Source organism: Epinephelus lanceolatus, chromosome 18 (assembly GCF_041903045.1).
Source record: "Epinephelus lanceolatus isolate andai-2023 chromosome 18, ASM4190304v1, whole genome shotgun sequence".
Taxonomy (NCBI): Eukaryota; Metazoa; Chordata; class Actinopteri; order Perciformes; family Serranidae; genus Epinephelus; species Epinephelus lanceolatus.
In genome coordinates, this window is record NC_135751.1 from 14,051,645 (window position 1) to 14,340,002 (window position 288,358).

The 288,358-nt window shown below is 41.5% G+C and overlaps 2 protein-coding genes across 3 annotated transcripts; one reads left to right on the plus strand and one right to left on the minus strand.

Annotated features, from left to right (window-relative positions):
• Positions 1-13,379: 13,379 nt before the first annotated feature.
• Positions 13,380-126,800, plus strand: spop (speckle type BTB/POZ protein). 2 transcript variants are annotated; one of them, XM_033644132.2, is made up of 11 exons: positions 13,380-13,461; positions 35,702-35,844; positions 63,478-63,760; positions 64,503-64,624; positions 68,695-68,846; positions 77,783-77,910; positions 102,947-103,124; positions 111,556-111,611; positions 119,037-119,159; positions 121,046-121,188; positions 125,087-126,800. In XM_033644132.2, the coding sequence occupies exons 3-11, from the start codon at positions 63,683-63,685 to the stop codon at positions 125,229-125,231; spliced, it is 1,125 nt and encodes a 374-aa protein (XP_033500023.1). In that variant the 5' UTR covers positions 13,380-13,461; positions 35,702-35,844; positions 63,478-63,682; the 3' UTR covers positions 125,232-126,800. The 2 variants fall into 2 exon arrangements, with proteins under 2 accessions (XP_033500023.1, XP_078017271.1); XM_078161145.1 differs by lacking the exon at positions 63,478-63,760.
• An 80,197-nt stretch (positions 126,801-206,997) lies between these two features.
• LOC117269088 (neurexophilin-1) lies at positions 206,998-226,714 on the minus strand. The gene is made up of 2 exons (XM_033645946.2): positions 226,161-226,714; positions 206,998-207,956 (listed from the first exon to the last, which is right to left on the minus strand). Exons 1-2 carry the CDS (start codon positions 226,215-226,217, stop codon positions 207,183-207,185), a joined length of 831 nt encoding a protein of 276 aa, XP_033501837.1. The 5' UTR covers positions 226,218-226,714; the 3' UTR covers positions 206,998-207,182.
• Between the last annotated feature and the right edge of the window lie 61,644 nt (positions 226,715-288,358).

Consider the following 288,358-nt stretch of genomic DNA (forward strand, 5'->3'; position numbering starts at 1 on the left):
ACCCCGGTGCTGTTCAGAACTTTATCTGCAGATATTTGAGGTCACTGTGACCTGCCCCATGTGTGGAGGTGAGTGAAGGTCCTCCAACATCATCCTCCCTCCCTCTGGATGATTCCTCTACAGAGGGAATCAGAGGAAGGATTCAAAGACTGTTTGGTGGTCTGGGAGTCTGAAGTTGGTGATCCAGGTCATACATTTTTGTCCCAATCTCTTTTTTTTGCCTCTTACTTATGTGTCTCTGATACAAACACACTTTTTGCAAAAAATGATACAACTTTGCTGTACCACATAATAAAACTAAATAGCATAAAAAACACGTTGTAAAGCTTGGAGTACTAATAGACTCAAACCCAATTTTTTTAAAACCAAATCAAGAATATTGCAATGAAAGAAAAGCAAGTAAAACTTAAGAAACTTCCATCCAGGACTGTATTTTCCATTGGCTAGGCAAGTATAATGGTGTCTGCAGGTCTCTCTGAAAAAGCAGACAGCTGGGGCAAGAGTATTTACTCAGAGCAAAGCACAATACAGTTCTCAGATCACTCCACTCTGCACAGGCTACCTGTAATGTCAAAGGATTGCTTTTAAATACTAGTAGTTCTTGTTTGTAAGCACTGAGAGATTCATCTGTGGCCTGCTTCTTCACTACAACCCCTCCAGACATCTCAGGTTGTCTGGGGCTGGTTTGCTTACTGTTGCGAGGAACCATAAAAAACATTGGGAAGCAGCTTTAAAAGGACGTACCACATATCTGGAGCAAATGTCTGAGGATGTGCAGCCCAATCCAGCTCATTTAAATAGACAGAAAAAACAAACTGCAAGTGTTTATGTTAAAAAATATAATTGAGGCTCTTTTATATGTGGCATGTTTTTGCTGAGCTCATTTAAGTCTAGATATAAACCTAGTGTTCCACTTCTTTTTTATTTAATTCTTCCATCAATTATTACTTTTCTTCTTTTTGTCATTTTGAATGTCGACTTAAACCTGCATTAACTGATGTTTTGACCATTTGGGAGCAGCAAAAACAAAGCTGGGAACACAACACTGACATATTACCTTTAAAGCCTATGTGGCAAACTGTTAGCCAGCTGTTGCCTATTTACAGATCCAAAAGAGATACAGCACCACACAGAGCAGCATTATCACTGCAGTTGTGTTTCTAGTTGTATGCTACACTTAGTGTGCTACTTAAGTATCATACTGCCAGGAAGAGTGTCTCTATGCGTTGGTGTCTGACACTGACATCCACTGACAAAGCAGTAGTATTTGCCAAGTCTGGTTGTGGCCAGTGGCGTCAGAAACATGCCCAGTGCACATCAAACTGCCACGAAAGGTACCTCTGTACACGCCGAATTCATTGACAAAGTGGCAGTAGTTGATAAGCTGAGAACAGGCTGAATAGTCACTCTCCTTTTAGCTCTGATTTTGGTCTCCACCAATTCTTGAAAAAAAAATCTGCCTATTTAGTAGCTAAATGCCTCACTATGTTCACCAGCTAGTCGCTAACTGTCTGTGATTAACTTTGTGGTGACAATTCTCTTTGAGGTTCTCAATATGAGTAACCCCTTACATGTACAAGCAGTTAAATAATCCATTGTTAATATAGAAATGATTAAAGCAACTTGGAAGCCCTTTGATGCTTAATATGTAAAACAGTTTTAAGGAATATTTGACCCCTCAAATGACCATGGATGGATTACTGAACGGGTCAACCAGACACAGACCCTGGGGCCCAAAGTGTCAAGGGGCCCCTGGCCTTCATCTGCAAAATTTCACTCAATTAACATGTACTGCCTGGAAACACAAAATGATCTTTAAGGGATGAAAAGTAACTGCAAAGAGAAACAAAATAACTAAAAAAACAGACAAAACAACCACAACACAAAATTACCAAAAAAGGACACAGAATTACCTCAGAAAGACACAAAGCAACCACAGAGGTACATATTACATAAAACAGACAAAACCCCCCAAAAAGATGCAAAACAACAACAACAAGAGGCAAAAGCACCACAAAGTCTGTTCACCTGGCTGTAGGAGAGGTGGTTTCCTACAGGAAACTGAACTGGGTGTGAAGCTTACTATGCTCTCTTCAAAGCCAGATTGACAAAAACAGTAATTGTACCTCACTGAACATGGGAGCTTCTGGTTTACCGCTGCTTGCTTCAATCAGCTAGTTTGTGTTATTGTATGACTTTGGTGGTTTATGACTAGATAAGTGAGACTGGGGTTATACTGCATGAGTTATGTGAGAGTTTGTAAACACATGTTTTGATATAGTTTTGCTGTTGTTAACACAGAGCCATGTGACTTAATTTGGTCAAGAACTCACTTTTGGATTCTTTGTTCACTGAAAGCATGCAAAAAAAACTCCAAAGCTTCCTTTAGGAATTCAACGTAACACAGTGTGAGTAATTAATATACAAATGATCATTTGGGAAGTGAAGTATTCCTTTAATCTGGTGCTTTACACATATACTTTCATTGCCATGTTGGCTGGGGTTAGAAGAAAAAAAATTAATATGAAATGGTGGATTGGATTATGGCACATGATGAGAAATTAGGCTTGGGACTGCTGAGATGTTAAGTGTTAACAGTCCCAGACCTTCTCTAATAGCGTGAAATGAGAACAGATCTGTTAAAGCCTCAAAGAACACAGAAATGGGATGGGACTGGCTTTACGCCGTCGTACATTACCGCCCTCACACTGATAGGCCCTTTATGAGACTTAATTTAAAAGTCGATGGCATCTTTAATGGCCACGGCACTGGTTGTTTTTCTGTGTTTTTAAAACGCAGGCTCCCTAATGAGCAGAGGCAGCCTCATTTGGGGGATGGAGGACAGAAAAAATGTTTCGACCTGTGGCACGGGGTCATTATGCTCCAGCTGTGTCAGGAAAACAGATAAGCCCGTGTTGCATGACTCCACTGTGCTTTGGCTGCTGGTCAGTGAGCAGATTTTATCTGCTTTACAGATACACTACCAGGACGGAGATGAAGTGGTTAAACGAAATGACGAATAGAGTGTCTGTTGACAGAAAGCTGCTTGGTTTGTTCGTCATGCTGTGACTTCTTGGCATTTTGTTTCATGTCCTTGTTTATCTCCTGAATTAGAAGCAGAGTAATAGTGCAACATGTTTGAGATGGAGCCAAGTGTGTCAAAGCTTTGAAAGACAGCCAGTGTCCTTCCTGTCTCAGAAACTACTTTAGTTGAAGTTAACGACTGCAGTTTGAAAGACACAAACAAGGCCCTCTTTCAATAATTTTGATTCGTCTTTAAATAATGAGGTAAAGCCTAAAATAGCATTGGATATGTGCTACCATTTCAGCCATTCCTAAAGGTTTTGTATTTGTTTGTTTTGTTATTAAGCATTCAAATGTATCTGGTAGTTATTTTCATGTTAATACAATATGCCCAATATATTAAAGGGATAGTTCAGATTTTTTGGAGTGCTGTTGTAAGAGTTACATATTCATAGTCAGTATATGACACACAGTAGATGCATACATCCTCAGTTGTCAGAAGCAGGCTGGAGTCCGACATGGAGGCTAAGCAATGTACTGCTGTGGATGGAGGTCAGCAACAAAATGTGTTTTAGCCACCACCTAAAAAAAATCAGTATGAGTTTAAGCGTATGCTATATTGACAGCATTTTTAATGTTTTATTTTTCCATCAGACAGCCAATTCTGACGCAGCAGTTGTTACAGCTTCAGTTACCCATCTGTGTGCTTGTCACAGACTTGGGAGCTGCTTGTGCTGCTGCTTGGCAAATCTGAACTAACCCTTTTAAACACCAAAGTCACACAATAACACAAATGGAATAACTGTTCGAGGTGGTGTTAGTCCAACAGCTCCTGTGCAATGATAGATTACTGTGCTCCTCAATGGAGTCTGGCTTTGAGGAAAGCGATATAATGGCTTCATTTTCACGTTGAAAATCGTCTGACATTAAGGGAAAGCATACTCTCAACACAGCATACACTTATACTGATATTGATTTTTTTTTTTTAGGTGGGTAAAATACATTTTGTTGCTGACCCCTCCACAGCAGTAGATTGCGTAGCTTCCCTTTCGAATTCCAGTCTGCTGCTCCAAACTGGGGGCACGCTGATTTACATCTACTTTATGTAACATACTGTCTATGGATGGACATACTGTCCCATACAACCCCACTTCAAAAAATCTGAACTATCCATCTGGCACTCTAATAATTTTACACATCTTCTTTGGCTTTGGAGGAAGCTTTCCGAAGAAGTTAGCTTAGGCTTCAGACAGTAAATTCATAAGAGAAAACCATGTGTTACAAACAGATTGTGAAAAATTAAAGATGTCGGCACTGAGCAGACAGGAGGGGTCTAATAAAAGACACTATGAAGCTGCATTATGGGAAGTGTAGGGTTTGTGGGGCGTTGGGCTTTTCATACGCAAGTAGCAGACCTTTACTTTTCACAATCCTAAAGCTTGTGAGAGTTTAGTTGAGCATATGATTTACATACTCAACTATACTACTACTCAGCAGTTTTTAATATGCTTCAGTACACAACAAAGTAGTTGATTTCCCAAGCAATGTGTTTCCATCATAGACTTATACAAATAATGGCCTCTTTGATGTCACCTGTTAGTCTGTGGACATTTTGAAGTCTTGAGTTTGGCATTTTGACATTAGCCAGTGTTTGGTTTGTTCGTTCTGGGCTACTGTAGAACAACATGGTGGACTCCATGGAAGAGGGCCTTCTCTGTATGTAGATATAAACAACTCATTCTAAGTTAATGAAAACAAAATGATATCTTATTTTCAGGTGATTCTAAACTAATGAAAACATAGTTAAGACTATTATATATTGTGTCTGCTAATAGATATCCCCATATCTTACACCCTGGACCTATAATTTGCACTTGTGTCTTCACATAGTTTCACTCTGAAAACCTTCGAGCTTCCTCATCGCCCTATGCTATGCAAATGTTTCTATGCAAGTCAGTGCTGGAGGGGAATTAACTTTTTTTTCACTCAGTCAAATTGAGCTGCATAGCTCAGCCTCTGACAGCCTGAATTAAAACAAGCATCTTGCATTTCAGTTATGTGTATCGCACATTTGATAGTGTAGCTGTTAATTAAGATATTAATAATTTGGTTTACTGAGGCAAACTACGCTCAGAGCAAGGATGTGCTACTTTCAACAATCTGCCTCATCCAGAGCAACACATTTGCAAGCATGCAACTTTCCAGTGCAGCATTTATGTTGACATGAAAACATCATTAACCTTTGCTGTGAGCATTGGCAAAAAGCAAGTCTGACTACACACAAAAAAAAGTGGGGGAAAAGAAATATATTCAAAACAATGAGAACTGAAGATACCATCCATAAAACACAGTGGGGAGATGTTGAGTCTCAGCAGATGCATTTAACTTGCTTTTTCATAAGCTGTCAACTCCCACGAGGCTTCAGTCGCTGCCTGCCACTGTTAAAAATATTTTCCCACCTTGATAGTTTAATGTATTTCCAGTCTGTTCGAGCCTGACATTAGCGAGGGACTGAGCGTCAACAGCTCCTCTTTCTCCATCTTTGGTAAAAAACTATTCTCGTTTAGAACAGAGAGTCTGTCTTCCAAAGGATGCCTCTAATTGGAGAAGAAAAGGCTTCTTTCTGACGGCACTGGAGATTTCAAATAAAGCTCATTTGCCAACGTAAGGAGTCATTAAACATGTCATTAAATCCAGCTTCTTTGATATAAGTAGATGAAGCTCTAGATCCCATTTGGTCTTGGAAAAGGATGATGGAATTTAAACTGGTCTTACGGCTGTGAAAGAGACATGCTTGACCTGTCACACACACACACACACACATACACACACACACACAGACACAGACACAGACACACACACACACACACACACACACACACACTGCACACTGTTCGTGCACAATATGTAGGTGTATATTGTGTGCACAAAGGAAGCCTCTTAAAGTCTATCATTTTCATACAGGAGGGCACCAAATCATCCCATTACTGAAGGAGAAGAGTATGACATTCAGCCACCAGAAGACGAGTGCTTGATGTTCTCAGACTGGTCACACTCCTCTGTCTGACTTGCACTTCTTTGTTTCACTGTTGCAGTTGATTTTTTATTTTTTATTTTTTTTCTCAGCGGTCTGATTTGGCCTGCAGCGAGCGGCTGGTAAGTCCCAATGGAGATGTCGGCCTAAACAGCCGGGTCTGAAGTGATTATGTGAGTGCAGTGTGAGAGATTCCTTTAGGGCCTGTGGGAAGCCTGCACATTCTTTGTTGACAGTAGCAATGAGGGAGAGAGTGAGGGAGAGAAAGGTAGAAGGGAAGGAGATGATCTAAACAGACAGAAAATTGCTGGAGTCTGGGAGATTAAAGGTGCGTGCACACATAAAATCTCCTTTTTGCAGCGAGCTATTAGGTTGTTCTTTATTTCTTCATCCACATATCCAATTAGCATGAGTTTCGTATTCACGTAACTGCCAGTTACTTCTTATACCACTGTCAAATTGAATTCAGCTACCCTGCCCGTATGTATCTTATAACACTGTCACCCTGTGTTTGTGCAGCCTCTAAGTTATTATACTGTAAAAGTGATAATAAAACCTCTCTTTTCCCTCTGCACATTTTCACTTTGAAATCTTTAAAATCTCACTGTGCCTCATGCAAACATCACAACCAGTAATTAACTACCAAGAACTCTTCATGAGGCTCTATAACAATTAATTATTCACATTCATATCATCTCACATTGTCTTTATAAGTACAGCCAAGCAATCAAATTGAAATTTTCCCTTTTTTCCCTTCCCTGCCATTGGCCTGTTTACTCTAAAAGCATGTCCTTCAAGCATCTCCTTCTCAGAATCGAGGAGCTAAGCCGTAGAAAAAGCGAGCTGTCGTTTATCACTGCCTCGCAGACAAATCCACTCTAAATGGCCGGTGATTTTCACTCATTGGCTCAATAATCCATTTGAGAATTAACTCAGGGACTCAGATGCATTGTTGGGGTTGTTTTTTATTTTGCTCCTTTTGAACAGATTCCTCTGTATAGCCCCTTCAACTTGAAGGAGACTTGCTTCAACAACACAGAAAAATGGAAATGAATGCACATACGGAGGCATTTCGAATCAGCGTAGTGCTACTCTGTGCGGCGCCGGGGAAGTTTAGTACCTCAGATGGCTGTGTGTTTTTTTCAGATGTCCTTGTTGAGGCCAGAACTTGGAGAGAGGGAGACCTGAGCTACACATGGATGGATCTCCCTCCAGTTGTTTGTCCTTGCCTGTGCATGGACGAGTCCTGATTAAACACTTGGCTCAGGCAGCACCAGCATCAGACATCCTGTACTTTTTCTTCTTCATGCCTTCCTCTGCCACCTTGCTCCCTTGCCCCGATGCCTTCACTGTCCACCCCTCCTGCCTGCTGTCCCTCCTCCCGTAGTACACTGGTAATTGAGTGAGAGCGGTGGCCCTGGAGTCCTTGTGTAATCCACACTTTATAAGCACTCTAATTGAAGTGCAAATTCAATACTCCCTCATCAGCCTTTTACTGGCTGTGTCTTTGCCTTAACCCCTTAGGTAATTACAAGGAGACTGGCAGTTCAATCATTTTGCAGAAAATAATGTAACAAAAACATAGCTGCGAATCATTTTACCGTGGCTGTGTCGAGAGTATGATTGTCGGGTTTACACAAAACACCCTCCTCTCTGTCGGCAGGAGGGTAACACACCAAAACCTGTGTGATAAAGAAATTTAGAGGACTTTACCTGAATAAAACACGGGATTACTCTACACTCACATTTCCCTCCTCTTGTGTTGCCTGTAGACACGTGCACACACGGATGCAGGCACCAAAGCGAGCATGTGTGAGTAGATTCTCACGCACTGCATGCACACTCACGCAATTTCCTCGTTTGTATAGTTGTAGCTAGAGACACACATGCAAACATACATACAGGCGAGTGAAGTGCACACGCACAAACATAATTGGTGTGTATTGGTTTGCTTATATTACTGTGCGTGTGTGTCTGTGTGGGAGTGTGGTTTGCAGCTTTAATTAAACTTCCTCTATTTTCTCTCAGCTTGTCCCCATAGGGCCCTGTCTTCTTCCCGACCACATGCTTATTTATTTATAATTGCATTAAACTCCAGAGCGGAGCCATGGCTGAACACGGTGCCAGACCTGTGGAGTAAGCTGGGATTGTCACACAGTAATACAATTTCATGTACTAAAGCATCCCACCAGCTGGGAAAATTCCATGTTATGAATCATGTAGGGATGCACTGTACATTAAAAAACAACACAGTGAAAAAAAAGTTTGGTTTATTATTCCCCATGCTGGTGTAGCAACACAGAATGTCAACACAGATGTATATAATTCATAACTGTGGGAGTGTTTCACACAACAGAGGAGCAAATTCCACCTGTGAAAAGATCTTATCAGTACCATCCCTGCCGCATTGTGCTCCTCAAGAGATCAAACATTCCTGAGAAGAAAACAATCCAGGTGTCATAACAACTTCTTCCCTTTATTCAATTGCCAGATTCCTCTTCCTTTTTTGTTTATCTTTCTAATTTGCTTTGCCTTAAACTAAATATCCCACCAGACAAACTTTTGGATGAGCATCACAGCAGATCCACGGCGCATCCCAAGTGCTTTTGTTGAAGTTGGATGAATATGATTTAAATCTTCAAAAGAGAAAATCATATTATGATATTCTTATAAGATTGCGAAAATTGCCAAGCTACCCTACATGGGCAGCTACCCACATGCGGTGACTTAATATCTGCAACGCTGCCTACTCACATCTGCAACATAAAAAGCCCGTGCACCATTCTTTTCAGAGCCAATTTAAATGCTGGCGTCAAGATCATAATCATATTATAGCACATCTTTTCATGTCATATCATCAAACCGGTGAAGCTGTAAATCTTCACAAAGACGCTGCACTATAATTTATGTTTTGCATTATGCTCAGTATGCTTTTAATTGCTGGTTACATTACCTCACGTGGTTTGCTTGCATCTGTATCCTGATGTGATGACCCACTTTCCCCTGGGCAATATTTCACAAAAACCACACGTATGGCAAAGTTCTTGCATTTATGAAAAACATGAAAAAACAAACAAACAGAAATTTACACTTACATTGATCAGAATTGTGGTAATTACGTGCAGCAATCACTGGTGACAAACAAATAAAATCTATCTGTGTGTGCTTGTACAATAAAAGACCAAGCACCCAGCTGCAAAAGGAAAATGGGCACAGCATGCTGCAATCAAGACAGACTTATTTTTACTTTAGACGTGTTTTCAGCATTGATGTCTGGTTGCATTTTGTCCTCCATGTAACAAGAAATATCACATTTTATACATATTAATGTGCATATTGTTTCAACATCTGGATCATTTAAGTTTCATGATCAAGTATAAGGACTTTTCTCTGAGTGAAACATGTAGATAGATAATCTTTTTTGTCCAGGGAAGACAATTTGCCAATGGCCAGTTCTTATGCATATGAGAAATATTTGTGTCACAGTCTGTCTCTGTACCTCCTTTCCAGCCACATTCCCTGTTCCTCAGGCCACTTACTGCCAATTTCCATCCATCCATCAGATGCCTTCCCTGCCCACCTCTTCACCTGCATCTCGCTCTCTCATGGCCCTGTTATACCAGTCCACTACTGATGTTCCCTTGTCAGACTGCCATGTTGCTCAGTCGCCTTTAGTGTTTGCTTTTAGGTCACCAGGACCAGTACCTGCTGATTTCCGCTTCTACCCGCATCCAAGCCTTTCAACTTAAAAAACCCCCACTGATATCTCGACTGTCTACATTTGGGTCCTTCTCTTGTTGCTCCTCTCCTTCACTGTGGAGACAATTTGAAACCAAAAGTCTTTTCATAACTATAGGAAACTCTTATCATTTTGTTTTCTAAATCTCAAAAATGCACGTTAGCAGATGAGGTGTAATTATAGTGTATATTGTGGAGGCAAAAATCGGTGCCTGGAATTGGGCCTGTAGGCTCCCGACCTTGTCCTCCACTTGACTTCTCAGTTGCCCTTTGATGTCGATCTGGTACCTTGGATTCAGCTAAGTAATACTCAAAGAAACACTGGAGACAGGCAGAGTCCGACGCAATCGAGTTTAATGTGTTCACAAGCTTCAACACATACAACTCATTGAGTCAAGCCCCGGAGCTGGACTGAAGTTTCACTTTCTGAGCTCTCCCTTTTATGCTGGTGAAGATTCAAGAGAATCTCCACCTTCTTTCTTTAGCCCTTCCTACCTGAGCCCAAACCTATTGGTGGCCGGCCTTTTCGCCTTTGTCCAGACATGCCCGAACATGCCCGGGCATGTCTTAATGGTGTATCTTTTTCCCCTGGCCTGTAAATCCCCAAACTCTCCCACCATTAGGTTGGAACTCAGGTTTACACTATTTTTAAAAAAACATATGGAACTTGGGGACTATTTCTATAGGGTCCCTTATGCCTTCATGCAATATAATCCTTTAATGTGCATCAGGTAATACAAGCATTTGAGTATATGTGAGTTATCATTATACAGAGTACGATAGGTTATATTTGAATGTGTGTGTTCTTTAGCGTATGGATACAATGTGAACTCATATTATGAATACTCTGACATGTATGACAGTGTTTTAACACATATAGATGCATCTCACTTAGTTTTATAAGAACTTATGCATAAAACATGGTTATATGCTGATCATATGGCTGTGTTTCTTAACCAACTTCTGCAGTATGACCATTCTACTTGATTAGGACTTACACTACAATATGTATATGTGTATGTTTTTTGATTAATCCGTATCCTGTTTGTATCTAAATCTTTGCCTGTGGTGAAATGTAACTAGTACATTTACTCAGGGGTGAAGCACCAAATTCTTGGCCCTATGTATGAGCAGTCTCTGTAGAGACTTAGAGCAAATCCTAGTGGACTAAATCCTTTTGCGTCTTTAAGGGGTAACACAAAGTTTAGTCTTTCAACCGAACTCTTCAGACATTATTAATCTAGTTACAGCACTAATAAATTACAAATAAAAAACTGCAAATAAAACCAACCACTTTATATTCCAGGCTTTTTGAAATCCACCCTCCTGTTGGGGCCCTGGGTAATCAGTCCCACTTTCCCCAACTATGACCCCTGCATTTACTCTTAACTTAAGTGACTAGTTGACTCTTACCTTTTGGGATACTTGTACTTTACTTGAGTTAAATTATTTCCGCTGCTTCACACTTCTACTCCACTACATTTCAGATGAAAAGACTGTATGTATAATACTTTTACATTCAATTCTTTAAATACGAATAAATTAAATACGGATAAATACGGATTTGACTACTTATTCCACCACTGCTCTCTGGTCTATTTCTTACTGTAATGCTAAATTTCCCCCTGAGGGTCAATAAAGTTTCACCTTAATTCACTTTTTTTTTTTTTTTATAAAGATTATTTTTGTGGGCTTTTTGCCTTTAATGACAGGACAGTTAGTGAAGGGGGGAGACAGAGAGAGAGAGTGGGGACTGACCTGCAGCAAGGGGCTGTGAGCCGGGTTTGAGCCCGCGGCCGCTGCAGCGAGGCGATGCCTCTGTATATGGGGCGCCTGCACTATCCACTACGCTACCAACACCCCCCACCTTAATTCACTTTATTAAGTAATGACTAAACTTAAAATTAAATTAAACTAATCACCATTTGTGCACCACTAATATAAAGGGTTAAATGCAGTGATGGACAAAGTATTCAGATCCTATAGTAAAGTAAATATAATAATACCACACCATGAAAATATTCCACTACAGGTAAAAGTCCCACATTCAATACCTAATTTAAGTAAAAGTATGTACCAGCAGAATGTACTTAAATATTTGCTGTGCAATAAAATGTTATCTGTCAGTGTTTTATGGTATGGTAATGGTAATTCTGGATCACTCTTAGCTGTAGAGGTTTAAGGTTGTGCTAATTTAAGTCCTTTCACTGTTTGATTGTGTAATCTACAGCAATGCATCATATTCTTTTAGATCATTATATGTTTGTAGTGAACCATGTATCTCTGAAAATATAACTTTTTAAGGTGTCACAAAAACAGCCCTGTTTTCAGCTTTATGTTGATTCATTTTTCAGCTGATTGAAGAGGGTTCTTAAGAGGAACTGAAATCTGAAAAGTAACTAACGCTGTCGGACAAATGTAGTGGAAAAAAAGTACCATATTTACCTCTAACATGTGGTACAGTAAAGATATAAAGCAGCAGAAAATGTGAATATCCAAATACAAGTACACTGAATTTGTTTTTAAGTACAGTACACAAGTAACTGTGCTCGTTCACATTCCACCACTGGCCGACACTGACTGGGTGTTCAATTTGTGCTGGCTCTACCACGTTCCCTCTAAGATGAAGTTAATCTATATGGTATCCATGTAGGCTTAAAACATCTTTTTGCATGTTCTTTTCCCCCCTAAAAAACTTAATTGGTCTATGCAAACAGAGGAACATACACACGTCAAGAGTTGTAGTATAAAGCAACAACAGTAAAAAAAAATAAAAGAAAGAAAAATTAAAAAATGACCTAATAGAAAATAAGTAACAAAAAAATTGCTCTTACCAGAACAGAGGTTTTTTTTTTTTTTGTTATTCTTAGGGATGGATTAAAATGTAATTAGGAATACGATTATTAATAACCTTATTCTGCAACATAACTACAGCTGTCAAATATATGTGATGGAATAAAAGTAAAGTACAAGTACCCCAAATTTGTACTTGAGTACACTACTTGAGAAAATGTACTCAGTTACTTTGCACCATTTCTACCAATAAATAATGAATAACATGTGCCATAAAATGTTAAATGACAGCCAAAGTAATAAATGTATTTATTTTCCAGTATTTATTTGTCTGAACTGATGTTTTAATGTTTAATCTGTAAATATAAAACAACCTCCTCAAATGTAAAGAAAGATTTGTGAACCCCCAAATATTTTGCAAATATAAAATCCAGCTAAATAAACAAAAAAACCCCAACAAAAAACACTACAACTTTCGACCAGATATTTGTGAAGCCACTCTTTAAATTATTAATCTCAGTTCTACACTTGCAGATTTGCATTTTATACACATTGATTCTTCTTTTTTAATTTCTGATTTTGTTTTGTGCATTTACAGATCTGTTATATGTTTGTTGCGAAAACTTTTTTTGTATTTGTGGTAGGTGTTTTATATTTACAGACTGCACATTAGCAGAGGGACTGTCGGTCTGTTCCCATAAAAAATACTGAGACAAATATATCTTCATGAACACCCAGTGCTCAAAACCAAAACAATCTCAGCATGGCCAGCTGCTGGTGGTGCGTCTGCTTACGTCACAGACTAACCCGGAAGTGCAGTGACAGCTCCTGTTAAAAATCCTTTATCCTTTTCGTAGAACAGCGAAACAAAGGTGAGTTTTTAAGCAACACAATTGTCTCGCCTTACACTTATCGCTTGTATGTAACGCTGTCTTCCCCGCATAACCAGAGTTTGGGCTTGTTTAACGCTGCGAGCACTTTTACAGCGCTAAATGTTAGCCGCCAGCTGGCTAATGATAACAGGTTAGAGACGGCTCTTGTTTCTTATTTGTGATGTCGAGATTGTGCTGAAGACTTTTCCGGTGCGTTTTGTCCTTTGCTGTGTCAAACTGAGGTCTGTTGGTCGTATGTGTATGTCAAAGAAGAAATTACTCGTGTGAAAATGATGGCAGACACATGCAAAATAATGAGCCCAGTATAAGGGAACATGTCTGCCTCAGCCTAAGTATCCTGACAAATAGTGACCCCCGGTCTGTTGCATCTCCATGCGCAGTGCAGGACAGCTGCAGGTTGCACCGTGATACTGTACAAACCAGCGGAGCACAGGAGTCCAACAGAAAGGCGACTGCAATGCAGGATAAGCAGTGGTGGAATGTAACTATGTACATTTACTCTCCACTGAGGTACTTGTATTTTGCTTGAGTATTTCCATTTTATGCTGCTTTATCCTTTCACTCAACTATACTTTGAAGGTAAATATAGTACTTTTCACTCCACTGCATTTATTTTGACAGCTGTAGTTACTTTGCAGATTATGATGATTAATACACGCTATTATCAACTAATAATATTAGTTATTTAATATTATTAGTTAATATTATGTATTTGCATGGAGTGAGCCTCCCTGCAGTACAAAAAGTAGTTACAATAAGTGCCGCCCTTATCAGCTGCAACATTAGTGATGCCTACACATTCATGCATCAATAATAATAGTAGAATAATAAAATAAAATATAAAACAAATTGTAAAGTAATACCATGAAGTAATAATTAAAAATAGTAAAATATATATTATTCTGAAATGGGTCATCCTGCATAATCAGAACCTCACTTTTGAAAATCTACTTTAAGTATATTTAAATGCTCATACTTTTGTACTTTTACTTAACTAAAGTTTTAAATGCAGGACTTATACTTGCAGCACAGTAGTCAAAATAAAAGTGCTTTCAAGCCAAAGGGAAAATGAGTTCTGTATTTTTGATTAAGCAGCTGTGACCATTAAAATCCACAGAATCAACTTAATTTAATCACTCTTTTGTTAAACATGAAACGTACTTACTACCAGTGGTTGCAAGTAGTAGTAGTTCCAGTAGTAGTAGTAGTAGTAGTAGTACTCAGATCTTAGGTATAAGTAGCAACACTAGCCTACACTGTAGAAATACTTGGTTACAACTAAAAGTCCAGCATTCAAAATCTTATCCGACTAAAGGTACGTAATTATTAGTGTCAAAAAATACTTGCAGTACGAAAAGTAAAAGTACTCAATATGCAAAATGTCCTTTTTCAGGATAATGCATGTTATATCACTGGATTATAATTAGTGTAAAATTAGTGCATTAATATATAAGCATCAGTATTGTTGCAGCGTACTGTTGTGTTGCTTTAATTCATCAAAAAAAATCCATCATAATTTATTATTTGATGTATAATTTGTATTAATAATGTGAATCTACAATGTAGCTAGAAATTAATGTTGTTAAATAACTGTAGTGGAGTAAAAAGTACAATATGTGCACCCAAACTGTAGTGGAGTAGCAGTATGAAGTAGCAGAAAATGGAAATGCTCAAGTAAAGTACATGTATTTTAAAATTGTCCTCAAGTACAGTACTTGAGTAAATGTATTTAGTCACACCCATCGCTGCAAACTGCTATGGTTATGAAAAGCAAAACACCACTTTCCACAAAACAAATTGACAAGGATGCACCAGTCCAATCTTTTCTCCCCTGTTACAGTGTACCAATCCAATAACAGTGCTGTCTTTCACCCAAAATTTAAAATCTGTATGCTTCCCTGTGATTGCCAATATTTCTGTGTAAAATACCTAATGCCAGGGGATGTTGTGGCAATAAAAACTGAGTTGCCAGCCCGTTAAGATTAAATGAATGAATGCAACTAATTCTGTAAACACTGAATATTAAAATGGCACTAATAAAGAGACTGGCTTATCAGGGCGATGCATGCCTACAGATTGAAAGCATTCAAAACAAATGAACAAATCAGAGACCACATAAATTTAAAAAACTTATCTACACAATAGAGGCAAGTTACAAGACTAAAAATGTCTTAAACTAGAAAAATAGATCATAAACAAATGAGTCAATTTTTGATTGGTGGCATAAGCTACAAGTGAAAGTCCTGCTGTCTATTTTGTATGAGTCTAAGTGCATGCTAAAAATTCAGTTGGTTTGTCCCACAGTTCTGCTCAGCTGTGCTGGAATTGTATGCATGTGCAGGAAGGCGTGTGGGAGTTCAGAAACGCTCTGAATGGGAGTCTTTGATTCACAACAGTTTATGGGTGAAAGTATTTGAATCACAAAGATAACTCGTCGGCTGGCTTTGGATTCTTTTCATTTTCCTGCTCCTCTTATACTGCCATACAGATTCTTTACATAGCTGGTGGTATGGAGGGATTCTTGACATGGCCATGACTTATATGGGTGTGAAAGTTAGTGAAAAGTTTTATTAAGCTGTAGCTCAATCAGCGTATATAAAATACAGTCCTTCCTTCTCAGGCCGTCACTCAGTCATGTAAGTCACAGTTGTCGACAGTCCAGACTCCCTGAACTCAGCACAAAAAAAGGTCTGATGTCAGCATAAAGACATATTGACTAGAGTGATAATCGACCATAAATAGTGTAACATTGTACAAAATGGGCGATGATATATAGAGGCAACACTTTGTAAGTTGGCTGACCTTGTAAATTTTCAAGTTAAATTTTAAAATTACTACAGTACAGAAGAAATACAATAGGCCTTAATTACCTCAGGGGTTTCAACATGATATAGAGAGAAATCCATGTGTAATTAATATTATGAACAAGGACTGCCATTTTGCTTTACTACTTTCAGGGCCCTCCCACATGCACAGTACATGCTGGCTCACTGATGAACTTAAAGCTAAAGTTGGTAACTTTTATGAAAATATTTTTTTGTCATATGAGCTGAAACTGTCACTATACTCTAGGGTTGCAGCGATATATCGGTTTCAATGTAAACCATAATATAAAAGCTGATGGTTATCATACCACGCACATTTGCTTATCTACGATATTGAAAAAACAACAACAACCAGACATTGAATCTCCCCTTAATCTTAGTTATTTTCTAAGGGGAGACTTTTTACACATACTGCCATTAACAAAATGGTTTCAGTGAAATGTTTGTTTAACCATCAATTACACTTCCATTTTCATTCTTTTAAGGGTCATTCTCACTGATAATCATGTAAGTTCTGTAATACCATGATAATGTGGAAACGTGATATTTTCTGACACGGTTATCATACCGTGAAAAAATCACACCTGAATCATCATACCATATTCTGAAAGAAGTACATGAGACAGATAGACGGTGAAAAAACTCATGTCCCTCTTCCTCTTCCTACTGCTTCTGGTATTCGCTAAAGTCTACTTTGGCGCATCAAACAAACTCCAGACTTTTATCTGGAATGCCGCTGTTCGTGTATGCTGTAGGTTAAAAAGATAGTCGAGTTATTTTAATAACAACGTAGGGTGCTAGTATGTGTAGAATACTATGCTAGTGACATATGTCACGTGATATTACATTAGGTAACAAGCATACTTAATCAAAGCCAAACCACTGTGTTTTTCTGAACCTAACCACGTACCTTTGCTGCTGAAACTTAAAAACAATGTTTTTTTTACTTAGGTTGTATGTATATTTGAAATGAAACTGTATGCTTTAGTGAGGAGAAACTCTAAGTTCCCCGTGAAAATGGAAGTTTATTTTGAAAAGACACAATGCGTGTAACATCGTAAATTGTCGCATCATCCCTGAGCGTCCAAATATGACGAAGGAAGGGTATCTAGCGTGTCGTATTTTGACCAAGTGTCGATATTTTATGAGCTGGGAGTGAGAATGAGTTGTCTGAAAACATGAGGTGAGAAATACGCAATGGTTGACAGTGTGACCGCAGTTCATTAGCAGTGATTGACATGATTGACAGCTGCTTTGGCTCTGATTGGTTGTTTTCATTCACATACAGTAAGGCAATTAGAGGTGCTAAAAGGCAGGCAGAGGAGTATGATCTTCCTCATAGATAATCTGTTTCATTTAGTGCTGTGTGAATATAGTTACAGTTTTAGCAAATATGGCAAAAGGTTTTTTTTTAATAGATGTTACCAACTACAGCTTTGAATAAAGCAGAGCCATCATATTGAATACCCTTGTGCTTTTCCTGCTGCGGCCCACACAGAACAATACAAAAACAATGAAATGCACATAAAGATTTGTGATAGTTATATATGCAGATAATATTCACTATACAGTTTGTCATAAACGTGCCTTTGATTATTGAATAAGAAATTATGTTTATGCCTCTCTGTATTCTTCCCAAATAGATTTGTTTTTAATTATTCTTGTTTATTTTTTCTTTTTAAAATTCAAAGTAGCATGTTGCTGATAGTCAGAGTCATTTCATTGTGCTGCACACCAGTTGTTCTTTTTTTTTTTTCATCTGCGCAAGGGAATGTTTTTCTGAGGCCATCTCACAGCCATAAAAAACTTAATTTAGTCGCAGCTTGTCAAGCATTGCATTTTAATAATTGTTACCACAATTTATTGCCTCTTTTTGTTTCACTCTTGGGGTGTTTGTTTTATAAAGAACGAGTGACTCGGATTCACAATAGTTCAAAGGATTCTCAGTTTATGGACGACAACAAATACATGCTCAAACTGAAGGAAACACTGTGTGCTCCTTATGAAAATATCCAGTGGACATCTGGCAGTCGAGAGTTGCTGGCAAAAGTGTATTCCCAAGCTCTGATTGGTTGAATTAATAAGGACAAAATTATGTTTTTTGGTTGGGGCGAAACCTATTTGGGTGAAATAAATTCCGTATAAGAGGAACACAGATCCGCATGCTGTTAACAAGATCAGTTTGGAGGGGACAGGCCAGATGCTCAGTTTCGTATTGCCGAGCTGTACGCATCAAAAACAGTTATTAGACAGGTGGCCTTTCCTTAGACTTACACCTGGCAGCTGGCAGATAGTCACACTTTTTCCTTTGTTTATAGGAGTGTGTGTGGGGAGTGGAATGAGGCCACTTGTCTTGATTTAGAAGTGCTTTTCTCGCCCGGCTGCTTGCATTCTTTTTAAGCACTAGTCAAATTTAAACTCTCAGGCTGATGTGTGTCGAGCTCTCCCTCTAGTCGACTGTGTCCATTCAGCTTGCTGCTGTATATTAAACTATTCAACCACTCTGTCAGATGTTCTTTACACACAAGCGCCCAGCTGCCCAGAGCCTCCCCCCGCTCCTCTTCATACACTACAAGAAGCAGCCATTTGGTTTATTTACGGGAGGTGCTTCTGTAACTGCTGGGAATAGGCCAAGAGCCAATCGAAACACACGGTGGAGGCCAAGCTAATAGAATCTGACAGGAATGGAGTCATAGAGGCCGCTCAGGCATCGTAAAGCTGTCGCCGTTTAAGCCCCTAAATTTGTCGCTATTACCTGCTTGCTTCTCCCTTTACATGGCCAAAGAGTTGTGAGGAAAAGTGGAGCCAGGTGCCGGTTTTGGAGCAAATGTTGTTACTCATCTTTTCGTGTATCAGCAACGTCAAATAGGTATGGGTATGTTGGTGTGTACATACCAGTGCTTGTACACAAGCTTATGTATTTTCCTGCAGAATGCATTGAGAGTGAAAGTAAAGATCAATATTGTACCATCTGCCATAGACATAACAGGTCAACATTGAGGGTTACTTTAAAGTCTGGTAGATTGATTCTACCTAACAAAATGTTTCTAAACTGCACCATTTCTGAGTTTGACTCAGCTGCACCCAGCTATCCCTGTACTGCATTTGTTTACATGTATTCTTATTTGGCTGTGTGGTGTCGGGGAATTGCTTTGTTGATGGTGCTGCAGGCGAAGATGTCAAGATGTGTGAGTCTTTTCTAGGTTGTCACAGTGTAAAACACCACAGCAGTTAGTACATCAAACACCAGTCAGAGAGGGAAAAGTCATTGGAAATTGTTCCCCCATCAGAAATCCATTGTAGGATCTCTAAGCGAATCGAGTTTTACTGAGTTTCCACCACTAATGAGCCTGATTAAGAGAATATACGTAAATTCCCCTCCAGTTGGGCTCATTGTCACCATGGCTGGTCTGGCTCCTGAGCTGTGTCGGTGGAACAGATCCAAAAAGTTTTGGCCGATGGCATCACAGCCTACAGCTTTGGCGTTTCTCTGTCTGGCTTTATGAGGCACTTTTCACAAATGGGAACTGATGAATGTGGAAAAGAAATGAATTTGCATTATTTGTTTTAACCTGATTTCCACTTCAAAGGTCAAATCTCAAATTAGAGTATATCATATTTTAAAATCTCATTCGATTGACATCCTACTGTTAGCTTAATGCTTATTTAATTGGTTTGAAAACATGAGTAGTTAAGCTCTTGACTTAAGCGCTGGCACATGTGTGATGTAAAATATGAGTTTTAAATGTAGCTAATGTGGGCTGAATGCATTCTGAGAGCAGAAAATACGGAGAAAAGTGATCTGCATTTTAGTACAGTGCGGTGAGAATTTTGAAAAGCACTGATTTTCTATCCTTTAATATTGCTTCCAAGATTCTTCCTGTGTGCAGACCTACTAAGACATAATTGATATAGGCAGAGGCCCACTCAAAAATGTCTCTGATTGGGCCTTTTATAGATGCAGCATGAGAAGAAGCTCATTTCTCACATTGCAGATCGCTTGTGAGGGAAGGCAACAAGTATTGAATTAGTTTGCATGAGAGGAGGGAAATTGAAATATGGATTGGGGTCGCAAATGCCTGCCAGTGCTATTGGCTGTTTCGGATATGGAGGATGAAATGTATTTTCTGTGTGTATGTGTGTGTCAGTGTGTGACTGATGCAGACAGTGCCGGCTTCGAATGGTTTTCCAGCGTTCCTATTTTCCAATAACAAGTTGGGAGCAGGAGTGACACAGATGAAGTGAATGTTTTAAGAGGAAAAGTAATCTTAAAGACAAGCCAAGCCATTCCTCACTCTAATACGCAGCCTCATCCTCTGCTTCTCCTACATCACTGCTTCTGTCTCACAGCCAGCTACGAGCCAGCTCTCTTGCCATCTGCCATTTAGATGTATTTAAATCATGCATGCCTGCCGAGTTTGGACCTGTGATTTGAACTGGTCAGGTCCCTGGTCTCTGCCAGGCTGCTCAGCACAACTCGTGACCCAGGAAAGCCATCTGAATATGAATTAATGACAACACAGTTGGTTAAAGTGTCACTGCCCGAAAGTCAGATCCAGTTCTGCTGATATTATCTGGCATTTAAAGCCGGGAAAATGGTGACCTACCCTAATGGTTTGATTAGCAGATCAAGCTCTGTCATGGTGGAAATATTGCCTGATTTGGCATTTGAGAAGGATATCTTTTGAGGTAAACCGTTGATGGCAGCAGGAATAGCGTATTTTAGCCAAAAGTGAAGACAGGCCTAGTCCGAGAAAGTGAAACTGCAGTGTGTCCAATACAGACATTGATCCAGAAACTGGAGTTTAGATAGGGGATATCAGCAGTTGCTGTTGACAGTTGGTTAACCACAGAAAACATTTTTGACCGGTTATGCATGTCGGTCTTTGTCAATTTTGCTACTCTTCAGCTGACTGCATGTGCGCACCAATTGGTCTGGTGGGAGCTAGCTAGTGGCGCTGCTCATTGGGCAATTACTGCTATACAACGGCCTTGCTGCGGAAACATTGTAAGGGGGTTTTGCGGGTCAAAATGAAGCTGTTTATTTATTGGTGGAACGACATTACACACAGTAATTGCTGAATAAGTGATTCCACTAGCTAGATTCCACCTTCACTATTTTCTGATATTACTTTGAAGAAATGATTGATTAATCAAGAGTAATCAGCAGATTACTTAGTAATGAAGAAAACTGTTATTTGCATCTCTAGATGATAATATCAAACTCTAAACTATAGAGTGCTCCAGGGATGACGTTTTTCATCATCCTGGTTCCCTTGTCCGAAAGCCTACGGGATTTTTCTGTAGGATTTTGGATTATTGCAGAAAATAAGCTCTGTGGCAAACAAACATTTATGATACTTACTTATTTTGTTAAGCAAATAAAAAGCCAATGTTAGGCTGTAAACAAACTACACTATGGTTGCGTGACTTAACATCCCTACCACAATGAGGGTGTAAAGCCATGTTTGGCGTGATGACCATCTGTAGTCTCATTTAGCCACTTGTTGGCAACAGCCTTTTTAAAGACACATACTGTAAAAGCTTCAGCCTTTTACATCCTTACCTCATGTGCCTGATCTTTAAATAAAAAATGGATCTGATTTGGTGCAACTGACAAACTACAGAACAATGCAGGCATGCAGGAGGTAAATGATGTAGCTAACCTGGACTCAGTGTTTAGGAAACTCACTTTGTTAACAGCATGATGTTTTTTTGTTGTTGATATTTTGTTGTTTTTGGGATGTGTGCAGTCAAATTTCAAAACAGCATATTGAGCTATCGTGAACCTGGGTTGTCATAAATGTTCTGAAAAACACGGTGTAAGATTTCTTACACTTTGGCAAAAATGTTCTGGTTAATTCGGATTTCTATCCCAGCAGTGTTTGAATTATGTTAAATCCCCCCATTTATGTATTGGTAACGATTGCTCTGTTAACTTATTATAGGATAATTTACATTTACATTTTGGAGATTAACATCTTACTTTAGGCTAGTTTTGTTTATGACTGTTACAGTAACATACAAAAGTTTGGGCATCCATGGCCACAATTTTGTTTACTGTGAATAGTTAATGGACTGATCTCCAAAAGAGAGAAAAATATTTCAAGCAAGATTACTTTTTATTTTAATCTTTTACATTTTAAAAATAGCAAAAAATGTAAAGGGCCTGAAGCAAAAGTTTAGTCACCCTGCATGGTCAGTAATTAGTAGCACCCCCTTTGGCAAGTATCATAGCTTCTAAATGCCCATGGCTGCTGATTGACAGGTAAAGGTTTCAGGAGTCAGAGTATTTATAAAGCTCTGAAATTTGCATTACCTGGCCTTTCCTAATGATGATTGTGAACAAGCCATAGCTCTAACATACTAATTAAGGTCTGAGACCCTGTTAAAAGTTGTCTGAGAGCTCAAATGCCTTGGGGTGCCCCACCTTTTCATGGTGCTCTATGCTTTTTTTTCACTCTAAAAATACTCTAATACTCTAATCTTGCTTAAAATGTTGAAAAGCATGTTTCAACTTTAACTTAATGCCTTTTGGAGATCAGTTCATCATCTTCTAACTGTTGACATTGAATGAAATTTTGACCATAGATGCCCAAATTTTCGCATGCCCCTGCATATTAGACTGTTAGCTTTTATCAAAGCAATCCACTACCTCATATATATGACCATTCCTTATCTGTAGCAACAAATTGTTTGATAATTGCTCAACACAAGGATGTGAGAAAAATTATGACTAGATCTCAAAGACACTTGAAGTCTCCGGACGAATCTCTGCTGCTCTCTGGGGGCAATGTAGTTTATGTTTTAAACATTCTTTTATGTCACAGTAAGCTGATGTACAGTATAACTACATAGTTAATTACTCAAAATATAAGGTGACCACTGTATTGCATAGAAGGTGGCAACCATATTTCCTGTCTCAGCAACCAGAAGCAACTAAGTTTTAAAGCTAGTGCTGAGTCCTGTGCAGCTCCAGCTGCTTTCACAGTAATATCTGACAATAATTTAATCACAATCAGAAATACTTTTTTAATCTCCAAGAGGAAACTGGGTCACACTGTTTTTCCAGCAAGTCCATGGTCCTCTCCTCTCTGGTTGGGCAGCTCACAATAGAAAAGGCAGACAATTTAAAAAATCTAAAAAGAGGAGTAAGTAGCTGCAGTCTTCGTCTTTGTTACATTTGATTATTTGACAGATGAAGAACTAAAAAACATTAGTTGCACTCATGATTCATGAAACATCTCGCGTAGAGGACTTTGTCCCAAACCAATGGAAATAAAACCACTTATAAAGGATTTAAATGGTCTAAAATGATGAAGTTCACAGATAAGGACCACTCCACCCTCCACAGAAAACTCTCATTGGGAAAGGAGTTGTGTGTCAACAGTAGGGGACTGGAAAAGAGAGAGGACAGGAGGAGGCGGAGGGAGAGTAAGAATCGCTGCGGTGAAATCGATAGTTCATACTGTTCTGAAATTGAAGGGGTTTTTTTTTGTCAGAAACTGTGTGTAGAAGGTGGAATATGAAATAGCTTTGGTGGAGGCCCCTGATGTAAGCAGTACTATTGATTTCCAGAGACCTGGTCCAATTATGGTACCGCAGGATTTGTCAGTGCCCTTTAAAGCACAGGAGTGACTCCGGTGGGGCAAAAAATTTGGGCATCACCGGACTTTGCCTCATCTCTTCCTTCCCCAGTGGCTGTCTCTCTCTGTAACCAAAGTCGTGTAAAAAAAAAAAAGTCAAGGAAATAGAGTCTTCTGTTTCTACAGTTTCCAGAGTCTCTCTGAGGACACAGCTGCAGGATGGGAGATTTCCCCTGTTGGCAGTTCCTGTTAAGAGATTCACTGGCATTACAACATAAAGAGAAAATAATCCTCTCTCTATGTGTGGTAGTATCTGTCTGCATGTGTGTCTGTTGGCAAGTGGCTCAGAGAAAAGGAGTCTGACTGAGTGGACTGACAGAATCAGTGTCTGTGTACAAGACAGCCCGGCTTTTTACGTGCTGGTGTGTTTTGTTACCAAACAAGGGCTTGAGTTGCATGAATGTCTGCTTAGCTGCAGCTTGCGTTGAGGTGTATTCACACATATCCCCTACAGTTTAGCAGTTATTGTGAACAGTGACACATTAGCAGAGAAATTGCAGCTGTTTTAAAGCTTTTATTGCTGGAGGATTTGCAGGGTAAAATGGTCTGTAATTCCCATCCTGCGCTCCCACTGTGCTGTTCCTCCTGCTGACGCTGCTTTCATACTGCCCTAGTCTGGCTTCATAAGGAAAAGCGACAGGAGGCTATCGGCTCCCTGAACAATATAGGACACCCCCCCCCCCCCCCACCCCTTCCACTCTTGAGAGTCAAAAAAAGTTTGCTGGCAATGAAAAGAAGGCTTTGCCTCTTACTCGGTCTACAGTCGCCATGTGTCCCATCTCTTCTTCCCCTTTCCTCTCCCTCCCTCAACTCTCGTCCTCTCTCCAAGTAACGGGAGTCTCATGCAATATGCTGTGTTTCCCCACTTGAGTGTTAATGAGGCAGATGAATATTCATGAAGAGGAGGCTGACATCGCTCTATGGCGATTGTGCAGACGATGTTTGTGTGCACAGGCACTGTGGTGGCCACATTTCTGAGGGATCTGTTGTGGGCAGACATCAGGGGACTCTTGGCTCCTCTGCTAATGATGCAGATGTGCGTCCCTGAATTTTGTTTTGGTTTGTGATTGTAAATGACCCCTTCCCAAGGCCTCTCTTCTCTCTCCCTAGTGGCTGTTGGCGGAGCTTAAGTTTAGCCTCCAGCTGCTGGTGGAGGACAGCCAGTGAGCGGGAGACTGAGAAGAGGAGCTACCTCTCAGTCTGCTGCCTACACCCCTCCTCCTCCTCCTCCTCTTCCTCCCTGTGGCTCTGGCTTGTTACAAACAGATGCCATGGGTCGCCTCTCTTGGGATCATCCCCATCCTTTTATTATACCTCTCCCTCTTTCTTGCTACCTCTCTTCATCTTTTTATTTTCTGTGTCTCCTGTATTTTGTTTCTTGGAACATATTTTGCTGTGATGTGTACAGCCGCCAGCAATACTTTTTGAAGGACATATAAGAACGTCCATTTTAGCTGCAAAAGGCGGCGTGATGCGTGCTCTTCATGTCTCATGTGTTGCCATTTCCTCCTGTGCTCTCTACCCCCCCCCCCCAACAGACTTTTTTTCATTGTCAGCTTTGTTCTGCTCTTCAGATTCTCTTCCAACAGTCCCTATAGTAATCTCTCACTTTCTCCCTCCTCTCTCTCCTCTTTTGCTCAGCAGCCTCTCATTTGCATTTTCTCACTTACTCCTCATGCCTGTCTTCCTCCTCTCTCCCTACCGTCTTCAGCCTGCGGCTTTCACTGTTCCCCTTTCCCCCTCTTATTTGCCATTACTCCCTCTTTCCTCCCTTGCTCCTCTGTATGATATCCGACCCCTGCAGTCTAACTCTGAAGGAGCTCCTATGGTTCTGTTAAACATCTGTAAAAATCTTTGATCTCCCACCAGCCATTTTCAACATGAGGTGATGTGTGTTTATATCTGCGGCTCAAGGTGGAAATGTGTGTTTGTCTGTCTGTCTCATGCTGTTTGTACTCACTCAGCAACCTTTAATTTGGGAAAGGTGAGTCAGTTGGTGCTGTAGAGAGGACAGATAGTCTGACTGGCTCCCTTTATGTCTACTGTCAGGTGACATAATAGAGGCCTTCCTGCCCCTCGGTTCTCCTGGCCTCCCTGTGTTCATGAAAACTGTGGCACCGCCACTTAATATTGTCAGTTCCAGTCTAGCAGGCATCCATGCTGATTCTCATGCACACACACATCCTTCCTGCAGTTGGGGAAAGGGTGGAGGCTGGCCAATTTATCAGCGCTCTGACTGTAAGGCTGCAGGGAGCCCTCCGTCTTCATCAGCTCACTCAGCAGATAGGCACACCCCAGTCACCGCTACTAGACTTACCTCATGTGTCTCCATTACACATTAATAACAAAGCTGTGAGGGTGAGTAGAATTGGCGCTCCATGTTATACCATGTTAAGAAACAGGGGTCTACTCAAATCACAGGTGGAGCAGGTTAAAAATTTGCTTATTGACTCTGAAAAATGAGAGGGCTGCAGTACTGTAGTTGTCATTTCATTATAAGCTAATAAGAATTACATTAGCTGAAGTGTAGCTGCAATACTAGCTGAATGTTATGCTCCATTTTGATTATTGCAAGTGTGTAGCAACTATACAGCTAATGACAAATAGATTTACATTTGCACATATAGTTATCTAGCTATCTATCTAAAGTACATGATATATAAGCTAAAGGCTAAAGTCAACAGCAGTCGTTTTATGTTTGCTAGCTCACTGTCATTGTAGTGACTTATTGTCATTTTAAATTAATTTGTAGATTATTTTGTATGTAAATCATAATTAAATAGTGAAAAATGCTCATCTTAATTTCCCGAAGCTCAAGGTGAAGTTTTCAGATTTCTTGTTTTTTGGGGGATTTTGCTTGATAAATGAATCTGTCATCAAGTTGCTGATTAATGGGGCGTCGGTGGCTTAGTGGTAGAGCAGGTGCCCCATGTACAAGGCTGTTGCCGCAGCGGCCCGTGTTCGACTCCAGCCTGTGGCCCTTTGCCGCATGTCACTCCCCCTCTGTCTCCCCTTCACGCTCATCTGTCCTATCCATTAAAGGCTTAAAAATGCCCCCCAAAAAAATCTTTGGGAAAAAAAAAAAAAAAAAAAAAAGTTGCTAATTAATTTGCAGTCATTGTTTATATCAGTGTTCAATGATATCTAGTATTTGCGTCTGTAACTGCACAAGCCAAGTAATCATAAAGTTGAAGCAATCAGTTGTAAATTAAATCTGAATAAAATCACAGGCAAGAGAAATCAACTCTCTGTGTTCATTACGGTCGCTGGACTGGACAAGGTTATCGCCTACTTTAAGCTCAATAAGTTGTTTGAACCTTGGGTGCTTGTCATTGATACTCCCTGCTGTTTCTGTCCTGTCATATGATATCTCAAGGCCGTCCTGTAGCAGCGAAGGATGCCTGTCCTTTTTCTATCCTCCATCTCCCCCGGCGTCCTTGGCCTGTATGCCCCCTCGCTTCCTTTAGCCCGCTGCTGATCAAAGCCCCTTTGAGGGTGCTGAGCGGGTCCGGGGCTGATAGTGATTTGATCATATGTGTATGTCCCTCCTCGTGTGATTAGACAGCGTGTGACAGGCAGCGTCGGCCCCATCAGCTCACATTAAGCTCCGGCGCTGCGCTGACACCACCGCTGCCGTTTTTATCTTTTAATGTTACACCTTCCTCACCAGCCGAATCAATTATCAGTGATTATGTTAGTGTCAAAGTCTTTAGCGCCGGGCTGAGCCCCACTGCCACCGCCTCCTCCTCCTCTCCGTCACTGTGTGGCCCAGAGGCCCAACAGAAGCCACACTACGCTGATCCCCAGTCAGAGCACTGCTGCTGCAGAGGGACAGCTTTACAGACAGCTCTAAGTTTAACCTTCCTCCTCAACAGAGCTGTGACAATGCAAGGAGAGTTTATTATGCCTGACAAAACTCCCCCATGTAGGTTCTCCTCAGCGAGAAAGCTGCATAGCGATTAGCCCTATCATGTTCAATTGTGATTGTAGCTGTCAGAGCTGGCTTGGTGGTCTTGTTGTGTCCTTGGATTGAACATGGTTGCTTGAGAAGACCATGTTGTATAAGTAATAAGAGATCACAGAGCCTTTGCTGCACCACACTTGTGTTAGCTGCTAAAAGGAGAATTTTCTATGCAAAATCTCTCCTCCACACTTTCCCGTGTATCCCATCTCTTTCTCTCATGGGCTTTCCTCAGTACAAGCACACACTTGGACTTGGATTTACTGGTGTTGCACAGTGTGTGTGCGCATGTGGATCATTGCCACTGCCACACACACACACACAGGGCAGTGAGGCAGCTCGTTAAAAACTCCCCTCAGCTGCAAGGCCATGGCTCTGGCTTTTCCACCTTTGTGAGTGTCAACGCTGCGTCTCACACGCGTTCACACACTTTCTAGAGTCTTTAATATCACGAAGTATATGATTTATCACTTTCTATATCACACACACATTCATATACACACCAACAACTATTTGCTTGGGGTGTCTTTTCAAGAGCATAAACATCATCTGCTCCATCATGTTCCCCACCTCCTTTATATTTACTCACACAATAGTGCTGAAACAGTCAGTATGGTTGGACTCCATTTTGGATCTGGTTCCTGTGAAGTATGATACGTGGATTTGTTGAGCGAGTCTCTCAGATGTTGATTGAATATGTAAGAGGAAGTACTGTATTAATCTCTCTTGGGATTTTGCTGTTATTTTATTACACATAGGAAATACACACACATGCACATGCAGGAGATGTGAAGAGATGCCAGAATGATAAGGCTTAGTCGGTGCTCCAGATAGCAGGGGTTCAGTGCCTTGCTCGAGGAGGTGAAGTGGCACCTCTCCACCTACAGGTCCATACTCCGTTGCGTTATCTGTGCTGGACTTAAGCTGGCCAGCCTTCGATTCTCAAGGCAGTTTGACTGTCCACTTGCAGTTGTTAAGCTGCAACAATGAATGAATTAATTACTTGGTTAGTTGTCAACTATTAAATGAATAGCCAACTAATTTGACAGTCGATTAATTGGTCTGAGTAATTTGTTAAGGAAAAAAAGTCAAAATTCTCTGATTGCGGCTCCTTAGATGTGAATATTTTGTGGTTGCTTTACTCCTCTATGACAGTAAACTGAATATATTTGGTTTATGGAAAAAAAAAGACATTTGAGAATGTCTTCTTGGGCTTTGGGAAGCTCTGGTTAACATATTCTTACCATTTTCTAACATTTATAGACCAAACAACTGGTCGGTTTATTGGACATAATTGACCACTTATTTAACAATGCAAATAGTCATTAGTTGCAGTTCTGGTGATTGTACTGTGGTGTCACAGAGTGGTTTTCTTCCCTCACAAATGGTCTTTGAGTACAGACACGGGCTGCAGAGAGCACTTACCTGGGAAACAAACAATTTAAATTTGGGCTTGTTGCATCACATCAATTTCAGAAGTATCTCTAAGTAAAACTTAGCGACAACAAACATACAAATGTCATGTCAACATCTCAAGCACATCAGAATAATAGCTTTAAATCGGCACACATGTGAAAACTAAGGTGTGCAAATTAAGAAGGCTATACCTATTACTTCAGTGTGTCAGATACATTTAATCAACATTTATATTCATGTCACTTTCAAGCTGTCGCTGCAGGTGAATATTAATTAGTCTGCCACTGAAAATAGTGTTTCTGCCTTCTCAGCCAACAAAGGGTGATTACATGTGTTTCAGTTGAATTTCAGTTGATTTAAAGCTAAACATTAAATCAAATTGATTTAATATGATATTCAATTTAGATTTTAGAAAATGCTGGAAAACAAGAGGTCACCTTGGGCTTTGGGAGATGGGGATGTTTTTTTTTTTTAATCATATTTTTTAAAAAATATAATAATGACCAATGTATTCGAATCCTCCACCAAAGCCAGCTGTTTACCGGAGATGAAAGCTGCAGTGTAGCTCATGTCTTTCCATTAGTGGAGCTCTCTGTGGAAATAAATCAAGGGTCAGGTTTGGAGTTGCCAGTTAGGATTAGAGTTTTTTAAATTCAGCCGCTGTGCTTCTTTACTTGACAGGCCTCCGCTGTTGACAGGGGTGGAAGTTTGTTTGAGGCTTTTAAGATCTAATGTGTCCGCCTGCTATCTGAGATTGTTTCTTTGACTCGCTCTCGACCCGCTCTGCCTCTGCGTCTGCCCATCCTCTGCTTCTATATGTTATCCAGTGTTGAGTGGTGGTAAGGAGAGATAGTAATCTGCTCTAGCCTTGGCACTCCCTCGCACTCTGGTCTCATTGAAGAAGATTGATGGCCCTCTTTCTGGAATGGCTGTTGTTTTGGATGGAGAGAGAAAAAGATGGAGGAGTGGATTTAGAATGAAAAAACGAGCGGGTTGAGGTGGAGTGGGGCGGGGGGAAGAGAAATGGAGGTAGGGTGAATGATAGTTGTAAAAGATGGAGAAATGGAAGAGGAAATGTCACCGTGGAGGAACTTGAGAGCTTATTAAATTTAGTTTGTATTTTATTGAGTGAGGGTGTGCATCCACCTGTGATTGGCTTTAGATTCACACATCTTCTTTTTTTTCTCCTGATATGCACGTGGGTTATGGAATTGGCTACACTTGATTTGCATGTCAGCAGGATTATATTTAAATGTCAGCTTTTCTCTCAGGATGCAAAGGAGCCAGGAACGTGTTGTGATGGAGCAATTTCGTACATGTGTCTCGTGTTTCTGTTGCATTAGAATGCTGTAGCTTTTAGGCCTTTAAGGTATCTGCTGCTCACTATTAGTAGTCAGTGCTGCATTGCTAGGGGGAATTACCATCTCTTCATCCCTCCTCATGATGTGTCTATTGCTCGGTGCCCGTGTGTGGGCGGCACTGGGTTGATTGGCTGTGATGACAGTTATGCTCTTAATTGTGTCAGTTATTCTTCCTCTGTGGCTCTTTTTGAATGTAGTGAGGCACTTGATGTAACCCCCCTGGCGTTTTGTTCCTGTCTACATATTGGTCTTTTTTAAATCTGTGCAGGTTTTCGGAGCGGTGAGACGTAGAGGAGCCAACCTTTCTTCCTCCCCTCTTTTAAGAGAGGAATTGAGTCTGACTTTTTATTTTATTTTTTGGGCTACCCCCATCTCTCCGTGTCCCTCTCTACCGTCTGCTTAATTTGTCTCCTATCCCTTTAGTGTGTCACCTTTTTTTTGTGTTCCTCTGTATCTTGACTATTGTTTGAGCTGCTGTTCCACTCCTTTCTCCCTCTGTCTTTCTCGCTCTATTTCATCAGCCTGTTGTACATCGACCTATCTTTCATCTTGCCGCTCCCCCCCGCATCTTGTCGGCTCTTCATTTTTCTGCTTTCTATTTTCCCTGTTCTTGTATTTTTGTTTGCCACCTCCCTCCCTGTCTGCCAGCTCCATCCTCCTTTTCCTTTCTTTCTTTTCTACCATGCAGACTGTGCTGTCTCATGATGCTCAGACATGGCTGGGGTCAACATGTCAGGCCTTGGTGGCATGACTTGTAGGATTGTCTATTGTCAGCCGTCCTCATCTTAACTGACCACTTGAGACTGCCGGAGTCGCAAGAGGGCAAACGACACAGGACAGAGAAGACAGGGAGGGCATGAAGGCCGCGTCCCATCCTGCTAATCTAAACTGTTGATGGGGTTGTTACAAGCTCCAGGTCATACCTCATTTTCTGTGGTCACAACCCAGTGTCACAACTCTGACCAGTGTGTATATTGAACACAGAAAGTATAGGCCAAGAAAACAATGAGCATTTTTAGTTCCAAAACAACAGTGAGGAAGGAAGAAGATGTTCAAGTTGGACACTATCATTACTGTGGTGATCGTTCTATCATGATAGTATTATAGCAAGAAGAAGTGATGGTTCAGAATATTATCTCCCCTGCAATAACTGATTTTTTATCCACTTGAGGGCAGCACAAACAAGCTGTGAACACAATACCAAATTATTATTATAGTTTCTCCAACAACCCCTGAGGGAAATAAGAGTCTCTTTAGCTTTGAGATATTCCATTATGTTCACCTGCTTGTAGCTAACTTTGTCTGCCTGCCATTAGGTGTGCGACAGGTAGCATGCAGTTGTTTGTTAGAGCTGAAAATGATGTTATAAAAGCGATGAGAGTGAACTGAGATAGTAAAGTTTTAGGCTCAAATCAAAACCTTTCACATACAAGTTGTCATGTGATCTATTATACACGTATAAACATATATTATAGCCACTTAAAAGAAAGTCCTTCCTAAAACTCTAGGAGTCTATTCTCTTAAGTCTTAATTTAGAACTTGTTCCAAATGATCTGATCTCTGGCAAAACACTCAGCTCTGACTGTTGGCTGAAACTAATGATGGTTTTCATTATAAAACCATAAAATGTGAAAGAAATAGTGAGAAACGACAATCAGAAGTTCCCACTGTTTTTGAAGGTGATGTCTTTTTTGTCAGTTTGGAATCTTTGTGTGATACATTAAATGATTATTGATTATCAGATTTTAATTTTCTGTTCCATGACTTATCAATCAGTAGACCAATTGTGTCACCGATTGTTTCAATATTATCAACGTCTTACTGCAACAAATAGAGGTAACCATAAGCTGTAGTTGCTCAAAGTGCAGCCTGCGGGCCATTGACAGCCCTCAGAAGCACTTTGTGCAGCCCCTGAAAAAGACATGAAATGCCTGCATTATATTTTTGTCATCCACGGTCCATTTATACTTTAATTTTCAGTAGCTTACATACTACTCTGCTACTGCGTCAAACTGGGCCCCTGTAACAAGTAGGGATGGGCATGAGGACTCGAGTAGGTCCACTTGAGGAGAGTATCTCCAGAGGAGGTCCTTCAGCGCTGCGTCTAAGCTATGTAACAGCAGCAACAGAAAGTTTGCATATTTTTTTTATTTGAATTTATGGAATAATAGACTAACTTAAGCCTGATTGTTCAAGAATTGCACTTGTTTTGCGTTGTTGGCCAATTTACATTCTATTACTATTAACTATTCTTCTAGAGTTTCTATTTTTTTTTTTGCAAGTACTTGAGGACTCTATAATAATATAATGTGAATACTTGAATATGGAAATCACTTAAAATGCCCACCCCTGCTAACAAGTGTCTGTCAGGTTAGGAATGATAGCTTATAGAAAGTGACTGGTTGCATGGCAGCAAGTGGCACCTCAGTAGTGTTGTGGTAGTTTTCTGTTATCAGTGCTAGTGCTGTTAGTTTTTTTTCTTAGCTTTCTGATGTCTTACTGTCATTGACACTTTTACTTAGGTTTTAACATCATTCTTAGTGTTTTTATTGATATTTTAATGTCACTCTTAGTCTCTTATCGATGTTTTATGTTATTCTTAGTTTTTAACTCCAGTGTTTCCTCAGTGGGGGCCCTCTGCACTGGGGGCTGTGATTGGCCCTGGCTGCGTTGGCGCTGCCTCGTGGGTTGCTTCAACTGGGTTGGGGGGGGGCTGCACTCTGCCTTCTTGGCGGTGGTGTGGGCCCCTCTATCTGCCCATGTTGAGGTGGACTCCGTGTTGGTGTCCTGGTGGCCACGGGCTGTGATCAGCTCCCGGTGCAGACGGCTCCCTGCGGTATTGTTTTCTCACCTGGTTGCTCTGCGCTTTGCTACATGTTTTTATGCCTACATGACTGTGTTTGTGGGTGGGTGTGGGTGGCTGGGTGGGTGGGTGTGTCTGTGGGGGTGTGGGTGGCTGGGGGGTGGATGGGAGGGGCATTTCTTCTAACCATGTAAAGCACTTTGTACTACATTTTTGTATGAAAAGTGCTTTATAAATAAAGATTGATTGATTGATTAGTTAAAATGAGTGATTTCAGTGGACAACTTGCAGCTGCATTTTTCCCTGTGTGGCCCTCAGTCATATGCTGTTTCCCTAAATTGGCAGTCAGTCATCAAATCTTTGAGAAGCTCATCTGTAAGCTCAAACTAGTTGGTTTGCAGGTATTAATGTAGGGAGCTGTGTGCCAAAGCTGTGCAGTCATGTGAAAATATCCAGTACTTTCTGTAACCATGGTGAAATAAGCCATACACTGCGCTCTGTAATGGTGAAAGCTAGAAAGAAATTAGAAAGAAAAATTACTGAAGTTACAGTCTTAACTTTGGCTGCTGAATGTCACAAATCAAAAGCAATACTGAAGGCGTGTTATATTAAGCAGGATGGTCAGTCTCCACTTTGTCAGTGGAAGATAAGTTTTATAAAGCTAGGTTGTTATTAAATTGACTTTTAAAATGGGGCTTATTGATCCAGGATGCGTCTATTTTGTTGTCAGGTTTGGAGTGAGTGCCTGCTTTGTCGAGGCAGTGATCACATATTCATTTTAGGTGAGCTATTGATCACACGGTGTGTGGCCCACACACACGCACACACGCACACACGCACACACATCACAGGGACAGGCTACCTTTTTGACATTTCTCTCAGGGCTCAACCTCTGTATTTTGCATCTGATTGACATTTCCTTGGTATGTATGTGTAAACATGTGGATCTTAAGATATTTCATTCATTCATGTAGATCATCTCCTCTCCCTCTCTGAGGTAAAAGCCCACAGGCAGTTTCAATACTGGTCATGAATACAAAAAGCCTAAGTGTAAAAAGTAACCTATTCTTTGTTCAGTAAATCTGAGCCAAGTAGTGTTTTAGTTTGTGTCAGAATTTATTTAACGACTGAGGCAACCTGTGACTCACTTTTCTGTAGCTATTGCCATAATTTCAAGTCATTCACGGCTGATTTAAAATGCAGCTTTTCACTTTATGAGCTGGGTATAAAAGAAAATTGACTCAAATCAGCCAGCTATTTCTACTTTAAATGTCTTAAATGTCAGGCATCTTTATGAATCGGCTGTATTGTGAGCCCAACGAGCATCACCGCGGCTGTTTAAGCTTTTGTCATTTTGCTATAAACTGCAGACTTTCCTAGAATAATGGTTGGCCACATACAACCAGTCGGCTCTGTGAAATCCTGCTGGTCTGTGGTTGGCAGGCATGTGGAGTATGAGTAAGCGGCGGTCATGTTTATTTAGGTAGAGGTGGTATTTGAAAGTGAATTAGAGTTGGAGGATTTTAATGAGACTGCCAAAGCATACCTCTATGCTGGAGTTGAGTGCCACTGTTGGTTTGTTCTGTCAGATGGTTGTACTGTTATTGGGGTCTCTGTGGGCCTTTATATATCACATTAACATGCAGCTTGCACATCTGAATTACTGTATATCCACAAAGATTTTTATCCATATTTATGGGTCAGTGTAAATACGCCCCAAGAAGTATTAAAGAGGCATTAAGCCTGCTTTATATCTTATTGCTATAAGCACCTTCGTTTGATTTGTAGAAATGAGATTTCATTCCTTCATGGCTCTGTTTACACCTGTGGCTTAGCTTAGTTTGCTGTTTGGATACAGTCCAGATACAGTTTGTGTTTGGATTAGTGTTTTAATGCCGGGTGTAATTATGTAAGGAGGGCCCCTGTTCCACTTTGTTCCGCCTCGCTGTGTAAACCTCACTACCTCTTCGTAAAACATGTGTCTTTGTAATATCTTTTTCACACAGACACACACACACAAATGCTAAAGCACACACACTCTATCTTGAAAATGTTCTGCATTCAAGTCTCCTACATAACAGATGCGCGCACAAACAGTCAACTTGACAAGGAGTCTCTTGCAAGAATATGATAAGGCACTGGCTCACACCCACGCTCGCTCTCACAACTACAGTCTTGTTGATTCTTTCCGCTGTTTGCGTTTGCAGCTTGCAGCTTGCCAAGAAGCTCAGGCTTTGGACAGACATGCAGTACTGACACACCTACAGACAGAGAGACCTGACGGACAGAGTCCAGCTGGCGAGTTGTGGCAGCAGCAAGCGGAACAGATGTGTGAGAGACTTTGATCTAGGTGAGTACCAAATGGGGTGAGGTTCTGGGGGAGGGAAGCAGGGTGTTGGTCTGTACCAATATTTGGAAATGGCATATACTGTGAAGGAGGGGGGTGCTTGAATAGGGGGATGTTAGAGCGGCACACATAAACACATTTGACTTAAAATGATCCTTTCAAAGTCTTAAAATGTTTTAAACTCAAGGCCTTGTTTTAGTTTAAGCATTTTAAGTCTTAAACTAGCTTGTAACTACTCCATTTCATACTCTCCCTTTTGCTGTGTTCAGCACTGATTTGTCAGCCCAGGCAGCCCAGACCAATATTGTAATAGGTCTTCACTTAATGTAATTTACATGCTTATTTGTTTGACATGCTTTTCAATTGCACATGGCACTTAGGCTGTCTTTGATAGTCTACTTTGCAGACATGTCATGGAAAATAATGAGCTACTTGGTTGTAGTTCAGTAGTTCCTCTCAAGCAAACTACATTTTGTTTTGCTTTTTGAGATGTGTACACCTATTCTCAGATGGCTCGCGTTGAACCAAATAGTGGGTAAAAGGAAATTGATGGTCCAGAATGAGAAATGAGGTAGATGGTTTGAATAGAAAAACACAAACCTTCAAAAAGAATGAAGGTGACAGAAGATCTAAAGCCTACCAGTAGAGGAATACCAAGTAGAGAGAGAACAGAGGATGCAGCAGACACTTGATCATATAAATGGCAGCTGGGTAAGAAGTTTCAGGTAGCATTCAGCCGTCATTTTAAAGTGAAAATTGCACCTAGTTCTAATGAAAGACTTAGAAGTAAGAAAAAAAGGAAGGAGAGCAGGTTTTTAGAAGGGGAAATGAGGGCGGAGGCATGGAGGATGTGCTATCATGAGAGGGCAAAAAAAAAAGGAACAATAAAATAAATCCTTCAGGGGAAATTATGTGGGCCTGTGTGTTTCATGCCTCCCCCCAAAAAACTTTTCCATGTTAATTAGGTAATGTAAAACTAGCAAGAACAGCAAGACAGCAAGAAAGCAGGAGCAAAAGCTAGATGAAAAGACAGAGTAAAAAAGCACACTCTTTTCAGTTAGAGGCCATAAGACACACATTTTTTGTGTGTGCTGAGAGTAGAAAATATTAGATTATTGTGCATTATTGATGTGACACACTGGCCTGCTGGCATGTATAGGTTTGCCTGCAGTTTCATTGTTTCACCAAACATGTAACAAAGTGAATCTTTTTTTTGGTTTTAAAGGCAAATGTAAAGACATGAGAAATTCCAGGACACAGTTCAAATCTATTCTCCACGTTCCCACGTTCAGAGTGTGATTTACCTTTATATATTCAAAGTGAAACTAGCATTTCACTTGGCAGTGTCTTCTAACATCAGCGTTGTCGGGTATATCCATGAAAATTAAATCTGTGTGTGGGATTTGTTGAGAAATGCTGGGATATTTTAATCACCTCCTTTCTATATTATCATACATACAGAGCATCCTGCAGATTCAACATGAATATGGTTTTGCACATGTACGTGAGGCAGTGCCTGTGGTATTGGTTTTCCTGGTTGTGACTTAATTTCTGTTCTCTCTGGAAACTGAAAATCATAGAAACTGTTGTGTGTGTTTGGACTAGATGTGTGTGTGGATGCCTGTGGACGCAAGTGAAAGACAGTCCTTGCTGACCTTGCAGTTACAGCCAATTTGCTGTGATCACAGTGACAAGTGTCTCTATATGGATACTTAGTAATTAGCTAAGAGGAGATGGAGAAAGGTTGGAGTTGGTGGGGCATTAGAGGACCTGTCAGAGCCCCCCCACTCGTCTTACCCCCCCCCCCCCCCCCAATCTGTCAGGAGGCTTGTCTGCCCCCCCCCCCCAGTCCCCTCCCTTACACTTGGCTGCTTCAGTTAATTGAAGCCACTTCAGATCAGTCAGAGGAGCTGGATCTGCACGCCTGAGCAGACCACGGCGCTCACCTGACCTGTCAGTCACTACTGCCAGCTGCCTGCCTCACACATCGTCCTCTTTTGCATTTAAACACAGCAGGGATCCCAGAAGGAGACGCTCAGCATACACCCACCCAAACCCGCCTTACTCCATCCCAGTTGTGGTCTTAGCCAGGGTGTATTTGCACCAGTCAGTTCTGAAGGAGTGTATCTGAACCCTTGAGCTTGTACTTTCTTTTATTCAGGCAGGTGAGAGGCTGCCTAAATAAACTCAAATAATAACCGCACAGAGACATCTAAACTTGTGGACCTCCAATGAACTGCAGGGCAGTTTGTTAGAAGTTAGACCTGCACCTACAAGAAGTGACCCTGAAATGTAGTTTTATGACCATAAGGAGACGAATGTTGTCACCTGATAGCCTATCCTTACTCATGCTTGAAAAGCCCAGCAAAACAAAATGAGCCAAGGGCAAACTTGCACTCAAGATGCAGTGAAATGCTTTTTCAATACATTTCTAAACTCTGCAAAAGAGCAGACAAGAAGTGTTAAAGCTCAGTGCAAACAAAGAGGCAAGACTACAAGTCCACAAAGCTGTGAGCTAAAGCGACACGGACTGCAATTGGATTTGTTTGGACTAATTTGCCTGCCGCATGGCTTTTGTTGATAGATTACGGCTGAGTTGAAAATTGCGTATGGTTATCCAGCCAATGCATGAATGCAACAAAGCAACTACTTGTCCTCTGATTTGGACCAAAACAAGCTGAGTAAGGTTTGCAAAGGCCAGAAAAGTGATACTGTGGAACAAACAAGCAGCGCTGTAATTCTTCTCATGAGGACAATTTCACAGTTCTCCTGAAGCATGGCAGTGGCTCAGTGCCTTGCTCACAGACACATCAGCAGGGCAGACCTTTGCTGACAATTAGCACCTAAAGGTCCTCCAGTTGTTAACAGATTGTGACCTTGTTGCAATTAAAAGGGGAAACTTTTCTCTCTGACATCCTGCAGGAATTTCGCGAGACGAATTCTTTCCTCTTAGAGACTGTGCTCCTGTGTTGGTTCTGTAACGCTGCCTTCCTTAACTGGGGACGTGTGAAGTAGAACCACAGGGAGTCGATCTTTTTGAGACAACCCACTCGGGACTTAGCGACTAAAATGAGAAGTGGAGCTTGTGTATTGTTTTAAATGCCAGGCTTCTCCTCATTTGGTGTGCGAGCCTTTAGTTGTAGCTCAGTCAGCTGACATTTAATGCTCAGCCATTACGTAAACTGCTGCCGCTGCTTTAGTATAGGCCCAGTTGTTACCGGCATGAATATGAACAGACAGATGTGACAGCTGGCCAGCCATATGTGACAAGCCTTTTAGATCTTTACGCCTTAATTATTCCTTCCCTTGGGACCAATATTGACATTTTAGGTCTTAATACTCAGACCTTACAAACTGCCAGCCTCCAGTTGGCATTATCTCTCTCTTGGCAACCTCCAAGCAGTTCGAGAAAGGTGCTTGATGAGTGCTCACAGCTAAATTCATTTCTGTCAGCTGTGGTGAGATGGGTGCTTTCAAATTTATCACAGTGTTGTAAAAATCATTGTCTGTTGTTTACTGATAAGTAGCTATGTCAAAGGTTTCTTTTATTTTTTCTTAGTGACGCTTCTGTGGGAGTTTTTTCTCATTTTCAGTGAGGGTCTGAGGTTGGAAGGCGTCGATTTCATTTATTTTTATAGTGTAGGCGTTTAGAAACCCTTTGAGACTCGCTGTGATTGAGGGCTATACAAATAAAATTGACTTAATTAATAACTAGAAGTGGAAGTTGAATTATTTCAAACACTGTATCTATAATTATCTAATCTTGGCTGCAATTTTCACACGGCTCCAGTAATCCTGCTGCAGTATGCAAGTGTGTGTTTTTTATTTAGATGATGTCCCACTGCAGGAGAGCACATTTATGGCTTCTTCATGTATTACATTGAATGGGCTGCTGTCATCTCCTTTTAAGATTTGACGTACGTATTTATCACGCTGTTGTATAAGCGCCGCTCACAGGAATAAAGGCCATGCTGTTTTTTTTCTCCGTGAGTCCTTTCTTGAATCCTCTCTCTAATTCCCCTCGCTGTGTGTCTCACCTGGGTCGTCCCACACATTTTCATTTCTCTTGTTATCCCAGGTTCTAATTTCAGTTGCCGCGGCAACCCTGCGGCTCCCTCCACTTATTCCTCCTCCTTCGTCTCTCCGAGCTCCTTGTTAAGTGTGGCAGAGCTGGTCAATGATTGTGTTTTATTTATATTTTTCCTGCGATAGGGTTCCTTACGATGGGACCGCTCATGTATCCTCATCTCATTTCTTTCTTGCTTCCTTGTTTGCTTTCCTCTTGCCTTTATTTTTCTTCTGTTTCTCATTTTGTTGCAGTCTGTCTTTGTGTTTTCTTGTTTTTCTCATGACACTGCAGACTGCCACTGTTAGCTGTCAGTCGTGCAGTAAATTGTGGTCACTCAAGGACACTAGGTGGACCGTTACTGCTTATCCAATGCCATACTTGGAGGCAAATTAGTTTGCTCAGTGTGCCTTGTCTGATTGTTTGCTTTTATGCACATCAAGTTTAAATGGAGTTCAGCCAGACTGTTAGTTCATCAGTAAAAGTCCACACATTTCAAGCTTACCTTTTATAAAGGTTGCATAATTTCAAACTTTTTCCAAATATCCAGTAACTTCTTTTCAATGCCACCCTATGCTTACTCTCCACTCACTATATTTTAACTGCTTAGTGCTGCTTTAGATGCTTGCTAAAACACTGCTGTTTTAGTATCTGCCCTGATTTATGACAAATCACGTTGTTTCAGTGTCTGCGCTCACTTTAAGCAACTGAGCACAAATTACTTGAACTCAAATGTACAACAGAAGATTCAATTTGTCATAACACTTAGTTCTTTTTTCTACAGCAGCTGCATCCCTGAAAGCTTTTCTGTGCCGACTTCCACAGTGTTGCCTACAGTGAAAACGACTCATTGTACACAGGGAAATCTCTTTCTCTTCGTCATCATATTTGTTTTTTTTTAAAATGCACAGACAGTTCTGTGTCACAAGTTATCAATTTAGAATTGTTGTTTGTCAGGCGTGAAGGAATACTTTACCCACAAAGGGATTTGTAAATCAGTGATTCATGCTGTGTTACCTTGAATTAGTGGAGGAAACTTTGTTTTTCTCACATGCCTCAGTGGGAAACGGTGAACACATTGATTTATTGATTAATTAGGACCACATTTAAAAGCGAATAGCAAAAGTTTATCAAAAAATCTCACACGGCTCGTGCAATATCCAAGTCTCATTTATCCAGTCGTATACTCAGCGCTTCGTGAACACATATATTTTTGTTCTAGTCTGATTATTGGAGTCTGGCTTTGAAGATAGAATAGTTTAAATACTAAGGTTGTTTTTTAAGCAAAAATGCATGTGTTTGGTAATTACTGAGCATACGAGTGGATACATGAGACTTGGATTATACTGCACAAGTTATGTGAGAGTTCATAAACTGACGTTTTGATATTGTTTTGCTGTTGGTAAATGTGGTCCCAAGGCGCATGAGAACAACAAATTTTCATCACAAATTCAAAGTAACATGGTGTGACAATGAAGTATTCCTTAAACAAATAGCCTGTTAAACTAAAAACAAGAAGAAATGTGTGCTCTTGCACTTTTAACTAACAAATGAATCATCAACATATCAAATTCACATCATATAAAAGCTGTAGATTTAATAATGGTGACAATATTGTTTGAAAATCATTGCCTGACACCTCTACATGGTCGCCTTAATTCAGTTCGATGACATACTAAAAGACCAGTACAATATAGATGTACCATGGGACTGGACAGTTTCATGCCTGTTTATTGCTCTCCAGGAATTTTTCACACTTTTTTTCTTTCCTTCCTTGTCTCCTATTGTTCAACCTTTCCTCCCTCACTGTGTGTGTTTTCTTCCTTTCGCACATTGGCTATCTCTTAATAACATCTCTGCAACTGTTATAGTGTAGATATGTGTAGTAATGCCACCAAATGACCACACCAGGATGTCTAAAGCATTCTTTAAACTGAACGGTGCAGCTGTCTCGGAGAAAAAAACAGTAAATTGTTCTAAAATGCAGAACTTTATGGGTGTAAGCAAGTGGTTGATAGTGTCTCACAGTCAACACTACATAAAAAATACTGGCATTTGGAAATTCTTTGAATGACTCTGAAGAAACACCTCTTTTGGTTACTTCAGTAACTTCATCGAGACAAGTCCATCTTGCTTATCTGAAGTTACAGGGACTGGAATCTGATTTGTTTTGACATCTGTCTTCCTTGTTTGCTTTGCTTTCTCAGTATGTGTCTGTCAGGATGTTCCTGCTTCTTTTATTTCTTACTCTGTTTCTCATTGGTCATATTATTCTGTGGACAAAAACCTGTTTGTGTTTAGTTACACCAGTGTGAGAAAAAGGCAGGTTTGTTCACATTTTTGCTTGATCCATTTTCTTTTTTACAGCCTCCTAATTTTCTTTATGTATTTCTGATGTATTTAGCATGCTCTAAGATAAATGTTGTCTGGCTCCCCGCTGCTGTGTTTTTTCACTTTGCTCTTTCTCTTTTTATCTGTCTCCGTCCCTCTGTCCATCATTCTCTGTTGTTGCCACCATCTTGGCATCTGCCGGAGCACAAAAAGTCTCTCTGGTGCTTTTGATTGGCCGTTCAGAGATTGGAATGTGCCTCCCTGACTCAAATGACTTCATTAGAGAGTGATAATCTCAGAGGGGGTCGCCACCAAAGGCAGCATGATGTGACTGATTTGTCAGGGCAATTTAGACAAAAGATGAAACGTGTTGAATAGTTAACATGAGTGATTTAAAATGGCGTAATAGGAAGAGAAGATGGGTTTTATGGCTGGAAGTTTGGTACAGTGGCAGGAGTGCTCTCAGAGATAGTGGAAGAAGAGGGAGATGAATTAGGAAGGCTTGGACTCGGAGCATAACTGTTGGTCACGGTCCCAGATTCACTGTGGAGATCTGAAATGTCAATGTGTGTGTGTGTGTGTGTGTTTGTGGTAGTCTAGCAGCTTTATCTGCGTGGCATTTCCTGCTTTCAGAAGCGACTGCAGCACTGGCCACCATCTGATGACCCTCCAAAGGCTCAGCGCTGCAAAGAATATTGAGGGGAACACATGTAACCTTAACATGAATTAGAAAAGCTTGGATTTGGAGGATGACATACAGGGTTTTGTCACCTTTACTAACACCAGCAGTTATTTTGAGGGCCTTATCTTAATAGTGTTGTGGGAGTTAGGATTTGATTCCTCCCATGCCGGCTTTTCTATGAGCTCCATGTGTGTAGGTAATGAACCGATTTCGAATCAGACTGCTGGCTGATTAATACAGATGATATGACACACTCACAGTTGTTTGGCATCAGCTTGTGGCTGCAACTTTGCAGTCTTTTCCACTTCAGCACTGCAAGGATAGAGGTTGGCATTTAGGTGCCAGCAGCCAAACAGAGACGCACGACTGCAAGCACTCAACGCCCACCACTATCTCAACTAGGGTTCTTCAGGGAGTGAATATTGAAAATGTCACCTGAAAATTATATGTAAATATTGATGCTGTTGAGATTTTAGCATTTTTAATGTCGGCTCTCCTAAAGACAAAGTCACCTACAGCTAAAAATGTATAGTAGTGTCACTGAAACCACATTTACATATGCACAAATGGGATATCCTTTTACTCCTTAATTATGCATGATTAGTTAACAATGTGAGGAAACACTGTGAGAACCAAGTTCAGCCTCATGCTCATTCATCCAACTTATTTGTGGTGGAAAAAGCAGTGAAATTCGATCAGTATTGCTTGAGGCAAGTTTTGCTGATGAATCTATTTTTAAGTTTCTTTTTTTTAATTTGCACTCTTAATGGTTCATCTGACCAGCAGTATTTTTCTCTCCTTAGTGTTACTGGCATTTCCCTTTTTATTACGAAGACTGTGGTTTGACACTTTTCAGAGTGGGACAGCTCATTTTCAGCCCTCACTGTATAATGTATGTGCTCTTTAATGTAAAGATAACAGTGTATAAAAGGTGAGGAGATCACTTTTGGTTTCTAAAGACAATCCATCTTTTATGAATTTAATGGAGAGCATTTAAAATTCTCCCTGAATATAAATGAATGTGTGCATGTGTGTGTGTATGTGTGTGTAAATGTGGTAATTGGGAGGCAGAGTGACGTCGGGGCACACAAAGGAGTAACCCTTGTCGTACCAAGTGCAACCGATGGATAGAACTGAACTTATTAGCGCAGCTACCTTTCCTCTCACTTCCTTTCACTGAAAAGAGCAACAGCAAAGCAATAAGACAGAGAGCAGCGTGTGCACCTGTCTCCCTGTCTCCAAATCTACTCAATGAACTGTGAGACTGTGCCTGGGTTTCAATACAGTGTAAGTGAGTATATGTGGATTCTGTATAGTAAATGAGAAAAGCTGAGTAGTAGGGCCGTAATGGTACATGTATTTGCGTCGAACTGTTGGGTACGCGACTTTCGGTTTGGCATGACCCTGCACCAAATTATTGGGCGCAGGATATTATTTTATTTTGTTTTATTTTAATTCCGTTTTTGCGAGCCGAACCATTTAAAATATCTAGTTCCCAGACGGACATAATTGAGTGACGCACCGAGTCCCGTAAATCTCCGCTTTCACTTTGTGCATGGTGTGGGTTAAAATGAAAAAGAAAGTGACAAACACATAAGCCATGAGCCTGCTCTGCCTCAAGCCGGTCGCGGCGCACCATACGCTCGCTGCGAGCCGTTCAGCACCGCAGACAGTCAGACTAATGGGATGTCGAACCAATGACATGGACCCCATGGCAAGTGAGCCTGACGAACCTGAAGACCCACCCGCAAACCTTAAGGAACACTTTGGTTTCAGGGTAAAATACGAAGATGGAAATAAACAAGTGGACAAGACAAAAGCAGTGTGCCGATACTGCAGAACAGCGGTCGGGTATGTACTTGGAAACACATCTAACATGCTAACGCATCTAAAGCGACACCACCCGAGTTTGAACGTTAACCGGCACGACTAGAAAAAGCAATCTGGTGCAAACTACGATATCGTCGTCGTTTAAAAAGAAAGAGCGTTTCCCTGACCATTGCGCTAAAGAAATAACCAACGCCATTGGAGTTGAGTAAAATTGTTTAAGCTGCACTTTAGATATAAGCATGTTTTGTTTACTGCACTTTAACAAAGTGGGAAAGCTAAGTAAGTTCCTAGTAAAACTGAATCTGAGCAGGCTTTAAAGCTGACCAGCTGCACTATACTTTTTATTTTAATTGAGTAAAACTGTTTAAGCAGAAATTTATATTTATATTTTTCATTCAAAAAATGTGTTAAAAAAACAGCAGGATTTTATTTTTCACTTTTATATTTCTATTTTCATTCAAACAATGTGAAAAAGCAGGATTTTATATATATTTGTTTCATTCAAAAATTGTGTAAAAAGAGTTAACTGCTGTGGTGGTATGTTTTAATAAGGATACCAATAAGTAAAAGATATTTAATAGTTGTCTATTTTTTTCATTACTGTACCGAAAAAAAACGAACTGTGACTTGTGTACCGAGGTACGTACCGAACCGAGATTTTTGTGTACCCCTACTGAACAGAAATGAAAAACCCTCTGGAGAACATTTTTCTTAGCTTACAAATGATGTAAAAAATGAGCTGGATGCATACATGCAATTACTTAAATATAAAATACCAGTAGGGTGTTTACAATGCGTTTGTATAAATTATGTATTGTTACAAATAAAATTGTCTATAATGGGAGTGCCACAAGGCCCAGTCTAACTTCCCATCCATTTGTGAGGTGGTAGAACTTCAGCTGTATGCTGATGACACGGTTGTAAACACTCATGTGAGAGATCAGAATCAAAATCAGAAATACTTTATTTATCTCACAGGGGAAATTGTGATTCGTTACAGTCGCTCTGATGTAAAAAATAAAGAATTATAAAGATGCTGAGCTTGTAGTCACTAAGCTCTCATTAACGCTTCATAAAGTTGCTAAATGCCTCGGTGACTTGTATTTAACCTTGAATATAATAAAAACAGTGACAGTGTATTTTTAAAAATAAAGAAAACCCAACCGTGTATCTGCAGGACTAAAAATCAATTTTAAGGTTTAAAGTAAAATCATGTAATGAGATTACATATTTAGGTTTGATTTTTGATTCTAATTGGACTTTTGAAAACCGTATTTAAAAAAGGAGTTAAAATTTGAAACATTGTCAAATTTAGATATATTAGGAAACATTTTTTGCATGCTTTGACTTTGTTTTTTTTTTTGTTTTTTTTACACTTTTATTATTGTATATGCTGCTGGTCCCAGGCCAGAAACCAACTGAGATTGTTTTTAACCAAGCCTTAAGTGTTTTTGGTAAGAAATCATAAAATCTCAATTGTTGTCCAAATGCAACTTCTAAGTTTATTTTTTTCATTTTTTTAGAAGTTTGATTGGTGTTCAAGATAATTCATAACACTACTTATTCACCATTAAAGACCTTTTTTTCCTCCACTCTTAAACATCCCACTGCACTGGACTGCTGTTGCACAATCTGTTTTTTGTTTTATGGCCATAAAACATTGGAATATGCCTCCAGCTGATCTGTAAACTTCCACAGACTTTCATTCTTTTTCCCACAGTGCAAAAAAATGAATATTAAGCAACTAGTCATGTTGACATTAATTTGACTGTGATTCAGATGCGTTCATTAACTGTAATGAACTGTAATTTTATAGTTGTACTGGATTAATATGCTGCTGTTTATATGTTGATTTGTGCTTGTGGATTTGTTTGTTTAATTGTTAGTGTGATAGATACTATGTAATGGTATTGCATGTAAATGAATATTTTTAGTGTCAGTAGGTAATTGTTCTATGTGTACCTGCCCAGATGGAAATTTGCTAATATAATTCTGCCATAAATCATGTCATTTTGAGATGAATGTTTTTTGTGCATGGACCTTGTTTAGAAAGACTAATAATAATAAGAGGTAGTGAATTACATTATTGCTTTGTGCATGTCTTTGTTTCCATCTTTGGCTGTTATGAAATACAGCCTCCTATTAGTAAGCAGCAAAAAGAATAACATCTTGTCTTGTTTATCTGAGTTACTGAAGACTTTACACCTTTTGTTGCTGATGTATCCCTACAGTCTCTGCATTCAGAAGCCAATTTCTTAACCTTCGTAGAGCTGATGGAACTAATCGCATATTTGGCAGCATTTCAAACATCAGTTTAGAATTTGCCTGACTTTTGAGTTCTTGCATGTGTGATATATTTATATTTCTTGCTTCTAATAAACACCACATTTACTCTAGAACCACACATAGAAAGGTCTCTATGTATATACAGTATGTAATAATAATACATCAGACAGAGCTGTGGTTGGTTTGGTTAGGCCCAGACACAAAAAGGGAAAAATCAGGGTTTTGGTTGAAACTAGTAGCTAGTTAAGGTTAAGGAAACATCATGGTTTGGGTTTGAACTACTACCTCGTTAAGGTTAGGTGAACTTTGTCGTCATGGCCACAATAATCATTGTCATGATAAAAGAAACCAACCTTGACGGTCTGTTAGGAACGGCAGACAGTGGTAAAAGTGGAGATCATGATTTGATGACCCATCCATCCACCCTGACCTCCTCCCTGCACCGCCTTTGTTTCTCTGCAGTAACGTCACCTAAATTTTTCCTTTATCCGTGGCCTCTAGAGGGCTTTGTCACTTAAACATTAGCATAATTTTGTTTTGGTATTCTTGCTGAAACAAAGGATACTTTTTCTTGGGAGGACAGTCTCAACAAAGGATCATCCAGGATCCCCGCTTACAATGACCCAGTACTGTGACTCCCTTCTTCAGCGGTTACTGCTGATTGGTCTCAAATGTGGGAGAAAGATTAGATATGACATCTGGTAAGAAGCAGGAATATTGTCCCCTGAGGTGACGATAGGCTGTTGTGTGGAAAAATGCCAGTTTTGACCCCGCCTCTCCCCCCAGTGGCATTAGATTGCCCTTGATCCCCGTATTTGAGCACAGCAATATGACAGCATTACAAGTTAAGCGAACAGTTGATCTTAATTGGCTCCTCTTCAGTCTGTGTGTGTGTCAGTCCACTTGGGTTTGAATTCCTGTATGCTAATGGGAAGACCAACAGTAGGGACACATCTACTTAACAAAAAGGTGTTTAATTGACGGTGTCTTCAAACAGGATACTAAAACTGGTGCACCTTTATGTTAATCATGCCTTCTGTATTTGAGGATATACTTATTTGATGTCTGTCTTTGTTCTTTTTCCCTTCAAAAACAGTGAAATTTAATGGAGATCCACACCACTCCTTTGTCTCCTTTATTTCCCTTGATGACATCTCACAAATTAAGTGACTTGCCTGTTGCTGGTAGGGGTGTGTGATATGGTCAAAATCCTCTTTAACAGTATATGTAATTTTACTGTCACACGACAAAGTAATTGATCTGTAAATTCAATTATGAAATGGTTTAAAATAGTCATACTGTACTTCATCACATTTGATTATTTTCTTCTTTTATTTGGAACATCCATCCATCCATCCATCCATCCCTGAGTAACACTTGAGTAAAAAAAAACACAAAACTCACAACAGTAAAACTAAAATTATTTCAAAATGAAAGGTTCAGGGGCCTGAGAACAGTAATTTAAAGTGTTTTAAGTTTCTTTATTTACAGCTTCACACTTCCCCTCCATGTCTGCCCAAATCACATTACCTTGCAAGGCAGCTGGGTTCATGACAGCAAGTGAGATCACATGTAAATCATGTGATCACGTGAACATCTAGCCTTAATTTGAGATACAGCCTGCCTGAATCCACCCAAGGAAGTTTGCTGGACTATAAGGCCAACATTCATAGAGGCCAAACTCAGGTGATGCCATATGGCCCAAAAAGACTTTTTCCCTATTGACTTATATTGTGAAAGAGATGTCAAAATCATTGGATACATTTTTTTTAACATTACAACCCCGCAAAATGATAAAATTTCCTTAAGAGCTGCATGGTTAAATCATTTTATCCCCATTGAAGTTAGTGGAGGGCTAAACCCTAAGATTAGGAAAAGTATGCCTGCTCTATGGGCCCTACAGTGCGAAGTGTAGTGCCTATCAAATAATTTTACATGCTGCAGTTGAACTTTTTTTGGCTTCATGCACCACTAGGCAACATTCATAGGAATGAGTGGGGCAAGCCTCCAACGCTGTATCCAGTTCTGCTTATACATCCATGCCCGTAATATTTTCCATGGTTGAAACAGTATTGTCAAATCTCTTCCAATAGACACATTTCTACCATCACACGTTAGATAACGCCATATCGCCCAGCCCAAGCTGCCGGCACAGTTCATCATTATAATTGTTGGAAAGAAGGCAGGAAATGATGAGAGGAAAATGTAGGGAAAAAAGGGAGTAAAACCTCACTATGTCTGTAATCCCTCCCTTGTTTACTCCTCCATTATTCATTACATATGAAACATAATAAACACTCAATGGTTTGCTCTATTATAAGACTTCAGACAATTATCTTGCATCATTATTTTATGTCACCATTGTCATCTTAGGAGTAGCAGCGAACTATCCAATTCTGCATTATGTGTTCCACCGAGGATTTTTCTTTTATGGCTTTTTTATAGTACATAAATGTTAGATATAGAATTCAGACTCTCGAATGAAATGGCTGAATGTAAATACACAGCACTTGATAGGGAGCAATTCTGGACAAAGCGCTGGAGTAAGGAGTGGGGGGGGGGGTTGCAATTGTCCCATACTGAAATGAGCCTTTATATGTATCTGGGGATAGAATGAAAACTGTTTTACCTTAGGCAACATTCTTGTGCCATAGCAAGCTGACATGATTTCAAACCTTAATTAAAATGGAAACAACACAAGTAGGAGGTTGGTGCCCAAGGTCTGACATGGTCTTAACCTTTATATTAGAAATTCTAATCATGTCATGACTCTGAACATTGAATCGATTTTTGCACAGTGCACTGTATTTCTGTGGGAAATGTCATCACAACTACAAGTTCTGATTTCTTAGGAAATCAGAAACATATCAGGCTGGACTCAGAGTGCATTATAGTCATTGATGGTTTATTATGCACTCTTAGGAATAGCAAAGTTTTCTGGTTTCACCAAAGATTAGTGAGGACCCTCATTACAGTGCTCTGTGAGTATACATTGTGTGTTTGTACATTTTTTGGGATATAAGAAACCATTTGTAGTTGGCTCAATATTTTAGAAATAACTGATATCTATGCAAATGTATTTTATGGTGCGTACAGTATCGTCATGAATAACTATTCAGGTATTTTGGGTGTCGACCAAAATAACCCAATACCAAGTGGTATTGAAGCTTCTCCAGTCAAACAATAACTGCATTCAATCCTTTTTGTACCCAAATTTAGAAAAAAATGACTGTTTGTGTGGCTTTGTTATGGTGTGCTCATAGCCAGTCACTGCAAGGGTTCTTCGATTTAATGCACCGTGTGATTGGCCCACTACCGCAGCAGCTATAGCCCATATAGTCTGTGTGGTGTGGTGAAGTCAAGCGCGGCGTATTTGACAGAGTTGGCAGTTCAGTTTGCTGAGATGCCACTGAAATGGTCAAAAGTATGGCTTTACTACACGCTCAACTCCATTCACATAGTGGGGTATAGATTGAAGTAGGAAAAAACGGTGTCAAATGAAGTACTCAATTGGTATAGTATCACTTTAAGGGTACTGGTATCGTATGCTGATAACCCACAGTCAGGTTCCCTTGTTGTCTTTTCTTCTGAATCAAATATCTCATTTTGCATCATGCTTTGGTCTATAGAAGCTGAAACCTGTTGGCCTATAAAGGCGTTGACTGAGTGCATGCATGATGTCCAACACAATCTGTGATAAGAGAAGGATCAGAAGAGATTAGACAAGTGGAGGGGATAAAGATAGAGCTAAAGACAGGCTTTGTTTTTGGCCCCCTTATGAGCCAGGGCTCCTGCTAATTACCAAGCTCTCTGGTCCTTGCTAAATGTGTTTGAAATCCACTGGATGCAGATAATTGAGCTGGAAATGTGTTACATGACAAAGTCACGCTGAAGGACAACCACTAAAAAAGGCCTCCTCTCCACTTCCCCCCTGTTTTCTCTGTCAGGCACACTTTTGAAATAAAACTCCCCCAAATGATTCATTCCACTGCGTTTGTCTTTGTTGTTTGTTGAGATTGAAGCTTAGGGGATGTTTGAGCCACCTATTGTGATAAGCTATAGTCAAAACAGAGACGGGCCATTGGCGGATGTGTCAGACGGGCCTGTGTTTTCTTGTTGCCAAAATAATTGCTTTTAGCCTTCAGTTTAGGGATGTGAGCTTTTAAAGATCCTTCACACATCATCATAGCAAAGTATTAAAATGTTTTATAGCCACAGACTGGATGTGTCTGTCCATGCATCTCAAGTTTTCTCTCAGCAATGCAGTCACTTCTACTTCTACCCTAAATCTGAAATTGATTCCAGTGCTTCATATGAATATTGATTTAGTGGCTTGGATACATTGATCCCAGGCAGAGATGGGCCTCCCCTGAGAATGTTGGAGTAAAGTGAAAACAAGGTGAAGAGAGACTCCCTGTCGCTTTATTTGCATTTTAATTATAAATTGCATCATTGCACTGAGTGCAGTAACAAAACAAACTCCCTCTCCCTCCATTCACTCCTCCCTTTTGCTCTAGGCTCGGCTCACTTCATGAGAATCAAACTTCATGCGGAGCCGTCTCTGCAGGGCAGGAAATAAACAGGCAGGGTAATACGTAAGAGCACATCCAGTGGTCGTGAGGATGAAGGTGAAAGATGCTCTGTACCTCAGTGGGTGCATGCAAACGTTTGTTGAACAGATATTGTTTTCTAGCAGCTTTGTTCAGGGAATGGAAGAGATATATTGTCAAAAAAGATTTTCATTTTGATGTGTAGACTGACTTTGCTGTGTTTCACTGGGCGTCTGTGTTGAAGAATACACAGAGTGAGAGCGAGCTGTGGACTTGCTGCAGCCAGTATCATTTTGTCATTTAGAAAGCACTTTTCTGTTGTTATCTTGGCTACATGGGCCCACTGTGGTTTGATGTCTGCTTCAGAGTATATCATTTTTATTTTTTCCAAGTCTCAAATTTTCACAGTGGATTTTGTGCTCTTTGCTGTGTGCGTGTTTGTGTGTGTGTGTCTGCACTTGTGTACAAGTGTTGGTATGTTTTGTCACATGAGAGGGCTAATTGATCACATTGGAGTAGTATGTAAGGACAAATCGCAAGAGCGCAGACTGAAAGGCTTTAGATGTGGGACTTACAGTAAAGCTTCAGTCTGGGTTTTTTCACAGGATAGCATTATGTTTATGCACACACACCACTGCCAAGTGAGTACAGCAACTGGGCAGGGTTTTTTTTTTTTTAGAGGATTGTGTTTGTCAAATGAGCCCTTTATCTTTCTCGCAGGTCGGTCTTATTGAATATGTAGTTTCGAATGTTTCAAGCTGAGCGTGTAGGAAGAATATGCAGACAGACTGATTAGCATGTGTAATGTGATGAGACCGAAAGTCATTTCGATAAAGGTATTTGTGTGTGTAATGAAGTACACCAAACTATGTACTTATGAGACATTCATGCATATACGGATTGCAGCTTTGTGACTATACATGGGAACTTTACAGAGACCCACATTTTGATTGAAGTTAAAGTAAATAACTTGTGAAGAGTTTAGATGTAGATGTGTTTCAATACAATTCTTTCCTTCCTGATCCTGATTCCTGAACTTGCGTATTGGCCAATCTGAGTACCGATCCAATACCATTAATATAACAAAAATTTTAACAGCTGTATATTATTGACCCTGTATGGATGTGAAATTATTGCTATCATTTTTAATTTTTGGTGTAAAACTGCTTTGCATTCTATCAAGAAATTACGTGGTATGGGATAGATTCATGTATTTGCCGATACCCGGTCCAGCATTTTACACAGTATGGAGGGCATTTCTATTATCGTTATCAGAACAACTCTGTTTAAATGCGCTGGTGGATATTTTGTTAAAACTGCCTTTATGTTTGTGTTTAGATTTAGGATTGGACTTTTTATACTGAGACACTGAGTCACACAGCAGCCAGTCAGCTTTGCAACAACAGAGAAAAGATGAGGTTTGGGGAAGATGGAGCAATGGGGAGGAAGAAGAAAGGATTATGGCAGGGGCCCAGTGCTGACAGAATACTCTCTTTGTCTTTTTCAGCCTTACAGTTAAATTGGGTTAAAAGACAGTGTCTAGCCATCGTAGGCCATTGATTGTCAAATGATGAATGATGAAGTAGCATTAAGAGTGAGATTTTACCTCTCATGTCGTGAAGTTCAGCCATTGCACTGTTCCCTGTGTGTATACGCTTTATGACGGTATTTGTGTTTTTAAAAAAAGTAAAAACTGAGCTACAGGTGATAAAAGTCAATGTCAAGAAAGGAAATACACTGATCAGCAAAACATTGAAACCAGTGAAGTGAAGGACACTGATCTTGTCACACTGCAATGTTCTGCTTGGAAAACTTGGGCCCTGACATTTGTGTGGATGCCACTTGACACGCTCCACCACCCAAACACCATTGCAGACCAAGTACCCCCTCTCTGATGGCAGTGCCCCTCCCAGCAGAACAATGCACCATGTTACACCGCAAAAACTGTTCAGGAATGACCCGAGGAATGTGACAAAGAGCTCAAGGCATTGACCTGGCCTCCAAATCTTCAATCTGATTATGCATTCATGGAATGTGCTGGTACCCCAAAGTTACTCCTGATCTACTGTAAAGCCTCCTTGGGTTTAACTTGGCTCTGACCTGTCCAGGCATGGACACAGGACCTCTGGGGGGTGTCCAGTGGTTTCTGGCATCAGGGCAGGTGCTTGCGGAGGATCCTTTTAATCCTGTGGGTTGTGAGGTGGGGTACCAGCATGTCACACAGATGCTTAATCAGATTGGGATCTGGGGAATTTGGAGGCTATGTTGATGCCTTGAACTTCTTGTCATGCTCCTCAGGCCATTCTTGAGCAGTTTTTGTAATATGGCATGGTACATTGTCTTGCTTGGGGGACTGCTGCCATCGGGGACTGCCATTGCCATTTGAGGTGTACTTGATCTGCAGCGGTGTTTCAGTAGTGGAGTGTGTCAAGTGGCATCCATACGAATGCTGGACCAAAGGTTTCCCAGCAGAACATTGCACTGTAACAAGATGATAAATGTTATTCACTTCACTCACCAGTGGTTTTAATGCTTTGGCTGATTGGCATATTCTTTAAATTTCATTCTTTCACTGAACCAGGACTAGCCTTGCCTTTCTAACTCACTGTAAAACACACTTCATCCAAACTCCACAGAAACACAATGAAACTCATTAGAATGGTCTTACTCAGTCTTTCCATTGTTCCAACAATTACTCTCTTTAGTTCAGTGGAAATAAACCCTTAATTAACAGATGATGATGTGAAATATGCTGTTTTTTTCCTGTGGTCTCTCTGCATTTGCTGGCTGACTTTTTACTAGTCCTGTAACGTTATCCCCACCACTCACAGTTGTCATTTTTCTCAGCTCAGCGGTCTGTTCCGTCAGTACAGACTGACCTCTGGTGGCGCGTGCTGTGCACTGAATCGCCTCAATACAGCATCTCTGTATCAGTGTGATGGAAAGAGGAGTGCCTGTATTTTTGATGGTATTAAAAATCATACTTCCAGTCTTTCGTAACCCCCTGGTATACTGTAAGACCTCGATACCGCCCAAGCCTAGTTTGTCTAATTAAAAAGGTATAGAGTAAACAAATTGTTATGATTTAACTGTTCGCCCCCATGCAGAAATGACATGATTGCATTTTACATGAATATACTTGTGCCACTTTAATAGTCTGTATGTATTTTGGGAACTGTCATACATCAAAGCACAAGCAACACTGTCTCTTAGAAATGTAGTACAAGAACATCAATGCAACAACTGCTTATCTGTAAAAGTGACACCAGAATTGAGTTAATTAATATTACCAACCATAGTAGCGATATGTATACTTAATGCTGTGAAGTGCAGTTAGGATATTAACATTAATAATTTGGGCCAAGCTATCTCGCTTTCTCAAAGTAAGACTACTTATGGTAATTTTTGTTATCTTAGCTGCACAAATTAATACTTTTCTCATTTTTTTTTTATCTTCTAAAATAGGAAATGTGATCAAAACGACGAACTAAAGCAATGAGGAAGAAGTGTGGCGCTTGCATGGTTGCCTGATTTTATGGCAATCGTGACTGCATTTAAGGGAGGCAGAGAAAATGGGGGAGTTTTGGTGATGGTTTTAAAAGGGGGAGAAATGGGAAAGCAGAGGAAAAAAAGAGATTGAGAGAGGAGACCATCAGTGATATGGAGAGATGGTGATGTTGTTTCACTGGGGTTTGCTCCACGGTGGGAGGGCCTCTGTCTCTGCCAGCGCCTCTTAATCCATCACACCTCCTGCGGCCCTGGATCCGACACACTCCAGTGTCTCCCCAACCCGCCGCCGAGTTCGCACTCAGCCCTGTCATGCATGTGTGCCCGCTGTTCCTGGCGTTCTCTTATCCCTGTTTTCACCCTCTTTTTCGCTCTCTGAGTGAGTATCAGGGCTATCAGCAATGCCGCGGGCAAGATGGACAGACACTGTTATACGGCAGACATGTTTTCATACATGCTCCACACCCAGCAATGTTCACACATGTGTGTCTTTTAGTCATTTCTGAGAGGGGAAATTCTCCTTCCCTCTGCCTATGTTGCTTGCCAGTCTGACCTGCGGCAGCTCCTCATATAGTCTAGATTTTCTTGCCATTAATGTCAGAGACACCTCGGCGCTACTTTCCTCTCATGTATGCTGCCAAAACTCCTGAATCTCTAATAACGGAGAGTTGGAATCACTTCCGTCATATGATCCCTGTGTGTGTGTGCTTATTTGACAGGAAGTGTGCCTCCAACCAGCTGTATATGATTTTTAGGAATGGGAGTCAGCTACTTCACTTGATCAATCTTGCTGATCCCCCGGATGCGTCTGCACATGCTCCCTTTAAGCTTTCATTGGAGCTCCCGTCCACTTTTAATGCTGTCTGACCTTATAATGAACAGGCTTCATTAACCCTCTGTCAGATTTCTCACCAGAGCTTGAGGGAAGAGGCTGGTGATGGTGGGGGGGTTGTTAAAAAAGCACAGGGTTGACTCTAAGCTGTGGAAAAGTGAGCTAGCATGTGGGCGTTTGATTTACGTTCAGAAATGCGTCACGCATACGCTCAAAGCTGCAACACTCTGTCACTTAGCCTCAGCTTTTTGGCATGTTTTCAGTCTTTGTTGTCTGTCCCTCTAAACTCTGCAGCCCGTCTCTGTTTCTCACTGTTTTGCTCGCTGCCTATTGTCGCACAAGGTGACCCTCTAAACACTCCAGGATCCCTGCTGTGATCGTTTCCTTTTCTGCAGCAGCCAAATCACACAGCTCCACCCCCTGTCCACCTGGTGGTGGTGTCTCTGCACCGTGCCACCCATTTTCTTCTCCCCCTCTGCAGGAATCGGGTCCCTGAGGGAGAGGCTGGTGGGAAGTCCTCTGTATTTGATGTTTCCCTTTCATTTTGCAAGTTAAAGGGAATTTAGATGGTGACATGTTGTGTTGTGTGTGTGTTTCTATGCGTGTGTTTGTCAGTGCTTGTGTGCTCGCATGTACTGTACAATGTGTGTCTGTTTTTTTTTTCTTCTTTTTTATAATGAATTTATTTTCTCTTTTTGAGAGTCTCAGCAATAGCTGTAATGAATTCCAGAAGGCTTTCCATCTCTCTCTTCTGTCACTCTTCACCTCCTATTTCACAGCAGGCCTGGTCGCCTGAAGTCCCTGCCATATGGCCATACTAAAGGATTTTTGGGATAAAGTTAACTATTTCTTACAAAACCATTGGTAAAACACCATGCAAAGGGCTTTTCATCATGGTCATCACCAGCAGCCAGTAGTGGAAAGTAAAAAAGTACATTTACTCATGCGTTGTAACTACTTTGAGGATTCAGGTTAATTATGACGTATTATTATAGGCTGAAATGAAATAAAATGTCATGGATCCTTCAGGCAGGACACATTAATGCATCAGTAATTATAATCCGAAAACATAATCTACCTTATTCTGACATGGGTCATTCTGTGTAGTGAGTACTTTTACTTTGATACTTTAAGTATATTTTAATGCTGATACTTTTGTACTTTTACTAGAGTTGAAATTTGAATGCAGGACTTTTATTTGTAACAGAGTATTTCTACCTAGTGGACCTTTTACATAAAGGTCCAGTGTGTTCAATTTAAGGTTGTATCTTGGCAGAAATGGTATATGCACTGCACTTGTATATGGCTTTTTTAGTCTTCCGACCACTCAAAGGACTTTTACACTATGAGTCACATTCACCCATTCACACACTAGTGGCTGAGGCTACCATACATGGTGCTACCTGCTACTCAGCAACCATTCACACGTACTCACACACTAATGGAACAGCCATCAGGAGTAATGTGGAGTTCAGTATCTTGCCTAAGGATATTACGAAATGCGGACTGGAGGAGCCACAGATTGAATCAATCTTCCAGTTAGTGGACAGCCTGCTTTATCTCCTGAGCCACAGCTGTTATGATATTCATAACTACATTTTCATTACTTCATAACCACCTCAAAGTAATTGTAAGAATTACTCAGTTTTTTGTAAGAATCGTTGTGTAATGAGCCGTTTATATTTACATACGAGGTCCTCAAATGGTGCCCTCTTCCACGGAGTCCGCCATGTTGTTCTACAGAAGCCCAGAACGGACAAATCCATCACTGGCTCTAAATGGGGCCATTCATGTTTTTGTGTTTTCGTGTTTTTGCGTCAGACACCATAGTTCTCCGAGATGTTTGGCACAGAGAGGAAGTTGCAGTTCTGCAACCGCACCACTAGATGCCACTAAATCTTACACACTGAACCTTTAATAAAAGATCTGATTACTTCTTGCACCATTTTTGGCAGCTATACTGTCTGCAACTTAACAGTGAAAATGTACTGTGAGGTTATCACATGTGCACTTTGAATTCATAATTATGTAAACAAAATCTGATTTAATGTAACTTTTCAGGGCAAAACCAGGGCCTGCATTTGCCTTAAAGGGAGGACTCGTTACACTGACTTTTTATTTTTAGGACTAGTAAACATAGTGAAGTTGTGTTTTTGGACGTTGCCACTATGTGATAGTGACAGTGGAGATCAGACAGGAAACATTAGAAGAGAGAGGGGTATGATGCAACAAAGGTTCCTGCGCTGCCATTGTGGTTAGTTCGTTATGGTATGTATCTTAAACACCAGGCTGCTGGACTTGTTTTATAACAGAATGAACTGGTTCTGTGTAGCCACACTCCACTTTGCAGTTCAGAAATATTGATCTTTTAAAATATCATAGAATGATGAAACAAATTACTCCCTCAGTTTTATGCCAAAGTAATAAAGAATTGTCCGCCTTATTTATTATATCGATCACATTATGAAAGAAGTGGGCGTCGAACAATAGCAGGAAACATGCTCACTGTATGGCTGTATGGCAATGTCAGTTTTGATTGAAATATCTCTCGACTAATAACATTAACTATGATTCTGTTCTATTCAAGCGTCCCAGTAAGCCATGACAGCAATCAAAATATCAGGACCCTGAAATTGAAGCAGCTAAATGGAATTCAGCCATAACTTATCTCATTATTTACACCTGTGGTCTCTCTGCTTTAGAATGTCGCCTTAGAAAGGTGAAAATGCATCATCATAAAATTTGCTAAGATAATCTGCTAAAGATAGAAATAACAGCCAAACATCTTGAAAACAGAGCAGTTAAATATGCATTGTCTTCACAGACAGACTCGGAGGTTGGAATGGCTGTGCAGGCGACATGTGCATCAGCAGCTATTCAGATTGTCACGGAGCGCAGATGGAAAAACAAATGAACAGAAATGTGTCCTCGAGTGTAAATATGCATTGTAAGCTGTTCACATTATCAGATTTGCAGATGGAGGTAACATATGTGCAGAATATATATGCTATCACCATGTAAAAATTTACAGATGGAGCTAATATCACAGCACAAGCTTTATTACACCATGAGCGGAGCATCATGTGTTGACTCAGGGTGTAACATGATGAGCTCGTGGTGTGGTCACTGTATGTATTGCGGCTGGCCAGTAGCCTCCGGTTCCCATGCTGATGAGGGAGGCAGATGCGCCATCACCTCGCTTAGCTCTTGTTTATACAGAGGAAGTTGAATCTATCTGTCTGTTGGTTTGTCAGACTCTCTTCTCTGGCGTGTTGAGGTGTGTGACAGAGAGATGGAGAGAGATGGAGGCTGGACTGGCAGAGGGAGAGCAGACTGTCTCTCTGTAATGAATACAAATGGGCTCCAGGTCTCACTTTCCTCATCTGACTCCCGTCTCTGAAAACAGGCACGTGACGAGGATGTGGGATGGGGGTGGCCCTCTACTTACAAATATGATATACATTTATTTCTTTCCTGATTTCATTATGGCTGCTCTGCAGTTTTCAAAGTCCCAGTTCAGCCAAAGCAGCTGATGGTGAGACTACAGCGGAAACAGTAACACAGCGTGTTGTCAAAGTAATTGTCAAGTGTTTTATATCTTTAATGAATAATAATTTGTTACAATAAAAATTCTTCTCAAATGAACCAGTTAGTTTTGATAATTTAGGAAACATGTACATCATATTACTGTTGATTAGGACTGGCTGATTAATGGATTAGTCATTCACCAGGAAGTTAATCAGCAACAATTTTGATAATTGTTAAAGTCATTCATCAAGCAAGATTGTCAAAAACTCTCTTGTTCCAGTTTCTGAAGTTGCTTTTTTCTGTTTCATATCATTTTAAAATTTATATAGTTTTGTTCTCTACATTTTTTTCTGCCATTTTACAGACTAAGCATATAAATGATTCATTGAGAAAATACTTATAGCAAAAAAAATGTGTCACAGCCTGACAGCATATACTAAATATTTTTTTCTTTGTTAAAGATTAACATACAATCTAATCAACTGAATTATAAACATTAAATGAATGCAGTCTTTGTGAAGCTCAAACTTAAAAATAAATACACTCTCTAGTAGGGCTGAATGATATTGGAAAATAGTGTAGCTATGATTTTGTAGACTGATATTGCAAATAAAACCAAGTCAGTTTGTGTTTTGAAAGTTCCTTATCGTCCTCTATCTTCACGTCACAACTGCTGTTATTGTTTCTGATTTGTGAGTCTGTGTGTGTGTGTGTGTGTGTGTGTGTGTGTGTGTGTGTGTGTGTGTCATCAAACACATCAAAATGTGGTGTTGGAGGCACCTATAATAGCAGAAACTCCTGTACCACAGAAGTATTTTTGACTACTTTGGCAGGTGTTAATATGTCTATCTGTCTGTGATAGCATCACAACTTGCAAGATACAGTCCTGAAAATTAAGGCAAATTTTGAAGATGGTCAGATTAAGGAAATCAGGGGGCAGGTAGATTGTTGTATCACGGCTGGAGTGATCCCATTGCAACATGGACTCTAGATAATGTCATTAAAATTTAAATATGAATCTTACTAATCTCCTGTCAGTAACAGTATTGTAACAAATCACATTAAGTTCCCACTGACTAGCTGCTCTATGACTCACGCTGGTGCTCACTGGCTCACTTCAGTGGTTGGAAACAAGACACAGGAACTTTACTTGGTCTTGATGACCTACAGCATTTATTCATGGACAAACAGCAACCCACATTGTACATTTACTACCACTTAACAACTTTACTGTTAATTTGTTCTCTGCTTTGATCGCCAACACTTGTCCACCACACTCGCTATGCACACATTACACTACCCTTACAATTATGTAATATGTAAGCATATGGAACGCACTAAAACCCAGCCGCGGCCATTTTCACACATTAGTACAGCGAGCATCAAATCTTGGGCATTGCACTTTACAAGTTGTTTTCTTCATGTGCTCTCATTCGCATATGTCACAACACGTATGGCAGTGTGCGGAGCTAGGTGTTTCCAAGCCTCTTTGTGATTAGATTGTGTAGCATAAAAAGACAGCTGCTTTTTGATTTGAAAATGGCATTCTGTTACACTGCAATATCAATTTGAATTTGACTGATTGTTCACCCCTACCCTCTGCTACACTATAATGCACTTCAGAATATCGTCATCCATCGGATATAGCTTTTTTTTGTGATTGATTTTTTTGGAATTTTCCTTTAATGGACAGGACAGGTTAAGTGTGAAAAGGGAAGAGAGGGGGGATGACATGCAGCAAAGGGCTGTGGGCTGGCTGGAATCAAACTTGCAGCAGCTGCAGTAAGGACATAGCCTTCATCCATGGGACTCCAGCCCTACCCACCGAGTTACTGGGTGCCCACCATCCATCAGATACTGTAGTGTTGTATCCCAGTAACAACGGAACATTATAGGCTTCAAAATGTTGTATTTACTGCAGGGCCACTGTATGCATGCATGCAATACACTGTTTTTTGTTTTTTAGTTTGCTGTGTTTGCAAGTGAAGAGATTAAGACATACACTGTGCAGAATCTGAACTAGTTTGCTGTCTTTCTGCATCGCTCTCTCTGAGCACCCATACCCTCATCTTTATTTCCAGTGCCTTTTATCCAGCCTACGAGGTGCTGATGGAGCCCAAGTAGTAGCAACAAACAGTCCCTTATCTGAAGCCCAGCACCTCCATTACCGCTTTACTTTGTCTTTTAATTGCCTTTGGGGGAACACAGTCTTTGTAAAACTCTGCCTGCCGTACACTGTAATGTGACAATATTTATTTTCTCTATGCTGTGTGCATTATCACCTATTAGTCATTCTTCCCATTCATGCTGTCATCACCTGATTCCCATGACAAATGAACTGTCTGAAGACATTTCTTCTGAGGGAGCCCTATGATTAGCACACATCTCCTCCATCTCTCAGAGTTGTTATTGCTTCTTTCCTCCTGCTGCTCTGCTCTTGATGTTTGTCATGAAAAGGATGAAAAAAAAAACATCCTTAGCTTTATTCTGGTTAAGTGTCATCTGGGTCTATTTAGAAAGCTGTGAGGCTGTTAGCAGTGCTGCCAGTGTTGTCATGTTTTCTTAAATTGATTCCCTGTGATTACTTGGCATTCATGTTGCTCTTTAAGGGACAGGATACAAGAAAAGCACTTGGTAAATTGTGCTTCAGATATGCTGTGGAACAAAGCCTGAATGATGGCACAAACACACAGAGAGGAACACACGTGTGCGAAAAATCCGCGTATACGCCCTCACTCACTCATATAGACTATAATTAATTGCCAGGAAGTCTCAGGTAATTTAAATTGCAAATCAGTGCAGCCTTGTTCTCCCAACTTTTATGATTAATATTTTATTGTTTTACTGAGTGAAAATGCCACCAGTGTTTTTCATCAGATACAAATAGCACAAAAGAAGAAAAGGGGGGCACTGGATTGAGGAAGATCAGATGCAGGCGTTATCTCTAAACATTAATTAAGTCGTGTCTGGGTCTGGAGCTGCTGAGGTCGCCTCTCCTGTCTCCAATCCACTTGCAAAGACAGAGGTCTGTCTCACTTTTCACCCATTCTCTCATTTCTCGCTCTGTCTCACTGCGCTCTCGGTCTGATACTCAGTTTCTGCCAAGTTTTCTCAGGTCCTGAACTTCTCTTTCAATCAGCCACTAATTAAGCAGCAGAGTGGAAGGGTTTCTTTGGCAGGAGATCGGGGGAGATGTGCAGGTTGAGTGAGAAAAGCCAGATCCTGAGACCTTGCACCGACTTAGGTATGAAATGTGTGGAGAGGAACTTGAGAGGAGCAGAGCATGAAACCAGCGGAAATTAGAGATTTAGGCAGCAGAGAAATGAAGCTTTGAAACCGTACTGTCACGTGTTTCTTTTTCTTTCTTTTTTTTCAAAAGATTTTCAGTCCCATGAGACTGCTAGTGTAGGAAACAACCAAAAATTAGACTAAAATAATGAGGAAGTTTCCCTTTGCCACAAACAGAAAGTGAGAAGTGATGTGACGACTGCAGCATTTCAGAATGAAAATAAAACTGGATGCGTAGCTTCTTATGAAAAACAACTATGACCTTTCTTAGCCAGCACTGGCTTTTAAAAGTACTGCATGACCTTGTGTGTGTGTTTGTGTGAGTACAGACTGGCAGCTTGAGATGAAAGTCTTGCACTTCACTTAGAGCCACGGTGGACGGGCGCAGCCTGGCTGGAATCAGATGGCTGGCACAGCGCTCTGCTCCTCTCAAAGCAAAACAAAGACGAAACCACGCGCAGATAAAGAAAGGCTTCCCCCAGTGAAGCAGAGCTTGCGCCGCTGCTGTGCTTTGAATACTGAAGCCTCCTTTAAAGCAAATGAATTCAGACCCCTTACGTCCTACTTACTAGGAAATACCACTCAATTAGACTAACCATTCAATTAGGAATTGCCTTGACATGCTCAAACACAGACACATACACACGGGCACTCACACAAGGTCACAGCTTTTCACAGTAATGTGCTTCACTAGTTTAAAATCTATTTTAATGACTGTGTTTTTGTATCCCTACAGAGCGCCTGTAGCTATTTTGGAGTCTGGACGTCCTGTTTTACAGGATTCATCTCTCTGCAGCTCTCCGTACGGCAGGCGTTGTTTAAGAGACAGCCAACTTGACTGATTATTGGCTCTTCCCTCCCCTGCACACCCCGTAGCACCTCTCCCCACACCTGGCTGGTGCTCTGGCCCCATTCAGGTCATCTCTGCATCAAGGCTGGCAATGTCCAGAGCCCCAAGCCCCCCTCCCCCGGTGGAAATGTCCAGCGGTCCCATGGCCGAGAGCTGGTGTTATACTCAGGTGAGGAGGGAGTGTGTAGAAGCACGTTTGCCTCAGATAGGAGCACATTTCTGCGTGGAGAGCATAACTAACACTGATAATCCATTTTTTGTATTCTCTCAGAGTTTTTGCATAATGTTAAAGGAGCTAATTGCCATCAAATATATGTATTTTCTTGGTAAAAAAGAAGGCTTGTGGTGCCCACTTTTGCTCAGTGGACACAGCCGTTACATCTGAAAGTAAGCCTGTCAATCAAAACAGAAGAATTTCACTTAATATATACACCAGTAATCCTTAAATCTTCATATTTCATGCGACTGGTCAATGAGCAGTTGAGTGGAAAGATTCACGTCTCTGTTTTCCAGACTGATTCAATATTACAAGCCTAATTTGTGTTTTCATTTTAGGCTTTGTTTAAAGGTTACCTATACTGTGAAATCATGGTTGTTTCAGTGCAGGCTTTGCTAGTTCAGACATCACTTTCCTGTTAAGAGCCAAGGTACATAAAGTATGTCATTGATGATGTCTGTTTTTTCATCTCCTCCTGCAAAATTGTTTTGTTTTTTTTCCCCCTGTTGCCGCTTTTACAATATCCTTTCTTCTTTCCCTCCGTTTGTTGTCGGTGTTTATTAAGATGAAAGGCAGTTTTGATGTGCGGTTTTGAAGTCCGGGCTGACCAAACACCACTTACCCATATAGAATAGATAAATATATTAAAAAAAAAGGAGATGTGGTTTCAGCTACCTGTGTCTTTTTCATACAGATCAAAGTGGTGAAGTTCTCCTACATGTGGACCATCAACAACTTCAGCTTCTGTCGCGAGGAGATGGGAGAGGTCATCAAAAGCTCCACTTTCTCCTCAGGAGCCAACGACAAACTTAAATGGTAAGTGAAGGCTGGTGAGGTATTCAAGATGCAACATTCTCGCTCTAAAAGAGTTGTTGGGGAACATTTTCTCCAACAGCTCTCTCAAGCGTTATCCACTTGTTGCATCTTTGAGAGGTACAACATTGTTTTCAAGAGATTGAAGCATCCAGTTGCCTGCTTCAGTGGCATCTAGTGTGCCTTCATCTCGTCTGTATCACCACTCACATTTACTCACATGTGTGTTTGGAATAATAATTTTTGTAGCACTTAGTCATGCTTGAATTTAGTCTGGCTGTATCTTCACTTCCTCACATTGTAATAGGCTCAGAGTGAAAAATATAACCATGATTAATGTCAGGACAAATGCACGTATATGTGACTCACATAAAATTAAGCACACTAACACAGGAAATGAATGTAAATTATATAGCTAGTTAAGTATTCATATTTAGAGAAGGAATTTCTGTCATCACGTCCTCTGTAGAAGAGGCAAAAATTTTGGGGAGGCCTTGCTCATTACTTTACCAGAGGTCACAGAGGTAGTCAGCAGTCTGCAGTGGCAAGGCAGTATGGGTGTGGCTCCCATAAAAAATGTACTTGAGGACCTGCTCCAAATATTGGTGTGTCACACTGCAAGGTGTCCTCATACAGTGGTTTATGTGATATCTTAACTGCACTCGAGGTTAGGAGAAGGATTACAATTTGGCATCATCACGTCACCTACTTAACATAATGATGACGTGGCATGACTTAAAATAATTCAATGCTGACTTTTGGTTTCACACACGACATAACCCACAGTCCCTTGGGTCAATGTCCTGTGTATGTTTGACCTGTCCACCACCCCTTGACCTTTCTCCCTCCATGGACTTTGTCGGTCTTTACACTATATGGCCTGACTTCCTCCTTTACTCCCTTCATACGATGTAGGACAGTGGAAAGAAGGCTTCGGTTACTTGTTAAAACAAACATTTAGTGGAGAAATAAGATTTCTGTCTGCGGTGGTTTGCTCTGGAAAGTATTGCTGGACTAGTTTTGATACAAAACTGGAATTTCTAACTTGAATGCAATACCTTAATAAATATTGATATTCAATACTATTTTTGAAACCACAGGAAAAAAATGACTTTCAGGGCTGAAAATTTACAATTTTTATTGAAAGATAAGGATAACAAGGCTAGGACATGACAGCAATGACTTTTCTTTTTTTGGTTAGAGGCAGAGAACAGCAGAATGACTTTAGAAAACATTAACATTAAGAGAGAGTGAGAAAGTGAAGCTGTCTCAGTGTATCAGTACTGCAGGAAATGAGTACTGAAACAGTTTTCATCAATATGAATCAGTGAATCACTATTTTTGACAACACTAGGGTGGACTTGGTTTGAGACCTAGAACACTGAAGGATTACTTATCACACCTGAATAAAGTAGCTTGGGTGAAGAACGTCTTGGCGACCTTTCTTAACTTGATTCCAGTGACAACCAGACTCCAACGGGCTGATGGGTTGAACTTTTGCTTACGATAATAAATTAGATCAACATATGCAGCTACCCTGTTTGTATTAAAGGGGACCTATTTTACTTGTCTGTATTTTTTGTCATGTTTTTCTACTTTCGAGACAAGCTGACGCCATTGTCATCTGGTCCAGGCACACTACTGTGCGTGTTTACATTTTGTAGCCTACACTGTTACTTATAGCTACATGTCATGTCAGGGAAACTTGTAGTCTTGATTGCTTATGTTGTTAATTTCTCCCCGATTTTGGATCATATTCCTGCTGGAACGTGTCCTGTTGTGTTCAGAAGCTTTTTGGGTATTTTTTTTACGGTAGAAAGTGTCACTAATGACACAATGACTGTTCAGAGACACTGAGATACATAAGATTCAGAAACGCTGACCAATCAGAGCAGAGTGGGCTTTTTCAGGAGGGGTGCTTAAACAGAGCATTTCAGATAGAGGGTGATGCTAGATGTTCTAGCACAGACACTATGAGGAAAATAAAGCGTTTTTTGAACATTGAGTCATGCAAACATGTTCTATTAGAGCCCCAAAATACAAGTCTGAACCTGAAAATGAGCATGACAGGTCCCCTTTAAGTATAAAGTAGACTAGAGATAGGCTACAGATACAAGAGCCGCATGCACTTTGATATTGAACAGTGTCATAAAATGCCATGGTTTCATGTTCACAGAAGAGCTTCCAGAGAGCGGGGAAACAGATTTTGTATCTCACACAAAAACATGGCTATTTGGAGGGGGCTAAAAGTAATGACTGTGGCTGTAGCCTCGGGTAAAATAACACACAACAGTGGGCCTGGGTTTGTTAAGTTACCTGCTTAAATTAGAAATAAATGGAGATGTGCAATTTTTGAGAATGGCCTGGCTTTTTCTTCAAATACCACATCAACCTAAGTTGTTTTTGGACTTTATGCCATTAGTCCACTTCCTCCTGTAAGTGCTCAGACGAGACCATTTACCTGCTTTTTCATCTTATCTAAGTGAACAATTGTGACTGGTCTTTTCAAGCCCTCTGTGTCACCCCTCACTGTCAGTGGCATTTTTTGCCTGTGTCTTGGGGGCTCTCATAGATGCTTGTTAAAGAAATGAGCTCCAGAGTGCACTGCAGGTCAGCCCTTCACCTTTAGGCAGTACAGCAAGGGAGCACAGATTCTAACAACAACAGTAATGAAAAGCCTTACACTGATGAATTCAAGGACTTGTCAATGTTATCAACAGCATTAGAAAAAAACCTATGGCCTACGCATTCGGCAGTATATTGTCAGTACGAAAAATCTTAAATGTAAAGTCAGAGTGCCTTTTTTCTTTTACCCACCAATAGTTTTTATAATAGGGTTAATTTGAGTTGAGCTATTGGGCCATTGCCGTCTACATGAATAATACATTACAGAATAAATGTATAGATATCGATTTTTCTTGTCAGTGTTGTCTCTAAAGAGCTCCATCGCATGAAGATTGTTACTGTTTGTAAAATGTATTTGTCTCAAATGGTTTAGCAGAATAACAGCTTCCAGATGCTTCACATGTTAAGTAATAGTTCACATGGTGATGTGTTTCATTTTTCTGTTCTGAAACCATATAAAAGCCTGCGCAACAAAAAACCCATATGCTACAAAAGCACAAGGATTCTTTTATGAAACTGCTCTATGTAAACATAAAGAGACTGTGACTCCCCCGCAGCATTAATGTACTGAACGCAGCAAATCTTTTGAATACCCTGGGTAAAATATATTGTTTGTGTTCCTGATGTATTTTTGTTCCGAAAGAAAGTGGAACATTGAATCTGCAGTAGGTTTAGTAGAGTTATCTCTCGTTTATTTTCAGGAAGGTTACCTAGAAAGCTGCGTGCCTATTCAGAGGGAGAGGGAGGGGGTTAAGTAATCAATGTTGTGTTACGGTTTCAGCTACGATGCTTAAACAGTACAGTATCATATCGATACAGCAGCAGCACTGAGGTACTTTCTGTTGCATTGCTGATGTGGAGCCGTTTCCTCTCTTCTCCCGTGCATGCTTGAACTGTGGAATGTTGTGCTTTCGCCAGTTTATTGCTGTTTGACATTGAAATATTGGCATTCATGCTCATATTGCTGTGTGTGAAAAAGGCTCAGACTCTTCGCTCCTTGGTCCACGTGCTTTCGTCTCGGCTGCCTATAAAACTTTGTGAAACTAAAAGCTTTTCATTATGGAGTGAATAGATAGAGCATGGTTTTGATTTCAGCTTTGTAAAAAAAAAAAAGGCTTATTCAGGGCTGTATATTCCACTTCAGATGTAGTGATACATCTTACATAGTAGCATGCATTGCAGAATCAATACTATCATACCATCACTTTGGCTCAAGTGAAGGGTTGTGCATGAAATCAATAGATCTGACTGTGTAGTCAAGGATGCAAAATCGGCAACAGTCTTCACAGAATAACTCAGACATACATTCTAATAGCCATGGTGTCATTAGTGATAGGATAATATTATTATTGCATACAAACATGGTGTACACAATGCTTCCAGGATTCAAAGCATCACTTTAGCTTCATCTGTCTGATTGGTATGTTTCTTTGTTTTCCTGCCTCCAGGTGTTTGCGTGTGAACCCTAAAGGTCTGGATGAGGAGAGTAAAGACTATCTGTCACTTTACTTGCTCTTAGTCAGCTGCCCAAAAAGTGAGGTGCGCGCCAAGTTTAAGTTTTCAATCCTCAATGCCAAAGGAGAGGAGACCAAAGCAATGGGTAAGTGTGACAAAAATCAGTTGATGCTGACCAGGGGTCTAATTTATAAGACAATGTGTAGGGTCCATAGTAAAAGTGTGAATGCGGACAAACTGTTTGTAAAACTGTGCGTATGCCTGCCTTTTATAAATCCTAAATCGACTTGGAATATTCCATACATGGATCAGCCTCATGTCCTGCCCTCAACACGCCCACATTCAACCATAAATGGTCAATTCTAAGCTACTCAAGAATGTTGATACATTGAAATTAACCTGCTGACCAATGGTTCTTTACAGTGAATCGTGGCAACAACTGATTGCCAGTGCAGTATTTAAGTGTTTATAGCAATCAGACTGATGACTTCACACCATGCAAAAATAACCACGACAATCGCTGGTATCCCCAACCCTGAGATATCATTTGAAGAAGTTTGAAAGGGGAACACAATTTATTTATTTAAGTTTGTTAAGGCGAGCTTGGCCTGTATTATGTTCATAATAAAGATATATGTAATGATTGCACAAGAGCTGTCACTGGCTTTATTCCCAGACATTGCTAATTTACACAATCCACATGTGCAGGTGGTGAAGATGTAGGCAAGGTCACTGGAAGAAGGCAAAGTGTGTGTGGCAGCCACTGTGATGTCCAGTCCAGTGACAGCATAGCCATGTTCACCACAGTGATTTTACACACAAAAACAATACGAAAACTTGTCATACTCGGTGATATATGCACAGTATTAGAAGGTATTATTGAAAACCATTGACGCTCTGTTATGCAGGTATTACATGCTATTTGATGTGTGCGTTTCAGCAGCTGTGGTGTGCTCCACAGCTGACCATGATTGACAGCAGCGTACAGTCCGACTCTCTCCTTTGCACTCCACTTAAGAAAGCGGATCTTTAAGTGACGTGTGATGTGAAGTGTAATTTATTGTGTGAAAGGCATCATTCTACTTATAATGATTTCTCTCCTGTTTATTTTCAACAATCTGGCTTCAGTTTACCACCTCACTATCTGCGTCGGCAATTTCCCCTTTCTCTACCATGTTCGTACAGACGGGTCAGAGTTTCCCTACAGGTACACACATTCTCCTGTCTAGTTTGTTTTTCTAGATCACAACTTTTGAGTGGGGGATTCCGTACGTTGCTTTCAGGCCTCGTTTGTGCGTACGTTATAAATGAGACCCCACCACTCTGGAACACGGGTCCTCATTTCTCCTGACTGTCAATCACTTCTATATTTTTCTTAACTTGGAAATAAGTTGGCATTAATAACTGAAAAACTATTCAGACTCGCATATAAGTCTATGTTCAGCAAAAAAACTGAGGATATCTCAAAGTTGGAGAGGTTCAAAATTAAAAACTCCTGTCACACCTGTGTCTTTGGGGCACTGAAATTTGTAAATGCAGGAGGTGGGGAGTGTGTCTAATACTCCAAGTGTGTCTAATAATGTGAGGTATTGATAGCCATATGGGCTTGTGTAATCACTGCTGGTTGGATTCATTTCTAGTAAATATATAATTCAAAGTAGCGTGGGGCAATTTTGATTTTAATTAAAAAAGGCCCAACCTTTTTAGAAGTCTTCGTCCGCCTCTCTCCCTGCTGATGAATTGGAAATGAATGTGCCTCCAATTCCTGCTTTTTTTTAATTAGGTTATGTTATGGGGAGGAAAAAGCAAACTTGTGTGGAATTGAATTAGTGAGGGCCAGATGTGACCGCTTCCTGGTTATCAGGCTTTCTGGCTGCCTCCCTCTTTCCCAGTGCCCTGCAGCGTACTGTACAGGAAGCGTGGAGGAGGGAGGATGGGGCGGGTGGGAGGGAGGCAGAGGAGAGAAGAGGTGGGAGGCGGAAGTGTGTTTGAATCGGAGGCGTATGTGGTGAAACTGTGTACAACCCCCTGCGGTGCAGGTTGTGTAGAAAGGGAAATCATTTTTCCTGCTGAGAAACATTCCCCCATGTGAACTTGACACCCCCACCTCCGTGTGTGTAACTTTCGCTCCCTAATTTGCTCACTCAGACCTCTCTCTCTCTCTCAGCTCTCTTTCACGTTCACAATGTCACTTTCTTTTTCTTTTATCCTTTTTTTATTCCACTTCTGCCCTGTAATGTTGCAATACCACCTCCTGACTCGCAGCAACAGGCTCACGAAAGCTGAACCTCACTGTGGTTATTGTTCTTAAAGCTTCCTCTCCTGGCTATCATACTGTATGCTGGTGGCTTTAAGGTATTGTGGAGAAGATTTGCCTGAGGTATAAGTAATAAACAGGCCTTTGAGGTGTGTGACTTCACTGCTTGGCCATTTCATGAGCACTGCTCTCTTAAATGACCCCAGAAAAGCCTGAATATGGGGAATACCGAGTGAAGTGAAGAGGATCTCATTTTCCTCTCCTCCTCTCTTTTTGTGTCTCAAGGGGCTTTCGCCTATAAATGGTGTGCTCTATGGTGCACACCCCATCCTATTCTTGCCATATGCCCTCCTCCAATCTTCCCACAATCCCCCTGGGGAGACCTGGGCCCTCCACTTCGCTCGCCCTGTCACAGGAGAAAATTACCCAACTGCCAGCATATTTGTGACAGCTTAGTGAGCACTCTGTCTAAGAATATGGCAGTAAAGATTGCTCTATCGGTTCTGGATCATTTAGAATCCAATTTAATCCAGGCCTCTAGCAAAAGAGGCCAAATAAAAACAAAGTGCCTTAATTAAGAAAGCTGGGTGGCTGTGGACTGTTTATGTGGCAGGTCACTGCTTGGCCTGCTTATACACTTTGTCCCTATGGGAACAATTTCTAATACAATGCATACTGGGCCTCATACTTTATGAGTACTTTAAACAGGAATAGTTAGGTAGAAGACTGAGTGGATAATCAGTAAAGACACAGACGTTTTGAAACTGTAGTGAGTACACTGTACTGAAATATAGCAGAGTAACATTGCTATCGAAGGCAAATGTCAGAATCCTGCAGATGGAAATTCTCAGTGCTGAGCTGAACAACTGAGGAGCTGAAGTCTGTGTTTGACGTGTCGGTTTGAATTTCTGTCTTTTGTAGCTCTTGGATGAGGCAATCGCTCGCTTACAAGCCAGGCTAATGCAAAAGCATTGGTCATACACTCATTGTTTAATTTTACCCAGACTCTCTGAGCAGATATAAATTTTGATTTGTGTTGACTGGCATGTGCATATTGAGAGTTGAGGCATCCCTGCAATACTTTAAGGAGGAGGTTTAAAAACACAGTCCAACATTTGAACGCTGTACTACGATGGCAGATTTTGACTGGAAAGCTTGACGTTATCTGATGAAACATCACATCGGCATCAGTCAGCCCTTGAGCCCCCACTAGAGAGTGTGTGTCTGTGTCTGGATCCTCTGATGGTCCCTACTTGCTAATGGAGATAGATTCAGGCAGCAGTGGTAGCCCACAAACCCCCCTTCCCCACACCGTACGCTCGTACTCTGAGCTTGGCCACATCATTTCTCTCCCTGGCTTAATGTGCTGGTTCGCTCCTCTGAGGCTGTTGGGTGGGTTGTAACTTGTCTCATGACACCCCCCCTCTTCCCTCTCCTTTTGCCAGAGAAAACATCTGCCCCCCTGCAGACTCCTGTTCTGACAGCTCGGAGAGGAGAGATGGAAAGTTCTCATCCTCTGCCGCAAGCTGTTTTGTATTCAAATAGTCTCCTTGTTAAGTCTCCCCTACAGACAATGGTTTTGTTGTTTTGTAGCCAAAGGCTAAGTGAGCTTATGTGTGTATGAGTTGGCCGGAGAGTCTAGTTACAGCAGGTTTTTGCTGTGGGCTGCTTCTATATTTTGTAGCTGGAGATTCAGTGTGTTTTTTCCTCTCTTGGTTTCAGTTAATTGAAGCTCTGTGTGTGAGCTTGTCAGAGTCTGTTGCCCTCAGTGACTGATGAAGGTGATCAGGCATTCTGTGTGGGTGAGTGGAGCATGGCTAATAGAGTTGAAGCTATTGGTCAGTCTTTACATAATCAGATGGTATTGACATTGGTGGAAAGGATGTCAATAGACATGTTTGTGCTGACACCAGTTTATAGAGCTCAATCTTCAATAGAGATTAGATTTTCTTCCTGGAAAGACTGTGTGTCATGTTTATATGTTTTTCTGTCTGCTTTATGCAATATGAATCGATGTGTGGAGGGAATAAAGTTTTATATTAGCTTTTTAAACTCTGTTACTAGTCAGATAAATACACAGTTGTATAGACTGGTCAGGTAATGGCTTTGCTAATTGCCCTTTTGCGTCGATATGTTTTGAAAGATTGGGGAATGGATGTTAGCGTGGTTGTGAGTGGTGGTTAGTGTAGGGATTTTGCTTAAGTTGAATGTGTGAAAAGAGAAGGCCAAAAGAGTGACAGACAGGAAGAGAGATGTTGACTCTGGCTGCTGTGTCGGCTGTTATTTTTCTACATGCCAGCCCGTCTTCTGGCGACCTTCTCGTTCTGTGTGCCAACCATGCCCCTGGGCCCTCCGCCTGAATATGGATGCCCCGCTCACTTAAACACCATGGCGTCGCTCCCGCTCTCCTTGTCTTCTCCCTGTCTGCAGCTCAGACCTCGTTTTTCTCACCTTTCCCGTCACCTTCAGTCTTTTTTTTTTGTTGGCAGGGTGAGAAACTTCACTCCTCAATGCCGGGGAACTATCAAACTTGAAAATCATATCTGTTATTATTGAGTGGTATCTATATATATTGTAACTGTGATTTTTCACACAAGTTCCATCATAATTATGATGTGTATTTGACAAAGAACACAGTCTCCTGTCTACGCTTTTTAATCTGTCGGTTTTTTTCATACTCTCACATCTCAGTTGTGCCGACCCCCTCCACCACTGTCCAGATTTTTTTGGTATTCTGGCAGAGTGGTTGTACTCCCGCCACCTTGGCCGGCTCACTGAAAGAGCAAGCGCCAGCGATCTGACCTGCAGTTGATTCTCTGCCAGTGCAGGTTTCTGATGCCCCTCTAGAAATGGCAGCATGGCGTTAGCTGAGCTCAGCACACACTCACACACACACCCTCATCATTGATTCCTATATACATGTGCACATTCACACATACGCACACACAGAAGCACCTCGCTGTCACGGGTAAGCACTGAAGAAGTCACACCTCTCTCTCCCTCCCCACTAGTCTGCTGGAGCTTCTTTCAGCATTCCCTCTCACCTTTCCTCACCTCTTCCTCATGGCTGCCCCCCCCACCCCCCCCCAATCTCACTCTCCTGCCAACCCCTCTCCTCACACCCGAGTTAGGCTTTAGATACTGCCACTGGGGAAGTCCTCACTCATCACTGCGAGTCTTGTTTTCATACCCAAATAACACAACTTCACAAGGAGAGTCTGAGCCTTGGGACTTCATCTGGGTCTCACATGCTAGGTCTTATCAAACACATTTAAAGGACATGAAAGAGTAGGTGAAAGTCAGCAGAGAAAGATTTTTTCTTCATACCCTTGAGAGGGATTCAGGTAGTATTTCTATTACTTAGTGTCTACCCAGCCACAAATAGTACAGTGCACCAAGGCCGCAGAAGTTTGACTCTCTTTTCAAACCTGCTCGTCTCTGGGTGAAAGATCTTTGGTCTATAAAACTCAGTCTTATTTTGGAAGCACTGACACCCATCCTCTGTTACACTCAGTGCCAGAACAATGAATAAAGTACAGTGCTGTGAAAAAGCAGAATGCAAGGATTTGTAATTTTTGTACTTGCATGCATGCTTATGCATGGGTGTGTGTGTTTGCATGGTGATTTCTGTCAACGTCTTTGCGTACACGGTCCCCAGGGCTAGGGATTACAGTGAAGGACCGCCTGCATGAGCAGTGGTGGGAATAACTGCATATGCACTGCACTCCTCCACCAATCCCCTCTTAGGCTGCCTGCTCCCTCAGATCCAAACAGGGGATTTGACACAGGATCTTACAGCAGCATTGACACTTCATCTTAGTGTTTCCCACTGTGATCTGTCAGCAGATCTCCTGTTGGGATCTCTACACAAGAGCAGCCTGAAGAGATATCAGTTTGAACTGCTGGGGCTAAACACGTGTAGTCTGCACAAACTGCTGATGTATAAAGGTGAGAGGTGATGACCTCTGGGTGTGTGGGGCTCTAAAATCTCCTGAATAAATGCCTTTGGCGTGATGAATAAATGACACAAAAATGCAAAATACTCACCTGCATTTAAACTGCACTTTTTTTGCGGTGTAAAATTTGCGTATAGTATGATAAAAGCAACAGTTTGAAAAATGTATTGATGTGCAAATCAGGGGTTTTAACGAAACATCGATATGGATAATGGATATCGATTCAGAGATGATTCAACAATCCAACATTATTGATGCAAAGTGAAAAAAACCTATATATATCTTTAAGATACACCTTTATTTTGAAATTCCCATGGCACATCTGTGTCACCAATTCCATCCAAGCGTACATCGCTTCTAAATTCAAACAGTCATAGCAGCCTAGCGCCAGGCACACAGTGCAATCAGCCAAGAAAAATACAGTGAGAATATTTACTGATATTGGTTATATCAAGGCTAAAACATTTATGCAGTGTCTTTTGGTGAGAATTCAGGCCGCTCAAGCAGGCACGGGATCGACACAGCTGTTTTCATTTTGTCTATTTTTCTTTTTTAGTTGCTCATTGCTCATCCTGTTTTCCATTTTAAAAGTCTCAATTAGTTGTTTAGTTCAAACTTCTAAGGATATGATAACATTTACATTAAAATAATCCTTATGTGCATATTGAAATCAGACATCTCTTGCAAATCCCAGCCTGCTAGGCACCTCATTACCCTCTTAATACTTACATCCTCCTCCAGGAAATTCCTGTTGGGTTTGTGAGCTTTCTGATTTGATTCAAGTACAAATTGCTGATTTAGCTATGGTATGGAGACTGGGGACACATCACTATTACACTGTTCCAGTCTGGCCAAATGAGTATTGCAAAACCTCCTGTGGTGATTGAATCTTTAATAGTGAATTTGGTCCTGGATCGTGTTTTTGCTCTTTCTCAACACAATTATCCAGATCATGTCTGTTAAAGAAAATACTTTTTCTTATAAATGCTCCCCTAAGGGCACTTATATCCATCAGTTTCGTTGTATGTTCTATCATTGCTATGCTGATGATACACAACTTTACCTTTCCGTTATGCCCGGTGACCTTTTACATCACTTATTTACCACGTGTCTCACCTATTCTGCACAAGTGTCTTACCAAGGTAACTAAATGTCTCAAAATTTTCCCCAGTTAAATCACAGTAAAACTGAAATTTTGGTTTTTGCCCCAGATCAGGTCTCTAAAAACATCGTCCAACACCTTGGTTCATCGGCCACAAATGGACAATCTTTTGCTAAAAAACTAGGAGTCACTCTTGACTATCAGCTCAGATTTGATGAACACATCAAGACAGTTATTCAGTCGTGCTACTTTGATATTAGAAATATCCCCTATTTCTAATATCCCCTACTGTTCCTCCAGCAGTTAGAAACGATGATCCACTCTTTTGTGTCCTCCCACTTAGACTACTATAATGCTCTTCACTCCTGCCTAAGCCACGACGCTGTTTCATGGTTACAGTTAGTTCAAAAGTCTGCAGCAAGACTACTCAGTAAGACCTCATATCACACTCACATCACCCCGGTTCTGATGTTGCTTCGTTGGCTGCTGATCAATTTTAGGCTTGGTGTATCTCACTCAGGACTGCAAACATGAGGGGACTGTGCGTTTGCTGTCCTTGGCCCCAGGTTGTGGAGCAGTCTCCCTCAGGGGGTCAGGTCAGCAAACTCTCTTGAAGGTTTAAAGTCACAGCTGAAGACCTATCTTTTTGCAGTGTTTTTGTACTTGAATCATGTACTCTGTTTTAAGCTGTGATGCTGCTAATTGTGTTGTAATGGTATTGTTGTGGTCATACGTTATTCTTTTAACCTCTTTCCTTTTGTACAGCACTTTGTAACTTAGGTTTCAAAAGGTGCTCGATAAATAAAATGTTACCATCGTACTCACTTACGTGAATAGTGAATTGGTGTTCCTGCATTGTTTGATGCCATTTAAGCCTTTATAGGACAGTCTAGATAATAACAGACACAGACAGCCTTAAGTTATTACGCTCACCGTGTGGCGAGGAGTGTCTACACTGATAGGAATGGACAAAGACATCTCTATACTCAAAAAGGGTCTGAAGCTTGTCTCGGCTGAACACATTCAGAAATCCCAGAGCAGTGCCTGAGGAAGCATTTTCGACTCATTAACAAAATGGCGAGTGATGTAATTTCTCCAAAGAATGGTGTTACATCCCTCCAACAGAGCTCCAGTTACTTGCAGAATTTATGTGTGAGTGCCTCACTTCCTTTCTATCAGCAATTAGCTTTAATTTGCTGTGATCTCTGCAGCAGTCATAGTCCATAGTCATTATCTTTTGACCTTGTATGTGAGCATTTGTGACTGTTAGGTGACTGTAGATAGCTGTGACCGCCCCCACAGTGTGACTATTGTACACACAAGAACTCCAGCACCTTTCCTGTGTCTTTGTAGTGCAACTGAGTGTAACAGAATCCTTCCTGCCACTGTCAGAGATAATTGGCACTCCATAAACACATGATAATTGGACTGCTTTGATCCCTGCAATTTCTCACTTCTTGGCCAAAGAGGCACAGCAGTTCTGTCTCATGTTTACCACTAGTCTTTATGTGGCAGCGAGAGGATACAGAGAGTGAAAGAGGGAGAGGGAGAGATTCTGTTTTCTTCTGAAGTGTTAAAAGCTCCCTGCAGGCAATACTTCCTGCACCCAGCCTCTTTCGCCATTGTTTCTCCGCTGCTTATGGCCATGACTCATAACAAACTTTCTCTTTCGCACACACATTCACACACGCAGGGCTTAATCACGTTGTGAAAGTCTCCCAAATAATCTTGTTTCTCCTTGTTTGTCCGTGTGTTTTCTTTTTCAGAGAGCCAGAGAGCGTATCGTTTTGTCCAGGGGAAGGACTGGGGTTTCAAAAAGTTCATTAGGAGGGACTTCCTGCTGGACGAGGCCAACGGTCTGCTGCCAGACGACAAGTTGACACTTTTCTGTGAGGTAAAGGTTGAGAAAGTTCACCTAAACTCAACTTATGTGTTACACCGAGTTCACACTCTTCATTTTTAAGCTCAAAATCTTTCCCACACAAATTCACAGTACAGGCTGCACACTCAAAAGAGATAATCCTGATTATATTGCTAGATGGAAATTATTATTCATATTTCAACATTGCAGACAAACACAGGCTTCTGTGATTGACTTTTAAAACCAAAATTGTGATATTGGATCATACTGATGCTGAATCTTGTGCACACTTGGATTCCCCCAGAATATATAATTTTAATAGAATCTAAAAATACTGTTGAAATATCTTAATTCATTGTTTTTATTGGTGCTTTTGCCTCGGAGTGATCACAACTGTAATTCCTGTCTTCATCTTTTTATTCAACACTACAGCTCATTGTATGTCCCAGTTAGTGAATGATGTATGTTTTTATTGGTACTACATAGCCTCTGGGTTTAGGTCTCTCTCTCATCACTAACATGCGAGCTGATTGTCATTCAGCCTGCATGGTGGCTTGGCTCAGATTCCTCTGATCCGAAGTCGGCAGCTGCTCCTCATTGAAAATTCCCTTGTTGTTTTTCAGCTGTAACACAGGGGGCAGCAGAGGTCAACTGTCCTCTCTCTCTCTCGTTCCCCTCTGCTCCTCATAACGGAGCCAGGGAGCAGAGAAGAGGTTAAACTTTCTGGATATGTTAATGCCTTAGTTGTAATGCATGCACCCATAAATGTTTAAAAAGCATGGCAGTGGCTGTTTAAAACAATTCTAATTAACCCTGCGGGTATGGAGGAGAGCATGTCTTGAAGTTTTCCCTTTTTGTAGCGGAGCAATGTGCAAGTCTGTTTAAAGTGTTTCCAAACTGGGCTTATTGACAGAGGGGTAGGAGGGGCAGTGCTGCTTCTGCAGAGCCATGTGGGATAGGGGGGTAGAGTCGTGTGTGTGTGTGTGTGTGTGTGTGTGTGTTTGTGTGTGTTTGTGTGTGTGTAGGAGTATTTTATGCATATATTGTGTGTGTGTTTGTGCAGGCGTGTCTCGTTGGGACATAATTCTGAGGATGAGACTGTTTGCTGGAGAGAATGAGCTGCAGGAGAGAGGGATTAGTTACCTTGAAGAGTCCTCTCTCACTGAATGCATCCACTCTCCTGAAGGGGAGGAGGTGGGGTTGCTGGTTCAAGTCCTCTGTGGCTACTTCCTCCCCCGTAAATATCTGTTGCACTGTGGTAATTAGCCAGCTCTGCTGATGAACAAGCAAGGCAAGGCAAAACCTGATTTATCTAACATATTCTACACACAAAGAAAAATCAATGTGGTTAAAGTAAAAGCTATGTACAACAGAAAAAGCAGAAATGGGAGTAGAAAGTAGATAAATAAAGATGTCAGAGAACATTTTCTTTATGTTGTTTTAAAGATTTAAGAGTAGTCCCAGGTGCTGTACAAGTTTTCTATAGATGTGTGTTGCATAAAAACTTAGACTTTACCATTTTTTACCTGGGGAAACATTCAGCAGAACAGCCCCTGATGACCTGAGAGGTCACTGAGTTCGTATTTTTAAAGCAAGTCAGAGACTTGATATATAGACAGGCAGCGATTTTTTAAAATCAATTCTAAAACATGTGTGTGTTAGAGAAAAAAAGGCACTCTGCTAGTGGGATGTTGTGTGCAGTAAACGATGAGATTGCCAATAGTGAGGCCTGGTAGCGTTTTCCACCAACACGTGGGCAGGACGGTTGGCGGAGTTAGGGTTTGGGTGGATGTTGGTAGGAAAGTGCATAACGGGTGTTTGAATCTCTTTTCCTGGTCTTTTTCCATGTGAAAGTGAAGCCCAGTGTTTACCGTCAGAGACCTGGCTCCGCTTTCGTCCAGATGGTCTCGTCCTGCATCTGAGAGAGCCCCATCGCCCCAGAGCCCAGCTCTCTCTCCCTCTTCTCTCTTCTCTCATCCACTTCCTCTTTTTCCCCTCCATCTTATCTCTCATTCAAACCCAATCTCCTCCTCCTCCTCTTTTCCCTTTTCCTTTCATCTCTGGCTACCTCCCACTTTGAGCATCACAGTTTCTTACCCCCCCCCCCCCCCCCCCCCCCACACACACACACACACACACACTCTACCTTCCCCACTTCCTGGTGTCTCTCGTCTCCCCCCTCTGCTCAGCCTCCCTCCTTTTCCTTCCTCTCTCTTTGCCCTCCTTCAGCTCTAGTCTTTCTTCCTCTTTTATTCTGTGTAGTAGAGTGTCAAAGAGGCGAAAAGGCTATGAGGAGAGGCCAGATCACTGTTGGAGGGGAATACTGGTTCAACCTTTCCTCCTGACCCTTGGTCCCTGTGCTTGGTTCATTTGCCTCCAGAGACATTAGTAATTCAAATTTGGCACAGGGAATCTGACTGTATGTCATGTTGGAGAGGGCCTGAACAACACCAGGCACTGTTCTCTCACTTTTTGTCTTTCTCTTTGTCTCCATCTCTCTTTCTCTCTCCGTCCCTGCCAAAGCGCTGCAGACACCTGCAGGTATTTAATGAGGGGATAGCTCCCATTAAAGGTGCTGCGTTAGCTGTCAAAAGAGAGCAAGAGGGACTGAAAGGGAGATAAAGGAGGAAAGGAAGGAGGCATAGTGAGAAGAGTTTGAAGGAAAGGCCCTCTCTCAGGAAAAGTGGGCACACTGGGAGGCATGGAGCCACCGATGGTGAAGAGCAGACAAAAGAGGAAAAATAAAAGATGATACAGGATGATAAAAAAACAAAAGACTAACATGGTTTGAATTGGATTTCACTTAGAGAGAATGTTTTCACGTGGATGAGACATGTTTTTACATTCTTTTCTCTTTCCTCCTCTTATGAGACGCAGAGGTAAAAGAGGTTAAATCTTCGCTCCTTCCCTGTCAGCAGCACAGGTAACCTCTTGCTATAAGGTCAGACCGTTGCTTTCTAACTGTTCATGCTATAGATAATGCAGATGAGTTTTTGGAGTGATTCCAGGCGCACATGCGGGGTCCTACGGCTCCCGGAAAATCTCGCCAGCTTTGTGCTGTCGTGATTTGCCTGCAGGCAGAGTCATGTTGACTGACACTGTAAGGGTTACTACTCTGGAAGTCTGTTTTGACTGACTAAAGGGAAAAGAAGGGGTTGTTTTTGGAAGGGAGAAGTTTATGCTGAAACTTATCTGTCAGTCATGTTAAATTGGCTGCTGAGAAGTGGAGGAACACGCCGGTCCACCTTTAGTCAGCCAGAAGTGCAGTCGGAGAGCTACTCCTGCCGGACACATTTATTTCACAGAAGAGACCATCTCTTCCTCCCCAGTCAGCTGTGGCAACATGGAGGATAAACCCTGACATGTTTCCGCCATGCAGACACAGCCTAGTGTATCAGTTATTACTCCACTTCTGATAGGCTACATATTTGTCTCAAGTGGCAACCCTCGAGGCTGAAAAATGGAGCCAATGTGTTAGTGCCAAAAACTGCAGTTCATCGAATGACTACTTGAGGCTGGCTTCAAAAGTGAGTCAGTCCACATAGACCCCCGTGTTAAAATGCTCAACTTCACAGCATAAATAAACAGCTTTACAGCCTGGTACAAAAACAGATTTGCTCTTTATGGCCAATTTCAACATTCATGACAACTGTTCAGGGGTGAATTGTTTTATAACTCACCCGCTTACATTTTATTAAGGCCCAGAGTTACACATGACTGCAAGGCGTCACTGCACTGTATGAGTCAGATCCGCCCCTCGTTCATCCACAGCTCCAGCCTCTTATCCAAGTATGGTCACTTCTGTTTCCAAAAAACCAAGATGGCAATGGCTGAAATGCCAAAATCAAGGCTTCAAAATGGCAGTCCACAAACTAGTAGGTGATGTCATGGTAGTTACAGTATGTTCATTATTATTTAGTCTATTTCTGTCTTCAGTGGTGGAATGTAAATAAGTCCATTTATAAGTCCAAAAGTCCACTTGTGTATTTCCATTTTATGCAGCTTCTACTCCACTACTTTCAGAGGCAAGTATTGTAGTTTCCAGTCCATTACATTTGTCTGACAGCCTTAGGTACTTTTCAGATTACAATTTTTCATACCCTTCTTGTCTACAAGACAGTGACACTACAAACATAAAATAAACTTAAAAAATATGATACATTGCAGTTCAAACTATCCAACAGTATATGAAAGAGTGCATATTAACACAACCTTAAATATCTAGAGCAATAAAGTGCAGCAGTAGAGGCAGCGAAACACTGCTTCTTGGCTTGGGACTCTGCTTGTGATGCTCAGAGTGCCAGGAAGGGTACACTGGAAAAACTTAACCTCGTCCTTGTGAGCAGTCTCGTGTATGAGCAGTTTTAATCTAAAAGCCTCACATATAAAATTAAAACACTGATCAGGGAACATTTTACTACACACTGAGTACTTTTTTTTTCTTTGGTACTTAAAGTCAATTTTTCTAATAATACACACATACTTAGGGGGATTTATTGGCATATGGCGGTGAGGATTGCAGATTGCAACCAGATTAAACTTCCCCTGGTTAGAATTCCTTCGAATGGTCTTTGTTCAGGTGGTTTTACCAGGAGCATGATTATCAGCAGAGTTCTTTTCCTCTCCAAAACAAACAAACCAGGTGATTAAAACAGGTAAAAACACTGAATAAAGCAGTTTCATATTATATATAAGTTTCTCTGGTGCTGTTTGGCATGAGGGAAACAGGCAGCTCACCCACCACATGCTAATGTGTGCTTTTACTCTGATAACTTGAGATCCAGACATTTACCAGCAGCTGAATTATCCGCAGAGTTTTTTTCCCTCTCCAAAACAAGCTGACCCTTTGAGTTAAACCTGTAAAAACACTGACTAAAGCAGTTTCACATTACAAATCTGTGTTTTTCTGTCGCTGCTCAGCACAGATGGGCTTCTAACTAAAATGCAAACAACCCTATCTTAAGCCAGTGTAAGTTTGTCCGTTCTGGGCAACTGTAGAAACATGGCAGTGAATGAAGACCCAATCCCAGTGTAGATATAAACAGCTCATTCTAATGTAATGAAAACACAATTCCTATTTTTAGGTGATTATAAACTAAAGAAACACTAAAGTTTTTAATGCAGCACTTTAACTTGTCGTAGAATATTTTTACAATGTGGTATTAGTACATTTGTGACAAACTGATATTATATATATATATATATATATATATTGGTATTACCTACCTGTACATCAGGATCACCTGTTGTGGGTCCTCCTTGATTCTTTTTTAATACTGATACATTGTTTTGCCAATATAGAATGATGTTGGCCTTTCATATATATTGGATTGATTTTACTTCTCCTTCCATTCAAGTTGCAGTCTCTTGTTAAGTTGACAACTACTGTGTATTTGGCTGTTGTCTGATATACACATAGAAAGAGGGGAGATGAAAGGAGATTTCTTTTTCAGGTTCAGCAAACATCACTGTGAAGTGCAACAGAGGGAGGAACAGAGGGCCAGATTTACAAAGGCTTTTGCGCCGTTTTTTCAGGTTCAGGTGTGACGCATTCTGCCCCACACACGTTTGCATGTTGTTTGTATAAGAATCTGCAGGGTGAACCTTTCTAGTAAGTGCATATTCATTCTAGAGAGGATCACACAGATTATAGGAGGTACATATTAAAGCTACATATGGTTACTTTTATGAAAATAACTTTTTGTCAGACTGCTGAAATTCTGAAAGAATACATGAGACAAATAGAAAAAATCATGACCCTCCTCCTACTGCTTTTCATGGCATTTGCTAGAGTCTGCTCCCATGCACCGAAAACTACCAGTCAGATCCGAGGAGTCTGTAACACATCTGTCAGTCATGTCAATCATTGCTCGTAAACTGTGGTCAAACTCTCCAAGTAAGGGAGCACTGATCAAATATGAATCAAGATTTTGTTACTGCATTGCCTATTTCTGGCATCAAATGTTTTCAAAAGCGTATATCAGTGTACTGTTTAGCTGTAAAATGAGAAAGTTTGTGACCAGGCTGCCGTGTTGGAAACAATCTACTGAAGTACCAAGCACCACCCACCAGCCGGACCAAGTTTCAGTGCTGCCTAGTTTGACAGTTTGAAAGCAGTTCACGAGCAGTAATTGACAGCTGCGTTAGAGACTCCTCTGCTCTGATTGGTTGTTTTCGTACACATACAGTAATGCCATAAAAAGGTCTACAAGGTTATAGAGTGGGAACAGAGTAGAGTAGTAGAGTAATCCGTTTCATTTAGTGCTGTGTGGATGTAGTGACAGTTTCTGCATTTCAGTTTTTATTATTATTATTTTTTGATAAAAAACTTAATCAGATATAACCACATTGTTTGGAAACGTAAACATATTTTTTGGCTGCTTATATCCAAAAAGGCACACTTCCTGCTATAACATAACTCTGTTAGCTACTTTAACTGACAAGCTGACATTCAAGTTGGTTCTTGTGTCAGTTAGCTAGTCGCCCCACATAAAAATTGATTGAATACATATATGTATGTCTCGACTTTTTGCAGATGATGTGGTTCTGTTGACTTCATCACACGGTGAGCAGGCACTGGGGCGGTTTGCAGCTGAGTGTGAAGCAGTTGGGATGAGAGTCAGCACCTCCAAATCTGAGGCCATGGTTCTCTACTGGAAAAGTGGATTGCCCCCTCTGGGTTTGGACTAATTGCCTTGAGTGAGGGAGTTCAAGTATCTGGGGGTCTTGTTCACAAGTGAGGGTAGAATGGAGTGTGAAATGGATCAGCGGTTTGGTGTGGCGTCTGCAGTGATGTGGGCGCTGCGCCGGACCGTTGTGGTGAAGAGGGAGCCAGAAGGCAAAGCTTTTGATTTACTGGTCCATCTATGTCTCAACCCTCACCTATGGTCATGAGTTCTGGGTAGTGACCGAAAGAATGAGATTGCAGATACAAGTGGCTGAAATGAGTTTCCTCCGTGGGATGGCTGGGCTCAGCTTTAGAGATAGGATGAGGAGCTGGGATATCCGGAGGGAGCTCGGAATGCCCCTTGCGTCGAAAGGGGTGAGTCCCACGTCCCACTGGTAGGAGGCCCCAGAGTAGACCCAGAACACTCTGGAGGAATTACATTTCTCATCTGGCCTGGGAACGCCTTGGATTCCTCAGGAGGAGCTGGAAAGTGTCGCTGGAGAAAGGGAAGTCTGGGGTGCTTTGCTTGACCTGCTGTCCCTGTGACACGGCCCCGGACAAGCGGATGAAAATGGATGGATTATCAGGAAGAGAAAAAAGAGGGAAGTATAAAAAATGGCACATATTTACCAAGAGATGACTGAACAGTTGACATAAGGACAAAGGTTAAGAGCCAGCAAAATGTATTTTTTTGTAAACTGTAATTCAGTTTCAGAGAAGAGATGTACATTTTTGCAAAATGTACTTTTTGGAGAAAATAAGTACCTCTTATTCACAATGGTAATTACGTGTGAGGCAGAAGAAGAGGCCAAAAGCTGTGCCTATGCATTCTATTTTAGTTCATTAATGTGCTGTATAGTAACCAGTCCTATGCACCCCTGTGTGACACACAAAAGGGTGATGAATGCATATATGAGGATCAGCGCCTGCATGTGTAAACTTGGAGACGGGCCACTGTTTTCCTCTCACTAGGTTTATCTTCTGCAAATATATGATCTTTAATGTGATTTACTGAAATGCATTTCAACAGGCACCTTGGCCACCGCTTGCCGGTTGGAGGTCTTTTCTTTAAGGCTCCTCAACCGCCTCTCTCCTGGGGCGAGGTGGCGGTGGGAGAATAAATGAGTGGGGCGCTGATGTTCAGCTGTTTCCTCCTCTTCCTCATGGTGTTAGTGCGGCTCGCCTCTTCTGTTGGTGGGTAAGCACTTTGCCGGGTGACAGCACCCATCCTTCACAGGGCCCTGCCATATGCCGTGCTGCTGTCAGAGGAGACGACTGCAGATGCTCCAGCTGCTCCCTCACTGCACACTGAGCAACACACACACATAACCAGCTCTCGGAGCAGGATAAAGAGGCAGAGGTGGGAGGAGTGGGGCGAGGGAGAAAGGATGCACATAGAGATTTGGGTTTGTGTGAAAAGGGGAAGACAAAAACAATCTTTCATCTCTGGAAAATGAGGTAAACATGTATTTATATTCTGTTTTTGCAGAACTGGGAGCAAAAGTGAAAAGGGCAAGGTGATTTTGATCATTTAGAAAAGGGGGTTGGAGACCTAATCAAAGAGATGGAAATACAAATGCTGATTGAGATGCTGTGACATAGCAAGAGAATGAGCAAACAGACTGCAAGCTTGATCCTTTTCTTGCAGTGGGATTTTTACTGTGATAGCTTGTTGGCACCCATTTCTGAGCCACAATGGATTCTTTAATTGATACTGCCTTTGCAACACTTTTGCACCAGCAACACATCAACAGGTCTTTTATATCCCATCAAAAGCCCTTTGCTTCTCCCTGAGTAAAGATGGCAGAAATTGAACAAACAGGCAACTTTTGCCTGCTTATTTATTTGTTTTCTTTGTCCAAACATTTCCTTCAAGCACTTTAGATTGGGCCTCAGAGTCTCAAAGCTATCACTTTACTGTCTATGATCTTCCAGCAGAGAAAACAAAACTACTTAAAAAGAGACCCAAATGGCTGGTGCTCACAGACAGCATGCAGAGGCTCATGCTCACTGCCAGTGGTGATACTACTGAGTGAGTGTGTGTGTGTGTGTGTGTGTGTGTGTGTGTGTGTGTGTGGAAACTCTTTATCTGGAAGCCTGTGTCTGCGTGTGTATGTGTAAGAACAAGGTTGGCCAGCCACGACGCTCGTTCAGCAGCTTGACTTCAAACCATGCATGAAATATGCCTCTGTCTGTGCAGATTTACCTAAATACCTCTGTGTCAATGGCAGGCCGGCCCACTTGTCTGTGGACTGAGCCATTGAAATGGACACAGCTGGGTCCCTGCAAACAGCCAACTGAAATGACTGCTCTGACACATGAATGGCTATATACAGTGGTGCGATAATGTGGGATTAAATTTGAGTAAAGAATCATGACAGTCTAGTTAAAGATTTCAGGTCTCAGCAAAAAACTAGTGTCACACAGTAAGTCGTTTATAGGGGACCTATTATTATTATTCTTTTTTTTTTGTAGGTTCATACTTGTATTTTGGGTTTCCACTAGAACATGTTTAGATGTTTTAATCTTCAAAAAAACCCTTTATTTTGCTCATACTGTCTGCACTGGAATACTTCACCCTCTGTCTGAGAAGACTCCATTTAGCTCTCGTCTCTTTTAGCCCCCTCCTGAAAAAAGCCCACTTTGCTCTGATTGGCCAGCGTTTTTGGGTCTTCTGTTTCTCGGTGTCTCAGTGTCTGTAAGCATCCAGACTAAAATCCTCACAACCAGCCCATTTTCATCCTCGGGTGGCAAATATTGCAGCTTTGTAACGCCCCTTAAGCCCCGTTTCCACCGAGCAGTACAGTATGGTACAGTTCAGTTCAGTTTGCTTTTTTTATTTTTTTTATGCTTTTTTTCTATTTCCACTGTGAAAAGTTGTGGATGGTACCAATGGACCCTTCTATACCATCCAACCACCTAGCACACAGATCTTGTACTAAAAGGTGGAGCTGTGAACACTGCAGGCCGTTGATAGGTCAATAGCGCATGGTCACTCTACTCAGGGCTGAGTTGTGGCTGGTTTTGAGGCTCATGTAACCACTGTTCATACCATGGAGAGTTTTATACATTAGTTAAGTGTAACTGTAAAATGAAGGGATGTTTTGCTGCCTCTCACAGCAGCAGGAGTCAGAGAAAAAGTAACTTAATTCACTGGGCGGACTGCCGGCGATTTTTAAGGTGGAACGTTAACTTGTAATGTTACACAATGCTGGAGGTGATGACATGAATCAATCAACACACCTTGAATATGACAACTTTGACCGTTACTTTAGTTTTTATATGACATACACTTTTAGTAATGAGTGGATCTTCAAGTGTTTATATATATATTCATTTTGACTGGGTTATGTGAACGGCATATATTCTAATCCTCACTCGCAGAAAAAAATCACTGTTGCAGAGCGCCTTTTCTGTGGGCAACATTAAACTTCCGAGTTTGCCTGAGAAGGACTAAATGCACAAACCCACTATTTTTAAATGTCGTGTAGAGAGACTCTCACTGCAGCCTGTTTTATTGTGTCAAGAAAATGTCGACGTGCAGCCTCGTTCTGTGGATGATAAACGAGGTGCAGACTTCCAGCTGTGTCACCGATAATGAGAAAATGCAGTGAGTGCTGGACGGAGCAGTGAGTGACAACAACCCCTCCCACATTTAAGGGTACTGTTTGCAGTGAAAATGCTAGGGTCTAGTTACCATGACTGAGGGGTACTTTTGGTTCCAAAGGTACCGTACTGAAAGTGTTTGGTGGAAACGGGGCTTTAGTGTGTGACATCGCCACCAAAGGCACACTTTGGCATCTTTATGATACTTACCAGGCTTTCACCTGACTGATGTAGTAAAAAACATAAGTCTGCATAGGGTGGGATGGAGAGGAGGTGGATGGGTCAAAGAAAACAAATCTGAGCTTTCGTCCAGGAGATGACTGTTCATGTCCTGTGTGAAACCAAAATCAATGTTTTTTGAATGTCACATCACACAATTTACGTAAGGTCATCAAGCATGTATTTACACCACATTACAGTATGCGACAAATGTACCATTTTTAACTAACATGATTTTTTTTCTAAACCTAACCAAGTTATTGCCCAAATTTAACCGCAACTGTTTCGTAACATTAACAATGTGTTACGATGTGTTTCAGCTGTACGACACATTGATACACTAAAGGGCGACCTGGGAATGAGAATGGGTTGTCACAACCAGATATATTCCAGCTTCCGAGAGTCTAGGAAAAATTAACAACATTGCCAACTAAGATGAAATGTTTTCCTGACATTAGCACGTAGCTACATGTCGTCAGTGTAGGTGAAGTAATGTAAACACTTGCAGTAAGGTACCTGGAGCAGATGACCATATAAAGAAATCTGTCACGAGCTGATTTCAGCTTTTCTCAAAAGTAGAAAAAAATGTTGGAAACAGAGTATTCAGAACAGTCTGAAGCCTGGAGTTTTTGCTCACAGGGATTACCTCCATATACATTCACCTCAATATTTGAAACTTTGGCCATGTTTTTTATGAACACCTAACATTGTAACTTTATTTATTTGACAGAAAATATGGAAAATCATAATAGTTCCCCTGTAAGATAAGGTCCTGGTTGATTTTACGTCACCCATGGTTAGTAGTGGTAACAGCAAGTTTAATACTAAAGGTTAACTTTAATATCAAAAGGAGAGAAAGTGGTGTAGGCTATTTGTTTACAATGTAACCAAAAAACTCACATTGTTTAAATAATGTAAATCAGTCAACAATGAGCCTTTTTTCAATCACACCATGTGTCACCAGTGATCTGATTTCACACTTCACAAATCATGGGTAGTTTTCCACACAAACAGCAGGACAGAGTAAAGTTGGTTACCTTGCTGAGGAGCTGGAGGTGTGCAGCCTGCAGCTCCTCATGTAACAGCTCAATGTGGCTGCTTCTTCTTCTTACATCTGCAGACTTTAGTCTTTTATTTGTTATGAGTGTTATGTGGTTTTTTTATGTTCTGTGATGTGGTGCTCTTTTCTTATTCTTCTTCTCCAGCTCGGCGTCTGACGATGCTCAGGCTATCTGCCCAGTTTTTCTTCTGTTTTCTCAAAAAACAAAACCACAAATACAAAGCACATCACATATTGTGCTGCAAAGAAAAGACCTACCAAACAGTATCTTGTTAGGACAGAGACTGTAAAAGCATCTTATAGGTTGAATAAGGTTCTTGAAATACAATTAAAACCAGCTTGGGTGAAATAAATAGCCTGTAATTAAAGAATGTTCCAGCTATTGTCTTCAGGAGAGTGAGTGCAGTGTTTATTTTTGACTTTTATTTAATAGCGTTGGGATTTGGGGCTATGTTTGTTTAATGGTGTCGGGAACAAATCAGATTCTGCTGTTATTCTCAGTTTTAATCAGTTCAGTCACCTTTTGCAGCTGCCAGAGGGCAGCTAACTCTGAATCCTGTATCAGAGTCTCCTGACTGAAATATCCTGTCATTGCTCTGAGTGTTTCTGATTTTCGTGAGCAATAACATCCAAAAGTGGGTGGAGAGGATGAATAAGAAAGGCAGAGGGAGAAAGAGAGCTGCAGAGTGGGTCTGTGACATGGAGCCTGTTTACTCTGGCTGGTGGGAGAGTGGAGGGCGAGCCATGCATTATAAAAAGCTGATGATAAGCTTTGTGCTCGCAGGGTTCAGAGGACAAGTTAAAGGATCACAGATCAATTAAGCCGTTGTAGATATATGTATGTTGAGTGTGCATTAATGTGATTTTAATGAAAATAGTGGAGTTACTGGTCACTTTATCTTTTGTCTGATTCATCAGGTAAAGACCCACCTTGTTAAAAAATTATTTTACTGCTGGGGAGATAGTCTTTTCATAGAACTAGGCTGTCTGTTAGGGGTGGGCGATATAACTACTATGAGTGATATATCAATACATTTTCAAGCAAGATATAAATTTAGACAACACTGTTTATATCGATACAGGGTCAAGTTGCCTCACATGACGAATACCAGTGTTCATCTCTCCTCTGTTCACACGCTACACAAAGCTCCGCTCCACTCACTCGCTCATCTCAAGTTCTCCAGCAGCACTTTTCAGAGCTGAAGCCTGACGTGCCTCTCCCCAGAAAGGTAACTACACGTCATGGCGACACAGACCTCCTGTAAGTGGAAACAAAGTTTTTATCTACTTAAATTTCACAGTTAAGACAATAAAGCCTCTACAAAATAACATTTTAAGTCTTGTGTGTGATTTTTCTTAGCTTCATATACGTAGAGGAAATCTCCGCTATTAGCTAGGCTAATTTAGAAAATGTAAAATGCCATAGGCTTGTGCTAATAACGTTAGCATGTTATATTTGTTTGGAAAACACGTTTAGTATATCACAGTTGTTTTGTCGTCTAACCCTGTCAGTTGTAATGGAATCCAATTTTGTAGCATTACCTTTGTGAAATGTTGTTGTCTCTGGCTTCATATGAGTAGAGGAAAGACTGTTAGCTTAATTTATACAGTGTAAAATGCCATAGGCTTGTGCTAATAACGTTAGCATGTTGTATTTGTGGGGAAAATGTGTCCAGCAAAAGACAAGTGCTTTATCTGTGAATGCTGCGAGTTAAAATTAAGCCGATTAGTGTACTTGTGTAAAGTTTAGTTGATTCAAAACATACCTCAAACACACATTAAACATGATGTGTGTTTGAGGTAAACTTTCCAGCACTTCACAGAAACCCTGTCATCAACTAGTGTTTTGGAGGTGTAACTGTTGTGCAGCTGCATATTTTCACAGGGGAAAAAAATCCCTATCTTTGCATTTTATTTTGATCAGTCTGTTTTTAAAAAACTGCTTGTGACATCTCAAATGTGGCTTTAACTTGCAACTGAAAACATGTAGCCCATTTCATAGAAAATATCGAGATATACAGTACAGGCCAAAAGTTTGGACACACCTTCTCATTCAATGCATTTTCTTTATTTTCATGACTATTTACATTGTAGATTCTCACTGAAGGCATCAAAACTATGAATGAACACACGTGGAGTTATGTACTTAACAAAAAAAGGTGAAATAACTGAAAACATGTTTTATATTCTAGTTTCTTCAAAATAGCCACCCTTTGCTCTGATTACTGCTTTGCACACTCTTGGCATTCTCTCCATGAGCTTCAAGAGGTAGTCACCTGAAATGGTTTCCACTTCACAGGTGTGCCTTATCAGGGTTAATTAGTGGAATTTCTTGCTTTATCAATGGGGTTGGGACCATCAGTTGTGTTGTGCAGAATTCAGGTTAACACACAGCCGACAGCCCTATTGGACAACTGTTAAAATTCATATTATGGCAAGAACCAATCAGCTAACTAAAGAAAAACGAGTGGCCATCATTACTTTAAGAAATGAAGGTCAGTCAGTCTGGAAAATTGCAAAAACTTTAAATGTGTCCCCAAGTGGAGTCGCAAAAACCATCAAGCGCTACAACGAAACTGGCACACATGAGGACCGACCCAGGAAAGGAAGACCAAGAGTCACCTCTGCTTCTGAGGATAAGTTCATCCGAGTCACCAGCCTCAGAAATGGCAAGTTAACAGCAGCTCAGATCAGAGACCAGATGAATGCCACACAGAGTTCTAGCAGCAGACCCATCTCTAGAACAACTGTTAAGAGGAGACTGCGCCAATCAGGCCTTCATGGTCAAATAGCTGCTAGGAAACCACTGCTAAGGAGAGGCAACAAGCAGAAGAGATTTGTTTGGGCCAAGAAACACAAGGAATGGACATTAGACCAGTGGAAATCTGTGCTTTGGTCTGATGAGTCCAAATTTGAGATCTTTGGTTCCAACCGCCGTGTCTTTGTGAGACGCAGAAAAGGTGAACGGATGGATTCCACATGCCTGGTTCCCACTGTGAAGCATGGAGGAGGAGGTGTGATGGTGTGGGGGTGTTTTGCTGGTGACACTGTTGGGGATTTATTCAAAATTGAAGGCACACTGAACCAGCATGGCTACCACAGCATCCTGCAGCGACATGCCATCCCATCCGGTTTGCGTTTAGTTGGACGATCATTTATTTTTCAACAGGACAATGACCCCAAACACACCTCCAGGCTGTGTAAGGGCTATTTGACCAAGAAGGAGAGTGATGGAGTGCTGCGGCAGATGACCTGGCCTCCACAGTCACTGGACCTGAACCCAATCCAGATGGTTTGGGGTGAGCTGGACCGCAGAGTGAAGGCAAAGGGGCCAACAAGTGCTAAACACCTCTGGGAACTCCTTCAAGACTGTTGGAAAACCATTTCAGGTGACTACCTCTTGAAGCTCATGGAGAGAATGCCAAGAGTGTGCAAAGCAGTAATCAGAGCAAAGGGTGGCTATTTTGAAGAAACTAGAATATAAAACATGTTTTCAGTTATTTCACCTTTTTTTGTTAAGTACATAACTCCACATGTGTTCATTCATAGTTTTGATGCCTTCAGTGAGAATCTACAATGTAAATAGTCATGAAAATAAAGAAAACGCATTGAATGAGAAGGTGTGTCCAAACTTTTGGCCTGTACTGTATATTCTGTATGGCCAGTCAGCCTGTAAATACGAGATAGGAATTTTTGTCCATATCACCCAGCTCTACTGTCTATGCAGTAGAAAGCAAATAATTTTGACATTGATGCTACATGACCAGAGGAATTTAGAGGGTTGATGCAATTGCTTTTGCTCAAGAAGTAGAAAATCTTCAACAACCAGAATGCACTGCACTGGAGCAATAAACGTTGCACAGGTGGGGATGTAATGCGAGCTTGTTTGTTTTGACACAGGAAACAATATGCCGTCAAAATGATAATAAACAATCTTGGATTACGGTCGATTGTTTCCTACATGGCCGTCTGGGCACAAACTTTCTCATTTTGCAGTTGAACAGTGCACTAAAATATGTTTCTGAAAACATTCAAGGTGAGAAATAGGCAACACAGTAAGAGAATTTTGGTTCATATTTTATCAGCACTGCTTAGTTTTACCATTTGATCTTTTTTCAGCCTCCATTTTAACTAAACAGGAAACAGTATGGTGTTCACAAATTCTTATATTACAGCCAAACAGTGCACTAAAATATATTTCAGAAGACAATTTAGGTGAGAAATAAGCAATACAGTGACATAATCTTGGTTTATATTTGAATAGCACTGCTTAGTTTTACAGTTTGATCTGAGTTTACCACAGTTAATTTACGCATACTACAACATTGTTATGATACAAAGCTGGTTGAAAACCAGCAAAGTATCCCTTTAAGTCTGTCTTATTCAGTTTGTGATAAAATATGTGAAGTGCAGTATTTTCCTCAAACATTTGATTCAGGTTGAGTTGCAATCAAAATTCCATTAAAAACATGATGAAGTCCATGATGAAGCCATGATACAGTACATTACTGCACACCCTCTGCTGTTCCTTCTCTGTAAAAGGAAATTATATTACTTTGTTGCGTTTTGTTCCTCACAAGCAGCATCATCATACAGACTAATAAGGCGTTTGATTTGAAAACACAGTCAGGTTTAATACATTTAATTCAGTGAAACATTTTTCATGTGCTATCAATGCTCAGAGTGTACAATCTTTACCTAGCGGAATGGGAGCGCTGCAGTTGCATTGATTTACACAGCCGGAAATAAAAACTGAAAGTTAAGTGTGGAGTAAAATAGTCTAGTGATAACCTGTCAACAACAAAGTATAACTCACATCACATTAGCCCCGATACTGAGACAGCCAAAACTAAATGAGAGACAAGTAGTAATTTCACCAAAACATTGTGAGCCACAGGAGATAATGAATAGCAGAGAGTGAATTTCAAAATAAAATATTGACAGTGAGCCGCAGCAGGTGCATGATGGAATTAAATATGTTGAGCTAATCTTGGTATCAGTTTTTATTATTGAAACATGGGGTGCAATTACACTGGGTTGTTATCACTCTAATTATAAACAATTAAAATACAGCTACCATTCTGGCAATAGCTGTTTGCCAACCTGGCAGCCATTACTGAAACTTACTGTCGGACCCTGCCTCTGCCAGCAGAACTGGGCAGGGTTTTCTCCCCTCATTCTGTCAGTTTGTGTTTATTCAGTAGAAATAATGTCTCAAAAAATGTTTTAAATGAAACACAAGTCTGTGAAAAGATGGGTCATCTGTCACAAAAACACATATAACTTCTGTATAGATTCTGGCAAGATCATTACACATTGTGCTTGCCTGTCAGCAGCTCTCCATTATTCCCCCACTATAACAGGTGCTTGTTTCCACATTAGTTGTAACTAACGCATATAATAAGGATGGGGATATAATTGCAACCCTAGCATGCTTTAAAGTTGCTTAAATTCGAACAACATTTGTTGACAGTCATGAAAATGTGCAGTAGGGGCGTTTGAAAGAGTCTGACATGTGGGGCCGGCATATCATGACAGCTGCATACAGCTAGTATGAGACACACTCAAGCTGAGTGCTGTTTAGTTATCCATGAAGTCAACAATGATATGAATCAGAGTACAAGGGAGCCTGCCCAAAATCAGGTCAGTAAAACTATGAATGTGCAAATTCAAATAAAGTTCATGCAAATTATCTCATGCTAATGTCACAGCATGAGAGAAATTAGTCCCCAAAAAGAAAAGCACTTACGTGCAGATATCCTTTTTAGAATTTTACAGCTGCACCAAGTGTTGTATGTCATAAGAGGGTGTGTGAAGTTTGATGAGGTATGAACGAGTCCACGTGTCCATTTGTGTGCCCATGTTTACATGTTTCAGAATGCATGTGACTGAACAGATTAAAATGAGACTTGGGAGGTAGAAGAACAAGTGTTCCATAACTTAATGAATTTCATTTGATTTGGCTTTTTTTTTCTTTTTCAAACTATTTCACGCATGGCAAAACACTGTAAATCCATAAACAAACACATAAACAGGCAGAAAAAGATTGATGCATTATGAATAAATCATCTGGGTACCAAAACTCAATATTAACTCTGCGTTGCCTGGAGGGTTGAGAGGGAGCTTACGACAGATCCATCTTGATGTCTGAGGAGCTAACTGGGAGGCGAGCGCTTTAGTAAGTACTTATCCTGGGAACTTAATTACCAAAACAAATGATGATTGTGGTGATATAGCTGCTATGATTCTTCATTACTGTTATTCTTTACCTAAGGTTGTAAACAGAGTGTGTTTCTCTCATTATCATCATCATAATTATCACCACTGGGGAATGAATAAAAGTCAGTCGGGTGGTCAGTCCCACATTTTGCTAAGATATTTTCCACACTGCCGGCTGGATTACAGTGACATTTTGCAAGGATTTTTATAGCCCCTACTGGATGATTCTGAATGACCTTGGTGAGCCCAAAACTTTAGCCTGGCGTCAACATTAGGTCAGAACTCGCTCTTGATTTACACTTGTATGCATTAACTAGTATCTTAAAGCAATGACTGAATTTTGATGAAATTTGCTGCAGATATGTCCTCACGGGAAAAGCTCTTGTGTTTTTAGTGATCCTTTTTACATTTCCTGCACTGTCAAGCCAAAATTTCACTGGGACAAGAATTACCATATTATCTAATGACAAGATTGATTATAAAATTTACATTGCACATCCAGTGACATAATGTTAAAACATATGGTTCATATGACATCTTACATTCAGTGTCCCTGCTGGTGACGTGACGCAACGTGACGTGGCGTGACATGACCTGACATGGCGGGGCGTGACAGGACGCGTCGTGATGGGACGGGATGTGACATACGTACTTAAAAATAACTTAATGTCGACTTTCGGTTTCACACAGGACATAAAACCCGGTTTCCTGGGTCAAAGTCCTGTGTTAGTTTGACCTGTCCATCAACCCTGACCACCTCCCTTCTAGGGCTACAACTAACAATTATTTTCATTATCGATTAATGGGCCCATTTTTTGGCCCCTCTATTATATGAATAATCTTTTTTTCAATAAAATGTCAGAAAATAGTGAAACATGCCTTTTGTCATGTCCCAGAGCCCATGGTGAGGTTTTCAAATCATATGTTTTTTTCAGACCAGCCATCTGAAATCTGAGGCTATTCAGTTTATTATAATGTATGACAAAGAAGAGCGTTAAATTCACCCATCTAAGGAGCATGAAAACCAGAATCAATTATTTGATTGTCAGAATAATGGCTAATTAATTTTCCCTTCACTTGACTAATTAATTAATCAACTAATTGTTGCAGCTGTATTCTATACAAGTAGTATACGAGTTTGGCTTAGCGCATTGCTTTTCTTTGGTATAAGCATGAACAGTAAATGAGAACAGCCTGAGTGTTGAACAACCAGGTGGACAAACTGCTACTTGATGATAGTGACAGGGCAACAGGGCATGACCAAAATAAGTTGATACTTTTAGGATGTATTTTTACTTTTTAGCCATGCTAGTGACATGCCTCTATGGAGGGCCATGTCTGTCAGTCCACCACTTTGGTCCAGACTGAAATCTCTCAACACCTGTCAAATTGTCATTGACATTAAACTTTGTACAAATATTCATGGCCCTCTGAGGATGAATCCTACTGACTTTGATGATCCCCTGACTTTTCCTCCAGAGCCACCAGCAGGTTGACATTTTTTTTAAGTGAAATGTTTGGCAGCTTGTGGGTAAATTCCTATGAAATTCAGTACAGACATTTTGTGGCTTCATGATCAGATACCTGTTAAACTAATGACATTCCCATCAGCCTCAGCTGTACTCTATGTTGAGCTCCAATTAGCAAATCTTAGCATGCTATCATGCTAAATTAAGATACAGAACATTTAAAACATACTTGGCCTGATCCTACAGCCTCACAGAGCTGCTAGCATGGCTGTAGACTCTTGTAGGAACTTGTTGTATTATCTAAAATACAAATTGTGATATAGGCCGTTCATATAAATTCATATCATAAGCTAACATTCTATTCTGTTAATACAAATGCAGCCAAACCAGCTACATCCCTGTCCAATCCTGCAGGATGAGGGGGAGTGTTTGAAGGAGGAAGAGGAGGAGGTTGACAATGACTGAAGATGACAGCTTATGGCGTGAAGACTTTCAGGGCAGCCAGTGTGTCTAAATAACCAGGTGCTGCGATTTAGTTTCTGCCTGGTTAAACAGTGGAATAATTGGTCAAGTTAGCCAGTAATTAGACCGGCTCTGCCACGCTGCGTCTGAGAGCCCAGCGACGGCTCCACCATGCTAATTGGGCTATTTATACCGAAACGCATTGACCAGGCTCGCTGGCTTCCCTTCCAATTCGCTTTTCAGCACTTGTTTATTTTTTCAGTGTGTACTCAGGACACAGCGCTGGGCTCGCTGCCCTCCTCCTCCTCTCCTAAAGCCATTTTTCATTCCAACTTGAGCTGACTGAACTTCTGTCCTCGGCCCTCTGTCTCTTTGTCCGTCTGTCTGCCTCTCTCCTCTGTTTTTTGTTGTTTTTCTCCCTTTTCTTTCCTACACACAGCAGCTCCCTTTCTAGCAAGCCTTCTGTATTGCTAATCAGTGTTTTATGAATGCCATAGTCTGTGAGCAGGACTGTCTCTTCCTCATGTGAATGTATGTGTGTGCATGTGAATTCCTATGTGAGTGTGAGGAGATGGATGCACGTCAGTCAGTCAGACCTGCATCCCCCTGGAGTGTGATTAATAGAGCCAGCTGTGGAAACCAGACTGTCACACACACACACACACACACACACACACACACACACACACACACACACACACACACACACATACACACACATCGTGAATGCTCTTCCCTTCAGAAAAGTCACATTTTCTTCTCACTGTGTCCCTGTCATTTCTCTGCCAGGAATGAGCTGCTGCTTATGAGAGGCCATCTCCAACTGTAGATCCCACCAATAGCTCACACACACACAACCATCCCCACCTCCCTTTACGTGTGATGGGCTCTCTATTCTCTTCATGGTATCTCTGCATCTGTATTCTCCCTGCCTTTTATTATCCCTATATCTCCTCCTCTCTCTTCTCCTTTTTCTCACTCTCTTCTTCTGTTTTATTATCTTTCCTGCTGTCTCTCTTTTTCTCTGTTTTTCTGTCCCCTTCAGGCTAACTCTCAGACCTCCATCAGGAGCAAACAAGGCTCCTTGACATTCAATTTCCTGCTTGCCACGCACTTGTCTATTGTATGTGCTTCTCCTCCTTTTCTAGGACTCTTTTTGTGTGAGTTGAATAGGTGGATGGATGTGCTTTTGGACGAATAGGCGGGCAGATGGACGGCTGGGGATGGATGGGGAGGGATGGTTTTTTTGTGGGGTTTTGGGTGTCAGCCTCCCTGAAGCTTTAACAGCAAGGTCACTTTGTGGGGATTTTCGGCCTTTTTCATGAAAACAGTATACTGAGTATTCAGGAGCTGTCAGCAATTAGACTCACAAGTCAGTCTTAAGGCGGAGATCTCTGATTGTCTGATGGCGAGACTAGTCAGCAATGAAAACAGAGAACCAAGATTATCCTTAGGTTTTTTTTTCTCCTTATCTCTGATCAGATAGTGATAATTGTACAGAATTTAAAAACAAACAAACAATGAAACAGTGTAATATATCAACATCTTGAGATTTAATTTTGTATTAAACTGTCCCCTGTATGACACAATGGTATTTGAGGCAAACTTAAAAAAAACACTTTAAATTGATTGGGGACATTATATAAACACACAAGTATATATTAAAGAATACTGTTCATAATGTGACATCTTTACATTGACACTATCATAATTACATACTAGATGTTTTGTGTTATTATAATGTTAATAATATTAATGTAGTTACATTATCAGGAAAGAAAATACAGCAGAAATAAAGCACATTATCCAGCAATATTTTACTGGAGGCTTATTACTTTTTTGACAGACTGACATTTTGACAGATTTTTAATCATTTAACAGTTATAATTAATGTTCCTGTACAGTCGTGGCTACAGTCATATGCTCCTTAACAAGCCTACTTAATCAGCCACATTAGAGTAGTACTGGTTACACTCATTTGAAACATTTTAAAGCTACAGTTCCTAACTTTTAGAAAAAAACAACAACTTTTTGCCATGTTTGCTTCAACTATCACTGTATACATATGGAAGTACATGTACATGAGACAGATGATCATTTTCCTCTGCCTCTTCAAATTGCTTCTTTGAACTAAAACAAGCAATCAGAGCTGAAGAGTCTCTAATGCAGCTGTCAGTCATGTCAATTGCTGCTTGTGAACTGCGGTCAAACTGTAGGGAGCACTGATCAAATATGAACCAAAATTCTGTTTTGCATTGCCAATTTCTTGCCTCAGATGTTTTCAGAAACATATTTAAGTGTACTGTAGCTGTAAAATGGGAAAGTTGGTTTGATTAGTGGGTGGTGCTTCGTTTGACTGTGTCCAGCATGACAGCTGGGTTACAAACTTCCTCATTTTACAGCAAACGCCATAAAAAGGACTAGCATGAGGAGGAGGGACATGACACACTATCTATCCCATATGATACCGTGTATAACTGTGTGTATGTAGTGACAGTTTAAGCAAATATGACAAAGTTATTTTCATAAAAGTTACCAACTATAGCGTTAATGATCACCTTAACGCTCCTCAATGAAGAAATGCAGGATGATTTAAAAGTACCATTGGATTGTTTTATGGCTGTCAAATATTTCAAGTTTATCTCACATTACGAAAAGTTACTTTCTTCAATTTGATATGTCAAATATATGGGTGTAACGATCCATCGATCTGGAACGATATATGGATTAAATGATTAACGATCCAGTGTCATCGATGCAAAGTGTAAACACTGATCTATATCGTCATCTTTAGGATACGCTTTTGTTGGCGTCAAAAAGCAGCAGGCAGATGACAAACAGCCAAGAGAAAGATGATGAGGATAATTATATTTACTCTGGAATAAATCAGAAGTGTGGAAATATTTTGGATTTCGGGGAAAATGAACATCAACAGACAGAGCACATGGCGTGTGATAAAACACATCTCATTCTGCTAACTCCTGACTACAGCAACATTAGCTGCTCTGTTTTAACAATGTTTGGCTGAAAAAACATGCATGCAGGTTAAAATTCAACCATACTGTTGTGTTAGGAGATACAGTGACTTAAACCAACAGTGAGTGACAAAAATAATAATGTTACATCTAATTTGTTAAGTCATGAGTAGAGGAAAAAAGTAAAAAAAAAAAAAAAGGCTGATTTATGCAATGTAAACATGCTTAAGCTAATAATGGGTGACTAACAAAAAAAAAAATTGTTTTGTCTCTGAACCTTGACAGTTAATACTGAGCTCAATTTGATTCTCTTGTGAAACAATGTAGTTGTTAATCCATGTTTTATAGCTGCTATAGCTGGGAAGAGTTTGCCTTCAGGGCTTTAAGCCAGATAGCCCTGAAGTTTTAGGAAACATGATGGTTTGGGTTAAGATGAAAAGATTTGTTCCAGAAAGGGCTTTTTGTCAGGAAGCTCTGAAGGGTAACTTATCCAATGTGCTGTTTTATGTCTGTTAGTGTAGTCACTGTAATGTAAACTTTACTGCACTTAAGTGGTTACAGTAATCTACATTATTTATGTGTTGTTTTTATCTTTTATGGCCAAAAGCATAAAAGAAAGGGGTGGCAGCTTCTTTTGTAAGTGACTGTGTTAAATGGGCTGATAATAATGTTTCATATCGATCGCAGACCCCTAAATCGCATCCAATCGAAATCATATCATGGCAGAATTTGTAGTATCGTCAAATATCATATCATTGTCAGAAGACTCAATAAAATATTGTATTGTGATGAAACTGGTGATTTACACTCCTAGTCAAATACTTACTTAATAACTTACTGCCCTTTATTCCTACTGGTCTGTGGAGCAGCAGCAAAGATTCTCCATTCCTTGTCTTTTTAGGGCAAACTTTTGAGAAGTACCCAGGGAGAGTTGTTAGACATGATTTCCAGTTTTATATTTTTTTCATTTGTAAAACATCATCCGCATTGATTCAGTGCTTTCACTGTACTGCAAACACAAGTTTGGCTTGAATTTGAACACTGTAAATTGATATTTCTAAACCTGATCAGTTTTACATTAATATCCATACCTTATTTATAAAGACAGAAATGACAAGGTAAAAGTGTCAGCTGGGTGACTAATAGCAGCAAGTCACTGTCAGCAGTGTACACCAGACTGATTTATATTGTGATTATGTAATGATACTTGCCTATATTAATATAGAAAATATAATAGAAATATAGTGTAGTAAAACAGTATCAGTATAATATAGCTCTGTATAACACAGCATGGGATATAAGATGAAGTATAAAGTGAAATGTAGTACAGTATAGTATAGTATGAATAAATGTTGAATAACATTTAGCAAAATATAGCATTTAATATATAGTGCTCACTTGTCCTCTCCTCTAACGTTGCTCAGAACACAGTTGTGCAACTTTTACAATATTTACAATGAACCGGAGTCTTTTCAACTCAGACAGTTATTGTTTGAATAAGAGTTTTATGTCCATTCAAGAAATAGAGGCACTCCAACAGACCATCTTCTACATTGTTACTACATAAATATCTTCAGGAACCTTGAGTACAACCCTGCGCATTTCAGTGTACTATCAATGCTAACCATGGAGGACCACTCTAGAATTTCTTTCACCAGAAATTACTGTAATGCTTTTACCTGTAACTAACTTACCACATAATTAAATAATTAACTAACTGTTTTCCAAGCAGGGCCGTGGGTAACTCACTGGTATTTGATTAGATGGCACAGCAAGCAGGTGAAAAACTGCAAGTCAGTCAACCCAGGCTGTCGGAAATTACTTAGTAATTAGTGTGGGTGTGTGAGAATGTGTGTGTCTGTTTCTGCTCATGAGCCTTCGTGTGTGTGTGTGTGTGTGTGTGTGTGTTTGCGGTGAGTCCTGTTGAGAGATAAATGAGTCTGGTTGACATTGTCTGGAACAGGTGGTGAAGTCAGCAGGGAAGACATACAGACAACCCCTCATGCACACACACACATCACACACGCACGCTCACACACACACACATACAATTTGACTTCAATGCCGATTTTCCGGCTTGTTTGAAAGCATGGCCGATCAGATTGGATGAAGAGGGAAGAATACGTTGTCTTTGAATAGCCTGCATATTGAGTGTGTGATGTATTGATTACAGAGGCAGAGAACCCACGTTAATCATTCACAGCATGTTTTATTACCTGATTTATTTTCTTTTCATGAGCAATGCATGCTATTTATTTGCCTCTTTGTAAACCAGTGAGTGGGTTAAAGGAGCAGCTCACTCTAAAATTAAAACCTTGTGTGTGTTATATGTGTGTGTGTAGACCAGGTAAAGAAGCAAATTGAATTTTACATTTACTTGTGTGTTTTTTAGGTGAGTGTGGTGCAGGACTCTGTGAACATCTCAGGCCAGAACACAATGAACATGGTTAAGGTTCCCGACTGCAGGCTGGCCGAGGAGCTTGGAGATCTGTGGGAAAACTCGAGATTCACTGACTGCTCCCTGTGTGTCGCCGGGCAGAAATTCCAGGTGCACAAAGCCATCCTGGCAGGTGAGAATATCCTCTTCAATTCATTGCATCTGGAAAAAAGTGATGGATAAAAACCTATAGTTTGCACTCAGGCGGTAAAAACTTTGTGGAGTCAGGCAGAGGTGTTCGACTTCCAATTTTATGATGTCTATGAGAAGAGAATACCAATGATCAAGTTCAGCAGATGATGTATATAGGAGAACATTAAAGATTTTCATCATTCAAGTCTAAATTCTTAAAGATGGAGCTGCACACAGACTACCACACAGACAATTATGTCATAAACATACATGAATATTGGTGTTTATATGCATTTTATACATCAGAGTTAGACTGGTATATTGTAATATGTTAGACTAAACATAAACCTTTAATATAGCAGCAAACAACTATTTGCTATGTAAAGTTATACATACTCCATTTATATTGGAGTAGTGGTGTCCTGATCAGAGAATGAAGTATGGCTACATCTGTGTGTGTTGTAACTCAAGCTTCTCTGTCTGATGTTGTGGTAGCCAGTCCAGCCCTGCATACGTGTTAGTGCATGTGAGTCCCTGTGTGTGTATCCCACTGGCTAGCTGAGTGCCACCAACAGTTACTGCTGCTAATGTCGACCGCACCCACTTTGGGGGAACTGAAACATAATGCCCACCCTCAGGTTCCCCCTTAGTTAACACTGTTGGCTCTGTAAGCACTGTAAGATGCTAGCTGCTAGCTGCTGGCTCAGCTGTCTCCATTTTGAGAGCCATGTACAGACAATCCCAGCTGAGACGCTGAATCAAAGTGCTGTTGTGAAAATATTGAGTTACTGATACATATCAGGCAGCACGGTGGAGTAGTGGTAAGCACTGTCACCTCACAGCAAGAAGGTTCCTGGTTCAATCCTGCGAGGGGGTCCTTCTGTATAGAGTTTGCATGTTCTCCCCATGTCAGCGTGGGTTTTCTCCAGGTACTCCGGCTTCCTCCTACAGTCCAAAGACATGCAGGTTATCTGGTGACTCTAAATTGCCCGTAGGTGTGTGTGAGTGTGAATGGTTGTCTGTCTGTGTGTGTCAGCCCTATGGTAGTCTGATGACTTGTCCAGGGTGTACCTTGCCTCTCACCCAATGTCAGCTGGGATAGGCTCCAGCCCCCCCTCGACCCTCAAGAGGATAAGCGGTTACGAAAATGGATGGATGATACATATCAATTCTGAGTGTTTGAAATGGTTTCAACACACATATTTTTGCAGTATCGATAGTATATATTTAACTTTATTAATCCCCAAGGGGAAACTGGTTTGCCACCGTAGACAAAGACGTACACAATATGTCAACAAAGACAAAGACACAATATTCACAATACGTCATTTACACAATAGATAACACCAGGCAGAGTCATTGATGGGAAGTATGCCGACAATAACAGCGTCAGTAATTGCAACATACACTTAATAAATACTGTAGCTAGTAAAACAAAGGCATTGCATCAGTATTCTTCATTAAAACTTCCTAACTGCTGCAGGAACAAATCATGTCCTGAACCTTTCAGTGAAGCATTTTGGCACCAGGAGTCAGATGCTCCTGCCACAGTATTGGTGCCACAGCACGAGCTGCGCTTTCTCACTCTCTCTTATTATTGTGTTTTAATGTTTACTGCAGTCATTCTGTTGTCCTCTGCTGCTAATAAGGAAAAGAGAAGCTGTCATGTTATAGCCTTGTTCAATTTATCTCTTTGTGAAAATGTAAATTTTATGCCCTCAATGTCAGTTTTTCCCACTTGTATAGAAAATGGTGTTGAATATCAATATTTTTCAAGGTATTGTAGGGAAGTCAGAAATTCCAGTATCTAGTATCACTAAGTAATTGATATTCTCTGGATGTCAGGTACAGCTCATTGAACTTTAGTCATTTTCATTGTTTATTATTTTGTCATTCTTTTTTAGATGATTGATCAAACCTTTTGTTTATAAAATGTCAGAAAACAGTACAAACTGAAACTCATAATTTCCGAAAAAGTCTTTAGATTGCTGGTTTTGTGCCAAACCCAATTGTATAAAGCTAATAAGAGCAGCGAATTCTCGAATTTGAGAAGCTAGAACCAGCAAATGTTAAGACTTAAGGTAATAAGTTATCAAAATTGGTGTTTGTGGATTGACTAATAGTTTTAAGATTAGATACCTTCCAAACTAATATATGTGGTGAAGTTAATGTTTGTCATTACCCAGGGTTTCACTTCAGAGTTTTGGATTCGGTCTAAATGCTGCTTCAGATGCTTCTCCACTGTGACAGGAATTAAATTCCGGGGGAAATACTTCATCAAATTTTTAATTTTAATGAATAATTTTTGTTTGCCACAGGGATGGTTACATTTGAATACATTGAATATCCATACAAACTATACAAGGCTCCAAAGCTTACTGGCACTTCTAGTACCTGTCTGCCTTCATAGAGTCCTCACACAGACCACACCCTGTTATGTTCACGCTCACACAAACACACATGGCGTGCGGTGAACCACTTGTTGGCACTTTAATGACAGACAGCGTCAGATAGTGAAAGGTTTGAGGAAACTGGTGAACTGTTTGTCTCTGTGGAGAGAAGGAGAGGCTGTTCATTATTGGATTTGTTGAAATGTGTGTGTGAGGAGCCATTTTAATTATGTGCTGCTGTGGTTTGGGGTCTTCCCCTCTCTCTCTCTCTCTCCGTCTCTCCCTCTTCTCCTCTCCCTCTCTCTCTCTCTCTCTGCTCTACTTGGTCCAGATGACGTCCCTCCTCCTCGTTATTCCCCCTCTCGGCCGTTCCCGTGACAACTCTCCCGGCCGTTAATCGCCGTGGAGACGGACAGAGGGGGATCAAACGAAGGAGGGAGAGCAACTCAAATTGACTCCACATTGGCCATGTGATCTTTAAACCACCACTCTGGTCCTCTCTCTGTGTCTCTTACCTTCTCTTTCTTTTCTGTTTCTACATCCTTCTTACCTTTCCTCAATATTCCCTCTTTCACTTTCATGTTTGTCCTTTTCATGCTCTCTCTTGCCTCTTTCTCTCCTCACTGTTGCCCTCCTCCTTTCATCGTTCCTCTCTCCTGCCTCTCTTGCTCTCTTTTTTGTGTTCACATCCCTTCATTGTTTGTCTTCCTTTCAGTCTCCTTTATCTTTTTCTCTCCTCTCAAATCTCGCTCAGTTCCCTTTACTGCCCGTTTCTGTCTACTCTCCTCTCCCCCTGACTTCCCCTCTCCTCTCCCGCCGTTCACTTTCTATGACTCTCTCTCTTTTTCTCTCTCTCCGTCTCTCTCTCGCCCGCCCCTTCTCTTTGTTGCTGCAGTATGAGCTCACCAGTATTGAGCTGCACCAGACAGACTTACTGTAGGTTTGTCCCCATAGTCCTACCTGCCCATGCACTGTTTCAGTGGTCCAGAATGCAGTTGTTAATACATGACTTTTCTAAGTTGCTGACTTAGGAGACAAAAAGATTGGCAGCAACATGTTCCTGTCTCTGACATAGAGTCTGACTCTTGCAAAATATAATTGTAGGCAACTGCAAAGACTTAGCACTTCTAGATATCATATAACCTGGATGACTGAGACAAACAAAGTCCCTTTTTAGTTCTAAAGTCATGTAGATTTATTTCCAAGCACAGCAGCATTTCAACGGCTGGTATTGTTTTCACTTTATGAGTTTGTGTGTGTGTGTGTCATCATGTCAAATGTGGTCCTGATGGCACCTATTGTAGCGGGAACTACCACAGAAGCCGTTCTGAGTATTTTGCCAGGTGTTTTTATGTCTGTCCGTACACAGATAATGTCACTGCTGTAGATTGCAACTGTGCAAGATGCAGCCACAAACCTTGACGTGTGTAGTTGATATCACAATAGAGGCCAAGTTCGAAGATTGTCGAGCAAAGGGACTGGAAGTAGGAGGGTAGGAAGTAGGGAAGGGGCCATTGCACCCCCCACTTGATGCCCCCAGCCCATGTTCTTTTTATGTCACAGATCGCTGTGTTGTGATCCCATCGCAGGATGGTTTGTCGCATTTTTCAAAGGCAAAATTTTGGAGAAGTTTGTTTTTTCATCAACTGTCTTAAACCTTAAATTGTTTGGCCAGCTTTCCTCGCCTCTTGTGTAAACAAAACAAATTAGCTCTGAAGAAATAGCAGAGAAGTATATGAAAGTGGTTTTTTTTTTACTTCTGTTTCACTGATGCCTGAAACAACCATGAGAGTCAAATAGTTAGTTATAATATAGATGTGACTTTTAAGCTTCTTCAACTTTAATCTTTCCACTGCTTCATTAGCCTGCTCCCCATGACCCTGACTGGAAAAAAATGATTTTGAAGCAAGCTCTGTCACATCTATGATTGGATTTTTAAAGTTAAAAAAGAGAATTAGGATTTTTCCTACCCAGAAATACCTTGACAATGTAATAGATTTACTTGAAAACATAAATGAAAACAGCTTGTTTTGTTTCTTAAAATTAAAGGAAGAGTCCACCCTGAAATCAAAAGTACATATTTCATCTTACCTGTACCTAGTAGGGGTGGGGACAAATCAATGCAGCATAGTATCTCAATATTTTGCGTGCTGATACAGGGACACCAAGGGCCAATCCCAATTCTCTTCCCTTAACCTTACCCCTTGGTTTCAAGTGCACTTGCCAGATAGATTCCCCTCAGCGACGAAGGGGTAGTGTTGAGGGGTAGGGAATTTTACCTACAAATTGGGACGCCCCTTCATGCAAATTAGTGTAACAGACGTGTTCAGCTACATCACGTGTATCTTCGACGTAGGCTTCTTGCACAGAGAACTCTGTAGATGTTCATGTCGGCTACATCGTGAATTAGCGATTTTCAAGCATACGTATTCTAACTAAATGCTTACAGATAACAATGCATATGCAGAAACATGACACATTCCGACATAATTTGTAATTTTTGCATGCTTATTTGAGAAAATAGTACTTACAATTGTGCGATGGCTTTCTCATGTAGGCTGCCATCTTCCTGGAAAACTCGCCTGGCTGCATAGTTTCACAATGCATCCTGGGAAATTCAGTATTCTCCTCAGTTGAGATGGGTTCGTAAGTGTGCATCACACAGTCCTTCAAAGTAAGTGGGGATTTTCAGGGCTGAAAAGCACTTCCCTAAAGTTTGGGACACCCTAGCCCTTCGTGGGAACGCACAAAAACAAGGGCTAGGGCCAATTTTGGGGAAGTGTGAGTATTAATCTTTTATTATATACATTTTTCATTTTTGCAAATACACATTTTAATACAACTTTTGGTACAAGAATAATATAATCAATTGCTTTTTTGGTCCACAAGATGATGCTGAGGTCAGCAGAGATCTCAGTCAGTGGCATTGGGCAGGAAATTCATCAAAACAAAGATGGTGGCACCAGAGAAAGAAATCAGAAATGCGCCGTCTGCATTTAAATTAAACATCTGGATTTATTTTGGATTTAACACGGAAAGAAAGAAGGACTTAGATATGGCACATGCAGTTTGTAAGCAGTGTCATATGAGAATAAAATACTCTGGGAATACTACAAATATAAAGGCTCACTTCAGACTCCACCATCCAGAGATAGCGTTAGCTGCTGACAGTCAAGCAAACCCTTAAACCTCTGAGCTGAAAAATCAACCAACACTGGACACACTTAGCTTGACATAACTACCATCCAACTCTGAGAGAAGATAACACAGCCCATCACCTACATCACATGCAATGATCTGCGGGCATACAGCGTTGTTGAATACAAAGGCCTTTGTTACATGTTAAAAACACTGTAACCCTGATATGTGACTTTGTCCCACCATTTTTTCACCGACACAGCCATGCCCAAGCTCTCCAGAAAAACGCAGCATAAAGTTAAGGAATCTTTTGAGTACAGCAGGAAGGGTGACATTAACTTGTGACGCCTGGACTTCAGAGTCAGTGGATTCATTTGTATCTAATACAGCACATTATCTCACAGAAGACTGGCGACTGCTATCTCACGTTCGCCAAACTAGAGCAGTACACAAAAGTCACACCAGAGCAAACATTGCAGACCTTCTACAAAATGCAGCACAAGAATAGGGAATTGCCAACAAAACCCTTGGCGTTGTAAGAGACAACGCTTCTATCATGGGTGTTGTCATTCCGTTAGCGAGATACCTGTATGGGAAGTGTTTTGCTCACACACTTAATCTGGCCTCGCAGAGGGCGTTAAATCAGCCAGCAGTTCAGCTTGTCAGGTGTATGCAGCATTTCTGACAGGTTTTATGATGGTGTTGGTTAGTCTCGCTGCTTTGCATCACATTTTGCTACAATAAAAATGATTCAAGTCAGATGAACAGACTGAAAACTTTATCTTGTGAGGTAGAGCTGATATTGACAAAGTTTTCCTTTGGGGAAATAATCGCAGTATATTTTGTTGTAAATACTCAGCATATCGTGATACATTTAATATTACAAAAACATTGTATCGTGACTGAAATATATTGATAATATGGTATCGTGGGTCTTCTGGTGATTCCCAACCCTAGTACCTACATGAAACTGCTCTGTGATTATCTTCAGCACCATAAGCTGAGTGCCATCTAGTTTCATTATATCCAAGAGAAGCCAGATATTCCTACGGCAGATATCTCCAACACTCAGCAACTCACACCAAAACAACCTGGACTGATAAAGAGCACGACAGGCAAGAGTAAAAATATGTATTTTTGATTTTAGGGGTGAACTGTCCCTTTAAGGTTGTGTGATTACCAGGAGGTTTTGTTTCTCAGTTTTGAAAGCTGAATCCTGAGCGGTCTGATGTTTGTTGAGCTGATGATTTGAGTTGCTACTGAAGCAGCAGGTGCTGACCTTAGGTCCCATTGTGAACTTATTCATTACATGTTTTACTGATATCATCAGTATCATACTTATTTGTGGCTTGTGCAGAGTTGATGGATGGCACCACGTTTCCAAATGAGTAATTAAATGGGTAGCTAGCTCAGAGGTTGATAACTCATTATTAAGTGGTTAAATTAATTAGCATATCACTGACTTTGACACACACTCAATAATGTGTTGAAACATTTGTTAAATTTTAATGACTAGTTAATTAAGCATTCATTAGTGAACAGTAATGTAAAGAGTTACCCAGTGAGCACATAATCAAACAAAGTGAACCATATAAGAGGACGACTCCAGTTGATATGTCACTGTTAGTAAAAGGCGTAGAGGCTAAAGGTCTGTCCTTAATAGACACTTTTCTCTCTCCGCTGTTAAACAATCAAACAATAATTGAGTTCAGACGCCGACTCTGTCTGCGAGGTTCAGCCTGTGCCAAAACTAACCCATGTCACGGCTGTGATGGTAAGAGAGAGAAAATACAGTGTCGTCGCCTTGAGCAGAACTGCAGAGACAAGATGTGGTGATTATTTTAAGCATGCAGAATTATCATACAGCAGTGATTTCGAGTAACAGAAGTGGGACTGATTTATGTAATTTGAAGTGCTGTGGTTGGATCAGACTGTTAGCGCTGCCAGTCTGTGCTGAAGATTAAACATAACCCCCTCCAGCTGGGGTCGTGTCTGGAGTAGTAAGAGAGAAAACACACTGTTCAGCAAGTTATTGGTCACCTCACCTGTTTAGTGATGAACACACAAACACCAAAATCATCCATGTGTCCTTTTCTATATAAATAGCTCAAGTACTATGAGGTCACAAGGTTCTGTTATTTAACTGTTTTTAAAAAGTATGGCAAAATCTGATTTAAGAAAAAAGATAGAAAGAAAAAGATAAGTATATTATGAAATCTGGTTGAAAACTGGATTATGAAAATAGCATTTTCATTGCAAACAGTCTGTTTAACCATTTTCTTTTACTTTGAGGGACTTAATCAGCAGCTCTTTTGCATTTTGTCTCCACTTTAATGGAAGTATAGTCTGAACTGTCCTTGCCACAAGAGGATTTGTAGACTGTGCATAACAGTGTCCTCTTACAGCAAGAGACGGAGCAAATTTTGGATTTGACATAAAAGCTGGGAAAAAAAACAACTTAAAACATCTCTGCTCCTTTTAAAAACTTTATGTATTTTTTATTATTTAAATAAGCCTTAGCCAGTCCTCTATGCTAGCATGGTAGAATAGTCTGTGCTGAGCGGCAGCAGGCGACCACGTTATCAAAACAGGAAGACAGACCTTAATTAAAGCATATTGTATCAAACAAGCTTCATTGAAGTCAGTCTATCAGTGTTAGAATGTGGCTAAACACACCTGAGAGGTCGTCATGAGTCTGTCAGCAGGACGGAGCTGCAGTCGACTTTTTCCACACGATGCTTCTACTGCTGTCACTGCTGCCAATCATCCGCCTCGCTCTCTTCTGGCCCTGTGGCAGGCTGTTAACGGATATCAGAGACCCCAACATGCATCAACATTACACACAATAACAAACCTTCCTCTCTCTCTCTCTCTGTCTGTCTTGTGTTTCTCTGTCTGTCTCAGCTCGCTCGCCGGTGTTCAGTGCCATGTTTGAGCACGAGATGGAAGAGAGTAAGAAGGTGAGTCGAGCACTTGACTCTCTTGTTCCTGCTCCCTCGGTGGTGAGCCGAATGTCTAAATTCTAATCTTTCTCTCCGTTGCGTCAGGAAGTGTTCACCTCTCAAAACATCCAAGTGTGTCTGCACATGTTCCTTCATGTCTTCTCAACTGCATCTCTATTATCTGGTGCCTTTAAAGCCAACATGTGAAGAATTTTTATGTGACTGTAGCACCTTTGAAATGATTCTGGAGGCCTGTGATTTTGGTTGTAGACAAAATGAGACAATAGCAGTGAAACAACAGTCTGTTGCTCTCAGCACAATCATCCAAGTATTTCGAGGATGGAATTGTGGCAGGAGGAGGGTGTTGGTGGTCTGCCATGGTTTTTTTCCTTTGGACCAAAGTTGGACATTTTCAGAGCTTCCAACTACTGCATATTTGAGGCTGATACAAATATCAGTAATTAAGAGTTGAAAATCTGAACAAATCAAACAAGATATTGCACAATATTTGTTTTTGAATGTTAGAACATAATATAAATATGTCTGACATGTATCACTTAAATGTAGTTATTCAACAGTTGTGACCATGATATACGCAGCTGCACATTTTACACTGAAAATAAACTTGTCAGTGCTCTCAGGTGCACATACTGTGTTGGGCACCATTGTTCTATGTTACATTTAATATATTTTGTTACATCACTATCCACTACTCATCATTATTGCAGAGTCTTGTTAACGCACATGATTTTGCCAAGTAGGACATGCGCCTGGATCAACATCCCACCATTGCATTCCAGGATCAACATTGCAATCAACCAATCACAGCCCTTTGACATCATCAGTGTGCTGCTCTTGTCCTTCTTTCAAAATTCCTTTGTGCTTCTTCACAGCTAAGGTAATTTTCTAAATTGAAGTTAGTACAATCAAACAAAATCCTCAGTCACATTGAACAAAATACTTGTAAGCTGCTGCAGGGTTAGCAAGTCAGCTTGCTAACTAGGTTGGCTATGCTAATGAGAAAACTTGCTGATAGACTGGAATATAACTTAAGCAAGTCAACTTGCTAACTAGGTTGGCTATCCTAACAAGTAAGCTTGCTGATAGACCAGAATATTAGCGCGTTAACTTGATAACTAGGTATGCTATGCTAATGAACAAATTTGCTGATAGACTAGAATATAAGCAAGTTAGCTTGCTAACTAGGTATGCTGTGCTAACAAGTAAGCTTGCTGATAAACTAGAATATTAGCGAGTTAGCTTGCTTACTAGGTATGCTATGCTAACAAGTAGGATTGCTGATAGACTAGAATATTAGCAAGTTAGCTTGCTAACTAGGTATGCTAACAAGTAAGCTTGCTGATAGACTAGAATATTAGCGAGTTAACTTGCTAACTAGGTATGCTATGCTAATGAGCAAATTTGCTGATAGACTCAAATATTAGCAAGTCAACTTGCTAACTAGGTAGGCTATGCTAATGAGCAAATTTGCTGATAGACTACAATATGAGCGAGTTAGCTTGCTAACTAGGTTGGCTATCCTAACAAGTAAGCTTGCTGATAAACTAGAATATTAGCGAGTTAGCTTGCTTACTAGGTATGCTATGCTAACAAGTAGGATTGCTGATAGACTAGAATATTAGCAAGTTAGCTTGCTAACTAGGTATGCTATGCTAACAAGTAAGCTTGCTGATAGACTAGAATATTAGCGAGTTAACTTGCTAACTAGGTATGCTATGCTAATGAGCAAATTTGCTGATAGACTCAAATATTAGCAAGTCAACTTGCTAACTAGGTAGGCTATGCTAATGAGCAAATTTGCTGATAGACTACAATATGAGCGAGTTAGCTTGCTAACTAGGTTGGCTATCCTAACAAGTAAGCTTGCTGATAGACCAGAATATTAGCGCGTTAACTTGATAACTAGGTAGGCTATGCTAATGAACAAATTTGCTGATAGACTAGAATATAAGCAAGTTAGCTTGCTAACTAGGTATGCTGTGCTAACAAGTAAGCTTGCTGATAAACTAGAATATTAGTGAGTTAGCTTGCTTACTAGGTATGCTATGCTAACAAGTAGGATTGCGATAGACTAGAATATTAGCAAGTTAGCTTGCTAACTAGGTATGCTATGCTAACAAGTAAGCTTGCTGATAGACTAGAATATTAGCGAGTTAACTTGCTAACTAGGTATGCTATGCTAATGAGCAAATTTGCTGATAGACTCAAATATTAGCAAGTCAACTTGCTAACTAGGTAGGCTATGCTAATGAGCAAATTTGCTGATAGACTACAATATGACCGAGTTAGCTTGCTGACTAGGTATGCTATGCTAACAAGTAAGCTTGCTGATAGACTAGAATATTAAAAAGTTGGCTTGCTAACTAGGTATGCTATGCTAACAAGTAAGCTTGCTGATAAACTAGAATATTAGCGAGTTAACTTGCTAACTAGGTATGCTATGCTAACAAGTAAGCTTGCAAATAGGCTAAAATATTGTTCATTGACATAAAGACCTCTAGTTTCGCAGACCGGCAAGGCAGAGGCGCAGCGCACCTGCGCTTTACCAACTGGGTGTGGCCAGGCAGATTTTGCAAGTTTGGCACACCGTGCGCGCTGGCGCAGCTACTCCTCTTTCCCACCTCCATCCCTCCTACCTGTGCAAGTTGGAAAGAGGGAGGAGAGAAGGCGTGGAGTGGGTTTTACACACATCACACCAATCAAATGAGCCCCTCTCCTCGCCCTTAAACGTGCTGCGCGAAGGCGTAATGAGAGTTTACTCAATTCGCCATGGCAGAAGGGAGCAGCAGCGTCAGACAGCCAAACTCCTCCCAGGAGGAAATTGATGTTTTGGTCCGGGAGGTCCAAGCTCACAGTGTCCGAATATACGGAACTGCGAGAGGACCTCCACAGGCTGATGATGCAAAGGTAGCCTGGGAGGACGTCACCACAATTGTAAGTCAATTTTGCATTTCTCTCGTGCGCGCGCTCTCTCTCTTTCTCTCTCGCAGTCTCACTCTGTTTCTTTTCTTTTGACTTTTCTAAGATGACAGATGCTGAATATATACTCCCTATCTGATGCTGTGGCTGTTTGTGGTTGGCTGAGAGGGATGTGAACTCATTAGTTTGCAGCTGTGTTAATCAAATCAGGTTGGGTTTCCATTACGCGTGCCAAACGGTGCCAGTCCCCTTTGATCTGACATCAGATGTGACGGGACAGTCAATATAGAGTAGGGCTGTCAACGAATATTCTATATTTGAATTTAAATTTGAATTTGAAAAAAAAAAATGTACCTTTGAATGTGAAAATTGATATTTGAATGTGGAGGGAAAAAAAACACCGCAGCTGTCCTCTTTGCGAGTGGGCGTTGGCATCAGATGCGCATTTCTCCACGCTGGTCAACAAGCGGTTCTGCTCCCAGCTGTTGTCTCTGTCACCCGGCTTGACACACAATTGTTTTATGTGTTTTAATGTGTAGGTATGTAAATGTTTTCAAAGACGTTTATGTTGAAATAAATAAATAAATAAATAATAAATTCCTTGTATTAATACATATACAAGTATGTTTCCTTGTATTAGTTTGCCCTCTTGTGGACATAATGCGAAAAATTTTTTTTTGAATGGTTCGAACCTATGAGTTATTTTTAGAAGGAATATTCAAACGTCATTTTTGAGCAATTTTGACAGCCCTAATATAGAGATACATTTATGTGCTGATTGCAGATAGTTGCATTGAATAGTGGTTTTTTGGGTATTTATTGCATTGTTAATGTGCCTGACATTCTGGAAACCTGCCTGTGAGGTTTTGGTGACATGTGCGCACTGTCCGCCAGTCAGCCAAACTTCCACTTACACCGGCTGCGCTCCGCCTGCGCTGACAGTAGACCTGGTTTCAGCTGGCAAGCTTTTAGTGCACCTTCAGCAAAGCCTTTTGGCACAAAACTGTCACTGCGCCAAGCTGGATCTGTCGACACCTCCCCCTGCTGCACCGCCACACCCATCTCAGCGCACCGCGGTCTGCCAAACTACAAAACTGAGCGCGCCTCAGGTTGCGCTGCACGAAACTAGCTCTGCACGGGGTTTGTAACCCTGCGCCACACCGGGAAACTAGAGGCCAAAGAGTAAAGATAATGTTATTTTGCAGTTGCAAAGACCTGGACACATTTTCTGTCCTTTTTAATAGCCTAGTAAAAACTGTTTTTTTTTTTTTTGCAAGATTGCCATGTTGATCCAGGACCATCACTGCCATGTTGACCCTGGATAATTTGTTTGTTGATCCAGGGACATCATTGCCATGTTGAGCCTGAGTAGAATCGCTGATGTTAATCCAGGACCATCACTGCTGTGTTGATGCCGACTTAAACAAATAATCCAGAATCAGTGTGATGATGATGATGATGATGATGATGGTCCCGGATAAGCCTCAAGGCCAAAACACACCGGCGGCGTCATATGACGGCGGCGTCATTGACACGAGTCAAGTGCCGCCCCCAACACACACAAAAAGTGTCGCGTTGCGGGACATCTCGGATTTCTATTGCACACTCCATTATCTTTATAATGACGTGATTTTGGGTTGTATATTTCCGGATATTTCTTTACCTCAACAATCAATCTCTCCTCATCCATTGCTACTTTTAACCAATGATGCTCAAATTAACAACCAATAACAATGACAGTAAAACAAACGATAGATGGTGCCAAAGTTCTTCTTCTCTGCTGTTCAACAGAGCTGCTACTACGGGAGCTGGGAAGTACAAAATAGCGCTTTTTCAAGGGCGGCGACGCTGGAAAAATAGGACAATAGCGTAAAGTGCCGCGGTGCAGCACGTCGACGCTGCTGGTGTGGGTTTGTAAATAGAAAATAATGGGGGCGGCTGTTTTGACACGCGTCGTACGGCGCCAGTGTGTTTTGGCCTTAACCAAATCTATGCAGGATCAACATGAAATAAATGAGGTAAAATGTGGTAATTGCAGGAATTTGCAACTGAAAAATGATATCATCCTTACTCTTTGTTACTGAACAATATTCTAGCCCATTGGCAAGCTTACTTGTTAGCATAGCCTACCTACTAAGCAAGCTAACTAAGCAGCTTCTACCTATTAGGCAGCACATTGATGGCTGTGATTGGTTGATTGGATTGTTGGTCCAGGAATGCGATGTGGGATGTTGATTCAGGGGGATGTTCTGTGTGGCACAATCCCATTGTGCACTGGGTCTCACTCAGCATTTAGAGCAATAGATTTTTGTTGTAGAGTCAAACTTTGGGGACGCATGTTTGTGCCACTAATAGCAGGATTCCTTGACAATGCTGACCTTTAAGAGATGGAGGATCCAAAATCTCGGAAGCAATCGTAGCTTATGAGCTGTGTTGCATCATCCGCTTTTCCAGGAGTTGTTTGCACTCAGTTATAAGTCATAAAAATTTAAGGTTACAAATGCGTCTTATAAAAACATACTTTTTATGTATTTCAAAAAGTATGTTTTTAAATAAGCAAAACATTTCAGAATGTACATGTAGAAATTTAAACTTAAGTAAAAGCCACCAAAATATTTTGTCTCCATGCAGCAGTTAATTTACACCGTTATGTCAAGCTAAATACAGAACTGTATGCAAACCATTTCATCCACTGTGTGTGCTTTACTTACAGTTGTTCACTGTTATTATCATGGTGTGTTCAGAGGCGAAACACCTTCATTAGAATACCTTGTTTCTGCCTACAGTAACATGCTCATTTATAAATATGCTGATTTCAGGTTGCTGAATTTTTTAACCTTGAAGTTCAGTATACTGCAGCATTAAAATATTTTCTTAACAACTTATGTAAAGCTCTCTGAAACCTGTGTTTTTATAAAACCTCTGCAAGTTAATGGCCTGAGTGCAGCTGATATTGTGAGTGTGGTAAATAGAGGGTTATTTATTTTATTCTCTTATATTTCATATATTTTATCTTTAGATTTCATGTATTTGTACTAGAGTGTAAATGTAAGTCTTTCAGCACTGCATGCAATGTGTTCATCTTTTTTTTAATGTGCCCTCTGTGGTGTATGTGCTCATATGTGTGCATCTTGTGTGTGTGTGTTTGCCCTCGCGTGCCACAGTTGGTTGTGTTCATCTGGTAGGAGGTGGTGAGATTGAACCTTGGTGATTTAGCCGTCATGTCAGCGGAATATTGATGCCTGCACGGCTCGGATGGGGAAATTATAAAGCACAGAGCCAGGAAATGCATCTTAATTGCTGTTTAAGTGGGCGTCTTCATCAGAAAGAGGGAGAGCTGGTGGGCCACGTCCCCATACGATTCAGAGAAAACAGATAGATGGGTTAACACTCCTCTGCAGCACTCTATATGGAAGAGACAAATGAGCTCATAAAGAAGCACTCTAATAGAGGACTGCTCTGTGAATAGAGGGCAGCTTCAGACACTGTAACTACAGGAGCGTCGTCTATTTATGAGACACTGTTGAAAGCTCGCCTTCGCAATACTGAAGGAAGCCCTGTTAGGTTTTCTCATGTGACTTCCAACATGGTGCTATTTTGCCGTTTTTATTTCATTAACACTCCAACACACTCTAATTAGTCAAGTTTTCATCTCCGATATGTCAGACCTCCTCCTTATTGCAGGCTGTGATGAGAAATGTTATTTTTTCAAGCAAGAGGCAAATTTAGAAACAATATGCAGATTTTGACATGCATTATGTAGCGAGTTGAAGATTCATGCTGCATGTGTGTGCTCACATGCCTTTGTGTATGTATGTGTTTTATTGGTATTCCTGTTAAAGGGCGCTCCATGCTGTAAGCTCGACCTGGCTCCTTTCAGACTCTCCCACCATTATTTCTTGGTGTGTTTATGTTGCTGTTGAGTGGTCAAAGTTGACACAAATGCACTAAGCTGTTGGTACACCCAGCCTGACCCCGCTAAAACGCCGCTGGTCACCGCGGTGACGATAAAGCACTGTTATAATTGGTTTACTGCTTTGTTCTGCCTCTCAGTGCGGAGGGAAAGGTTCAGGTTACCGTCACTGTGCCAGCGAGTGATAAAGCCTACTTTGCTGGCTGCAGGCACTGTCAAGGAATGAACGCTCAGGATTAATTTTCAGGAATCAGCTGAAAAGAATAAAATAATGTACTAGAATGTAGTTTTGCTGAAACGTGTTCAGACTGTTCAGAAGGTTCTTCAAGTTTCTTTTTTTTTTTATTTCTTCTTATTCGCCACTTGGAGCTTGTTTTGTATCGCTGCATGGCTGTCCCTGTGTGTGTGCTAAACAAGGTGAGGGAGTTTAATTCAGGTAGGTTTTTGGATATTCACATAAAATAAAAAACACTCTGCCACTGCGCATGGGTTTTGAAGGATTGTCAAAGCATCTGTCTTTTTCTTCTCTTGCCTTTTATTCCCTTAAACCCTGTGTGTATTCTCCTCTCCTGTCCTCTCCTCCCGTTCAGAACCGTGTGGAGATAAATGACGTGGAGCCAGATGTCTTCAAAGAGATGATGTGCTTCATCTACACAGGCAAGGCCCCCAACCTGGACAAGATGGCTGATGACCTGCTGGCTGCAGCTGACAAGGTACAGAGTATGTGTGTGTGTGTGTGTGTGTGTGTGTGTGTGTGTGTGTGCGTGTGCACCTGTTACTATGTACATTTATATAGACGCCAGTGTGCATAACAATAATCTCCAAAAATAACAACCAAATGCTCCTCAACCGCTGAACACAAACACACTTTTGTAAGGAAATATAATCCAGTGTACCTGTGGGAGATATACAGATGCACATACTTACAGTGAATCCTATTCCTCATTGTTTGCTCTGATTGTGCTGACCCTGTATACTCAAGGTTTCCTGTCTATTTGTCCTTACTCACATTGTATTCCCCCACTCCTCTTTTTCTTCCAGTTTTGCTGTTTTTCATTTTTCTGAGAGCGTATTGCATTTTCTTTATTATTAATAGTATCGAGCTGCTCATTGCAGAACTTGATTTGTATTTTTCCATCTTTTAATGACTCACAACAGGCTCGTCCCTGCGTGTTTTAACTACAGCAGCCAATTATACACCATTAAGGAGGCCTGTTAGACCTATGATAGAGGCGTGTCTTAAGGGATGGCGATGTTGGTCCACCACTGTAGTACAGACTAAAAATACCTCAGTAACTATGGGATGGATTGCCATGAAATTTTGTGCAGACATTAATGGTCCCAGAGTATTAGGCCTACTGACCTTTCTTCTAGTGCCACCAAGAGGTTAGCTTCTTTGCTTTTTGGTGAGATATCTCAACATCTACATGATGGATTGGCACATTTTATTACAGAAATTCGTGGTTCCCGGAGGATGCAACCTAATGATTTTTTTTTTTTTTTGAGTGAAATGTTTGGATAAACTCTGTTACACACATTCATGCCCCCCACAGTATGAATGGTAACAACCCTGGTTATCCCTTAACTCTTTTATGCTATTGTTTGGATAGTCTCTATATACAGACTCTACATTCAGTGAATGTAGAGTCTTTAGGCAAACCCCGGAGATCTTGCCTCCAGAAGAAGAGCGGAAGAGCCCTGGTTTCCGGTTGTAGGCTGTTTGTAGTCCGCGTGATATTGACCAATCACGTTTGAGCCAGCGCAAATACATTTCAGACAAAATACCACCTGTGAATCACCTTTTTTGCGGGTGCCCGACCCAATGCAGGACCCAAGCAAACCTTACACCTGCTAAACATCAGCATGTTAACGTTGTTGTTGTGAACATGCTAGCTTGGTTTATTTATATGCTTGCAGCATTAATCTTATCAAAATGGTTTAAAAGATTCAAGAACAACCAACAATCTTCCACATAATAAATCAGTCACTGATTTGAAAGTTGGCAGCTTGTCTCAGGAGCGAAATATTGATACTTCATCACCTCTCTTACAGCCGTCACGCTTTAATGACAAGTGCAAAATTGCAGCTCCAAATAACTGCTTTCTTTTCAACCAATATTTCGAGTTTGGTGGCACTTTGTTTTGCGCACTAGATGTGAGACGTGTCTCAAACATTCTAGCACAAGTGTTATTTAGTGGAAGTTCATTTAAATTAACTCCTTTGCATCATTAGTGTTAATAAATACTCGCTGAAGTGTAGTCTCTGCTGAACCACCATGACTCATCCTGAAGTGTGGATGAATATGAGACAAGATTATTGTTCCTATTGTAATCAAACTCAGTGGAAATTATTTTTTACTTTTCAAGTGATCCCCTTTCCCACCATCGCTCCCCCAGCATTCTACATAAGTGTCACTTTTGCTTCTCTTCACCATATTTTTTTCTTATCCAATCTAAGTCTCGTCGCCGCTGTGGTGGAGTAATTCTGTATTTCCGTATCATTACACAGTGCAACAACAGTTGTTTGTGGCAGCGCTGTTTAAGTAATTTAGTTTACCTGCTGTTTCTCCTCTCTCTCTTGCTCTCCCTGTCATTGGCAGTATGCTCTGGAGAGGCTGAAGGTGATGTGCGAGGATGCTCTGTGCACGAGTCTTAGCGTGGAGAACGCCGCAGAGATCCTCATCCTCGCCGATCTGCACAGCGCCGACCAGCTCAAGACTCAGGCCGTGGACTTCATCAACTAGTGAGTTACACGCGTGCGCTGACATCATTCATCTTAAGAGCTACTTCCACACTTATGCAAACATTTTTTTCCCCCGTTTCACACACACACACTTATACACTTAGCTTTTCGTCAAAGGAAGTCATTAATTTTCAGTGGGAGCAATTTTTGTCTCCAGAGGAAATTTAATTTAATCCCCCGATCAGACCATTTTGCTGCCGTATCATATTGGGCCATTTAGCAATAAAGCTCAGCTGCTGATGTTAATCACGTTGCAGGCAGCCTGTTTAGGTAAAATGGGGCCTATTAGCATCAATGACTGCTATTTATGTCCATGGAGAGGTGATTGATCCAGTATTTGAATGCCCAGTTGAAACAAAAAGCTTCCTCACAGTCACTACCTTAATTCATCACCTTCTCTCTGTTTTCTGAATCCTCTATCTCCAAGCCAGACATATTTTCCATCCCTTTGTTCACTCCTCTGTCCTCTCTTTACGGCTTTACTCCATCTCCTGGCCTTGTTCCTGCATCTCCCTCCCTCTTCCATTCACTCCCGTCTTCCCTCCCCTCTCCTCCCCCTCCTGTTCTGTGCTTAAGAGCTCATGTATGCCTAAAGGTGTTCAGTAATGCAGATTTCTGCCCTTAATCCCAGTCATTAATTGTGGTTACGGGCGTTATGACAGTTTAATTTGCCACCGCGTTGTTGTGGTGGTGGGAAAATTGGCCACGGGGGACTCCTGGCCAGCAAAGCGTTATCAACCCTCCTCCTGCGGACATAATGGACAGCAACAAGAGCAACAAAACAAAAATCAATTTAGAGGACGAATATAGAAAACAGGCGACACAGAGGAACCAATAATCCTCCCCCCAGTAGCACCTCGACCTCTTTTCAGACCAGTCTTTACAAGCAGCTTACAGTCATTTAGTCCAGACAATAGGTGTCGTCTTTATCCTACCTCTGTCTCATTTATTCATCCTCCCCAGGGATGTAGCGGAGAGTAAAGCCACCCAGACACTCTTTATCCACTTTGTTTAGAGCAAAGAATGTACCCACTTTTTTTAAGCCCAACATGAATCTTCAGGCCAAAGTGAATTCATAGGATAAATCACAGTAAGTAGTGCAAACGCAACGTGAGTAATATGAAGTGAGGGTTTTTTAAGGCAGAAAAAGATAGTGCTTTTCTGAAAGTAGTTTTTGTTGATAGTGGTGGTGGTTTGCCTTATGATTACCACTGACTGGAGGTCATAGTTTGGCCCTTTTTTTTAATTTACCATCACATCACTGCTCCTCTGCCTCCCTCAGTCCCTCCTGTCCTTGTCTGCAGACTTTCATTACTCTCCCTCACCTCCCTGTTTTTTATTTATTTCTTCTTCGGTCGCTGCGGCTGCCTTACTCTCTCCTCCCTCGGTCCATCCCTCCTCCTTCCTGCCGCTTCCTCCTGCTGTGACTGCTCTCTTCGTGCCCTCCGCTGGCCTATTGCCTCAGCCTCAGCACACTAGCCATTACTGTAAGCAGGGGTTCAGCTCCTCCACAGAGGATAGGGTCAGAGGTTGGCTGGAGGTCTGGAGCTGCTGTGTGGGCAGCATATGACCACACATACACACACACACACACTGAAAGTGCCAAGAGTAGCCATGCCAAGACACAAACACATGTGACCTCGCACACACACATGCTGTTGTTTATTTACGCACAACAAAACATGAAAAATGTCATTAAAGGCCACACAGCGGTGTGCGTGATAGTGCAGCACAGCACCCTGAGGGCGTCAGGAGGTTGAGGACCGCCACAGGGTCCGCTGCTGGAAACTCACATCTGTGGGTGATGATGACCACAAGTAAAACTCATCAGCAATTAAATACACAGTTCATCCCAAATTGTTTCGGCTTTCTGGGTTCCATCAGTTAATTATTGCTGAAGCTCTAAATTTGCACAACCACAGGGAAATCCAAAGAAATTAAAACTTCTTAAAAAGTACCAGTAAGTGTTAACGGCAAACACAAACAAAAGACAAATTAGGAATGAGTAATTAATGTGAGTAGTTCCTCCTTAATAATCAGCGCTGTGCTTTCTGTTCCTGCACCACCTTATATACTTGATATAAGCTGACAGCTGGTCGCATTATATTTATAACTAAAGCAGAAAAAAACAGTGTTCTGCATTCAAAGCAGTATTTTAATGTTGTAAAAAAAATTCAATATATCCCACTTTAATGCAGTGGAGTATAACTGCATGCACACTGCATAAACTCATGCCCAACTGGTGCCCATCTTACAATTCCCCGCCCCCTTCTCATCCAGCTCCACACGAGCGAGTTTTATTTATGGAAAAGCGACAGTACAAAACCATTTCCTTCATTTTTTACACAGTCAACTGGAAACGGCTGATTCACACAAACAGTATTACTATAACTAAGACATTTGCTAAAAAACTTACTTTTATGCCTCCATGCCAGCTATAGCCATGGTTAGAGGCAACGCGATATCTAAAGAACCTCGCAAGGGAAATTTTGCACAGATGTCCACTTGGACTCAACGATAAACTGATTCACTTTTGGTGGTCACAGGTCAAAGGTCAGTGTGACCTTACATCTGTCTCATTCTCGAGAACATAATATTTCAAGAAGGCCCAAATGGAACTTCCTTAAATTTGGCACAAACGTCCACTTGGATTCATGCATGAACTGATTAGATTTTGGGGGTCATAGGTCAAAGATCAATGTGACCTCACATCTGTCTCATTCTCGAGAACATAATGTTTCAAGAAGGCCTTAATGGAATTTCCTTAAATTTGGCACACACATGCACTCGGATTCATGAATGAACTGATTAGATTTTGGTGGTCATAGGTCAGAGGTCAACATGACCTCACATCTGTGTCATTCTCAACAACATAATATTTCAAGAAGGCCCAAATGGGATTTCCTTAAATTTGGCACAAACGTCCACTTGGACTTATTAATGAACTGAATAGAATTTGGTGATCAAAGGTCACTGTGACCTCACAAAACATGCTTTTGGCCATACCTCAAGAGTTCATTTGTGAATTATGACAACATTTCATACAAATATCTAATAGGATAAAATGAAATTTTATACCCAAAAGGTCAAAGGTCAACTTCACAGTGACCTCATGAAGTTCTGTAGAAATACTTTTCTGGCCATTATTCAACGTCATGACTCAGAAGGGGAGACATTTGGCGTGCAGAGCCACACCACTGTGAGGCATTAATTCTAGTTTTACACGTCTTCCTGTGAGCACTGTTCAAATTTTTGAATTGTCACATCCTCTTGCCACACTGTTAGGTTAGTCCACATTGCAGGTATCCCAGCATGCTTTGTGCAGCAAATCAGTCACTTCCCATACAAAATGAATAGGAGCGAATCGCTGGTTGCGTAGAGTAGGTCTACCCAACCTGGAGTTGCAAAATAAATCTGAGGGGCTGTGAAGTAATAAGCTATGTAGAATAGATTTAAAAAATAATAATAATAATTTGATACACAAAATTATGTTTATCTTTTCTCACTTTTCTCACACTTTTTTTGTGGAATGGTGTGAAATGCTGTAGAGCTTTACCTCCCCTGAACTCTAAAGACTTAAGTATTAAAATGATGTGATGTGATATGACAGACTTTCTCATCGAGTGCCTGCATATTTATGATCGTTGCCTTTTATTTGTGTGATGTTACTTCTCTCACAAAATGACCTGTGGGGTTAAATATTTAAAAATATAAAGTAAATAACAGCTCTGCCAGCTGGTATGACAAATCCTTAATGTCTCAGAGCTGCACTCCACACAGATGGAGTCATAGAATCCCAAGCTTTCGAGAAACTTATTTGTGCACTTGTCCATTTTGTTTCTTTCCTTAAACATTTTCCACACTTTCCTCCACTCTCTTTGCCTTCTTTGTCTCTCAGTCATGCAGCTGATGTGATGGAGACATCGAGCTGGAAGTCCATGGTGACCTCTCACCCACACCTGGTGGCAGAGGCCTATCACTGCCTGGCCTCCACTCAGTGCCCCTTCCTGGGTCCCCCGAGAAAACGACTCAAACAGTCCTAGTGGTACAGAGAGACTTTCCTGTCCTACCCCTGCTGTGTTCTCTTGTACCAGCAACCTCACTGCTCTTCTCCCACAGCATCGACAGATGCTCTGAACGACTGAAGCCCAGGACTGGGATAGATACGGTTAGGGGAAACTGCTCAGCTGGACTGACCAGAGAATCACAGGGCTGACGCCACAGAGGTACTACACATCTCTGAAGGTGGTGGGGGTGAATTCTGTAAGATCTAAACTTGGATATTTATGGATCGCAAGCTCAAAGCCTCACATATACCATGTGTCCTTTGCCTACAATATTGGAAAGCCAGAACCATAATCTGTCAGTCAGTCACGTAAAGATTTGATCTTCTGGCTCCAAAGGAAAAGTCAATGCTGAGTCCCTGTAAATACAATACTGTGGCGTATTGTCTCAAGTCCTAAAGCCCAAACTGTGCTGTACTATGAGAAGACAAGTGAAGAGGATCAACCAACCAGAAAGTGAAAGACTATTGCTCACATTCTTGATTATTTAAACAGTGTTTTGTACTAAGTATTGTTTTTATGGAGCACAAACAATTCTCGGTTTGAATGAAAGAAAACAAATATGAACACGTTTTAATGTTTGTTCAGCCTGTGCCTTAAGCCGGGCAGACACTGTGTGGAACAGTCGCCCTCGACTTATTTTAGAATCGGGACGGATTTCTGCCAGATCGGTTTCTCATTTGACGTGCAGTGTGTGTGAATGTGCGTGTGTGTGTGTGTGTGTGTGTGGGGGGGGGGGGGTCACGATGCCAGATTAATTGCCTGAACAATCAACGATCTGGTTGTCGGGCTATTTGGATTTCTGGCATGTCAGAAATTTTGGGTCGGCTGTCTTGCAGTTTGAGCAGTCCGATTTCCCACATGGCTGCTGTCAAACTATCCGTTATGAACTGTACTGAGCTTGTTTTAATATTATTAGAGAAGTGACATGTTGTGGCTGAAACTGTCGTCGTGACTGAGACTGAGCTGTGAAAGAGAAAACTGAACTTCACTGCAGAACAAACAAAACATATTGTCTCCATCCTCCAGCCATCTGAGGCTCTGCGTTTTTCTTTTTTCCTTCTTACTGTCTGTTAAAATTAAGATTGCACAAAGTAAAATGGTTAAACGATTAATAAAAATGCACAGTGTCTGCCCAGCAAATATATATATATATATATATATATATATATATATATATATATTTCAAAGAAACCAATCATGGAAAAAAATAATTTTTTACTCACCCTTTTAACCACAGAACATTCCCTTTGACTGGACCTATGAAATACAGATGTTATGAATTTTGTACAGTGTGTCTGTGTCTTTCATCCTTGATAACTTCATTATTTCTCATTATGCAGCCTGGACACATCCACCAGTTACAGACTCATTAATGCACAGTGTCTTTCAACTTGCTGCCTGATCAGTGTGTGTGAGTAACACATTTCAGTTTCAAGCTTAATCCTGTCGTGATCAAAGTTCAATCCCCAGTGCACACGCTGCTCACCTCAGCTGATCACAAGGACTCATATCCAGCTGTTTCGTGTGTAGACTCGGCTTTCGTTCATGGTCACAGGCCTCTTTGACTTGGTCTCCGTGGCCTTGCTTAGAGAGCAGTTAGGTTATAATCACTTCAGAGAGAGCTGGACCTTTCTCTCGGACAGTATCTTAACAGGGATTTCTTTGTGTTGACCAAAGTCGATGCCCAGAGGGCTTTAAGGAAGCTCATCCCTGAGCCCTGCAAATCGCTCCTCATCAAACAGTCAGCCCTGGCCGGCGATCTTTTGGGAGACTCTGGCGCTCATCAAACAGAGGGAAGGCCATTATTTGTGATACAGACAGTAGACTGAAGCTCCATGACAGACCACATATTAGTAGGACTGATGGTTCAATTCTGTCATTTATATTTGCTGAGCTGCATCATATTTTGGAGATATGGTGATGGAGGTGTGCTTGACAGTTCAATGTAACATCATTTTTAAAAAAATACATATGCATAGATAATTTTTTAGGGCATTTTATGACTTAAGTAGAGAATCAACAGTAGTGAGATGACAGGAAAGGCAACACATTCTCACTCCGACCTCGTCACATATTGACGTTTTGGTCATGGAATTTCAACGTCCACATACAACGTGCAAGGTACCTTGTGTGCATTGGTTGTTGACGTTCTCGGACGCCGTGTCAATTTCTGACTGTTTACATGCATTGTCTTCTTTCAAGATACACCTCTGTTTTCACAGGAAATAAACGCACAAAGTCGATTTTGTTGGACCCATTCGAACTTTGGCCGCCTTAACTTTCGTCTCTGTCCAGCTGCTTTCCGCCAGGTGCCGTGAAACTATAACGGCAACCGGTCACATATCATGCCAATGTTAAAGGACGCCTTTTCCGTTGGTTTCTGACGCCACAAGGTACTGCAGAGTCGCCAGATTTCAACGACTTCGGAATGAGATCGGGCTCGGAAAAGAGGAGAGAGAGGGACATGGGAATGACTTGCAGCAAAGGTTCAGCCAGACCTGAACCTGGGACATTGTAATCATTTTGCAATTAATTTAATGAGGAATGTTTCATACTGCTGACCATAACTACAAAGTAATTTTCTATTTTGATTGCACATGTGATGAGACAACCAATACTAAACAGTGGAGCTGAGTTAAATATAAAAATTGATTATCTTGATAGGAGACTTTGATAAGAGGGTTGTGGTTATCAATATAATGTAACATGTGTCACATTAATCTGAGCATGTCATCACATCACATGACTGGTGATTGGCTCACACAAAATTTCAAGCATGTAAATATCACCTAAAGGAACATATACACAGTAAATTATGTAGCTATGTTATCAAGCTGACCCGTTCAGCTGCTCAAAGACTAAATTTGTGTTCATTCACACTGTGCTCTGTTTGTGAGTGTGTGTGATTTAATGAACTGCCAGATGGACCAAAGACTATTATCCATCTTTATGGACAATAGAGTGGTTTCTAAAATATTGTCACATTATAGTGCAGGGCCATATGACAGAAATCAGTATCACGCATACAGTATGTATTAGGCATGTGTATTCATATTGCTATATATCACAGTATGAAAAATATAGGCAAATTACACATCTAAACTGGTGCTTGGAACTACTGCACTGGACAACAACAACAACAACAATAATAACCTCCTATTATAATATAGTCCAGTACAAAACCACCTTTAATAATAAACATGTAATTGAATTCAAACATTTCCAACAATGTCAAAGAAAAACAGAACGTTACAAGCTTCATAAAGACATTTGTCATGGAAGAATAGTTGTGTTACATTTTATTGTATTAATTTGTACAGGTGTACTGTACATAATAAAGTAGCCATTATAGACTGTTTAAGTTAAGTTTTAGCTTATTCGCTCTGAAGTTTGCTGGTATTAGCTGGGATCATAGCTGAAGTTACAAATGTTTACTTCTGAAGTATTAAGAGACGTAGCTATTTCAAGGTGCACAAATGTGGGATTTAAATTTATAGCAGCTGTCGGAATTGACACAGTAAAAGAAATTGGGGTCTGTATGTAGTCAGAGTTGTCTTTTATTGAAATGTAATTATTGGCAAGATTTTTTTTATCAACAACCCCAAATCAAATAATAAAGTAATAATCCTCATATTTTAGTTTGGTTTCTTAATTTATAAGGTACTCAGGTATGTGAATATTTAATCTTAAATGATTAATCTTATTTCCATATATACAATTTGTATCTATTCTAACTCCTTATTTCGAAGTGGATTTAGTCACGTGTGTACCCTCGGCTGTTTTAATGTATTTACCATGAAGGTCAAAATACGGGGCTGATGACGGTGAGTGACTTGATGCAGAAACATCAGACGCTGCCTCTGGATCAGCAAGAAGTTCAGGAGGAGGATATTTGATCCAGCTTTGCTGACCAAAAAAAAAAAAGACTGCTGTCAAGCTAGCTGTCATTCACATCTTCTTGGTCAAACCAGTCGCCAAAGTTGGAGACAGACACAGGCAGAGCAGAGCAAAGTCTTGGCGACAAAAGCAGATGCAGTAACATCGCTACTTCTGGCCTGATGTAACTTTATGTTGGTCCTGGCTGGTCAATCCTTATTGGTAGATGCTGCAAACACATACAGACACACACCAATTATCACTCCCTCCTGGTGTTCCACATGATAGATGAAAAAAACAACAATGGGCATACATGCAAATTGCACAGCTGATCCTAGTTAGAAAATTAAGCAGCATGGCCTTCAAAAATGGAAAAATATAACTCAGTGGTTGCAGCGTGAAGCCCTGCATCCCCTCAGAAGAACAGTCGAGGGAGAACAATGTTTGATAGCTTAAACCACAGCAATGCCTGAATCCCTAAATAAGCCTTCCAGCCATGAATCTGAGTTGGAGAATTTCCCTGTAAAGGTCAAGGTGTGTGTGTCGGACTAAAAGATTGTGTGTGAACATGGCAGACATATGGCGCTCTATGAGTGGGCATGCATGTCAGCACAATGTGCTTTTTTGGGAATGTCCCTGAGATAGGAAGAGGCTTTGTTAACTGGAGTCGGGCCTGCCAGTGTGACCTTCCTCGTATGAGCTGGAATTTGAAGCATCAGGGTGTGATTTTTTTTCCAGCTTTGATAGTCAGCTTGTGTAGCAGCTTGCAGCCAACCTTCTGTGTCTTTGTAAAGATGTGTGTGTGTGTGTGTGGTGTGTATGGGTGTGAGTGTGCGCATGTGTATGTGTGTGTGTCTCCATTGGCCTTAGATGAGACCGTCAGGGGGAGATAGATGGAGCGATGCATGTGGAGAGGCGTACTCCGTTGTTATGCATGCTGTATGAGTCTGTCATTCCCTCCCCTCCTCCTCGCTCTGCCTCTTGTGCCTCTGCCTCGCCTCCCCATCATTCACTCCTCCTTTTATGGGAGGAAGGAGAGCAAGGCATGGCAGGTCAATGCTGTGAAAGCTTGTGACAAGCTCTGCGTCTGTGTCAGCCCGCCATCACTAAAGAGGAGGAAGAGCCGGGCCGAGATTGATGCCTGCTGGTCTGCACTGCCCAGCTGGAGGAGGAGGGAGGACAGCAGCGAGGAGAGAGGGAGGTGGAGAGTGTTGGGTGGGGGGTCAGGGGCTTGAAATTTACACCTCAACTATTTGTATGTCAAAGCCACCCACTTGTCAGCAACTCGAGCATCTCTATGAATATAAATATGGTTATAATTTCACTTGTGACTTTCTCACTTGTCCTCACAAGATGTCGGCAAGACAACCTCACTAACACTGTACCATTATCTTATTTTTCAATATTGTTTTTCTGGGCCAGATATATAGTTTTCTCTTCTTTGTTTGTCTTTTTATTTGATCTTGTGGGTGTCTTTTAGTATAAATCATCACAGACATAAGAATGTGGCGTGCAGTTTTCTGATGTTACAGAATTGAAGGTGGGGATATCAGCCTTCTGCAGTCCCCATCCCTATTTCAGAAACAGCATTTAGTATATATGACGTTTAAATGATCAATTTACCTGACGGGACCTCGTCACTTAATTGATGACTGATGTCTTGTTTCAAAAATCTTTACATTTTAAGCAATTATCAGTGTATTTCTTAATGAGGCATACTTAAAAGGGAGGTATAAGTTGCAGAAAAAATGTTTAAATGCTTTATAGATCATTAGTAAGACATTAATAAGGACAACTCTTGGGCTGCCAGGTTGTGAAAAATCTATTGGGCTTGTGTATATTAGCCAATGTAATTTGCTTTGTCTTTTTAACTGGCTTCTAAATTCTTCAGGAAGATTTTAATGAACAGTTTTACCATTTTTCCACTGGAAACAGGCTTCAAAGCATCTGGGTCTATTAAACCTGCATCCATTAAATTTGTTTGGCCAGATGGGGGCAGTACAACAAACTGTAAACACAACATTGACATATTATCACCTTATAAAGCAAACTTGTTGGCCTATTTACACATCTGTGGGACACAGGGCAACATTTGCATTCCTTTGCAGTCGTGTTTGTGTGGAGAATTTAAGTCCAATATTTTCCTATTAGTTTTGTTTTCGTCTCCACAAACTCCTGAGGGAAATATCTGGCTCTTTAGCTGCTAAGTGCTCCACTATGTTTACCTGATATTCTCTAACTTTGTCTGTCTGCTGTTTGGTGCTGGACAGGTAGTGTAGAGTCACTTTTTGGAAATTTTATACTAAAAACTGCTGCTTGTTGCAGCTTCAGACATGGGTTGATGGATTTGTACGTCGATTTTTACAAACTGTTGTTTTTGTCATTACTACTCTGACATACAATGGGAATATTATGTGTCGAAAAAGCAATGTCTTTTTTTTGCACCGTGAATAAAGGCATTAACCGGTATCGTTCTACCTACACCTATAAGGATTATAAAACACAGAGGCTCTGTAGTCCAAACCAAAATGCTAAACTTTATTACTCCTCTAAGCCTTGATGGCAAGGCATACCAGATCTGCTCCTTTCGTTCTTACCTTTCACAGTAAAAGCTCTAGACATACACACTGAGTATTTACCTAAAAGGAAACTCAGTAAAAAAGCTCAAGATAGCTAAGCTTAGGCTATACAACAACTTACCTCAGCCAGACTACCAGAGGCTGCTCTGGGTCAACAGATCCCAGTAGTTGTCGTAAATTTGCATTGCTGCCTGTATGAATAATTTGAATGTGGAATAATCCCAGACGAGTATTTCACATCGTTGTGTCACTTCCCAGGTGTGTAAAGCTCATAAAACCAAAACAGTTAGCTGAAAGATGCTAATACGCTCCTTAGAGCTGAAGGGAACTACAGAGTTTGTTTCTGGTTGTGTAATGATGTAAGTGTCCACACATCTCGACCCCAGCAAGACAGATTCAAGTGATTCATAAAAGGACAGCACCTCGCATTCCCAATGTCACACCAGTCCTTATTTACCCATAAAGCACACACCTCCTCTCCTTTTTCGCCAGAGTCCTCTGCTCTGTCAGATCGGCATGTAGAAATAAAGTCATCTGGTTTGATGCTGCTGTTCAGGATTTAAAGTTAGCCAAGTTTTAGTAAATATTACAGTTCCTGATATCCTGTTGGAAACCAATGCTAGATGGAGGTCATCCAAATTACTTTCCAATGCCTGTACATTGGCTAATAGGATGCTATTTCAGCTGGTGCTCATCTTATCCATCTTTCCTTGATGTTCACTGATGGTCATGTTTGAAAACGTCAACCTGGCTAGCTAGCAGCTACCTAGCAGAAGTCAGCAGAACGATCTTATAGACTGGTTGGTTAATTTCTTCATCCTGATGAGTGACGCGCAGCCACACACCACCAAAGCCAGCCATGAAAAGCACCTCCAAGACTTGCAAAAAAGACATAAGCCTAAACCTAGCACTAATTTAGTGGAGCTGACAGAGAGGCAACTGGAGCCATCTGCAACTACATCATCACTATTATATTATATGAACCCAGACTTGATAAATTACAGTACTGGAAGGTGCCCTCTTTAATTGCGTACTCATTTATAATCAGTGGCTTATTTAAAGAAAGAAACCTATACCCTTTTTAATGATATATTCATTTTCTAATAAGAAATCAACATAACTGATTTGGTAACATTAGTAAAGCCATTACTTAGAACCTATAAACCCTTTATAAACTATGCATTATTAAAAAATGGTACACAATAGTGTAGAGCCACTAGCACTGTCTAATGCTGCATTAATGAAAGCACATTATAACCTTTGTGGGGAGATATTTGACCGTATCTATCCCTCATGATATCCCAAGTAATCCACTCAGATGGTATCACCTGTGACAGGCAAGGGGAGCTCAGGCCTTGGGGCAGAGAAATGGAAGCATGAAGTGACAGGGGTAATGGATGGATAGAGGGATGAAGAGTGATCGGGTGTCATACAGGTGGGATAGGGCCAGACATGGTGAATGAAGGAGCGATGGAGGATGGATGGCCGGAGCACCTCAGACATTGACAGCGTTGAGAGATTTGTCTTCTTTGTACTCCATTTGTCTTGTTTCTCCTTCTCCTCTGTGTCCGAGTGAGTTAAATCTCATAAAACTATTCACTCTGACAATGCAGCAGCAGCAGCAGTGGCGGCAGCGGAGGTTTTGCCGTGGTACTGTACCTGCTACACATACCATTCCAGGAGAATTCTCCATTCTGAGAGGGTTGTTGAAAGGATTAAGGGACGTGCACAAACAAACAAACTGCAATCCACAATGAACTGTCTGCTAATAACGCCGGATGTAGAAATTAGAGAACCAGACATGGGAGTTGAGTCATGCTCGCACAAATACACACACACACACACGCACAGACACAATTACGCATATATATATATGAGCTGCTAATTGCTTTGTGTGCACCAATCCGTCCTGTGAATGTGCCGGTGCAATATTGCGGTGCTGTGGGTGTTTGCTCGGCTCATAACCGCAGACCAATGTGGCGAAGACAAGCTCATATATTAAGATAACCCCGAAACGGAATGGAATTGTATTTCCCCGGTGGTTCAAACGACTTCTGTGGTTGTAAACTGATAGTGGATGAGATTTGGCTTTAATGAAGCAAGACTTATTGTGCACAGTGCAACAGAGGAAGGTGCATGTGTTTCATTATTCGAGTGTGTGTTTGAATGTGCATGTGTGTCCATTTTTTTCCTTAACAAGGGGCGCTGTTATCTATAGCCGCATGTTTGCTTGTGCTCTCACGGCGGTTGTTATTGTATCACTATTTTTCTTGCTCTGAGGTTGGAGTGTGTGTCTGAAGGGCTGTGATTTATTTTGCCTGAAATAATCAAGTGAAAGGTTTTTATTTTGTGCTCGTCCCTGGTGTAATTTTTCCTCAAGGTTGTGTGTGTTTGTAGGTGTGTGTACGTGTGTGTATGCACAGGCTGTATGAGTGTCATCTTCATCTGTTTATTAGAATGTTCCCTACTGGCCTGGCTGTAATGAGACCTGTGGAGCCAAGGAGTGATGGAGTTGAACTCATCAGGACAAGACTCGTGGCAACAGAGGGAAGAGAGAGAGAGAGAGATGTAGCAAGGAGAGGTAGAAAATAAAAAGGAAAGCTGGATGGTATAAAAAAAAAGCACTAAGGCCACAAGACACACACCAATAAGTGACATGCATCATTTTTCACTTTTTTGTCAAAAATTGATTGTTGTTGTCTGCAGCTTCATTTGTTTACTAGGGTCTATTTCTGATTGTCACCATGGATTTTAAAATGAAATCGCTAAAATCTTGCATGTGATCAAGGTCACATGAAGCATCCCCCCCTGCCCCTGCCCAAAAAAAAAAAATCTTCCTGTACTTAAGCGATGGCTGCAATTCCATCAGGAGTTATTAGCTTAGTCACAAAGTCACAGGGGAAACATTTTACTACCCATCTCCCTCTGGAGTATTAATCCTGTCCAAATAGGGCTGAAGATATATAATGGAAGGAGAGATGAATGAATGGGTGCCTGTGTCTATCCAAGCATGCATAAGGGTAGAGGAAGGGAGGTTTAAGGAAAGTAGAGAAGAGCCTAAATGTCCCTGAAGTGCAATTTGTTTTACAGACAGTAGTCACATGAATAGTAAAACACATTAATAGGCAAAACAACACAATAACTAGAGACTGTCCTGCAATGGGATTATTCCAGCCATGATACAGCAATCTGCAATTTAAAGCAAATTTTTGCCAGGGGCATAAAGAGGGGGGGCAATGGCCCCTTCCCGACTTCCTACCCCCCCTTCTTCCAGCCCTCTTGCTCAGACCCAGTGTTGGGAATGTTACTTTGAAAAAAGTAATTAGTTATAGTTACTCGTTACTTTCCCCAAAAAGTAACTCTAACTCAGATACTGAGTTAGTATCTGAGATACTGCACTCTAAAAGTAACTAATTACCTGGAAAAGTAACTATAGCATTACTTTTTACTTTTTGTAACTATAGCATTACTTTTTTTTAAAAATGCTCAAATATGTAAAATTGCATGGACCCCCCCCCCCCCCCCCCCCAACACTGAATATGTTAAATGAATGAAATTGACACTTAAAAGAATAAATCATTATTACAAAACATTGTACACTTATCTACACTAGTCAAAGAACCTCCATTAATCGCGCAATTTATATGTGAAAAGTGTCATTGACTGACCGTCACCTGTGTGTATGCGGAGAAGGAGAGAGGCAGAAGGAACAGAGCTGTGGAAACATCCTGCAGTCCGACATACTATCATGCGTTTAAATAACTTACTAGACAGATATATAGAGAAAGGCGACGTTTAGAGAGCAAGCCCAAATAAGCAACTCTACTTTAGAAACAAGCCCAAAACACCACACCCCGTGACTACCAATATTTGTAAGAAATGTTGCCAAAAAAAAAAAGCCCAAAGTCGCGGCTAATAAGCAGACCTGATAACCCTGCTTGTGTGCTTGTGAATACCTGCCCTACTTTGCCTCTGATTGGTTTATGATGAAATTTTACTCTCCCTAAGCCAATCATCATCACTTATGCGGTTGTCTCTCCCTCCCTTCCACCTCACCTGCCCTCACCAAAGAAAAAAAAGCTTTAGAGCTCTGCTGAGAAGGGGCTTGCTTGGGTGAAAGCCGCTTCAGTGAACTTAAGTAAAGCCAAGTAACGGCGCATTTTATTGTGAGTAACGGTAACGGTGTTATAACGGGGGTTATTGAAAAGGGTAGTGCCCTCAGTAACGCCGTTTATTTATAACGTTGTTATTCCAATCACTGCTGAGACCACACCCATCTTTGAGCTCGGCCATCTTTAATCTCAACCACATACTGTAAAGCACACCACAAAAGTTTCATAACTGGACCTTGCACGGTTGCGGTGTAAAGGCCCGAACATACTCGGGCGGACGTACGTGGAACGGACTCCGCGGAGGTCCGCGTGGACTCAAAGCTGACGTCCGCAAGCCCTGTGCACGCAAAGCTCAGATTTTACGACCGCACGGACTCTGCTCTGCGCACCAGTGACTGCTCAGCATGTATTTTTCACATTGCAGGGATTTTTCACAGACATTTTTACAGGAAACTACAAGGCGGAAGTGCGCTCGACTATGAAAGCCCGAATGACTGCGGACATTCCTTGCGGAGTCCGCTCTGCTAATAGTACGCCCGAGTATGTTCGGGCCTTAACTGTGTTGACAAAACTCTGTCCACAGACAATCACAAACACCTGCCAAAATACTTCACACTAGGGCATTAACGACTTTGATTTTTTTCAGGTCGACTTATCTGTCAATATAGTCTAAGTCAAGTTGACAAGTCATTTGATGACGTCATCACATTGACGTGGCGGAGGAAAGTGAAGTATCTCCACACATGTGATGTGTGTCTGTCACTCTCAAGGCCCGAACATACTCGGGCATACTACTAGCGGAGCGGACTCTGCGAAGAATGTCCGCAGTCATTCGGGCTTTCATAGTCGAGCGCACTTTCGCCTTGTAGTTTCCTGTAAAAATGTCCATGAAAAATCCCCGCGATGTGAAAAATACATGCCGAGCAGTCACTGGTGCGTGGAGCGGAGTCCGTGCGGTCGTTAAATCTGAGCTTTGCGCGCACAGGGCTTGCTGATGTCCGCTTTGAGTCCGCACGCACAGAGAGAGAGAGGGAAAAAACACACGACTTGTCGACTCCTCCCAGGGGGTGTTGACTTGTGCCATTGACGTCGACACGTCGACAAATCGACTTTTCTGTTAATGCCCTACTTCACACAGCATCTCTGGTGGTTCTGTTACAATATGTGTCAGCTTGACCACATTTTGCCATTATGACACACACAGTGGCTGGTAAAAACTAGTAAGACACTGGAGCGCCCAGCCCTCCAAAATGTAATATGTTCTCATTGGCCCATGTGACACCATTCCACCAAGTTTAATGAGCCAGTAGTTTTTCCGTAGACAGACAAACAAACCAAACCCCCTAGGCTAACCCTCTAGACTAAAAGTCTATAGCTATACCAAGCCATAATGTTGCTTTGAGCTAAATGCTGACTACAGCAAGCCAACTTACTCACAATGACAATGCTAACTGACTGATGTTTAATGCTATTGCGTTCAACATCAGTCTGTTAGCATGCTATCATTTGCTTGTTTACTCAAAGTATAGCTGAGACCAATAGAAATGTCATTAGTCTTGCAGGTACATGGTCATAAATCTGAGTACTGGACAAATAAAATGTATGACCTGCTGGTGGATCGATATGAAAAGTCATTGTTTGGGCACCATCATTATATCTGTTCCAAATTTTATTACAGCCCACCTAGTAGTTGTTGAGACATGTCATGAAAAAAATGATATGAAATATAAATGTCAACATGCTCATGGCATTAGGGGAAAAGTCAAGGGATCACCAAAGTCAGGGGGTTAATCCTCTGGAGACCATCAATGTCTGTACAAATTTTTATGGCAATATTTGTTTAGATCATTCAGCCTGGACCATAATGACAGACCTAGAACCAAAGTACAAACACGGATTAGTGCCATTGTCAGTGATCACTTAATCCATCTAAAGAAACAGAGATGGCAATAAAGACCCTGTCACATACAGTAAACAGTTGGTGAAGGACCAAATTATATTAGTTAAAATGTAAGTTTAAGTGATGGAATTAAATAGCAGTGTATCACAAGACCAACACACATAATTGTCATGTCTTAAGAACATTGGTTTGGACATTTGAAAACTCCTTTCGGGATAATGCAATCCAATCCACCACCACTCAAATACAACCACAGAGTTAAATCAACTCCTCTCTGACAACATGCCAACAAATATTTTACATTAGAGATCACCTTTTTTGCAGGGCATTCATATTGGATTGCATTAGATTGTAAAGGTGTACCCAATAAACTGGAATGTAAAATGGAATATAGCTGATTGATAGAGCCTTTGTATCCAGATATATGTTTGCAGTGGCAGAAGCTGAAATTGCTTTTCACAAAATAAAATAAAAAAAATGTTTGACGGGTTAAAACAACAGAGTACAAGAGAGGATGCACGTAATAAATGAGACACTCTGTGAGGCAGGGTGAGGTCTGGACAAGGAGAGGGAGCGAGAAGAGATACACTGAAGGACATCACAGGAAAAGGGGAAACAAGGGTTGTCTTATGAGCAATGTAGTCCATTTGTTACCTGCGCATGGGTAAATGAAAGCCCTCTCTTAGCCTCGTTAAGCATGATGCACTGCCTCGGCCATCGGCACGGTGCTGATTAAAATTCGCCCTCCGGAGTTTGGGGGAGCAGCTAGCTGAGGCTGCAATCTTGTACTCCCAAAGCAAATGGGCCGAAAGGTCACGGCTCGACGACCCCCACAGCCATGCCTTATTTATTTAGCCTTTTACCTCACCTGCCTCCAGGACAGAGAGAGGAGAGGAGATCTTCATTCATGCTCATGCTTCTACACTGGCAGTATACTGCACACCTAAAGGTATGAACTGTTGCTGCTCCTAAACGATCGATAGTGCACTGGTTGTCTTTTTTAAGGTCTTAAAGTGATTCTGCTGTTGTAGTTTGATTCAGTTCTACAGATGTAAAAATGTGGGACATATGACACAATGACTATTATACTTACATTAAGTGGAGAGTCTCAATCAATATTTGCCAGCAGCATGGCTCAAAGAATGGCAACGTCAGTCTGTTAGTTGGTGATCTTCACTTTGGTCCAGACTGAAATATCTCAACAACTACTGGATGAAATGTGGTACAAATATTCACAGTCCCAAGAGGATAAACCCTAATTACTTTGGTGATACCTGGCGCCATCAGCAGTTTAAAGTTTTCACTTATCTGTGCAATATCTCAACATCTACTTAATATATTGGCTAAGGGTTTTAAACAACCATTCATGTTCCCCAGAAGATGAATCCTACTGACTTTGATGATCCTCAAATTTTCCTCTAGTGCCACCGTGAGTTTGACATTTGTGGTTCAAGGTTAAATGTTTCAACAAGTTTATGCTATACTTTTGTTCATGTACCCTTAACAGCCTCTTGGGTCTAGGTACACACAAGGTGACAAACCACACAGAGAATCATCATCAATTTTGCAGTTCTCTCCGGCTCCTGAACCCTGAAGGTTTTAGTGCTCCTCAACTCATTGTATTGGCTCCTTATCTTGCAAATTTCACTCTCATGTATCTCAGTTTGAGCCACAGCTGCAGCTGAAACATACATTGTGCTTTAATCGGAGGCGCTGATGGAGTATGACCTGCCAGGCACTCATGGGCATGACTGTAGTTTTTTCCATCATAAAGGAAACAAATTGACTCTATTAAAATAATGACAGAAAATTGCCTGCTATTGCAGCAGAACTTTTGTGCTCACAGATTCGATCAGTGTTGAGAAGGTTAGTTTTGCAATAATAGGTTTCAGATTACTGTTAGAAATGCAAAAAGCAATGTAACTATTTTAATTACTTCATCAGAGCAATGTCATGTATTACATTTGAAAACTTTTTGAATACTTTTTCTATTTCCTACCTGTTTCCTCAGTTTTGGCATCAAGCATTTTGAGGTCAAGGCTTCACGCTGTAGAGTAATTTTAGAGCCCTGTTCCACTTCCAGAAGGAAAATATTGTTGAATTTCCAGCACTTAAAGGCATTCTTGTCTGAAGCCATGGCCACCAACCAAGGCGGATTTGGCTAATCACAGGCATACCCAAGGTAGACTCAGGTTGCTTAGGGAAATACGCATTGAATTGCCTGGCAGACAAGAGGTGGTGGAAAGTTAAACAGAACCAATTCAAAAGCACCGCTCAAAATTTGAGTGTATACTGCTAGTGCACTCAAATTCGTCCCAAAGGCTTTGCTGACCTGTGTTGTCTAGAAATTTGCCAAAAGAAGACATTCCTGCATGGTGAAAAGATGCAAAGCAACAGAATACATGGTATATTCTACGTAAAAGCTTTTTCCTAAAAAAAGATATGTGGATGTAACCCCTTTGTAATGACCAACATTTTTCACAGTAAATGTAACTGATTACAAATACATTTATTTTTGTAATTTAATTGCACAACTCCTAACTGGATATGATCCACTGCGATGGATATGTGCTGCAAAATTAATGCACAATTTGTGCACAAAAACGACTTCTGAAAATCTAAAGAACCTGACCTGATTACAGGCTTAAGTATTTGGACCAAGTGTAAAATATAAAAAAAAATTCGTCTGTGTCCCGGGATCTAAATGTTCATCCAGATGATGTTCCATCCTGCCAAGAACAAAATTCACAAGGAAGCAAGCTTGCAACTTTTGGGATGAATTGGTATTGGCTTCCAAAAACCCACATCATCAGTCACCCGCAGCAGACCTGATAAACTCCACTCGCTCTGTGTAAAGAGTGTCTGCTACCAGAAGGAAGCAAAGCTTAGAGACAGCAGACGTACACTTTTAATCTCTCCCCTGTTTCATCTCGTCTCTTCGTCTCCTCCTCTGCCTGCATCAAACTCTTTGATAGGTACAAGCACCAACTGTATAATTACTCTGAACATTTTGGAAGGCTGTGAAGAGGATGTTTCTGTCATTTGTTGCAGAGGATTCACAGATATCTGTGTGTTTGTGTTGTAGGAGATGTGGCACATTAAATTACATAAGGCTGAGTTTCTTTGTGAAATTACACGTGTTTAGTCAACCTGCAACATGCTGCAGGATTATACTGGCTCATCTACCCACGTAAAAGTCTGGTGTTGGGTATGGTCATTGGCACCAACTCCAACCATATCAACAATCTGAGCTAGTTTGTGATGACATGTTTTAGTTTAACTGCTTTTCTTCAGCCTGCTTGTTGACTCCTTCCTAAATTAGTGATTTTCTTTTTTTTCCTGAATGTTTTTGGACAACCAGAGAGAACAGGATGACCTTGTTTTATTCAACTGGGTGGTTGTAGCTGCGAGGAGTAACAGCGATGCAGACATAAGGGCAAAAGATATTTTCATTCAAGACTGACAAATTATGTCCTCTGACAACAACAGTTGGTTTAATTTTGACCAGCTATCTGCCTGACTGAGAAAAACACATAATTATGGAACAAAATGATCCTGCCAATGCAAAGTGGTAATTTTTGGTCAGGTTCAAAATGCAAAATGTCTCTTAATAAGACCAAGAATCTGCAGCCATGCCAGCTGCTCTGTGAGGCTATGCACAGCAGGGCTTTGAGATAAATGCTAATGTGGGCAAGCTAACATGCTCACAGTGAAAATGTTAGCATGCTGATGCAAATGTCCAGGATGTAAACCAACTTTGTTTAGAGTGTGAGGATCCTAGCATTCACAAGTAATTACTTAATACAAAGTACAGCTGAGGCTGATGGGACTGTCATCAGTTTTAGAAGTATTTGGTCATAGACTTAAGTAGCCTATAGGCAAGTAAAATTCTGATCTGATAATGTAGTTTGATGGAAAGTCAGCAGATCATCAATTTTTCCAGCAGATTTCTTTATATTACCATCTGCTGCAAGTGTTTACGCCACGTGTGCTGCTACATGTATCTAACATCAATGTTGTTAATTTCTCCCCGATTTCAGATGATATTCTTGCTGGAACATGTCCTGTTGTGTTTAGACGCTTTAATTGGTGATTTTTCATGGTAGAAAGTGCCCCTTTTCTCTTTAACAGTCTTTCCATCAACCTCACTGACAGTGCAGAAATACCAATGACCCGGAAATGCTGACCAGTCAGAGCACACTGGGCTTTTTCTGGAGGGGGAGCTAAAATGGAGCATCTTAGACAGAGGGTAAATACAGGTGTTGCAGCACAGACAGTATGAGGAAAATCAAAGCGTTTTTGACAACCAAAGCATTTTAACATGTTCTAGTAGAAACCCAATTTATGAATCTTAAAATGAGCATAATAGGTCCCCTTTAATGGTAATCTATCTAGCAATTGTTAAGACATTTTTCTAAAAAACACCTTTAGAGGGGCAGGTGCTCACAGTTAAAAAGGGGCGTGTGAAACAATATTTTAAAACACCATACAGTACATGAAGATAATGCACAGCATCACCTGTTGAATTACAGCAGCCCATACTGTAACATGGAACCTTACAACAAACTGCATCACACTGTTGTCATTGTCCCTCACCCTGTTAAAACAGAAGGGGATTTTGGCAAAGTAAAGTAAAAACTCTACAGAAAAATCACATGAAATTGGACAAGAACATTGTCAGGAGCACCCTAAACAGGAATTCTTTTAAAATTCCATATCACCTACGAAGGATTTTTTTTTTTCTATTATGAGGATGAATGTGTTAAAATGTAACTTACAGTGACTTTATATTTATTAAAAACTGGACAGTAAAACCATATTAATCTTATATGCTCATAGTCATGGTCATCCATTGAGTTAACCTATTGTTAACCGATCTAATTGGATTTCATATAATGTGAATTACAATGTCGTTTCTCTTAGTATATCAGATGCTGCTGGTGAAAGGTCATCTTGTGAGGTAAACTGACTGACGGCAGCCAGTTCATTTAATTCATAGCTTTGTTAAATGTTCTACTTGATAAGGGCCATGGGTTGGCCTTAAGAAAAAAAACAAAACAAAAAAAAACCTTTACAAAAGGGAACTTTGGACATCACGTGGCAAAGAGACAGGTGCTCAAGCAACCTCTGCACATGCCTGCATAAATGTCCAACTCATGGCAAAGGCAGTGGGATTCATCTTCTTGGGATCATGAATGTCTGTATCTGATTTTGTGTATATACAAGCAACAGTTGTTGAACTGTTTTGGTTTGCAGAAGTGGTGGACCAACCAACCAACCAACCAACCAACACTGCCATAGAGCAAAGTTATCAGAATGGCTAAAAACCTGTCTACAGTTAGCTCTTTTGAGTCTCCTGTCTCTTTGATAAGCTATAATTCAAAGCATAACTGACTATACGGTTTGTGAAATGTTAGCAAACTGTCCTCTTCTTGACGTCATGCAACATGATTCATGATTCCGCTTTATTATGTTTCAAACATTAACTCTTTCCGCCATTTGAAATCGCACCTTTTAACTGAATACAGTATTTGATCCCCCGAGGAGACGTCTGACATTGCTTTCCTCTCACCTCTGATATTCTCTATCCAATTTCCCCCCTCGCTCTCTGTTCTTAACACCTTCCTTTGCATTGCAATCATCCCTCCAACTCTGCTCTTCTCACCCCTCCTTCAAGTCAATCTCTCCTTCAGCGTCCTCTCCCCCATTTATAGTCGGCTTCCTTTCTTTTCTGCAACCCAGTCATCCCTCCCTCCGAGCCTCCCTCATCGTCATTCCCTTTTGTCTCTCTCTTCCTCTTTTCTCCGTCTCTGTCTTTCTTCCCCCTTGGTTCGTGGTGCAGGTCCGGCGAGGTGTAATTGGGTTGTGCTCTGTTAGAGAGCTGCTGGGAAGAGGAGCTTTAATCTTTAGTCTCGCTCAAAATGTAAAGCGAAGGCTGGAGGCTTCTGGCCGTGGCAGAGATTTTCCCTCTCACCACACACATGTTTGCATATTCCCTTTCCTTTATAAAGACACAATGCATTAATACATATAGGGGATTATTCACTTGATTTTTTTCCAAACACACAGAATTACACACTAACTACACACTGGTTACATTTCCTTCTTGAGCAGCTCCCCCACCTTCCATTCAGTGTCAGTGCTTTTTAAAAGACAAGTGTATATGCTGATTCTGCCCACAGCAAGTAAAGCACATTAGTGCTCTCCAGGTGGTGTGTTGACTAGATAATGAGCGTTGAGGTAATTGATTGGGGGTTGTAATTAGTGGTTAGCTGTCACTGATTAATCACAGTCCGCTTCTTCCAGCGTTATCATCTCTGGATCTCAGGTTGTTTTGTGCATGTGTGTCTGCTTCACCAGGCACCAAGTGTGCCTTTCCTCTGATCGTCTCAGTGCTTAGCTCCGACCTGATGCGGCAAACACACACATGCACACACTTTTTCCTTCCACCCCCCTCCAAAAAAAATATTTCATTATACGTCGTGTCCTTCCAATCTCTTCCTTATTGCAGTTTCAGCTGTTTGGTTTCTCTCATTTCCTCACTGACACCCTTCAGTCCCTTCAGTCAGTCTTATTAAAAATATATAAATAACCGAGTGCCTGCAATCCGCGCTCAGGCCTCGAGGCTGTCCTATTGTCATTTTTGATTAGTGCTGGTTTGTCAAATTAGCCCACTTTAATCTCACAATTAAATGATTTAATAAGTTTCGCACCAGTATCAGATGAAACTTTTGTAAGTGACTCATTTGTATGCTGAAGCTTGTGAAATCATTTCTGTTAATAGGATAATTCCGGCGCTAATCAGCAAGTTTTTGCTCAGATGAGGTACTGCTGAGCTTCCTGCTACATCTCCAGATTACTGACAGATAGCCGTACTGCACGCTAATATTACACAACAGAGAGAGAGGAAACAGATTCATCTCCGTGGGTGTATAAGTGTGTGTGTATGTGTGTCCACTTACCTATAGGGTAGCCTGTGTATGGTTTGTCAGCTGATGGATAGGCAGGTTAAGTGCAGACTCTGGGTTGGCAGTGTTATGGAAACAGGCAGAAACTCACAGTAGCCTGACCTTCTGAGGTTTAAGGATCTATGTGTACCTGTGTAAATACATGTGTGACCTCAAACTTCTATCTTTGTGAGGACCAGTTTTAGTGTATTAGACCTGGAGAGCAAGGACATATTTAGAAAGTGGAGATATATTGTCCTGTCCTCCCCTCTCTTTAAAGAGCTGTTGAGAGCATCTTTGTATAACATACTTCCCAGTGGATGGAATCTGTTAGCGAGGTATCATTCTGAGAGAGATGTGATTGAAATTCCAGACTGCAACCACAGTACGTCTGGAAATGTAAAACAAACTTTTTGCCAAATGAAATCCAAACACACACCTCTGACTCGTGATAGAGCCCTGCCAGCTACAATGACCCACAAACTAATAATGGGAGAGATTGGCTGGTTGCCTCAAATCACAGTTGATTGGATAAACTGTGTATTTACACCCCCAAATGCAGAATCCAATATTAGAGCATTTGTTACTGGACAAGAAAACAGAACTCATAATATATAAATGCTTTCTGACTGCCATTTTACATATATCAAGTGATAGCAGAACAATTAGTCCAGAGACATCCAAACAACAGGTGTTTGTTCTGTTACAAAAAGAGAATTGGGCATATAAATACAATGGATAGAGAGAACATTGAACTGCTCGCTGTGGTAATTTGACAAGTCCAAGAGAAACCAGTGACTGTTGTTGGTTATTATGGTGACAACACATGCTGGTGAGGCCATAACATGTGTCACGGTCGTTAGTTCGAGAATTTATTTATGTTTTCAAATAAGCAATTCAATATTTTTAAGATATGACTGTATTTCCCTGTTTCTTTTCTTTCTTCAATAACTGCTTGTTTGTTGAAACTTGATCTGATGAGTGAGTTAGAGCAGCTGCTCAGTGGACAGCTGGGACGCAGAAAGAGACTGCTGGGGTAAAAAGTGTGTAGATCCACTGTATTTTAAAGGTCCAGTGTGGAGGATTTAGGGGATATATTGGCAGAAATGGTAAATAATATTCACAACTAATTTTTCATGAGTTTATAATCACCTGAAACCAGGAATCCTTGTGTTTTGGGAATCCTCAAATGAGCTGTGTATATGGAACAGGTCCTCTTCCACAGAGTCTGCCATGTTGTTCTACAGTAGCCAAGAATGGACAAACCAAACACCGGCTTTAGACAGAGCCATTTGCATTTTGCGTTGGCCACTGTGGCTCCGCTACACACTTGGCACACAGACGAAGTTTCAATTCTAGAACCTTACGGCTGGGTGCCACAAAATCCTACACATTGGACCTTTAACATCCAACTCAGTGAATTCAGGGTTTATTTCAACCAAACCAGAGCAAGTGATTGTTGGAACAGTGGACTAACTAACCAGATGATCAACAAGACTAACTAAAATTGTTTTGGTGAGTTTTGTTTTGTTTCTGTTGAGTTTAAATGAAGTGTGTTTTGAGTTAGCTAGTTCGGTGAAAGAGAGAAACTTTGATTGTTGTACAGTTGGATATTGCTTTTTGAAAAGAAAATAGGAGAAAATGTCTCCTTTCCTTATGTAAGTTTACTATGTTTATTGATAAAATAAGCACAAATGTAGTCAAGTGTCTGCTGGAACAGCTTAGACGATGAGTTAGTTATCTCAGTGGGTAACGCTGTTACATTAATCCAGCAATCTCCAATTCCACTCTAGCAGCATGGAAACAGAGAAAGTGCAAAAAAAAAAAAAGATTCCTCTCCATGCTTCCTATTACGTTGCTCATTTTGTCATTGCTTCCCACCTTAGTGACTGTTTTCAACTTACCGTAAGTCAGTTTGTTTATAAGGAAGTTAGCTTAATGCGATGGCAACAGTACACATAAAAATGGCCGTGACTCTGACCATCTTTCTCTGCTGATTTGAACAGGAATGTTTCTTCTACGTTCATTTTATTTCTATAGAATTAATTGCTTTTTTGGCCATTTTGGGAGCAGCCAAACAAGCTCCATACTCAACAATGACATATCACCTTATAAAGTTGATATTGTGGACATGTTGGCAAACAGTTGGCTGCTTACACATCCAGCAGACACACAGCAACATTAGCATTCATATGGTGTTGTGTTTCTGGTCACATGGCAAATATAAGTCAAATTTTCACTGTACTTTTAATAACACTTTATCTGGACAGCTACTGATAGTATTTGTGATATTTCAACAGCTTATTAGTTGGGATTCAAGAATTCAGCTGTTTTTCTTTGTCTACAGACAGACTAATAAATGATCTAGAGTGTATGTGACAGTTTATGAACATACCAACATATTGTCAACAGAATTTAGTTGAACTTGAACTATTCACTCAACCTATGAGGAGCCTATGCACCATTGAGCTGTTAAATGTCAACTAATAAGCTGTTAAAATGTTACAAATACTCTTCATCCAATTAAGGTGGTACCCTACTTTTAGTTCTGCTTTTGGCCTCCACCATCTCTTTTAGAAATATCTGGCTAGTCTCTAACTGTGTCTGTCTGCTGTTGGCACTGGACAGGTAGTGCACAGTGGGTTTGCTACTAGCTGAAAACAGGATGGGTTGATGAGAGTGAAGTTTTAGGCCTTAAAAGCAAAATAATGAGCTGCAAGATGCTAAAAGTAGAGTTAAGTGATTATTATTTGTATCACTAGCAACCCTTAGTCATTTGACCCATTGTTGATATAAATTTTGATCAGTGCCACTTTAAACTTTTGTCTCAGGCCAAAGGTTAGGCGTATAGGTCAAAGTAAGGGTAAGGCTGGGGGGTTATGAGGTGTTGGATCAGTGTTTGGGGCTAGGAAACACATGCCAATGAAGGTCCTCACAAGTATAGAGGTGCAAATGTGTGTGTGTGTGTGTGTGTGTGTGTGTGTGTGTGTGTACTCAAATGTGAGGAGAGAAGGGAGTGTGATAGAAAATCCCTCATTTCACCACTGGGCAGAGGAATGCCAGCATGATGTATGAGGTCACTCGTCCTTCAAGAAGCTTTGCTCTATCCGCTTTTATCAGGCAAGCTGTTCTCCCAGTGCACACACACACACACACACAAAAACAAGCCTGTGCATACCTGAAAGGTCACTGTGAGAAATGTTGGTCCATCACAATGGCTATTACCCTTCATTAGTTGTAAAAGATCTCTGTCCAGCTGACTCTGTGAAATAGTCGCTTGCTTATGAGACGTTTCTTTCAGAACCTCATGAATTCTTCATACGGCCGATTGCCCTCTTTCCACTGAAGTCCCCGATCACTCATGTGAGCTGATGGGTCCAAGCCCAAGTCATCACACATTCTCCTCACACCTGAGTGAGGTGTGTGTCAGTCCTCCTCGTCACGAGTGTGTAACAGTCACACACACACACACACACACACACACACACTCCTGTCTGGTTAAGAATTCCATCAAAACCTCCAAAGCTGATGCTGTTTTCTTTGCTTTTTTGTTTATGTACTTCTGTATTCTTTCTTTATTTACGTTCAATTCAGACTTTTCATTAAAATGCAAAGGATTTTTGCCTCCTTCACTTATTCTTCCTCAATCTGCCAATTTTCCCCCACTGCACTTGAGAATTATCTTTACTTGTAAGGCTTTGCAAGTTTGTCTTGCTCTACCCCCCTCTCTCTCCCTCTCTCTCCCTCTCCCTCGGGTGCTCCTGAGGTCCGGTTATTTCTCAGCTGGGGAAATACAAATATCTCTGCTGCAGTGGGCCAATTACTCGCCCTGACTGTTTCTGTGTACTTTGCGTTTTACATCTCAGCATCAGAGCAATCAGTCATTTACTCCTGGTTGCAGATCTCCTGGTGAGCATCTGCGCCAAGATCACCTGACCTCAGAGCTGATGTTTCATTTTTCATCCCAGGATTATGTTTAAAAGAAAACCAGAACAATTAGATTACAATAAACAACCACACATATCACTCAGGAGTGGCGTGACATGGATGGTTTCTATTTACTATTGGTTTTATATGAAAATAAATTGCATGCGTTTGTGGACAAGCTACATTAGGTGTGATTTATATAGAGACACTGATAATAAACTTTATATGAAAAACAATATTCTGAGGGTTTCACAGTAAACAAAACAGCGTCCAAAGTGATTACGATGGTGGCAGCAGAATATGACAGCAAAACAAAGTCGTTTCTCCCTCAAGCGCTCCTGCAAGTTCCTCCTCATTGGAATTAAGACTTTTCTGCCATGCATGTGTATGTGTGTGTGTGTGTGTGTGTGTGTGTGTGTGTGTGTGTGTGTGTGTGTGTGATGCAGCCACGGACAGTAATAATGTGGGATCCTTAAAAAAGTGACATGGGATGATGTGTGTTGTGTTAATGAGCCGCGTCGTCATGAAATCCAAAGTGAATAAATAAATGACTGCATTACAGTAGCTGCACAAAGGTGCGTGTGCAATGATGGGAATAATAATCATCAATGTGCTGTCGCTCCAGCTAATGACTATGAGCATGATGCCTTGTACAATATGTAGCAGAGCTCCGTTGCTGCTAATTTGGAGTGTGTAATTGCAGTCTGTCTGGAGCTTAAACAAATATTTCACCATAGATTAAAGCTGTAAAACATAACTTCTCTTGACTTGTAATTTCTGTGTTAAGTTCTTTCCGGTGCAGCTTTATTTTTTAGCTATGCAAACTCATCACTTCTTCCTCTATTTACTCCAAACACAACATAACACACGTAATTGCCTGTGCACATACAGGGAGGATTTTCCATCAGGAAAGACTGAAGAGCAGTGTGAAAGCTTTCATAAACTGGCCGCACAGTAAGTAGGTTGAATCGCTCTTGTGCTGCAGCAATCAAGTGAGTTGTGGGTTGCATGTGATGTTCCGGTGGGAATCCATTAATAAACAGCTGACGACATGACGCACACCATAAAGCAGGAACAGTGGGGAGAGGCTGTGCTGGCTGATTATAATGAAGGACCCCACGAAAAGGGAACTTCAGAGACACTTCTCATGACTGCACACATGTGACGTGTGTCACAGTTTTATTCACACTGTGTTTAAGATAGCCAGTGGTATATTAGTGGCTGCTGCTGACGAATTATTTAGAACAGCTGACATGGAGTCTGATGGGGATTCTCTGCTTTGTTCCAACTATTCTCTCCTCCTTTTTTTCCTCCTCTGCACGGAGGAAAAGATGGAGCTCAGATCTCTGTTGGACAAAACATCTGTTCAGGCTCTGAGGAAGTTCAGGCGGAGTGTGAAGTAAAACTTGAGTGTGCATGTTTGTTGTATGTGCTGCTTTTAATGGACATGAGTCAGTTGTTGTTGCTTATAAATGGGAGTGTAGTGGGTGATCTTTATGCAATTTTTTATGCGGATTTTATGCAACTATTTGTGCATTTTCTGCATCAGTTTATGGTGGAAATGTCGTGTTACTTCTGGCGTCAGTTATGCATAGTTGCGTCTTTTCCCTGTTTTATGGCAGAAAGCAACCTTTTCTTTCAAAGTTGCATCCTACCAGCACATACTTAACCATTCTTTTGAAAATATTGAGGGCGCTGTGTCCCCCGTTTCCCCCTAAAAATCTACGCCTGTGCTTATGAGTATCAGTCTGATATTTCGACCTGACAATGAGAAGACATATAAATGTACAAAACCCTTCATCATTATGTCCAGCTCTGCCATTTGACTAAACCAGTTGACTGTGATGTGTTAGTGGTGTATATTCAGTCACTGAGGCCACCACTGATGCCTTTGATTTAAGATTACTTTAGCGGGCTTAACTTTAACTCGAAGTCAAAGGAACGCTGCCCTTCATGCCTTCTGCTTACTATATATTTAGATTTTTTTTTGCTTTGCAACAGAGAGCTCTCACACATTTCTCTTCAATCAGATTTCGCCACAACCTCTGTGAGCTAATCGTCTCCTTGCTGTCAAATTTTAACTTCCTCCCTTTCATCCAGATCTTCAGCTGAGCTTTTTTCTCCACTCTTTCACCCCGACCAGTGTCTAGACTCCATCAGGAAATGTTCCTTCACGGCTTATAGTGTGACGATCCCCGTAAAATATGATGGTGTCACGATGGGGTCTAGTCGCCCAAAGACTCCTCATAAATCTACTCAGTATTTTTATTGTGCACACTAAGTCAAATATATTTATTTCTTAATAACTCCTTTTGATTGAATCAGTTTTGGATATCTGACATGTGTCCTTTGGGCAAGTGTTTTATTTGTTTTTCTTATGCAGCTTAAAAATTGACTTAATTTGCTGCAGTGAAGTTTACTGTTGATTATGCTGATGATAATGTGATGCTGATGAGTAGGTTGTAGGCTGTACTGTGGATTGTGGTAATGTTTGGGACCATGAATATGTTCATGTTGATGTCATATACAGTACAAGTACAGTCATGCTTACACTATCTATTACAGTGCAGTGCCCTTATTTTGTATTGTGTTGAGTTGCCTATTGTCTCATCTGTTGTTTGTCCTATACTTTCCTTCCTGGGGGATCAATAAGGCACTTTGTATTGTATTTTCTCTGCAGTGGATGCTGAAATAAAATGATAGATTTTTAATGTTTTTATAATGTTATGTTTTATCATATTTAAACTGCCACTGAAGTTCAGTATTCAGATAAGGATTTAAATAAGGATTATATTTATATGCACAGAAGTAGCTGCTGTAAGTATAGGCCTATCACATTTTTGAGGCTGGTAATGATATTTGGAAATTTGAAAAATCAGTGTATTACCTAAATGTAATTAAGTACTTTTTATTCTATAAGAATCATGACCAGGGTACAGTGTACTCTGATGGACAGATGTAGTGGTTACACTGTTTCTGAATCACTACAGACCTAGTTTGACATTTCTGGCTGGCAATTTCTTTTTAGTTTTTGGCCGACACAGTTCAGAGGATATATCTGTATATATCGGCCTGCCTGCTTTACAAGTGTGGCTCTAATTGCAAGTGCATTTCGGGACATTTATTTAAAAAAGAATTGTGGGTGATGGACTGCAAAGTGCTTTGCGATTTGCCTCTGATACGCACTGGTTGCAGCAAGCTGCCATGCGAAACACTGATCAAACCACCTAAAGTTATGGAACTTCAGTGTCTTGCTCAGTAGTACTTTGAAATGCGGAGCCAAGAATCAAACTGCCAGCCGTCACGATGAACGTCTCACACTTCTTGCTGAGCCACCCAGTCCATAGAGGGGTTAAATGCCCGTTCAGTGATTGTGTTTCTGCAGTTCTTTGTACACTAAGCAAAAGTCAAAGCAGCATTTACCCCTTCTGTGAGTGTTTTGTGGGATTAATCCACTGTGAATACAAAAAGGAATGGATTGATTTTTTTTAACCTGTCGACCACCAAGGCATATCCAATTTTCAAGTAAACAAAAACAACAAAAAGTTGAGTATTTGTACACTAGGAAAACTCATTTGTTTTACACTTTCCTATCAACACGTTATTGCCAATTCTAAGTTATATCAAATATATACTACATTCTTCAGTCTATATAGTTTTCTGTGACATTATGTGAGATATAATTTTTCTGACTATTGTTCTGACTAGGTGTGTACTATTAGACTAAATTTAAATGTAACCATTGGTTTGGATTTTATTCCAAACTGAAGAAGCCCTTTGTGTTTCTCATGCAGTGTTTTGTGCAGGGCAGGGGTGGATGATATCAGAGTAGCGTCGGCTGGCCCTCAAGCCTAAACGATATTGGTCCACACTGGGGGTCTTTAGTGAGAGAGGTAGTAATAAAATAAAGATGAGACTGGGCCCATGATATTTACAGAAGGACAATACGATTACGAGAGGACTGTTAGTTCTGCTATGAAGCTCTTGGGTTGTGATGAAAAGCAAGGGGAAGATATTAAAACCTGAACCGTTTTGTAAAAGCCTGCCTTTTGCCATCCGCACCTGCCTCTAAGAGAACCTCTGTGTCATGTAAATAAAGACAGAAAGGAAGAAGGATGATTGCTTTAGAGAGAGAGAGGGACAGCAAAGGGATGAGGGGGGGGGAGCTGAAAGAAAGAGCGAAAAAGGGCTGGAAAATGTGTCAGTGAAATATATAGAGAAGGTAAATGGAATCTTCTGAGAAATGAAGGATGAAGGACGGCATATTGAAACCTGGGAGGGAGAACGGTGGGGCTGAGGTAAAGATGAAAAGTGAGTGGGTGTGAGAATGACAGTCAGAGGCTGAGGCTCCGCTCAGTATTCGGGGCAGAGCAGAGGTTTGGATGTGGTCAGTCAGACGCCGTTCAGCTGCTCTAGCTCCACGGCTCCTATACATAAAACTGTATTAGTATATCAGTGCTTTCAGTATTAAGCAGGCGGATCAGAATCACGGAGAGTCCTGATAAAAATTCATGAACATGAATGTGGTTTTGTTATAAAAACATAAAAGATGATATTTTTAATATTTCAAAATGTAATATCTTTAATGCTTTATGCTCTGATAACATTTCAGAGCTGCAGTGGTTTTTACTGCCTGTGTGGCCAAGATGGATGTTTAACTGAAAGGAGAGATGATAAAATATATTAAGAAGCAGGAATGACAGTGACATTATGTTTAATTCTACTGCCCATTTTGATGCTAAATAGATGAACCCATGTGGTTACAGCTTATCTACCCTTTTATGTAAAGGACTGATTCAAAAATTTCCACCATTTATACATACATTGTATAAAATCAAAAGTAATTTTATAGATGTTAGGGGTCTAAATCACTAGTTTGATCATGATACAATTGATCAGTTTTTTGGACAATGATATGGTTTTTGCTAATATCAGTCTGATAAAAGTCTGATAAAATACAATGTCATTTAGATTTTAAGCCTGCAATAGATATGACAATATTATAAGCCAATTTAACACAATCACTTATAGAAGAAACTGCCACCCCTTTCTTTTTTGCTTTTGGCTATAAAAAGAAAAAAAAATACAAAACACATTGTGACCATTTATGTGCAGTAAAGTTTATTTGGAATTGACTCCAGTTACTAGGGCGCCCCCTTAATAGTCAACCAAACATGAGTCGACCAGAAAGGTCAATAGTCAACAAGATTTCACTGGTCGCTAAGTCGCAGTAAAAAACAACAACAACAACAACAAAAAAACATGTGCACATGTTAATAGCATGTCGGGCAGGAAATCCAAAGTGTCTGATCATTTTGAGAAGGTGAAGGGTGAACCCAAGGTGATATGTAAACTCTGCAGCCCATAAAATGACCATTTGTAAATCAATAACCCACTGCATATTGCACTAGATTCATCATGAAAGCTTTGTTTTTCTTGCATTCCCTCACAGTAAACAAAGATTCCAAAAAACAGCAAACATTCTTCATGAATTAGCAGCAAAATTATATTAAATCATCCATTTATAAACTCTTATGCAATTTGTGCAATAAAGTCCAAATCTGATTTATCCAGTTGTATGCTCAGTACTTCCAAAACGTATGCATTTTTGCTTAAAATGTTACAATAAAACACTTCTGCCTATGGGTAATGCATCCTAAGCATGTCTGAGCATGTGCATGTATATGAGTTTCACTTATATATGTTATGAGTATAAGATTCAGCTTAGTAATAACTGTTTAGATTCATACACAATATAATTATTTGTTACTAATCACCATAACTTAAGCACTTTTACAGTTCATAAATTAGCCTAGAAGCTAGTGGACTTTTCCTCCACTCATAGCTTAACAAATAACATGTTTTATTTGTACTTGTCCTAACTCACCTTTACTTGCCCTTCATCACTGCATCTCCCAACAGAACAAACCATTTGAATTTCAGCTTGACATTATTTAAACAGAGTTTCTAATATTGCAATAAATGGAGCAACAAGTTAGGAGACCTGCCCAGCTAGGTTCATTGTGTTTTCTGAGTGAGTTATTTTGTTTCGTAACGGCATTGTTGTCGTTCATGTGCTCTGCTGTTGACCTGTCTTTTCTCCAAAATCCAAAATATTTCCACTTCGCTAATTTACTCCAAGAGGGGAGTTAATATCTTCGTCATCTTTTTCTTGGCTGCTTAGTGTTGTCTGCCTGGTTGACAGTCACACAGACAACACATTCTCACTCCGACCTTGATCATGTTTGGTCATGGACTTCTCATCCACATACAATGTGCAGGGTACCCTTGGTGCGTTGGTTGGTGACGTTCTGGGACATTGTGTCAAGTTGTGTCTTTTACATGAATTGTCTGCTTTCAAAATACGCTTCTGTTTTCACAGGAAATTCACATACAGTCTCTTTCAAAATCAATGCACCATGTTGGTACAACACTGAGAGATGACGTTTTTGTCCTTCAACAACTAACGCACGTGGTTAGGTTTAGGGAAAAACAGCAGGGTTTGGCCTTACAATGTTACGGGACGCGACCACCGCTCTCTCGGGTGAAAGTCGGTGTTTGATGGACACATCCATGGCCCCACTCAGACTTTCGAGACCTTAACTTTCGCCCTTGTCCCGCCACTTATCCCCCTGATGCCGCTGTGCACCATTAAACTACAACGGCAACCTGCCAACGTTAAAGGATGCCTTTTTTTCGTTGGTTTCTGATGCTGCAAGTCACTGCCCAAGCGTCAGATTTCGACGACTTCGGAGTGCGACCGGGCTCACACAGACATGGCACAGGAATTTACCTTAAAGATGATGATATGTATCGATTGTTTTCATTTTGCTTTGATGATATGTGATCGTTGGTAATTGACTCGATACATCAACCCAGATCAATGCATCATCAAGGCTACTGCAGCTACAGAGAAACCACAAACACTAGAACCACAATTTTCTCCCAAAGGTTTCAGATGCCAGTGCAAAATGTTGGAGACGACAGTGCGTGTTGGGTGGAAAAAAAAAAGCCTCAGTTATCGTCTCTGTACAATTCATCTGTCTAGTGTTGAGGTGATGCCTTCAACAGGGTAAAAAATCCATACTGCACCATAAATCATAACCTACTCCTGTTAGCTCTTTGTGTCTGTCATTAATCCAGCTTTTCTTCTGGTTTGATTCAAAAGGGCTTGATCACACCAGCATTAATAACACTGAAATGAACCATGTCCAAAATGGAAGAAGCTTTCATATGAACCGTGTTGTAAGACCTAATTTTATGTAACCCTGCTCTGCTGAATGAAAAGCACCACCAATAAAGCTTTCCTCGTAATCATTTTGGACATGAAAAAAAGCCCCAACAGCAGCCACTGCACGACCTGCAAGTAGTTACTATCACCAAACCTCTCGCACCACCTACTTCATAAAAGGTGTGTGAATTACATTTCATTCAGTCATTTTCTGGTGGGAACGACTTATCAAACACAGGTGTAAAGTAATAGTATTATCAGTGGCAGCACTGTATTTAGTAGTGAAGCAGAGCCATGATTAATGTCATTGGTTACACCTGTGTTTTGCTTGCTTTGAGAAGTCGAAATGTATTCTGTGAAAAAGGTCGCCTGGAAAGTCTGCATTTAGCAACTAATTTGAGTTACAGCTGCTGAAATACGCTTTTGACACATCAAATTTTGACATGTCACAGAAGGAAAAGCACAAGTGTAAATGATCAAATTAACGATGGCTGAATTTCATTTCACTGATTCAGTTTCAAGATCCTGGTATTGTTATTAACACATGCTTAAACCTGTTCAGTAGAATAGGTTGTTTGCCAGTGACTCCCAAAATGACATATATTTTATTTATCTGCTTACCTTTATTTAACCAGGAAGACCCATTAAGACTGAAAATCTCCTTTACAAGAGAGATCTAGCCAAGGTAGCAGCCAATCAGAATACATTAAATGCAACAAATACATACGACCATGAGAGTACCAGCGGCATGTGCACATACTAACAGTCGCAGGTTTAAAAATGGACTCTTCAAATTTGACACAAATGTTTACTTGGACTCGAGGATGAACTGATTCAATTTAAGTCAAGGTCTATGTGACCTTATCTTTCTCATTCTTGTGAATGTGATATCTCAAGAACACCTTGAGGGAATTTCTTGAAATTTAGCACACATGTTGAATGTGACTCAAGCATGAAGTGATGAGATTTTGGCTTTTAAAGGTCAAGGTCACTATGACCTTGTCAGTCTCATTTTTGTGAATGCAATATCTCAAGAACACTGTGAGGGAATTTCCTCAAATTTGGCACAGATGTTCACTTGGACTCAACTAAGAACTGATTGGATTTCGGTGGTCAAGGTCAGTGTAACTTTGCATCTGTCTCATTCTTGTGAATGCAGAAGTCTAGATTTAAAGGTAAACATGATAATGATTAACTTTTGGGTACATTTAATTAGTCATAATACAACAAAAATCTCTTTGATTGTGTTTATTGTTTTCAAGATTTTGTATGATGACAATATTTTTCAGTGTAAATGGATTTTCAAAGTTAAAAATATTCTTGATGATTGTGGTTTATCGTACTTATGGCATGACGCTGGACGGATGAATCCTAAATATTTAAAATTAATGATTGAACGTAGATTATCTGACATGGAACTACAGACATGGCATGAGAAATTACAAAGCAACCCTTTATGTGATAGTTATAAATTGTTTAAAATTGATTTCACTTTTGAACCATATTTGATTATGTTAAGACCTGCCGAAAGGATTTATTTGTCTAAGTTTCGGTGTGGAAATCATAAGTTACCTATCTCTGAACGCAGGTATGACCGTGAAAATGTCCCTCAGCAATGTACTCTTTGTTTGACTGGCAATCGAGGAGACGAATATCATTATGTACTTGTGTGTTCCTTTTTTAACAAAGAGAGAAGAGAGTTGGTTGGACAGCTCTATAGAGTAAATTCAAATATTTACAAGTTTCAAAAGTTAATGTCATCTTGAAAAGTAAAGGTTTTGTCAAATTTGTTGAAACTTTTAAAGAAAATCCTGAATAGTTTCTCTTGACTTGCTTTGACTTGTACGTATGTACACTAATTCTGTTTTATTTATTTTGTTGTGTATTGGTTGCCGCCTGCTCTGATTTGTTATTGCTATTTTTGTTTGTCCCTTATACCCCGAGGAGGGGTCGAAAGGAAATAAAAAATGAAAAAAATGAAAAATGAGTATCTTAAAAAAGCCTTGAGGGAATTTCTTTAAATCTGACACAAACATCCATTTGGACTGAAGAATAAACTCCTAAGAATTTTGTGGTCGAAGGCCAAAGGTCAAAGTCAGTGTGACCTCACAAAATATTTTTTTTCCCTTAACTCAATCATTCATATGCTAATAATGACAAAACTTCACACACATTTTGCTGGTCATTATTCAACATCATATCTCAGGAACAGAAGGGGAAATATTTGGTCAGACACTGAATTGGCGACACTAATCTTGGGTGCCCACCTCGAAACTGTGCTGATTGTATAGATCTTCTGTGCCTCTGGGGCAAAATGTGTCTGAAGCATCTATGTTTTCACTGACATGGATGTAAACTGTAAGAGAAACTTGACTGGTGCACGGAGGCACACAACCATGGGGCGGTAATTCTTGTTGGAGCCAGAAGCGAGCACATCGCAAAGCAGCAAGCTAGCTTGGAAGATGGAAACGCTTAGATTCAGCAGCTGGAAATATTCCCATTATTATGATTTTGACAGGAGGAAAGATGACAACTACTTTGACGCTTTCCATTGTAAAAAAAAATATGACCTTAAACTTACAACGTGAAGCTCATGGAAATACCCCGCCAAAGGTGAGCCCTCCTCGGCAGTGGAGGGTGGCTGTAGCCTCACACTGGCTAAACAACCGAGTCCAGATTTTAATAGTGGACAGCTGCAGGCTACAAGTGACAAAGAACTAATGAAGATTGTGGCTGTTTATACCTACATTATGTGTTGGATGACATGTTGCCTATCTCTACAATTGACTTTCCATCTTTAAGAAAGGCCCTTGGGAAAATACCAGTCACAGACAGCAGAAGACCCCCAGGTAAGAAAATCATTTTGCAGGCTATCGTTAGCCCGAGCTATGCTAATCAGTGATTCCCCTGACATTCACATAGAAGAGTATGCAAAGTCTGAGTAATAAGTAAAGTAATAACATTACTTTTGAAAAGTGTAACAAGTTATGAGTAATAATTCATATTTTTTGAGTGACAAAGTCATGCATATGAGAGCTCGTCACCTTACAATAAACATAAATATGGGTCGTGATTATCTGTTTGCACAGACGACTTATACGGCATTTTTTAATTTAAAATTTTTTATTTTAGTGAGGGTGGGAGAGTCATGGCTTACTGGGACACTTGAATAGAACTGAACAATCATTATTATTGTTAGTTATTAACACCTGTGCTTTTCCTGTTACAAGTCAAAATTTCTGCTGTGAAAAATGCTCATTCTCAGCCAATCAGGGTCTGTAACATATATTTTTCCACCACAAGTACTTGAGGTACTTGTATGTAATATAATCAATAATTACCTTCTCGGCTTAACTTCACTTACTGTGAAACAGCTAAAGGTGTTATTCTTATCTGCCTCCATCTATTTGTTAGCAAAACATGACAACTGAATAATGTAGATGTACTACACTCTGAAGGTTTTCCCATACAGGCCTTGCCAATTCATAAAAACTCTAACAGGAAGTGTCCGGGGTCAGTGAAAGTATCTTGTAATAGTTTGGGGGTCTGTGCACCCGGCCACTTCCAGGGGCTTGAAGGTCACAGCGCTCTACCAGCGTTAAAAGCTATGCGGCCATTTTTGCCCTGCTAATAGAATTAGCAGGCCATCTGTTTTCGTGCGGTGTGCCAGCCCGGAACCCCTGCTAATTATGTTATAATATCCCATTCAACGGCAGTCGTCTTTTTAATATTCCCCCAGCAAACACTCCGGGGGCAGGCTCCAATAAAAGCAGGTGGCTGGAGACAGAGATGCAGAAACACAAACCCACACGCTCTGTTCTAATGAAATAACACTGTAGCTGAAAGTGTATATCTTACCCGAACTGGGAAATATGTTCAGAGGCTGAGCCATGTTGCCAGGCGACTGCTGCCTGGAATGGCGTGCGTGTCTGTGGTGACAGACAGATGGAGGGAGGAAGGACGTGGTGAAGCCAAGAGGCTGGAGTTGCGCTCTCTCTAAGTGTGTGTGTGTGTGTGTGTGTGTGTGTTTGTTTGGAAGAGATCGTTGTTGTTGTTGTTGCTTGGCTGTCGTCGCTGCGACTATGATAGCAGTGTTTGCAGTGTCGCACTTTAGCACATCAGGGGAGGTGAGCAACACCATTTAATAATCTGGCCAGGCCCTCTCCTCAGTAAAATGCTATTACTACTCTCTGCACAGCAAACATTGTTTACAACATGTCTGCTATTATAGTTTAATTATTTGGATATTCTGGGCTGCCAGCGTGGTCTTTCTTGTTTGCTCTGTTGGTGGTTTGTAATCTGACTTTCTCATTTTTTTCTTTACAAGGCCTGGCTTTGTTTTGCTGTTGTTTCCTCGGCGTGCCCTTGTGTTTGCAGATTGACCTTGCTCCAGACAAAGTGAGACAGACTCACCCGAGCGCTCACAGTGTGCCTCATTAAATTAGAGTACTGTCAGAGGGGAGTTGAAATAATGCAGCTACGCCCATTGTCTGTCCCTCTTTGTCATCTCAATGAGGGCCCGTTATATTTTCCCTCATGTTGCCTCTCCTTTCTCACAGATGTAACTACTGATGCTGCTCACGGGGGACGTCACACTTTCACTCCTCAGTGTGACTCTGCTTATGAATATCTCAGCAGTCTGCCCGGCTTACCAGACACTCATCTTACAGGTGGATGTTCATGTCATTTTATTATTTCATCATGCAACCATCTGGGTCTGGGAGAAGCTGCTGAGGAGACACAATACGCATGTTCAATTGAATTAGGATTTACACAAATTTCAATAGTGCACACGTAAACAGGTTCACACTTGAAATGTGCACACATGTATATAGCGGCAAATACTCAACAATTATAGTATAATATTATAGCTATGAGGACCAAGAGGGAGGTTTCTGCAGGATGCGCTGTGTAAACTAACGCACTTGCTTTCTGTAAAACTCTCTCCAGAGTATTGTACATACATCCTGGTAAAAAACAGGAAATTAAACTAATAAACCTGTTGTGTTTTATTGGAACTATCTGCACTCCTTAGGCTTGCTTTTGATGGTATAGTTGGATGAAACTGCCTGCTGCATCTATTTAGCTTTGGTTCTGTTATCCATATGCAGTCACATCATCATGATATAGGATCAATTTATAGGAGGATGAATAGCAGAGGCATCCCTCTGATCTCAGTTTTTTTACACACACCCTCCTCATTAACTGTAAATCTTTGGGAATTGCACAGAGAGGATGGAGCCATTTTATCTCCTCAAACATCCCCCTTGCTAAATGTGAACAAATTGCCGGCTGATTAACATGTCAGGAAACTGGCCGCAGCATGGGCCTACTGTAGCTGCTCCACAATGACGCTACAAGAACAGAGAGATAAGGGAAAAAGAAAAGGGAGAATTAATATCCCTTTGAGACTGACAGCGGATGTGCCACATTACTATGCTGCTGCTGTATCTGTGTGTCTGACCAGTTGTGTTGATTGGGATTTCTCCCCCGAGGTAAAAGACCCTCTGACAGGATTCAAGGCTTTAGCCTACCGTCAGAGACGCCTGTCTGTAATTTGTGATTACAGCACAAGCAGAAGGGGTGGCAGGGATTAATTCAATCCACCACACAAATCTGATTCCCCACATTTGCATATTAATGAGAAAAAAAATGTTGAGTGTTTTTGGCAGGTGGCAAAACAGAAAATGGTAAAAACTTTGAAATTTGGATATTTACTGCTCCTGTGTCTGGCAAGTTGAGGTCAGTGTCTGGTTTTGCATGCATTTGCATATATTTACATCGAAATGATGTGATATACTTCGAGATATTCAGTAGCTTTGTGCTGCTCCCCCTGCCACTGTCTCCTGTTCAGTTATTACACTTCATACACCAATCGCTTATTTGTGAGATGTTTCACAAAAGCTGAGTGTCAGCTGACCCTGGCCAAGGTAACTGAGGAAGTCAACAATCTCAGAGCTCATTTGGTTACAGCAATTAACCTTGAATTAATGTCTGTAGATGATTAATGAAGCTAGTGTTACAGCTGTAAGTTACAAGCAGTTACATGATACTCTGGTTTATATTATCGCCTGCTGAGATGCTGGATTCATTAGTGGTCATTTTGTAATTTGGGCATCTAATTTTCTATTTTTTTGAGTATATCAGTATGAAAACATAATAATACAGACTGTGCAGAGCAATAAGCAACAAGCAGATACAGTTACTTAAAATCCATAATATGACCGGTTGAGTCCACTTTAAAGGGACAGTTCATCCCAAAATCAAAAATTACATATTTTTATTCTTCCTGCTCTTCTTGGTGTGAGTTGCCGAGTGTTGGAAATAACGGACGTAGAGATGCCTTTTTTCCCCCGTGGGATATGATGGAAATAGATGGCAATCAGCTTGTGGTGGTCAAAGTTTTTTTTCAAAAAATTGAAAAAAAAGAAAAAAAAGAACAAATTTTGGAAAAAAAAAGAAACACTTAAAGCAACACTTACCTTTCTGGAAATTTTACGCTTTTCTTTGTTTAGGTTAAAATGCTATTAATAAGCTGATGGCACACTGAAATGTAAGTGAATTCCACCAGAGATAAGAACTCATAATTATACCATTCTCATATGGTTCTAAGAAACCTCTGACCAATCATTGCATTCGGACAGAATGCAATGATTGGCCGAGTGTCCTGTCTGTCTTCCCCACATAAAGGCCTCCGACTGACATAACTGCTCGTGTAGCAGGTCATGATTTCTGGAAAGAGACATTGCTGTTGAGTTTTTCAAATTTATTTTTTTTGGTGCTTTGAGCACCACAAGCTGAGTGCCATCTGGTTCCATTATATTTGAGAAAGGCAGACATCTCTACAGCTGATATCTCCAACACTTGGCAACTCACACCAACGCAATCTAGACTGATAAATAGCACTACAGGTAAGACGAAAAAAATGTGTATTTTGATTTTGGGGTGAACTGTCCCTTTAACTGTAAAAAGGCCTTAGAACAAACCCAGAACATTACTAAGAGTATGACTACTGAGCAGCAGTGGAACAAAGTGTTACATTGTTGATACCTTAAGTAGTACACAGTACAAAATAATACACAATAAGTGCAAATACAAACTTAAAGGACACGATATAGAGACGCAGAGTGCCATTTCCTTTGCAGAGCCTGTTATTTTCACATCAGAAATTATTACCTTGCGACTTACCACAAGCAATAACATGAGCTGTGTTTATCTGGCAATAACATTACTTAGTACTTGCCACTTCATATGATTTCAGCATTGATTCAAAACAGTTGCTGATCAGCAGTATTAAGGGTTTCCTGAGATATGAATTTTACAGACATGACATTTCACTCAGCCGTGGTTAAATGTTGTAATCTCTTAAATCCCACTGTTGTTTAAACTCACAAAAGTGATTTCAAATTCTAGTGGAGAGCACAATGTTTCCAGAGACACTATATATGTCTTTAGCATGCAAAGCACATCTTCTTCTACATGAGTTTATTCTGAAGGTTTTGCATGTAAAACTCTTTCTCTGCAAAGTAAAGCTGTCATTGCATTATTTCCTGGAAAAATGTCCTGCAGTAAAAGTTCACACAACATGTCATGTAAGGAATAAGTACCACTAAATTGTGCTTGCGTGCAGTGCTTGACTTTATTGCCAGTTTCCATCTGATTGCTCACCATTAGGCATCATCACACTTGTGGCCACAAAAGCAGAAAACAAGTAATGAAATACTAAAAATGGCTGCCATGATGAACACTGTGGCCCTGAGAAACATGTGCCACTTTAGCACTGTGGTATTATGGTCATCAGCTGTGGTTGTTCGCCGCACAGCACAGCAAAAACCTCATACATCCCTTCAACCTCAGCCCCAGCTGATCGCTCTGCAGTCCTTGAGTCTAGATTGTGTGATTTCCTGCGGTCGTGACTGACTCATGCAAAAAGACCCGTCGTCGCATCCAGAGTGGTAACATTTCTCTGCAGCAGCCTTGAGTAAAGCTGCCTCTCGGTCTCCGTTGCAGTCGGATGCGGTTGTGGTTTATGAGCCAGGCGGCCAGCCCATTAAACCCGGCGCTCTTTTGTAAAGGTTGTCTGCCTCTTAAACGGTGTCATCTTTATTGATGTGTTTCTCTCTCAGCCCCCCTCCTCTCATGTACAGAAATATGCGATATGGCCCTGGTTTAAATTCAGTTCTCCAACACGGGCTGTTTATTATGGCAGACAGGCCCGCTATAGAGCTATAGCTTTAGAGCAAGTGTGTGTGTATGTGTGTGTGTTTGAGGGGGGGGTGACTGTCCCAGCATGAAATGATACAGCAAATTAATGTCTTCCTTTCATAGGCACACACACACGAGAACACACACAGCACCAGCTCCACGTGCCACATCCTGTTTAGCCCTGACAATACAGCAGCTGTAAAAGTGGTCGCCTCTGTGATCGGATGCACAAATCACAGCAGGAGAGATGAGATGGTGCCGTCCTGCCGCTCAGAGAGCTGGGGAGGGCCACGGCAGAGGACAAGCTGTCCGTCTCTTCTTGTCGCTTCTCTCCATGTATCAATGTCATCTTTCACAGGCCCACTTTGCTGTATATGGCCATTCAGCCAGTCTTTATCTGTAAGAACGGCCATCGAGGTTTGCTCCAGCATACTTATGATGCTCACCTGCTCTGTGGATTCTACTCTTATTTGGTTTTGCTTCCACATTATCTTCTATGCTCCTTTCATGTGGAGTCACCTTTGACATCAATTTCACGTGGTTCATGGTGGGGCAGCTTTTCAGAGCAGTGGTGCCAATATAAATATAATACGCTAGGTAATAACTCTGGCTATGTATTGATCCCGTGGGATTTCTCGACTGTGTTAAGTACTCCATCTCATCGGCTTCAATCTTTACATGACAGACAGTGTGTGTATCTAAGTGGTAATCTTGTGGTTGTGCTGTGTGCTCCTCTGTGCACGACCGTGACCACACACATACATCAAAAGGACTGTGTTTGCTGTGGAGGCGTGGACGAGGAGAGTCAAGGGAAGGAGAAGCAAGACCTGATTAGCACTATAAGCTCTCGCCATGCTGTTGAAATCTGTCCCCTACCTCAACACTCCCCAGCCCCCTCACTCCCCCCCGTTCCCCAGAGCTGCTAATGACTGCTAATTGTGGCACAACGGGGGAGCGATGATAAAAAACGGATATCACCAGCCATGCCTGGCATCGTGACTGCCCGCCGGCTGGGAGGCTGGTGGCCCCTCATCTGTCAGCTCCATCTATCAGGAAGTTGACTCTTCTGTGTGTTTAGGGAAAGCAGCCTGAAAAACAGTGTTTACATCAGTGCTATGTTAAAGTTTGCATCGCACTTTCACATTGATTTTGGCCAGAAGAAATCATCTTCACTGCTTGAAATCAGCAGTGGTGCAAAGTAACTGAGTACATTTAATCAAGTACTGTACCTAAGTACAATTTTGAGGTACTTGTACTTTACTTGAATGTTTCTATTTGTAGCTACTGTATGCTTATACTTAATTACAACCGACCCTTCATGAAGCTCCTTCACGGCCACTGTCGAGTCCTACGTTAGCAACTGTAACCAGGCGTTAGAGGCCCGTCAAACTTCCCTTTCAAAGCAAAATGTTGAAAACATGTGCATATGGAACCTGCAAGTCTGGCAGCAGATAGCCTCAAAGTTTAAAGGGGGAGTCTTACAAGTATTTTTTGCTTTTCCGAAGCCAGAACTGCAGGACGAAAGATGTAGGATATGGATTAAACAGTGTGTAAGACCTCACTTACAGCTGACTCCATCACAGATCAAGGTAAGATGCTAACTAGCATTAGATAGCTTAGCAACATTTGCAAATAAAGACAGTTGAATATTAATTATAATTAGGTAATGATTTAATTTAAAGTGAGGTAGTTGTGTAATATCACCATTTGAGGCAGTTTGAACTTCAACATTTAATAGATCAGGAAAAGAGTAGGGAGTCATAACTAAATGTTGGCTTAAAATAAAACAATATATTGACTCAGGACATTGTTGGGACTGTTCATTTTCAATGTCCTCTCAACCACATTACTCTATCAACTAGTTATATTGTGAATGTAGCTTTTAAATGCAAATGCTGATAATTTCCAGCTACTTCTCTTTGGTATTTCAGAACTATTATTCTGGAAATTTGTTATTCCAGAAATCTGGGGTGGCTGTGGTTCAAGTGGTGGAGTGGGTCGTCCACTAATTGGTAGATCAGCAGTTTGATCACCAGCTCCTCCAGTCAGCATGTCGAAGTGTCCTTTGGCAAGATACTGAACCCCAAATTGCTTCTGATGGCTGTTCCATGTGTGTGAGTGTGTATGAATGGCTACTGAGTAGAAGGTGGCACCATATGTAGTAGCCTCAGCCACCAGAGTGTGAATGGGTGAATATGACTCATAGTTTAAAAGTGCTTTAAGTGTTGGAGGACTTGAAAAGCACTATACGAGTGCAGTCCTTTTACCATTATTATATCTTTTAAAATATCTCTTATATTGCTGAAAACACCATATCGAAATGTCAACAGTGACCAAGGTTAATTCAGTTTAAGTAGAATTCTGAATGCAGGACTTTTACTTGCAACAGAGTACATCTATGGTATTGGTGCTTTTACTTACAGTTGTAAGTGAAAAGGGGGTGTGGGGGAGGTGTGGTGTTAAAAAGAAGTGGGCATTTAGGGGTCTGAGGAGACACTACTGAGTTAAAAGAACTGTAGGATCCAATGTATTTTAGAGCTTGACCCACACTAAGCAATAAAAGCTCAAGATATCTCCTCAATTCAATTTCATCAAATTTTCGATGTTCTCTTTTCCAATGTCTCTTTTGAGTCCCTCAACTATGACAGCGTCACACTAAATCACTGGAGCACCCCTATAAAGACTGATTGCCACAAATTAAGTGAAAAAAATGATCTGTGCAGTATTATAAAATGATTAATGTGTGATTTATGACCTTTATCATCGTCTGTTGGTGACCAACATGGATAGCTTTCCTATATGTCATGGTTCATGACCTCCACCCTCATTGTCCCTAAATTTCATTCACATTTTATTTATACAAACAACACAATCTGAATTTCATATCAGAAACTAAAAGCAGGAAAATTCTAGGAGAAAGGAGAAAGAAATGCTGTGATGCAAAGTCCAGTCATTAGTGCCTTCTTTTTTAAAATAATAAAGAGTTATTGTATTCAAAAGTGTTGGGACTCTTCACTGTTCTCTAACACTGAGAAGCTTAAAATACTGAGCATTCTGAGCCTATCTATAATCCTCTATGGATCTTTGAAAAGAGGCAACTTTTGAAGCAATTTTCTGTGACAAACAGACAGTCACTTTAAACTTAGTTTTCAGCCACTTAAAGCAGTAATTCAAGAGTTTGTTGTGTGTTTCAAACAAACTACTGATGCCGCTGCCAGGATGAAGAAATGCATCAATATTTCCAGGAAATAACTACCAGGCACTGAGTGTTTAGAGCAGCAGATACAGAAACTTTCAAGAACTGGCTACAGTTTGTGTGTTTCAGAAATCAATAAGACAAGTTAAACAATGCATTTGTATGAAAATGATTACTGTGAAGAAATGTATGGATTCATGTATTTAAGGATTTTTGTCTTTGTCCTAACATGATGAAGGACAGTGTGATGGACAACTCTCAGGGCTTCCTTCAAAGAGCGCCATCAATATCTGTTCATTTTTCAGAGAAATTGGTGGAAAAAGTGCCCGTGGTGACATGTTTGGTGAGTGAAAGTCCTGTCATCACTCTGTCAGGGCTGGAGGTGCAGCGCACACCCCCGATAGCTCCCAGCTCCCTGACAAAATTTTGATGATGTGTGCAGACGTGATGTGATGAATTGTATACAATAACTGTACAGGTTTGCATTTTGAATTGCTGGTGGAGATGAAAGTAATTTAGATGGCCTCTGTAGTTATGAAGTTATTAAGCAGTGCACGGTCATGCTGTGTTTGTTTTTAAGATTTCTGATCTTGCTGGAGATATTTTCTCTCTTATTTGTCTGATTTTTAAATCTGTGACAATCATCTGTGGATGCACAACAGGATTTTCTTTAAAGTGCATGACAGTCAGTGTTAAGAATACTTAAAGAAAAGTGTTAAGCCCTCAGCAACAAACAAACAAGATGGGCTTTTTTTCGTGAAGAAACAGGGATCTCAGGGTCCAGAGAGCGCAGCTGACGCTTCTCTAAGTTTCAACTCATTCAGTGGTTGACGGGGGAGTTGCCTTCTGTGTAAATCCACTGTTAAGCTCTTCCCATCCTTTAGTCCCGGCACCGCCTCGCCTGCTGAATCTTTTACTCTCACCTTCACCACTTAGTCTATTTCTTTGTGTTTGGCTCAGAGGGAGCCAGGACAAAATGAGGACATGGCTGTGACAGACAAGCCCGGGATATACATTCTCTATGTCCTAAGGCATCCTCGCTGCATTTTCCTCAAGTGTCAATTATAATACCAGAGGATGAGAGATCAGAAGCCTGTATGCAACGCTGTGATAAATTTCTTTTGCCAACTCTGTGGCATATTTCATTTGGAATAGGATTTGGCAGAAGGGAGACAGTAACGTTCAGATGAAGTGCCTGACCTGTTTCTTTGTCCTGTGTTAGCTCTGCCATATCGCTCCATCTTTCATTTCAGCGAGGAAATTTTCCCTCTTGTTTCGAACCCAATTTTTCCAAAACTCCCTGCGTCAGCAGCAGCAGCAGCAGCCCCGGCATCCGCCCAGTCGCACACACAGTGTCCAATTAAACTCTCATATCCATGCAAAAAAGATTTCTTTCTCTTTCTCTCCCTCACTCCTTCACCCTCTCAATCCATCATTAATATTATTTCCCCCCATTCTCAATTACCTTTCTCTTTCTCAATTACCCTGCCTTGTTAGAAAAACAGACATGCCTGAGCACAATATGAAATACTAATTAAAACCAAAATGCGGAACACAAATTTAGATCTCACATCAGCACCTTTTTTTTCCACCGTTTTTTTTTTTTCTTCACGCGTCTGCTCCTTGCCCCCCCGCCTCCTCTCCCTCTCCCTGCAGCAGATGGCTTTGGTCAGAGGTGGACAGGTAACAGACGACCCTGTAACTCCCCCCAGGGCACCTGAGCCCTGCCCTGCCCTGCCCTGCCTGTCCCCCCTCCACCCCCCTCTTTGTCCCATCACCAACCTCCTCCACCGCCCTCGCCCAGCCCTTTGAACACCTCTCTGCTCCTTCATCAGCCCCAGCATGCCACCCTCCAACCCCTCCCTGCTCCTCAGTGTCCCCCTCCCTTCGCTTCCCCTCCCTCTCCTCTCCTCTGGGCTGTATCTGTTGGGCCAGCTCCCCCCTCCTCCCCCCAGTGGTGCAGGCCTTCTGGACGGAGCAGATGGTAAGAGAGGGCCAGGAGGAGACGTCCTCTAACCTGGGAGCCCAGCCAGACCTGGCCCACAGCGGATGCCTGATGCCTGCCTAATAGACCTGGACTGGGCTTGAAATCGTCTCACTCCGTGTGTGTATGTGCATGTGTGTGTGCATATGGTGATGTGTGTTTTTCATGAAGCCAAGATTACTGTGTTTTTGCTGTTGTAATTAAGTGAATGGTATTGGGATGTGTGTTATTTAAACCTCAGAATCTGAATATATTTGGCAGAAAGATTTCACCGAACCCAAGAAAGACCAAAAGACTTTTTGGGTCTAAAGCAGTGATTCCAAAGCCTGGCTACTTATACAGTACATTTATTCAAGTTCTGTGTTTAAGTTCAATTTTGTCATACTTTATTTGAGTATATTAATTTTCTACTACTTTCTGCCTCTACTGAAATATATTTCAGAGGCAAATATTAAAATTTTTACTCCACTGAAGTTATTTGATAACTTTACTTACATTTCAGATTCAACAAAGACATCATGATGTGGTTTAAGATAAAACTTTATTGATCCCAAAATTCACAAGTCATATATAAGGTAATTAAGATTAGCTCCAGTTTTACCAGCTGCAACATTAAAGTACTGAATACATTAATGCATCAATAATTATCATTCAATAATGGAACAATTCAAAGTGGGCCATACTGTATAATGAGTACTTTTACATTTGGAACAAACGTAAGTATATTTTGGTGCTAATAGTTTGTACTTTTCTAATTTTGAATAGAGAAGTTTATATTTCTACACTGCAGTTTTGCTGCATTTGAAAGATGTTAGGACTTCTCCCACTGTTGCCAGGGGAGTATGTGAGGAGTTGCTAGTCATTTAATTAATTTGAAAAAAATATGAAGCACGATTCAGTCAACAAAAATGTCCACACAATTATTTTTAGAGGGATAATAAATACACAGATCAGATTACAAATTGGTGTCATGTTGATCTTAAGTATATCTATTGTCTCTGTAATTAGTAAACTACCAGCTTTAGTGACTGCACAGGACCCTCTTGCCACGGATGTAAAACACCAACACCAATGGAAGTGAAGTGAGTCAGAGACCATTAAAACTCATTAGCAAGTGAGAAGAAGATCACTTTAAGTCCAACTTCACACCAAGTGCAGATACTTGTGGTATGAATGCAAACAATAAAAGGAGAAATCCACCGCCAATTCTTGTACAAACAAGTTGTAACAAAATGACCTCATCTGACAGAGCTATGGGGCCACATTGGACAACAAAGGTTGGGCAACACTACAATCAAATATACTCAGTGGAGCATATGTGTTGTGTCACAGAATAAAGACACTGTTTTGACTTTATTAACAAAAACAAGAACAGGTGAGGTAGCAAGCAGGCAGACATTTATAATGTGTGACTGCAGACACAGTTCTGCTCTCCTGGCAGTCACTTCTTCTTCTTCTGCAAACTAGGGTTAATATAAACTCCTATTCACACACAGCGCCACCTATGGTTTAGGACAGTCCAAACATATTAATATGAACGACACTCCCCCAAATCCAAAAGCTAGAGTGGGTCCAAAAAATCAGGCTCCCATTCACTGTCTATGAAACAGCTCCAGACTTACTTGTTGATATCACAAGTTTGAGACTTTCTTCTCTGATGTCTGGTTTTGAGTAGCTCATGTTCACAAATATTGACTGAACTTTCCTATTTCCCGTGGAAATAACATATTGGAATTTTTATTTTAGGTGGTGTTCCCCTTTAATAAGAAAACATCCCCTTTAATAAGAAAAGATGTACAGTACTAAGCAGTGTATTTAAACTCAAAAGCAATTTTCTCTACTATTGTCCTTTAAGAGCATAATTACAAAAGCATGAAGACCATGAACTTGTCCTAAAGCTATGGTCTACGTTTAGAAAGACGATGAGAAAGATTTGAAAAAAGCACCCCCCCCCCCCCCCCCCATACACACACCCCTCCCTCTGTGCTCCATGATCCCTTCCCTCCGAGCTCGTGTCCCCCTCTCCTCAGAGCCTCCTAACGACACACACCCTCCCGTATAGCAACATACAGTTACATACAGCATACAGTTATCTATGTCACAACATCCACAATAAAAACAAAATATTACCTGTTCAACAAAAACTCCACTTTTATCAGCATCACTTTTCAGGCCTAGCTCTTGCCGGAGCTTTCTCCATCGGTCAAAGGAACTGAGGAGACAGAACATAGCGGCGCGCGAGAGTGCAGCGGCTCTTAGCTTTCTCGTATATGTAGTTTTGTCCACGTTTTTCTGCTCATGTCGAGCAGATTTTGTGTATAGTCGGCAGGACATTATCGACATCGGCTGGAAGTGTAAGGTTGACATCACGAGAGACTTTCAAAAGGCATACAACAGCCTGGAAGCCATTGACAGACCTGCAAAGTCATTTCGGATCTGCTGCCCGAGTAAGCGATGCAGACGCCGGAGGGAACGAAGGCAGAAGCGCGGGCGCTGCTCAGGGATATTGGCTAGGCTTAAGAAGTAGGCCTAACCTCACACTTCGTCGCTGCCAAGCATCGACCTGACAAACGGCAGATCTATTTCGAACAAAATGGACAAACTGGAGCTATTGATTGCCCCTAACCGCTACGTACAGACCTGTGGTATTATGATCATGACGGAAAGCTGGCTTCACCCGCTCATACCCAGTGCTGCGGTGCAGCTAGCGGGCCGCACTAGCCACCGGCAGGACAGAAATATCAAGTCCGGTAAGAGGAAAGGAGGGGGGCTCTGTGTTTATCTCCATAACAACTGGTGTAACAACAGCAGGATCATTGCTCACCATTGTTGTCCAGACCTTGAGGCTCTCTCAATATCCTGCAGACCATTCTACCTTCCCCGGGAACTGAGTGTTGCCACCGTCTCAGCTGTCTACATACCACCAGATGCTAATGTTAGCATTGCTCTTAGCAGCTTAGCAACCATTGTAAACAAACTGCAGCGCGCCCATCCCGAGGGCCTTACAAACTGCTCGTACTTTCAAATGCGGAGGGGGTTGGGATGAGGCGGGATGAGGAGCAGAGTGTAAAAATGGAGCAAGGGGATTGGATGGAGGGTAAGAGAGAGAGAGAGTGCAAATTTGAGCAAGGAGTAACTCCCATGTGGACCGGATGACTGTGATTGGTCAATTTCTTTGCAGGTCTGCAGCCGCCAGAGAGAATGGATTTTTTTGGTTCCTTTTGCTCTTCACATTGTGTAGCTAGCACTATTGGGCCATAACCACCATCTAAATGATGTTAATAATAATGATAAATCTTTCTAAATGTAGACCATAGCTTTAAGTAACCTATCCCAGCTGGCTTGACATTCTTTTTTTCTTTTTTTTCATTCATTCTTTTTTTTATTTTTTTTTTATTTCTGTGAAAGTTGCTCAGTGGACTAGTGACTTATAATGACTGACCAGGTAACTTCTGGCTTAGCCCCCCGCTAACTATACTGGGGATTTAAAAAAAAAATGGTTTAATCATGCAGCTCTTCTAGACTTTCAAAACATTATCATACTAACTGGATCAAATCCAGATAGTGAAAGGAGTCATTTCGTGGGGGCTGTGACGCTCAAAACATTTATTCGCTGATTTACAGATGTCTCTTTCACAATGTAAGGCTCCGATAACACAGAAAGCATTTTGCAGGTTACAAAACGGGAGGCGCACTGCACTGCCTTTTTTTTGTTTTTTCACATTGAATGCCACAAATAAAAAAACATTTCCTGCCCCTTTTTATTGTTGCCAGGCAACCACCTCATCATGTCTTTACACTAACCTTTCTTGTAATCAATCTACCGTTTTTTTTTATTATTATTATTTTTATCTCATAGTAATTAGTAGCTAGTTCCTAAAATGTTCAGGCAGAGGGTACTTGCTGTAGCTCTGGTTGAGCGTGAGAGACTGGCAGCAAATAGTTTGTTGGGCACAGGGAAACGGAGATCTGTGTGGGTACATGAGACCCTAGAAAAGAGGGTAGATCATGGGGAGTACCACCAGTTGGTCCAGGAGCTTCACCTCGCTGATGGCTGTTTTCAGGCATATTCTAGAATGACTCAAGGGCAGTTTGACAACCTGCTATCTATCGTCAGGCCGAATAGCTCTGGTCGCTGGATACGGTTTCTCCTCCGTTGTTTCCCAACCATCACAGAAGGCCTGCCTCTCAAATCATCTGATTGAACAATGGAAAAATAGATGACAAAAAGAAGATGAGGTAGGGAACTTTTCCATCCTGAGTTGAAGTTTTTTCAACTCGAGGAGTTCAGAGCACTGTGGCAAAAATGCCAGGCACCTAGAGTGCAGAAACAAGAGGCGAATCACAACACAGAAATTATGAGGGAAAAGCTTAATTCTCATTAAAAACAAATTACAAAAGGTGCCTCCAGCTGCTTAAATGCTTTCTGTGTGATCAGGGCCTAAGTCTCAGGGGAAGGTCTAGTGACATCACGTGAGTTGTAATTCCACTTCTGGCCACTATGTTAGTGTTGAAGCTTGGTGCTGTTCTTTGGGGCTTGATATTGTGCATATTTGTAAACACTTCTCTTCTTTGCATCTGCTTTACTACATTCACTTCTTCTTCTGCTGCGAACAAGGGTCAATACAAACCATTTCACACACAACACTACTAAGCACTAAGAATGAAACACCATATGCTCCATATTTGTTTCAGTGACAGTCTAAACGCTAATGTGTTTTTACTGTAAAATGTCTTATTAAAAGTTGAGAAGTTTTAATTTGAAGATCCAAAACATTGGTATTTGGCTGTGTTGATTTGTGTGTTTATGTACGTGTTGGATTGCTGTTGCATGTAATTAGAAAATATCTAAACAGTTTCTATGGTAACATGCACATCCCTGGACTGAGGTTGAAGACACACGGTTCTCCTCCAATTGCTGAGGTCATACACTGGGGCTGTTTTGATGTTTAATAGGTGCAGTGAGTCTGCTGCTTAAAAGAGCTCAGAGACAAACTTTGAACTCCAAAACTCATGCAACTACATATTTTGTTTTTTGATGTTTCAGAAGTCGCAAACCCAATCTACATGTGTCGGTGGGTTTGATCCCTGTAAGTGCACAATATGATGGATGTGTTGGATTTAGAAATATATTGAGTTGAAAATACACATGTCCCAGGAGAGAAGCATTTTCTACTGTAGCTGGTGGAGAATAAATGTCTCTATCAAATCTACCACGGAGAGTTCTCCAATCCTGATAAGCCTTACATCTGTCTGTCTGCTCCCTAATACCCAATGCTGTAGTTTCAGGGCACTTCCGTTGTAAAGAGACAGATAGTCTGTCTCCATATGAAGGAGAGAAACACTCCCTGCTCACTGTTTTCGAAGTGTATTTATGGCTATTCCATAAAATTCATTTAAAATTCATTAATACCACAGGGATAGATTCAATGAGCTCAGCCTAGTTTCCCTCATTTGCCCACCGAGTCCAAACGGATTGTTGTTCTCCCCAGACGCTGCTCCTCTCCAATCTCTTCCTGTTATTAAATATTCAAATCTCCACTGCAATCACTCTGTTTAGTAAACACTCAGGGGACCTCACCAAGACTATTAAAGGAGAGATGATTGCAATGGTTTGTTTTTGTTTAGTTTTGTTTCTTGATATGGTCGACATGCTAATTGCTAAAGGATTGCTAGTTAGTTGTTTGACCATCGTGGATATATTTCCATCACCTGACTGGATGTAACACATCTGCAAGTTTCCTCTTGTTTATAACCTGTCTCATGTTTGCATGTAATGTAATATTACATACACCCACCAAATGTGCACATCTCAAAATGATTTCACACTCCCACACCCTTCCTTCTTTGATCTTTTATTCTCGGGTCGTCACCCGCCATCTGATGATACGGCGGGACACTGAATTTATCATCTATTTCCCTGTTTTACGTCATTTATCATTCCCGTCCGCACTCTTCCCTATTGTAGCAGACTGTTTCTCATCCGATCTCCAGTGTCATGCTGTTTTCTAATAAGCACTATAGTAATTTCTGTGTGTTATTAATGGCGGCGTACACCGCCATTCGAGGAGATCCTGCTGTGCAGAGGCAAGGATGGGCATCTTGTGGCCCGCCGTGCCACCCCACGCTCAAAACACGCAGACCGCCGCCCCCACCACCGCCTGGGGAGCCCGCTTGCTTGCCCTGGAGGTGATGCTAATGGGAGATTTTAACTACATTTCCCTCCTTCCTCCCTTCCTCGCCTCCTCTCCCACTGGTGCTGCGGATATGAGCCTAGAGCAAACACAGGGCACTCTCATTAAGGGACTAGTGCTGGTATTAAATTCGCTGTTATTAGAGAGGCCTGCTTTCATTTCACTGGCACAGCAAACCACAGACACCCACAGGAGACTCAGGGTGAGGACTAGATTACACTCATACACTCAGATGGCTTTTGGTGTGTTTGCATGCATGTGTGTTTGTGTGTTTTGGACCTGAGCTATAAAGGGTGTTTAGAAAAATGGGAGTTGTAGTTGCTGCATCCTTTTTTTGTGAGTGTCAATTGTATCAAGAGACCCCAGTTTTAAAATAATAGACTGTAATGTGGCTGGGCAGAGGGCATTGCTTTAATGGCAGGGTTCCCTGCTGCCTCATTGGCTCCCTGGCAGAGAGGGGGGTCATTTTTCACATTACTGCTCACCCTCTGCCTGACATGTCAAAGATGGACAAAATCAATATACATACAGCAACAAAGGCTCGGGCTCCACAAAATCAATGCCACTTATTTGATGAAAGACCGTTTCCACAAGCCAGAACAGAATGTGCACGAACGCCTCTCCGATGTGAACTGGCAGGTTTGCATCCAGACTCCTGTATCTGGAATGAGTGCCCTGCAGGACATCCTCGCTGCCTGCCGATACTGCTCTTGTCAGCGGCCCCTCAGGGCACGGCGGGCTGAGTGACGGGAGCGAGCCAAAGTGACTGTGACAAGGGAACTCGCATCAAATTCCCTGACAGTTACCTCAACAACCTCCTCTGATACTGCCATGTCACACGCATAAGGAGATTACTGAATGGATTTAGTCAATGTGAAATGTGAGTGAACGCTCCATGATACAAGATTTTTTTTTTTTCTCCCTCCCCGGAGCCAAAGGAACCTGCCTATGTGATATGCTGCTATCTGGCGTAGGCACTTGGCTGGCTCATCCGGGAAGAAGACAGAACAGGTGGCAAAGAGGCGAAAGCAAGGCAGAGTGAGTGCGTGCTGCGAACACGCCGCAGGTGTCCTGGTCGCCTGCAATGGCAAGAGGCTGAAAAAACAGCCCTTACACACCTTCAAAGACACAAACAAATATAATTATATTGGAGATATACTGCAGGAGGACCCCATTTGACTCTGTGTATTTGTTGTGGTGTTTGTGATTGTGGCACACAGTCCGTTTTTCATGGTGGCAGGCCTTTCTGTTGGTGCTGTAAAGCACAGCGGTGTGTTCAGCTGTGACTGGGACTCATTAGAGGAGGAGAGTGTCCGTCATGGTGCCTGGCTGTCTGTGTGTTGGTCATCCAGCGGGGGACTAGGGGGGAATATGGGCGGTGGATGAGGCGGGAAGGGCCCAGACGAGCCTCCCTCCTCATCCAGCCTGCTCCATTCTTTCCTTTCTCTCCTCTCTTACTCATTTGCCCTGCTGCTCTCCCCTCCATCCTCTTCACCCTTCCTCTCTTCCATCTCTCAACGGGGGTTCATCTCTTGTGATTCACTGAAGCCCATTATCAGTTCCCCGCCAACCTCCATCCCCAGCCAGCCTCTCAACAACAACACACAACCACTCGATCAAAGCCCCAAGAGAGCCGGCAGCTTGATTGATGCTTATCAAAGAATCCATTGTTGTTGACCCGTGTTGCTAGTCCAAGTCATCATGTGCACTGCCGTTATTGCAAGCCTCTCATTGTGTTGTAGCGGTGTGTCGTTAGCCAAGTATTGTTTCGGCTCCAACCTTAACAATCTTCAATAATAAAAGAACAGCCGTGACAGGTCTGGCTGACATTCCCTCATTTATACTTCAGTAATGTTGTTTCAGATCCTCCATGATGGACCCTGGAGTTAGCAGACCTACAGAGGCAACAAAAACGGTCACTGGAATAAAAGCTACATGGGAATCAAAACTGCTTGAACACCTTATGTATTCGATTTGTTTGAGCTTGTACACCGGGCAGCCTGCAAATAAGATTTTCAGGTCAATAATTTCACATAAAAGTTAAAGTTGTTTAATGCTGCAGACAAAATTACACCTCTTGTAGCAGGTGTAGGTGTTTTGTGTGAGGATCGTTTGGGCTCATTTTTATGTTTAATGGCTTTTTAGTACTCGCTTTCATTCGTCTTGCTGACTTCAGATATACTGAAACTGTGAAAACTGTTCTTCACAGCAAACAGCCAAAGACGACGAAGTCCACAGATAATGGAAGTTGGGATGGTTTGCTGGGAGGCTAAAATATTGGACTTTGCCATCCATTGTTTGCTTCCCATTATGACCAATGGTTAGTTTGGCAACTCTTGTTGTGTTAGTGCTTTAACATAACCAGACCTTAACCATGGTCTGTCTCTCTGTCCTTCCTCTGCAGTCAGATTTATAATTTCCCAAAACAACCTTTGCCACTCTCCTTCCATCCACCAGATGCCGTCAGACTTCTCTCCTTTCCACATCACCTAATTGTCCCCCCAGCACACACACAACCTTCTCCACACACTCCTTGCCAGTTCGTTAAAGTGGCTGTATATGAAATTCAAAGCATATGAGTTTTCAGGGACATGGCTCTTAACATGGCTGAGCCGGTGGCAGCAGCTAATGGTGCTAACTCCATAAATAGTGCTAAACAATGGCAACAGTGCTGACAGAGCTAACGGTGATAATCATGGCGGAACCAGAGGGTGGGCGCTATGCTTTCCTGATGATTTCATCTCGATATCAATGCAAAGCCATGTTGTTGAGTCAGTGGGATACACACATGCACTAACATGCACGTGGGGTTTGACTGGCTTACTGCAACAAACCACAGAGAAGCTCAGATTAAACCACACACAGAGGGAGTGTGACTATATTCTCTGCTTTGGATTTGTTTGCCTGTTTGGCCTTCCTGGTTTCAACCCTTGCCTGCCTCATAATTCCTACACTAGTCAGTAAGCCTTATACATTGTCATTAAAACTGTCTGCCTGCTGTTGCTGCGTTTTGTTACCTGAATTCACTTGTTGTGACATAGTCGGGAAGTTTGGGATTTTTATTTTCACAGGCACTAAAAATTGAATCGTCAAGTCAAAATGCTACTATCAGTCAAGAGAACAATTAAGGATAAAATTAGTTGGCTAGTGCAGTTCAGTTGGTTAAAGCACCTACAATGCACCTGTAGTGTTTTGGGTTCAAATTTGACCTATGACCTTTCCATCTTTCCTGTCTCCCTGCATTTCATACTAGTATAGTAAAGCAACAAAAACTCATGTCTCATCCTTTTCCCCGTCTGGTCACTCAGACGTTTATCCCTTATATTCCACTAGTCCTTTTATGGTTTCTTCCTCCAGAAATCTGTCTTCCTTCTCTCCATCCACATATCCGTCTTCCATCCATGGGAATATGACAGTTTCCCTCAGAGCCACAGCTCTCTGTGCAGCTCTCAGACCAGCAGGACCAGTGCTGTGTCAGTGTCAGATCTCCACTCATGTGTGGAGCAGCTCAGACACAAGCTCAATCTATCCCAGCACCCTGATTCCCTCCCTCCCTCTGTTTCTCTTCCTCTCCTCAGCTCCTCTCTTTCTCGGTCTCCCCCTCTTTCTCCCGCCTCGCTGTCTTTTCCATCCGCTGTCTTTTCCTCTAAAGGGAGATCACCTCCTCCTCACAGGCCGGGGCTGATATTTCATTTCCAAATCACTGTGGCTCACAGTTGTTTTACCACTCTCTTCTTTCTCGCTCTCCTCTTTCTTCAATGTACTGAGAGACAAACACAACAGAGGGAAGGTGAAACACAATGGGCATGTTGACATGTAAGAGGAGGTGGCGTCTGAGAGGCTGAGGCCTCTGTGGCACTCAAATGAGAAAGGACATCGCTCATTTCCAACCTCAAATTGCCTTGCTCTCATCTCTGACCCTCACTTAACAGCCTCACTCAGGCAATTCACTGCCCATTCACACTCAAAAACAAGTGTGTTTACACGTGTGTAAACATGTACACACACACATGTGCACTACATTTAAACGCTCAAATTACTCATTCTGCTCCCACAGCCTTGACCAGTGCAGGGGTGAGTTACTGACTCAAATCTGCTAACACATATTACAAAGACCAGGCAGCCATTTATATACCATGCCCTCTAGGCAAGACCCTGTCTCCATGGCTACGAGATCATGTTGACCAGTTAAAAAGCAAAAATATAACGGCTCCCCGGGAGGCTGAGTGATTGATTGCAGTTTGCCATGAGGGAGAATCAGCCGAATTGTGGATAATCCTGGGTGCTGCAGAGTCATCTGTTTGACATTTCACCTCATGGGCAAGGATGAGCTGGTCCTCCACCAGCGCCACTGATTTCCTTCCTCTCTCTACCTTCTGTCAGATTGCCCTGTGGAAACAGTCCTGCTCATATAACTTCATTACTTTTTAATGCAGCCATAATTACTCCAGCATGTTGTAATTGGACAGAGATATGAGAACAATAAAGGATGTCAGGACAGAGAACAGGATTTTAATTGTGGGTTAATGATATTTATTTTGCGTCGTGCTCTTTTTCTTCTCAGTCATGGCTCAGTCGTGTGGGCTAAGTGTTGGATCTCCGGGGAGAACGAGGGGGTGCTTATTTCTCTGCTTTCTCCGCTCTTGCTTTTGTCATAGAGAGGCAGCACATTAACCTCGGATCCGATTAAGGGCTGTAACAGAGCCAGGTCGCAGAGTGGCCAAGCGTCCAGGCTCCTGCGGGCTCCTCTGGGCTCAGATTAGGCCTGACCCCTGACCGATGTGTCAGTAACAGATAATGAGCTTAGCTTTATCAGCCCCATTTGTCTCCCCGAGGGTCCACACAGCTGCCTCGCCCTGCTACATCAGGGTGAGTGTAAACTCTGGGAGCAGTACAGGGGTTAATGCTCAGATAAGAATCATGTTGCCTTATCGGCTCTCACTGGAGGCTCCTCAGCTGAGAGCCGCTCTGGAAGAAACAGTATTAATATACCCAGGGGGCAGATACTGTGTGAAGATGCACTTAGGAATGATAGGAACACTATTCATAAAGTGATAATTTTGTCTCTTACATTTACGCCCATTCATTTGTTACATGTCAAACAGCCCTGAGTGGATTTCATTGGAATGCGGAGAAAAGACGAATCTCACCACTGCATCTTCACAAAACCACAAATTTAATCATCATTTGCTTGTTTATTTATGTATGTATTTATTTTGGTTTTTGTGCTGTCTGACTCACTGCTACATTTTCCCACTGCTGTGTAGTGGCATTTTCAAAATGATATTGATCGACCCAGGAGGGGAGCTATAATCACAGATCAAAACAAGGTGACGTACTTGTTACAGACTGGCCCGCAGGGAGACGGCCTCATTCTCAGGGAACATGTTTATTTTTGTCTGGTAGTTGTTTTAGATGTCCGCGGTGATCACTAAGCAAGTGGAGTGGAGTAATGAAAGAGGTTTGCACATCGTGATTAATTATGAATGTCATTTAGTCTAATTACAGCCATAATTACAGAGTTTTTTGAACAAAGACCAACTGATGCTAAATTGAAGGTTAAAACTCAGCTGCAGTCAATCCTGAACTGATTTCCCCTTCGACATCAACAAAAAAAAAAAAAAGAAGAGTCACACCAATATCTTGTTATAACTGATGGGCAAATTATACACCTGCAACAATGGGCAGAGGGACTGACAAAAGGGAAAAAGACAGGGAGAGAATAGGTGAGAGGGGAGTTGCACATCCTAATCAATTACTCTGTTCGCTCACCTGTGGTTTGCATATGTTGTTGATGAGGAGGAGGATTATCAGGCAAAGAGAGAAGAGATGAGGAGATGAGTGAAGCTGCTAGATTAATATCCTGCCACGACAGCCCAGGGAGAGATTAATTTCCTCTTTACCACCATTTAAAAAGAGGCGCATGCGTCGGGGTCGGGAGTTGCTTTAATGGAGAGAAAGAGAGTGATCTGTTCTGTTGCATGCCACAGGGGTAGATGGCTAAGACAATGGATATCATTGGTCCGGTAGTGAACTTAGAGCGAGTCCGCCTAAGTGCCTTCTGCCCTGTGTGTGTATTTGTGTGTGCCTGAGCAAAGGTGTGATTGATTGGATCTCTGAGTGCTTGTGCCACTGGGAAGCAAAAGAAAGAACCTAAGAGTGTGCAGGCATGTGAGAAGATTGAAACGTGTGTGTGTGTGAGAGAGAGTATATAGGGGGTGTGTGGCATGACACGCTTCTTGAGATTTAATTTGATTAAATGAGAGTGCTGTCACTGTAACCAATGAGAAAGATGATCTTACTCCCGTTTCTGCAATATTAGGCTGATGAAAATGATGGCGTTTTTTAGATCTTATGCTCCATGTCTTGTAATATTTGGTGGAATCAGAGCAGAGAGGTCTGACATTACTAGGGACCTAATTGGACATGTAGGAACGGGAGGACTAATTGGACAATGTAGGAGGGTCTCCTTGTGCAGTTTGTTTTAAATGGTGAGTAAATCTGCAAATCCATCACAATCAGTCTCTAGAGACAAGAATATGGCAGCCTGGATTTCAATACAGTGTGAAATCTAACACCATACTGTATATAAAGATGGACAACGCGTCTCCACTTCCTCCCACTGTACAAAATGAAGCCAACATATCCTGGATACGGCTGCTGCCATCTTGGCCTGGTAGTCATTTGGGGCCATTTGGAGTCGGTGCAGTAGCAATCTCCATGATATTGAGTTTTCATCCATACACCAGGTCAACCAAGTGTGAGCTGCGCCATTCATTGTGAGCACACTTATTTATATACTGCTGTCAGTCATGACCTCAACCCGCCTTTTTATCACATTAAATAACTAATTAAAACCAAACTTATCAGAAAAACACTTGAACATGTGTGATAAGAACTACCTGAAATGACAGAAAACATCTTTGGGAAAAATGTATTTGATGTGTACTTTATGTTTTTAATTTGGTCCATGTCCCAACATGGAGGGGGCAGGCTTCACTTTTGAGTAGCTGTCATGTCGTCCATCTTTGTTATACAGTCTATGTTTAAGACAAATTTTAAAAGAGGAACACTTAACTTTAAGTCCCCATGTTTAGCATTAATAAGCAGCATATTACCACTGAGTAAATGGTTTGTAACACATAATAAACAATAAATGCTATCTGCTTATAACAGATATTGAATGACACTAAGGTAGAACACAGTTGTAATAATATAAAATGCCCTTAAATGGTGCACCACAACATTATGGTGTGTTATAAACCATTTATTAAATGTGCAGAGCCTACACTGCTTATGAATGCTAAAAACAGCATCTTAAAGTAAAGTGTTGCCCTATTAAAAATGTTTTTATTTTTAATTTTTACATTATTGTGAATCCAAGCTGCCATATTCTTGTCCCTAATGACTGATTGTGATAGAATTCAGATTCACTCATCTTAAATACGCTGTGTGAAGTGTTACCAAAAAAGAGAAGACCTAATTCAGTATTTTTACAGAGCACATAAATTTGAAATGTTTTCATAAAAATGACTGAATCTTTGACATTATTTTAGAAAGCATTTACAACAAGTATTTTATTGTTTTTAATCAGTGTATTAAAGGAATACTTCACCAACAAAATGACAGTTTGTACATCAATTAGTCATACTGTTCATTTCCATAACCGCTTATCCTGTAAGGAGTCATGGGGGGGCTGGAGTCTATCCCAGCTAATATTGCGCGAGAGAAGGCACCCTGGACAGGTCGCCAGACTATCACAGGGCTGACACATAGAGACAGATAGCCATTCATACGCACATTGACACCTATGAGCAATTTAGAGTCACCATTTGACCTAACCTGCATGTCTTTGGACTGTGGGAGGAAGCTGGAGTACCTGGAGAAAACCTATGCTGGCACTGCACACTGCACTTTTGCAAAAAACCATTGGACCATGGCTTTGAAGAGAGAATGTGTGTTTCTCTTCTCTTCTTTCAGTTCAGTTTTAAATAGTTAGGTTTTATAGAAAAAGCAGGTGTTTGGGAAGTACTGAACATACGACCGGATTAATGAGACTTGGATTATACTGCATTTGTAAACAGATGTTCTGATAGAGTTTTGCTGTCAGTTAATCAATATGTTTGCTGCTTTCAGTGGAGGCATGCAAGGAATACATTTTTTTTTTTTACAATTTAGGGTAACATGGCATGGGTAATTGGTATATAAATTATCAGTTTGTGGGTATAGTATTCTTTAAAAGATGAATTTATGTAAGATGCACAGCAGGTTCCAATCTTCTGGTGTACATTTGGACCATACCTTTAAAATCCTCATTGGTCCAATGCACCACTTGCTTCACTGGTTATCACATTCTAGTTGTCTGAGTGTCAGCTCACCATTCAAGTGCTCAGTCATTAGTTAGCTGCCATTATAAATCTTCCCCCTTATTAGAAACGCAGAGAGCTCAATAGCTGGAAATGCAGCCACTCACAAACACTCTATCAAACCATTGCCTTATTGATCGTCCTCTCTCGTCTCATTCACCTGGGCTCAGATGGATGGACCTCAGAGTGTCAGTCGGTCCTGTGAGTCAGATGCTTCTGTATCTGCCTCCTTACAGTCGCTTCCTGCGGCGATGGCTCTGCTCAAATGTCAAAGTAAATGAGCTGGCCAGGCTGTGCTACCGTATGTGCTCATCAGGCCACTTTCTCCTCGCTGTTTGTTACTATCTTATATCAACCACACGTACACACACATTCATACACACCTCTACCCTCCCCACCAAATCCCCCTCACCCTCCCACCCCCCGTGGCTCTCCAGGGGCCTGGGGGTCATTTGCTCGCTTATGGGTTTAATTAAAGGCCTGTTAATTATTTAGTCCACTCCGGGGGGCGAGTCCATCCTTGGCCTTCAGTTTGATCAGTGGGTGACTTGTTGAGTGTAGAAGAAAGCCCACAGCCAAACATCAGTTTCTCACTGAGCTTATATTCTCCACAGACTAAATACACATTGTAACAACACCGTTTGCTTAATTGTTGGGTATCTTAAGTAAGGCTGCAGCTAATGGTTATTGTCAATATTGATCAGTGTATAGGCTTTATAAAGAAATGGATCAATTTAAGGAAAACCTTATTTTATAGGTTTAGGTTTACTGTACCAACTAAAGTAGAAATAAAACAGTCAGGGAAATATAATAAATACAGTAGGTCAAAGTCGACACCACAGAGTTGGTCTGTTAACTGTGATGGATATTTAAAACAGACTGTTTGGGTTATAATCCATCTTCATTTTCTCTTCCAAATAAAATTTGCTCACCTTGTTAAAAACAAAACAATACAAAACAAAAAAAAAACATTTTGCTCATCTGCCCATGTTTCTTTCCCTGTCTGACTTCTTTTCAGGGATGTGGTGTTCCCAGATTTCTGCAATTAATTTAGTGAGTACAAGGAGGTATTCAAGACAGACAGGGATCGATACCCAAACTACAAAAATAAGACCTTGATTGTATGAAAAACTATTTTGACTCCTTGAAATCATATTTATACTCTGCTAATTTGGGAGATTTTAGAGAAAAATAATGCCACCACTCATGTTTGTTTAATCAACATAACTGAATAATGCTTGTAATGAATCTAATGCTCTTGCAAAATAATATCCACTTGCTGCAACTAAATGAATAATAATAAACAATTAAAGGATTGTGCTCTTGGTTAAATCCTGATAAAGTGAGGGGTAATTATGAGACGAGACAAGTTTACTTTGTTAACGTTTAACAGAAACCAAAATCTTTCAAATTGCTTGTGTTGCCTCAGCCTAACTACATACGGAACACCATCTCCAACCACCTCCCTACCACTCATGCACAGTTCAAAAATGTAGCACTTCCCATAGAAAAAATATTACTACGGAACATGATCCAGCCAGCAATGATGCTTCCCTCCAAAACAGTTTGTAAGCAAATTAACAGCATACAGATGTAACTTATAAGACAAAGTAATGAACCTGGGGGTCCGTTAAAGCCTGTCTGCTCATGTTTCTTCTCCTGTTGTCCCTGTTTTGTAGAAAAATTGTCACATTCTGGCCAATTAATTATGGCCAAAAAACATAACTCCAAATGAGTGATAATGTTGTTCTGTTACCAACACATCATCAGACCTAAATGACAGAAAAGGTCGTTTGCCAGTGACGCCCAAAACAACAAAGGCCTACACGACCGCTGGAGAGCACCAGTGACAGCCGCATGTACTAATGGTCACAGTTTTAAAGCTGTGGTTTACGCTGTGAAACAGTCAGAGTTACGCCCCATAACTATGCTGTTAGGTAGGTTTTGGTAACAAACTCTGTGGTTAGGAAAAATATCATGGTCTGGGTTAAAATAAGAAACTTTGCTACACTGGCATTTGATTATACACAGGACACGAACACTGGCCTCCTGGGTGAAAGTCGTGTGCTTGATTGACCCATCCACCAATTCCACCTCCTCATTACGCAGACTTTGTTGCTCTTTATGCCCTGTTTGCGCATGTTTGTTTCATTTCAGTATACACAGTACACCCCTAGTGTTCAACACAAGGAAATGCATCTCTTTAAAGGTGGATGAAAATGCCACTGCTGAAATGGCAGCAAAGTTAATTTTTAGTGTTTTTTGCCGTGCAGTATTGTGAAATATGCACACAGAGCTGTAGAGAGACAAAAACAGGACCATTAATTCCTGGTAACAAATAAGTAGGGAGGTTGGTCTGCCAGGTGTACAGCCAGTTTTGTAAAATATCATGTTAAGAGACCTATGATCAATGATAATGATAAATAGAGCTACATTCATCAATTTCTAAGCTAATTCATTTTTAAGGTAACTGCCTGTGGCACAGTGCATTCAGTCTGTCCATAATCTGCTGCAGAAGTTACATTTTTTAGCATACTTGAGGTAAATTATGGGCCGAAAAAAAGTGGAATTAGGAGTTTTGCAAACACATCGGAAATTACGGCGGTTCTCATAGGAATGAATAAACTTCCGGTTGAGTCACATACGTACACAGAGCTATGTGGAAATGAGGTGTCATACTATGTCACCTGACTTTCTACTTTGCTTTTGTCATAAGTACTATGGCCACTTGAGGTTGCCACCTAACAATAAACATATACATGGTTTGCGATCTATATAGCCACTTTTTGGGGTAAGGGTAGGCTGTCAGTTACAAACAATACAGAGAAAAGATACAAGTCTTTATATGTAAGCACCTTGAGCAATGGGTGCTTAATTTTTTTGCCTCAAAAATGACCTAAATAATGACTTAAATAACAAAGTTGCAGTTAATTAACTTTCTGTTAGCGCTCTAATAAATAAATTAAGTGACTGTTTCTGCATAAATATTAAGTCCAAAATTTACAGGACATGTCTTTCTCTCTACAGTTTTATATATTATACTCTCTGTCTCTCATCTCTTTTGTGTTTTGGTTACACTAATCAGTATGATCTGTGTCTTGAAGCACCTCAACGATGCTGGCACACTTAGCAGTAATAGTTGGACTTGCTCATGCAGGACTAAGGCAGTGAGTGTGGGTGAAATGTATGAACTGTACCGCACCAGGCTGTGAAGTGTTTTGATTGCTGCTGTCCCGGTCTGCTCAGCCCCTGACCGGCTTCTCACCTCCATCCCCAGGGGGGATAATGACACTAATACCTGTAAGCGGCGCTCTGCCTTGATGCCAGCCTGGAAGGAGGCGGCGGGGGCACCAGGCCTTTTAAACCAATTTCAAGCCCGTCAATTAAGCTGGTGATTTGTGTTGGACAGAAATCACTCTGGCACTGCCACTTCAACGCCACTGACCCCCCCCCCCCCCCCCCCCCCCCGCACACACGCACACTGTTCCTCCTCTATCCCACAATCCTTATGGGACTCAGAGAGGCATTGATTGGTTGAGCTGTTCGCCCCTCAGACAGATCGATAATCACTGTGTTCTCCCGGCGCTATGCTGGAGGGGTGAGGCTGGGTAGACACTCATTTGCCAGTTCCCATGGGAACTGCTCCGAGTCCCACCGGATATGGCGCTTTGAAGACCTCCTTGATTATTTTTCAAAGTTTCTGTTTTGGAAGTTTTACTAAATCAACCTTTGAGGACAGTTAATATCGTGTCAAATATTAAATGCTTTAATTGGCAGTAAAATTGGAACCAAAAATGGGTGCCCGTGTTAGAGGGTATCTTGGCTATTATTGGTTCTTTTTCTTAAGACAGATGATAGCAGTGTGTGTGTGTGTGTGTGTGTGTGTGTGTGTATGGTACGGTAAAATAATGAATTTCTCTTGATTAAAAATTCTCTCAGAGCACGAGTGCTGAAACCCTATTGATTTCCATTAAAAGTAATCAAACTTTTCATGCTACTAGATGGGTGTGGGAATCTTTTTTTTTTCATTGTGAAGAACTATTTGACTTCTGCTTTTTAAAATGACCACCAATCTACACAGAAGAGTTTGAATCATCACATTCATCAATCAACTCTCCCATGACTCGCTCCAATATCAGCTGTTAATAGTCTGAACCCTGAACTCGGAAAGTATTGGCAGGGTATCGCTGGAGCCGTGAAAAGCTTGGAAAGTTTAGGGCTGTATCTTCTGATTCATCAATCTCTAAACCAATAGCTCGGAGTTGTCTCGGCATGAATCTCCCCTCAGTACCAGCCCTGAATCGTTTGAGCCATCAATTTCCCCTCTATTAGACTTGCACTGTCTGCTCCATGGCCATGTCTTCTCATTGGAGTTATGGGTTGAGTGTAGATGGGGAGGTGGGGGGGGTGGGGGGTAGTGTCGGTGGATGATAGAGACATGTGGGGGAGGAGTGGTGTGGGCAGAGGTTAGAGCAGGCAGAGATATGCTTGGTATTTAGGCAGAGATGCATGAGGAATGGCTGTATCTGTCACTTCCTGCCCTCCTGTCTCCGCCCGGTGGTCCCCGCCGCTGCGTCCGCTCATGCCGGTGGCTCATAAAGAGTCCTGCGCAGCCCTATGTTCAGGTCATAAAACCGAATTAAAATATTAAATCTGTCAGGGCCTGTCCTCGTAAATAAAGCCATATATTACTCCTCCATCTATAAAAGTGAAAAAGGGTCGAGGCATTTTACGAGGGGGAGAGGAGCAGGCCTATTTCGGGTCTGATCACAAAAAGCCGCCTCATCACTGCCTCCACCTGTGGACTGAGCTAATTATTCACCTTGCACAGTGATGGAGAGTAAGGAGGGATCGATGGAGAATACAAGGATGGGCTGCAGATAGTCCGACTCAGGGACAATGTGACTGTTTTTTTCCCATCTCTATCAATGACTTGGAGGAGTTGGAAAAAGATAGTCATAAAATCTTCAGAAATATTTGCATCTCTGCAGCACATTTTATCACAAGTAATAACCCACATTTATGTGAAGAAATATTCACTTTCCTAGTGTCTGTTCTGACTGATACATCCAGTTCATGAAAGGTTTCACATTTGCTCTACATGGTGTCAGGTTGTTTCAAAGAATAGCCTGATTCTTCTGTACAGAAATTAAAATGCAATATCTTTTCTGGTATAGAAATACAGACAAAAATGACTACAAATCTAAAACTGTGCAAAGTATTCTCAACAGTGTAGAAACACACATACGTCTGATTTCATTTTCAGATGTGCCGTATTTACATCAAAATTAAACAAAAGGTGTTCTATGTGAAAGTGACAAAAAGTACTGAGGTTCTTACTAATAAAAGTATTTGTATCACATGTGCTTATCCCATTTCACCACCAGTCGCGTGAGCTAGCAAGAAAAACAAGGCAACACCAGTCAAATCTTGTAAATACTTTGTATGTATGACATTTCTTTTGTATCATTACGAGACTGTATTACCAACTGGGCGAAGCAGGCATTCTCAAAGGCCCAGCAGTTTCACTGTGTGGCAATTTGTTCTCTGGTAATCTGATTAATTGCAAACTCATTTGCACCATTAATGCACAACACAAACTGAATTGGTAAGGACCTTGAGGTGACTCATGCATCTTAACTTTCTTTAGGCCCTAATCTAGTTATAATATTTATAATATTTCAGTCTGCATTGTGTTTACAGCTTGCACATTCCTAAATAAACTTAATTTAGTCACATTATCACAAATACTCACAAACTGGGGGCTGGGTGGGCTTGATAGGGGACCCATTGCTACTTTTTTTTTATGTGGCCCCCTTGTGGTTAATCCAGCCCAGACATTTTGCGGTGCAATGTCATTGTTCTGGCAGCATGGTGGTCCACTGGTTTGCATTGTTGCCTCACAGCAAGAGAGATCCTCGTTTGAACTGGGGCCCTTCTGTGCGGAGTTTGCATGTTCTCCCTGTGTCAGCGTGGGTTTTCTACAGGTACTCCAGCTTCCTCCCACAATCCAAAGACATGCAGGTTGGGGATACGTTAATTGGTGTCTCTAAACTGCCCGTAGGTGTGAATGTGAGTGTGAAGGGTTGTCTGTCTCTATGTGTCAGCCTTATGATAGTCTGGCAACCTGTGCAGGGTGTACCCCACCTTTCACCCAGTGTTGCCTGGGATAGGCTCCAACACACCTGCAACCTCAAACAGGACAAGTGATTGCGGAAAGTGAATGAATGTCATTGTTCTGTTGGCCCAAAATGACAGACCCACTAGTCCAAAAAATGTCCAGTTAGAGTGAAAGCTTATTTCTTTGACAGCCCGTTATCTCAAAAAAGCTCATAGTTCCCTTTCTCTAGAAATATACACTCTCTCCCATCAGCATTTTAGCCACTGAACCCAGGTGTTTTCACTGACCCATTCCTGCTTTGCCAGTAACTTTTGTACTACCATGGATGTTTTAAGCCAAAAAAACAAACAATAAAAATCATTTCCTACCCACAACAAAGTGTTTTTTGTGCTTGAACCTAATCACACATTCACCACAGCATTGAGAAATGTAACGTATCCATGATTTACAGAAACTTATTGTGATGGTTGGGTTGTGTAACTGCAGGGAGTGTGTTTTATCAGAGAAACAGGACTTGAAAGTTTGTTTTTGGGATATCTGGCTGTTGGAGAAATGGGGCCAATTTCGGTCCAATTGGATATTGTTTGGATTAAAAGGGCTGCGAAATTTTGGGCCACTGGTTGTCAACAAAATGTTATATGAGGCGTTAAGCATTAAAATGACCGTACAGTCAGTCTATTAACATTCCCACGAGAGGGTTCTACTGTGCCTCAGTAATTTCTATCCACAGTTGACCTGCCTCCCCATGGTGGTCCACTCCAGTGGTCCCTGAGATCAGAGCCATTAGCATTAGCAAGAGGCAGGGATGTTGGGATGGACATCTACCTGCTACCGGGCAGCTGCTTCTGCCCGCTCAGCTAATTGGCTGGCAGGTGGCCGGGACAACGCAAGTGTGTCTCAGCCAGGAAGAAGAAGAGCGAGGACATCAAGTCTCCCGGTATCCTGGACCAAAGATGAAAAGGCTTCCGCGGAATGAGAACAAGTCATACACACACACACACACACACACACACTGTACATACTTCCTACTTCCAATTACAAACAAGCTGTAACACACATACTCACACATGTCTTGCAGCATTTGCTCTCAACACACAAAAACCCAAAATAAACACATGCATACACACACTCTTTTCCTCTCTCTATTTTATTTTGTCTAATACACACTAATACACACAGTCACACACACACACACACACACACACACACACGAACACACAGTCTTTGAGCTTTGCAGAATAACCTTGGCACCAGCATGGTGCCTGCTTCGCCAGTCTGGTAGATAGATGGTCCTCGACGCAGGCTGGCACAGGCTTTTCATTATGTTCACCAATCCATAGGAACTGGGCTTTGGATTTCTTCCCTTTTCTTCTTTCCCATTTGCTTCTGGCTTCCAGCTTACTCTACTGTACTGTACATGTGCTGCTCTTTTTCTGCATTGTCAGTGTCCATCCTTTTCTTTTATCTATTGTCTTTTAGTCGCAGTTTTGTTTTTGCCTCTCTTCCTCTCCTCTCTTCTGCTCTCCTCTCCTGGCTTAATTAGGATGTGGGGGAGCTGGTTGTCGGTTGAGTAAGCTCAGTATCAGATGATTAATTGCTGGAGGGGGGTACAGCAGCCCAGGGGCAGTATGGCCGGGGGAACACAAGGTTACAGGATGGTATAACCCCCCTCTATTCTCCATCCCAACCTCCTCTTTCCCTTTCCTCTCTCTCTCTCTCGTTCTTTTTCTGTCTCCTTCAGCAACTTTCTTTCTTCCTCTTCTCCTATCCCTTCATCTCTGTCTCATTTACCCTCTCACTCTCCCCTCTATCCTTGTTGATCTGTTGGACAGCAAATTCCCCATGTTTCCTTGTCTGACCTACGCATGTTGCCGGTGAGCGCCGGCCGGGGCCGCCTCAGAGTGGGAACATCGCTGGACATATGTGTGCTGTTAATTAAGATAAAAGGCTGAAGGCAGATGAACGGCAACGCAAACCAGCTGTTCATCACTGCAATGATCATTAGCTCCATGTATTCATTAACAAGCCTGATTTTATGCGTTTCAGGCGGTCAGAATGTTCAGCCGCACACTGTCTCCCACTGAGATTTGCAGTAATTCTCACCCCAAGTCGGTGTATGGTGGTCAGTAGTCTGCTGACCTTGGCTGCCAGCAGGTTGAGAATGTCAGACTGTGGCTATGATTAGTTTGCAGATAGTGGACCTTGTCTTCGGTCGGCCAGAGGGCAGAAAATCTATTATGTGATTGGTTGGCTGGCACAGCTCTCTGTAGCGCCAGCATCAAGCGGGAGCTAAGTCTAGACTCTAAATTTAGATTAATGAAAGGGTAGCTGGCTAAGTTTGTAATTAATAGCAGTGACCTGCAGGGGCTACACGTATTCCTCAAGTCTGAACAGAGCTGGACACCTCCCTGACCCACACACACCTCACACACTTTGTCACAGGGAATGGAGACCTCATCTATTTTCTCCAAGTCCCTTTTATTTATGGCTTGTTTTGACTTCACTGCTTCTTGCAAAATGTTGTTCAGCAGGCAGTGTGTGTTTTGGTTTATTGTGCAGAGTCACAAAATTCCTGTAGCATTTCAGACTGTGCCTGTGAAGGGACGGCGGCCCACCTTGAACAAAGCATATTCTACTGGACAAAATGCTGCTTCAGCTCTTTGCGTGGAAGTCATCTCCGACCATTTTGTTTGTACCTGAAAGCGTTTTTGTGTCGCCATTCTCTGGCCATGACTGTATTTTCAGCTGCATCCCCCGCCCCCCCTTCATTCCTCTGTATTTTCACTTTCTCTCCCTCCCCTACCTGATGCCGGCTCTCTCTCCTTCCATCATATCGAGCTGTCCGTCAGTGTGGGGCCTCGTGTCTCTTGGTCTTTGATGGATGGGGAACACGTAGGAGGAGCAGCCGTCCTTAATAGACACGGCGGATTGAAACGCTGGGGAAGTAAATGTTAAGGGCCTCATAAAACATCCACTTCCCCGCCCTCGTCCTACGCTGCTCTCCCCCACATCACCCACACACCTCCCTCCCACAATCAACCCCCCCGCAGCCTTAAATCTCCACCCACACACCACTGCTGACTTATCAGTCGCCTGCAAGTGTCTCTGTTTGTTACTGTGTCTTTCTTAACGCTCAGAAATCTTTATGTCGAGATGTGTAGGCATTTGTGTTTGTGTGGATATGATTGTATTTATGTGCATTACATCTGCGGCTCCACACTCCTCCTGTGGAGTGATAGTGGTGATGGATAGAGTCAGAGGAGAAAAGACCACCTTCCACCTCAATCAGGCGTCCTCGAGAGCCGTAGATCAGATTGTATGGCAGTTTCCAGCAGCGATATGTCACTGCGTGTATATACAGTGACCATGGCGGCCCTTTGCCCCTGACCCTGGGTAACCGTCAGCTCCTACCGGGCTGTGGAGATGTAGGAGGGGGATTAAGAAGACACTGGTAAAGTTGATTTATTTCCTCACGCCCCAGGCGGAGACAAAGGAACCATGTTAAAGAGCCTCCATCAATAAGCCAGCGCTCTTGCTACCATGTTTGTAAGAGGCGGTAAGGTCAGCTTTTAAAGTTATGGCTGCAGGGTGGTAGTTGTACCACCGAATAACTCAATTCCCCCCCAAGGTGGAAGGGTCAAGAGGAGTCAAGGACAGTGTCGAGGCAGGAGGTGGGTGGAAAGTGAATTTAGCAGGAGAGGGGAGGTTAGCTGTTTCATCTGGAGCATTGACCCTGGTCATAATTCGAATTGCCTGACTTGTCTGATGCAGAAAGAAATCCCTCAGTGTGAAAGGAATTGCCTTCCCCCAGCAGTTCCAGTGTGTGTGTGTGTGTGTGTGTGTGTGTGTGTGTGTGTGTGTGTATAAATGTGGAGGACAGGTTCTGACCATGATTTAGATCTTCAAAAACAGACCCAGATTTGAAAATCTCATTGTAGAAAAAATGTGAGGTATCATTATGTGTACGTGTCTGAAAAGACAACCTGAAGCCAATACGAGGGCTCTGCAGATTCAGCCATTAATCATCATAATGCAGGAGGCATCCAGCGATGAATTAGAATCCCCTGGCCCATGCAACCTCAATAATCCAATTATTTAAAAGCCAAAATAGGAGTTGTAGTATGGTAAAAATCTTTAAGGTGAAGGTCGACACATTACAGCATAGTGAGGCAAATGGCATCAGCTCCCTGGCGGGCTGTTACTCCCTCGTGGCAGTTTTTCACAGCTAACAACAAGATGTGTACAGCGAGCTTCGCTGAGGTCATGTTTGGAGCTCAGGACAGAGCAGCGGATGAAGTCATGTTTGGTCATACTATTTTACAACAGCATGAGACATTCAGAGGCTTTTAGGATTGACTGTGTGTGTGATGAATTGGATGGGAGCTATAGTCCTGGCTTACAATAAGATGGGGTCTGAGAAGATACAGGCAGCAAAGCTGACGTTATTCTGCAGGTAATGAGCAGGAAAATATTTGCTGAATAGAGATATCTATCATTGAAATGAGCAACGTGTCAGCACATTATAGAGAACACTCTTAGAGAATAGGGACAATGGCAAAACCACCCCAGCTGTAAATACTTAAAATAATACGAGTTTAGGTGGGAATTACTACATACATGTGAGTATAGTAAGTCTGTGCACATTTGGCTGCAGTGTCTTTGAGTTCATTGTTTACTCTCTGCTACTAAAGCTGAATTCTTTTTTGCTTTTGAGTCCTCTGAAGTATTTTAGTACTTTAAGGTCCTGTACCTGTGCTTTTTATGTTTTTGCCCAATATATGCTACTTTACACTCTTACTTCTCTACATTTTAGAGGACTTTATACTGCTTACTCCACTTTCTCTACTGCAACTGAGAGCTGTAGTTGTTACAATTTAGGATTCAAAATACTCTCAGACTAAGCAATTAAATTTGGCCATTTTGCACAAGGAGTGCTTTTGAATTTCTGAAAATATTTTGTGCTTTTACCATATGAGCTGTATGCAACATTCAGAGCAGATCCATGACTCAGGGTTGAAGCCGGGATTGTCTGCACACGGCTCTCAATATGGAGGTGGCTGAGCTGGTGGCTAGTAGCTAATGATGCTACCAATGGCAACAGTGCTGACAAAGCTAATGGTGTTGAACCATAGAAAAAGTGGGTGGGTGCCACACTTTCACAACTATGCTGTTTTCGTACCGTGGGTCAGGACGGCATTATCAGCGGTAATCACTATGTGAGCACAGGGCAGAGCAACATATTCTCACTCCCAACTCGTCACATATTGCAGCTTGTTCAGTGGATCTTTGGTGTCTACATATTATCTGCTTGGTATCCTGGGTGTGTCTGTTGTTGATGTTCTGGAGCACCATGTTAATTTACTCCTGTTATATGCATTGTGTCTTTTCTAAATACACATGCTGCTCATTTCTGCTCATTAGATGTGTGCAGTCTTTTTCAAAATAAACTTTCAACATCTGTAAAACACCTTGGGCTCTAGTTTTGTGGGAACCTTGGGCGCAGCGCAGGATGGCGCAGGGTGGTGAACCCCGCGCAGAGCTAGTTTCGAGCAGCGCAACCTGAGGCGCGCTCAGTTTGGTAGTTTGGCAGACCGAGGTGCGCTGAGATGGGTGTGGTGGTGCAGCAGGGGGAGGTGTCGACAGATTCAGCTTGGCGCAGTGACAGTTTCGTGCCAAAAGGCTTCGCCAAAGGTGCGCTAAAAGCTCGCCAACTGAAACCAGGTCTACTGTCAGTGCAGGTCGAGCGCAGCCGGTGTAAGCCGAAGTTTGGCTGACCGGCGGACAGTGCGCACACGTCACCAAAACCTCACAGGCAGGTCTCCAGAATGTCAGGCACATTAACAATGCAATAAATACCCAAAAAACCACTATTCAATGCAACTATCTGCAATCAGCACATAAATGTATCTCTATACCGACTGTCCCGTCACATCTGATGTCAGATCAAAGGGGATTGGCACCGTTTGGCACACGTAATGGAAACCCAACCTAATTTGATTAAACAGCTGCAAACTAATGAGTTCACATCCCTCTCAGCCAACCACAAACAGCCACAGCATCAGATAGGGAGTATATATTCAGCATCTGTCATCTTAGAAAAGTCAAAAGAAAAGAAACAGAGTGAGACTGCGAGAGAGAAAGAGAGAGCATGCGCGCATGAGAGAAACGCAACATTGATTTACAATTGTGGTGACGTCCTCCCAGGCTACCTTTGCATCATCAGCCCGTGGAGGTCTGCTCGCAGTTCCGTATATTCGGACACTGCAAGCTTGGACCTCCCGGACCAAAACATCAGTTTCCTCCTGGGAGAAGTTTGGCTGTCTGATGCTGCTGCTCTCTTCTGCCATGGCGAATTGAGTAAACTCTCATCACGCCTTCGTGCGGCGCATTTAAAGGCGAGGAGAGGGGCTCATTTGATTGGTGTGATGTGTGTAAAACCCACTCCACGCCTTCTCTCCTCCCTCTTTCCGACTTGCGCAGGTAGGAGGGACGGAGGTGGGAAAGAGGAGTAGCTGCGCCAGGCGCATGGTGTGCCAAATTTGCAAAATCCACCTGGCCACACCTAGTTGGCGAAGCGCAGGTGCACTGCGCCCCCGCCTCGCCCGGTCTGCGAAACTAGAGCCCCTTATGTTTATTTCCTTGTGCAACAAACACGTGATTATTTTAGGCAACAAAAGCATGTGGTTGGGTTTAAGAAAAAAAACATTATGATTTGGCTCAACATTCATACAGGAAACGAACACCAGACTCCTGGGTGAAAGTCCAGTGTTTGTTGGGCCAATCCACCACCTCTCACCTCCCCTACAGGGAGTCTCCAGGTCCTTCAGTTACATTGTTTTCTTGTGGTGTTTCACACTGCCTGGCCATGTGTCATGGTGCCGCAAAAGTTTCTGGTTGGTGTTTGATGTGGAAATCAGTTACCAAGCAGCAGTCTTTGAGGACTTTGGAATGAGAACGGGTTGTGCAGAGTGGCGATGATAAGCTAGCCAGTAGGGCATACGCACAGAGACTCATGTGCACATGCAGCCAGACCTTCTACTACAACATAGAACGGAGAAGCTAAGATTGCAATCGTGGATGTATAAAGAGAGATGGATACAGCATTGGAGGCGGGGCCCCTTTCATTGCTGTGAATGTTGCTTAGTGCCGCATGAACCCAGATAAGCTAGATTTCGGTGATATGCAATTACCTAGCTCATTGTGGAGCCCATAGAGCAGGTGTACTAAAGACTTACAACGGCTGAGTGGCTAATATCCAGTTTAACCTTTCACTAACTTGAATGGGGATAAAATGATTCAATCATGCAGCTCTTCTAGACTTTCCAAATGTTATTGGACTGAATGGATCAATCCCGGTTGTGAAGAGAGTCATATCACAGGGTTTGTGATTCTCAAAAAATGTATCCACTGAGTTGCAGAGTTCTCATTCACAATGATAGTCTCTGGAAAAAGTCTTTTTGGGCCCCATGGCATCACATGACTGACTAGGAGGCTGTAATTGTATGTTTGGCCACTATTTCAAATTGGCTTGGAAAACCAGCACTGTTCCTGGGGGCTTAATTACAACATACAGAGGTAGGGTGACTTCATTCTCTGCTAAGGATGCCATTAGTACACTCTATCTTTGCACAGCAATTAGTTGTTTGCCGCAATATAAATGCTCTGAATGTTCCATATATAACATTAAAAGCTGCTCTAATCACATTTTGGAGAATTACCATGTGACTCTGCAGCTTCCCCTCAGCTGTACAGAACTGTTTAGTGTCTTTTAGCTCTTTTGGTTTTACTGACAACTTCGCAACATTACTGTTTGAGTTCACTTTCACTCCATCATCACCAGCATCATTAATGCCATTTAAGTTTTCAGAAAAAAAGGCAGAGAAAATATGACTGTATGCTACCTATTAAACACCTAACCACAGACAGGCACAGTTAGCGCCTTGCTGGTGAACACAGTGAAGCATTTAGCAACTAAAGAGCCAGATAATTCCCTCAGAAGTTGGTGGAGTGCAGAAACAAAAGTGAAAATCCATCCAGTGGAAGCAAACATGACTGAACCAATGCTGCTCTTATTCAGTGTGTGCTTGTGGTGTAAGTAAATAAGCCACTGTTTGCAAATGTTTTGTATATCAACCTAAGATGATAAGACGTGATTGTGTTTACAGCATGTTGCACTGGCCATGTGGGACAAAACAATCTATTAATAGAGATTCAAGTAAAGGATCCAAATACTTCTACCACCACTATTTTCAGATCATTCACACTGGCGGAGCTGCAAAGGAGCCGTTAAGTCTTTGCCCTTTTTTTGGCCAACATTTTAGAGATTCCACCACTTTATGTGAAATAATTAATCAACACCAGGCTGTGATCCTCTTATAATTTGCTAAAATGTCAGACTGAGACTTACTGCATGGCTGTCCATTGTCATTGAGAGGTCACATTAAAGTCTAGTTTTCCAATTACCTCCCTGCAATGAACCTGCTTTCCATCGTAGCTTTCTCTTTTTACTGAGTTGTAAACGGGGGAGCCCAGCCGCCGATTTCACTTCATTCAGAGCAATAAAAGCAGGTCTTTGCAGCACCAAGTTTATTCAGACATTTTACAGAGGGACCATGGCCAGACTTTTTCATTTCATATGAAGAAACCCTGATAGCTTTTGTTGCTACGTCTTTGGAAGACAAACTCCTGAGGTGAGCCAACTGTTTGTTCATCAAATGCATTTTAGTGTTATTTGAGGAGGAGCTTTACTTTCACAGGGTTCATTCATGTGCCATTTGCAGTGAGTGCCTGTATATGCTGCTGTTAGGTGACTGTTTTTGCACTGCCTGCGGCTGGTTTCGGAGAACTTCTGGGCCCAGCAGGACGCGGACCTCAGACATGTTTCATAAAACCAGCCTTTGTTTTGCAAAAATCCAAGTGTTTGCTAAGAGAAAGAAAGAGCAAAATAAAGCTTCTCCCTTGAGAGCTCCCTGTTTCTTCCCCAAATAGGCGGGAAAGTGGTGAAAAATGACACGGAAGAGGAGGCAAATGAAGACTGATTGAGGTGTTGTGTGAATGTCTGCAGCTGAGTCTGCACATTGTTGGGGTTTGTGATGAACTCATGCAGGAGTGCTGATAACGATGTGAGCCCAACACACTCCCATGACAAGCCTGGGGTGGGTAGATTGCTCTGTATGTTTGTGTATGTGGAGGGGGGGTGGTTCCCTGTGAACAGCCCCAAAGATAATGAGAAGCATCAGGGCCCACAACTCTGTCTTTGACTTATCAAGTAACAGCCCCGCAGTACTAAGGACTGGACTGTCAGCAGAAACAAACCTGCAGAAAAGTGTGTGTGTGTGTGTTTGTGTTTGTGTGTGTATTGGGGCTACTTGGTAACTTAGGGGCAATAGAGGGAGCTCAAGGGATGTGGAGCACTGCCAGGAGAAAAGCACTAAGGATGTGTTGGGGAAAGATAGAAGCAAAACCAGGGCCAAAAAAATCCATTGGGCTGCAGTTTTTGAAGGACAGTTTCCCAGTGAGAGTCTCATCCCGTTGGCCCCTGGGCTGGGCTTCGGTCAGGCCTCTGCGGGAGAGAGCTCCTCCTCCTGAGATCACGCCACGTCTGGTTGAAGGTTATAAAGGAACAAAATAAATGGACAGGAGGAGAGAACAAGCTGACGAGACGCAGTGATGGAGAGGTGGAAAGCTAACCTTTACCAGCTCTTGTTTTATGTCTTCCTCTCTCTTCCTTCGCACGTTTATCACCTGATATGAGCCCTTAGCTGAACACCCTTTCTCTCCTCTGAAGAGTTTGGCATAAACACTTCTCAGTTACATGAAAAGAGGAGAAACTGTAACATTTCACACCTCCCTCGCTCCCTCCCGGTTCACTTGAACGCACACACAGATGCCGACACACTCCTTGCCAAATGCATGCACGCACACATGACCACACATCCACACCTGATCGTCTTCTAAGGGAGTGAATAATTACTTTGCCAAAGGGCACAACTGTGATCCCTGGCTGGTATTTAAAGCCTTGTCACTGAATTTAAATTACCCCTCCTCTCCATCGCTTCTTTTAGTTAAGTGGAAATGTCCTCTTTCTCGGGCTAATACAGAGATCACAGCCCTAATGTCTTCATCACGGCCTCCAGCTAATACTGCCGCATTGCATGGCACAGACGGCCAGCTTGAACTTCCACACTGGCGTCGACGTGTGAAGCTATTTGCTGTCGCCTGCCGCAATCCAAACTTTCCTGTTATTGTGTTACAAGATGCAGCGAAGCGTCAAAACCGTGGGCTTTGATATTAGTATTTCCATCTCAAAGTCTTGTTTTCTGTGCGTAAGAATGATTTATAGATAAAAACATATTTTTCAAGCGGAGGTAGGGAGTGCTGACTTGATGGAGGTGTGTGTGAAACTCTGCCCCTCTAATTAGTTTATTCAGTTATTCTTTTCCTCTTCCCACCATGTTGTAGCCCTAGGCCATCTGTGCTTTCTTTTGCAACAAGCTCTCACTGCCTCCACCGCCCTCCCGCTGTTTCCTCAACCCCTTTGCTGCACTATAATTTTCCAGCCTCTCTCTCATGGCCTAAGTCGAGCATGTGTGCCCTGCCTCGTGTGTCCAGCCTGTGTAGAAATACAGTGATAGGGGCTGCAGTGCTCCATCATGAAAAGAGCTGCAGGGATTGAGAGGCTGATCCTGTATTTGTCCTTTTCTCCCATGATGCTCTGTGGCTGAGACTTGGCCCACCTGCTTGTCCACTCTACTCCGAGCTCCATGATTGGCATGGCGGGGCAGAGAGACTATTAGGATGCTGAAGCATGAAACCACTTAAGGTGTGTTTGTTTGTGTGTGTGTGTGTGTGTGTGTGTGTGGCTGTGTGTGTGGGGGCACTGAGTGCATGTAAACATTAGTGCCTGTAGTAAGAGCATGACCATAACCACGCCGACACACAATCCAGAATATCAAAGAACATCAAGTGTATTTGAATTCAGCCAGAGTGCAGCCAGGTATGGTGTAATAATAAATTGCATCTGGATGGAGATGGTATCCAGGTAACAAAAGCCCTAATCAGCTTCTATAAGATTTGCAGACCTGCATCCAAAATGATGTGGAATCAGATCACAAAGACACTTAATAGTATGGTAGAGTTGTGTCATACAAAATACATAAAATGATCTTTGTTAAAATTAAACATATGTACTACTCATGACAATACGCTTCCAGTTTCACCTGGTATTCATATATGCCCAGATTTCCATTCTTCTTGGGGTGAAAAAACCTCTGAAACCACATTTACAACATAACGAGACACCAAAACCTCTGAAACCCCAGACTAATGAAATTTTCAGATGGGCTGGCAGGCTGACCCAACACACCTATTCAATATAACGAGAGATTCGGGGATACATTAGTCATTTAAATGAAGAAGTAATTTACAAAAACAGATTAAAAAACAGAATTATGGGAAGGAGATTATCCTTATTGCAGGGTTTGCATGCTGTTTTAATGTGGCTGACAGAGAAACCTGTATCATATTAGTTACAGATGACTGATGAAATCAGATTTTTTAATAAGACCTCAGTATCACTCCGGTTCTGTATATCATCAAACTGGTATACCAGCCTAATCCTCGTTGATTTCAAAGTGTGAAGAAATGAGAGCGCTGCGGCTGAGCTTTGACTTTGTCAACACTGTTAGCGAGGGTATGATGCTGCAGAGTGCAATATCTACCGCCACAGCAATATTACACTTTGTGGTGTAACATGTCATGGAGGAAAATGACACATAATTATTATTCTACAGGATAAAATTGCAAACCTGATAGCCTTGTTATTCAAAACAAGGTGCTAACAAGGAGTCAGCGCCGTCCCCTCTGTCTTCTCTCACTCTCCTCGTCTCCTGTTACATATTTTGTCTAGTTTTTTTTCCAGACACACGTTTTCATACCTCAAGGTTATTTTTCCGAATGTCTATTTATCATTTTAAGCCTTGCACGCCTTCTCCCGCCTCCTCACGCCATGACTAGTTATTTTCTCAATTGACTATTGTCCAGCTTCCCATTACTCATGCTGAAATGCCCTTTCCTCCCCGAGAAGATCACACTTTCGAATTGTTTTCTCTTCGTGGACAACCCAAAGCCTTTATACTTCTTGTAAAACCTTATGTCCATTATCAATGATTGTTGCCTGCAGTTTCCGCCCTCTCTGTGTATCTGTTGCAGTGTGTGTGTGTGTGTGTGTGTGTGTGTGTGTGTGTGTGTGTATGCACGTTTGACCCAGTATGCTGCTCTCACAGATTTCACATTAACCTCAATCCTGCTTTCTTCCAAATTAGATTTCTATTCTTCTGTCTCCATGTTGACTTATTTGCTTCCCTTTCATCATCTCCGGCAAGGTTATCCCGAGGCAAGCAGCACTTTTATGGGAACAAGGGGGCGTAAAGGAGGGGTGGAGGGCCTGGCTTTGCCGCCAGCCATGCCTTAATCGATCTTGTTTAAAGGGATGTTGTGAGCTGAATGTTTGAACCCATCCCCTCGTTAACAGTTTTCTGGGATTTAATTAAGAAGTAGAATGAATTTAATGTCAATTACATCTGAAAATGAACGGAGAGTGTGAAGATGCACAACAAAGAAACCAAGAGTGAGAGGAGAAGGGGAGGGGAGGGGAGGGGAGGGGAGGGGAGGGGAGAAAGAGGAGGCTAATTAGAGGATGGAGTTGTGTTCATGCATCATCCCAGTTGAAACATTTCCTTCCTCTCCCTCTCAACCCCATTTTCCTCTCTGCTCCTTCTTCTCCTTCTATTTCTCTCTCTGCATGTATATCTGCAAGAGCCCTCAGCAAAAATTTTGTCACATCTTTTTCTCCGCCGTTGGCACACAGTATGGGTATGCAAATATGAGAAAATAGATACTTCAGCATTGTTGACACGCTCTTCCTACACATGAAGCAAAACCCGATATAAGACTGGAGTCTTTCTCTCTACAACCGAAGTGGTTTAAGTACTTGTGTGTACTTTATTGATTTTTAGAATGTTGAAAACCACAGTAAATGCCATCATATCATCCGTACAGTATATCAGCCACATGACATAGTTAAACAAAACCATGAGGAACAAAAAGATAAAACAGACGACCTCCACTGCATGACCCACATTTAAATACAACTTTATTCAGATCTGAGGACTCTTAGCTTTTATATATATATATATATATATATATTTATATGTATATTTATGTTTTTGACAGTCGAGTTTTGTTACTATTCTTTGCTGAGGGGACCAGTGTTGTCTTGCAGTCTCTAAGGCCAAATATCCACATGTCTGTTGGCATTAGATGGGTCAACAGTAAGGCTGCCGTCATAACAACATCGTCCATCCCGCAGCAGCATGACTGTCTGTTTAACTTAGTCCAGCAGCCTTTCTTTAAGTCACCCCGGAGAGAGGCGGAGAGGGTGGAGTCTCAGTGAGAGTATTGCTGTAAATCTGAGAGGATCCGTAAGGAGCAGAGTGAAGGGCTTCTTCTCAGCATGTAGCCCAAGATGTGTTCTTGTTTTTGTTTCTACATGAGTTCAGTGCTGTGGGCTCATGTTGCCCAGCTTTGATTCCAACATGTGTGAGTATCCAGCTTCTCTCCGGACACCCTGCAGGAGGCGGGGAGAGGAGTATTGAGGTTACTGAGGCATATCTGTGTCGGGCACTCCGTTGGCATGCTCTCAAGGAGATTTCATGTCCTCACAATCCAGGGGCTTATGTAAGATGCTTTGAACAGGAGAGAGGAAAATACCTAAACCAGCACATCTTAAGACTGTGTGTGCACACGCATTTGTTTGATGGGATATAGATAAAGAGAGAAACAGATAGATAGAGAAGGAGAGAGGGGAGTTCTCACTGCTGATGTTCAGTTGGCTCGGCATTAAGCTCACAGAGATTAGCCAGCTCAGCTCAGCGCTATGCACAGGAGGGCAGGCGGGGCAGCCATGAGGAACTACCCACAGCAGGGTTCAACGCCAGGGTAAGGGAGGTAGAGAGGGTATGGGGGCCCAGGCCAGTCAGCCGGGTCACACACAGGGAGAGGACAACAGCGTGAAGACGGTGGGGCGTATGGCTGAGTAATATATGGAGGTCTGGAGGGAAAAAGGGGCAGAGGGCTGGAGGGTGAGGAAATGAATGAACAGAGCAAGAGGCAGTGGTTCATTCATGCTGGTTGATGTGCATTTTACAAGCTTGGTATCTCATCCTGCAGACAGGACCTACATCTATATTGAATGTTCCACTTTGACTCTGTATACTTTCAAATAAAGACTGCATAAACAGTTCAACGTATCCTCAAACACCAGTTTGTATGATAGCTTATGAATAAGCGCCCCTACAGGCTTAGGTTAGGTTTAAAAGAACAACATTGATGTACTTAGGGTAACGTGACAACCTGATGTATATATGCTTAAAATAACCACCTCCCTATGAGGACTTCAGCCTTATTTGCACAGGACTACCTAGCTAACCCTGCCATGTTGGGACCTCTTGTCATTGGCTGCATTTGCAATCATAAATGAAAGTTTTGACTGAAATTTGGGTGCAAATTCAGGAGGCTCAATCTCGCTACAGAGCAGCACAGAGACCAATTTGCAGAAAAAACAAACTCCAATATGTCAATAGAGCAAAATCTCCGAAGATGATGGGTGATGAGTTCTGTTTGTTTAACCGACACTTAGAAACAGTTAACACTATATGCACTGTAGTGATGATGTGTACTGTTTGTGTCTGAGGGTCAGTAAACTGGGGTAAAACACATACTACACTTATCCTGTGCGAATGTGCCACACAAAACACAGATGTGGGGTATAATCTAAATCACATGATGTCCCCTGGTAAACTAGTCCTTTGCAAATAGAGCTTTTTGTATTTCTTCATGCTACATGTCCTGACCTCCTCCTTTGCCCCTATAGTATGACGTATATCACAGCCTCCTTACGTTGGTAATGTATGAATTGTAGTGCATTACTTTTCATAGGTATAACTACGATCAGTGAATGTGAGCAGTCTGAACAGTTACTGTGATGTGGCATAAATCAGACTCTGTCCCTACGGGCTTGTTAGTACAGTAGTTGGCACTCTGATTATCAGTAGCCTCTTCAGTAAAATCCCCTCTGTGAGGATTCTTGATTGTGAGACACTTAAATACAGACACATGTGTTGTCAACATAAATCGATGCATATATGAAATATCTGTTTCAATAAAACAATCACAACAGGAGGAGATGGAGGTTTGACGCCGGCCAGATGAACTGCCTTAATCATTGCTGTGGGTGGTGTAGCTGTCCGTCCCCTGCGGACGTGCTCGTGCCCTGCTGCCATTTGCTCTGTGCCGCAAGTTGATTAAGTCGCATATGGAGAGGAGCTACCCCCCTCTTTAAGAGTGAATTAAAAAATGCAGAGCTTTAATGTGGTCTTTGTTACTATCTTTAGCCTTATCACTGTGCTTTCCCTCAAACTCCTGCTCCTCAATCTCACACGGAGCGGCAAAGGCGATGCATTTATGTCTGGCCTCACAGTGCCCCCCACATGGTTACTGCTCACCGCTGCGCAGGTCCACCTGGGACATCGCTGCACAGTTCCAGCCAGGCGTACACAGATCTTGGCTAAATCCCTGATATCACAGCACATTAGTATCAAACAGGTTACCTGATCTCGCCGTTTAATGACTCTTCACACCTGTATTGTGTAACTGTCCAATGAGAAGTCATTGTGCCCTCATGAACAGGGTAACCTCTCACTAACAAAATGTCAGGCTACCTAATTCATGGCTCCACTGTGCACTTCTCTCCACTGATATTGTTTGTGAGAGTAACATGAGATGGGCCAGCCAGTGGCAATTTATCTTAATGAGAGCAGTTAACTCTGAGCTGAGCTTTGGCTGCTGGCTCCAAGCAGAAAAAAAAAAACCACAACCATCCCCATGAACGTCCTCTTATCCTCCTACCCGCTGACTTGATTTTTAGGAATACATTTCGCCCTCTCGTTGAAACCTTAATTAGTTCTAAAGGAGATTAAATTATATGTAATTATTATGATAATATTTTCATTTATTCAAGATAACGGGCCGACTTTAGTGAGCACAGTATTTGTCGGGAGAGAGCAATCTGCCTCACACAGTCAAAGTTATCAAGGCGTGAAATCAGGAATCCTGACGGCAACAAAATGTAATCTTTTTCATACAGAGGGGACAATAGAAGGAGCCGCATACTCTAAGTCTCCTTCTCCACTTTAATTAAAACAGCTCACTGAATCTCTCCCTCTCTCCCTCCCCCACCTCTCCCTCTCCCTCCCTCTCTTAAGTGTGGAGGGCCAATTCTATCTCTATGCAGAATCTAGTTACTTCCCTCACACTGAACTCGTCTTAAGCCCTGGCCCTGAATCTTTGTTGAGCAATTGCTTTTTCTTGCAAATTTTATTATTTTGTCTCCCCCTCTTCTCCCTCTTTTATTGAAATGGAGGTGACATAACTGAGAGATATACTGTGATTAGATTTGGCAGGCTGCAAACTACAATGACAGTGACAATGTGGGACGCTTACATGTGAGGACAGCGGGGGAGAGAATGGGTAGGACGAGGAACTTTATTTGGGGATGGACTTAAAGTTCAGATAAAAAAAGATGCCCTTTAAAAAGACTTTGAGTGTAACCTAAATGATCCTGTGGTCGGTTACATTTTACATTCACTTTACATTGCTCTTTGTGAGAGAAACAACACTTTGTGTTCCCTCTGGTAAGTTTTTAATCATTTACAGTGTGCAATGTTTAACACTGTATGATGTTTGTAATAAAGTCTGGATTTGTATACAACTCTCCGGTGAATCATATCACAGCATTTAAAAGCGCGCTTTCGCTGAAAAATGCTGCCTTGTGACTTTGCAAAAGAGCAATATAGTAAAGGGTGATTAAAAGGATATTCAGACAACATTCACAGATGACTTAATGGAGGAGAGAATTAGCTGGCGAGAAGTTGGCATTTAGAAACTGGGTTGAGGTAAGAATGTGCGTGTTTGATTTTCACTACCAGTCCAGTTAATGAATGCTGCAGTTACGCATTCCAAATGCCTCATTATCTGCATACTGTAGTTTTTGTTTTGCATATATGTTTTTACATCTTAGAATAGTCAGGCTACAGAGAGGGTTTTTTTTAAGGTGCCACAATGGCATAAAGGACGATTCACAGCCCTGGTTTCCTCCTCGTGTGTTGCAGTCACTCCTACTCACCCCCCTTTTCCTCTCCCCTCCCACCTCTCCTCCCCCCTAGAAGTCGTCTAGCCCGAGGGCAGGTAGGGCATCTCGTTATGGTAGTTGTAGTCCGGGCAAACCTTCTGGACCAGGCGGTAGTCCGTACTGTAGAAGGAAATGTAGATACAGATGACCTTGAAAGGCTTGGAGCAAATCCAAGACACGTGGCTCTGAATCTGCTCCTGGAAGCAGGTCTTGGACGGGTCATAGTTGCACAGCGAGGTGCGCTTGCTGCGATCCACCTTCTCATAGTCCACACGGCAGTTGAAGATCTTTGAGTCCTTGGGGTAGACCACGCTCTGGCGCTCCAGGTCAAACTCCACAGCCTTGACAGGTGGCACCAGGCTGACTGAGATGTTGCCTTGGCCCGTGGAGTTGTGGCGGAAGTAGACGCTGAACGTGCCGTTACCGTGGTCCACAATCTTGCCGGTGATCAGCAGGTTGAGCCTCACCGTCTTGATGTTGGAGTAGAAGTCTCCCCAGCCGAACATCTTCTTAAACTTGCCGGTTTTAACGATGGGCCGCCGTTTGACCCTGGAGCTGGAGGCGTCGGGTTTAAGCAGGTCACTGCCCAACATCTCCCAGAACTCCTGTTTCGAAAACTCCTGCTTGGAGAAAGGGACCGGGGAGCGGTAGGGCAGCTCTAGAGAGGTGGTGTTAGCAGCTCTGCTCTTACTGTGAAGCATCCAGCGGCTCAGGGGTGAGAGGGGAGCCTGCCCGCTCAGGAGGCCCACTGTCTTGGAGGAGTCGTCTGAAGAGCTCTTGGGGCTGGAGGAGTCGTCTTCTTGACCCAGGGCCACCTAGAGAAAAGAGGTGGAGGTGGGGATCGAAGGAGAAAATAGAGAAAGAAAAGTAGGCAGTTATCAGCAAGGTAGAAAGAAACGTGGACAGAAAACAAATTAAAGGCTTAATCGATACTTAATTTACCGTTCATACCTCTAGTGGTAGTAACCGTGACATTCTATCAATGTTATATATAAAAATAAATGGTTGAATTTTTGCAGGTATTGCTATTATTACATTCTTTTGTTTACCCCAGCCGTGAAAGAAAATACTCCTTTATGTCTAGTTTTCGCAGAGCTGATGTAATTCCCTAAGCTCCCTAGTAATGGGCTCATATGCCTCCTTCAAGCTACCGGAGGCCAGAGGGATCAAAGAACAGATTCAAACAGAAAATCCACACCAAAACTGAATTCACATAAAGCGTGTTACTCCTGTGGGCAGTTTAATCAATATTTCTGAGGGTGGACAATTTTCTACAAAGTCTATGATCCTGTAAAACAATAAAGCTCTGTCATTAAGAAATGCTTTCTAGAGTTGATTCTCTGACAACAGAGGTTGGAGGTTGATTTATGCACTTATAAAGTGTCTGGATGCACCAAAATGGAGCAGGATTCCTGCTGAAACATTCATTTCTACATTACCAAAACATCATCTAATGTATTATTTTAATAATTCATCTCATTTTCACTTAAACTAACTCAGAGAAGGTCACTTGAAGATCATCTAATTGGAGAGGAAATGTTCATATATAAAATCTTAAAGGGAGAAACTCAAAGCAGAGAGCCGACAAAGCTGTGTTCCCTGTTTTAAAGTGAGCTTTTTGCTTCTTAAGCACTGCGGTGTGAGTCTGAGAACAGGGGAAACTATTATTGCCTCGAAAGATTCGGTCGGAGGATCAAAGTGTTTGAGGAAGGGGAGCTGGGCAAGTGGGGGGGCCGGAGAATAAAGTGTAATGTCCAATTAAGACTTCCAGTGTTTTAATTAAAGAAAAAAAATCTGTATCGGCGCACACACAAAGCTGTCAGATGTTAACATCAACTGAGGGGAGGGGAAGAGGAGTGAGGGAGATAAGATAGTGCTGCTGTGCTCAGCAGTAGCTTTGTGAAGAGTGTGTGAATGTGAGAGCAAAGTAATGGATAATTATTCAACGGTAATGATCTATTAACAGGTTGCTTCTGTCCAATGCGCCATGGAAGTCGCAAGCATCACTGTGTCCTTTTGGGTTTGGCAGCTGAGAACACACACACACGTCGTTTGTGAATTTTGAGTTGTAAACGTGAACAATAAGTGATGCAAATGCGGGATAAATTTGTGTGTGTGTGTGCGCTCTACCCGGAGAGATTTTACAATGATGCATAATGCATGCATTTCTGTCTGTGCTCTGATCCATCTACTGTCTTGACTGCCAGGGCTTCCTTATACAGGCTTAGTCAGGATTATTAAGTCTGACTCATTTTTATTCCATTTTATGCAGGTTTTTCAAGCTCGCTCAGATTTGTTCACTTGCGCTGCAGTCAGTCAGCGGTATTGATTTTCTGTCTTTCTAAAAACATGTATTTCCTTTCATAACAACATGTATCGCATTTCAACTGCCTTGCGAGGATTCCCGCTGATATGCTTGTGGTCTGGTGTTTGGACTCAGATGAGAGGACTCCCCCTTTTCCACTTATCTGGCCCTATTACCACGGGGGTGTTAGAGGGCCAGACGCCCTCTCCTCTAGTTACCTGTCTGCTGCTACGCTACACTGCCACTCAGATCCTTCAGCCTCCCCGCGGGGGCCGATAACTGGCTTGACAAGGACTTCTTCCTCTTGACTCAGATAGGTCAGATAGCTTCTTTGAGAATCCCAAACTCATTAATAATGAACAGAAATTTGGAGGAGCTGAAGACATATCGATTTTAATCTTTTCAGATGTGTCTTTGTTTTTTCAGAGGGGGAGTTGAGGCCAGCGCAGGATGACTTTGATGACAAATACACAATTCCCCACGGCTTCTATTGAAGAACTAGTTTGTGTTTGATTTCTCTCCTTCAATGAGCTGGTTGCTGCTGGGCACAGAGGGTAGCACTCTGCCTGCCTCCCCAGATAGCACTTAAGAGCCCCTGCGGCGTCCTACAAAACGGCCCTTTAGGGTTCTTGAAAAATATGTCACTCTTGATTTCTATAAAACTGCCCCTTGCTTTTAAGATCCGGATCATTTTGCCAACGCCAACGCTTGTCTAGAGTGACTCTTAGATGGTCCCAACACACGTATTTGAGTGACAACGTATTGCAAAATGCTTTGCTTTAGCTTACACATTGAGCAAGGCATTGCTCCCTCTGTCTTGCAGAGTATTCATTAGAAAGCCTGAGAGGCAGGGCTGCAGGAGGGGAGATGAAGTGAGAATTGTGCTATTGTTGAACAGAAGATTTAAGTGTCTGGCACTGCTGGAGGTGTCAGATTCAGTGTGCAGCATCATTGTCAAAGACAAATGTTAAAATGAGCTTAATATGGCTCTAAAGAAAAGAAAGAAAAAAACAGAGTCAGAGCTGCAATTATTACTGCAGTGAGAGAACACATACTGTGTGGTTGTCCACACAGCCCTGATACCTTGAAATACTACTGTGGTTTCATTTCTGCAGGTAAAGGTTCTGTAGTATCGTTTTTACATACCATTTGCATGTTTTAAAACCCTAGGAGATCTGGTAAAGTCGGGCTGGGTGGTACACTCTTAGAGATAAGGATTCCAAAAGGGTTCCTCCTAATGGGCTGAGGTTCTACCCACAACAATTAGCTTCTGAGGAACCATTTTCTTAATAGAGGATTCAAGGGTTCTTTGAAAGACTTTGTTTATCTCTGTGCCCTGAAAAACAGGCTCTTGGAAAAGCTTGTGCCACAGTGTTGCACTAGCTTTTGAGAAGCTTTCTGTGCTTTCACATTGAAAACAATGGATATGAGGGCACAATAAACATGGCAAGTGTACAGGCTATTCCATTAAAAAACTTATCATCCAAAGTACCCTTTTTGGAAGAAAGGGCTCTTCAAGGATTGTTGAAAGCATGGGTGTTGTTGTTGTTCAAATGTATACCCATGTATTTTAAACATAGATGTATCTGGAATCATTTCATTTTAGTTGTATTCTGCCATAGTTGATGTGTTTACCATCATTTCATCCCATACAATACTACATGGTCTGCCAAAATTCTTTTTGTAGGGGTACCTGGTAATTGGTATTATGTATTCGGTTCTAGTTGAATTTTAGCTCTCAACTCCACTGCAGCGCCAAAGTAGTAAAAGCTGTAGTAGTAGTGATTTCACGACGAAATCTCCACCCCCTAAAAACGTAATTGTGAACCACGACTTTTGTGGGTTGCACTGGACCACATCAGCCCCAGCCCTTTAGAAACCTTATGAAGCCCAAGGCAGGTGGACGAAGTGGGGTGCTCAATGGAACCCTTCATTGATGGTTCTATGTATAACCCTTTATGTTGACAGTGAAGATTCTCAGACATCTAGGACATAGTAATCTTAAGTGTTATATCATAGGCAACTGGATTTGCATGAGGTTCTTGAAAATGTTTCGTCTCTCGTCCAAGAGGCTTCCTTAGTTCTAATGGAATGGTGTGGAGTTGCAGGCTTTAAACTCTGTATCTCCGAGTTGTTGACCCACCAAGCCATCATGTGTGTCTTTAAGGGAAGATGGTTCCAGGTCTGAAAACAAATGATTTTCAGGCTAAGTTTGTTTTGTTTCATGGAACGTTTATGTTGGGTTTTAGGTAGAAACCTCTTAAAGGGTACCAGGTGAAACCTTTATAAACTGTTCTACCAGGAGCCATAAAGGATTTTCCCATGAGGACAAGAGCCCTTTGTGGTTCTAGTTAGCACCTTTATGTCTTAGAGTCCATTGGTGCTTTTACAAAATAATAACACAATGAGATTTCTGATAAATAATCGTCAGTAATGTGGATTTAATGACTAAGTGGGTAAAGGCAAATAAAAGAACAGCTAAAACAACCTAGTAAGTTCAGAAAATTACATCACTTTACCGTAATGCAACATTTGAAACCAGGAACAGACAACACTTACAATTATATCCAAAATTTAAGACGATATCTAGTGTCATATCCCGATATAGATGTAATATCGATATATTTCCCAGTCCTATGGTAAACAATGATACTCTAAGGTCACAAAGGTCATATATTCTGCAGAACATATTTTTTCATCATTAAGTATTATACCAATCATCACTTTTACACTCCATTCTGAAAAACTGCACACTGCTACAACTCTCTCGCCACTCTGCATTTAACTAGGAGAGTATATGAGGTGTAAGATTTAACTATCAGCACGCTTCCAACTTTGACTTGTGCAGCGTAAGCAGGTTGAAATGGAGTAGAAACCCCCCTGAGTTCACTGTTGTTTTCACAATGCTAAAAGATTAATGCGTTGCTTCACTTTGGTGGAATATTTTCCAATTTTAGCATGCATACCCCGACACTGTTTTGTTAACAGTTAAGCGCTAATGTTGTCTGCTTTTTGTATTCATACAACTCACTTGCTTTCATATTTAAAACACAGTCCAAGAAGTCATCTTTTGATGATGCAACACAAATAATATCTGTTTTTTTTTTTTGCTTTTTTTTACAAAGACCTGTGCTGTCGCATTAAAGAAGTGATTTGTTGAGTTTTAAAAAGGGAAGAATTTCCAGGGCTGCAGCTGTAATGTCAAAGGTTTAATGTTCACTAGGTCAGTCTAAAATATGCACCATCTACACCATCTACATACTGTAACTGTAACTTTACAGTAAAAAGTTGCTTCGGAAGGCCAGAACAAGTGATTTTCCAACTAACTTTGTTTTGTTTCACGGAGCTTGGCAAGATGTATCCCAGCTTTAAGTACTGTAGGCAAAGTGTGGGCGATGGGCAATCAGGTCTTAGTGAGGGGGCGGAGGTTCGGGGTGATTTTGTCATTTGTCATGTGCGCTAAGTGAGTCAGTGAAACGGCTGGAGAGGATGGGAGGTGACTGCAGGCTCTGTCGCTGTGGTAATTGTGAGTCATTCAGCCTCAGTGAGCACAGGCCCCAGGCCTCTCTCCCAGCAGGGAGCGAGGGGAGGGGAGCGATCCTCACAAGCCTGCCAGCTCCACAGGCAATAATCAGCCTGTTACAGTGACAGGTACACCGTTTTAACCCCTTTCCCCCGGTGACAGAGGCACACACTATTGCCATAATGCAGCAGAGAGATCAGGGAGCCACTTAACTGAAATCTGTGCCATAACTCTCACAGAAGCAGGGGACTGGTGACAGACCAGTGTGTCAACCAAAGGATATTGTTCCAAAATTAGACTCCCACATGAATTTGCACTTTCAATTTTTGCATTTCAGACTTTATGTGTTAAATTCCAAGAAATGAACAAGGGTTTCAGATGAGCATGTTTCGGTTTAGAAATGTGGGAATTGGAGCTTAAACAGCAAGTGATCATTCATCCAAAACATTTTGATAATTGATTCATTGTTAATGTCATTTTTCTGGTTAAAAATACCAAACATTCTTTGGTTCCCGCTTCTTCGATGTGAGGATTTGGAGTTTTGTATCACTGTAAAAGAAATTTATTGGGCATTAGACTGTTGTTCGGACAAAACACAGCAATTTGAAAATGTCGCCTCGGGCTAAGGTTGTTAGAAGTATCAATACTTTGAACATTTTTTTAGTGCCACGTGTTTAAAATGATACATTCTCTGGAGATTATACATTTGATAGTATTGATATTAGAGAAAATACTGAACTACTGATTTACAACCCAAGTTTTAATTACTTTTTACATTGTTACAAATGTGTTGGCATCTGTTCAGTGACTTTTTAATAGCATACTTTTTTTTTTACTTCTTTTTTAATTTTTTTTTATCAAGTATCAAATGTTGTTTGTTCATACTAGTATAGTAACAAGTTTAAAATTCTGGTACCGTGATGACATTACCTTGGGCACAGAAAACCTATAGACTAAATAAATAGACTAAACAAAATTAATTAATTAAAGTAGCTGTAACCCTTTTTTTATCATAAAAACAGGTAAAATGACTATGTTTAATGTGAAAGTGGTCCTTCAACATAAAGAACCTACAGTGAATTATCACCTGATTCACAGATTTCTCTCAGCTCGATGGAGCATTTTAGTGTCTCTCAGCTTATTGTTTTGATTTTACAGCCGCAACTCTTGCTGTTTTGTTTCACTCTCACTGCTCTCAGGGTGTTGTTTTTGACTGGTTTCACCAACTCTAACAACTAACTGTGCACTACTAACTGAATATTTTAAACAATTACTATACAAATACTAATTTTCCTCTCTTCCGCTCTTTCTTGCTCTCTCTTATTGCCAGTGTTTACTACAGTCAATTAGCTGTTTTCTGCTACTAACTAAGAATAGAAAAGTTGTCGTTGTCATGTTCTTCTCCAGAGCCTTTGTGCTCCACTGTCTCTCAGATTAACTGATATCGCAGCGGTGCCTGGACAGCGTGACGTGTGTGGTTGTGCTGCTGCCGTGGTCCTGCCAGATGCCTCCTGCTGCTGCTGCCATCATTAGTCATTAGTCATACTTCTACTGTTATTATACACATATGACTATTGTCACACATGTATACTGCCAGATATTAATACATACTTTCAACATATTGTACCACAGTAGCCAGAACTATAACTATAATATTATTACTTTCAATAATGTTGTTGTAAGCTACTGTCATTACCTGCATCTCTCTCTCTCTCTCTCTCTCTCTCTCGCTCTCTCTCTCTCTCTGTCTGTCTCATTGTGTCATGTGGATTACTGTTAATTTATTATGCTGATCTGTTCTGTATGACATCTATTGCACGTCTGTCCGTCCTGGAAGAGGGATCCCTCCTCAGTTGCTCTTCCTGAGGTTTCTACCGTTTTTTTCCCCGTTAAAGGGTTTTTTTGGGGAGTTTTTCCTTATCCGCTGTGAGGGTCATAAGGACAGAGGGATGTCGTATGCTGTAAAGCCCTGTGAGGCAAATTGTGATTTGTGATATTGGGCTTTATAAATAAAATTGATTGACTGATTGATTGATTGATTGATTGATGTTATAGACTTGTCATAGAAATTCCAGTATTGTAACAAAACCACTGCAGACAGAAAAAGTTAGCCACTTGCTAACATAATGGTGCATTTAGCAGCTAAAGAACCAGATATTTCCCTCAGGAGGTGGGGGAGACCAAAAACAGAGCTAACAAAAGTGTGAACATTGGATTTATATCCATCAGGTGGGCAGATAAAGTATACGACTCCAGATTAATGCTAATGTTGCCTCATATCCGCTGGAGGTGTAAAGAGGCAACTGTTTGCTAACAAATTCACCATATCGGGTTTTTGGTTTTTTTTCAGTTATATAAGATTTTGACTTATACTTGTAATCATATTTTACATCGTTATATTACCATGTCTTTTTGAGTAAAAGATCTGAACATTTCTCTCCCCCTTAAAATTGAAATGCACAGTCTTTACATCGCTGCCCCCAAGTTATTGCATGTTTAAATAAAAACAAAGTATAAAGCAGATTAACAAATACTGAAAATAGTGTTAGTTGCAGCACTAATGGGGTCTGTGGTGCAGGGCTTTATTTCATTAATTATTTTTTATTGTTATTGCTATGTAATAAAAGCTATTTTATTGCTTTTATTGCTTTCTTACTGTGATATACAATATGTATCGCAGTAATCACTGATTGGTTCAATGGCAGGACAAGACATTTAGGGATCTAGGTTAAACATTAATTTGGTTTAATTTAGATGTCTAACCATAATTGTTTTTACAGCTTCTTAACGACAAAATGTAATGTACGTGTAGAACCACACTTTGAAATCTAAAAAAAGTCTTAAACTGCAAATGCTTACTACTGTACAAAGTGTAGTGTAGAGTATGTCTTTGGTGTGATGTGTGTTATGAGTTTGAAATTGTATTTTTATGGCTGCATGATCTGGATTAAAGTAAACTGATTGATTGATACGGGGAATCCTCCTATAGAGCCACCCAGCGGGGCTGAAAGCATGTGTTGGTCCTGTGGAGCTGACAAGTTCAATAAGCACTCCATTTTCCTCTGGCTGTTGAGTTGAAATCTTCATCTCTAATACGACATCAATTTTTAATTAAAGACCCAGGCAGCTCAGATTTCTTAAGTGTTCGTCAATGCTTTATTCTTTTTTTTTCCTCTTCTGTGTCTGCTCTCCCTGTCTCCAGATCTAATATGCTCACTGCAGGAGACTTCTCTGTTACATGATTAAAGACTGAAAATGGCTGTGCCCTTATAACTAATTATTTTTCTGGCTAGTGTAGATCCAAGAAGAGGTGAGGGAGGGAAAGGTAATTTCACAAGAAACAAGCCATTTGACTCTTAATGAATAATTTACTCCTTCTTCTTGGGGGTCACTGGAGCTTAGATCTGCAGCGGGTGAACAAACACGCTACACTTTTTTATTTTAAACTCTTTCCCTGATCTATTCTTTCTCTCTGCATCCTCCACGCCTGCTTCCCAGCTCATTTTGGACAGGTTCAGTTGTGTGGTCCCGCTGGAGTTAGGCTCATTTTGTATGCTCAGAAAGAAGCTGGCTTCTGAATTGGCTATCAAATTTTTTACATTATAAGATATTGACAAGTTGGCGGTGAGAGGTGGGTGGAGAGGGGACTGTTTCTCCCCAGTCTGTCCCCAGAGAGCAGGAGCAAAGCATGCACTGATGGGGCAGAGCTGATTAAAGCACTGCTTCAGTATTCACACCTGTCTGGTAACAGCTGAAAGGACTCTACAACTGTCTAATAGAGGTTCAGGAATAAAAACCTTCAATTCACTGGCATCTTATCAAGGGCTGTTTTCTGACTTAATGCTGCAGTCTGTCTGTCAGATTTTGAACACCCGCCCAGGAGCTTAAAAGCACGAATACCTGAACAGTTGCCAGTTTCAATCCTCAACAATAAAAGCAAATGAATTATGCTTTCTTGTGTATGAAATTGCTTCAGTAAAAGTCAAATCAAAAGACAATGGTGTAACTGTGCAGCTTCCATCTGGGAATGTGTGTAACTGTGTGAACAGGCTCCAGTCACACTTACAGTAGCACGTAAAGGCCATTAGTAGACACCTTTAAATACAGATGGGATTGCATCCCAGAATCCGCTGGGACTCCATCACTTCTGTGACATTTAGAGGTGGGCCAGATGTGTCCACATTTGGATGGTGAACACGAATGCATCTCTGATAGTTTTGAAGCTCTGCCTGGCTTTGCAGGATGCATGTGAGACTACATTACGCCACACACAGCTCGGACAACAGCAAAGCGCCAGACTGCCGCAGCAATTTGCTTCTTTAGCTGAAGTCGAATTTTTTTTCTGTTTAACAGCAGTCTTTAATGGATAAAACCAAATGTGAGCGGGGAGGTGAAATCTGATCACAAGTGCTTACTTGTGAAACATTTGACACGCATCCTGACAACAGGTGTGAACTGCAGCCCGTCTCAACTGCATTGCAATGTCATTAGAGGAAAGGATGCTGTGCGAACAATTAAAACAACATATGTGTTAAATAATACTTCACCAACTAAATAATCATCTATACATCAATTATTCACCCTGTGAACCCACTGAATTTGTGAAGAAAACTTTTTTCTTGCATGCCTTCACAGTGAACGAAGAATCCAAAACAGTGAAAATTCTCAATTAATTGAAATCAATTACTTTACAAATTACGCAGCTTGTGCAGAACAATCCAAGTCATATGTTCAGTACTTCCCAAACACATGCACTTTCTCTGGAATGCACGAGCAGAGTTCAAATGCACGCACATGCCAATCAAACTACTTGTACACGTAAGTCTTTTAAATAGTAAGGTTTTAGTGAAAATGTGTTTGTGTTACTGAGCATACGACTGGATAAATGAGACTTAGATTATACTGCACAAGTTGTGCGAGAGTTTTTTAAACTGATCTTTTGATATAGTTTTGCTGTTGTTAAACCCAATCACCTATGGCTTCAATTCATCAAAAATGATTATTACGTTTTTGGATTCTTCGTTTACCACAAAGTCATGCCAGAATAATTAATAATAATTCAATAATTCAACGTAACACTGTGCAAGCAACTGATATACAAATAGTCATTTTGGGGGTGTGACCTCTAGCAAAGAAAGTGTTGTGTGCTGTTGTTATCCTGCTACAAAAGTGAGGAGCTTGGGGTGGATGTTTGGACATACAAAGAACGTGGCATGGCAGACTGGTCTGTCTCTTACAAAGAGACACTGTTGGTTTCTTTTAACTGTGCATGCAACCCTTACATAAAGTAACACTTACCTTTCTGGAAATTCTATGCTTTTCTCTGTTTAGGTTAAAATGCTATTAATAAGCTGATGGCACACTGAAATGCAAGTGAATTCCACCAGAGATAAAAACTCATAATTATACCAATCTCATATGGTTCGAAGAAAACTCCGACCAATCATTGCATTTGGATCGAATGCAATGATTGGTCACATTGGCCCATTGGCCGAGCGTCTGTCTTTCCTACGTGGAGGCCTCCCACTGATGTAACCGCTCACGTAACACCCCCCCCCTATTTTTTCTTAGTGCTGTGTGAAATGTAAGAAAGGTAAGAGTAGCTTTAACCTTAACTTAACCTTAGCCAAATAGCTATAATTGCCCTTAAAGGAGCAGTGTGTGAGATTGAGTGGCATCTAGCAGTGAAGATTGCAGATCACAGCTGAATCTTCTTCAATATGCCAAATTTGAACTCCTGGTTAGGATTCCTTCAGTGTTCATTGTTTGGGAGGTTTTTATGGGGAGCCCAATTAAACACAGTAAAACACTGAATAAAGCAGTTTTACGTCAAAAATCAGTGAGAGGGGCTTCTATCTGTGGGACTGCTTACTACGGTGGCCGATGTGACAATCTCTGTGGATGAGGCCCCGTTCCCTATGTCGAAATAAATGGCTCATTCTAAGGTGACAAAACTATTTTCAGGGAATTATACACTAAAGAAAACATACTTATTGTATTATATTCCATTTCCTACACACTGGACCTTTAACTACACAGGCAACAGCTGAGAAAACAGTCGCCTTTTAATAACAGAAAAATATATTTGTGCTTGAGGTCAGTGAGCCTTTCCCAAACAGCAAACACTACAGCTCCTACAGGGTCACTGTGAAGCGGGGCATGGGGAAGTTGGTGCATGCTCACACGGTTAAAATAATTGCTAGACGTTGTTTTCTTATATTGTACAGCAACACATTCTCAATTCAATTCAGAAATCACTGTGCTCTGCAAGAAATGTTCCTATTATCCATTTATTACACTTGAAACCGTCTTCTTTCAAGCTCAGCCAAATTCCCTGATCCCTGTGGCTGTGCACTGCTTTAATTGGTATCCCCCGTAAAGACCCTCAGCGGGCCCTGTCTGGACATGTGCACCACTCTGACCCTGAAAATCACTGTACCGTCGCTGGGCAGCACGCTGGTGAACTGCACACTACATGTTCATCCACGCAGAACAGACTGTTTACAGATTGTGAGAGAATATAAATGGGCTTTTGCTTCCCTGTTTCATTCTGATGTGGTGTCCAGCAGCTCCAGTCCCGCCACGATGAGGTCAGCGTGGACCTCAGAGCCTGCGGCATCAGAAAAAGCTTCACTTTCCTTCAGTGTTAAACTGCGCTGACAGCCTGATGTTCCCTTTTCAAATAAACCCACGTCCCTTGGTCCCACATCGCCTTTTCTAATATTGTTTGGATGCCTACTTGAAATGATGAAAAATTTATTCTATATTGACACTTTCCACAACATTTTCACAACGCAGTAAAACAACTTTTACTATTGTCAGTTCCAGCAGAAGCTCTCTGAAATTAAAACGTCTGTTATGGATTTTCCCATCCTTAGTTATTCCTGCGTGTGAAAGTCAAGCGCATCTTTATCTGGATCCCCCGGGAGTTATACCCACTCATTCTACCCAAGGCTACGAGTCATTTTTCTTTAAGCTGTGTGCACTGTAATCCACCCTTCACTATCCGTACCAGCAGACAAACCTACAGATTTTCTTCCAGGATCTGCTCTGTCTCCCCTGCAGTCTCCCAGAGAGCAATGCCACAATAAATTGTGCTGGTTTTGAGCAGACAACGTATTCTGTCTCAGGACAGCTCGGCGCTTCACTATGAAGGGCTGTCAGTGTGTCAGGGAGCGTGCGTTCTCTCGGTCCGTCTCTCTCAGGCTCTCTCTTTCTGTCTGTCTCCGTCGTGGGGCTGCTGGGAGCCTGAGGGGGGAGGAGGAGGGGCGGGAGGACAGGCAGTCCCCCCACTGGCTTCCTCAGCGGGTGGTCAGAGGAAGAGAGGTGCACCTCTGGGGTCACTCTCGCTGTGGTTGTGCATAACTCAAGCTGTTTTACACCGTGGGCAGAAAGCCACAGAAGTTGTCCATTATGACACCAGCAGGCCTGCTCATTCACTTCTTCATGTTTATATATTGTTTTTGTGATTGCCTTCTGTTTCTTTTCTTATTTGAAATATGCAAAAAATGGACATTGATGTAAAAAGTCAGAGCAAAATAGGTTAAAGCAGAAAGAAGGAATCATAGTTACAGGTGTTCTGACAGAGTCAAACAAATCCAAGATGCCATTCAAGAGAACACATCACATTTACGGAGACAAATAACAATCACGCAATTATCTGCGCAAACCAACTTCTTTTATAATTTTGGATCCAAGTAAAAACAGTACAAGCAGCTGGCGTTCTAAATCCAGCATTTGAAGTTGCTGGTGAAGCTGAGTGTTCTTGAAACAATGATGACTGAACAATGTGCATTTTGTGGATTCAGAAACAGTGGCCACAGCTCAACTTGTAAAAAAAGTAAACCAAATATTATTTTCTCCGTTAATTCAGTAATCTAATTTGTTCTATCAACGGTTCAGTTTTCTATTTGCTTGTTTTGTTCCACCAGTAGTCCAAAACCAAAAGATATTAATTTAACTGTTAAATTAAACAAAGAAAAATGTAAATCCTCACATTTTGAAAGTCTGGAAAAAAAGATTAACAAAATATATTTTGACTAATTGTTTGATATACTAATAGTTGCTGTTCTATAAATGGCCACCAGTGTGGTTCCTGTATCATATATAAGATAAAACCATGAGAAACAGCTTCTTTTTTATCCAGCTGTGCATTGTGTGTGCTCACTCAAGCTATATTGCAATCATCCTAACAATGGCTAACAAGGGGAGTGCAAATTATTGTGCAACCCCCTTATGGTGGAAAGTACACGACACATGTCACCGTCACAATAAACTGTTCTGTCTGCTTCCACTGTGGTTCTGCAGCCGAACCCTCCTTTATAATAGAAATTTGACAATTATGAATGGGTTTTGTGTTTCCTGCGTCTGTGTGGGATGTGAGGTGGAGAGTAGAAGCTTATGAGCTCTGACATGCAGATTGCAACAGTGATGGCGAGGAGGGAGGCTCAGGAGAGCGAGAAAGCCCCCTCCCAAAAAAATAAATTAGCATTCACTCTGCTGCTGCTGTCTCACATTTGTGTCTGCGTGCAATATATGCTTTATCAGAGAGAGTTTTTTTCTATTTGTTTTCTCAGGATTAGGGTGGTATTTCTGCTTAGCCGGGGATGTATCTGGGTGGACAAGGTCAGCAACCCTGCGAGGAGGACAGGTATCTAAGAAGCATGAATCTAAGGCTTTGTGACAGGCCAAAACGCAGACAGGAGTCTGATGTGGTTAGAATTAGCGCCAGGCAGCCTCTGCTTTTTAATCTTACACACAGATATTAAGGTTTGCACAGTGTGTGTCTGTGCATTGTTGCACCATGCTGTCTGGTGGAGTTCCCGGCAAACTACAGGCCGTTGTGCTTAGATTGCTGCGCCTTTTGTTGTCTCAGTTGTGGTGCTGCTACATTGTGTTTCAAGTGTCCCTTTGCTGTGGTGCTCTCTGTGCAGCCTAATCACAATCCTGTCTTTGTCATGAAAGGGACTGTGGCTCTGTGAAGCTCTCAATGTAAGAACTTGTAATTTGTTTTTAATTGACGTGCTGTGTTGAATAAGTTTCTTTGCTGATGGCAAAGTCAAATAGAGGGTGGAGGTACAAGTTTAGGAGTGGGAAACTAAATGCTGTGACAGCACCGGTTAGATTTTTCATGAATTCATACGAGTGACATGCTTTCTTTATATTTTCGAATTGCCTCCGTACAAAAACCTTGGAATATGTATGAATGTCTCCAGCGAAATTCAATCTGCAAAAAGTGACATTCTGAGCAGGGCTACAGAGGTGAAATTCAGCTATCAAGCGCGATGGTCAGCGTCTGCGTCTGCACTGAAAGCAATCAGAGGGAGTATAAAGCCATCCTGTCTCTCATGGCCACAGAGGAGGCTACCTGAGGGCTCATCCCTTCCAGAAAAATTCTTGTGTGAAAGAGCAGCTGTGAGCTCAACGTGAGAGCGCATGAGGAGTCGAGCTCCTGCATCCCCGCCGATCTTTACCACATGAAGGTTACAGCACATGCAAGGTCAGAATTCCTTAATTAATGGGCTCTTTTGTGGGTGTGCGTGTGTTTTAAGCGCACAAGTTTATGTCTCCTTGTTGAGCGAAATTATAATTATGATTAAAACCGATCTGAAATGACCAGGCATGTTGATTAAGAGCAAAAATGTTCTTCTGGGAACAGTGTGAGTGATTTTGGAGCAATTGCAGTGGAGAAAGTCTGCAGTTCGCTGGGGTAGACGAGTTCAATGCCCTGTTCTGCTGCACTTCATTCTCCTGCTTGTAGTTATTCAGATGGTTGACCTCACCCCTCCCAGATTTTTCACCGGCTGGTCTGGGGATTCAGATTGTCAACCTTGTGCTGAGCACGGTTCAGCCACACTGCTGCAGTCGTAATTATATGCGGATTAAGTGTGTTTTCTTTGGATGCTTTTGTGCAAAGGGAAGAAAGAATCTTGCGAGGACTGTCAATGAGGTGTGTAAACCTCTGAGGCAGATGTTTAACTCATTCCTTTTTTTAGCACTTTCTCTACACCTCCTCTCACTTCCTCCATCACTACTCTGTACCTGCTCTGTTTTCTGTGTCAACTTATCTTGTAGAGCCACCTGTCTTTCCTTGGCGCTCGCATCTGCTGCATCTGTTAAGTGATGAATTACGTCCTTACAAAGACTGTAACTTTCACATTAGAACTGAAACGATTAAACCATTAAGTGACTTATCATTAGAGCTGCCGATTAAGTGTCAACAATTAATTTCATCGCCAGCTAATTTGATAATTGATTGATCGGTTTGAGTGGTTATTGAGGAAAGAAAAAAAAGTCTCTGAATTCCAGTTTATTAAATGTGAATATTTTCTGGTGTCTTTACTCCTTTATGACAAAACCATTTTCTGACATTTTATAGAGAAAACGTCAAACTGATTAATCGAGAAAATAATCAACAGATTAATTGACAATGAAAATAACCGTTAGTGGCAGCCCTACTTACTGTACGAGCAACTACTACTTTGATTATCGGTTAATCATTGAAGTAATTTTGATGTCTCCTGATTCCTAAATGTGACACTTTGCTGCTTTTGCACATGAGCACTTTTCACAGTAATTGAAGTGTCGTAAACCAAATAATGAATCACTTACTCATGCCAATAAAATGCAAATTAATCTATAATGAAAACAATTGTTAGCTGCAGCTATATTAAACATATTGGCTCTTTCTAACCAACAGCTGACCGCTAATCACACCGACAGCGAAAGGACACTAAATATCAAACTACCCTCCTTATTATCCTCCTGATACATGCACATCAGCCACTTAGCTCACTTAAACAAACCCCGTCAGCCTGTTGAGCATCACAGAAGAAAAATAATTCTCACTGCTGCCAAAAATAAACACAATTTCTCAAGCAGTCAATTATACAACTGAGATGGTTTTATATTATTCATAACCCTCTATTCAAATACAGAGAATAATTAACATTTGAAACACATCATTCATCACATAAACAACAATCAGAGTGGCACCTAGTGTTAATAGTAGTCTATATTAGCAGTCATTTGCAAGAGGCCCCTCGAGACCTAAACCCTCTCTGAGAATTGCGGAGCTATTACAACAGAAAATCATCCAAATTGAATTTTAATGCATAGTAGGCTTATGCGATTATTAATCACTACTCTGTAGCATAATAAAAAGTTACTTAATTTATTAATTGCTCCATAATTTATCAATGTCACGGGGCTAATGAATTACCCCAGATCTCCTGCTGAGGGATGTCATGTACGTTTTTCATAGATACATGGTCTGGAGAGGGAGAAAAAGGCCCCAATTAATTTCATTATCATTAGCCACAGACCTTTTGGGTTACAATAGGCTGTAGCCCTGCAGCTCACAAAAAATGCTCCCACAACCAAGACAACACAAGAGTGAGTGTTAAGCCTATTATCCCACACTCTTGTATCTAGTTATACAACGGCTGAAAAGGCGCTCATCCCCCATATTTTAAAACAGCATGTGGTCCCTTCTCTCTCTCAGATCTGTTGAAAGAGCTCTAAATAAATCTGTGTGTGTTTAGTCTTTTACAACCCCTGTCTGTTAGACCCTCAAATCACCAAAAGGGCCATTACTTCCCCGTGAGCACCTGAATAATACGTTAATATGAAAACCACAAGGTCATCCTTGAAGGGATGCCGACACAAACGGGTGCACAGAAAAAAACACACTCAACCTCGCTTGAATATTGCTGCCACACTGATGTGTTTTTTGGAGCTTGCTCATTTCCTGGGCCTGTGAAACTCAGCCCAGGGGTTTCCGAGCAGAAGGGTGTTAAAGTTTTCTCATGTGAATCAAGAGCTGATTTCTCATTAAAGGCTGCTTTTTAATAAATCTGCGAGCGTACATGAAAGAGGAGTGGGTGATCCAAATTTTGATAGTGTGGTTATGTAATGTTGGAGGTATTCATTAAGACTGCGGAAATGGTTCGTGTTTACACATCTGGTGTCATAGGTCAGTGAGGGTCCTTGGGGAAGGTATCACGGTTTAGTTATATACATATATACATATATATATATATATATATATACATATGTGTATATATATATATATATGTACATATATACTGGAGGTTTGTAGTAACACTTCATGTATTATTAGTTGGCTCAATTAGAGAACAGAGATTCTAATGAGATGTTTCACTGCAGTTCAAAGTTATCTCACCAGCCACAGTATAAATTCTGTGTTTAAACATATCTGACGAGTCCTCAGAATAAAGACTTTACTAAGAAGAGCTGCTCATCTTATCTTTCTGTAGATCTCTGACATGAAAAGTACTCCATCATCTTGCTGTAGGATCTGTCCCACACCCACATGTCCATTACCCTACAACCTGATGGTGCAACTGATTGTAGCAGATAAAAAATATGTTGTGTCTTGTCTAATTTTTTTTATTTGAAGCCAGGTGTGTGGGCTCCTGCAGGGTTAACCACTTTCTTCAGTTTGCATATACATGCTGTTGCAATTGGCTGATACAAGTTATAGTGAAGTATATTAATTGCACAGATGTGAAACTGCTGAAAGCTTTCACATTATTTTGCCTTTTATTCTTGCTCCAGCTAAAAGTGGAGGGTCACACCTGCCTGACACATGTCCACTTTTAGTGTAAATATTCTGGTGAAAATTCTGACTTTCATGTGCAGCTAGATACTTTATAGTAATCCAATAATGTAGAAAGAATGATGCGTAAAAAAACTCTGATAAAAAAATCAGAGCACACTGATGATGGACACCGGCGGCACGCTGCGCTCCGCACGTGTCCGCTGGGAATATAGTGCACCCGCCGCACCTGAGCCGAGCAGGGTCACACTGACTGCTATTTACCTCATAATTATAAGTTCGAGGCAAAATAACACAGACATCAGCACAAATGCGTTTGGAAGCAGCGGACAGAGCACAGCAGGCGAGTATTATCTCTGCATCTCTGCAAGAAACACAAATGACCTGCACATCTGCTCATTTATCATTTTGATAAAGCATCGCCTCAGATATCACTTCCACATGTCTGTCCGCACAATTTCAGTCGACTTATAATCGCGAGTTTGTAAGTTTTTTGGTGCAAATGAGGTGCAGACACCTTTTCGTACCTCGTGACGCAGGCACAAGGTGTTAGATGGATAAGAAAAGGTAATTTGGAGCAAGATGCGTAAAGACTACGACTCTTTTCTTACCAAACAAGCAGTTCCGTTGAGGAGGAGTAAGATGAAGCCGCGGTTGGGACACATCATTCCGGCGCGTAAAACCCACAGCTCCCCCTCCCCGGTGGCAAAAAGACAGAAATTAAAAAACTCCCGCACACGGGCTTTTCCTCCTTCAGGAATATGTTCTTCCTCCGGCACCGGATCCCTCTCGGCTGACGCACGGTCCCATGTCCAAAGCAGGCTGAACTGCAGCTTCCACAAACCTAAAGAAACCCCGCTGGAAACCACTTGGAGTCACCCCCCCCCCTTTTTTTGTCTTTTCTCTCTTTCCCCCCACCAATCCCGGGTTTGAGTCAAATTAGTTGTGGTATGAGAAATCCATCAATATGCGGTATGCTGTTATCATCCATGCAAACAAACAGAAAGAGATCCCAGCTCAGAGTGAAATGGGTTGACTGGGAAGTGGGTAGATCATATCTGGTCATCGGTGCCAGTGGAGATCCTGGAGTGATGGAGCTGCAGCCTCCTGCAGGAACTGAGCGATGCTGAGACTGGTAAGAGCGAACACACGTTTTAACAGTTTCTACTCTCTCTCTCTCTCCCTGTCTCTCTGTATGTGCCTCTCCCCTCTTCTCTCCCCACGAATCTCTTTTCTCTCTCCCCCCTTTCTCTCTCTCTTCCCCCCTCCCTCATCTCTATCTCTCTCCACCTATCCAGCATCTCCCTCCTTCTCTCTGTCAGCCACTTTCTCTGATCCCATCCACTTAATTCATTCTGCATACAATCAAATAAAAAAACAATTAAAATGAATAACCAGTAGCTACACAATAAACATCTGTTCCACTTGTATGAGTACATCTGCCTCTATTTTCCAATCCCTAACCAATATATCTGACATGAGTTCAGCCTACAACAGCTCGCCTCACTAATCCACTGACAACACTGTAGTCATTTCTCATCACCAAGCCTGTCATTAAGAGTAATCATCACTGGAGGTGAGTGAAAATCATTGATTGGGAAAGACTGAGTCCGTTTTCACACCGTGCTTGTCACAACAACAACTCCTGTGTCTTACTGTAATTGAGGATGTTAAAGGTGCAGCTACGGGAATTTTCACACTCCTGATCCTCACACACCTCATGCAATCAGATTGTTTGTCCTCCCCACAGGTCAGCCACGGTTCCAAAGCCCCGCTGAAGACTATTGACGTACTCTGTAAGCGCCGATGAACCAGTGACCGTCACCTCAGTGGGGTGTGATTGATAAAGACTTTCCCCAATAACACACAGTTCATTAGGAGCAGGTTAATGGACTGAAATGCAAGATATCACTACGCAGGTCCCCTGGCTCCCAACGGCTCCATTTCTGCTTAATTAGACTCCTAGATGAGTTTCACTCGCTCTGTCCATCTCGCTGAGCCTTTTTCCATTTGCTCGTCTTTCTCTGCAGCTCTCTTCAATCTCACAGGCGGCGCAGAAGAAGACCTGCTCCGTATCTCTCAGTCACCAGGTCAGAGCCTTTTCTATCAGTGCTATTTTGCCTTAGATCAGCCCATTTGAAACCCTTTGATCTGGTGGGTTTTTCTGCACCTGCTAATAATGCATGTGGCGTTATCTGCTTGCACTGGTGTAAAAGGGTTAATTGATCTCAGTTCTGGGGTTAATTGGCTGGACAGGCCTAATGCTGAGGGACCTGACCCCTGGAGGTGCAAGGTCGGAGCTGAGGGGGGTCACCAGAGGAGATGAGGCCCATGTCAATCCGGTGTGACCGAGACATCAAAGAGTTTGGCTGCAGGGAAGTCTTCAAGACGACTGCTCTCTCCCACCCATCTGACTGTGTGCATACATACAGATCCACTGCTCATTATGATGCAGGAGATGCTGATGAAAGATGGGAATGAGCTCATCGACTTAGGAGGTTGCTTGATGTCTTTCTCTCTCTTTCTTTCCTTTTTTATTAGATTATTTCTGAAGCTAAACGTGTCTCTGTATAATGCGAGCCAGCCTCTTCAGTTGCCCAGGGTATCAGGGAGCTCTCTGGGAGAGGAAACAGCAAACCTATAAAGGGAGATCCGCTCCCCGGCCCACAATCTGAGGAAACAGCAACCACAATAAAACGCCTTTTAAAACGGAGCACGTTCATTCATACACACACTTTCACTCCTGCACATAATTATAGGGCAATAACTCAGTCTGTATACTCTCTGGGGAACAGCCAGACAAGCGTCTGCTATTTTTTACTCACTTGAAAAAAAAAAAAAAAAAAAAAAAAAGCAGTGTGGATGCTAAGATACCCATCATCTGACACCCAAGATCGACTTATCTTAATGTCGTTTCACAGACGACTCACATCAGCATGACAAATAGGAACGCGTGTTTGTATATTTTCCTTTTATTCCGCTTTCCTGCCAAACTCCCAACAATTGTGCTCAATCATTGCATTGCTTGACACGTAATCCTATTTCACAGTGTAATTCAGTTTGAATGAGGAGCTCCAGGCAACAGACAGCCTGGTGAGATGTCAAAGACCCGGACTGCAGGCTTCATAGATGAGTATTGGCTGCCCTCTAGTGTCTTCAGTCTCTCCTGCACTCTCAGGATCGAGGCAAAACTTAAGTAGTGGTGGCACTGATGGGTGATGGAGGTTATTTAAAGTGTCAGTTCATCCAAATGATTATTTCCTCACTTTAAGTGGTATTTAAGCATATATCATTTTGGTTGTATTTGTCCAGGCTTTGAGATATCCGTTGCTGAGATTTTTTTCTGCTCCCCTAAACAAAGGAAGTTGATCGAAGCCCATTCATATTGTTAGCCCTAGCCCTTGTTTGCAAGTGCCACCTTGCCCATCGGAATAGAGTTTCAAGGGGTGGTGGTTGAAGACGTCCCCTATGAAATGGGAAAACCCTTCAAGATCCTGATACGTCATCTGTATGCTGGCGCTTAGATGCATCAAGTGTTGCCTGGCACTGTGAACATGCCGAGTCTTCTGCAGTGGTGATTTCTCTTGCATGGGCCGAAGGCAGCCTTTTGTGATCGTCAGGAGGACACTCATGACTCGTTGCTACTTAAGTTTCTCGCTATCAATCGATCAAACAAGTCATTAAATAAAAAAAGAACATTGTCCATTACCAGGCAGGTAGCAGGGCACATTAGGCTAACGTTAGCAACCCGTGCCCATACCCTGCCAGTCTGCACTAATATTGGAGGAGTGGTAACAACTGCAGCAACTTCACTGCAGGACTTTAGTTGCTATCAATTAGGGAGGGGAATGCCACACAGAAATATGACAAAATGCAAAACTATCAAGCACAAATCAGCAATAACAATGTAATGTTAGTTAGCTATCTAGTTAGCTACCAAGACATCAGCATACTAGCAATTCATTTGTTTTGTTTGTCATATAAAAAGGATCATAATGCATTCAAACGTCATTAAACTGAGTCATTAATTGAAGATAATATGATGGTTATTGTAATTTTTCAAATCTTTATCAACAAAGAAAATACATTTGTGGGTTTCTTTTGTTGCTTGTTCAGCCATCTTGCAGATGATTTCTCGTAAAGTTCAGCTGAAATGTACCTCTGACAAATCTCCCTTTGGAGGGCCATGTAGCCCTGACAGGTCGCCCTACCCTCTATTCCAACAAGAATGGGGACACCCTACCCCTTGGATTGAATGCGCAAAATGAAGGGGTAAGGGCTAAGTGGTAGGGGCAAGGGATGCAATTGGCCTTAGTGTAGTTTGGGGTTGCTCACAATATCTAATTCAATAGCTTCCTTCCTTTCCAGAAAGTTACTCTGAGTTATCCACAGAAAACACTGTCAACAGTTTTCTGAGGGATTATGGTGATCTGGTTCAGTGTCTCCTCACAGACCACAAGGGCTCAAGACCAAGTGTTTGACGGCTCACTGGTTGGCGTTTTGAGTACTTTACAAACATTTGCATCACGTCCACAACTCTGTAGACTTTGTTCAAGGGAGTATCCCACAATGCATAGCACTGTGAAGTAGTAAACAAAGATAAAAAGAAAGAAAGACATGGAAGGAGTTGGCAGGACGACATTTTTCCTTGACAAATATACAGAACTAATTTGGCTGAAGAGCAGGAGACACTTTTTCTTCCAAATGGGAGCGTCAAACACTCCTGATCATCAGACTACATGGAGCCTGACATATCAGCCTCAAACTTTACAGTTCACAAGCAATGACATCAGTTAATGTCCGTGAGGATTTAGGGCTTAGTGGGACATTGGAACTCGGCCTGTTTTTCTGTAGAAATATAGCTCCAATCACAGAAATAGAGAGAATAGAACATACATTCCTAATCGAACCATCATAGCAGTATGGTCAGTGGCAACCATTTTTATGTGTACCATTCCCATTGCAACTGTTGTAGCGTGCGTCTTTCTGTATAAACTTCTGCATAAACAAACCGACTTGCAGCAAGTTACAAACTTACTGAGGTGAGGTTTTGCATTAACAACCAAATGAGCGGTGGAGCAGTTATGTCACGTTTTCAAATAAGCATGTTACTTTAAAAATATCACCATAACTTATATTCCCCTGTTTATTATGTTGCTATAAATATTAGAGCTGCTGCTTGGTTTTGATGAGTTTTCTCAAAACCATATATGGTTCTTATTAAACGCTCACAGGATTATTCGGAGTAACCCGGATGATGTTTATGGAAAGTCACTCAGCTGTTGACTGTAAATGCTTTAAGCAGGACCAACACGGTTCCACTTATAATTATTTTAGGGTGACTCCACAAATGTCATATACTATTATCTCAAAATGTTGTAAGATGAAACTATGTGCATTAAACTAGATGTAAGTGAGAAAATTTTTGTTGTTTGTTGTATCTTGGGTGAACTGCCCCTTTAAATATCCCCAACTCAACACGTTTTAATGGGCCCAGTGTGTCAAAGTTATATGAATTAATTATGCTCTTTTTGTTAGCATTTTTTCCTCATGTCGCAGCTTATATCTGCAAATTGATCTCACAGTGCCAAGTCTTAAGAGTTACAGATGTGCTTGTTGAGCTGTACTACATGTATCCAGATGTGATTAAAGAGCGAGGAATCATTCTGAACCCTTGCAGCCACTAGAGGTCGCTGTAATCAAAGGAAACCCGTTGCAGTTAATGAGCACTTCTGGTTCTGTGCAGACTCCTTCCGCATGGGTATCAATAGCCATCCATCAAACATGGGAGACTGATGTCTGACAACATGAACAAGATGTCGTGGCAGTGTTTGTTCACTGTGACTGTTTTCTCTACTGCGAGGGGCACATTAGCTGAAAGGAGGAAAATGAATTGTCTATTTCTGGCCAGTGTTCCTGGTTGAGGACATATAGATCGTATCAAGCTTCAAGTCTGGAACATATCTATCTTGTTTCAGTGTGGCTCAATCTGATCTACTGCACCATCTGTATACCACAGTTACTGTAGGGGCAATTTACAGTAAAGAAATGTCAGATTAACACCAGCAGTTACTTTCTCTTTCTTTGTCCCAGCCTTTTTCCCACCACCCCCCTTCTCCGTCTTAATCTTTAATCTCCAGAGATATAAATATATGAGGCACTCTAAGCTAACAATGGACTGATTGAATCTCCGTGAGCTGCTCTGTGACAGAGCAGTCAATCACAGTGTCCTCTGCTAATCAGTGTCTTTCTTGAGAAGAGGAGAGGGCACAATAAGAGAACAGGTCAGGAGGGAAGCAGGAGTGATGACAAGACGCTGGCACTAGAAATATAGAGGACCAAGGGATGAAGGGAGGTTTAAATGTGGATTGAGGGATGAAAAGAGGTCTGGATGAATGGAGGAGAATCAAATCTCCAGCTCTGGGGAGGTCTACACACTCAGGATCCATTAATCCCGCACAGATCCTCCTTTTCTTTATGTTTCATTTCCTTCTTCCTTGAGAAAAAGAAAAGAAAGTCTTTAGTTTTCCACTTGTTTGGCTTTCTCATAATCACCAATATTCTCTTATCAACTGCTTAATCATTAAGTTTTGAATATGGCTTCTGTATTTTAATGCCTGTGCTTATTTTCTCTCCCTCGTTTGCACTAAAAACATTTTCAGAAGTTGAGCGTTCTGCTTCAAGCTTTGCCGTGGGATCTGATGTGAACTTTAAATGTACCACAGAGGGTTAATTGCGTTGCAGCAGGCAAGGGATCACATTTGGGACTTGTCAGCTTTATAATTTTCCCTCTTTCTTTCTTTATTGAAGAGGAGTGGATTACTTCCAGACCTTGACAAGGAGACTCAGACACAGAGGCTGGTTCCATCCAAATGTTTCTGCAAATCTTTTCAGCAGTGTGGTGTGGCTGCGGGAAGGGATTGTTGGCCAGTGTGTTGGTCCAACACTTTGGTCCAGACAATGACTGCATATAAAGATGGCCCAGATAGAGTGAGATATCTTAAAAACAAATGCATGTGTAGTCATGTGATTTGGTACAGACATTTCACAAACACGTTTCTCCTCCTACTTTGCATCTGGTGTCACAAACAGGACAACATTCCCACTTGTCTAACACTCCAGTTTTTGACAGTGGTGGAAAAAGCACACACAGAGTTTTACTTAAAGGGGAACTACACCTCTTTTCAAAATGTATACATGTTATTTATATGGTCTAGGGCAGTCCAAAAGTATTAGCAGACATGAACAACTCTCACCCAAATCCAAAAACTAGAGTGCTAAACCTCAAGTTTGTGATATCATAGGGCATAAAGTCTGGAGCTGCCCCAAAAGAGATGTTCTAGATGACATAGAGAGCAGCCAGGGGAGTGTTCTGAGTATATGGGTACGTTTTCTGTCTAATAACTACAAACACTAAAATAGAATAAAGCTCATTTGGGTATAAAAAGGAAAACAAATATTCTGTGGGCCCATAAAATCACGCTCCAATTCATTGTCTATGGAGCAGCTCCAGACTTTATACTCCATGACATCACAAATTTGAGACTTACTGCTTTGGTTTCTGGTTTAACGAGAGAGTAGCTCATGTTCACAAATATTAATTGAACTTTTCTGGGCCGTGGAAATGACATATTAGAATTCTAAACTGAGCTGCTGTTCCTCTTTAAGTAAAAGTAGTTTTGCCACAATATAGAAATACTTGTGCATTCAAAAGTTTACTCCATTGAGAGTGCAGAAGTGTTAGTATCAAAATGTACTTCAAGTCCAACCAGTAAGGGTGCTTATTATGCAGAATTGTCAATTTCAGAAGTATTTCTAAATATAGTGCATGTGAATGTCACCAGGTGATCAATAAAGTCTTATCTTTATCCACATTAATATATTATAATTTATTAGTTGATTATATTTAGTATTATTAATCTAAATCTTCAAAGTACGCCTCACTTAAGGTACCAAATAAATGTAGTGTAGTTAAAAGTACAATATTACACTCAGAATAAAATGAGATACTCAAGAAAAATAAAAGTGCTACCTCAGATTTGTACTTAAGTGCAGTGGCCTACTTGAGTAAATGTACTTCGTTACTTTTCATCACTGGTTTGAGGAAGGACACTTCTCAGACAAACAAATAATATGCTATCTGACATGTTTGACATTAAACACCATTAGCCAATAGTTAACATGAATTTGAACAACAGCTGAGAGCCTAAGTCTAAAGGCCCCAAAAATTACCTTTAATTTTCTATTTTAGTTTTTCTTTATCAAACGTTAGTATGAACGTATATCTAATAAGAATAATTCATATTAAAATACAAATAATAATAATCAAGAATTTCACGCAAAAATCGACCGCAGTTGACCCTGCTTTCTGATTGGTTGCTTAGAGCTAATGGGTTTGGTTGCATCAGTGTAGTTTGGTTGCCAACAAACAGCCAAACTACACGTTAGCGAAGGGTAAAGAAGGTTTTGGTGCCGTCCATATGTGTCATGTATCAATGTGTTCTTCTTCCATTAAAACGAGTGAGTCTGGAAGTTGACTGTGCTGCAGGAAGAAGTCACAACATGATGGAGTAAGTGCCCATAATGTGTCTGCTGAACTTCACCTGGCAAGGCGCCATATTGGAAGCAAAACCTGAATGGGATTACTGCCAACACCACGTGGGATGCATTTGCGTTATTAAGTCCATATCAGGATGATTTTTTTGGACGTCTTCAAACTGGTGTGTATCTGTTTGACATTACCTGTCACACCGGCTGCATGCTAAGGGAGCTTTTTTGCTTTAGGTCGGCTGAAGACACACCTGAGGAACAGGTGCGGTGATGGGAGGACCTGGACCATGAGACTGTCATTGACCTTTTTCCTTCTGTGACTGTGAGTAGAATCAAACTGGCTAATAGCTGTCAATGAAGGGCCTAAGTGTTATTGTTTAGACGGTTTGTGTATTGTGTCATGTTAATGTGTGTCCCATGTGTTTTCTTTTTGCACACTGCCACAGATAATAAGCCATGTGGGCTGTCAGTGCAGTTTGTCCCAGCCTTATAGAGTGCATTTTTGTCAGTGTAATGGATATCAAGTGAAAGTGGTTACTGTATGCTGGCTACAACTAATGCTATTTTTATAGCACATAGAATTGATGATGTTAATAATGTTGTGGTGGGCCTCAAGTATATTTTTGTGCTCTATAACCATGTGAGGATGTTTGTGTTGTGGCGTCTGACTGTATAAAAAGGTGGTTTGTTTGACTGCATAGTGTTGTGTTGTTGTAGTGTTGTCTGTACAGTAACAGTGAGGCATAAATAGACTAGCACATGCATGCAATACTTTGGTTTGATCAACTTGGAAACAAGAGAACCTAGACCCCAATTTTGTGCCAGTAAAAGGTGCAATATATTTGTATCTCCTTTTAGTAGTCTAGCTGCCTCTTAGCTCTTCCACCTGCAATTATACCCCCAGGAGCCTAGATGCTGATGGTGATGAAGTAAAGCCTAGCAGGTGGACACTCTCACTTAACCTCCTGAGACCCTGTGTCCTCATATGTGGACAATCACATTTTGAGTTTACTTGACCTTATACTTCATTCACACTTTTTGTGCCATCTAGTGGTAATAAGAGCACAATACACTAATCCATGTAAAAACAAGATGGCAGCCATCTCTGCCAAGTCAGTCCACAGCCGATCCCGACCCAAAAAAGGACAAGGTCCAAAACCCAATCACATTTTATGGTTGAAACTTGTTTTTTATGATTAATAATTTTTATAGTTTGATATGGCAACAAATTTAGCCAATTTTAGCAACAGTAATGAGCTAAGATGCTATTAATTAGGAAATGCCCGTTTGAAGACATTGCGACTTAGTCATCATTGACAATGTTGAATTTTTCATACTTATTGGGTCCCACTGATCCCAAATAGATAGGAAAAATTAAAAATGCCTACCAAACAAAAGTTCAGGTCTCAGGAGGTTAAATGTGTCAGAGCATTATGGATGTTATGGTGTTGGGGTGGTGCTGGCCTGTACAATACAATGTCTGAAAGATTGCAATATTATTCTAGAGCAGCATCCAGTAACCTATTAGGTCAAGAAATATGGAAAGGTAATTGTTCAGATATGGTCAGACTTTGCAAATGTAAGGACCTTTGACAGCGTGACAAAGCAGAAGTGACAAACAGTATCAAAGCAAGAAGAAATAACAGAAATGTGACCTTTGCCAAAGCTTCATGGCATTATGCCAATTTCACAAAGTCGAGCTGAGGCTGACAAGCTGAGAGTGAGATATTTGAAAATGGCCACAATGAAGATTTAGATAACAACATGGGCTACTGTTATGGCAAAGTTTATGCTTTTAACCCACAAGTGGTTGTGGTCCAAGACAGACAGACAGACATACTGAGACTGGAAGAAATGAAAGTGTTAGGAGTCACACACTCTCGCTGAGGGATGAGAAAATTCCTGAAACCTTTTTAGGCTAATAAAACTCTGTGAAAGCTCATTGGAAAATGTCAAAAATGCTTTGTCATCAAGAGTATAACCATCATGCACAAGGTTTTTTTGTTCTCCAAACAAACACCGCTATAACAGCAAGACAAATTCCAACTGCACAGTTATTGTTCTGTGAAAGTAAGTCAAAATGCTAGGGAGGTAGTTTTAATTGAAGGAGACAGAACACCAGACCGATACTTACACTGGATGATACTTGATCTCTGATAATCTGTGAACTCTTTTCACAGTTTCAGCCGTATAAGTCATCCTCTCCTCATGTGCTTGTGATCAGTCGTGAGTCTCTGCCTGCTGGCCTGTCCACAGCTCATGTTTGGGTCCAGGCATGTCTGAAGATGTTAGTGACTCAGAGTTGCTGTTTGTTTGGGTTCTGACAACATGGGGGACGTGAGAATGACTCAGCCCTAACACCAGTGGATTTCAGCTTGGGCACCTTCCCCCTGCCTGTATTATTTAACCTCCCTCTAATACTGAAAATAAATATCACAGGGAGCCCAGAGAGCCAGTTTAGGAATTCCCACTGTGTAGCATGATGGGTTTTCCTTCAAACTCCCTCTAGTGTCAATCGAATGACACAGTTTAAAACAATCTGGCTTTTTTATGTGGCCTTTGACCTTAAACAAGCCAGTTGGTCCGCTCGCAAACATTCCTGAACCGTTAGTGGAGCCATGTATCACTGCGGAGTGCCTCAGGGGCTCAACCTGAATCCATTTGTAGTTTTGTCAGAAGCCTTTCCATAGAAAATCTATTAACACTGGGTTTACTTAATCAGCATGAGTGATGGCCATCACTGTTGGTTAAGCTACAGAGAAAAATAGACTCTGTGTCACGAGGTCATGCTCCACTGATCCCCAATGAAGGTGCCTTTTGGAAGTTTGGCCTTCTTAACATATCCATCACCTGGAAAATGTGAGTTTAAAGGAGATTATGAGCAGTATTTAGAGTTATGGCCCATTAACTTGTAAGTCTGGTCTACATTTTCCTCAGATATCCCGCAGTGCTGTCACTAGACACAGTAAAATAGCAATAAAACAAACTGTGATGTAATTAAATGAGGACTCTAATTTGCAGTAATGGAACATCTTCTTTGGAAGTTGTTTTTCATTCTAAGTGAGACTGGAAAGTAGGAAAATGCAAACAAGAGAGGGCGATGTATGGGTCATCGCATAATGGAAATCGCTCATCTAACCTTTTTAAAGGCTCATCCGTCACCAGGCCCTCTCACATGCATAACCCAGAGAACAAGTGAGGCTTTGTTGTGGTCATTCAAACATCTCCTCTTTTGTCCTGATAATGGACAGGCGTGCAGTATGTCTCAACCTACATATAATATAAGAGCTTCCTTTTAAAGACAGAGTAGCCGCAGCAGGTTGTTCCATATGGTCTATATGGTGATATCGGAGGAAGTCTTATGGTCCTGATGTGGCATCCTCGAGTTACACTTTTTTTTTGTAAGGGTAGATCAAAGTAGAGCGACCATCAGCTGGGATGCTCTGAGCATCAGACACACAGGGAAGGTCACGAGGCCGGGCTGCTGGGAAGGTGTCCAACTTCAAGGCCTTTGAGCAGGGGCCCTGCGTCACCCACCATTGTGAGGTGGGCCAGCCGGTTGGGGGTGGCCACAGAGGGAAAACAGCAGGGTGCCCTCAGGGATACGAAGGACAGGGACCCTTTGAAGTGGGTAGAGTTGCAACTCTGTGGCTGTGCGACCCTCCCAGAGCCCCACCCTACTTCAACATCACATATGGACACCTCTGAAAACTACCCTCGGGAGCTGCGGCTCCCAGACACGGCTAGTGTAACCTGAGAGTGGCTGTAGCAGCCTGTCAGACCACTGATGGAGTCTCCCCATTGGTCCAAACAGGAAGCGAGCGTGACCCTGTGAAGCCTTGGGGTCGAATACGTCTCCTAGAACGGTGACAATTGGATTAGTGTCTTATGTAGACCAGACGGCCTTGGGATCTCATAAACACAGACACATTCTCACAGGTAGAAGCAGCCTGGGAGCACTTGCACTTGTACATCTTAAAAACTCGTTATTTTAGCAGTCTGACTCAGGCTGACTCAGTTGAGGAACTCAAACTTATTTTAGGTTTTCCCGTTACGCTCAGGCAACAGCAGTGCAGCTCATCAAGCACATGATGTCACCATTTTCATTTCAGTTTTATGATGGGGGATCGATAATTGAAAGTGTACTTATCTGTTTTCGAAGGATGAGTCATCCCGTCCACCATGCTGCCCTTTCTATCTTTAGCGCTGCATTTATTTTGCAGCATAGTTTTTTATTTTTTTTATCTGAACAATCTAGCAGCAGACGCACACCTTCTCTTTAGGGAGACACATGGAAACAGTGTTTTATAGCTCTGCTCCCTTGTGCCCTTTTTCCTCTTCTGTCTTCCTTCCTGCCTTTCTCCTTATCATGCTCTCTCTCCCTTGCTCTTTTCTTGCTGTCCTTTCCCTGTCTCTTGACTAGATGAGGGCATGCCACCATCACTTTGGCAGACTTAAAAAAAGATGATTAGACAGATTTAATGCCACTGGAGCCAGTTCGGTTGTCTGGTCTAGGCATTTTGCGAGTGCATTTATATATGTGTGTGTATTTCGTACGTGTGTGCATTTGTATGTACTGTACATACGTGTGTGTGAGTGTGTGTGGTCATATAAGTGCATGTAAGCTTGTGGCTAGCTCAGAGGAGCAGTGGTGCATACACTACCATCAGTCAGAGCCTAGAGCCAGCCTTGCTTTAATGGCTGCCATAATTAAAAAAGCTTTTAGAGGAGGGTGTGCCACTAACGGGGGCAAGGTGGGGGTGGTGCTGGGCTGGTTGGAGGCACAGAGTGAGTAGTGCAGGACAACCGCCTGCCAAAAAGAGGCTAGTCTGCATGGGCATATTACAAAGATGGCAGAAATTGTTGTTTCTTCTGACTGTGCCTAATTTTTAAACTTACTCAGAGGTGTGAGGCACTAGATTGGCTTGTTTTTCTGAAAATATGTGGAATTATTAAGCCTGCACCTTTCAGCTTTATATGATGTCATATTTAGATCCTTTACTTAAAGCCTCAATAACTGATTTTTAGCCACTTGGGGGCAGCAAAAAACGCATATCATCGCCTTTTAAAGCCTGCTTTTTATCAGTTTAAATCCACTGTCCTCTGTATCAGAATATTTTACATAAAATTCCAGTCTTTTCTCTCTCTGTGAAACCAGGTAAAATACTTTAGAAGCTTTGATGACTCATCCTGCAGTCAGGGGCGTTTACTAAAGTTCATCCAATCTAATGAGACTGTGGGTGACTAGCCAGCCACACGTGCACGTCACCATTTGTGGGTTGTAGTAGCTAGCTAACAGAGCAATATGGAGAGAAAAATGAAGATTCGTGTTTAGAAATCACTGGGCAATCTAATTTATTAATTTCTCCTTCATCCTCCCCCTGATCTAGTGGTAAGGGAGGTGTGTGTGGAGCAAACAGCGTGCTCAGGATTTGACTCCACTGTAAGTCGGTATCATGCCAAATTCTAAGCCAGCCCACTTTTTAGCAGTCCAATTAAATGCAAATGATTTGATTTAATTCCTTCCTGAACTGCACACTGGAAATACATCAAGGTACACAAGCTAAATACGCCCTTACTTCCATTTCAGCTCTTTTTGGGTCTTTACCAGCTCCTTAGGATAATATTTGTCTCTACTGTGTCCACCAGCTCATCCCTAACTGTGTCTATCTATTGTTTGATGCTGAACAGGTAGTGTACAGTGGATTTTTAGGGCTTTTCCCCTGAAAACTACCGCCTGCTGCGGCTGAAAATAACGCTACAAGAGCAGTCAGTGTGAACCACTACAGTAAAGTTTGGGCCAGGCAGCTAAAGCTCACGATAAAGCTCCGTAAAGCTGAGGGGAGCTGCAGATTCAGGTGATAAAAATGCAGATTAATCTTCATTAGCGACCTGTTCATCTTGTCCACACAGCTGTCTTTTCCTAAACATACTGTTGTGCTGTAATGTTGGTTAGCGTGAAGGACCTGTGGAGAACCAGGAAATTCATGCTGATGTAAAGAGAAACATGGAAGTGCTTCAGGCTGTCTGCAGCACAGACTATGACCTCAGCAAATGTATTAGTTAATCCTATAAAAGACATTGCCAAGAGGTCATCGTGGCGTCCAGTGGCCACTAGAGTGAGTAGAACTTCTGACTGTAGATTAATTATCAAATTACTCTACTCCTGTATACCTGCCTCATGTAATGATACCGCTGCTGAATCGTTCTTATTACCATTAGCTGCTGTGTTTACATGTCTAGAAAACATTTATTTTGCTGGCAAAGCTCCGTGCGTAAACACCATGAATGTGGATGGAAACAATTACACGTCTCGGACGTGCCCCCAGTGATAGCGGTGTACAAGTCTAACCTAAACACTCTGGAAAGCATAAATATTCATTAGAGTCCATAGAGAGGCTGGATTAGATGCTGATATAAATGGGATTCAGGGGGTTTATGTTTACATCATGATGGAGGGAAGGCACGTCGCTATGTTCAGCTGCTAGTGGGTACAGTGTACAGAAGTTCATATTACATTACACTGGCTCCAGCTAGGAAATTCAAGTTAGCCTATTTTGACCATAATTTATCAAAAGCAGATTTGTGAATGAGATAGTTTTGCACTGGAAAACTATGATTTCACACAGTACATGTTATACTGTAATCCTGTGTGTAGGTGTCTATCCATTAGTGAGTCAGAACAGGTTTTGGCCGTGTGGTTGTGATTAGCGAGGTCCTTAAACCCCCCCGGGTTGTGAAAACATTCGAAAACACTTTTCATTTCCTTAGCTTGAACTGGGGGAGCATCCTGATTCACACACACACACACACACACACACACACACACACAGAGCACTCTCTGCTCCCTATGAACGTAAATGATCCCGCTCTCTCACAGAAGTCCAGTGGAGCAGACCTGCTTTGCAGTGACCTCTGGGGTCATACAGAGGAGGTCTGAGCCTGGTGCGTACAACTACTGTGCCTCACAGTTTATCTCCACTGAACCTATTGAATATCACTGGGGAGGGGAAACATCCCTCTGTTTACTGCCGTACCCCGGGGTAAAAGCAGCGACTTGTGGGAGAAGGTGTGAGTTTTGGGTTCAGGTGCAGGTCAGAGTTAAAGAAAGAGGTTGGGGTTAAAGGTCAGTGCATTTAACTGTTTCTACCTCAACCCCAGAGGTCTTTACTCACATGTATTTACATTAAGCTGCAGCTGGCAGGCTTGTAAATATACCCATGATGCATTTCTGCACCTTCTGTATTAGCAAATGATATATAGCTGCAAAGTGTGTAAGGTGTAATTGTTTTTAGTCAGTTATGATTGTTTTTTTACTTACATGTACTGCACATAGTACTATGTGGCCTGCTGCATATGTTTCTTTAAATGTGATTTTGATTAAATTGCTACTGCTGTCACACAGCATTGCCAGCTGCCAATTAGCACATCATATTTTACATCATAAATGTATTTCATTTGTGCTGCTTTATTTGTTTCACAGTTAAAATTGCTGGCTGTGTATGTTTAATCCCACTTATTGCTTTGCTATTATATATAGTACATGATTCTTTGCTGTATCCTATTATCCGCTGCTGGAATGACCCCCTAATTCCCCGTGGGGATCATTAAATTTTCCTTTAACTGATGTAGCACAGTGCTTGACATGAGGTTGGTGGGGTGCATGGGTGAACTGGACCCCCCTGTCTTGCTCCAGAAATGAGTGAGTGGAGGGATAGAGGTGGAGGTGTTAAAGTGCTCGGGGTAGACAGAGTCTCCCGTTCTCAGGCACAGGTGGGGGCAGAGGGAGCTCCTAGGCTGGTTCTTATGTTCAGGAAGAGAGCAGGCAGGGGCGCAGGATCTGAGCAATTACGCTATTTGGGTTACAGGGGAGCTATTTATTTGCGCGGTTTGACGTGTTTCTGTTGACTGGGGGAGCCGTGCAGTATGGAAAACTGATAGCGCTGAAGTGTATTTATTTATTCTGCAGGCGAAGCAGCCAAACAGAACAAGTCTGGGGACAGGAACTGGAAATTAGAAAGTTAAAAAGCACATACACACAAAGAGAGAAACAGTTTACAGAGTTTTTCAAAGGCTGGGCCTTTAGTTTTGTGAGTGAGTCCTGTGGAGTTGTGGGTGGTAGAGAGGACACGTCCTCCATCTGCCTACGGCTTCCCAGACCACAACACGATGCTGGCTTCTGACCAATGGTGAGATGAGTTATGTTTCTCTTCGTGGCTCAGTGCACAGCCATAACCATCTAACTTCATTCACAAGCAAAGGCCTTTATGTAAGTACATCTGAATTATCATCTTAAATCATGACATCACTCTGGTCCTTTTAGGCTATTCCCTCCCTCCTTAGTGACTGTTGCTATGGCTGTCTAGCTTTCCATTCTTGCAAAATACAGTTTAACAGTAGCAGATTTACCACTCAGAAGTTGAGACTGTCCTCAAAATACAACTGCATAAGTTGATTGTATAACTAGCACTTATGACCTATATTTATGTTTCTTATGAGGCACCAACCTTTAATGGCTGTCGCAATTGTGATGCAAGAGGGAAGTGGGGGAATGTAGTGTGCCAAAGTCCTTTTAGGATTAGAGGGTGGGTAGATGGGTCAAACAAACACAGGACTTTAATCCAGGGGATTGTTATTCGTGTCCTGTTTGAAACCAAAAGTAAATGTGAGTTATTTTAGCAATGAACCATAGTATATACCATAGTAATGTTATAGTAATCTTTTTTCTTAACCTAACTCAGGTTAAAGTGAGTACTTGATGGCTAAATACATAATATTATACCATGAGTCATAGTCAGCATCCACACCAGTTGATGAGGTGTGAAGATATGCACAGCACTGTGTTGCAACATAAAGGCTAGTTTGTCCAAGTGTTACAAGTATGATATGATTTTTATCTCATTCTAACATAACCCTGTTTGGCAACTAACAAGTTAAAATGTATACTTCAATTTTTGTATTTTTAAACAGTATGTTTCTCTTCTTCTTCTTACACAAGGAAGTGGGGAAAATTATATTATATCATATTATAATTATTTAGGGCTGTCTTCGGTGGAGGAATTTCCCCTGCAGAGATTAAAGGAGGCTCAACAGCGAGATACTGCCACCAATTTTTGGTTGTTTTTGCAGATTACTTTTGATTTTAGTGCTCTGTAAAAAAGCATTCCTGTTGGGCTATTAGGAATATTGCTGCTTTTTTTAGTGACAAAGAGGGTTCCTGGTTCGATCCCGGGTGTGGGAGCCCTTCTGTGCGGAGTTTGCATGTTCTCCCTGTGTCAGTGTGGGTTTACTCCGGGTACTCCGGCTTCCTCCCACAGTGCAAAGACATGCAGACTGGGGACAGGTTAATTGGTGACTCTAAATTGTCCGTAGGTGTGAATGTGAGTGTGAATGGTTGTCTGTCTCTACTGTACATGTCAGCCCTCATTGAATAATTATTCATTGTTAAATGCAGAACACATAAGGGCAATGAGGTGCAATTAGGGGTGCAGCATTTTTACCATTGAGACTCTTTAGTTGCATCTAGTTGATTCATACAGAATATCCATGGGAGTAAAAATGTCAGCACAAGGTAGAGTACCTGCTCTGGATGAAGGGAAGGTTCAAACATGTGGGAGAGAGGACGGACCCACCAATCTGTGCAGGTTCAATATTTTCTCCTCTGCTCTTTTTATTTATTTATTTTTGTTAGTGATGTGATGTTTAGTCTTTGTGGTGGGATATTGGTCCTGCTCCTCCTCCACTTTGATTGGATGGTAAAGTGGACAGTCACAAGCGGCTGCAGTGTTTTACTGCTCAGCGGCTCATCAAACTGTAGGCATGTGTAGCATGGTGTAAATGCCAATAAAAAAAACAAGAAAAAAACATGAGCGTAGCTGCAGTGCTAGTTGCTTGCCATCCCCTGTGGTTGGCTTGTCAATAGCGCGGTATAGCAATACTGCGGTCACAGTGGGACCCCCTTACACTGTTTGAGCCAATTACTTTTCTTAGGTAATTTTGGTTTTGAAGAAGGTCAGTTACAACCTCTGTAAGTTTTCATTTTACTGTCGTCAGGAACTCGAGAAGTAGAACCAAAAGTGGATGCAAAGAATGCAGCGTTCCCTAGTGTTATATGTTTGGCCTCTTTAATCCATCCTGGGAAACATACAGCAGTATCCTATTGGCAGTTTACTGACTCAATATCACATTAGTTCTGGGGAAGTTCAAACAGCTTTAGAGAATGTTGCACTTCACTGCCACTTGTAGCCGCTGACATGCAAAGTTGCCCAGCTCAGTTTAAAATATCATGTTGTTGATTTAACAGTCAGCACAACATCCTCAAACAATCCTCAGCATCTCTGCGGCATTGTGTGTGGGTTTGCAAGTATGTATGTATGTATATATGTATGTATGTATGTATGTATGTATGTTTCCACTCTATGCACAGATTCCAGATGTTTCCCACCACACTGTGATACAAAAAAGAATAAATCAAGAACAAAAATAATATGACACAGTGGAAAAAAAGGCTGACAAACTATTACTGTACCCTTTCCTGTCATCGTCAACATCATTGTCATCATTATGTCCTTTTTCTTCTTTCTCAAGATCACATGTTCTTCCCCCCTTTATTTTAGTCCCAGACACAGACACACACATATACACACACATACATCCATACATACTTCTCCCAGAGTGTTAATGTTGCCCATGTGTCTGGCAGCTTTTTTAACCCTTGAATGCGTACCTTAAAATATAAATGAATTTTGAAAAACAGTTGTATGTTTTTGCTTGTTAGAAATACATTCAGAAAACTTAACAAGCAATATGATTTCCATCTATGGCTTAATCTGTGTTTTATAAGAGCCAGATCGCTAAAAACCCGAGGTATGTAGGGATTTTTCCAAACAATGTATTCAAGGGTTAAACCTTTGCCCTTGAGTTGTACTCAGTCCGTTCCTGGGTAAACACAGCTAATCCAGCACTCACACAGCTACAGAGGCTATGGAATCAATACAGCCAAGACGGGGTGTTATTTTTTATTATTATAAGCTTTTTATATTCACAATTTATGCTATTTATAGCGTGGTCAGAAGAACAGGTCTCGCCTCTCATGGTGGGAACGGCGGGCTGCTCTGCATTCCACAGCATGTCAGGCATGAATGTGGCTCGGAGGATAAAACCAAGCATGACGACTGTGTCCAGATCCTGCAGAGATGCCCCCCTGATGGCTCTCAGCACTAGATCACAGGTGGATTACCTGCTGAGCAACATGACAGTATATGAAATGCTTCACTTTTGCACCGTACAACAGACCAGGGATATTGATGCTTCTTCTACTCTTGATGGAGGAGAACTTTTAGGAGCAGCAGTGTCTTGCTCCTTTTATATTATTGTTTATTTTAGGTCGTGTGTGTATATTTATATATATATATACTGTATATGTGTGTGCGTGTGTGTCGGGAGGTGAACATGTGTCTGTAAGTGTGCCTGTGGTTCTGCTGATTAAACCAGTTCTACGTGGGTAAATGACAAAGTCGTACGTGACTAGCGGTCTGATGGGAGCTGAAGTTGCTGTGGAGACACTTTGTCACCCTGAGACTCATTTAGGTGCTTATGATGTTGATGGTGACTCACAAGTATGATTGATTATTCCTCATAGTGAAAAATCAACTGCAGTCTGGCAATGTTTAAAGAATATGAAGTGGCTTCAGAGTCATGGTTTGATTGCATTCGGGGCACAGGGCCGGTTTGCTGCCGCAGGCCAGTCTTATCTCAACATAATTCTTCTGGTTTGGCAGGAGATGCGTCACCAGCACCCCAGTGCACCAGCCTCTGTCACGACCTTGTAGAAGCTCTCTCATCACGATTACTTTATTCTCTATTCTTGTTTAGTTTTGTCTGCCAGTCTACAACTCACCCTGTAGCAGGTTAACTCTGCTGCATTTACAGCTTTGATTCATTTCTTTTTTCTTTTTTTTTTTACACAGCTGTGTGTTCACATCCTTTAGAACTAGATTTATCTACCACATTATTCGGAGTGTTAACGATGGACCCTATATTTACATTCCAGCTCTCATTTGAGTGATATCAACTAATGATTTCTGCCGTCCCTTGGGATCTTTAGGGATTCGATAAAACGCTCTCCCCTTCGCGTGTCGACTGTTCTGACACCCTGGGGCACAACAGCTGTCTATCATGTTCACTTTTATATGAATACAGTGCGGAGAAGAGACGAGTTAGCTGTTAGCTGTCCTGTGCTTGGCAGTCAGTTGAACCTGCCAAAATGGATGCCGGGATTGCGTGACGTCAGTCACCAGAGCTCTGTGTGATAAAGCATTTGCTTCAAGGCCAAGTCCACATGGACGTGGGCATTTTTCCCCTTGGTTGTTTTTTTTCCAATTCTGTCCACACAAGCACAGTTTAAAAAAATCAGTCCAAAATGAAAACACAAAAACACAAATGAAGAGCTATCGAGAGCATACCAAACCAAATAGGCAGCATTATGACCTAATCAAGCAAAGAAGCAGAAGACGTTGGCTGATTGGAAGCCTGAAAAAAGCAATTACTGGAAGGCTACCTGGAACAGTGACTTCTGTTGTGCATTCTGACTCCTCTGTTCCTCAGCTGAGTAAGCGTAACTGTACATTTATATGTAACAATCTAAAAGTGCTGTTAGCCATGTTAGAACCAGCACTTTTTTGAGCGCATCCGCCATTGCATGAATTGTCACCTCATTCGTGACGACTCACAAAGTAGATAACAGCGCACACTTAAGCCAAAAACTCTGTTTTCAACACTGAAAACAGTTTCTGAAAACAGTTTCTGAAAATCCTCGCCCTTGATGGAGTTTTACAGAAGGTTAATATTCAGTGGTGTAAAAACACAGCTTGGGGTTGGGCACTGAACTTGGCACTTTTGAGGGTAGCAACTGAATTACAAGAGTAATACCAATTATAAATTCAGGTTAATCCACTGGTGCCAAATTATGGTACCTGAAAGTGCATCTGTGTGAGAACGCCAGGTTGAGGGAAAAGGTGGAAGTGCCACGAAGTGCCACGAAGTGCCCCAAAGCCTGGAAGCCACCTACAGTGCTCTGATGCTGATGTTGAACTGAAATCTGAAATCTGAAATCCATAATCCAGCTCCTAAACCCCGACCCTAACCTCTTAACAATTCACAAAACTCAACAATTTTTAAAGGGGTCTGGCACCGGCCCACAGAATCTAATGGGTCACAGATTTTTCTGTTACAGCAGAGTTCCGTGGAGCCGGAGGGTTCAACTTCAGACGGGAGGTGGAAAGTACCCTGATGCTGGGAAGCTGGCCACGGAGCTCCACAGCTATGGAGCTTCATGACCGCTCCCTCAGCCTTCTAATAAACCAAAACCATTGCTGCAGTGCTGAAATGCCGCAATAGTAATGTGCCTGGTCTGTTTTCTTTTCTGTAATATTTTAATAATAGCCTAGTATCTCTGATAGACAAGCACACACAAGCAGAAAGACAGACTGAGACAGACGATTAGCCCAAAAAAATGTACCATTGGATACCAGTACAGAATTTCAGGCACCAGAACCAGTACAGGTATAGGCTCAAATGTAAGAGGTACCCAGCCCTAGTGTGGACGAAAGCCAGAACACAGAAAAAAAGCTATGTTTCCAGATAAAGCTGTGTACATGTTCCCTAGGCCGAAGTTTAACATCTTTTTCTGTATAGACTGACTTCTGTTGCTGACAGACCTTGTGTAGTCAGTGTGAATGCCTGTCAAGGTGACTCAGATCTTGTGTTCTCCAATGAAAAAGATGTCATTCAGTCTTACACGGTATTTCCAATTCTCATCTGGACCACATGGGATTATACTGAGAGATTGCATCCTGAGGCATGGAGCCCACAGTGTGTCTGACTTGTATTGAATTTGCCAGCAATGTCATTAAGTTTACTCAAATGAAGCTTTTCTCTTTAGGCAGTTGTTCTTCTTCAGGAAAGGTGGAAGAAATAGACATTTGTTAATTTGAGGAGACACTTTAATTTTGTGACAGTTGGAAAACATTTACCATAACATACGAAAATGTAATATATTTGTGTCATGAGCGCTGTTCAGGGTGCTGATACTGGAGCTGTATCATGAGGTGGAGTTTTATTTACAGCAGCACCTCCTCTCTTCACCTCCCGTAGATAGAGGGGAGACTTTCATCAAGGTGATTCATCATGAGTGACTCTTTCTTATCAGATGTTATTTGGGTCGAGGCCTCTGTCCCACTCTGGCAGCCTCAGTGCCCTGCCCCATGATGGATAGTGCAGCGGTGCTGTGATTGCGATCCACAGGAACACCAAACCTCTGAAACAAACCTCCTGCTTCTCCGGCGCCTAGAAATCCACTCGGAGATGTGGCATTAGCTATGTTCTTTGATACGCCGTGTAAAACGACCTCTCGTTACTCACACAGACGTTTTATTGCAGATGTAAATGAGTATGGCCCTGAGCTAAAAATTTATCAGTGTCACATCTGTGAAGGCTTGGAGAGTTTTTTAAAGTTTGACTGATAAAGCAAATAAGGCTGCGAGAGCGCAATTTGGCTACAAATGAAGCACTGTTCTGCCGAGGCCTGTAATGTCTGTTGTTGTCGTTTATTTTCACACCCATTTTTGCTCAGTGCACTTATGCACACCTATTTGTTTTTCTATCACTTGTAATAGGTGGAAACGACCTTGACTCCAGCATGCTGAGCCAATAGGGAAGTGGGGGATAAGGGCACGCTGAGTGCGGGTGGCCTCAAAAGCGGGATAGCAGTTAGATTAACAACTTGGGAGGATTTGTTTATGAATGTCAGGGAGTTTCTTTCTTGGCTTTGTGAAGGAGCCGAGGCCCTAATTTGTCTGGTTAATGCTGCTAATCCTGCTCCTGGAGATCGTCCGAGGCCTGCCTGCCTCCCTGCCGGCTGTAATGCCTTCCAGGCTGCTGTCAGAGGGAGGACAAAATTATTTTTATTAATCTGTTTTTAAAGGCTCACAGGGTTCTGCCGTTGAGGGCTATCAGAGTGAACGATGGTCAGGCTGAGACAATAGGTTTAGGATGCGCATTAGAGCACCTAATGGTCCTCTCCATCTTCCACTCTCGCACAGACACGTGCATGTATACACATCACGCTCATAATGCCATCATCCAAACCAACACACACATGCATAGACACAAATCCACGAACTCAAAGGGGACAGTGAAAGTGTATCTGTCAGCATTTGATCACGAATGATAAAAGACCAGAGTGAAAAAAAGACATTAGACTGTTTTCATTTCATGCCTTTGTTTAGAAGAAAGCAGCCAGTTTCCATTACAGTCTTCTGTTTCTGTTTAAACTGAGCAAGGCGGCCATCCAAGACTCAACAGAACGAAAAAAGAAAGAAAACAAAACCCTCGGCTGGCAGTGCAATCTATTGTGTAGCCGTTTGTCTTTGTGAAAAATCATCCCAGCATACTTCCTCCTCTGTAATCCATATAATAAGCTCACTTTGGGTCTAAATACCTGATGCTGCACAAATGCAGAGTTCTGCATGGGATGGTTGTAATTGTCTGCGGGACTGTTTACTGCGGTCGCCCTCAGCACGGCGCTACAGCTTGTAGTCGGCCCAAGTTTGCCACAAAATCATACATTTTATGACTTCTCTTGTTTAATTTCCGGGTCTCGGTGCTGATTGAAACGCACTGCCGTCGGTCCTCTGGATGGATTCGCAGTATTATGGTTCGGGCAGCTGCCTGACGGACGTGCTTATAAAGAGGATTGCTGCTGAACACTAATGACCGCTGATTATCTCAGTTTAAACTACCGCATCATCCCCCGGAGTCACATACAGCAACATCATCATGTTTCTGTATATATAGACGGCTGTTTTGCTTACTTCACGACGTACCTTGCACATTTGTCGAGCGCAATAATCAAAAGATGTTTCTGATTTGCTCCCCCCTCACCCCCTCCTCCCAGCTGTCTTTCCCCCTCCTCCGATCCCCTTATGCTTTCACTTTTCCTCACAGGAAGTGATTTACTGTCAAACACATTCCAACAGCCAACCCCAACTACGCACACTGATCCCAGCAGACCCCGTGCTTTTATTTTTCCCCATTTTCTCGCCTCCTTTCTTCTTCTGCCATGGTGGAACATCACGGCTTCAACCTCTGTTTTTTTTTAGGCTCATCTCTTTATCAGGGCGTCTGTGATCAGCTCTCAACCAAGAGCTGTTTTATCTGTTCTGGCCTCTCTGTTGTTTGTTATTCCATTGTGTGTTCGTCCCCATGTTTTGGCTGTTGGTGCTCTTGCTTGTTTGTTCTTCTCTTTTGTTTGTTTTGACATGGATTGCACTGATTGGATGTTTAGAAAACCTGAGGAAATTATGCATCTCACCAGCATATCGATTTCAACTTTCAAATTATATCTCTGGTTCATGTATGTCACTTTTTCGTTGCATACATATGTCTTACAGTAGGGTCAAAGGAAATTGATTTTGACGACACATGTACTGTAATGCATCATACCGCAGTGTTTCAGATCCTTACTAGTTGTTTCAAGTGGGCACAACTTTTTCTTATCTTTCAGTAACTTCCTCATGTCCTCGCTTTAACTCATTCTTTCATATTCGTCCTCTCTTTGTCCCAACATGTTTTCCTCCTCTTCTTCCTCCTCTCTCCTCCTGTCTCTGCATCCGAGTCGGAAACATCCTGTTCACGGCTCCATATCGACAAAGACACAGCTGGTGTGGGTCTGCATGTGGGCCGGCTGCTCCGGCTTTATTTATGCCTCTCTCCTGGTTAGGCAGCCGAGCTCTGGAGCAGATGGCTGCAGTGTTCAATTGGACCCTGCCATTGTAGCCTTCGTAATTGGTACTTGTAACCAAGTGCCTCATTAATTATGCAAAAGGGACTGTTTTAATGCATGATAAGCCGGTCTTACCGAAGTGTGATACTAATCAAGTGAGTGCTTTGCTGCATTATGCATTAGAGAATTTGATTTATTCTAATTGTGGGCTTGTAACCGGATGTGTCAGGTCTGAATGTCTGGACAAAGGTAGATTTAAGAAAGGAGGGGTGTAGCTACGTTCTTTATGAGCCGTCCTTGTGTTGCCCTTGAGAAAAGTGTTTTAGGATGTTTTCCACATGAGAGGCTATAAGTGTGTAGGACTGAAAACTGTTTTTGAACTCCAGAAAAGTCCACAGAAGTAGACAGGGAGTCTGTGAAAACAGAATTAAGTGAAATGTGGTGCATTCTGCAGCAGGTGTTAAAGCAATCCATCCCATAATCCTCTTGCAAATGTTGTTACATAATGTTTAAGGGAAGTATAGAGTGTGGTAGCTTGCAATTCTATCATTCAGAGAAGAGATATCCCATCTGACTGCATTTGTTTTTGTTGATAAGCATAGCTTTATGTGCATGCTCAGGGGGGGAAAGTGCAAACACACCTCAATATAATTGATGCTCTCACTGAAATCAACCATGGCAAAAACAGAAATTTCTTCTGTGCTTCCCTCCTTGTTTGCAAGTTCAAATTACAGAAAAAGTGGCACTGTTGAGATGAAGTGACGCACAAATACACACTGTGGTGTGGGGATTTGTTTCTTGTGTATGGAGGCAATTTTGAGAGGATAAAAACCACCTCTGAAGTGATCTTAACTTCAGAACCAGCTAATCAGCTCAAGTGTGAAAACACCTCCAAACCCTCGACTGCTCCAGTGGAGCTCCAAAATGATCAACTGGAGTCTGATGCTGCACTGAGAGGCGCTGAATGTGTGTTTTTGTGTGAACGTGAAGCAGGTTTTGTTGGAAGGTAAGCTGACTTAACCTTCACTGCGTGAGAGAAGTAAAAAAAAAAAAAAAGGTCGAACACACGGAGGCAGTTCACCAAAGTCAAACCCTGCCTTCTATTTCAACCTAAATCCATAGTCTTGCATCGTTACCCACAGCCATTTTCCTATACAATACATCTGCTGGTTGTCACAACAGTCAGCCGTCCAGTTTCAACATGTGCGTTTGATATGGCGACCGATTTGGTTGGTATGTAAACGGTTGTCGCTGGTGGTTTGACCGCAATTCAGACCACTGCTGCTTGAGGCCGAAACATTACACCCTGGGCCTGCAGATTCACTCAACTGGAGCAACCAGGTCTGAGCAGTTGGCAGTGCTGGGTGGTTGTCTCCTGAGATTCAGCTGGTATTTCAACTCTGTGTTAATCTGTGGTAATTAGAAAGATCCATCTGGGCTGCAGTGAGCGCAGTGGAGGGTGCCATACACATGTTCATGCATGAAGTACTTTGGTGGATGTGGTGGAGGCTTTATAATCACATTGGGTTTACAGTATGTGGTGTAGGGTGGCATGTTATCTATAAGACTGCTCCTTAATTCATTTAGTCATAAGTGGCATCAAGATTGTTCCTATGTGTGCATACAAGTTACTGTTTTGATTGGGGTGCTTTGTAATGGTCATATTAGTTCTACTTTATATAGTAATATGTTATGATTTAACATTTTTTGAAAATTATATTTCAAGCGACACTATCAATCCCATATACTTAAATTAAAAAGCAGTGATTTGATTAGTGAGGAATTCAAATCCTTTCAGACGTCTCGATGCTCTTAATGTCTCCTACATCATATAGCAGTCACGTCCACTTCCATTAATGAAGAAAATGTCACCATAACTGCATAATCCATCATATCATATTAATGTTTTACTGTAATATTATACTGTATTGATTCCAACCTGCTCCTGTGTGAATGTGTACAGGTCTGTCCATTGCAGTTTAAGTGTATCCTTACTGTATGTGAGGTAAGCTTGTGTACTGTTTTACTGTATATCGGTTCTGGTGGAGGTGGAGGTGGGGATTCATTAGAGCATGATCTTGTTAAGGCGTGTGCCAGCGCTCACCTCATGTGTTTTAATATAACGTATGAGGCCCAATTAGATCATTGCAGGCGCTAATGTGGGAGGCAGCCTTAAGTACACGGAGCTCTGCTTCAAGAAAAAAACATTGTTAACTTTAAGGACTGTGTGTGTGCTTCTATCACTGCTTTAAAAGTTCCATGTGGGGTGTTTGACCTATAGTAGCTGCTGTTTTTTTATAAGTGGGTGCTTGTTTTGTTTATCTCGTCCATGCCCTATAAGTTCAAGTGATAGGTTCTCAACTTTTGAAGTCCTTCCTAGAACGATAGTGAGTTGCCCATATGAACATTGAAACAGTTTTTTAGGTGCTGTAAGCATATCCCTTGTTCCACACTTAACCACAAAAATGGCTCCAAATGCTCGCCACTGTTCACTGTCTTCAATGGTCTCCCCCTTGTTGCAAAAGTAGTAAACTGTACAGACTAACATTACCTTTTTCAAAACATGTATTGTAGATCTCATTACCATTGATTCCCTTTCCATATAAGAACAAAAGAGCTCACTTGAATACTTGCAAAGATTTCCTCCCACCCTTCATCAACAACAATCCCGCTCTCAAAATTGTCCCACCATCTGCTGGTTCAAATGGTTCAGATCCAAAACTGTTGTTTCTGGCTGACTTTAAGCCACAAGTATTGAGGTAGACTAAACAATCGGTGCAGCAGATGCTTCCATTCATCTGTGAAGTGATCCAGTAATACTAATTTTAAAGTACTGAGTACTCATTAGACAAAGCAGTGCGGTAGTCCAGCATTGTTGTTGTAGTTGTTATATTTTTTGGTGCATGCTCATTACACAAAACAACAATGGACATGCGAGAATTGAGGAGATGACATCATCGTTTCCCATAGGGCTGCCCCCTGAAAGTTGGAGATTTGAATCATCAGTGGGAGACCCCACAGTCAAATGAGATTGCTTTAAGTCAAGCAGTCTTTTTTTTGCCAGTCAGTGTGCAGTGTCGTTTTGGGGACATATTAGGCCCCAAATTTTGCTGCAGAGTGAGCGCTCTTCACTTTCACTCTGCTCTTTGGTACAGACAGCTGCGACTGGAGGCAGCTGCCTGGAGGACGAGGAGAGCTCTGAGATTACATTATGTTTTGCCTTCTACTTAGAAGTGGTGATTTTACAGCTCACAGCAACTGACTATGCAACAGCCTCTGGCTTTTTTTTTTTATATCTATTGTCTGCAAAAAAATGTTGCACATTTCATAACTTGTTTACTACGCTATGTGAATGTCACTGTCACACTGAACCTCCCGCTGAACCCTGTTTAAACTCTCAAACTCTATGTGGAAACAAAAGGAATGAATGGTTGAATATTTGTGTTGAACAGCCAAATCTGATTTGACTGGCATAATTCTGAGTCAACCACAGCCCTTGTTTCCTAAATGCTCCATTTAACATGTCCACACAGATACACAGTAACCAGAGTTTTGAAATATCTGCACCTGCGAAGGCCTTTTCAAAAGTCTGTTTTAGTGCCCTAAAACTCTGTTTGCATGTGGCCAAGAGGCCTGGACGCAGAGGAATATACAGTCCCTGACAAAAGTCTTGTCACTTATCCTAGTTGTAGGAACAACAAATAATAACCTGACTTGTAGTTGATCAATTGGGATCAGAAATAGCTTATATGAAAGGCAAAGGCCTTTAGATTATGCTTATTATACCAAAATAAAGTTGTGTATCATTCATTGAGTTTTATCATTTAATTAGGACAGAAAGGTCAGATCTTGCTTGGACAAAAGTCTTGTCGTGTCTTTAAACAATTCAACCAATCACAGATTAGAGCTCCACCTGTGACAAATACTGTAATTAACACATTCCCAGGTGTGTATAAAAAGAACCCCAGCACACCAGACCTTCATGTGAAGTGCAACCTGACCGCTGACAACATGCCAAAGATTCAACCACAGACCAAAGTGCTGATCATCAAGAGCCTGAAGACCAAGTCTGCTGCTGAGGTGGCAGACATCTTCAGTGTATCCAAACGTCAAGTGGAGAGGATAAAAAAAAGATTTGAAGAAACTGGTGACACTTCATGACAAGCCCAGGTCAGGCAGACCCCGTAACACAACTGTTAGAGAGGACCGTTTGTTGCTTCGGCAGTCCAGGGCCAGCCCTTTTTCAACTGCAGCAGAGCTACATCAGAACTGGTCACCAGAAACCCCTGTATCTACCAGAACAGTTTGTCGAATTCTCTCACGCAATGGTCTCCATGGCCGAATTACTGCTCACAAACCAGCATTAAACAGAAGACAACAAAAGAATCGTGCTGCATTTGCCAAGGCCCACAGCTTGCAGAAAGGATGGACAGTGGAAAAGTGGCAGAAGGTTGATTTTTCTGATGAATCATCCATTGAACTGCATCCCAATTGCCGCAAATACTGCAGAAGACCTGTTGGAACCCGCATGGACCCAAGATTCACCCAGAAAACAGTTTGGTGGAGGAAAAATCATGGTTTGGGGTTACATCCAGTATGGGGGTGTGCGAGAGACCTGCAGAGTGGATGGCAACATCAACAGCCTGAAGTATCAAGAGGTTCTCGCTGCCCATCACATTCCAAACCACAAGAGAGGGCAAATTCTTCAGCAGGATGGTGCTCCTTCTCATACTTCAGCCTCCACATCAAAGTTCCTGAAAGTGAAGAAGGTCAAGGTGCTCCAGAATTGGCCAGCCCAATCACCAGACATGAACATTATTGAGCATGTCTGGGGTAAGATGAAGGAGGAGGCTAGGAAGATGAAACCAAAGAATCTTGATGAACTCTGGGAGTCCTGCAAGACTGCTTTCTTTGCCATTCCAGATGACTTCATCAATAAGTTATTTGAGTCATTGCCGAGACGTATGGATGCAGTCCTCCAAGCTCATGGGAGTCATACACGATATTAATTCTTTTTCCCAAGGCACCATGACTTTATGTTCTGATGTTATTGGAGCATGTTTGTGTATTCAAAATAAAGTATCATTTCTACAGTACATTATTTTTGTATGCGACAAGACTTTTGTCCAAGCAAGATCTGACCTTTCTGTCCTAATTAAATGATAAAATTCAGTGAATGATGCACAACTTTATTTTGGTACAATAAGCATAATCTAGAGGCCTTTGCCTTTCATATAAGCCATTTCTGATTCCAATTGATCAACTACAAGTCAAGTTATTATTTGTTGTTCCTACAACTTGGATAAGCGACAAGACTTTTGTCAGGGACTGTATCTGTTTTCAAAAATATCTGGCCTAAAAGATCCCTTCCTAATGTGATTAAGTAAGTGACAGGGGACAAAATAATGTAGCTAATAGCTGAAGCTTATATGAGGCTTTAACAGTCTGAATAAATCAGATTATCCAGATCACTTTTACAGTACAAGTACAAAATGCTCTGGGGAATTATCTGAGGAAACACTAAGAGGGAGTTTCTTAATAAAAATAGTATACCTTTGGTAGATACACCCTTAATTTGGCCAATTTAAACAGCTGAATGATTGCAACTGTGTCAGTGCTCATATGGACAACCCACACTTTAAGAAGAATAATAGCTAACATATCTTAGAGTAATACTATGCCTAGTGCCTATTGTACATTAAAACCTCTGTACATTAAAACCTCTGTACATTAAAACCAGATGCACCAAGTTGAATTTAGATGTTGTCATGGCAACGTGACGGACAAGTCGTTGGTTCCAGCACCAAAAAGGGGTCTTTTATTCTTACCCCAAGGTACGATTACAATGATGATGCAACATGTGTGAGACACGCTTCCCTTTTCTTGTAAAGCTTGTATGTAGCCCTGTGTGATTTCATCTAATGGCTGAGGTCATTTTAAGCGTAACAATAGCATCATCATTTCTCCGGGTCACTGTGAACTGACAGACTGTACATAAATTACTTGCGGTCCAAAGCCAATTTTGAACTGATTTCCATCGGCAAAACAATTTGCGGGACTGATTGTGCTCAGCTTTTATCATGCAGAGTATTTACTCATAATTTCCTTAACAATAAAATCATTTTCTGCCTCATTTACATTTTCCATGTTTACAAAGTGTTATTTCTAGTTTGCGGCTCCCATTCAGCTCGTCTGATTCAGTGCACCGTCATTTACATGAAAATACAAAGGTGGAAACCCCAAGATTCTGTCTGCAGCTTTCTCTACGGTTGTTCCTCCTCTGTGTCTGTGATTGCAGGCAGTGACTCATCCCTGTGTCTGCCATGATGTCCACTCATAAGACACATACAGGGATGATTATAGCTGTGCATCAGGTATGATCCTGTCTTTATTGTGCACAACTTTGAGTCCCTCTGATAAAGATAGAACATGGGTTGGTATCATGTCTTTGAATGAAACTGTCTCCTTTTCCCCTGGTGGGCTGACTAACACGTCCGTTTCACCTGGTCCCAGTCTGTGTAATAGCAAGGTTTTGTCATTCTTAGTCAGATGAAACACAAAAATCTGTAATGATGATTACTGTAATTGCTGCTCAATTTGTCTGCCTCCACCACCCCCATCACCTCCAAAGCATCCCTCCTCCCCTAGATCCTCAATAATTTGCCATCAGCCATCAACAGACTTTTCCTGGGTTTTCTCATGCAATTATGCAGAGCTGCATGTTATTGGTTTCCATGGTGAGTCTCTAAGATAAACATCAAAGTATGCGATAGGAGAGTGGTTTGTTGATTTAAGAGATCTCGGGGTTGCTCTCATAATGTGTCCAAATTTGACCTTTGACCTGTCTTCATGTTCTTCGACAACACAGCAGACTGTGGTTGTGATGGTGGTTGAACTGAGGAGCCTGTGGGTCTTTCCTCCCATTGCTTACAGAACGTCCCGTCATCCCTCCACCCCCTCAATTCACAGTCTCCGACTACCTCAGACCTCACCGTCATGAAACATTTACAGTGATGACATATACCATTTTCTGCACATGAGAATGAAACTTTGGCAGATGCTTGGAAGTTCACAGCTCAGGTTGAAAGATTTACAGTTGCATGTTCACAGCTCCCACTTAATGTGATTCAGTATTGATTTAAAAAGTAAAGGCGTGCCTTGTTAAAATGGTTAAATCAATTGCTGTACTGTAAGTGAGTACAGATTTATTTATATGGATCTTTTCAAAACAAAAGTGAGAAAATGCTACACAGTTGAAACCTGTTTATTACCACTTGGGTGTTTGTTTTGTGGTTTTTGCCATCATTGCTTTTGGTTATCCATTCACCAAGGCCATGCCTGGGATCGGATGACATCGCTACAACAATGTCTGGCAGAGCAAGAAACAGAAGCAGTCAAACTGTCTGACTGGTTGTAATTAAACCAACAGTTTATCCAGATTATGTAAACCACTGTATTTGGAGGTAACATATACACAAAAGTACGTTTTACTAACAAACCAGGAAACAGGAAATGGTTGGGCACAGCAGCAAGTACAGTGGGTCAAATTTGAATCAGGAAGTTAAGGTATGTATACCTTGAAGTTTGTCTAAAACCTGTCCGATTTAGCGATGTTGCCATTTGGGATGTCAACGGTTAACCATTAATAGTTTAACTGCTGAGAATATTTTTTGTCCGGTTATGCATGTCGTTCTTAGGGCTGCAACGATTCGTTGATTAATCGATGACTAATCAAATATTAAAATAATCAGTGACTATTTTAGTAGTTGACTAATTGGTTTGAGTCATTTTTCATAGAAAAGTACTATAAATGTACCCCAAAATACTCTTATTGCAGCTTCTTACATTCAGATATCAATTACTGGGACTTAGTGGTGCTAGGTGTGCTAGCAGTAGATATGGTTGGTTGGTGTTGCTTGGTATAAGGAAAACAGTTCCTACATGAAACTGCTCACAACAAGGTCTGTGGATTATCTTGAGTAACTAGGTCATGGTTTCTGGAAAGTGACATTGCTAGTGAGTTTTTATTTATTTATTTTTTTGGCACTTTGAGCACCACAGTGTCATCTAGTTCCATAACATTGGAGAGAAGGCAGACATCTCTACAACTGATATCTCTAATACTCGCAGATAGGATCCAGGTTGATAAATAAATATGTATAATTTAAGAGGAGAATTTAAAAAACAATGTGTACGTACAACTAAGAAGAGTCTGTGTATTTCGGTGTATGGGGAGTACTTGTGGAATGGGCTGCATTATGAGCTGAAACAAAGCACAAATATAAATCAATTAAAAAAAATTATACAAAAAAGATTTTTTTTGGCAGATATATAGATAAAGAGGTTGTGTTAGGGGAGTGCATATTTATTTTGTAACACTGGGTGGTGCTTGGACTGTAAATAAACTGGGTTAATTACTTATGTATGAATTGGGTGGTAAATAGACTGGGGAGTTCTATATTAGTTGTAAATAAATTTGGGAATTTGGTCAAATGATATTTGAGCTAAAAGAAGAAATGTAAGAAAGGGTGAGTTTTACTTCTACCTGTGTCTTTTTGGACATTGTTGTCTTTGTCTTGTTTGTTTTTTATTGTTTTTTTATTTTTAATTCAAAATAAGTCATTCATTCATTCATGCATATACATATATGTAAATACATTAGAAGTGTAAATCACCTGTTTCATTGCATTACAATATTATACTGATTCTTTGGACAATGATATGATACGATTTTGATTCAATGTGATTCAGGGGCCTGCGATTGATATGAGACAATATTAAATGCCATTTAACACATTATGTAACAGAAGAAAATGCCAAACCTTTCTTTTTTATGCTTGGCCATAAAAGATGAAAACAATAGCCTACATAAAAATAAGTGCAGTAAATTTTACTTTAAATTGACTCCACTGACACACATAAAACCACACATGGGATAAGTTAACCTTCAGAGCTGGGATCATCTAGTAGACATTGTTTAGCGCATCCGAGAGACTTTAGGTCGCTCTATGGACACAAAAATTGTATTTATGGTATGTATGTATTTATTTTCTAAATGAAAGAGTGCAACGCGTCAGCCCAGATCAGGAACTAGAAAATATCTTTTGATGACTTCCATGGTGAAAAAGCAGAGCTCTTACAAAGTGCATGACCTCTGAACATTTCCATATTTTCCATACAGAAACTCATGTGAAGTCCTGTAATCTACAGGATACAACCACAACCCTCACTGAGGCCACTCTGCACTTGTTTGTCACAATGAAAATCCCCTTCTGTTTTTCACGCACAGAGCGGCTGCAGTCCAGATTTCTCTGACAAACCGATCTCTTCATGCTGTACCCCCCCCCCCCCTCACGCTGTCATAGTGCCTTTTCATCACTTTGTGTTTGCGATCAGAGTGGCGTTCACCACCACTCTGTGGTGCGCTGATGTGGTTTCAGCCCCCAGACATCCTCTCAGGGAGTGAGGGCCTTGTCTTGTCATGTGATTTCCAGGGCCTGTCTGGAGGCAGCGTGGGCGTTGGCAGAAAGGAAGAAAAGGGCGCAACTGGGTTAACTCATGCAACCCATGGGTCGGCTGTGGTTTAGGCTTTGTGAGGAAAGGTTGTTAAATTGGCTGCTTCGACTGACTTTTTTCACACTTATCTGCCAAACACCACCGACTCATGCCTGACCTCCACTCCCACCACCGCTTCCTCTCTCTATACCTTTTACTCTGATGGTGGAGAAACACGACCTTTAGTGTAATTACCCTGACTGTATCTCCCTCATTAGACTCCTGTGGTGGAGCCCATAAACAGCTGCAGTATGTGGCCCCCAGTGAGCCACACAGTATTCACCCTGGACTCCTAACCCCCGCATAACCTAAATACACATCACACAGCTATTAGCCAAAACTACTGGCATCCAGTTATGAGCATGGGTTTCCAAACTAAAAAAATTCTGCTTTAACATCAAATTCAGAGTGGGCAGTGAACCACAATTTCATTATTACACCCAACAATCCTAGCTGTATAACAGCAGGCATTTTATTTCTCTCACATACACTGCCAACATCACTGCCTCCTGGGTTTAAAATCAGTATAATGTACAGTATGATACTCTAACATAGTCTGGAAATAAATGTGCACATATGCTTGATTGTCTCCAAATACCACTGCCAGAAGACAATAGAGATGCACCACAAAGTGCTTGTGTGTGTGTGTGTTCATGTAGTGACGTTGATGCATGGTTTGTTTACTCCAGATCCTGGAGCGGCTTGTGCTGGGTCACCTGCAGGCTTAGTCGGAGAGTCTTATTGAACTTCGGCTTTGTTCATAGCCCCCTCAGGTTCACTGCGTCCCTCATTTTCATAATCACTAGACGTTTGGATTGTGGGGAGTCAGTGTGTTTGACCATAAGTGCAACAGACTGAATCCATTAATAAAAAGTCAATGAGCATGGTCAATAAGACAATTTAGACAAATACATGAATCAACAATAGCATATTAAAGCTCTTGCCAGTAAGTGGGTCCAGGGGGGTGGCGTTTTGCTGCACATTGTGAAAACTCTAATGCAGTTATGATCAGAATAATGCCTGGTATTGACCGGTGTGAGAGGCCATGAGGTGCAGGGGTGGGGCTGCTCTGGGGATGACCCCTTCCCACTTCATGATTGATTGGGTGTGTCGGAGCAATTCCAGCCCAAATGACTCAGTGCGGGCCTGTGTGTCGAGCTGCGTCCAGGCTGGGCTCACGTTATTAACTTACCCAGGAAGAGGGCACCGTAAATAGCCTGCAGTGGAGCCTCGCTGGGGGACACTGCAGAAATAAAGAGGGGAAAAGCAGCCCCGCTAAACTCAATTTGTAATTTAATCCAGGGTGCTGCCATTGATCGAGATGTGCTCCTGCAATAGCAGCCAACCTGCAGCTGGGCAATGGATTAAGCATGTACCAATTTATCATCCTCACTGCACTGCCACCCTCTGTTTCCCAGAGTTGTGAAATTGTCTCAATTAGCTTCCTGTACATTATCTGTTTCTTTATCTTGTTGTACAAACAGTACTCCTGCCCAAGCACACAGACATTTCATCCTGCAGGTTCACACGTTTCAGAGATTGGAAAAAACACAGTACCTAATTCTCCAAAACTCTTTATTAGTTACTCTGAGAGGCCTTTGGCATAACGATAACATCCATGAAGACGGCATCCACAAGGCAAGAACTCCCCCAAGAGTGTGACATTTCTGTAATATGGTATAATATCGTAGTAAAATATCATACTCAATAGCTTTCAAACTAGGGCTGTATCTGATGTTTGAACAGGGTTATGTGGGATGTGCAGGATGACGGTGACATTGACATAATATAGTAAACTAGCCAAGTTGGCCTTCCGAGCCAGTGCATGCTAAGGACTGTGAATGTGCAACAACAGAAGCTGGAGACTATATCATATGAAGTTGCTGTGAGCTGTAAATTCACCACTTTTAAGCAGGAGACATAAGATAGCGTTATCTTGGAGCCTGACTGGGGAAAACCTTTCTTCCTGCAGGCAGCTGACTCTGTTTCACTGAGTTACCCTTGTTAAGCAAGTCTGCCTGTTCTGGAGAGCAGCCTGAAAGTGAGGAGCGCTCACAGCTAAATCTGGGCGCCAAACATCCCCAGATGCAAACTGCACACTGACTGACAAAAAAACCCCAAAAAGCAATGACTGCTTGACTTGAAAAATCTCAGTCGCCCGAGAGTTGTCCGTATCAAATTCAAATCTTCAATTTTCATGAGGCAGCCCTATTCAAAACCATTTTAGACAAGTATAGAAAGATTTAAAGAAGCAGTTTACCCACATTACAAAAAAGCATATTCACTTATCCTTAGTGGTATCTAGCCATGCTGATAGTTTTGGTTTTGCTCCCTGATTTTAAGATATCCATCTGTGAGCTTTCTGACACTACCCTGTTGCTGTGAGGCTGAATAAAATTGCATTTGTGGTGCTCATAGTTATAAAACTAGGAATATAATTTGAAATACTTTCTATTGAAGAGCAGTCTTTATTGATTCTAGCTTTGGCCGATGTCTACCAAATTGGTATATGACGGTGTCTGGAGTGAATCACAATGTTGGACTCAGTGGTCAGTGACTTACAGCCATTGGTGATTGTCCATCAACCCAACCCTCATTATTACCATTGAGACTGCAGTGTTTGGATTATCATTAGAAACCAGTTTGTTTATGGTAGGCATGAAGTATGTAAGAGTGTGATGTATAATGTAAAATAAATAAAAGTAAATCTCCATTGTATTTTCAGGAGAACAATCAGATACCCCAAACCACACAGCGTGAAGTGTTTGCAGGAAGTTTTTTTTTCCGCATCTTTTCAATGTCAAGCAATGGTTGGGCTCTCTGTGACCCCGGGGCCATTGTTTCTTTCAAAGCTCTCAGGATTTAAAGGTTACGCGTGGTGCTTTGTCAGTTGTATTATACGATGTCATGGCAGGGACGTGCTCCCCATTCACACCCACTGCGTTTGATCTGAGCTCAGTGTCTGAGAGACGATACCTGCATTAACTACCAGCTGTCAGCCGGGACCAGTAGCTCCCTCCACATCCGGGAGCAGGTTCACATTAGTCAAAGTGCTGTAGCTCCACTCCCATCTACACCTTCTGCTGCTCCACATGTGAATGTAATTCCAGTAAAGCTGAGTGCATTGTCGCAAATGAGCGTGGGAGGTGGATTTGATGGATTCCTCTGTCTTGTCAGGCGGGTGGTACCGACCACTCCCTGTAAAATAAACTTTGTGTTTCTCTGCTGTTTCCTTGACAACATTAGGGCGCTTTTTGTGACAAAAGCAAGCTCTGTTGAGGCAGGGTAAGATAAACTATACATCAGCCTGATTAGACTCTGCAAACACTTTGGTTGAACCGTTTGCCATATGGAGCAATGAAAGGCTTTTATATTTAAACATTCTGCTACAGTTGTAAGGGTGAGAGGCGAAAGGGGAAACGCATGGCAGCTTTTCTGTGAAGTAACATGCTGAATTCCCCTACAGAATTTTTATTAGTCGTGTGTTTTGCTTGCAAAATCCAATATAATGCCTGGAGTACACCATGCTTTTAGTTTTATTATTGCACCCTTTAATCAGCTACTTATATATATTTTTTTCTTTTATTCTCATAAATTCAGCATCCCTCCTAAGGGTTAATGTTTCATTGGCTGATTTTGTGTAAAAGGCGATACATTATTGGCTGACCTAATGGAAGCTGTCATGCTTTCACTAACCCCACACAAACTCCTTCATCTTATTTCCCCTGGTAGATAAGGAGAATAGACTCGATTGTTGCTGTGAGATATAAGTGAAAGACAATCCTACCATTTTGAACGAACTGTAATGGACCTCTCTCCCTCCCCCGTGATCTGTCTTTTTTGTGCGCCTCCCTGCGTGTAGTCCGTGTATTTTGTTCAGCAATACCGTATGACTCTCAGGTTTTTATCGGTTCCATGTGTTTCGTGCCCGGTCGGGGACTAGGAAGGAATGAATTGATCCCTAAAGAAACAGCCTGCTTCAATTCTCTGCATCAGTTTAGCCAGTCAGCACCCCTGCTGCTCCCACTCACTCTCATGATTGTCTCACTAGAGTTTCAGTAATATCTGCAGGAATGCTTGCAAGCACACACACACACAAACACTATCTGTCCCTTCATCTCACCGTCTCTTACATGCAACCTTTACATGTACCAACCACTGGGGTAACAGGAAACAGTCCCAGCGTGTGAGAGATTGGCTGGTCTCAATCGTACACTCTCACAAGCAGGATGATTTGCAACCTATTATTGTTATTTATTAGCTTTCTTTTAACTCTGCAACAATTCTCTCACGCATCAAATGAGGTGCTAATATTGACACAAAGTCCCTAAATCTCACTACATAGGATACAACACTGTAGGTCTTTCACTGTGGTCCTGACAGCATTTATGGAAAAAGGCCAAACAGTCAATGGATCCCTGTATGACTACGATGATGTAATGCTGACCTTTGCCCTAAATGTATATCTCATTTTTATGATTATTGTGAGCATCAGGAATTACTCAGCTGCATAGGGTGATGGGGGCGGTGGTGGTTTAAGAGATTAGGTTGAGTCTTTGGAGGTAATTTATAGTAAGTCTGTGATTTCTTCAGATATTGAAAAAGGGGCGCATTTCATCAGGGGCTTCAGTTCAGCTATCGAAGCACACACCCTCTTCTCTACCAACCCTCGTATTCCCAGACAAGTTTCTCCTGTGGTACAATTTATGTGCCGGCTAATCCGTCACAATCACAACCTGGGAAAGATGTTTTCAGCACCATCGCACGCTGTCAAGGGCATGGGTTGTGATTTAGGGCATGTGGATCTGTTGCCGCTGTGAAGGGAGGAAGAGGTTCGAATCGAGAGCCCGGTCCGCTCCCGACACGGGTCAGTGGAGAATGTGAAGGCCCCCCGGAGGAAGTGGAAAGATTTTCTTGTTTTTCAAGGTTTATTTTTCTACGTGTTGGGGGGGATGGAGGGGTGCTGGTTTGCAGGTTTCAATTGAACATGATGGATCAAACATCTTGGAAAATAAACACACATTCATTTAGACACACACTTTGTCATTCTCTTTATTGCTCGTAGGGTAATTCACTCCATCAGTTGTGCACATGTTTGCAAGAGCACACGCACATGAACACACACTCAATTACCACTGCTGCTCGACATGCAGTAACACTCCAGCTCCCCTGACACTGACTATACTCTAAACAAACAGCGAGATGAAAGCTCAGGTACACATCAGAGTTAGCTCTACTCTAATGAGCTGACCAATGTTAATGGATTGCTCATTACAGGAAGGTAAGTGAGTCTTGCCCGGATCCTTTAAAGGGAGAAATCTAACTTCATCCACGTCTGGCTGTCAACTTCAGTGAGACTTTCTGCTTTTCTCAAGGTGGCTGCCTGAAGTATGGGGTGAAAATGAGGCTGTTAAGACTATTGGACTTTTATAAATGAACATTTTATCCAGGAAAAAAGTCACGAGTGGAATCTTAACGAAGGATAGTGATTCTGCGGTTTTGAATAATGCAATCTAAGATGATGATAATGAGATGAGACATTAGGTAATAGATGTAACATGTAAAATCATACATTAAATATATAAGATGAGACCAAAGAAACAGAATGAGAGTAAAACGGATTCCCATTCAAATCACTGAGCAGGATGGTCAGAGCAGCTGCCATTTTTATGTTTACCCCTTCCATTGCAACTTTTGTAGTGGAGTTAACTTCTGTATAAACTTCTGTGTAAATAAACCAACTTGCTGCAAGTCACGAACTCAGAACTCAAAACTGAGGTGAGGTTTTGCAGTGCCAACAAAATGTGCAGTGGAATAGTAACATTACATTTACAAATAAGCAATCTGTTGCCTTTCAAATATCTTACTATACTGTATAATGACAAAAACTCTGTCTGTGGGTGTGTCTGTTCCACATTTTTCTCCTGACTTGGTCAATCCATGTGAAATTTGGCACAGTGGTAGAGGGTCATGGGAGGATGCGAGTGAAGCAATATTACATCAATTGGCCAAAGGGGGGCGCTATAGCAACCGATTGAAATAGCAAACTTTGAATGGGCACATCTCATGCCCCGTATGTCGTAGAGACATGAAACTTTGCACAGAGATGCCTCTCCTCACGAGAAACAAATTTCAGGAGCCTCAAGAACCCATAACTTCCAGTCACATTGATCGCTTCCTAGGAAGTTTGACCGATCTGCATGAAACTCAGTGAACATAATCTAGGGACCAATATCTAAAGTTCCCTCTTGGCAAAAGTTGGAAAACTTACTAAAACTGAGCTTCTATAAGGCAATGAATATTGCGGAGGGCGTGGCTCATCACATAAAGGTGTATGACATCTCAAGGGTTTCACCGATCACCACGCAACTTTGTAGGCATATGACCACACATAATCTGAGGGGACCCCTCCATTATTGACCTGATCAAACAAAATGGGGGCGCTAGAGAGCTAATTTCTTATCTAGGCCTTACCGCCATATCCATTTTTACTAAACTTGGTAGATATGTAGAACAGGACGCCTCAAGGTGACTGGAGAAATTTAACTCTAATTGGCAACTGGGTGGCGCTATAACAACAGAAAAATGCTTAAAAATGGCTAAAATGCAAACGATCGCTGTGGCTCCCCCTGTGGATGAATGTTTGTTTTTGTTCTAATTTTTGGTATGACTAAGTCACGGTATGGTATGCTGTACATAATCACGGAAACTGTCCGTGTGTCATTCTGTCAGTGTGTCATTCTGTCTATCCCACGTTTTTCTACTAGCTGACGTGGTCAATCTATGTGAAACTGCACATAGGCATTGAGGATTGGCATAGGTAGAAGGTGACAAAGCTACCAATGGGTATGGACTAGTTTAGGGCTGAACGATATGGAGAAAATTTCATATCTCGATATTTATGCCAGATATCTCGATACCGATACGATACAATATGACTATGGGTTCAGTGAAAACTAAGCATTCTTTATAAAAAAAATTAAAAAAAAAAAAAAAAACGAGTCCGAACCATTTTCTGGAAGCCCTCTTTAGTGACTGAATACACGGGAATCATGTGTAGCAATATGGTACGTTATAGCATTTGTAATGTCTTTGTGTCTGCTGGACGTCGATTGGTATGGCATTATGCTACTGAATGCATCGGCAATCCAACCTTGCTTGGGCTTGACACAGGAGGACCCTGCCGTGTCTTTTAATGCAAGGCACTGTTCATACAGTCCTCGGTAGTGTTGTCACGGTACCAAAATTGGGACCCATGGTACAATACCAGTGAAAGTATCATGGTTCTGAGTAGTATCATGATATCACAGCCAAAATGAGGCAGATGTGCCTTTTGTCATTTATAAAAAGATAAATCACTTTTCTATAATACATCAATGATATTTCAATGGAATAAATTATTTATTGACTTATTCATACTTCAAAAACAGCATCAGTCAGTGATGAACATAGGGGGGATCAAAATAAAATAAAAAAATAAAATAAAAATCAACCAGCCACCCTCCTCCCCTGACAAGTAACGAACAGTCCCTTCATAAGTAAAGAACAGTCCCTAAAGTGCGGTGAGGTTTGTGGAAATGTTAACGGTGTTGCACCGAAATCTGTGACCGTCGGAATCTGTGACCGCAGGGGGCGATGTTGCACATTGTCTGCGTGTGTGTGGCCATCAACAATGGCAATGGAAAGTAGATAGCCTTAAGGTAGATATTGTAAATTGCTTTTATTATAACAACGTTTTGTGTGATAATGTATGCACTGTTTAATAAATGAGTAAACATCGACACAGGTGCTCTGTTATTGCCTCAATATTTGGACAGATGTATTTTCATTTCAAAGTTCAACTGTAAAGAGCTAGATGCACATCAGAATATGTGACCTCACTGAATCTGCATAATAATGAGTTTAAACCTCAAAATAACTGTTTTCAATCCTTCTGTCATCCTCTCACATTAATATGGACACATATATTTGTATTTGGGATCATCACAGCGATAGAAACACAGAGGTCACATATTCTGATGGCTGTACAGCCGTCACAGATTTCGGTGCAACAACGGCTCGTTTCTCCTCTGACACGTCACATACCTGTGTGCCGCTACGGCTCGGCTGTTCCAGTACTACTGGGCAGTCATGACACCAACTTATTCACCTGGAGCCGGGCTTCTCGGTCGCCGGTAGCCTCGCGTCACCAGGCTCTTCACGTACGGCGAAACGCCGGTAAACCACGTTATCTTGCGGCGGCCATAGTGCTCCGCCGTATTCCCGTCTGTGACCCCTGTTCAACCCACAACCGGTAAGTTTCGCCTTTCGTTTCTGCTGCTGGTTGAAATCTGTACTCACACAGCGTGCTGAATGCTCGCCCTCAATTGCTCGAACAAAACTATTTTTAGTCGCAAATGTGTTGTGTGTACTAGCAAGTTGCTAGCAGCAGCACGTCTCCCTCGCTCAAGGGGATGTTTGTGATTGGCTGGCTTTGTTGTCGATCCAAGGCAAGCAGGAAATGAGGTTTGTGATTGGCTGGCCGTAGCTGTACATTTAGAGCAAGCATAAAAAGGATGTTTGTGATTGGCTGAGCTGTACATGCAGGTCAAGCTGGGGAAACTCATGGGGAAATTATATCGTCAATGTCGTTGCCTTTTGGGATATTAATATCTTGCATGTTCATATCTCGGTATAGATACGATAACGATGTATCGTTCAGCCCTAGACTAGTTACCATATACTGTTTTGTTGTCATTAATTACGTTTGTCAAGACACGATGTAACATTTCTGTAGCTGCCTCAAAAGAATGAGTAAGAGTCGCTGCTTAGCCGGCAGCTGAGAGACAGAGGGACTTTGTATAGATCCAGCATATCAAATCTAACTCAATGAATTAAGGGTTTATTTCAACCAAATCAGAGTTGATGTGTGCTGGAACAGTGGACAGACAAACTAGATGACTAACAAGACTAAGTAGGAAGGTTTTGTTGAGTTTTATTGTGTTTCTGTTGAGTTTGAGTGAAGTGTGTTCCACAATGGGTTATCAAGGCGGTTAAGCTAATGTCAGTTTTTGTTCAGCGAAAGAAAGAAACTTAGATTGGTGTACCATTTTCTGTTTTATAAGGAAAATAGGTGTAAGAATAGGCAAAAACAGTTATCAAACTAGTGAATGAGACACACTTTATGAGCCTACTGACGTGTATTGTTACCATAACAACTTAGAACAATCAGCATTTTCTTTTGTAGTACATCAAATGACCAAACCTGTTCTATTTTTTATGGATGAGACATTAACTTTGAGATACATGAGAGATGCATTTGATATATCAGCATTAAGGTATGAGACATGACAGATGAGATCTGAGAAATGAGATGAAACATGATGACATTTAACATGAGAGATAAAACATAAAAGATGACTAGAAGAAGGGGGGGAAAAGTGATGAGACATTAGGGCATATGGAAACAGATTAGATGACATAATGTGAAAAATAAGATGAGAGACAACATAGAAGATGATAGGAGATACGAGGGACAAGATATATCAGATGAGACACGAAAAATAAAAACTGAGACAATGAGAGGTGATATAATAGATGAGGAATTATTTATGATAAGTGACAGACAACACTGCTGCTGGATGCGACACTTAACCAAGAAACAGAGGTCAGCATATGGATTTTACCATATTACAAGTTTTAAAAAGTAACATGACAAGGCAGAATTACTTGTGGCAAAAGTGCAGGTGCATCTGTCAAAAACCACAGTTACTTAATATGAAAAGAGGAACTTGATGATTATAACAACAGGGACATGCCAACATACAGTAAACGGTTTACTGAAGCATAAGTTCATTACCGTCATTATGTAATGCTATCCAATAGGACAGCACAGCAATAAAATGTGTTCTCCCCCCCCCCCCCCCCCCCCCCCCCCCCCTTGTGTGCTTCATGTAAGTGTGGGTGGACAAAATATTAAAACCGTCTTTCAAAATTGCTCTGGATTGTATTAGACTGCACAGCTGTACATAATAAACGGATGATGAACCACTGTACGTATGAGGTTTAAAGAATCTGCTGATTGGTATGCAACCTAATACAATCCACCCTGGTCACAGTGTTTGTGTTGGTGATTAAGCTCTTTAAAGTAGGGCTGGGCAGTATGGCTAAAATCAGGGATCTAGACTGCGACCGTTGAGTGTATGAGCTATAAATTGACCTACTGGCTTTCATGTATGTGCATGATGCAGACTGAAGTCTCTACAGTGACAAATGGCGTGACAGCTGATGCGTACAGTAAATACTGCTACTGCTACTATGGATGGGCATTTTAAGTAACCTCCATATTCAATTACTCAAAGGAAATTATTATAGAGTACCCAAGTACCGCCAAAAAACAAATCTGAAGTAAGAATAGGAATTGAAAATCACCAACAACAGAAAACTAGTGCAATTTAAAGTTCATTTATTGAACACATAAATGAACTAAAACAAAAATTCTAGGTTAGAACAAGACAAATCAGCAAACTTTCCGTCACTGCTGTTACATGTGTTAGACGCAGTACTGATGGACCATTTCCAGAGTCCAGAGTTGCTCTACTCGTGGTCAGCTCAACACCTGCCCAGTTAGCATTAGCTAACACAGCAGCAGTAGCTAACATCCAACACCAAGCTGTTGAATGGTCCCAACAAATTAACACCTGACTTTGTCATTAAACCCATTAATAACCATTAGGGTACATTAGCTGTGTGATGCTCTCAGTTAGCTCTGTCACTGTGTTTGTGCGTGTGGGGGGACTCTCACCAACTATATTGGTGTGGAGCTCACACTCCTGCAGCAGTAGTCTCATGATAAACAGAGAGGGAGAGTGACAGCAGGGCAGGGAGGCGCTGAGCAAAGCAACATACTGCACGCAGCTCTACAATGGATTAAGATTTTACCAATTTTTAACAGTAGAGTTCTGTTCTGATGGCAGGTATCAAATAGCGTTTAAGGTGCATTAGTGCCCCCCTCTTCCAGTGTAAGAGTGGTATAATTATATTGAACATTTGTTATCTTTGTGTTGAGGAAAATTATATCAATAATTACTGTTATCGTGTTACTGCCCAGCCCTGCTTCAGAGTCCTTTTATTCTTAGTCCTTTGTAGTTTTGTTTACCTCTTGTAAAATGGTTTTGATGACTGGTGGATATAAATATAATCACTTGTACATTCCACTCTTATTGTTGATAGATATTGCCAGTAACAACATTGATATTATTAGAACCACTGGAAATGCCTTACCTTCCTTCTCTGGCAGATCCTCATTATGTCAGAGAGAGGACAGCTCTGTCATTCAGTCAACACCAGCAAAATGAGAAATTCCTCATCGTGACCCCGCAGCCTCCACAGCTCACAATCCAACACCTGTTCAGTAATGACAAATACAGTGAAGATGAAGGTCACAAGTGAACCAGAACCTAGTAACACTCTTTGATGTCTGTGTGTGTTTGAGAGCTGAGTGGACACGTGGCCGTGTGTCGAGAGTCATGAATATAACAGACAACTTGGTTGATGCTGGTCTGTTTTGAATAGTTGTCAGGTGTTAGACATTACAATCCCCAAGCCCTCCCCCGAGGTTTCACATCTCACATGGTTTATAACACTTTCTGACACACATTCGGCTCATTCTCCTAAGCGCAGAAGACAAGCCCGTGCCCACTACCCTTCCTTTCTCCTCCAAAGCGAGGCCGTCACGGCTGACACCTGCCCAGGAAGCGCTTAAAACAATTAGAACTCCCTGGAAAGCTCAAAAATGTCGCCTGCCAAGAAGAGAAAAAGAGATATAAAAGCATAGTTCCCCTTCTTAGATTAAAAACCCTAAATTAAATCAAGTGTGCCATCAGTGCGTGTCGGGGAGGGTCCCTAATGGCAGGCTTCTCATTCTTTTATTTCATTAATTCCCTCTCCTTGCTCAGCCATCTCCTACTGTAACAGCCTCTCTGACTCATCTGCTGCAGGAGAGGGGGAACAGGAGGAAAAGCACCCAAGAGTGGAGGAGTGGGGGTGGGCACAGTGCCCGCTCGAAGCAGAGTGAGTCACGACGCACCACAGGACCCATTCATCACAGTGTGGCGCTGGCAGTGCCTGCACCTTGGCAGTGTCCATCACAGCCAACCTGAGCAGCCATGAAAATTAGGCTGCGTTATCTCTGGGCTCTTATGTTATTGTTGCCTCTCAGCTCCCCCGCCTGTGGTCCTGTGGTTGAGGATGAAAGGACACGGGCACAAGACCCTGGTCAGCTAATATCAGGACACTGTACACTCTCTGCACATAGAATTACACCTAAATTAGTGTTATCAGTCTAAATGACTTGCGTTACAATAGAGAAGAGACGTCATCTTCCTTACAAGCCTGCCAACCCACATTTACTATTTATCCAGTTCATGTTCAATATGGTTCTTATGGAAAATGAACAATACAACAATACTGGAAAATTTCACAAGACATTTTCACGGGTGCCTGCGACCAATGCAAGTATGAAGCACAGTTTTGATATGAGTCATTGATATGTACTGCCTAATACAAGTACTGCATATTACATTTACTACATACTACAGTACTGCAAGTACTGAGTGTTTATTAATTGTATGTATTTACAATACATAACAATATGTATTTAACATTAGCAATCCGTAAAAGTATTAACAGTGGTATTAGTAGTAAATGCCGTAGTAATATATGAACAGAAAATGCTGATATATAATGTTTACATGCTGTTTAAAATGGAGATTCTACTGCTGTCAACTCCGAGACACGCACAGAACGACATGTCTGTGAGGTTGTGAGTCAGTAGTCGTTGCCATAGTAATTAATGGGGGACACCTGGAGCAGTGAAGTCGGGAGGGGCAGTCAGCAGCTCAGACTCAAACCCTCTCAAACACCTCCTTTTCACGGCAAACCGTGAGTCAAATTGTCAACACATGGATACCACCACTGAGAGGAGATTCTCCAGAATGCGTAAACGTCTTTTTTGTGTTTGTGGTGTCAAAAATGTGATCATTGTTGCAGGTTAGAAAAGTGATGGGCCCAGCTCTTTTCAAGAAATTTCCCATCTCAGTTTACATAGGAGTAAATGGGGAAAAATGGCTCTCCCTTGGCTTGGGGGCTCTCTGAGCCAAATGTGTATGTGTGTGTGATTCCATTGTCACATTTATGTCACCAGCACATTTTTTCTTACGTTTTGATGTATAAATTGTGTATGTAGAGTGAAAATTGTGGCAGTGACAGCAATTTGTTCAGAAAATTTCTTTTCTTCCAACTCCTCCACACTCCAGCTATGATGTCACCAATCTAGCTCTCTCCCATAGACACCTATTATAAAATCTGATATGTCTGAAAAACATCATGAAATGTAAACTGTATTTTCTTAAAAACCGTACGAGAAATCAAAATACCTATTTGGTCCAATAAAATCCAGGGTCTCTTTGAATCGTTTTTCTACGTCAAAGTACGGCAGTTTTGTGTGGCCTCAAACAAGAATGATTTTTGCTGTTTTCATGTTGTTTTTTAGACAATCTCCCATTCAGTTGAATGCAAATTTTTACATAGCTTTTTTATGATTTTTGTAAAAAGTGCCAGGCCAATCTCAGAAAAGTCATAGCACATCACTCCTGATCATTTTACACATTTTGATGTCTTCATTCATTCATTCATTCATTCATTCATTTTCCGTAAGCCACTTATCCTGTTAGGGTTTGCGGGGGGGCTGGAGCCTATCCCAGCTGACATTGGGCGAGAGGCAGGGTACACCCTGGACATGTCACCAGACTATCACAGGGCCAACACATAGTGACAGACAACCATTCACGCTCACATTCACACCTACGGCTAATTTAGAGTCACCATTTAAACTAAACTGCATGTCTCATCAGGGATTTTGGTATGAAAGAAAGATAATAAGAAATGTGAAGGATTATATATAGTCGCTTTGCTGTTGCACAACAGGCACCCTAACAAGATTGTCCTCTAAATAGCTGTGAGACACACCGGTGATATTGACCTGCTTTGACCAGTTGCTTTGACCAACAAAGGTCTTGTATGTAGTTGTGCGTACAAATGTGTATAATTACACATTTGAAGTATGTCAAAAACAGAGGACAATGTATTAAGACTCCCTCTTACCATGATGGTGACTTGGGTGACAAGAATGAATGTGATACCTCAGGATTCAGCTGTGAGAATGATGCTCTATGTCTGAGAGCTGATGTGCTTTATAGTGCAGAGCTGGTTGGAAGTCAGGGTTTTTCATTTGTTAGAAGAGAGAACGCTTCAGGTGTGAGACATGAAATGATTTCTGGGCAATGGAGTCAGGCTTTTCAGCTCTCTTTAAAGTTTTGAAAAGTTTCAAAAGTCAAATAGTTTTTGCCTGCCAAAGTGCAATGTTGGCATGTGCCATTTTAATCTTCTCCGGTTGGATTGTCACATGAATAAGGTATAGCTTACAGTGAGTGTGAATGAAGGCATGCAAATTGATAAAACACAGCAAACCCAGCTCTGCAAAGTGACCGCCTAAGAACAGACTAAATAAAAAACCTGAATATACCGAAAAAAAATATGTCCGACATAAACCATATCCACATGCGTCTTTTCCTTATGTAAAAATAATTTAATTTACATGCAATTTACACTTGGATCTGTAAAATGTGAATATATGTCTGTAGCTTTGTGCTTCTGAATAGCCTCTATTACTTACCCACGGAGGATCCCTGTTGTCTTTAAAGCGGCTTGTGAAACAGTTACAGCTGTTCTAAATCACTTCTCCTAACATCTTGAATCCACTGAATGTCAGATGCTGAGGATCGGATAGTGTGTAGAGATGAGACACTAAGGGCTTGTTGTATATTTTCTCTGCATCTCAGTGAACTGTGGGTTAGTCTGTGTGTGTTACTCATTAGTTAGTGAAACCACATCTGTGTTTCCATCTAAACAGTGTTCTTGTTGCGGATTAAGAACAATACTGAGATGGCATTGATCTTTTCCCATGAGGTATGGATGGAAAATGGATGTCGTTTCCAGTTTTTTTTTTTTCCTCTCTCTCTCTCTCTGGACTGTGGGATATTGTGCTGGCCGACCAGAAGGTTCACTGAACAGATGGAAAGTGGGAGACATTAAATCCTCAATTCAAAATTACTACGAATTGCAGTTGCTGCCTGGTGGGATTAAAAATGGCAGAAACACGTTGATTTAATCTCACCTTTCTCACCCCTTCACCTGGTGTTGGCTGTTTTGTTTATTCAAATCACATGCTGACCATATGATGTTACATTTACGTATTGGCTTTCTGTTGTCTTTGATCAAGCTGTCATGGTCAATTTTCCCAATTTTTGCCAGACATGAATAATGCATCACTTCACAGTCATCACTATTTGTTTGAGTCAGCAATGCTAATTCAAACAGGATCGCATGTGTTTAAAGAATGATTTACAGTCTTACTTTTTTTGGTCATGTGAAGTCCATATACACCCCCTGGGATGTTCATTGTTTACAAGTGTTCTCATTTTCTTGTTTAATGACTGTTTCATGGTCAGCTCAAAAAATGTGTCGACCATATGCATTCAGCCAACGCTCAGTTTTGACACTGAAGTTTTGTGTCAATCCACACATCGGGTCTCACATTCCCGTCTGAGCCAAAAAGCCCTCGGGCGGTTTCATCCCTGTCCGTATAAAATCATGGATGGTCATCACACGTCCGTAGGAGCCTCCACGGCACATCGCAGCCCTCATAAAGATTTCATTTACAGCTGTTGAATCACCCCTCTGTCTCTTTTGTTTTCTCCATCATTCCTCCTCTCTGCCACTACCCACACCCTCATCGTAGATGACAGGGCTTCCTACCCAAGGCCACTGTGTTACTCACCACTTTTACTCAAGACTGGTCGGACTGTGTCGCTTCAACCCCCCTCTCTTCTCTTCCTTTGAACCCAACCACCCCGAACATCACATCCTCCCCCATCATCTATCTCCTCTGTGCTGGTGTCTGGTCCGCCTCCCTCACTTTAATCTTATAAAAGTGGATTTCTGATATAGAGAGTGAGAGGGCTTTTAAGTGGATGGTATTGAGGTTGGTATAGAGTGTGTATGATGGGTGAGAGGCTGGGGGCAGACTGATGGGTAGAGGGCAGGTGGTTCCTGTAATGGCTTCTGCCCCCTCCTCTCAACCCCCCACCCAACCCTCCCTCCCTATCAGCCACTAATGAGCCTGTATAGACACCCAGTAGTGGGTTATGATGTTGTGGTGAAAATGAGAGCTGGACGCAGAAAGAGAAGAAGAGATAGAGAGTGCGGGTCCATCGAAGCGGCGCAGCAAAGCCGGTCACTTACTGATATCGATCCACATCCCAATCCATCTCAATTTCCCTCATATGTAGTCACATCCAATTATGTTTCGCTCCACCTTGAAAGCGGCGTGTTTCAGCAGAGGCATCTGAAAACTGAAACGGCATGATGATGCTCACATATATTCAAGCACACACACACACACACACACACACACACACACAAAAAAAACACACCATGCTTGAGGACTTAGGGCTGCACACAGTGAAGAAGAGTACGCCTTTTTTATGTGTACAATCCACTTTTCTCTGTCCAAATGCCTGAAGTCCCTGGGGTGAATGTGCTACTCTCTTTGTTATAACATCTCCATTTGAGGAGAAGATGAATGCGTTCCCTTCTTCATTTTCCCCCCACCCCTCCCTCTTTCTCTCTTCTTTCCCCCACCAGCTTAAAAGCTGCTTTCTGGGTGGTAAAACTTGACTGCAGAGATGCACGAACCCAGGAGACACTGTCAGAAGGCTGGCGTGTACTTTCCATGTGAGTTTTTTGCGCGTGTGATGAATCACGTATACATACAGAACAGTAGTCCTGGAGATCCATCCTGTTTCTTATTATAGCCAAGGATACACAGAGCAGGAGCCTCTCTGTCTTAATGACAGCGGTTATTTCAACAAAGACACAGCCCCTTGAAAAATAAGATGTCTAAAGATATAAGTGCTCCGTACAGACTAACAATCAGTTGCCTGTGAATTCTATTATAGCTATTGTTCTCGGGGAAAAGCTTTCACTTTGAACTAAGGACATTTTTTCCTTTTTATTGTCATGGATACAGTGTTTTGAATACATGGCTCAGTCTTTCTACCATTATTCATGTATATTTCATTTCTATGTTTCCTAATCTTTCCAATGATGGCATGTTTATTATTATTATGGGTTGTCTGTTATTACTGTAATTTTATAAGCTTTCACCAGACCTGAAAATCTGTCATCCTTCTACAGTGGCTCTAACCAAACCAAACTTTAACCATAATGAAGTTAGATCATAAAACAGAGTTAAAGCTATAGTTGGTAATGTTGGAGAGCTAGCAAGATTTGAAAGCGGCACCTCCTCTAAGCTCCGCCCCCCTCCCCCCCACTCCCATCAGTACTCCATCCAAAGCCATGGCCCCACACAAGCTTGAACGCGCATCCTGCAGTCAGCAGGGCAGAGGAGAGCCGAGTAAAATAACAAATCCCCCTCGAAGCAAAACAAATAATTACCTGTCCAACAGAAAGACAGCAACCTCTGCATCACTTTTCAGGCCCTTCAGCTTCCTCAGTTGTCTCCACCGTTCAAAAGCTGCACGGATGTTGATGTCTGGTTTGTCCTCACGCTTTATCCAAAGCCTTTTTCGTCGTAGCCTTTTCTGCCTCTGACTTTCCTTTCTCAGCCTGTTTAGTGGGGCGAGCCGTTACAAATAACGCTGGAAGTGATACTTTTGGCTGCATTTTCCTTGCCATTGTTCAGCAAACTCCTGCTAACTCGGTATTTCTGCTGAGGAGTGTGCTGAATATTTCCGGCAACGGTGACACATGATGAGTGCATTGATGAGTGCATGCAGGGAGGAGGGAGGGAGGGACGGAGGGGGGCTCGGGCAGGACGAGACATGAAGGCATCTGATTAGTTCTTTCCATTCGCACCGAATGACAGGGATTGGTCAGAGTTTTTACAGGCCTGCAGCTGCCACAGAGGTCTGATTTTTTTTCATTCCTTTTTCGGAACACATTATGTATTGACTACTGTCAGGGTGGAAGGACCATTTCACCCAATATAACAAGAAGTGTTTCTGAACAGGATTACCAACTATAACTAACTCCAACAGTGATTTGTACTGACTTTTGACAAAGATTAGTCGTAGTAGGGTTGCCAGGTCTGCAGTTGTCCTGCACTATTGGGCTACTTTGTAAGTCTTGCTGCAGGTTGAAATTTATTTGTCCACTGCTTCAGTAGACCTATTTTGTGTGCAAATTACATGGATAATTAACCTGGAAATCCAGATGCACCGCCCCTAGCAAATTCGAATTTGCCAAGATGGCAGCTGCCGAAGGACCGCGTCCATTCAATTTAGCTTTGAAAGAAATGCTAAGCCAACTACACTTATCTTTTTCCCCCGAGAGAGGAACAGAAGACTGCCCTAGAAGCCTTCACTTCCAGGAAGGAAGTTTTTGCCGTTTTGCCGACAGGATACGGCAAAGGCATAATATATCAGTTAGACCCACTGGTCGGCAAACCAATGGGGCTTAGTGCAGTGAATACGTCACCTTGTTTTTTGCTCTGATTGGCCATCGTGCTATCCAATTGCGTGCAGCGGCATTTAATATGCCTCAGTTAGTGCCGCCCCTTGGGTAGGAAGGGTGTATCGTTGAGGGCCAGACTCAAAATCTTTCTAGTTTTGAGTCTGGATTTCCAGGCTAATGGATAATATCTACAAATAAGTAAAAATAGACAGACTGAATAAAAATTAAAAAGCAACACTTGTTTTGCTGCCATGTTTTATGTCAAAGTTCTAGGACTTTTTTTACGCACACACTTCTCTTAGACTTTGGTTTGCATTAGTAAGCACTTCATCTTTTTCAAGATAATCCATCCACCTGAATAGTGAGACATATCAAGATGCTGATTACACATCGGCATTGCTAAACAGGTGTGCCTTGGGCTGGTCATAATAAAGGCCATTCTAAAATGTGCAGCTTTATCTTGAAAAAAGACATTTATTAGGATTTCAACTTAGTTGTGCTACAGAAATGCATTTATTTGGCCATAGATACCCCAAAGAATCAGTCAGTATCTGTGCGATAACATGTGCCTCACACAGTGCTACGCATCTTCTTAACCTAAAGTTAATCAGGTTCCCACATATCCCACATGTACACATATTCGTGCACACACGCATAATATGCCTAATGCTCTTTGCCCGATGGCGCCTGACTCTCAATCCCAGCCTCAAATAAGAGCTAGCCAGCAATTCTGGGAAAAACAGTGGAAAAAGGGAGTAGAGAGCGAAAAGACAAAGGCACAGGTTAGTTTGTGCATCAGTGAATTGACCTACATGTTCACAGAGCTACTTTATATATTATTTATGATAACATAATGTATCTAAAACACAAGGCCATTTCAGGACCCACGTGAAAGAACTGATCAGAGCAAACTGCTCTTAATGCTGGCACACTGAACATTTTTGGTGTTAACTTGTAAATACTACAGTACATTTGGCAGTGATAGCAATACTGTTGGACGTTTAAAGCAGTGTATACATGGTTAGTCAGGGGCATATTTTCAGTTCTGGTGTTAGGCTTGTTTTTGGGCTGATATTGATTGGCCTTTGGCCTGGTTTTGTCACACCTACCTGGCAACCTATGTGATGTTTTACAGTTTATATAATTTAATGATTTATTTTAATGTTTGTACAGTATGAATGCTTTTGGAATCTTTCATTGTTGAAATGATTCACTAAATTCAGTGCAGTGGATTCATCTAAACCTCTTCACACATTCAGCACAGTGTTGAGCTTTTGTATCTAATTTGAATCCTAAATCCTTCAGGAGATGTTGCTTCATAATTCATAACATTGTAATTCAAAAATACAAATGGGCCCATTCTCAATAATGACATTACTGTGTTAGGAAGAGACAAAAGATATAACTTCAATAATATTTCACAGTTTAACTTCATTTATTTTGCATTAGGATGGTGGATGGAAGCTTTATTTTTTACAGCACTGGAAGAGTGGAAAACTCTTGGGCTCTTTTGGAGCTTTTGTGATTCAGCCTGTGGGATGAATAAGCCATCATTCATCTTGATCATCTGGGACTAATATATGTGACAGAGTTTAGAGGACCTTAGTTACTATGACTCCAGTGAAAAACTGACCTCAACCATGTGACAGTCTATAAAAGTGCAGTCTCAAGCAAGTGCTGTGAAGTGTGTTATGCTGATAAAGCAGTGTTCTTTGGGAAATGGCATTCTCAGGTAGGTTTCCATAGTGACTACAGGTCGAGGCTGTCTCTTAACTGGGAGTTATGGGACAGGAGATGGTGGTGGTGGGGGAGTGGTATGGAGGTGTTAATGGACTGAACATGCACATGGAACCATCCCAAGAACTTAAAGTAAAGCCATCCCAGGGAAAACCAAACAAGTCAAGACAGCCTTTTAAGCAAAAAGTATCACCTGCTCAGGTCATATTCAGATGTGTGTTTCTAATGTTGGAACAGAATATAGTTAAATCAAATAAGAGCCAGTTTGAGGACATCTGTAAAGTGTAACGGTGGCTTAATGAACAGCGTGCAAATCCCATCAGCAAGCATCAGCCAGAGACACACAGTGAGCTGTATTAGTATGGCTTTAATACTAATCCATCAAAATGAAAGATGCCCTGAGGAATATAGCGTTTGTGAGCTTTTGTCTGGAAATCCTCATCCCTTGTGCAGATGAGCCCTAAGAAACTGACTACAGGACAGATCTTTCTTGAGGGGGATAGAATGGTGGCAGGAATAGTGCAAAAGATGGGCACAAATTGATTGTTATTGTACACATACTGGTACTCAAACCAACCCATGAAAAGATTAGTATAATCATATGTGAAGTGAGTGCTAATGGCAGTGCCATGTGTTTGGAGAAAGAAATCTGTACCATATAGAAAATTGACATAAACATAACTTATCAACCTGGAAAAATCAGTAGTTGGAGTGTTCTCAGGTCTCGCATCCAGAAAAACCCTTAAGGCAGAAAGCCCTAATATTAGGGATATTAGCGTAAAGACTAGTTAAATCTGTAGTAGCTGGGGCAGATCTCCGCTGTTGTATGACACTTTAGAAAGTTGTTTAATGAAGTCACAGGTGTCTTTGAGATACAAATGGAGGTTTTCAACCAATGGTTTAATGTGGTGATCAACAAAATTGGATAAAGGCTCAGAAAGGAAGCCTATACGAGCAATGATCGGACAACATTTAGTAAATCCTACAGTTGGCTTGTGTACTTTGGGTAGGCCACAGATAACTAGTTTGATAGAAAAATCATTGGTCAAACACTTGTATTCAGACTAACTAATGTGACCAGACAACAGGGCATTCTTTAGAAAATGATAACTTTTCCCTTTAAAGGAGAATGTAGAATCACATTACAGTTTTTCAAAGAAATTACCGTCAGATAGCTCTTATTTCATCATCATACATTTTATTATCCATCAGTACTATACCAGCCCTTTTTCGACAGGTTTAACAATCACATCGAGGTTCTCGGATAGAGAGGACAAAGCAGTCAATTTGCCTGTAGTAGAGTTAGACCATGAGTGAGGTTGGGATGTCTGCAAGAGTTCTTCTTCGTCCCTTGCACAGTTGACCTGAGGACAAAACGTACTCTTCCGTTTGAACTGTATGTTTGTAATGTTTACACTCACAGCATATAGACAGAAGATATAGATAGAAATGTTTTAACTTAAAAGGACAAAAACACATAAAGAGTTCTACCTTGGCTTGAGAGGGATTGGTGGTAGGTGTGGGCACGAATGACAGTCCTTTGTTGAGGATGAAGGTCTCTTCATCAGCCAGTCTCTTGTCAGACAGGTTTAAGATGACGCTAGTGTTTTCCAGTTGCCCAGTCTTTGCAGGTATCTTTGGTTCCCTGAGTTTCTTATGTCCCCTCCGGCCTCTTCTTCTTGTCTTTGATGTTTTCTGTGTCTGAGTCGGCCTTTGTCTGGAGTTGCTCCTTCTAAAAAATTCCAGTCAAATTCAGAGGGAAGTGAAGCACTTGAGACTGAGGTGTAGGAGTCAGAGACGACAGGTTTTCTCAGTCTAGAGCTCTTTGGTCCTTCTGTACTTGATAGCCATTGGTAGACCCTCCCTTCTTCGTGATCAATGGTGTCTCTTTTGAATTTCCAAATCTAATTTTTCTGCAGTTCTAGTTGCTATTTTTCAGTCATGCTGTTGAGTTCTTCTTGGGTTTTCTTCAGTTCATTATTACTGTTGGTTTTTAGTGTTGTTTCACAGAATCAGTTTCTTGCTGTGTGTATTTTAAGTTCTTTTTGTGAGAATTCAATTACCCATACTGTCAGATCCAGCAAAGCCTTATTTAAATTTTCACACTATTTTGTGCAGAACTCCTTATCGTTTCAGCCAATGTTTGGCATCATCTGAATGTGAAGGCCTCTGGGTATCTGCACGTATTCACTGAGTGTTGGGCCATGGATTTGGTGTCTGCTTTTCTTTTGTTGAAGCGTTTTCAATGTTTTTGTGAGGTCATCATTGGATTCTGCAGGTGCAGTTAGAAAAGTTGTGGTTGGAAACAGGATGGCTTCATTCTACATCAGATTACCTGATTGTCATGGTAATATAGACCAAATTCTACTTTTATGTAAGTGTAGATAAATCTTTTACCTTGCAACACTCCATCCAGGGGTGTCGGTGGCTTAGTGGATAGAGCAGGCGCCCCATGTACAAGGCTGTTGCCGCAGCGGCCTGGGTTCGACTCCAGCCTGTGGCCCTTTGCTGCATGTCATTACCCCTCTCTCTCGCCCCCTTCACGCTTAAATGTCCTATCTATAAAGCTAAAAATACCCCAAAAAATATCTTTAAAAAAAACAACAAAAAAACCCCACTCCATCCAAAATGCTTGAAAGAATTGTATATAACCCTTTTTCTGTGACTCATTAGGGTTAGTTGGTACAGAGAGACGATCTCTCTGTACCAACTAACCCTGCTTTTCAGTGTTCATGCCATCATTGTTTGTATATATGTATGTTTACCAGCATTTGTTTGAGACCATGCTTTGTAGTGCTCGCTATTTTGCTTGTAATGATGTGGCCTGTTGTGCGACGCAGCTCATCCTATGGGTACAACTTAATAACAACGTAGCCTGTAGTACAAGTATATGTAGCATGCTACAGTGGGCACGTATGTGACATATGTCACGTACGTAATACAACGCACTTGTGTATTACTTTATCTGCTGGGGTTTCGCCTTAATATGTGTGTAGAATTAGACTTTTTATTGCCTTAGACTGCATACATGTGCATTTTTGTGATATATTAGTTTTCATTAATTGAAGAAGTTTTACTTAAAATCATCCACTTGAGTGCATAGAAGTGAATTTTTATGCCATGTACATCCAAGAGTAATTTTTCATCTTACTGCCCCCCCCTCCACAAGCTCCAGTGAGCACTGGGGACACCAGAGAGGCTCCCGTTACCATCTCTTCATCAACATTTATGGATGGCCCAAACTAATCTCTAAGTGAATCTGCAGTCAACCCTAACACATCCATCCATTAAACTAAATTGACTGAACCTCAGCCAGCACTGTGGCTGCTGTTCTGCAGTCCCTGACCTGTGACCCCACTGTAAAGCGAGCAAGAGAGGAGTGCATCTCCCTAAAGAGATCAATAATGTCCCCATTAATCCCAGAGAAGACTTTTTTATGCATGTCAACTAATATCACAGATGTGCTCCAGAAGAGATGCTCAAAAGTATGGATATTGGAATTTTACAGTACCCTTGTGCGGTTTCTGGAACATGTCCTATTTTTGGTTTGTAATTGGTGGCTCTACTGTTTCATTAAGAGCTGTCTAGGTAGAAAACCCTGGAAAACATTCCAAGAGTCAACCGAGTGAATCTCAAGTTAATTGTCAGTGGAGCTCTTCCAGGCTGTAAATCAGGACAATGTTGAGCTCTGGGAGAGATTTGTCCACATTTACAAACATTGATTAAATTGTCCCAGGCCAATTGTGTGTCTTTCAACTTTGTTCTATTCCTATTTAACTGACTTGAGACAACTGTGAGAGATACAGAGTACTAATGAGGAACAGCAGCACCAGTGTAGCATATGTGTGTGTGTCCCATTGTGTGTGTGTGTGTGTGTGTGTGTGTGCGTGTCTCCTTCACAGACTGTCATATCATTTGCTCTGTTAGTGCTGTCGATGCTACCTCTGTTCAAAATGCATAAACGTATGCTCTGCAGCGGGATACCCACAGCGTCGATGAAATAAACATCCTACACTCTAACAATCACCTCTGGTTTCAACAACAAACACACACACAAAGATGTTTGACAGTGTTGATATGATGCTTCACTGACATCAGCACGAGTTGAGGCCAGTGTAAGCAGTTCAACAAGGGCTCGCTCTCACACATGTCATGAACGTGAAGCATCTAAAACGCCCACACAAGCGTACAGTAAAATCATTGACTCACACATGTAGAGTTCATAGACCACCTTTCTTTACAGTCAGCTAGAGACAAGAGAGAGATGTCATTCTGGATGGTCTCCAGGTGTGGAGCCTGCCTCTCCCACCTCTGTCATTAAACCCCCGGCCTATGGGAAGGATGGTTTACTGGGCTCTGCTGACCCCGAGATGAAGCCGTCAGGATTGCCTCTCTCAGATCACTGCTAACAGCTCGCCACTATAATTCAAAGCCAGATGCAGCAGACGTCACAATGAACTTATTTATTGCTCATATTCTGCTGTTAAACGAGAATCTCTCAGGTGTTAGGCCGTGTGCATGTGCCAGCGATGACATTTTTATTTCATGTTGGCAGCTCGCTCACTCACCCGATTCATGAACTTTGCTTTACATCCCACTGTCACTTCTGACATGCGTTGCCATCGTTTGTGCTGTGGACTTGAAGGAGTCGCCTGAGGACCAGCAGCATGGAGAGCTCCATGAAGCTATTTCAATCAGAGGAGCTTACATCATTTTTAGCAAATAGTCATACTGTGAAGTTAGATTTTATGGGAAAAAGGGTTCTGCTCTTTGAGGGAGCTTTTGAAGAATTTGAACAGCAACAAGGATTCTGCTGGGAGAAATGATCCCACCCCCCTCCTCCCCGGAAAAAAAAAATCCATACATTTACATAAAATCTCAGTGAAATCATCAAAACTAAAAAACCTGTGTTGCTCCAGAGATGGGAAACCAAATCAGATAAAATGCATGGTGCATTTGAGAGGTAGTCTGACTGGGAATCTTGATGGTTCATTCTTGATCTTGCAAACAGCGTATGCCCAACAATTGACAAAATATAACATATCTCGAAGTACCCTTCAAGTTGATGAACTGTCAAGCTCATGTATCAGGCCAATATGGAGAGTAGGCCTGCACAATGTCATTTTTTATTGTAACCGCTGTTAACAATGTGTCCAATCAAAAAGAGCCCTCGCTGTTAGGCATTGTCCAACAATAAGGATTGTCCGATGGCCCTTGGCCAGTAAGAAGTTACATCTGGCCTGTGAATAGTCAGTTACCCAATCGGGCCAGCGCTCTAAAAGTGAGTGAGCAATAGGGATGGGCAAACGATCAAAATGCATTATTCGATCATCAAAAAAATTAACGATCAATTATCGATTAATTGATAAGCGAGTATTTCAAAAGAGAGAAAACAAAAGAGTGCAGTGCAGACTGTTGCCGCAAGATAGCGCAGCTGCCCCAGTTTTGAGCTTCAACCCCCAAGGCCAAAGAGGAAGAATGGCGCGCATGCGCAGTTCACCCCTGGGTGTTTACAACAGTTGCCAGCCAGAGTTACAGGCTTCAGTTTTCAGCAAAACCTCCGTCTTTCAATGGCGTAGTGTTTTCAGAGGCCCCAAGGGAAGCCGCCGAGGCTTTGGAGAGGGATGAGAGCCTCCGTCTGTTTCTGATTTTTTGCCTGGCATAGGTCCGGCGGGGGTCTCGTAGGCCCGTCGAGCCGCCGTGCTCGCCGGGCGGAAGGGTCTTGTTGGCCCGGGGACTCGCCGGGCGGGGGGTCTCGTTGGCACGGCGACTCACCGGACCTATGCCAGGCATTGTAGGGGAAACACTGCGACTATCGATCAAAATTATTTGTGATCGATCAAAAGCCTTAACAATCAATCCTTGATAATCGAAAATTGATGCCCATCCCTAGTGAGCAAACAATGTTACTATGTCTGCTCTAATCTCTGAGACTGTGTTCTGCTCTGCTTGTTTCTGCGCAAAGACAGACACAGGTGGGCATGTCTACTTCAGAGATGAAATGGTGGTCATTTCTTTAACATTTGTGTCTTGGGGAAAAATGGTGTACGTTTCAGTTTGTCCATGATAAAACACTGCAGCTCCTCAAAAACCAAGTAAATATACACAAGAACAAGTACTGTGCAAGTTTGAGTCCAGAGCTAAGAGCACTTTAAAATTTGTTATCGCAATATTCAGCAACATTATTGCGTACTTTTCATGCTGGCCTAATAGTAAAATAGTTGTAGATAGTAGTGTCATTGTGGTTTAGCTCTGTTAAGTCCTCTTTATCTTTTTTAATAAAACCCCGTAATAACTTTGTACAAACCAGATACGGACACAAAGGTGCTCAGTGCAAAGACGTGGACAGTTTAAAATATCTACGCTTTTACAGTTGTGCAAACTATCCACAAAAGAAGCCTGGTGATATGGAGCTTGAGTTGTGATTGCTTTATCAGCTGCTGCTTCCAAGTTAGGAAACAGCAGTTGGAAGGACTGGCAGGCTCATGTTAGCCAACATGTCGGGCCATAAGAACTTAAAGAACTCTTTTTTAAAAATTATTATTGTTACTTTGATATGTTTAATGTTTCCTGTTTGAGTACTTCTTTACCCCAATTCTTTTTTGAATCTGGATCTGTTATTAATAGCAGTATTTGTTTCATGTGAGTAATCTTTTGTGCAGATTTGTGACACGTCATGATTGTGGATGTTTTCTGGCAGATGGGGGATGAGTCAGAAACCAGGTCTGGTCGAGAAACCATTACCCAGGCGTCAGGAGGTGGGCGGGGGGCCTGTCCTATGCCTATCAGACACTTTGGCTGTATAATCCACACTGACAGCCTGAGGTCCAGTCTGAAAGGGGTTTCTCATTCAGCCCGCAGACAGGTGAGGTTTGATGGCTTCTGGGTCTCAGGAAACACCGTTATAACCCATTGAGCGAGCGGTAATTCAGCCCAGTGAGCATTAACTCTGCAGGTGCCTGGTGCTGGACTTTGTGTTTCAAAGCAAACCAGTGAACCATGATTATTTTGACTCATATCCTTTTGTACGGCGAGAGAATAAGAGCATTGTTTAAACCATACAACATGTGCTCAGCCTCATATCACTTGTAATTGATTTGCGATGGCGATGTGAGCCACAAAAGGCCTGCAAGGTTATTGACAGTGAAGAATGACTTCCCCTACACACACCATGTGGTCGATGAAGCTGTACAGCAATATTACATGTAAAACTAATTTAGCCCATTTCTATTAAGTCCTCATGTCAAGGATGTTGTATTTCTAGATTTGTTATGAATTGCCTATATCAGCTCACTCATGTCCTCTAAGTGGTTCCTTATTAAACAGGGGTTTTCTTGTTCTGGCTCACTGGGGAGGGAATTGATGCTGTGAAAACACACTCGCCACAACTGGTTCTTCTGACACGAGAGGAATTGGGGGAAACCAGAAAAGGCTAATGGTGATGTCACATTCCTTCTTTTATTATATCTGCATGCATGGTTAACCCTCGTCACTCAGAGTGCAGCTCCTGGGCGTGTTTGACAAGATGGTTGCCTCTATAATTTGATGTGTTACTGTGGTGACTTCTTCCACTATGTGCTTTGACTCTGAGAGCCATAAACACACATACAC

Bases quoted from the DNA above. Each gene is read 5' to 3' on its own strand.
- LOC117269088 (XM_033645946.2), bottom strand. From the start codon at position 226,217: ATGATGTGTCCCAACCGCGGCTTCATCTTACTCCTCCTCAACGGAACT. The intron at 207,957-226,160 runs GTAAGAAAAGAG...TCTTTTCTCTAG, and splicing joins TCAACGGAACTGCTTGTTTG to GTGGCCCTGGGTCAAGAAGA.
- spop (XM_033644132.2), top strand. From the start codon at position 63,683: ATGTCCAGAGCCCCAAGCCCCCCTCCCCCGGTGGAAATGTCCAGCGGT. The intron at 68,847-77,782 runs GTAAGTGTGACA...TTTCTTTTTCAG, and splicing joins AGAGGAGACCAAAGCAATGG to AGAGCCAGAGAGCGTATCGT. The intron at 103,125-111,555 runs GTGAGAATATCC...TGTCTGTCTCAG, and splicing joins GCACAAAGCCATCCTGGCAG to CTCGCTCGCCGGTGTTCAGT.